This window comes from Clytia hemisphaerica, unplaced genomic scaffold (genome assembly GCF_902728285.1).
Source record: "Clytia hemisphaerica strain Z4C2 unplaced genomic scaffold, Clytia hemisphaerica genome assembly, whole genome shotgun sequence".
NCBI lineage: Eukaryota > Metazoa > Cnidaria > Hydrozoa > Leptothecata > Clytiidae > Clytia > Clytia hemisphaerica.
The window spans coordinates 10404-298761 of record NW_027103979.1 but is presented as its reverse complement, the minus strand read 5'-3'; the positions used below and the strand labels follow the sequence as shown (position 1 = coordinate 298761).

Genomic DNA, 288358 nt, shown 5'->3' with positions numbered 1-288358 from the left:
AATTTACAAATGTATAAAAAGTAATCAAAGGAATTCTTGAAGATTTGGTGCAAAATTGTAGGATTAATAGGCCGTGAAATAGAAGTATATTGGACTTGAGAAAGAGCATTGGTTTGAGCTTCAAAGAATTATGTAAATAAAAAAACAATGTCTGTAGCTAGGGTGGTCAGGCCAAAATTTTCCCCTCAAATTTTGAAAACCAAACTAATTTATTTGAAAGTCCTTACCTTTGTGAGAAAAATGAGGGGTCATTTGTTAAAATTGGTTAATTAGTTCCAAAGTTGTTTCATTTTCAAACCACAAAAAAAACACCTTTTCAAAGAATCGCCTCCTTACACCACGCCAGCAAGAAATAATTTTCGGAAACCAAAATCGCGCCAAAAATGGCGGATAAAATCTAGTCTTCCGTGTGGCGGGCGTGAAGAGTTTTGCTGGCGCGGTCTGAAAATCGGCCCGATGACTGTTAAACTTTAGCCTATCGCTAATGAGCTGGAAACGATAGCTAAAAACAAATTTTACCAATGAAAAGCTGAAACCCTTAGCTTTCCAACGATATATGGTAGTCCTGATAAAAATTTCAGGAAAGTGCCAAAAAATCAAAATTTCTTCTTTTTTCTCGATTTAAAGACGGCCCGTAGATTATCGAAAAGGCTACCATGTGACAAACTAAAGTACTATCTTTCCCGCGTTTTATAAAAAAAACCGAGAGTCTATAACTAATCCAGCTCAATAGCGATAGCCATTTGAAAAATGGTGGTCAAGGTAGACGGTGGTGCCACGAATTACGAGTCGCCATTTTTTCACCTTGATGTAATAAATGGTATATCTTTTTATTGAAGGTAGTTAATGGGATGGGGTTTTTGGACCTACCCCGGTGGGGTGGAGGTCCTATAAATTAACCTTTGTCCGTCTGTCCGTCCGTCCGTCCGTTAGTTACCAGCTTTTCTCGAGATTGGCTCATTAGTTTTTTCAAATTTTTTGCACAATGATGCAAAATGGCAATGCCCAAAATGTGACGGAGCCCGATTTTCGAAAAAAAAATTTTCCGGCCGAAAATGGCGGAAATATGCCGGAAAAACTGGTTTTTTGGCATTTTCTCAAGATTTCATCATTAGTTTTTTCTGATTTTTTGCTCAAAGATGCGTATTAACAATACCCAAAACATGACCTAGTCCGATTCTTGAGAAAAATTTTTTTCCGGTCGACAATGCCGAAAATATGCCGGAAATCGCCGTTTTTCTGGATTTTCATTGGACTTTTTCCATATAATTGGTTGTTTTTTTCATTCATTCAAAACATTATTAATAGCAATGCCCACCATCAAGCATGTTTCAATTTTCAATAAAATTGATTTTTGAAGCCGGAACTTTCTAAAAATCGCCGGAACAAAGCCTATTTTCGCCGGAAAAACGGTATTTCTTGAATTTCTTGAGCTGTACTTTATATTTTTTCATGAAATTTTGCACACTGATGCAAAATGTCAATACCGAAATTGTCACAATGCCCGATTTTCGAAAACATTTTTTTCCGGCCGAAAATGCCGGAAATATGTCGGAAAAATCGGTGTTTTGACATTTTCTCGAATTTTCATTTTTAGTTTTTTCTGATTTTTTGCAGAAAGATGCGTATTCGCAATGCCCAAAACATGGCCGAGCTCGATTTTTGAGAAAAAATTTTTTCCGTTTGAAAATGCCGGAAATCGCCGTTTCTTTCTGCAGATTTTCATTGGATTTTTTTCCTTATATTCTATGTTTTTTTCACAAACAAAAACATTATTGATAACAATGCTCACCATCAAGCATGATTCAGTTGTCAATAAAACTGATTTTTGCAACGAGAACTTCCTATTTATTTTTTCCCTACAACCCATCAACAATCAATGATGAATTTATTGCGTTGTGTATTTTCGCTAAACGCTACATTTTCTGACTGATTTTTTTCATTTTTCTTTTCGCATTGCTATCTAACTTTCATCATTAGGTAGGTCCATTCAGCATGTTGCTTGTTTTCTTTGTTTTCTCTGATAAATTCTGAGTATTTGAAAAAAAAGAATGAACAAGTTTAGAGTTGTTAAGGATAAGTTATGATGGATGGAATGTTCTAATTTTGATGTTCGACTTGTTCCACGCAAAAATCCCGACGAGTGCGCACCCTACTGTAGCTAAAAGTTTAAATTTTAAAAACATATTTAAGATTAATTTTGATCAATAATGTAAAAGGCGGCAATAAAAAATATGTTGCGTTCAGGTCGTCCGACCGTTTGTTTATTTACAGGAAAACCCGATTCGGAAAGTTGGTAAAATCGTCGTTTTTTTTTGGGTGCTGTTCACAGGTTTTGATCTTTCCCATAATGGCGGACACGGGCCAACGGAGCATGTCTTTGAATCATTACATTATTTTTTGTTTAATTTAAACCCACATTGAGTCTCGCTCAAGTTTTTTCATGTACCCTTATTGAAGTTTTCATGTCAAAATTCAGCAACGCGGTAGGGGGTATGGGGGCTGAAAATAAGGGCAGCTTTAAGGTTAACACATGCGCCGCACATTTAGTTTGGCAAATTAAAGATGGCAGCATAAGATTCTGTTGATTGCCGACTTGATTCATTGGGATTTACTAGATCTTAAAAACCCGACAAAATTTACTGCCGACAGACCAACCGACTGGATTTGAAGATGTTTTAGGACCCGAATTGGAACATATTTTTGATTGCCGCCAAATAATTTTTGCGTCCTCAAATCAGACTAAAAAATCAAAAGATTAACAGATGTGTAGAGACGCTAAAAACCCAAAATTATTATTAATTTATTTGTTAATGCAGGTCAGGTTCCATATACAAAATTGTATACAATATATATTATTATATACAATTCCATATACATTGGCAGTAAAAACTGATGTGGACCTACAGGCTAAAAAACGAAAAAGTAAATAAGTAGCCACTGCAAAGGCGAAGTGTTTTTATACATGCAAAACTTGAGGAGATGGGATAAGGTTTGGTGTTATATTAAGTATAGTGGAGAGAGCTGTGTGATAACAAGACTCAGTCTGAGATTGATTGAATGTGAGATGTCCTAAGTGTTTAATAGATGAATCTAATAAAAAATAAAATCATCATCAATATTATACCGTTAGTTGGTCTAACATCGACATCCCACCTCTAATTCAGACACCCTTCTTTAAAGACAGGAATAATATGAAAGCTTGAATCACTGATTGAAAAATGATTAATCCTCTGTGACCACTAAGCCAAGAAAAACAATTTCAACCTTTCTATCAATTTCAGCTGATAAAAAGGGTGTTGGAATTAGAGGGATGCCGACATTAGACCAAGTTACAGTAAGAGTTATATTCAAAAGAATAAGCAATTTTTCGTTTTAAATTTAGATAGTTTTACTTTAAAAGTCTTATGACATTCAATTTCAGTTGGTTCATTTGGCATTCTATTCCAGATTTTTACAGCCTGGTGTGAAAAGGATTTCAGTCCTGTCTCACACACAACAGAAAGTTGCTGTTTTCTAGAGGTTAATTGATCATTATCACAAGTGAACATTGATCTGAAGCGCTCATCAATTTGTTGATGGTAAAGTCTGTGCATCACACACAGTAATCAACATTTGTATATGTAGGATATCGGCATCCAATTTGCTTTTTTCAATGTTTCGAAGCTGGACAGGTTGCGAAGCGATCTATACTCCACCTCAATTCTCAAGTCGCAAAATAAGGGGATTTTCTTCATTTATGTAGTCACAGATACTAAGGAGATGATAACGTTTTCATTTTAACAGTATAACCTTGTAACTATGTAACCTTGTAATCCTGTAACCATTGGTGCAAGCAAAAGAAAGAGGCAATAAAAGATCAAAGAAAAATACTAAAATGGGTAAAAGATGATATCTACCAATCTCAAGGATTTAAAAAAAGTTGTATCTTTTATTAGCTTCCCTGTAAGTATAGTATATAAACGATTGTCAAACATAAAAAAATAGAAGAAAAACAATCAGTATGGAAACAGAATTGTGTTAGCGACTCTAGTAGTCACGCAACTTTTGTTAACGTCAAACCAGCCAAATGTTTCATTTTTCTGTGAATTTTGGACCCATCTAACCTTTTTCTATGTATGCTGAAAGCGTTCTGGTTTTTACTAAAAAAAATCCTAGCTTTTCAGCGGTAAACACTGTGGACACTGGCTAGACAGCAGATTGGTAAATTGTCAAACAACACTGTGGGACAAAAAGAGTTGCAACCACTTTCTGTGCAATTTTGAGCTCATTTTTTTGTTAAAAAATTGTCGCTTCGAACAAAACAAAGAAAATAATCAATGATCAAAGAAATTTACTTATACCTTCAATTGTAATTGATAGCAAGTTAAGGCAGTATAGCGCTAAATGTTCATATAAAAGTTGCGAGAAACATATATTTGGACTTTGTACCCAATGCTGAATGCAAGCACTCAAGCAAGAGCGGGACGAAAATTAAAAATACAACTTTTGTATTTTTCCTTTTTTTTGAAAAGTTCCAAAAATGAAAACAAAGGGATAATGATAATTGAATACTATCCTATGATGATGATCCGTGGCACTATCATTAAGCTAGAATCGCTTCGCGTCTCTTCGCTTGAGAAAATGATTGGCAGATTAAAGTTTTTCACCTGCGCGGGAGCTCGCAGGCATTCTGCGAGCGTTCTGCAAGAGTACTCGGCACAATCCTCGGACAGCACACTAAAATGGTAGACTTAGCTGCAGCACATCATTTCGATGGAAGTTGTTGGAATGTTTACAAGACTCTTGACAGAAAATTGTTTGTTTGATTGTCAATGATGACAGTACCGTTATTAATTTTGTTAAATCTGACAAATTGATGTTTATAAGTGCACTTTATAGTTTTGATTCCCATTGAAAAATCATATTCTGGTTATCATGTTATTAGATGCTGTTTTAGAGCTTTAGAGCTAGCATGTATGGGGCTTGTTTGTAAATATGAATGGCAGCTTTTACGAGCTAAATCTTGGTACCATTTTCAACTTTTTTCCAACTTGCCTCCATCAAAAATGAAGAATAACGAATTTGCAGCATCATGATGAAACGCATGACGTCACCTGCGCGGAAAATTACGCGCTTAAAATCTGTTTAATTTGTAATTGTTTGGAGACGGGTGCTCTCTTATTCTCCTACATATAACCAAGTTATGAGTTGTTAAAGTCATTTTTTTAAAGCTTATTCAGAAGGTTTTATTTATAAACATTTTAAATACCACATAGTTGCTATGACGGAATTAGACAAGGTATGTCAGTATCACACAAAGTTATTGTAGCTGGAATTAGACAAGGTAGCTGGTAGCTGATTTGATAAAAAATTCAAAATAAATAAATCTTTCATTCCCTCAAAATGTTGAAACTTGAGAAGAAGATAATTGATTTTTTATTTCCTCTGTTATAATGCTCAAGTCTTCAGTTTAGTAGTATGTTACCTAGATTCAATAAACAGTTATGCATGTATTTGTCACCAAAGTCAGGTATTTTCATTCACATTCATCTTTCTTTTTAAATTCTTTCTTTAATTAGGTGGTACCTGTGAGCTGTCTTTACACCCCATTGAAAGAAAGACCTGACCTGCCACCAATTTGTTATGATCCCATCATCTGTTCTCGTGGAAATTGTAGAGCCATTCTCAATCCGCTTTGGTAAGTACTTTCATCTAAATGTGTTATATTTAAAATAGACCTTAGTTATTGGCCAATGAATAGGCAATTATATTGCACTTTTAAAATTTTTCTAGTAGAAGGGGAGATTTATAGGAACCTAGATATTTCCTAACAGGGCATGAATTTAGTTAGAACTGGTTAGAATAAGGGACATTTTTAGGAAAAAAAGGTTTTGCATTAGTCACATTTCAACTTATTTATTATTCTACTCACTTCAGCCAAGTGGATTTCAATGCAAAGGCATGGATCTGCAATCTTTGTTTCCAAAGGAATGCTGTAAGTATGCTTACATGCTAACATAATCTGTTCTGTTTTACTTCAATGGGTTGACATAGAACTCATTCTGAAGGAACTTTTCAAAAAGGATCATTCAAAAGTATGTATGCTCTGAGGGGAAATTCAAAAGCATATATAGGGAGTTAAGAAATGTATATGCACACTTTGCAAATTTTCCCCTATCTAAAAAGAATTATATCATTTAAACTCAGCCTGAACTGGCATCAGTCTATTCTTAAAATTTCAAAATTATTTTTTCTAAATAACGTTGGAGAGAGTATATATGTATATATGTAGTGTACGTGGGATAGTTGGTACAGTGTGTCTTTCTGCCCTTTTGTACTGTATTTTGTTGTAGTGTCTGTTTGTTGTCTGTTATTTATTTGGAAGCTGCTGGTCAGTTCCTTTTTACTATGTTTTCCGAAGGCGACTGAGTGTGGGCCCTTAAACACGTGGAAAGTCACTATGCCAGTCACAAGTCTGGGACTTCGGGTTTTGTTTTGTTTATGTATTTTTTTTTTTTTTTTTTTTTTTTTTTTTATTTGATGTGTTTGCTTTTGTATTTGTCCCCATTTTGTATGTATTTTGATGAACTTACGGAAGTGTGTTTATCAAAAAAGTTTTTTGCAATTCATTGTTTCTCCACTATTACTTTTCTTCTATCTTTATTTGGATTAGGTTTTTCTTTCACATACCACTATTTAAATTCCCTTTAACTTTTTGCTAAATTACCCTCTGTTTCGGAATGATTAAAAAATAAAAAATACCAAAAAAATCGTAAATACACACAATTAACAAAAATATTCTTAACTTTTTTCGTTTTTATCAGTTTGAGTTATTTATATATCAATACTTTTCTTTTTCTAAAATGACAGATATTACATATCTTCACTATATATATGGAGAGGAAGCTTGAACTTTGCATATTATATTTGAATATACATACGGATCAAATTTAGCTTGAAAATTTAGAAAGGTAATAAAATGAGAAGAAGTTCACAATGTGTTCATTACTATTTTTTAGTTTCCGCCTCACTATGCTGGAATCAGTGAACAACATCAACCTGCTGAAATCATTCCTCAATACTCAACCATTGAATACACTTTACAGGTAATTTTGAATTGAAACTTATTTGGAAAGAAATCATTACTTGATAAAAAGCCTTAAAAGAAAGAAAGACTGTACTTGAGTATACTATATCCTTCTTTACACAATGTTTGTGACTGTTTTTGGAATTTTAGACTTACCGGTCTTTTAGATACAGATTCCAATGTATTTGTTACATTATTATATAAACATCAATTCAATCTTTAATATAGTTTATATTCTCTTAGGTACAATATAAGATATGTTTTTCAAGTTCAGCTTTTTGGTAATATTTTTCAAGCTTTTAGACAAGGAAAATTTAGAAAAACTCTGAACGATGGATAAATTTATAATCTATTTTTTATTAAGTTCTCTAAATTTTAACGGACATATTTTAAATTTGTATTTTCATCACTACAGAAACAAACAACAAGTCCTCTAGTTTTTCTTTTGGTTGTTGACACCTGCCTTGATGAAGAAGATCTGAATGCGTTGAAAGAATCTCTTCAAATGTCCCTGAGTTTGATGCCTCCAAATGCACTAGTTGGTCTGATCACTTTTGGCAAGATGGTCAACGTTCACGAGCTTGGATGTGAGGGAATCTCAAAAAGCTATGTTTTCCGTGGAAATAAAGACATTACAGCTAAGCAATTACAGGTATGAATATTCAACGTGATTAGTTTATTTGTCCTGTGAGGAATAATTTTGGAAAAACTATTTCATTTTGTCCTTAATTTCACAATTATCATATCATCAAGGAATAAGAGATTTTTTTGATTACTATACTCATCTTTTAAAGATCAAAATTCTGTTATTTTTATTCCAGGATATGCTTGGTCTTGGTGCATCTTCAAGAACACAACAACAGACACAACAACAGGGACGTGGACCAATGGCTCCCCAGCAACAAGAAGTTCACAATCGGTATGAAATACTTTTCTGTTACATATGAAATTATGATATTACAAGATTGTATGTAAATAATAAAAAATCCTTCTTTTCTTTTGGGGGTGTTTTAAAAAACGTTTTTTGAGAGATGGCAATTGCAGAAATGTAAACCTGTTTTTTTTTTTGGATCATCAAAATCGTAATTGTTTTCTGCACGCCACACTGAAGCTCTAAAGGGATATGTGAAAATAATAATTTCAAATAAATTGACTTTTTCCTCAGATGGTTAATTTTTAAGTGCCTTAGTGGTTTACGGTGGTGTAAGCAAATAGTAATTACAAGAGTAATTTCTGTTTGTTTCAGATTTTTACAACCAGTTCATAAATGTGACATGGATTTGACTGATCTTCTTGGTGAGTTGCAAACTGACCCGTGGCCTGTTCCTGCTGACCGTAGACCATACCGCTCAACTGGGGCTGCTCTTTCTGTTGCTGTCAGCTTGCTCGAGGTAAGCGTCTTCATTTTCCATTTCATTAAGAAAGGAAGAGAAAAGTTATGGATGATTCCGATTCTAAAATGTTTAAGGAATATTTCTACAGTAGAGTTTCCTTTGTATCTCTTACAAGGTTCTCAGTAAAGAATGGACAAGTTTATATAATTCGAATTCTCAATAACTGGAACAATTTCAATTATCTGTGCATGTCTGATTTATGGAAACTCAACTGTTATTTGTAACTTCTATATTTTTTTAAGAAAGTTTTCTTGCAAATAGTGTTCATCTAATAAGTCATTATTTTCATCGTTTCAATTTTCAGTGTTGTTATCCCAACACTGGGGCAAGGATATTGATGTTTGTTGGAGGGCCGTGTACTCAGGTACTTTTCATAACATTGAGTTTTATATCAAACACCCATTTACTATAGGATGAAAAAGTTTTGACAATACCATAGTTAATGATAATTAAATACTTACTTTTGAAGATTACTTGAAACAGATTTTTCTCAAGGATGTAAGGATGTGCCCTGACCTGCCCTGACTGCAACTATTTTTGATTCTGCTCTTCTGAGGCCAATGTAACCAACCTTAAACGAGAGGTTCATAAGGGGCAGTACACAGGAATTTATCAAGTTAACGTTTGAAGACATCCTTTATCGCAATTGTTGAACCTAGAGTATCTAAATTATGAGCTTCCCTCTTATTTTTAAATGTCAACCTTAAAATATGTCCTAACTAACAAGATTTATTTTAATTATTATTGGCTTGTTAAAATGAATTAATCTAAATTAAAGGTTTTATTTCTTATTTCTACATACGTGTTCCCGTTTCATATCAGACACATATTTCATATCAGGACAGTGCCTCCCTTTTATTATATTATACTGAATAAACAAAAAATATTTTTCTTTTCCTCTTTTTGACCAATCTTGAATCACATCCGTGTCACTTCAATGTGAAATTAAGCTTTGTAATTAAAATTGATGAGTAATCAAACAATATCACTCTTATTTTAAAAACAGAACCTCTAAATAAACAATTTCATTTTAGTAGATGGGACAGGATGGGAGCCTCTTTTTAAAAGCTCATTAAACAAATTTTATGAGTGAAAGGAGTTGCAACCTTGAAATTTTGAAATTTATCGTTGAAACAAACCATTTCAGGATAAAAACAAAAAAATCCAAAATTTGTTGAGTTCCCCTTTAAATATCTTCTTTTTATGTATTATAGGGACCAGGTATGGTCATTGACCACGAATTAAAGAACGTCATTCGTTCGTATCACGACATCGAAACTGACAACACTCCACATATGAAGAAAGCCACAAGACATTATGAGGCTCTAGCTACTCGTGTCGCTAACAATGGTCACACTGTGGACATCTTTGCGTGCGCTTTGGATCAGGTTGGCCTCAAAGAAATGAAAAGCTGTGTCAACAATACTGGGTAAGACTTCAGCCCCTCTTCTTATCAAAGCAGATCAAAGGAGTATTTGGAATACTCTAGTGTTTGAACTTAATTTAATGCCGGCTCTTTTTCCATCAAGGTTATCGGAGCATTTCGCATGTTATGATACTCTTAAATATTCGGTTTAAGAGAAATTTCTTCATTCGAACTTTCGCCTCAAGCTTCAGGACATCTACCAGTTTAACAGGGCTTGTATATGCTGTATAATATTACATGATATAGTCCATAGCCGAAATTACGGATGTTATTGAGCTACATGTAAAAGCTACATAGCACGACTCGTAAGAGAATATCAGCAGCCTAACAATCGACCATCATTGATATATTAACATATTGCCTTCTTCTTCTAGTGGCTACATGTTTATGGGTGATGTCTTCGATTCAGCTTTGTTCAAACAGACATTCCAACGTGTCTTCGCTAAAGACGCCAATGATGAGTTTAAAACCGCTTACAATGCCAGCTTCGAAGTTAAGGTAAACTATCCGCTTGACCTTTATGTTAATACTCTATATTTTGAACTTTCATCTATTTCAATAGTTCTTTTACAGGGAATAACATTTTTTTTTCAATCTCTCTTTTTTAGTCTAGTTTTTGTTAAATAATAAGCGATGACAGGTAAAAAAACAAATTACATTTATTTTTAAAGTTATTTTTCATTGCAGACCTCAAAAGAGCTGAAAGTATCTGGTTGTGTCGGTAATTGTGTTTCTTTGGAAAGAAAAGGTGGAAATATCTCTGAAACAGTTAGTATTTTAAGTTTCTCGCACCCTTCGTGAATAACTTCCTTATATGAACAAGAAATTATGGCGGAAAGAAAAACTGGCGGATTTACCTTAAATCCGAAATCAGCCTAATTAAGTCCCCGCCATATCCAGCCAAATCTAATCTTTATTCCATACATTCTCAATCCGCAGGCCTAAAAAGATGTTTAATGCTTATTTAATAGCGAATTTTTAGCCAGAAATATACTGGAACCCAAAACTTCTTCCTTTCAGGTATATAAGCTTCCCAATAAACATGAATTATAGTCAATATAAGCTGCTGAGAATGAGATCGATTAGGCCATTGTTTCTAAATCATAAAACAAACCCCCGTCTCTAAACTTTATTCTGTGTTCTTTTCGCAGGAAATCGGTATTGGAGGAACAACGGCTTGGAAAGTCAGTGCTTTGGATCCCAACACAACTTACGCCATCTTTTTTGATGTAGCCAATCAAGTAAGTTAGGAAATTATGTTGCAATTTTAACCGAAAAAGCTTTTTCCTATTATAACTTTGTCACTTAATTTATCTTTAGGCTATACTTGAATTCGAAACCTATTATCTTCCTTTGTGCTCTTCATTTGGATAGTATATTTAAATTTGATTTTGTTTAATTTATTTAGCTCGAGACCGGGAGAAGGTCAACTTCGAGGCACAATCAAACATATATACTCTTATAGTGTTATGTCTAAATTTTTCGAACGAATTTACTTGTATGTGTGTATTTTACGGACCCGAATGCAATATTTTTCAATATTTTTTACAGCATACTGCGCCAGTTCCTCAAGGCGGTCGTGGCTGCATCCAATTCATAACGCAATACCAACACTCGAGTGGCCAACGCCGTGTCCGCGTCACAACGTGTGCCCGTAACTGGGTGGACTCGTCCAATTTACACTACGTAGCTCCTAGTTTTGATCAGGTACACCTTACTACCCTTCCTACACCATACCCGTAGTATACAAATAGATAAGTTTTTTAAGTCTTCGTCTCAACTTTCGAATCGACTACATTTCACTAGCAGGACTTAGATTTCATATGCTGTATAACTTTACACGACAAAAATCTTTTTAGACGTAGCACATGTATATTATACAATATTTTCATCTGAGGAGCCCAATAGAAATTTTAGAAGCTGAAACAAACCATCTCAAACACGGATATAAAGAGGCTCAAAATTCTGCATAATTCACCGAATTTCAAGAATATAGTGATAATTTACTGTGTAAAACCAATCTGCCGTCTCGATAAATACCAATATTATTTACCAAGGTATTTATCGAGACAGCAAATTGGTTTTACACAGTAAATTATCACAATATTCTTGAAATTCGGCGAATTTTGACCACTGAATATAAATTTTGGAAGCAGAAACAAACAATTATTATTATTGTTATTATTAGGAGGCGTCAGCGGTCCTCATGGCGCGTGTCGCCACACACCGTTGCGAGACGGACGATAATGCTCAGGATATCCTGCGATGGCTGGATCGTATGTTGATCCGATGTGTTCAGAAAGTCGGCGAGTACAACAAAGATGACCCGAATTCGTTAAGATTAGCTGAAAACTTCTCACTTTACCCACAGGTAAGGTTTAAACGATTTCATTTTCAGCTGAGGTCTTGAAATCTTCTAGAGCGTCTTTTATTTTGAGGATTTTGTGTAAAATGCCTTTTAGATTTTACTCATTTTTATACAATAACTTTTGAAACATTTAGCTATGGACAGAATAGCAAAATGTCTGAATTTTTTAATTTAGTCAGTGACTGTTTGAAGTTTTCTTTTTGGTCAATACTTTAGGGACCAGAATACAAAAAAAAGAATAATTTGTCATAAGCAAAACTGAGTCATTTGGGAAGCCCAACCTTACTAAAATCGCTCATCAGATTTGAAATGCACCATTACTAGCCTAGAAAGCTTTCCTATTATTTATCTTCCCTCTCTTTCTTTTGTTTTGTAGTTTATGTTCCATTTGCGTCGCTCACAATTCTTACAATACTTCAACAACAGTCCGGACGAAACATCTTTTTACCGGCACTGGTTGAACAACGAAGATGTCACAAATTCTCTTATCATGATTCAACCCATCCTATATTCTTATTCGTTCCATGGTCCACCAGAACCTGTTCTCCTGGATTCAAGTAGTATCCAACCGGACACTATCTTATTATTGGACACTTACTTCTTAGTCTGCATTTATTATGGAGAGGTGAGATTCGTTTATTTTGCACTGCAACAAGACTTAACAATAAATAAAAGGAAGAAAAAAATCTTGCTCCACATCTTTCTTTATTCATTACAAAAGATTCTATTTATTTCAATCTGCTGAATCAACATACATTATAACTATGTAAAAGGTCAATGGCTTTAACAAGTTCACTGTTGAGCCCTGTTTCAGAAATCGAATAATTGACATTTCTGAATTTCCACAAACTATCCGTCCCCTATTGCAACGCGTCTCCGGGTGGGCTTGAACCACCAACTGCAGTGTCCGCAGAGTTATTTAGAAGACAATAGATCGCTCTTAGAAACAACAACAAGAGAGCTTAATCCATCTATACTATTCAGTTGACCAGACTGAATAATGGGTTTATTTATATTTATTTATATTTATAAACACTTTAATTTCATTGTTTTCCATAGTGGAAATCAAAGGTCTTTACTTAAAAGTCGTTTCCAGAACAAAATTTAATATGGGGGGGGGGATTAGGATATTTTTTGGAAATTGACCCCCCCCCCCCCCCGGGAAAGCATCAGTTGACCAATGGGCAAATAAAATTACCCCCCCCCCAAACAGAGCAAGTTTACCCCCAGACAAGGCGAATTTTGTAGATTTTTCACTACCCCCGGACACTATATCCTAAACCCCCCTCCCCATGTACGGACATTTTCTGGAACAGCCCAATAGACGGGTAGACATCTTTAAAACCTTTCTTCTTCGTTTATTCACCAGACAATTGACGCATGGAAACGAGAAAATTATCACGAAGATCCAGCGCACGAGAATTTCCGCCAACTTCTTCAAGCGCCCGCCGATGATGCACAAGAGATCTTACAAAATCGTTTCCCCGTCCCGCGTTATGTGCAAACAAAGAAAGGTGGAAGTCAGGTACAGCGAACTTAACAGATAGTGATAACATTTTTTGTATAGGATTCTTATTAGATTCAGAACTTATTTTAGTGGAAACTTTAGATGTAAATTGCTTCGACTTCAAGTGTAAGGCAGATTTTGTGAAAGATTTTACAACTTTCGGCCAAAAGATAACAAGATGATATTTTTATCAATTTAACTATTGGATTATTTTTCTTTCTTCAGGCTCGTTTCTTGCTGTCACGTGTCAATCCTTCTCAAACACACAACAATCAATACATGATGGGTGGTAGCGGTGATGCATCTGCCATTTTGACTGATGACGTCAGTTTACAAGTATTTATGGACCATTTGAAAAAATTGGCTGTGTCGTCTAATAATTAGGAATTTTCTGATCAAAATAATGATTTTTATTTTCAGGTTAATTAATTAATGTATTAGTTTTTAAGAATATTATTTTATTAAAATTTAAGTTTTTTATTCTGGTCATTAAAATATCTCTTCCATTAGATCTTTTCATCATCACCCTCGCTTCATACATTCCTTAGTTGTTTTATACATGATATAATAATTCAATCGTTGGTCGTGATACAACTACTTTAAAAATATTTTCCTCTATCTTAAAACTGATATTATTTCAAGTCTTAAACCCATGCTTGTAAACGATTTCATTATATTTTCATCAGTACATTATATTTATAAAATTAGGAATTTTATCTGAAATATTTTCATTATGCGAAACAAACGATTTCACACTGATTTCTCTAATCTCTCTAAAGTCTGTCTCAAAAGAGTGTGGACACTTTAATTATTTTCCAACACTAGGCCCACCAACAATTCCCTGTAAAGTACTTTCCTGTAGCAAAGAAATGTAGAAGAAACAGCTTATAATAGACAAAATACTATACCGGGTAGTCCAAAAAAAGTGTCCATAAAATTCACTTTTTGACGTAGCTTGTTTTTGTGGGTCTATTGACTTGAAATTTGGTACAGGCAATCTTTAGCATAACTCTGAGCACCCCTCAAAATTTCATTCTCAGAAAACAATTTTTCGAAAAGTTAAAAGATTCTAAAAATTGGAGGTCAAAAGTGGGTTGTTCAAAAATTGACGTCAATTATTTTCAGAGAGCATTTTGCTTCATAATATTTCAAAACGATTGAAATAAATTCATTTATGAATTCATAAATTCACATTTTTTCTCAAAACTTTCCACAATAACATTACAGCACCTGACCCCGAGAATGTAGGTGAAATTTGAATCAGACCTGAGAGATGTAGATTTGCATTTAAAAAAATATTGAATGTTTTAAACGAAATTTTGAACTCCCAAAATCCTTTCCCAGGGGTTTGTTTCATTACTTTTGATAGATAGGCTAATTTTTTTGGTCCTTGAAGTTGACTCCCATTTTCGTTATAACCCCCAGAATGTAGGTTTGGTTTTATGGCTTTAAATCTAGTAATAGTAAAATGTTGATATTTTTTCGATTGAATTAATTATAACAGGAAATTTTAAAAATATTTTATGCCAAAACAATATTCTAAAGAGCTTTTGTTATTCTGAAAATTTGATTTTTTCGCTTTTTAACCCCCAGAATGTAGGTGAAAAGATTCGGTTGCTGAGAGCGAAATTTCAGTATTCATCGGAAATTTTGTTCTCTAAGTGAAATTCATACTTTCGAAATTTACTCTGACAAAAAATTTACAAAGATATTAATTTTATCGTGCTACAAATCATGAAAAGTAAAAGAAAGGACGGAAAGAAGAGACAAGAAAGTTGTTTTTATTTTGTAGGTTGAAGATTCTGTGTTAAAATATGTGAATAATGTAACAACACCCCTGCCCCACAGCCCCGTTGGAACTTTTCCCACGTCGGGTAAAAAAATTTCTACTAAATTCCCAATGGGGATAGAAATTCTATTGTTCCAAACTTTTCTGATTGGGCTGGGGTCCCAGCGGGTCTGAGACACGTCGTAAAAGCTTAAAATACCAACATTAATCATCTCTCAGGTAATACTTTCATGTTATGAAAGTAAAACAAAAAAGTTTTATATAATTTGACAGACTTTTTATGTCGGGTTATGAAGGCTCCCAAATTGTAGGTCAACTAACCCCAAAAGGTAGGTCAAACATTTTCGTTAAAATATCTAACTTAGAACAATAAATATTGAAATGGACTATTTTTCACATTTCCTTAGTTCATTAGGAATAAGAAAATACCCTATCATCATAACTTAATTCCAATGGATTTCGATTTAGAGAGGATTTATTTAAAAAATGTCTCAATTCGAGTAGTATCCAATCAACTTCGATTCAGATTTTGGCCTGAAAAAAATCAATTCAAGTTAAAATTTTATGTCTAGGAATAATCAGTAATATGTAACAGTATGCTCTGAAACAACTTTTTATGAAGTTGAACTATCGTTAGGGCTACCATGCTAAAAAATGAGAAACCTACATTCTCGGGGTTTACTACATTCTCGGGGTCAGGTGCTGTAAGCATAATGTTCGTTTAATAAATTCAAAAATTAATTGTAAACCAACTGACTACCCGGTATACGTTGTTTTTATATGAATGAACTCTGAGAATATTTATGATGAAACTGACCAAAAAATATATGCAAGAATATTACCATCATGGAACCATCGGACCGACTATGCTCTAACCAGATGAGATGGAGTTTTTATAAGCTACTTTAACTAGTCATAGCTTTCACTAAATGCCCCCACATAAAGATCATGTCATGCACTTATAAAGCTTTAATGCTTTAAAGATTAAACATTACAAAATAATCAGGAATAATTGATTGATTTAATTATTGATTGATTGGTTGATTGATTGATTGATTGATTGATTGATTGATTGATTGATTGATTGATTGATTGATTGATTGATTGATTGATTGAGGCGTTTCCTTGAAAAAAAATTATATTCCATTATAAAAAAATACATACTTGAAGAATTCATGCAGCTTGATAACTTAATAAAATTTAAGGAAAAGCTGGAAAAGCCTCTCAAAAATATATTTAAAAAGTTATGGTATCATTATCTTACTGATTTTCACATCTCCTGTTTGTTTGTTTTTTCTCCTAGTCATGATTGACTGATTAATGTCGCAGACATCTTAGATTGTACGCGAAATATATGAACATACGCAGTGAATAAATCCACAAGGTAACCAATCAGAAATAGCTTGTATTTTTTCATTGGCTGCTATATTTCAACATTTCTCTATTGCTACTTTGCCTAATAAACAATAGTCAAGAGGATACTGCGTACAAAATTTATCAAAAAGTTCTGCGCCATCTTAAGTTGGGGGAAATAGAAACTCACTTATCCTAGTTAAGGCCCGGGCTTCACTAGCGTACGCTGTGATTGCACTTCTTAAGCAAAATCTTCTATGTTGTTGGTCAAAAGAAAAGTAAAGGAATGCCATTGTGGTTCATTCAGACGTTACAGCCGAGAAAAGTTAAAATGCGCCTAAATTTCTTTTCAAGTGCATAGTCCTTTTTCATGATGCAATCTTTTCTCCAAGCTGATCGCAGCGCAGACAATGAAGAGACGTGCCTTCAGGAAGCTAGACTTTTTGAGTTTATAGCTAGCGATATACTTTCCCTTTATGGTGTTTCTGTATGACTGTCTGTGTACCTAGTCTAACCACTGTTAAATGCCTTCGGGAAGGTCTCTCCTAACTTAGAAAGCCAGAATTTGGAGCTATTTCACCAAACCACTGGAGCAGAAGTTATTTAGGCTATCACAACTGCATGAAAAAGTTTAACGTGCGCATGTAAAGTTTAACGAGTAAACAAACTTTTTTCAGGTTTTTGAAAAAGATTTACCACACTGAAAAGACGTAAAAACACTTCTAAGTGAGGTAAATTATTTTGAAGACCAAAAGAAAAAGTCAACCACGTTTGGATTCAACTTTACATATGCGTACATTCATCTTTTTTGTACTTTGCCAGTTGTTTTACTAAGTTAAGAAGGACTTTCTCGAGTTACGACCATATGATGGTATTTAAAGCTCAAGAAGCCCTATAAACAATAAAGCTAGTTCTCAATGAAATGACAGACAAAAATAAATTAGAGTTTGAACAAAAATATCAAAAATGTACATTTGAAAACTTAAGCAAATTTCTTTAAAGATTCTGGAAAAAAAATTGAAATCATTGCTGAAGCGAGCTTCTGACTAAATTACAGTAGTTAGTATTCAGTTTCAAAGACAAGAAACAAAATTTGACATACAAAACACTTTTTCTAGTCAATGAATCAGCTCATCATCATCATAACCAGTCTGCCATTTTGTTTGTTTTGATTTGGACAAGTAATATTGTAATTCGTGTTATATCATACACTGTTTTGATTTGCATTTATAACACTCGCTTCAGCTTTTCAAAGCTAAATCAAAACTAAAATTGTAATATGTAATAATGATAATACCATATAACGTAATATGAAAATATGTATACTGCCGTCCCGGAAAAAAACCGAACATTTACGGAAGAGACTAACTACGGATATGCTTACGCGACAACAACAACAACAACAACAAAACAATTCGCAAAATTTTGAGATTCCAGTCCAATATCTATGCGTGAAACTATGAGTGCCTCCTCGTCGCTACGCTCCTGCGGGGGCAATAATTGGTCATTTGAAGTAATAAAAATGGCGCGTTCTTTGAAAGAGTAACAAAATTGTTTTATTACTGGTTAACGACTAACCAAATCAAATATAGGAGCTTGTAAAAACTCCATCTCGTCCCGCTCCAACCTATTCTCTATATCGAAATGCTTCGAAAACCTGGAATATATATAAATATACGTTAAGGGGTGCGGTCATTGGGAAGTACCGCATAAATTACTCATATTTCAGTTTTTCTTCTTCTTTTTTTCAAAATTGAGATGCGACTTATTTGTGATTTCTAAGGTCAGGCATGTTGAGAGTTAGGCTTCTGCTCATCCTCTAGCGAAAAAAGTTTCTTATATAGGAAGTATATCTATAGAGGTCTGCGATTCAGACTAGTTAAGAGTTGGAAGTTGGAAAGGGAGAACGGTGGTAGCAGTGGTGTTGTTCATATATACAAACTATCACTACACTACCGCTATGCAACTTTAAAGGACATAACTCAAATCTAAAGCTCCTCTCTTTGGTAATTTCTAATACAAGATTTTTTTTTGTGAGCGAAAAAAGAAGATTTTACTTTTTCGCTTTACCGGTGTAACCGTAAATCTTTACTCCCCGGAAAAAATCACTCCCTCAGTTATAATTTCCCGGGAAAAAATGACCCCCGGAGTAATAATTACCTGAGAAATTATTACTCTCCCGTGGAAAAAATTACTCCCCTTCAAATTGCAAATTTATTTGCTCTAATAGGGGGGAGTGTTATTTTTCCAGTAAATTATGACTCCCTGGTGAATTCCGGCTATTGCATATTTGAATTAAACATTCGATTTGGACATTCCAATCAATGAAGTCACTTGCTAAGTAGAGACGTTTTAAAAATGTATGCATACTGTAATCCATAAACTTTATTGTTGTGGTTGCTGTAAAAGAAAACCTAGCCATAAAATCATCTACAAGTTAAAGTGACCCGTTGTTACCCCCACCCATCCCGTTGAACTGTACCCCTGGTGACGCCAAGATTATTTTCATCCGTTCGGGGAAAAATCGAAGAATGCTATCCCCATTGTAGCGATTTTTTATCTTCATTTTCCTTTTGAAATATTCTACTCTAAGGACCCGAATAATAAAGGGGTCCAAATATAAAAGGGGGAGGGGGTCCGAAATTTCTGTAAAATATAATAGCCGGGGGGGGGGGGGGTTTGAATAAACGGGGGGGGGTTCGAAATCAGTATAGTCAAGAAAGATGCCTTTTTATTAGAATTTTTATTGGGCCAAGAAAAAGCTCTACGAACAAGAATTTTTTGAACTAAATTTCAAGAATTATTTCAAAATAAAGAAAACAGTGTTGCAGTGTCAGCCAGGTTTTTGAAATGTCTCTCAATTTTCTAACCCAAGCAAATCGCACTCAAGAAAAAAGTTTAAATTCAATTTAAATGTCAAAATAACAGTAAAAGTTTCCATATTGTTTTTGTTATTTATTCATGATAAACAGGAAAAAAAGGATTAGGAAACCGAATATTGATCGTGATATATGCCAGTTTTTGGTATACTATCAGGGGAGTAAAAATTTCCCGAAGGGAGTCATTATTTTTGCGTAAATTTATACTCCCGGAAGTAATAATTTCCTGGGAAAAGATTACTGGGGAGTAATTATTTCCTAGTAAATAATGACTGGAGAGTATAAATTTTGGGGAGTAATATTTTACTGTGACACCGGTCAAGTCTTTGTTTCACATTGTCGCAAAATCCTTTTTATTTTCACTTTCGATATTGAACAAGTCTACCATTTTGAATTTTCGAAAAGTAAACAAAAAAACGCGAGGGGTGAATCAGATTTCATTTCAATCGTTGTCAAAAGCAGCTGCTTTCCACTCAAGATTTTGTAATATAGTGCTAAATCTTTTATCTAATCTGATATAACTACTTTATGAGACTTTTCTGGTTTATTATATTAACAGTTTGTTTTAACACGTAATCTAGAAATTTAGTTAGAGGTTAACAGTAAAAAGCACATGGCTTAAAAGTTGAATGTTCTTTCGTTACAGAAAGGGGTAATCACAGCAACTGTTTATAGAATCTCGTTATAACTCAACCAGTCAACCGAAATTGAAAATGAAGATGTCAGCAGCTATTTTATAAATCTGGACTGATTTAATGATAAGAATGGATGAGTTTAGAGGATCATCTAAATTCGATATTGTACCATGGAAGTTCAGAAGGAAAAATTTATCCAAGACAAACAAGAAGACTTTCCACCACATTGTGTGTTTTTGTTTTGGTTTTCCACAAGCTTTTGATATGAAATTTTGTATGGTTTTTGTTTTTTTTATACAATTTTTTGGAGTAACCAATGGACAACAGCTGAAAGGTCTTTTCCCAGCGATCAAAGATTTATCTAGTTTTACAGATATTAAGACCTCTTCAACTTGTGGTTTGAATAACAACCAGATGACTTATTGTATTTCAACAGTTGAAGACTCAAGTACGTCAAGTTGTACGCAAAGGACTTGTCTTTTAAATTGTTGCTTAACATGTGGGACCTCACTACCTACCTACATAGATCTTGATAAGGCACAGCGGTCAAATGGTGTGTTTATTTCCTCATCGCGACAGCCATATGATAAAGACATAAGAAGTACTTCTTGGAGCTTTACAGACAATGGTTTTATATCATATAGTTCTGTTTCTGACACCTCAAATTTTACATTTACAACTTGGTTCAAGCAACAGAAGTCCAATAATGGGTAAGAGTCTGATCTCTATAAGGACATGTTTTTTAATTGTTTCGTTTTCAGGGGTCTTGGTAAATCACCATTCATTTCTAATATAATGAATGAACTGAAATTATGCCCTGATGATGGTTGCGTGGAAAAGATGAACTTTAAAAATTTAAAGGAATTTTTTCTAAAGCTTAAATATTTCATGACTTATGCTTCAACAAAGTGCGGTCCAAGAATGAGCCAATACTTAGCATTTTAGTGGGAGCAAATACTTAGCATTTGGATTTAGAGGCTTGTATCTCTCTCAATTTTTCTGCTATGACTCTAATACTTTGCACATGCCTTTTTATACCTTATAAGATCAATATACCAACATAAGCAATCACTAAAAATGGTTGTATGGTCCCATTATGAGCATGTCTTTAGCATTGGGTGTGGCTTTTTTTTAATCAACTAGCACAGTTAGGATAAACACAAAAGAACTATGATATTGATATTATGTATACTTGAGGCATTCAAAAAGATAGAAAAAACAAATTTGGCCGATATAAAGCATTCTAGGGTCCTTTTACGAGCAAAAATTTAGCATAGAGTGGACTTAGAGTTCTTGAAGGCCATGTTTTTATGCTAAAATTTGATTACCCGAAGGTTATTGTTATTTCATAGCTCATTTAGGCGATATTTGATGCTTGGATCATTCATGAAGCTTAATAAGTCTTTTTTGTGATCTTTGTCATAGTTAAATGGACCAAAAACGAGCAGTATTTTAGCATTTTAACGGAAAATGTTAAATATTTGCTCCATTCTGGACCCTGAAAAGGTTTTGAACATCAAATAAGTTATCATTACTGTTTGATACACAATTGAAAGATCTTCATGAGGTTACTTTATGTTCCTAGGTCTCAAAATGAGCTGAATTTAGCAAAAATTAGACTAGGTGTAAAGTTAATTTTAGTAAGAGAAGCAGAATAAATTGCAGTATTTCCAGTGGAAAATGCTAAATTTAGCTCCAAACGGGCCCTTTAACAGCTAAAATGTTTTATTGGTGTTAATAACTTGATTATTAAACTATTTCAAAGGAAGTTATGAAGGTTTTACACCCACTCCAGCCTTTTAATTAGGTGTTTAGAAACATACTAGTAATTCTGCTGCAGTATTTTCAGTGGAAAAATGCTAAATTTAGCTCCAAACGGGCCTTTTAACAGCTCAATTGTTATATTGGTGTTAATAACTTGACTATTCAACTATTTCAAAAGAAGCTATGGAAGTCTTATACCCTATCAAGCCTTTTAATTTGGTGTTTTGGCACTTATTGTCAATGGGAAAATAGGTGCTAAAAAAGTGCTCTAAAAAGGGCCCGACGATAGGAAAATGTGGGCCTTTTAACAATAGGCTGATTTAATTGCCATTCCTCTATGAAAATCATTGGTCAGATAGACAACTTCCTGGGTTTTTAGCTCTGATTTAGATCATTTTCCGAAACACATGCAAATGCTAAAATTTGCTCCTAACCGGCCCCTACAACAGCTAGAATTTTGGGAAAAGAACTTTTTGGGGTCCTATCATCACTAATAACATCCTGTGAAAATTTCGGACCTCCAAGTTATCCCAATCAAAATTTAGCTTTTTTGAAAATGCCAAAAACGAAACAATTAAAAAACATGTCCATAACTACCATAAGTCCAGACGATCTCAATCGAATGGAATCGACGATCGAACCAGTCGAACCAAATTGAACGCAATAGACCGATTGAAATTCGATTGTTGAACGCAATCGAATCTCAATCGAATATTACCGCAATTTTCAGATTTGATTGATATTCAATTGCGTTCGATCGTCAATTCATTGACCCCGGATTGTTCATCGCATAATTTCTACGGGAAATCGAAAGTAATTTCATTTGGCTTGTGATGTTTGAGAGCTTGGATGTTGGGAAGCTGCAAGAATAAAGCCAGACGATCTCAATCGAACAGAATCAACGATTGAACCAGTCGAACAACAATCGAACCAATCGAATATTACCCAGAATTTTGACATTCGATTGAGATTCGATTGTGTTCGACAATCAAATTTCAATCGGTCGATTGCGTTCGATTTGGTTCGATCGTCGATTCCTTTCGATTGAGATCGTCTGGATAAGTTGGTCTATGATATCGACACCCCTTGTCTAATTCCGACACGTCACCCTTCTTTAGAGACAGGAATTATTTGAAAGCTTGAATCACTGATTAAAAAAGGATTATTCCTCTCTGACCAATAAGCAAAGAAAAAAGTTTCAACCTTTCTATCAATTTCAGCTGATAAGGGTGTCGGAATTAGAGGACGTGTGTTGACATTAGACCAAGTTACGGTACCTTTATCCCATTGATTTTTTAGCGCCTTTAAATTTCTGCGCAAAAATTAAAGACACAATAATCAAAATGCAATTATTTGATTATGTTAGTTTGGCTCGATTGCCATTTTCATTCAAACATTTTTCTATTGGTCAAACACCGTGTGGATAGAATAGATTATTTTAATAAAAACAACCTTGGGACTATTTATACCATACCAGCCATGTTATAGTCGTCTGGGAGAACGCGATGACATATTGTCTCAGTTCGGCATATTAAATTACTCTACCACCAATTCCAAGGGGAAATTATCAGCTGAAACCCTTATACTCTAGCTAATACTTTAAAGAACAGGAGATTAATACAGGAAAGTATTAGGGTGCCAATTTGAAGAAAAACTTTTTTGTACTAGTAATAACATGGTTTAGAGGGTGATTTGGGACTAATAACCCCGGGGTTCATTGAAAACATTTCAAAATAGCCCAAACGTAGTGAGGGCTGTTTTGAAGTGTTTTCAATGAAACGAGGGGTTATTAATCCAAAATCACCCGAGAATACCATGTTATTCCGCGTTAATTATATGGTCAAAAAAAGAATTGAAGAACACTCAATAGCTATTCTTTTCGAAACTTATAAAAACATTCGAAACTGTAAAAAAACATTTGACTGACACTCTTATTTTGATTGGCTTAAAAATTTCGTACGATATTTTGTTAACCAATCAAAATATCGTACGATGCTTTTCTTTCAACCAATAGAAATTTTTGTTTACATCAGGGCGATTACAAAAAAGCGGGGCCATTACGGATTTAACGCCCCGCTCGTCCTTTACAAATCTAAGCTAAATGTAATCAACCATATAATTATATAGGTAATATTTAATTTGCATCCACTGAAATGTGGAGTAATTAGTTATTCAATAGACCGTCACGTTCTCCCAAACAAATATTGCTAAATTTCAAATATCAAAATTTAAAAAATTAATTTTGCTTCAAAAGTTAAGACATTGATACAGACTGTGTACACTTTCACATTAAATGGTTAAAAAATCTCTGCACAAACTGTTTTGAAAATAATTATCAATGTCCAAGGATAAAGTCACTACAATTTAAAAATTTGAAATTAATTTTTCACTGTTAAAAACCGAATGTGTCTGACTCTAAAATATCATTTGAAAAGGTTGTGACCAACAATTTTATTTTATTGATATATTTTGGGAGATTCTTCCCATCATCAGATTTAGTATCTAAAAACAAATATAAAAACAGTAGAAAATTCAAAACATACAACTTCGTAAAAACATTCTCATATAACAACCTATATAATAAAAAAGTCTAAAAAATCAAGAAATCCAAAATCCAAAAAATCATTAAAGCGAAAACAGTGAATTAGCACTAACGTGTGGCTTTTGTATTAAACAATATCAACTACCGTTTCACTTTTCTCAGTCTGCACCAGAGTGATCAGCAGAGTAAAATTGACCACTAGTATGTAAAATATTGCTTTATGTTCATTAAAAGTAGATAGGCGCACTGTTTTATAGTTCTGTTTTGCTCTCACAGCGATCTTTAGAGTAATGTTTAAAAAAAATCTCGGAAATTCAAAGTTAATTTTTGTAATAAGTACTGTACTATTTCTTAAAAGGACCCAATTCTTTGGGTCAATGAAGTCCTTACGTGTAAGATCGTGGCAGAAGGATTGGTTTTACGGCTTTCAAAGTAGGTTAATAAAAAACACTCATGAAATGGCAAAAATTACTAGATGTGTTAAATTTAACCCTATTTTTATCAGGGGGGGGGGTGTTTTCCACCAGGCTGGCACTCTTTTGTTAATAGCTCACTGAAAAAAATTTTTAACACTCTGAAAGTTCTTGACTTTTAATATAATCCTATTAGCAGCATGTATACCAAATTTTACAATTATACACCGACCAGATCAGGTTTTATGACTTTTTTGTGCAGGCATATCATAAAATCCAGCTAAAACCCTGTAAAATCCAAAAATCTTAAATTTAGCATAACTTTTGACCTAGTCATCCAACTGACTTCAAATTCTGACGGGTTTTAGGTATCAATAATAAATTCTAAAAAATATTAAAAAAATTTTCAAAAACTGCTGACGTCATCAAAAATGACGTCATTGTTTTTTGAAAAAATTTACTCATTTTCTGCATGGATTTTAAAGGTCAATTTTATTAGTATGTTTAAAACCGGCAAATATATTAAAGATATTTATTTTGGCTTTTAGAAATTCAAAACAGAATTGAAAAATCTCCATTCGTTCAACTTTAATTGCTATTCTATTGAATAGTACTTTTTCATTAGTAAGCGATAAATGTGAAAGTTTGTGATGACGTCACCACCTTTATGATGACGTCATCAACCCAAATTTTTTTCTAAGAACTCCTTTTATGGTAGAGAACATTTATGCCAAATTTCAAGTCCATATCTTTTATAGATCAAAAGTTATGCAAGGCTGGTGGAAAACACCCCCCCTTGAGAATACAAAATCCGAAAAAGCCTGATAATAATAGGGTAGGGTGTGTGCGTAAAGAACCTATTTTAAAGGGTACAAAAATAAAAGGCGATTGAATGGTATTAAAACATAATGAATAATTTTTTAAGTTACTTTGATCAAAGAACATCAAGTAAGGAGGAGCCTTAACTAAGGTTAACTTTGTCTGAACAACTATTTGTGTTGGGTTTTGAAAATCACGAATGGGTTTTTTTGCTGTTACTAAGATGAATTATCTGACTCACTAAATACTTTATAAAGAAGACATTTCATTGATCAATCTTTCATTGATATTTTAATAAATCTGTATGGTGGAACATCACATCAAATGAATTCTTTTTATTCAAATATTTATAACCTGTTCAAAATGCTCTTTTTGAAACTACATTCTATTGATTGTTCTTCTGAAAAAGCTTAACATTCAACCGGATAAAAACTACAACCAAAGTAATCTTACAAAGAAAATCTTTTTCCAAAGAAGTTTACATTAAGGGGTACTACATTTAAGTTTGCTAAAAAACTCAATTTCCTATAAAGGTATCAAAGGAGAAAACATAATCTTGTTACCAATAACCCAGAATGGCTTTCCAAAAACCTTTTCAACGTTGTGTTACTGTTGTGTGCTGCTGTCACAATACCAAACTTATTCGAAGAGGCAAAGTTTTGTTGATTATCTTAGAGTACTTAGAAAAAATGTTTTTTCCTCTTAAAGCTAGAGTCCAGATAAGGCAAACTAAACAATAAGGGAAACCTTTGAAACTACAATCGTTGTCCGATGGAATCGAACTGGTGTCCGATGACCCTTTTCCACCGGCAAGCCTCCCCCTCTACCCCTAAAATCAATGTTGGAGTTAAGTTTTTCCACATTCACAAGACTCCACCATCAACATTGATATCTGGGAAAGGAGGTGGACAAACCACCGATATCTGTAAAGCCCGAAAGGCTAGATAGGCAACTGTAAGCTTTCTCCAGCAAAAAAAAGTGAAGCAAAAATTTGACTTTTTAAAGTTCGTTTCGATGGAAAGGATCTAGCGTTTTAGTTGTTTTCGAGATCAAAGAAAGTAGGCAGCAATCGCTGTTTCGCATCTCTCAAACCAGTGAAATTGCTTGTTGTCATGTGATTTCTTTGGTAGGAAATCCTACCAAAACTTGCTTCACTTTTCGATAAAGGCCGCGGATCTAGCCCTTCGGGCTTTACAGATCTGTGGGACAAACAGTTCTGTCCAGGATTGTAAATTCAAACTGTTAACAAAGTCTTCTTACCCAGGGTGCTACTGTTCAAGCCAAGTGTATTCACCATATATATCCAAGAGTACAAAATCATCTTTGAGTACTACACCAAAGGCTCTCCAACCATTATCAACAAACTGGAATTTGTTAATGTGAACTTTGAGCAAGACAAATGGCACCATGTTGCTTTGGTTTTTACCGTATACGATATTTCACTATTCATTGATGGCACTCCTGTTAGAACATCAATATTATCTGGTATCGTTCTCAATAAGGCAGGATCTATTCGGGTCGGTCAAAACTTGCAAGGTATTTTATTTACACCTTCTTCATACTTTTTGACTGTTTTTTTTATTTAGCCCCTTACAATTTTTAGATATTCACTCTCTGAAATATGTGGAGGAACTGAGCAACAGACAGCATTTTTAACCAACCCCGTTCTATAGTTTTTTAGAAGTCTTTCAACTTCCCACAGAGTCCACGGCCAGCTGTCTCGGCTGTCTGTGAACTAAACTGACGTTTGTTAAAAGTGGGATTTCGTAGCTGGATTTTCTTTTTCTGGGCGTTGGCGACCTCTACCACTTGGCCATCATGTTAAAAGTTTTAAAGTATTAGAAAAAAGAAGTTATTATGAAGTTAGTTCTTCCTATTTTAATAACGACTTTCCTTTTTGAAACCCTTTTTTTTCAGGGGATCAATACAAAGGTCTTATGCAAGACATCAGGTTCTTTTCGAAAGGACTCACAAACAGGTAATTTACTAGTCTTTGTTTATTTTTTAAATTTGCTTAAAACTTCTAAAGTTTTTTTAACTTGCCTTAAAGTAAGCAAGGAACTTGGCCTTTCTTTACTGTCTCAGTCTTTGTTTTATCATAGAGATACAATTTTTGATGATTTTGTTGAAGATGGTACTGAAAATTTGTTTCAAAAAATTTTTCCTGGACACGCTGATTAAAACGACCATAGATTTGGAAACTAAAAAAAGACTAACGCTTTACATGAGCATTGTGTCTGTAGCCTATAGTTCGAGCATTGGGCTCATCGTTTTTTGTTTGTTTTTTGAATTTTAGAAGGGGTGTTTATTTGATAATTTTTAACAAAGGTCACTTTTATAAAATAAATGGGAAACTTGTTTTGCCTTTTTGTTTTCTTTTAGCGAAAATATGTCATTTTAGAGATGTAAAAATGGGTCAAAATTAGTTTGAATACTGAAAGGATACAATTATAAATAGATATTTAAGTCTCCCTACAAATGATTCCTCCTTACATCTTCCTATTTCGAATAAACGCCCCTCCTAGGGGGAGGCGTTTATTCGAAAGGGCGTTTATACTAGGGGGTGTTTGTTTAAAATATTTCCTTTAAGGTGGGGCGTTTATTCGAGGGGAGGGGCGTTTAAAAGAAGGAGGACGTTTATTCGAAGTATAACGGTATATTTTTTCAGTGTTTGCCTCGTTTTTAGTATCAAACATATACTATAAATGTATTGTATTTTTCTCGAATTATAAAGAAAGGATTAATGTAAATGCAGAAGCAAGGAGTGTTAGCTTCAAACCCGCTTCAAACAGGATCATTTGGTCACACGATTTAGTTGTTGTTTAGTATCTACCTAAATCTTATTTTGTAGGGAAATTGTTGAATGTCAAAAAGGAGTCATACCCGATGTTCCTTACTCACAATGTCGATGTCCAGAATCTCATCCAAGAATTTCGCCATCCAATGTATTCCATTGTATGAAAAATGGTGCTCAAAGCAGTCAACGAATCGAAAGGTATAATATTTGTTTTTGTCTGCTTTTATTTTGGTTGTCTAATCGAGATACATAGAAACATCGCGGCCTCGTTTTCGAAATGAATAATTACTTTAGTCAACTAACATTACTAATGTTGACTCTCTCTAATTCGATCTTGAAGGGATCAAAAATTTTCGAAGATTCGAATTACAATTTAATAAACCACTTTTTTTGAACTGAGAAGACCAATATTTAAGGGCGTTTCATTAAGTTTGTATAGATCAATCTTAGATCTTAGAACTCTTGAATTATACCCCTTTTAAAAGGGTTCACCATTTTTTAGCTCATTTTTGTAAACAGTCGACTCTCTCTAACTCGAACTCCATTATTGGAATCTTTCTATAATTCGAACTATTCCACGGAGCTCTCAAAATATGTATGGTCTCTACAGAATAAGAACATCGAACCAATTCTGAAATGGAAAGTTATCGACCACGCCCAACCGTACAAAAATGGAAGCAAATCATGTGATCTGTGCCTTACGGAAAAGTACCACATTATTTCGTCAAAGGAAAAACTATTAAATAAACGATCTGAATTAATTTCTACGTGTCGTCATGCGACCAAGTATTTATTAAAAAACTTCAAAGAGGTCCAGACCCTTGAGATTTCTACAGTTTTACTACCTTTGTCTTTTTGGACCTACCCCGGTGGAGGTCCTATAAATTAACCTCTGTTCGTCCGTTCGTTCGTTTGTTCGTTTGTTCGTTCGTTCGTTACCAACTTTTTTCGAGATTGGCTCATTAGTTTTTTCTGATATTTTGCACAAAGATGTGTAACTATAAACCCTCGAATGTGACGGAGCCCGATTTTCGAAAAAAAAATTTTTTGGGCAAATTTGGGCCAAAAAACGGCTAAAAAATGGGTTTTTTGGACTTTGTGAAAAATTAGATCATTAATTTTTTCTGATTTTTTGCATGAAAGTAGGGTACCCTCATAGGTAAAAGATGGCTCAAGCAGATTTTCGCAAAAAAATTTTGTTGGCTCAAAAAACGCATGTTTATCTATAAGAATCACTATTAATAAGCATACATCAATGTTCTTAGTCAAATTACTCATTTTTTTATGAGATAGATGTTTTTTTTGCTCATGAGGGCTTACTTTTGAAGAATATTTGTGTCTAGGAAGGAAATTTTGTTTGCTTGGCGTGTTTTTATGGAAAAACTGGCCAAATTTGATATTTTTTTATAAGCACATTATCAATTACTTAGGTATTAGCTTTTCTCGAGATTGGCTCTTTCATTCTTTATAATTTTTTGCACAAAGATGCATAACTATAAACCCTCTAATGTGACGGAGCCCGATTTTCGAAAAAAAATGTTTTTGGGCAAATTTGGGCCAAAAAACGGCTAAAAAACGGGTCTTTTGGACTTTGTGAAAAATTGGATCATTAATTTTTTTTTTTTTTTACATGAAAGTAGGGTAACATCATAAGTAAAAGATGGCTCAAGCAGGATTTTGCAAAAAAAATTGTTGGCTCAAAAAACGCATATGTTTATCTATAAGAATCAATATTAATAAGCATACATCAATGTTCTTAGTCAAATTACTCAATTTTTTTATGAGATAGGTGTTTTTTTTGCTCACGAGGGCTTACTTTTGAAGAATATGTGTGTTTAGACTGGAAATTTTGGTTGCTTGGCGTGTTTTTATGGAAAAACTGGCCAAATTCGATATTTTTTTATAAGCACATTATCAATTACTTAGGTATTAGCTTTTCTCGAGATTTGCTCTTTCATTCTTTATGATTTTTTTGCACAAAGATGCATAACCATAAACCCTCGAATGTGACAGAGGCCGATTTTCGAAAAACAATGTTTTGGGGCAAATTTGGGCCAAAAAACGGCTAAAAAATGGGTTTTTTGGACTTTGTGAAAAATTGGATTTTTTGCATGAAAGTAGGTAAAAGATGGCTCAAGCAGATTTTTGGAAAAAATAATTTTTCAGCTCAAAAAGCGCATCTTTATCTATAAGAATCACTATTAATAAGCATACATTAATGTTCTTAGCCAAATTACTCAATTTTTTGATGAGATGGATGTTTTTTTGCTCACAAAGTCTTGAATATGAAAGAATATTTCAAGAGCATGAAATTTTGGTTTCTAAATGTTTTTTTTTATTAGAAACAAATGACTAATTTTAATAGATCGTCACTATTTGTGTTCTGAATGATTGTTTTAATGGTCACGTCACATAGATATCAATTATATATGTGTTAAATGCACAACCAGGTAGGTCCATAAAAGTATCACTTGTTTATCTTTTAACGACCTTTTAATAATCTTCCATCACATGTTTTGATCACTTTTTAATGAATCAGAATTTTTTCTTGTACATAAATTTCTTTTCAACACTGTTTTTAGTCACATCTGATGATTGTACGTAAGTGCATGAAACTTTTAGTTATGTTTTTAACACTTTGATTTTTTGGAAAATACATATTTATAATTCGAACTAAAATATTGGTACACTCGGATGGAGAGTATGAATTACTCTTTGAGTATTTCTTCAGTTTTTTACAGTGCTCGCAATACATAAGTAGAGCTATGTCAGTCAGGAAGAAAAAACACTTTTTTATTCTGAAGATTGTCACCAAAGTGGCATGTAACTGTCAGTAGCAGAATAAAAAAGTGTCTTTTCTTCCTGACTAAATTACTCTTTGTAATTCGAATCTTTCTGTAATTCGAAGATAATTTTTACTCCAACTTTGAGATCGAATAAGAGAGAGAGAGCCAACTGTACATACATTTTCATCTTCAATATCTAGGTTGAGTAAAGAATCACACGTTCCTGAATACCTTGTCGACGGTGAAGCTATCACTTATTGGATCTCTGAACAAACTAACGAAGTGACCATTGATATTGATCTCAAGTATTCAAAACTTCAGGTTAGTTAGCTCTTATGGCCTACTTTTAGCCCTGCATTTTCCAATTGTGAATTAAAATGGGTAGAAAGTAGGCTGCCTCAATGTCAATACATTGTTGTCTTTCGACGTCACTTGATTTACCCATTAAAAATCACTTCAAATTTTCAAATATTTTTTAGATTTTAATTATGCGTATACTCTAACGGGAAAAGAACATAAATGTCATTTTTGACTTTTTTTCAGGTGGGGTTTATGGATAGATAGTGATGTTGTATTGATCGCGCGATCTTGTATGATGCCTGTGGCATATAATGAATTAACGATAACCTCAATTTTAATAATAAACCGTTGAAAAGATAATTTTTTCACTCCTCTGATTCAAAATAGATACGATTATTTCTCCATATAGTTTTACAACATGAGAAGTTACGGCATTATTGGCACTTTTAGAACTTACCTCCGTATAAAACATTGTTCCCATTGAGACATGTGTTCTTTTCAGTTTTCGAACGCCACTTTTGGCGAAGGTTTTGGAAAATAGAATACCTTCCAATGTTAAAACAACACAATGCCGATCGGCAATTTGAAGTTACGGCATTAAAAAATAATCGTTTAGAGTAAATGATATTTATAATTCTGTTAATTCTATTTTTTACTTTGTAGGTATTTTTGGTCTCCATCTTGTTCTACAGCCCACCTGCTAAAGGAATGAAGATAGAGAGATCACTTGATTTCGGTAAAACATATCAAGCATGGCAATATTTTTCGGATGATTGTCAACAAAGTTTTGGCATACCAGATGATGGTGTATTGCCTGAACCGGATTCTGTTAATTGTATCAAAATCCCGAAGTAAGATGTTTTTTTTTTCCTCAACCACTTGGTCTTATTACCTGTAAAACAAAACAAGTAAATTCCTGCCAAAGCTGTATTTCGTATGAGAAAAAAAATTCTCAAGAGATGACTGCCCCGCTAAGGGTTAACGTTTAAGGTCTACGCCGAAAAAAGTTCCGTTTACGGAACAGCGAAATTTGCAGAAGGGGTTTTTTTAGGGTGCTGCAAGCCCCCCCCTCCCAAACGGGTCCAGGGCTTAGCCCTTGTGGGGGTTTAGAAGTTCGAAGCCCTGGGATATTTGCATTTCTCACAAATAAGCTTTATATTCTATTTACACTACGTCGTTATATGACGGTTGAGGTCGAGCTACCCTCCTTACGCCAATACCCCATAAGTGATTACTGCCTCACTCCGAATATATTCGGCGTACTGTGCACCATTTCCAGCCCGGCGGCCGGTTATTAGGTGTACTCGATTATGCGGACATTCTGAAACGACCGAAATTACTTACGCTACGTTATTTGGCCAAGGTGGGCAGTACTAAAATCTCAGACGTATATGTGTACTGAAATGGTTTACGAAAATTTTCATACCACCGTTTTAAAGAAGTGGTATTTTAGTACACGTGTACTAAAACCTATGGGGACATTTTGACACAGAGACTACCCACTTTTGGTCGTTTCAGGACAAATTCTGTCTTTTTGGGACCATCTGCTGATTTTTGCAGTATAAAATACGTGTTTTGCAAATCGATTCTTTATAAAATCTGCTGGAAATTTTCTTCAAATAGGAAGTTAGAATAGATATTAGTACCAACCCCCCTGACTTGGCTTGAATTGGTCAAGAAAATTCTTATTATTCCTTTTAAGGCCTGTGAAGGGTCCGTTTTTTACGCATTTTGTTGTATTTTTTATAACTACTTAATTTTAGTCCTCGCCCTTCATGGGAAAGCATTGCATTCCAACCTGCAGAAGCTGGACCCGATAACCGACCACAACGGCCATTTGGCGTCAACGGTTGTAATGACTTTTACTGTTCACCAAAACTCTTGAGATTTGTTGAAGCAACAAATGTGAAGATCACGCTGAAAGGACATACATTGGTTAGCCATTCAGATCACCAGTATTTTGGTGTTCGAAGAATCGTTGTCGGTGGAAGGTTTGTAAAAAAGATTTTAAAAGTTTTGTAGAATAAGGGAATATTCGTTGGGTAGTCCAGTAAGTCGATAGTCTTTAGTCACTTGGCCATCTGACTCGGCACAGTGAAGTAAACGGAACGCGAGGAGCGGGGGCTCGAACCGTTGGTTTGAGGCGCTGATATCTTCGCTCCTATTGTGTGTTAAAGTTTTTTCCAAAAAAAAAAAAATGGCAGTCCACATATTCTTATGCAGAAATGAGAAGGGACAGCTTCTTTTATGTATAAATTGACTTTCAATACAAACAACTTTCCCCGCTTCAGCTTTTCTTGTCTGCTCTATTACAAAAATCTTTTTTATAGTTTTCTTGTCTATTTCTTTCCAGTTGTGATTGTTACGGACATGCAACTCAATGTGAATACAACCAAACAACAATCCCAAATCCAAGCTACACATGTCAATGCGATAGTAGAACTTTCACCCATGGGCAACAGGTAAACCTCGTTTTTTGTAGGTAGCAGATGTTTAATACCGACTTCATGGGGAGGATGCAAATTTGATAGAGTTTCTTAAACCAAAATCTCAAGATATTTATGAAGGTCTCAACCAAACCTTACTACGATACAATATCCCCTGTTTGCCTTTTTGTTAAGTCCGGTTTTTCTACTCGAGAATTTTTCTTATCTTTTTCCGCCAGTCTCCCCTTTGCATGAGATTGAAAATCTGAAATATACACGTGAGTTTAGACCAGATTATGGCATTATTTAGAAAGAGAAGGAACGAAAGAATGGCCGCAAACTCGGACTCAATCAGACTCACTTTGCTTGGCAGCTAATTTCTAAAATACAGTCAACTCTCTCTTATTCGAGGCTCTATTATTCGAATCTTTCTGTAATTCGAACTAAAATACTGATCTCCTCAGCTGGAGAATGGCTTAAATTACTCTCTGTTATTCGAATCTTTCTCTAATTCGAATACAAAATTTTTGGTCCCATGAAGATCGAACTAGAGAGAGTCAACTGTAATGATTTATCTGACCGCTTGTTTACTAGAAATTATCATATGCTGTTTTTTCATAGTGTGAAAAGTGCCTTCCGCTCTACAACGACAAGAAGTTTGCACGTGGTACTGTTCTCAATGCAAACAAATGCAAAAGATGTCAATGCAACAATCAAGCTGATGAATGCTATTATAATCCATCTCTGGATACCGCCCCTGATGATCGAAATGCACCGGGCGGGGGCGTTTGTATAGGGTGTAAACATAACACAATCGGGCGGTATTGTGATCAATGTAAAGCCTGGTATTACCGCCCTTCGGATAAGGCGTTGAGTGACCCTGATGTTTGTCAGCCCTGTAATTGTATCGGACCTGGTATTTCCAATGTTCAATTGGAATGTGAAAAGGTTTGTTGAGAATATTTTTATCATTTATTTGGTCGGTAAATTTTATACTCTAGGGTCCAGCAGAAAAAAAAAGAATTCTTTGTACCTATTTACTTCCAAAATGTTTAATTGTTCTCGTTCGTATCGAATTATATTACCTTAATCCCATATCGAATTCTATTATTTCCTTGCTCGATTTGAAATTAGAAAATTGAATTTTTTGATTTTTCCGCGAAATTACATAAAGAAAAAGAGATTTCTTGAAAGATTTTCTTAAACTTATTTTTTTTTTTTTTACATAGGATGATACCAATGGAAAAGTAGCCGGACAGTGCCATTGTAAGAAATACGCTGCCGGTCGGCAGTGCACCGAATGTAAAAGTGGGTACTACCTTCTTTCACCTACAAACCCTGACGGATGCAGTAATTGTCAATGTAATACACCAGGTACCGTTAACAATGATCCGGGATGCCATATTTCATCAGGGCAGTGCACCTGCAAACGTAATGTGATCGGTGTAAAATGCACCAATTGCAAACCTGGATTTTACGGGCTAGACGGTGTAAACCCGGACGGTTGCTCAAGATGCGATTGTAGTTCACTAGGCTCTGATCTTTCGACAACATGTGACCCACAGACTGGACAATGTAAATGTAAAGCGAAATACCAAGGACGGCAATGTAACCAATGCGTGGATGGTTTTTTCGGGCCTACGTGTCAGCCATGTGTTTGTAATAGTATTGGAACTGTCGCAGGTAAATATACATCCTTTTATCAAAAACCAGTAAGGTTTAGTTTAAGGGTTTAGGTCTTGTTATTCAACCTTTAGGGCTGAAATACGTTTGAAAAATCTAAATAAGTTTATCGACCCACTGATATTCATATTGGAAGTTTATCGTGGTTTGGGTCACGAGATTTACTTTTAGCTACCTGATCGAGAGATTCTTCTAACATTGGCTCTTGATAAACTTTATATGCCTAACGAATTTAAAAATTCCACTCAAGTGTTTAGATGAAATTCATCTTAACTCTGAGGCTACTCTGTACCAGAGGGTATCTCACGTTTATCGTTTCGTAGTACGCTCTGTGCCTCTCCCGTACGGAGACCTCTGCGATGAAGTATGATTTATAAAATATAAATAGCAACACTTCACTCGTTACCTCCCCTCTCTCACCAACACTCCATCACAGCGGTCGGTTTGGAAAATCTCAAATGAAAAAAGACAATGACAGACCCACTACAGCAATGAATTTTGAAATTATCTGTAGATACTGGGTCTGTGTACAGACAAGGCAACCTCGTGTTATCTTACATCTTGACTTACTCTTCCTATTTCCAGAGAGTCAAACCTTTTCGGCCCTATTTATACCGGTACTTGTTGGCGTTATTTTTGTCGCTGGTGGATTAAGGGCCGGCGTAACGGATCGGAATTAACTTAAAACCGGGCTAAAAGTGGAAAAAATGTTGAGCTTTGGCGTAATAAGAGCCGGTATAAAAGGGGTGGGTGCTAAATTAGGGCCGACGTAAAAGGGACCGAAAAGGTACTGCAAAGAGCCAATGATAGAATTCAAAAGCTAAAGTGTGATCATTATTGTTTTTCAAGGCTCAACAAGCTGTAACCAAGATACTGGTCAGTGCGTATGCAAGAGAAACGTTGAGGGAATCAGTTGCAATCAGTGCAAGGTTGGGTATTATGGGCTGTCCGCTAGCAACCCGAACGGTTGCATGGTGTGTAGTTGTGATAGTAAGGGCACCGTAGGGAATACAGGCCAGTGCGATCAACAGAGTGGACTTTGTACCTGCAAGAAATTAGTGACTGGACGAAGTTGTAATTTATGCCAAGTGGGAACATACGGGCTATCAGCTGTAAAAGTGGATGGATGCACTAGATGTGATTGTGATCCTAAAGGGACTGTCAGTGGTGATAAAACACCTAAAGGTACGCTTTTGTGTTCTTCTAGGAGTTTCTACTCTCGGGTGCCTAATACAGGCCATCCCCCGTGCTTTTTAATTTTTCGATTTTTTCCCATAAACAAGTTAAGAATTATAATTACTTAATAAGTATTTCAAGGTTAATTTATTTATAAGGATTTCAGGCCTAAAGAGTTCGTATTCCCTGTTATACTATCTGCGGTTTTGTTGAGATGCAATTTAGAATCATGCGCGAAAACTAATCATAACTTTAAGCATTTTCATCAGGAAAACATCAAAAAATTTTATTTCTATTCCCTCCCTGCAGATCAACTAGTATGTACCAGTACCGGCCAATGCAGTTGTTTATCAAACGTGGACGGCCAAAAATGTGATCGCTGTATTACAGGCTATTACTGGAATCCAAACGGGCTTGGATGTCTAGCCTGTGCATGTGATCCACAAGGTTCGTTATCTAGCCTGTGTAGTTCAACAGGACAATGTCAGTGTCGTACGTCAGACGGATTGACGGGGTTGAGATGTAACGAGTGTCAAAGTGGTTACTATGGCTACAGTAACGGAAGGTATGCTGTTGTTTTTTCTTTCGATGATATAGTCTGTTTTTTCACATGCATAGACAAGTATTCTAGGACTTTAAGGCAGTCTTTCACGGGGTACACGGCCAGCCGACTCGGCTCTCCATGAACTGAACGGAACATTGGAAGGAGCGGGGATTCGAACCGCGAACCCCTGGTTTGAGAAGTTGACGCCTTTGACCACCTGGTCATCGCTCCTTCCAATGAAGTCTAGAAATTGTTTGCTTTTCCTGAGACACGGTAAAGTGAGAATATTGCTTTAAAAAACGTTGTAGAATGGTTTTGAACGAACGTAAACGTAAGAACGTAAGCGTAAGTGTGTAACGGAATACAATGACGTACGGTTTAGTCTATTGTCTATGAGTTATGGCGACTCTTTGGCTTGTTTTCATAAATTCGAATGATATTTAGACAAAACTACTCAATCTGACTGGTATGTGGTAAACAAACCTAAATGAATAATCAGATACCATGATATCTTTTACTTTTATATGTCTTCCTGAGCAAGAAACCTTCAAAAATATTCGTCCAATCCTTTCCAAAGTTCTAGATATTAAATTTTTACAAATTTTTTACTTTCAGCAAGAATTTTGACATAAAGACCATGTAAGAACCTATTTTATTTTATCTATTATCACAGGTGTTTATCATGCGGTTGCTTGGCAGCAGGAAGGACCGGGACGAATTGCAACTCAGTTGGCATTTGTACTGAATGTAAAAGGAATGTAGCAGGAAGCAAGTGTAATGTCTGTAAGCAAGGGACGACCAACTTGGAGGCAGCAAACCCTTATGGTTGCAGTGGAGGTAAATTTGATATCGAAATCACTCTTTTGAAAGCAACTCTCAATAGTGATGTTGATTTGTTTCTTTCAATCCAACTTCTATTCCTTTGTAGACTACCTTAAGGGAACTATTTTTCGCTTTTCAAAATTTAAGATAGTGAAAGCCGCGAAGATTCATAACCACGAAATGAGCGAAATGAGATATTTTTGATCTAAAACTTCGTCGGGGAAAATTTTCGTCGGGGAAAAATATTCGTCACTTGCTGATAGTTGGTAAACGCATTTAGGCCGGGAAAATTTTCATCGGGGAAAAATATTCGCCACTTGGCCAAAATTTCGTCACTTTTCCCCGACGAAGTTTTCCCCGATAAGGTATTAGTTTTAAATGGTAAAAGGTAAGCAATACTTGCCCGTGAAATAAATAATGTCAAAATTAGGAAACGATGCGACTAAAACGTATTATTTCTTTCAATTGACCCTTTCAGTGGATTGGTCGACCCTTGTTTGAGCAATTTCTCTCTTTTGAGGAAATTAGTACCCTTGAAACTTGGTCAATGATAGAGTATGATCAACTATATAAAAAGCAGACATTTTGAAAAAAGAATCTTTTTATTCTATTTCAGTTCCGAATCAACAAGGACCGCCACGCGTGACAAGTAAAACCTCAACTTCAATCAGTCTAGCCTGGAGTCAACCTGATGATCCGAATGGTATCATTCTGCGCTACCAGCTGCAAAGAAACGGGTCTAGTGTGTATACAGGAACACAACTCACATACACAGATACAAGCCTGTCACCTTTTACAACCTACCTTTATGATGTTTACGCATTCACGTCAGCAGGCTCAGCTAAAAGTGTCGATTCTTTGCTTACCCGGACGTACGGGGATGTGCCGAAAGGTGTATCCGCACCGACCATATCACAAATCAAAGATCGGTCCGTTATAGCAACTTGGAACCCACCGTCGAGACCAAACGGTATAATCAAAAGATACACTTTAGTTTCGAAACAGAAAAATAACGTAGAAACCAGTCATTATTCAGGTTTAATAACAACCGTCCAAGTTACAGCCTTATCACCTTTTACCGTATACAACTTTTCTGTAATCGCATGTACGGAAGACGGCTGCACTCGTAGTAGCGGAGTTATCATATCAACCAAATCAGCCGCGCCGGACAGCCAACCAGCACCGTATGTCCGTCTCCTTACAGGTGGAACTAGCCTAGTAGTCACATGGGACGCCCCAAGCCGCCCGAACGGTGAAATTCAATTTTATGATCTTATGCAACGAAACGCCCCGTTTCAGGGTGAGGGAAACACGTTAGGTGTACGGTTGACACCAGACAACCGAACTTTCGATGTTACCGGGTTACTTCCGTATACAGAATACGAGCTCCGTATAGTAGCTTATACAACGCAAGTCAAAGGATCCACCACAAGTAATTGGACAAGAATAAGAACTTTGGAAGGAGGTATATTGTATTCTTGATATTCATGACGTAATCTTTTATACGGAAACACACGAAAAACACCGGGCGTTTGCCACCAGTTACATTGTTTAAGCTCAAAACTGGGTGGTAAACGCCCGGTGTTTTCAGGTGTTTCCGTATAAAAGATAACGTTGGCAGACTTTAGCATTGGCTTAATTTTGACATTTGAAATTATTAACATTGTCAATTTTTATGACATACAAAGATTCCATTATGCTGATATAGTAGAATAAATAAAACAAATTTCACAAAATTTGTCCTCAAATGGTGCGGGAGTGAGGGGCAAATTGTCCTTTCTTTTGTTTAAAATTCTGTATAAGCATATTGAAATGATGTCCTTTCAAAACCGTGAAAGTCCAATGTTTTATTTACCCTGTTTCTGTATTTTTCTTTTAGTTCCATCAGGGCAACCAAAGCCATTCACAACATCTTATTCAAGTTCAACCATGAACCTGACCTGGTCTTCACCCACTTCTCCCGCTGGTATCATTACGCGTTATGAAGTCTACCATTACAACAAGGAGACAAATTACCTGCGTCCTATCTTATCCACGTCAACTACAGGTCTCGTAAAGGAATCAATGATAACTAAACTATCGCCGTACACGCTTTATCAATTCTCTATAAAAGCGTGTAATAACTATGCTTGCACATCACACAGCTCTAAAACATCTGCTCAGTCACTAGCCGCTACTCCAGGAGGCCAATCACCACCGGTAGCCTCAATTCACAATAGTACAGCTGTCAACCTAGTCTGGATCGATCCTGCAAGACCCAACGGTCCAACACCTGTCAGCTTCAAAGTTTCAATGACAAAACCACTTTATAATACACCACCAACGGATGTTATCCGAGGTGTACAGTTCAACGGATTTGGTTATTACCGGTTTTCCGGATCCCACATTCCGGACAGTGCAACAACGTTAATGACTTTACGGTTCAAAACTAAATTTCCGGACGGTCTCTTACTTTTCGCTTCATCTACCGGACAGGAAGATTTAATTGTGATCGAGTTACGGAACGGAAAACCGTGGTTCATCTTTGATACTGAAAGTGGTCCAGCAGCTTTTACTGTCCAATCACAAGCGACTTTCAATGATAACCAATGGCATGAAGTTGAAGTGTCACGTGATATGAGGAATGGTGAAATCATAGTTGACAAGGTTTGTTACATTTATTGATTTCTTTTTAATTTTTATATATTTGTGAAGAATTGAGAATTTTTGTTCGACTGTATCCACTCTGTAGATTTGGGTGATAGAGCAGGTGTACGCATTTCGCCCTATTTAAAACTCTTCAATACTATATACTGCACCATGGCTGACTTGCTCGATTTAGCCAGCATCTATGAACCACAATAACCAATATTGTGGTTCAAACTGATATATCTCCTTTGAAGATTTCTATCAATTACATGTTTTTTTATAAGCAAGTGTATGCCCCTTGGTCAGGCTCGTGTATGCTTAAGATCTTAAAGCATCCAGGTATAGCTTATGCTTATTATATACTTATGAATCATGCTTATGATTCACCCCGAGCCAAGTTTTTAGTGAAATTTCAGAAATTTTGTAAAAACTTGTTCAGATTTTGGGAGCAGTGGAATGTAGCTAGACATGGAATTTCTTTTTATACTTGAGCTCTATCAAACCTTTTTAAACATAAAAAATGACAACTTTCATTCACGACAACAATATTCCAGGCTGACATATATGCTTATGTTTTGCGTAGGAATTCTGCAAATCTGAGCCTTCATATGCTTATATGCGTTATGCTTATAAAAAAAACATATACACCACTTGATAAACACTATATACTTTTGAAATCATTGACGAACTTTAAGATCAATCCAAAGATTATATGACACAGGAAGTTCGTTGCTTGATTTCATGGTTATTTTCAATATGTTATAGGTTCACAAAGGATCGGGATCGAGCAGTGGAGATAAAAATGTGATTGGTCAAATCTCCGCCATCTTTGTTGGTGGTTTACCAAAAGATTATGTCATAAAACGAAAGGATAGCGGTGAAGCCAGTATCAATCGTTTTTCATTCATTGGGTGTGTTCTAGACATCACATTCAAAAACATTCCCCTTGATTTCAAAAGTTTTCAATCAAAAGCTAATGTACCGCCATTGAGTGATCATTGTGCTTTATACCCACATCATGGTGTTTATTTCAAAGGCTTTGGATATCTTGTTCTCAATAGGGGTGTATTTAATGGTGGCCCAAATTTTCACATTAGTTTTAAGTTAAGGACATCGTATACAGACGGATTAGTTCTATACGCTGAAGGCATGAACACGTATTTTATCATCTACATAGAAAATAAAAACCTTTTTCTACGTTATAAACAACCTGCCAGGGCTGACATACGATACACCTTAGCATCTAACGATTTTTGTGATAACAAGCTACATGAGATAACAATTGAAAACAAAGCTGGTCAACTTACAGCGAATATTGATGGAGATGCTAAAAACATTGCGATTTTAACATCAGATATGACCGTATCATCGGAAACCTACATTGGAGGTGTTCCGGCGACCGTTAATTCCGTAATACTTCGGGAATACCGGATTGAAACACATTTAGGGGGTTGTTTACAAGATTTGAAAATCGGGTCCTCGATCCTTAACTATCAATATGTCATCAAAGAACATTATAACGTCGATTTTAACGGCTGTCCCGGTCTTTCAACAAATACCGGGAATAAACCGGAATGCTCAAATCCGAATATAACAACCGTTTATGATGGACAACAAAAGAAAACGGTCAGCGGGGGGTTAATTTCGTTTACAGAGTATTTGTATCAGGTATCCAGTTATCATGCGAATGTTGCCGGAAAAGCGGACAGCCCTTGGATTGTTATCCGGACAGGAGAAGGAGGTTAGTATGGATTACCTTGTTAAAGGTTTTGGTTTTACATAAGTGTTTCCAGACACGACGTTACGGGTACGGCAGGTACGGCGGTCGCCGTACCAGATTTTCACAAAAAACCCCGAAATTTTCACTTTCATCGGTAAAATTGCTATAAATTCGCTTAAATTTCCTCATTCGCCGTACCAGATATAAAAAGGCTCCGTCGTGCCTGGTTTCGTTTCATATCAGGCCGGTATCGTTGTATCGTGTTCGAATTCATGCTGAATAAACAGAAAATGTTTTTCTATCCCTCTTTCTGACCAATCTTGCTCCACATTCGTGTAAATTTAAAGTGAAAAAGCTTGCAACCTAAAACTGATAAGTAAGCAAACGATATATCAACTAAGACCAAAACGTTTAATAAGATGTGAGTAAGCCCAGATTTTAGTTACTTTTTCGTCTTGTTTTGGCTTAAATCTTTGTTCTCAAGATGTTCTTTATATTAATTGCTTTCTTTAAGGGCTTATAGTTTAAGGGGAGTTGAAAAATAAAGCAGTTTCTTAAGAGAATTCCGAAAGGTCGTTCAAGATGTCGCTTAGTAATTTGAAGGAATACAAAAGTTTTCATTCATTAATTAAACATTACACTCTTCTTCGATTATTTTAACTGATGTATTTTTACCGATTCGACATACTTAATGTTCGAAATCTTATTTTTAGTTCCAAGTGGACTTTCCAAACCGGTTTTCAAAGCAAAAGGTGCAGAACATATAAATGTCACGTGGTCAGCAACGACCAATGAGAATGGTCTCATTTCCCGCTACACAATACGTGTCTATCAAGTCATCAATGGAAACCCCGTCAGAGTTCAAACCAAAGATGTTACGACGGATAACTTTGAGACGAAAATTGATCAGTTGCTGCCGGCAACCACGTACCACGTGACTATCGATGCGATGACGTCAGCAGGAGGAGTTGAAAGTTTACCGTTGATCGTCAAAACTTTTGCAGCAGGTATGTATTTTAATTAACCAATAAGAAAGTTTCTTTGGAAGAAAGAGATATCTTGAATTCTTCTCGCTATGGTATAGACCTTATCGGAGTTTTTGATTTTTATAAAATACGATGCATCGTGGGGTTGTTTCGAGTGTATTACAATAGAAATCTCTTCGGAATTCGTTGAGGGAATTCTATTGTAATACACTCGAAACAATCCCACAATGGCATCGCTTTTTTAGAAAAATCCAAAACTCCGATAAGGTCTATTACAAGATGAGCACTATAAATTTTTATGTCACTTTGTCGAAACTAATTCACGTACACCCACTCCTCTTAAAAGAGTCTCTAATACAATATTCTTTCGAGTGAATCAAAAAATTCCATTCCAGAAATTGTTTTCATCCAAAAGATACTATGACTAAAATTTCTGTATGATAACTGAACAGGTCGAATTAAAAGAAATAACAAAGTTAGGTCTACTAGCAATTTCACTAATTTTTACTGTGTATACTTTTTCTTATAGCGCCCGAAGAATTCGATCAACCGACATACACACGTTTCCCACGCGCTCTTAACATCACTTGGCGGCCGCTCCGTAAACCGAACGGACTTATCTTATTCTACCAGCTAGAAGTCAACGGGACACCGCGATACAATGGAAAAGGCTTGAATGTTTATGTTGATAAGTTAAATGTTTACACTCTTTATGAGTTGAAATTAATGGTTTGCGGTGAAATTGCGTGTTCGTCTACTAAAACAATGGCGTACACTGGGGAGTTAGCACCGGACAGTGTTATAGCACCGCAAGTAACCGTTTTAGACGGTAATCGTGTTTTAGTCACGTGGTCAAAACCAAACCAATCAAATGGAAAAATCACAAAATATGAAGTTTACCAAAGCTTGGATACCTCTACTAATAATTTGAAATTAGTTTTCAATGCTACAGCAGTCACTAACCAAGCGACTATCAATAAACTGATACCTGGTACTACATATTATTTTCGTATAAGAGCTTACACTGAGGCTGGTGGAACTTTAGGAGACGCTGCTCAAGTAAAGACAGCGGAAAGCGCCCCTTCGGGCGTTCCTTCGCCCATGGTAACGCCTTTCAATGATACTACAATTTTAGTCAAAATCTACCCGCCCGCTTTGCCTAACGGAGTCATAACTAAATACCGGATCATTCAAGACGGGGTACCTGTCTACGAAACATCTACGCTGCCGACTAAAGATTACGTTGCTGGCGGCTTAATGCCCTTCACCAAACATGCTTTCCATGTTGAAGTATGTACGGCAAAAGGATGTGCTCTTAGCGACACTGTGACGTCGTTTACGCGCCATGGGGTCCCTGAAGGCTCGATCATTTTAACAATCAATAACATAAAAAGTCGATCTTTCAATGCTTCCTGGACATCAATCGCTAAACCAAATGGTCCAATAAACTATACAGTGTATACACACGGAGAGTTTTATAGCCAACCTGGTGTAAACTTTATAACAGTGAATAAAACAGAGACTTGCTATTCGGGTGAAGATTCGAATGTCGTTTACGCATGCGCGGGACTGTTACCACGTGCTTTGTATGAGGTTCACGTGAATGGATCGAATGATGCAGGATTTATTTTGAGTAATCAAGTCAAAGTACTCACTCAATCAGACGGTATGTTTACGACTTCCATTTATAACTCCAATTTTGCTTTTATAAGGGAATAACGAGGAAAGCTCTCAACTTTAACTAGACACACGCAAAGTTGTATAGGAAAGAAATATTAAAAACCTAGGCCTGTGTTTTTTGTCCATGTTTTGGAACTGTTCTCAGAAATGGGTTGTGGTTTTTCTACTTTTCACCCTGAATTAAGACTTAGGTTGTGGGATGGTAAGGCTGCGATATAAGGATGACTACAAGAATTCTATCTATGTCTCCGTGGTTTATACGAACTAAATCAAAGCTAACAAAATCCTTAACCTTAAAAGTGTTTATAAGATTCAATTGAAGAACAATTACCTTTCAAGTCTTAAATTTTTCTCCCTACCCTCTTTAGGACCAAATAACGCACATTTTATTACAAGAACTAATTTTCAAATATTAAACTTTAAATGCTTACTGTCACCTCAATACTGTTGTTTTTCGAATGAAATTTTCACAGAATACTGCTTGAATATTTATTTACTGATACCACTGAGAATTTTTCAAAATAATCAGGAAGGCATTTCGAGGCACTTGATTTTCTTGAAGTTCTTAAAGCTCTGACATTCTGTTCGTTCTAATACTTTGAAAACAAGAGTCTTTTTTTTTACTTTGATCTTATGAATGCGTGAATTATCAAGGGATTTGTGTTTATGAGCAAAATTGCGTCTTACGAGGGAGTTTGTTAAAAGTGAAAGTAAATTGAGAATGGAGGAAATTGTCACTAAAGCATAAAAAATTCTTTCTTACGACATAGATAGAACAACAAAAATTCAGCTCTACTCATTCCAGCCGCGGTTTTCTTATACTATGATGTGATATTATTCCTTGTCAAACAACTTCAAAACGAAACATACCATGTTGAACTCGTAACAACAAAGCACCCTTTTTTCTCAAACAAAAATCCCTTCAGATATGGGTTAATAAATCGAATTCTATGTTTTATGATTTTTAGTTCCTGATGGTGTCGCTGCACCCATAGTTCAATCACTGAACTCGACCACTATCCAGTTATCGTGGCAACCACCTGGCCGTAGCAACGGTCGTATCCAAAATTATAGTTTACACGCCTACTACCCGTTGGACGATTACGGAAGTTTTGGTCAAGTTGTCCTTAAAACTGGAATGTTTAATGCGTACACGGTAACACGATTGAAAGCGTTCACGCAATACGCTTTTCGTGTCGAAGCACGTAATGAAATAGGTTCGTCCATGGGACCGTGGACTAACGTGACTACAAGGGAAGCTGGTAGGTTGGCATACTTTTCACAAATATCTGTAGAGTCGAAAGACGTCCTGGGGATTTTTTGGGAATTCCCCTTTTTCTTCAAGCTTTTTAAAGTAGAAGAAATCTGATGCAAAAATTCTCCAAAATTCTTTGTCATGAAAAATGACAAAGTGTCAGATAAAAACAAAACTAGTTTACCTATTCAAAACCTCAGCTGATATTCTTACAATACGCTAAAAATTATTCTATATTTGTTTCCGTCACTTAGTTCCAGAATCAGTGGATGCCGCAAAACTCTCATTCACTGGTGCTCGCCGTATCGTGCTCGAGCTTTCACCACCAGCCAAACCTAACGGAGTCATTGTTCACTATCGAATCTACCTCAATAACACACTCATCAATACAACACTGGAACGTGTAATCACTGTCCATAACTTGAAACCATACTCGAACTATAACATCTATTTCTCAGCTTGCACATCAGTCGGTTGCGCGGACAGCCCGCGCGTCAATTTTCGAACGCTCCAAGATGGTAAGAAGCGAATTATGATACCATTTTAAGAAGCTTATATGCTCTAACTGGATTAGTCTAAACCCCGTTTGATATTATTCATACAACGCCCAAGTGAAAATAAACTTTGTTTCTGACTTTTTTTCTAGTCTAGGGATACTGTGAGACATTTCCATTTGCAATTTTTTTTTTTTACTTGCGGTCCTGCTTCTAATCAGATTTGAGCATATTGAGTTATTTTTTCCTTTTTAATTCCCGAGGGAATAACTGATCCCATATTGAGTGTAACCCTTTTCTTTTTAGTTCCTGAAGGAGTGTCTGCACCCATATTGACGTCAAACGGATCGCGGTCAGTCGTAATTCGATGGTTTCAACCTAACTCGAACAATGGGCTCATTGTATGTTACATCATTCAAAGATTACAGGGCAGCTCGACCACGCCCACAAACGTGGCCAAATTAAATGCTTCTTTTTGGAACACATATGTGGATACGACGGTTGTTCCGTATACTTTGTATCAATACCGGATAGTAGCGTACACCTCCGTAGGGGGTACACCCAGCCCGTATAATAGTATAACAACACCACAATCAGGTAAGACTTTTACCTCCTTATTCTGGTTTCATTTCCAAAAGATAATTTAGTGATATACAAAACAAAACTTATGTGTTTTTTAAGAAAGGACTAACATGGAAGAATTGGGCAATAGAAGGAATTTTGGAAAACTTTATCAAAAAAAGCTTAATTCGCAGGGGGGTGGGGCTTATCAAATTTTCGAGAGTAGAATTATCGCAATATTTCTCTAATGAGCTAAGGGAAGTCAGATAAAGTTGGCATTATTAAGTCTTTAATTAGTTTTAGTTTAGTCTATACCTTCACTTACAGCTCCTGAAGGAATAAACCCACCCACTATTTCAAACATCAGTCAAACATCTTTCACCGTCAGTTGGAACACACCTTCAACACCAAACGGTATCATTCTGTATTACTTAGTCAGTGTGTCCAGCGATTCTACACGTAAAGAAAGCCGGGTCTTGAACACCGTTTACCAATACTTCATCAATGATTTAGCATCTTACGTTGAGTATACAATAATTATCAAAGCGTGTAACAGCGGTGGGTGTGGCTCAAGCGCCGCATCAAAAGTGCGCACACTGGCGGCTCCACCCAAATTACAAGCACCACCTTCTGCTATAGCGCTAAGTAATTCAAGTTTGCGCGTCCGCTGGGATGAACCGCGCGCGCCAAATGGACCGATTCAAAGATATGTTTTAGAGCATCGAACCATTGAGAGTTTATTGACCGAACAGATCACTCAACCAACAACTTGGAGAAGAATATATGAAGGAACGGCGACAGTTTTTGACCATTCCCAACTTGGTATATTCTCACAACAACAATACATGGTATGACCCTATTACTATCATCAGAACTATTTCAGATTATGCTACCAGCAACTTCATATGCATTGCTAAATACCCTATTTTGTACTATAGATCGTACCATAGATTGCTCAACCATGATTTTATTGAAACCCATTTCTGCCTGTTTTTAACATGGCCAATATACGTTTTCATAAATTACGTCACCTCGTTTCGAAATTATTGCCATGGTGATGTTGCCAACTCCCAGTGGGTTTTATTAAAACTACTTTCTATTCATAATAAATCATTTCATATCTCAAGGGACATAATCACCATTGTAATTGTTTGAATACGAGGTAAGCGATGTTCGTGATGTAATTTATGAAAAGGTCTATTAAAAATCTTTGAGAGTGACAATATTTTCTTAGTGTGAATGTGTACGAAAATTAGTAAATTTGAAGTTATAAGAGTAATGGAAAAATAACGAACTAAAAATATTTTTTAAAATTATTATTTACCTAACAGGTCACGTGTTTCACTGATGAAGGTAACGCCACCAGTGAAAAATCACTTTACTATCGAACTGGCCCTGGATACCCTACAAGTGGACCCACAGTGGCAGTCCAGGTCGTCGATCATGTATCAGTGCGGACCTCTTGGACAGACCCTCCTTTCCAACAAATAAAAGGAATCGTTAAAAGTTATACCGTATCTTATGAAATTGTTGGTCGTTCTGGATTTTACACGTTTGCAACGTTACCTGGCAACCAGTCATCGACAATCGTTAATAATCTTCGGCCAAGTACGGAATATGATTTCAGGGTAAGAAAGTCTTGTGTATTTATGTTTATTTGTAGTTGAAGCTTTTCGATGAAATTTAGGTGTATACTAGTCTAAAAGTTCACAGGAACACGTTTTCTTATGAAAAGAGAAATTTTTGTGGAATATTATTTCGCAATTTAGATTTAGATTTTTGGAAAAAAGTATTTTTATTAAAAACAACTATTTTTTGCAGTAAATTTAAAAAAATCAAGGAATTTTTGTGCTTCACGGAATTCTTTTTCTCCACAAAAATACAAAAAAAAATAAAACCAGCTACTCTTGTCTCCCGAATAGACGCCCCCGCTAATTGTTAAGATAAAAAAAAATCCATCCCCGCTCTTATTAAGCCCCCCCTAATTAAATTCGAATAATTCAATATTTTATTACAGTGTAGATAGACCTTAAACTTGTTAAAATTTTCCTTTTTGTTAGTATTGGTTCTTATTTTACCTGTTCATTTGGTAAAGATTCTTTTTTGTTGTTGAAATTGATATTAGTTAAAAAAAGTTCTGTCTTCAAAATTACCCCCGTCTTATTCCATCCCCCCCTGCTTATTAGATTTTAGAAAATTTCCCTACCCCCTGCTTATTCAGACCCCCCCCCGTCTATTTGGAAGACAAGAGTAACTCACATCGTTGTTTCAAGGTTAATTGATGCCCATTATACTTTTAGATAACCAGCCTTGTGTGTCAATCGGTGGGAATCAGCAGAAATTCCTCTTGATTCGAAGGATTTCAGTAAAAATGTTTTTTTGTTATTGTTTGTTTATATTTTCTAGGTTTCTCTGTTCAATGGAGCTGGCCACCAAACAAGTAGTGCTGTGCGTGCAAAGACTTTGGCTGGAAGTAAGAAACAGTTAAATTAATATCTTCAGCCTCAAACTTCTCTTCTTAGGTGTTCTAAGGTATATTAGGCGATCCGTACAAAGGTAAAGCTTTCGGCTACGGTGTGCAAGGAAGTGGTCATACCAAGTTAGTACTTGACGCCTCTACCTTTTAAGAACTAATTTTCGCGGGAGTCAATTTTAGCGTTTTTCATCAAAATCGCTAAAATTTGAGACCGCGAAAAATTTTAAGAGTTAATTCCCGCGAAATACAATTTCTTTTCAATTTTATCGAAAAATTTGAAAAAATCCGTAGGAAAATGAAAGAAATTTGTCCAAAAAAGGGCAAAACCGCGAAAATTAAAACCCGTGAAATTTAATTTTTTCGACCGCGAAAATTAGTTTTAATAAGGTATACTCAGCAATTAAAGAGAAGGGTCAAGGATAAACAAATGAAGCAAACCAGAGAGAATGAGTGGTCCTACCTTTCGGTATAAAGCTAGCGGAAGTGGCGCCTTCGATACTACTCATTTTAGACTTTATACCATATTTGACCCTTAATTTGTTATTTTAATTCTTCACGCAGTTCCTGAGGGTTTTGACAAACCAATCATCTACGACATCACATCGCGTAGCATCCGAGTGTCATGGCAACCACCTCGAACACCTAATGGGGACGTCCAAAACTACACCATCATTGCGTAAGTATAATTTACCCAGCATTTATATCTAGTCGCGAAGTAAATTTCAATCCATGCAAATATGAAGTCGATGTTGCAAAAGCAATGCAAAATTGTTCTTTTCCTATCAGAAATGTACACCATTCTTTTTCCTTTTTTTAATCGGCACTATTTTTAATCGGCACTTTTTTATATTAAAACTCTATGAATTAGACGAAACGCACATTGTTTTATTTTAAAATACTGCAATATTTTTGCAAGCTCATCATTTTTCATAGAAATGAGGGCTCACTTTTATACCGTCAATCTGGTTTTAAGCATGTAGATAATAACTACTTGGCTTTGATTCCCGATTGAACCTCATTCTGTCTGTTACACCCAAGCATTTGAACCACAGTTTCAGCATAATCAAATAGAAAACTTCATGTGTAGGTTCTCTGACATCAATTTACCTAAGCTACGATTTGTTCGATTTTCCGAAGCAATAATTGTTGTAAGAATGGGCTCTTCCAGGAAATGTTCTTACACCCTGGGTGGAGGATATATTGTCCGGGGGTAATTTGGGTTGTCTGGGGGTCAACCGATGCTTGTCTGGGGGTAAAACCCGCTGTCCGGGGGGCCAAAAGTCACTTTGTCTGGGTGTAAATCACTGAAAATTGTTATATCCTCCAGCCCTATGTATAATTTTTTTCTGGAAGAGCCCAATGATAATTCGCTTTTTACAATAGCTTAAAGTCTGCAAAATGGCAGGTCAAAAGGTCAGTCTTCATTCATTCATTAGCGGGCCTTATTTAATCACCCGATTTTCATCGTTTTCTTTCATAGCAACGACCAACGCATGGATACTGTGTCTTCAACTACAACCTTTCACCATCAACAAAATTTGAAACCATTTACTGCTTACGTAATCAAAATTCAAGTGTGCACTGACTTTATGTGTATTCTAAGTCCTTCTGAAAACACAAAAACATATGCTGATGGTAAGAAGATCATTTTTTTAATCTTTATTAAAAAGGTCAATGCATGCTTTCCAACCTATTTTGATGACTATCGGCTTATTTTTCCGATGTACTTCAAAACATTACATGGCAAAAGATTTCTTTCCCCGCTGTATTAGAAAATCTAACCCAGGGTGGAGTTCATATTGAGTATCTAATACATTTTCTAAGAATTAATAAGGAAAAGTGCTTAAGAGGAGTGAATAATTTTTTTAGGTAATTAGTTGTCCCGACTATATTATATTCCGACTTTCTTTTCCTCAATAAAGCATGTATCATGTAATATCAGGATCCGAGAAATGCAATTAGAAAAATCATTTAATTGTTGAAGTAATTAACAGACAAAATTTGAAACCCCCTTTCAATTGCTTTTTTACAGCACCGGAGAATATTGCTGCACCTACATTGAAATCATTAAATGGCAACTCAATCGAGGTAAATTGGAAGAAACCGAACGAAGAAAACGGATTGATGATCGGATATAATTTGTTTCGAAGAAGCACCATACAGTGCCCACAAAAGTAGGTCTCTCTCATCGGGCGCCATTCCCCCTAAAGACATTTTTCTATTTGATTGCTGGAGACTTTAAAGACTGAAACTTTCAACAGTTTTTGCGACTTTAAGAAATTACAAAAACAAAAAAAGTCCTAGAAAGTTATTAAGCTTTTATATGCAAAAATTCAACCATTTCTATCCTTTTTTCCCTTTTCTACTTTTTTTATTTTTTTTATCGAGAATTTTGTTTTATGAATTCGATATTTTTTGGCAAGCTCGCGGATGTTGATGGTAAGTTCCATAGCCATTTTCCGAATCCTAAAATCTTGCTCTTTTTAACCGTATAATTTATCATTTTGACTGTGACCACTAAATAATGTTTTTCGTTTTTTGTTTTAGAGAAAAACCAGTTCAAAAATGTACTTTCATTACATGCAAGATCAATGAACAATTATGCGGAACAAAATGTTATGACCCCAAAGTTCAGGTACAAGATTTGCTTTTGTACTTTCATGTACAAGCCTCTGATATCTAGTGATCCACACAGAAAACCTTTTGTAGTTCTGATCTCCAAGTATTTAGATTTAGTCTTAAAATATTTTCAAAAGTCGAAATTTCACAATTTGAAATTTAAAAATTGATTCTTATGTTGAAATCATATTGTTTTCCTACTAAAAGTCTTGTAAAACTTGTAGCTTAAATATCTTGACTTTGGAAAAAAACTAAGCAAAATATTTTGAGGTTTTGCTTAGGTTCAGGGCAATAAATAGAAAGAATCGACATGCCAAATAAATCTCAAACCATCTGATTATCTCTTTAATCTTTTCTTTAATTTTACACAGGTATGTTGCAACGGTACACTCTACCAGAGCGATCCACAAAAGACATGTTGCAATCAAAATTATATCAAAAAAAATTCACCCACTGATGTCTGTTGTGGTGGACAATTTCATCCTAACCAAAACACATACCAATGTTGTTTCGGGCACTATCGACAAATTTTAAGCGGACAGGTCTGTTGCCATGGTAACAACGGTGTTGTCGTGGGGAATGGTAACCAGTGTTGTGGAGATATACCTTATGACGGGAATGGTGATAAATTGTGCTTGTGTGGTGCTCTCTATAATAAGTATGTCCTGTATTTGTAAGCTTTGTAGGTCGAACTCTTTTGAGTTTAAATTTCCCCTATAGGCTAATTCCGCAACTTCTAGCTCGAACCATAAAGTCTTTAACTAAAATTCAAGCTATCTATCAAGCTAATCTGTAATCGCTTCTTGCAGAGTCTACTAAGGTAGCTAGTTTTTGCGAAAAACTTTCTTGACTTTAGGTTTAATTTTTTTAACCGGGAAGAAAATTTCCCAATGAGAGGCTAAATCCACTAAATTGATAAAAGATTTTGCCCGCGAATATTTCTGCCTTTAAAATTAATGGTTTTAGAATTTCAGCTGATGAATAACCTTAAAGACTTACTGACTCAACCCTTATATGAAATAAAATTCATCCTTAGGGCTAACAACGTCAGACAATGTTGCGGCAACAAGATTGTATCGATCGCTGAAACATGTTGTGGGAGTGGTGACCAGGCTAATGCGCATGCGTACGACGCAAATAAAGTGTGTTGTGGAACATCTTACGTAAATCAAGGAACATCATTGTGTTGTCAGAATACTGTCAACCAGTTCAAGGTAAAGTTTCACAACTACAATGAAGTTTCGAGATATACAGTGGATTCTTCATTATTCGAACCTCTTTAGCTCGAATCCTACCTTAATAACTCGAACAAGTTGTCTGGTCACTTCAGTTAACAATGCCATATAAACTATTCTAAATAACTCGAAATGCACTCAACTCGAGCAAATTTTATTCCTGAGTTGTCCGAGTTATGGGGACTTACACTGTATTGATAATTTTGGGTATTTTAACGTTTTTCAGAATTTAAAGTTCGGGCGAGAATTGCAATTTTAATTCTTCCACTTTACCTCATTAGATATTTTGATTTTGGAAGTATTCAGTGGTTTCTAGGCTATATTCTCAGCATTATTGCAACAATTTTTAGCTTTCGGACCCTTACATCAACTAAAAGAATATTTCCATATTTTTGATTCCCAGGTTTATACATACTCTTCATCTTCTGAGAAGTTAAAGCACAAATGTTGTGGAACAAACCGTATCTCTACCGCCTCGACATGCTGTAATGAAAACCCATACGCCTCTTCAACGCATGTGTGCGCCGACCGTTCCTCTGATGGAGCAACCACTGACTGTGGTAAAGGCTCGACTTGTCCGCTCGCACAAAGTTTGTCCGCTTATTGTGACCAATGTGATTTTGATACTTCCAAACAGGTAACAGCTCTAGAGACACCCTTTGAGAATAATTTATTTAGGAAGTACACGTTCCTTTTTATAATGAGAAATTTATTGCTAAGACCTTCATTTGATTCCAATTGAAGTGAAGTTCATTTCAAGTGCGGTATATCCTTGGTTCTAGGACAATTGCCCCCCATGACAATTGCCCTCCAGATAATTGCCCCCGGGACAATTGCCCCTAGACAATTGCCCCCTAGACAATTGCCCCCCAGACAATTGCCCCCAGGACAATTGCCCCCAGACAATTGCCCCCCCAGACAATTGCCCCCCAGACAATTGCCCCCAGACAATTCCCCCCGGACAATTGCCCCCCCAGATGTCAAAAGTCAAAAAATATGTCAAAATTTATTGTGGTCGAGTAACTCGATTTTAGCCTTAATGTTCTTATAAAAAACCTTATCTTTAAAATATCCTGAATTTTTTTGAAGACTTATTTTTAAGTTTCATGAATGAATGAATGAATGAATAAATAAATCGCACCTGGGTTTTCTCGGAGCCAAGAATATTAAAGCGACAACATGAAAGAGCGTCCCACCATCGTCCCGCCTGAGCGTTCCACCATCGTCCCACCTGAGCGTCCTAGCATCGTCCCACCTGAACGTCCCAGCATCGTCCCACTTAAGCGTCCCACCTTTATTTGTCTTTGGTCACACATGATTATTTTACAGTGGGTATATTATGCAGACTATTTTCTCTGTAATCGTCAAAAAGTCTCTCTTGGAAAAATCATACAGCATAGCATTCTTGAATGCACTTTTCAAGTCTAACAAGAAAAATAGTCAAAAAGACTAACGATCGCCCGATCAAGAATTGTCTCAACGGTGATTGTCTGAATTTTTTTTTTTTTAGGGGGGGGGCAATTGGTCTGGGGGCAATTGTCTGGGGGGTAATTGTCCTGGGGGGATTGTCTGGGGGGCAATTGTCTGGGGGGCAATTGTCTGGGGGGCAATTGTCCAGGGGGCAATTGTCCGAGGGCAATTGTCCTGGGGGCAATTATCCGGGGGGCAATTGTCCTGTCACGATATCCTTTAGCCATTTTTGGAACCCGAGCTTCGGTTCTTAGGTTTAGCAATAAAGGATCATTGTACTTTCATAAAATTGGTCCTTAAAATTAGAAATTTTCCAATTTCTAAATGGTTGTAAATCAAATAGAAACCATTTCAAGGTTACATCAAAATAAAGTGAAATTCAAATTGATTTATTTTATTTAGATTTGTGGTCACGTGTCAGGATATTTCAACAAATCAGCAGAGGGCGTCACGCCCGGAATGTGTAAAACATCTTACGCCCAAATCCTTATCAACATCAACAATCCGAATATATTCCGATTCGTCGATAACGGACTTTTACCGCATACCGAATATGAATACTACGTCGTTGGACGCAACCTAGTGGGAAATACGACCAGTCCAGTGTCAAGCATCATGACGTCAATGTCGACACCGGAATCACTACAACCACCTGTCCCCACCGTAATTTCATTCGCCCGTATCGCAATTACTTGGTCAGAACCTCTTAAACCGAATGGTATCATAACCAAATACACGTTGTATCGCACCAAGTGGTCAACTAAACAAGAACATATGGTCTACACCGGGTTAGCCTTAACGCACACTGATAACCAACAGCTGGAACCTTTTACAGGCTATATGTATACGCTTGAAGTATGCACGAACCTGTGCGCTAACATCTCGGCTGGTAGTCTTGTTTATACTGAGGAAAGCACGCCTGAGAATGTGTTACCGCCCACTCTTACCACCCTGTCTAGTACAAGTATCGAAGTGAATTGGACCTCGCCTGCTAAACCTAACGGCGTCATAACACGTTATAACGTAACAATGGTACGTGACGGAGCTCACGTTTCTATCTTGCCTGCAAATAATTTGGGAGAAGCAAAATCACAAATCGTAAACAACCTACAGGCGTACACTGAATATACTTTCCGAATTGAAGCTTGTACTAAAATTGGTTGTGCATTAGGCCCCGAGGCTAGTCAAAAGACGTTACAAGCTGTTCCTACTGGTCTCAAAGCGCCGCGTGTGATCGTAATGAGTGCTAGACAGATTCACGTCGAATGGAATAAACCTACGGACGCAAACGGTGTTTTAAAGTATTATGTCATTCTACGGAACGGTTCAGTTGTCTTTAACACTACAACCCGAGTTTTTATCGACGATAAAGTTAGACCTGCATCTACTTACAATTACGTCATTCGTGCTCACAACGAGGCTGGAGGAAGCATCAGCCCATCGACCATAATAAGCACACCTGAGAGTTCGCCTGAGGGAATCCCCGCACCAACACTGATTCCGCTGACTTCCGTATCCATTAACGTCACCTGGAGCCCGCCAACAGTACCGAACGGTGTTGTAACAGCGTATTATATTTCACATCAGGAAATTGACGGCCCAATTACCAAAGAGCTAAACACCGGCCCCCAATGGCACGTTATCAAAGGTTTGAAACCGTACACATTCTACAACATCCGTATAGAAGCTTGTACGAATGCTGGTTGCGGTACTGGACCCCGTATGATGTCCCGAACCAAAGAATCGACACCGTTCGGTCAACAACCACCGGCATTGACCGCCAAATCGAGTACTATGGTGGAAATAAAATGGCTCCCGCCTTTAACACCCAATGGTGACGTCACTGAATATCTCATCGAGCGCCGTCAAGGAGATAGCGGAATGCCTTTCAAGATTTATATAGGTTCTAGGGTAGAATACATTGATACACAACTGAAACCTTACACATCCTACCAGTATCGTGTCCGATCTAAAAACAGCGTTGGAGACGCAGTCAGTTCATGGGCTAGTGTCAGAACACATCAAGGAGTTCCACAGGCTATACAACCACCACGTGTCAATGTTTTGAATGGTACCTCGGTTGAGGTTGAGTGGTCAACACCAGGTGTCAGTAACGGTATAATTAACAGTTATATCATTCGGTATCGTTTGTTTAGCCTGACTGGTTCGAATTATGAAGAAGTGTGCTGTATCAAGGCTAATGAATTTAAAACGAAAGTACACGACTTGAAGCCTGCTACGAGGTATAATTATTTTCATTTCTTTGTTTAAATATATAATCTTCCTTACCATAGATAATTGAAGTTTAAGAACGTTATGGTTAAAGTTGTAGGTTTCTAAAAGTCGAGCGAAACTAAAAAGATCTTCTTTAGTCATCCGAGATATAGTCAAATTAGAAGCTAACCACCGTCTCCGTCGCAGAAAAACTCTCATACATGAACTCACTTTTAGGAAATCCTCGGTGACGAGTTTTTACTAGGTCCCTTCAGTTAGCAAACCCTTGTAAACCTGTCTAAAGAATCCAAAGTAACTCGAATAATTGTTCCCTATTTGTTCCCTATTTGTTAAAGTTGTACCCTTTTTGACACTACTTTTATTCCATTTTTTAGTTACGAATTTCAAATCGGTGCTGCAACATCAGCTGGGGAGGGTTTCAGCTCATGGGCATTAGTCAAAACCAAAGAAGCGCCTCCTAGTTCTGTACCCACATTGATGGCAAACACAAATCCTCTTGGAACTGATGACGGTACAGTAATGGAAATCTATTGGGATGAACCTGAAGGCAGTAACGGAGTGATCACGAAATACGTTTTGCATGATCAATTCTCGGTCGTTTATGAAGGTCTTGAACGAAAGGCATTGATTCGGAAATTACAACCCTTCACGAACTACACGTTCAGACTTGTTGTCTTCAACTCAGCTGGTCATCTATCTGGCCCGATCCAAACATTACGTTCCGGTGAAGTCACACCGCGCGGTCAGCTCCCACCGACCGTACCTTTCGTAAACTCATCTCGCGTTCATTTGGAATGGAAAGTACCTTTATTCCCACACGGAGATATTATTCGATACGAAATCATCCGCGAAGAAGTGCAAGCTAGACGTCGAAAGAGAGCAGAAACGTTAGTCACAACTCTCCCTGGGAGTGCTTCTGATTTAGCATTCATTGACGAAAACGTGAAACCATTTACTACCTACAGATACAAAGTTCGTACAGTGAACAGTCAAGGAAGCGTCGATTCTGAATGGGTCACGGTGACAACCCCGGAAGCGGCCCCACTTGGAGTGTCTAGGGTCCACCTATCAGTCCTCACTGATACTCAAATCAGACTTGATTGGAAAGAACCTACCACTCCAAATGGTATAGTGCGCTATTATAATATTTATCGAAATGGCACCCGAATTGATTCAACATCATCGCTCCAGTACACGGACATATCAGGGCTCCAACCAAGCACGTACTACAGTTATCAAATAGAGGCGTGCACTGCTGGAGGTTGTACCAAAGGTCCTTTAAATACAACAAGAACGCTTGAAACTGCACCGAGTGAAATATCGCCACCGACTTATACTGACATCAAACCGACGAGTGTTTTCGTTAAATGGAAAGCGCCGACAACACCGAACGGTGTTATAAATAAATACCAATTATTCATAGGAGATCAACGTGTTCCACTGTTTGAAGGTGTTGGACTGGAGTATACAGTAGTGGGTCTTGAAATCTTCACTCGATATTCATTCCGTGTTTCTGCATGCACGAGTCGTGGTTGCACCGCAAGTACTTCATCATTTGTCACTACCGCAGAAGACATTCCAGAAGGGTTGAATCTACCAGATTTATACGTGTTAGGTCCAACCGCTATCGATGTCCGCTGGACTGAGCCACAAAAACCTAACGGTATCATACGCTATTATCTTGTTAAACGTACATTACAGAATTTTGTTAATGTGGTCTACAATGGTACTGATTTGAAATTCACTGATCGAACCGTATCTCCTGGAACGTCGTACGGGTACGCAATTGAAGCGTACAACACCGCAGGTCACATCACTAGTCAAATTGCGTACAGTGACCAAACGGGAGCATCCGCGCCTGAAGACGTTAAAGCACCGGTGCTTGAAGCGCTGACGTCGACAAATATTCTCGCTAAATGGGACGTACCCGGAAAAACAAACGGAGCTATAGTGGCGTACTATCTTCTATACGATAAGCAGATCATTAACGTCGGGACGGTACGTGTTTATACAGTTTCAAATCTATCACCGTATACGCAATACGAGCTCCGTGTCAAAGCGTGTACGTCTTTACGCGAGACGGATTGCGCTACGAGTCCGGCGTCTTCTATTCGCACTAAAGAAGCAGCTCCTGAACAACAAAACTCACCGTCATTCGAGGCTAAACATATTAAAGGGGAAAGCGTACAGGCTTCGTGGGTCGAACCACGTGTACCAAATGGTAAAATCATCAAATATGTGTTGTACAGAAGAAGTGACGACCAGAACACAACAAAAGTATACGAAGGTCCAAATCTCTCGTTCACCGATGACAAATCTATAAAACCGAATACACGTTACGAATACAAAGTCGTTGCACATAACAGTGTCGGGAGTACCGAAAGTCAATGGTCGGCAGTAACGACAGATAACTCGGTACCCTCAAATATACCGAATCTTGCTATCGATGTTTCGTCGGTGTCGAGCACAGAAATAACAGTTCGTATTTCAGAACCTAAGGAATCAAATGGTGGTATTATACAGTATTACATTGAGGTGGCCAGTGACCAAGGAGCTGATGGTAGAAACATCACTATCTCTCCAACAACGTCCTCTTACACGATCACCAATCTGAACCCACAAACAACATATCATTTTAGACTGTACGCGTGTAATAAGATTGGATGTGGGGCTAGTGGTGTTACAACACATGCTACTAAGCAGGCTAATCCGACAGGCATGGGTCGACCACGGATTAGTGACGTCACAACGACGTTATTCAACGTATCTTGGGCACCACCAACAGAACCAAACGGCCGTATTGAAAGGTAAGCTTATACCAACAGCTTTATAGAACCCTAGGGACTAAAAAATCTCTCTATCCATGACATGCACCATTGCAATGTCTTCTGAAATTACATTACGGACCCAATAGCTGATTGATTGGTTGCAAGTGACGTAAAATCAGTCGATATGTCACTTTCAACCAATTAGCTGTTGGGTGCTAGGAAGACATTGCAATGGTGTATATCATAAATAAGAGAGGTATAATCCTAATTCTAAGTCAACCAAATCTCTAACCTGAAATAATTGACACCCTAATCAGGGTAGCCTTTTATTGGACTACTTAAAGAAACTCTTTTCTTTTAAACTGTCGTGGAAAATTTCGTTGTCATTTTATTCATGGACTAACTCAGTCTTAGATGTCCCCTATTGAGAATTCAGGTGAAATTTAACAGTTAAGTGACCCTTAGTTGACAAATTATTTAGCCTTCTTTGTCTTTAAAACTTGTTATTTCTCTTGTTTATCTCGGACTAATATTTGGAACACGTTATAATCACGGTTCTGTTTTCTAGTTTTCATTCTCACGAATTTTCGTCTCAATTTTTCAGTGAAATTCTTTACAAAATATTAAGAATTTTTATGACCACTGAATTTCTATTATTATGAATCAGATATGAACTGCGCGTTGAATACAAATGTCCTCAACCATCAATTCCGGTTGGGTGCCGTGAATGGACACGTGATCCTAAACCACCGGGATTGGGAACATCATTCGTGGTGGATGACCTAGATCCGTACCGGAAATATCACGTGTCTGTTATTGCGTTCAATCAAGTGGGATCGGTTCGATCGGAAACCATTTCGCAAACTACATTATCTGATAGTAAGTTCGCAATTTTTGTTCGTTCATCCCTTCGCTCTTCAGCTTCGTATCTTCATTCGTTGTTTTTTTTGGACCTACCCCGGTGGGGTAGAGGTCCTATAAATTAACCGATGTCCGTCCGTTCGTCTGTTCGTTCGTCTGTTCGTCCGTCTGTTACCAGCTTTTCTCAGGATTGGCTCATTAGTTTTTTTTGATTTTTGGCACAATGATGCAAAATGGTAATGCCCAAAATGTGACGGAGCCTGATTTTCGAAAAAAAATTATTTCCGGCCGAAAATGCCGGAAATATGCCGGAAAAACCGGTTTTTTGGCATTTTCTCAAGATTTCATCATTAGTTTTTTCTGATTTTTTGCACAAAGATGCGTATTAGCAATGCCCAAAACTTGGCCGAGTCCGATTTTTGAGAAAAATTTTTTTCCGGTCGAAAATGCCGGAAATATGCCGGAAATCGCCATTTTTGCAGATTTTCATCGGACTTTTTTTCCTTATATTTCGTTGTTTTTTTCACACAAAAAACATCATTAATAGCAATGCCCACCATGAAGCATGGTTCAATCGTCAATAGAACTGAGTTTTGAAGCCGGAACTTTCTAAAAATCGCCGGTGCAGCCCATTTTCGCCGGAAAAACGGTATTTCTTGATTTTCTCGAGCTGTACTTTATATTTTTTTATGAAATTTTGCACACTGATGCAAAATGATAATACCTAAAATGTGACGGAGCCCGATTTTGGACAAAAAAATTTTCCGGCCGGAAATATGCCGGAAAAACAGATTTTTTGGCATTTTCTTGAGATTTTATCATTAGTTTTTTCTGATTTTTTGCACAAAGATGCGTATTAACAATGCCCAAAACATGGCCGAGTCCGATTTTGGAGAAAAATTTTTTTCCGGCCGAAAATACCGGAAATATGCTGGAAAAACTGTTTTTGGGGGATTTTCTCGAGATTTTATAACTAGTTTTTTCTGATTTTTTGCTCAAAGATGCGGAGTAATAATGCCCAAATCATTTCCGAGTCCGATTTTTGAGAAAAAGATTTTTCCGGCCGAAAATGCCGGAAATATGCCGGAAATCGCCGTTTTTGCAGATTTGAATTGGGCTTTTTCCATACATTTCTTTGTTTTTTCACTTAAAAAATTTTTTGATAACAATGCCACCATCAAGCATGATTCAATTGTCAATAAAACTTTTGCAATTTTGCAACCGGAACTTTCTATTTCTTTTTTCCCTAAACCCCTCCCCCCCCATCAACAATCAATGATGACATTTAATGCATTTTCGCTAAGCGCTATATTTTCTTAATGATTTTTTTGCTCCTTATTGCTATCTGAGTTTCATCATCAGGTAGGTCCATTCAGCATGTTGCTTGTTATCTTTTGATATTTTCATCCCTTTTTTATGTATTGAAAAGTTTGCTCTCTGTTTATTTTAAAAACAATCGTCCGTGTGCTATCTTTCGTTTTCAAAACTTATATAAGAACATGAAAACAATGAAATATATTCTAAACTACAAAGGTCTATTAAACTTTAATAAAACCACGAAAAATACCTCCAAAATTTGAATCTGGTCATGGCTTCTATTTGTTTTTCTCCAAAACGACAACTAGATCTAGTGGTATTAATTTGCTGCGTGCTACTTTAATGGGATAAATTTTCGCGGGGATTAATTTTCGCGGATTTCGCGGATTTGGGTGTCATCCGCGAAAATAAGTCCCATTGGAAATTTGAAAAAGGCCCATCCGCGAAAATTAGTTTCCGCGAAAAATTTGAATTTTTTTTTCAATCCGCGAGATTTCTATTTTTATCGTTTTTTATTTTTTTTCTACATGAGGGCACGCAACGAAAAAGGTCAAATCCTCGATATGCTTGTTAGCAAAGAGTCGTTTTCCTCAAAATTTTCTTCACAAATTTACAAACTTGGAAGAGGTATTGGAAAAATTTTTATCTAAAGTGATCGCTTATTGTTAAAAGCTTTTCAATGCAAGAGGGTAATCCAACTGGCTTGAAATTAAACATTTAAAAGGATATGTAAGAAAAGGAGGGAAAACGGAAAACAAAAGAATTTATTTATTGTCATTTCCCGAATTTCTCTTCCGCTTTTTTCCCAAATAGGCTGTGAAAATTTAGCTCCACACCATGGAAGTTCAAATTCAACTTTTGATAGTTGTAATACATATCTCCTCGCCCTCTTCCAAAACACCCTCTTATTACTTGAAAAAAAATTCTTAATTTTCCTGGAAAATTTTTATTTCAATGTTTTGACCCTTTTCAAAAATTTTAATTTGTAGCCCAATCCGCGAAATTAAATCCCCACGAAAAATCAGGGAATCCCTCATCCGCGAAAATTAATCCCCGCGAAATCTTAAAATTTCGCGGATGAGCTCAACCGCGAAATTTAATCCCCGCGAAAATTTATCCCATTAAAGTAATGCATAACCAAAGGCAAAAAATGCCAAATTACAACGTGTTACTAATCAGCACAATTCAGTCTATCAAAAAGCTATATAAGTGACCTCCGGGCAAGGGAATAAGTGTCTGAGCTTCATTTTGGGTTGTGAAGTTAAATGTGTAGATGGTATATATTTGGGCCACCCGGTATACTCGATAGAAATATAAAAATGTAAAATGATATTAACTTCGTGCAAACTTAAAATTTATACACCATCCATCTACAACTTTTCTTTCAGAACCGAAAGCCGTGGCACCACCAAAAGTGAGTATTTCTGAAGCTACTCCTACCACGGTCATTGTGGACTGGTCGGAGTCCTTCCAACTTAACGGACCGGTCGTCGAATACGCCATGTATCAGAATGATATCAAAACATTGACAGCTAAAGCGGGTGATTTGAATTGGAATGGACCGGATCGAGCTGTAGGGAGTAAGTCGAAATTATTCTTAAAGGTTTTAGTTTTGCAAAAGTGTTCCTGTTTCATATCAGACACATGTCTTATATCAGGACGGTGTCTCCTATTGTTATATTGTGTTCGATTTTGTGCTGGATAAACAAAAATCTGTTTTCCTCTCCTCACTCTGATCAATCTTGTGTGGAACATCTATCCGTGTCGATCCAAAAATTGTAAATTAAGATTGATTAGTAAGCAAATGATATCAACTTATATAAGAACAAAACCTTTGAGCAAAAGTCTTATTCCAGAAAAATTAAAGAGAAATATTACAGCTACCACGCGAGAATCGATTTTTATAACTTTATAAGGATAATGATAAATAAATGCCAAAACTTGAATACAGTTGACGCTCTCTTATTCAATTTTCAAGGGGAACTGGATTTTCATCGAATAATGGAGCGCATCGAATAGTAGAACGTCGAATTAGAGATCACCGACTGTATTATTAGATAAAGTTTTACGTTTCAAGGGCTTTGACAACAATTGCGTAAAATATTTCAAGGTTTGAAGATCTTCTTATTCTAAAATAAACCACTTTGATTTTAGCATACCGATACAAAGTAACATTGACAACATTAGTGGGGAATACGGAAGAACAAGTGACCACGGAGGAAGCCGTTATTACGGTAATTGGAAACAGCGGAACTCCTAGTACAAGTAAGTTTTGGGATGAGCTGGAGTTTTTACAAGATACTTCACTAATTGGTCATTTAAAGTGATGGAGATGACGCGTTCTTTAGAAAAAGTAATAAAATTGTTTTATTACATCTTAACGACCAACCAAATTAAATAAGAGCTTGTAAAAACTCCAGCTTGTCCCTCAGTGTCCCTAAGTTTTAGATTTATTAAGTTTAATTATTACCATTTATCTGATGATTTGTGATGCTTTATTATGATGTTATTTATTTCATTTTTATGTTTTAAGGTAGGTCGGGTCAATATTCTTCTAGTCATCTTTGGGTTTTTCTTGATGTCGATCTGTTGATTAACGAAATTAGTGTTTTGTAAATCTTGCGGTTCGATCCTCACTGATCTGAGCTGTAAGCTACTGGCGCTACACTTCAGCATTCGATTCCCATGTGTAGCGCAAATAGAAAAGAAAGGATAGACTACCTCACTACCGGCTCCTCCGTGGACAGCCACCAGATGAATAAACTTAAAGTCTGTCTCAATATACAAAATCTGCAGCAGGAAGAAGACTGTAACTTTTGATTGACTTCGAATTAAATAGTGGTTTTTGGCTTGTTGAAAAGATAATCGAAAATGAAGATGAAAAATTAAAAATAATTCTTTTTTTTTCCCGTCTAACTAGGTGCACAGACGGCTGAGACACCGTGGTATCGAACTGTATGGTTCTTAGCTTTATGTGCTTTGGCTGGCCTATTGATTATTTTTCTCATCATTGTTTGTTGTTGCCGTGGTTACGGACGCAACCGAACAGTTTATGTACGTCAACGTGATCCGCTTCCACGTAAAGCGAAATTTGGCGCTCGCTCCACCACTGATAATTATCTAAACAACAATGGTCAATTTAGTGATTTTCCACCAAATTTGAAATTGTCGACGACTAATATAAATGAAGTGAGTAATTTATGAATTTTTCAGGGAAAATGGGTTCTTTTTTATCTACGGAGATGTCCAAATTTCCGCCTCTTCTCTCATGTGTTGTTATTCATTTTGACTATTAGCATTTTCAAAAAGTTGGGTTTATGAAGATTTTTATTGGGTGTACTCACATGAATATAAGAGTTCTTCTCTGTGTGATTCATTCAATGAAACGATGGTTGGAAAGAGGTTTTAAAATTTTAAGACTTGTTTTTATTACTGCCTGTGCAAAAAAAGAATTCTTCTTGCTATTAAATGTTTCAGTTATACATAAGTGTCCCCGTTTCATATCAGACACATGTTTTATATTAGGCCGGTGTCTCCTATTATTATATTGTGTTCAATTTCGTGCTGAATAAACACAGAACTGTTTTTCTTTTCCTCTTTCTGACCAATCTTGCTCCACATTCGTGTCAATTCAATGTGAAAAAGCTTAAAAATAAAAATTGATGAGTAAGTAAAGCTATCAACTTATTCAAAAACAAAATCTTTAAACATTTTTCAGGATGACACGATTTACCAAGACGGTGTTGTTTTCGCACCAAAAGATTCCTCACGATACACGAGCACTCGTGAGTTGCTTGACAACGGTAGTAGTCAACATGATTTGAACATGGATAAGTTTACGGCAGCGGAAGATGACGATGATGAAGATGGTGATTTCATTTGGGATCAAACTAATGATGACAGCCGAGACCTCGATTCTGGTTTGGTAAGTAAACGTTTTTTATAAGAAGTTCAATTCTAGTTTTAGTTCTAAGTTCTATTCATTCTAGAACACGAGCCTCAATTTTGACGAAAACTATTTAATACAAAAGCCTTAGACTCCAGAAATGACTACTAAAAATACCACATAGTCAATAAATTAAGTTAAGACTAACTGAGACTCAGCTTAAATATACTGGATCCTATAAAAATCTTATGGTTCTACAATGCTTTTATCTCTGTTTTTATATGATACTGTGAACTTTTGTCGATTTCTCAGCTTACAGTCCCTTGCCCACAGAATGCAGGTGTTTTTTTTATGCAAATTTTGACGTCAATTTTCTAAAAACCTACATTCTGTGATACATATGAATTCTGGGACTATATGTTGCAGGATTCAGTTCTTAAAGTCACTAAAAGAGAAAATTCTATAAGAACAATTTTATAAGAACAATGAGGCTCAAAATCGCCAAAAAATAAGAATAATTTAAGAACAATGCTGAGCCTGAAATTATTCAATTGCAAGCTATTTAGGAGTCATAGTAATAAAAATTGGGTATAACGCATAAAATACAAAATACCGCAATAACACCCTATAAATAAGAATAAGATAAGAACCATTTGAAACTCAAAGTGCAAAAAAAATAACAACCAAGCCTCAGCAAAACTTTACTAGCTCTTATAAAAAAGTGTAATAATTTTTTTTCTCACGTGCTCTTCTACAGTACGATGATGACGGTGTCAGTCCGAATTACACGGAACCGGAAATCGAAACCACACAAGATGGTTTTGTTAGCATGCAGCAAGAACGAATCATGTTCCCCGATACTCATTTATGATGAATCAGCATTTTTGCAAATCTTCAAGTAGAAGGAAGATGGTAGATAGACATGGAATTGCGTTTTTGGAATACTTTGTGATTCGTGAGTCGAACTTTGTATACAAAGCCTGAAAATGTCAAAGTCTGTCGAGATTGTGTTCCTAATTTGACATAAAAACTTCCACTTTTAATGACTTTATGATAATGGGTAGATATAAAATTAATTTTCGAAATGCGTGGTGACTCTTTAGAAAGAGGTACTTAGCGCCAGGTTGTTACAAGGTCTATCTAATGTCAAATGGACCTTCAAACAACGCTGCTTATCAGCTGGGTTTCTCAAAGTATTTCAAGGTTGCTGAAGTCAATTCGGTTTAAGTGTACACTATGCTTTGTTATCGTGTGGAAACCACTCTCAAGGGGATTACTGTTAATTAAACTGACTTGGTTTCCATATGGTAGTAAAAAAAGAGTGCATGGACGTTAGACCCCCTCATTAAACGGGTAAAGGGTAGGTTTTTTAGGACGCCGAAATTGATGTTGTAAAACCTTAAAATTAGACCGGGGGTTAAAACTTAAAAGTCTTTTTTAAAACTCCAAGTAATATTTCAAAAAGTAATTTTTACATTAGCTTAGAAATTATAAATATTAGTGTAAGAAATTTTTTTACTTGGGATTTTTATTATATACATAAAATATATTGATTATAACATTTATTACTATTGAGTGTGAATTATTGTAAAATTGTAAATATAAAATTTAACTTTCTTTTTTAATATAATAATTATAATTTTATTGCGACTTTTACGGGGTACGGGGTTTGCGATTTCCGAAATACCGAATAATTTTGCCAAAATCTCCGAAATTTCGTAAAAAAATACTTGCAATTCCGATACCGATTTTTTAGGGTATTTTTCCTCGTTTTGACTTATTTTTCATCAAATTTGATTTTTCATGTATGAACCGAAATTTCGAAGCAAAAATTCATGGATTTCCGAAACCGAAACAATTTCAGAATTCCGAAATACCGAAGTAGGAATTCTGCCCGATTTCCGAAATTCCGATGAAAAAAGGTTCGATTTCTGCAATTTCGAAATACCGTACACCCCCTCCCCACTTACTGGGAAGTTCTTATTATGAAGAGTTTGGAGTTAATCTTTATTCAACTTTCAGACATTAAATCTTCTCAGTTGTTTTGAAGCGCATGAAATTGAGTGGGATTTTAAGATTTTTTTATCCGAATTTTTAGTTTGTTTGACCTTTTTTAGACTTCTACGTCAAGTATTGTAAATAAATAAAATTTTGAGTGAAAATTATGTTAAAAAGTATCAAAATTACAGTTTCGGAAACCTCTTTCTTAACAATAAGTATTACCTTAAGGGGGGCTGCTATTTTTTAACATCATCAATTTGGTGAATTCTTTCATCAAAATTAAGTTTCTAATAAAAAACGGCAGCATGTAACCTTTAAAGTCTGTCTCAAAAGAATTTGCAGCTGAGACAAAAATGGCTGTAACTTTTGATAGAATTCAAATCAAGTTGCGATTTTGTGCTCATTGAAAAGGTATTTGCAAGTGGAATATTATAAAGCAAAAAAAAAAGAAAAAAAGAAAAATGAAAAATGAAGAAGAAAATCAACTTCTTGTAGAAATGTCTATGATTACCATTTTCACAGGAGCGATTCTTCAATCTTAGAATCTTATTACTGTGAAAGAATTTTTCAAAAATATTCATTCAATCAAAAGATTTCAAACAAAAATTATTGCTGGTTGACTCTATAAAGTAGTAAAAAACGATAAAAAACAGCCTATTGTCAATCAACCAATAACAAACTTTGTGTGATATCTTTTGATTGAATGAATATTTTTTTCACTGTGATAATGGTCAAAGATTGAAGAATCACTCCTGTGAAAATAGTAAATATAACACATTTCTACAAGAAGTTGAGTTTTTTCTTCTTCATTTGTCATTTTTATTTTTATTTATTTTCAATTTTTTTTGCTTGATAGTATTCCACTCACAAATATCTTTTCAACGAAAAATCGCAACTTCATTCAAATTTTATCAAAAGTTACAGCCATTTTTGTCTCAGCTGCAAATTATTTTGAGACAGACTTTAGTTGATCACACTGTTTAAAGTTTTTAAAGAAAGCGTAAAATCTACAGGGTGTTATTAACCTTTTATTTTATTTTTCCTATCTTTACTCATTTTCCTCAATGGAAACTTGGCTGACTTTTTTGGGTTGGCAAACGATCTCTAGGACACCCAGGCTGCAAGTCGAATAGACGATATCGCGTTTAGATAAATGCAATGCATTCTGGTTTCTCGGGGACCCTCAAAGGAATTATAATGTCGATTATATAATGATCTGGAATAGAATATAATTCCCTTGAGAGTCCCCGAGAAACCAGAATGCATTGCATTTATCTAAACGCGATATCGTCTATTGTTTGAATATTAGCAGTTATGCTTGGACACTCATACCCTGTGACTAAGCTAAGGAGCCTTGTAAGGACAAACAGTAGGGTTAAGAGCACCCTCGGTCAAAGGCAAACATCATCAAAGTTTATATTTGCATGTTAATTGGTTAGTTCTAGGCCTGGTCTCGTCTCTTTAAAAGTTATAACGTAATCTCGAAAGGTTTATTTCGCTTATCGTTGCGTACACTCTTCTAGCCTTGATATCCAGAATCAAAATTCTAGGAAAGATGTCCGAAAATCGGGCTCCGTCACATTTTGGGGATTAACACTTTCTTTTATTGTGCAAAAAATCATGAATCATATTGAGAAGAACTGGACACTCTAAAATATGAATTTACTTATCTTTACGTGGTAACTAATTACACAATAGAAAGTAAAGTACATCACATGAAAGTACATTATTCACAAAATCTTCTACAAAAATAATACTTTAGTAAGTATTTTCTTTTCTACCCTTTATTGAGAACAGTAGGTCTTCCAGCACCATTTTACTACCTACTTAATTGTTCAATTACGGGCTCAATAAAATGAGATTCTCGTCAAGGAATTGGTGAAAACCATTTGAATATCCATTCATCTTTCATTCATTCATGTGGTAAAGATCCATTCGCCTGGAAAATCATTGTTTTTAAAGCGTCGGTGAACGCAAGGGAAATATAACTCAACCAGCTTTTCGTTTTTTACGTTGATTCAATTTTCGGTGGCCAGTCCAGTTGAACTTCCTGTTGAGGAAAAAGATTAAGAATATGAAAAGTTACTCTTTCTTTAAATAAAACCTGGGAATGACTTGCATATTAGCCTTATTCTTATCAAGTGGTGTTCTTTGGCTACAATAGCTCACTGAAAAAAAAATCACTCCAATTAACTTCAAGTTTTGACACGTTTATCAATAAAAATGACGTCATCAATAATGCAGAAAAATTATAGAAGATAGTGAAAAACATTTTCGGGGTTCTAATCGTTTAAAGCCCCGAAGGAGCTTCAACCTTTCTAGAGCAAGAAAAAGTGAGATTTTCACCGCATTCAGAATAACAAATTGAATCGATCCCTTTTTTTGTTTTAAACAGCATTATCTGGTGATGGTTTTTACTTTATATCAGACCTTTTTGTCAAAACCACGCGGTTCACGAGTTTCGGATGGGAAATAAGTAGCTTCATTTCCCATCCAAGAGTTCCGCACCCAGCCAATTCGTGGCTGTAAAATCAATGGTTCAAATTTTTGATCTCGGTAAAAATAATATAAGTACTTCTTACATCAACGTCAAGTTCCAATATGTCGAATGGTGCGCCCATTAAAGTGCACATCGAAGGTATCGTCCGCCCTAAATCACCATGTACAAACTCTTTGATATAGCTAAACGATGACCAGTTACAAAGGATTTAAGGAAAAATATTTTTTATTTAATAATACATAACTCGAATGTGTATAACTTAAGTGATGGTATTTGATGGATCAAAAGGGAGGTTATAACTTTGCTACATTACTGTGATATAATGAGTTTTGATTCATTCGTGAAAATTCAATTATGGAAACATAAAAATCATTATTTAACTCAAAAATGAAAAAGATACGTTCCAGCTTCAGTTTTTAATTGCAATTGATAATGATGAGTTGTGTCTTCTTCTTTGTTTATACGTTGGATGTTCATAGAGTATATCGTCCGCTCGCGAACGCACAATGGTCGCCTGTTATGGAAGAAAAACAGAATTAAAGATGTGTCAAAAAATTACTCTTCTCTTCAAAATCAGCAGGATTATAAACATAAACACCCCTGTTTCACAGCCCTGTAGGAACTTTTTCACACAGTGGGATGAACATCTAGAAATCCCAATGGGGATATAAATTCTATTGTTCACATTACACCATTTTGAAAAAGCTATAGTATAAAGCATACCTATGCAGTACACGAAGAGGTGTCTTTTGACCAATTTTCAAATCCTATGAAAAAAAGAAGAAGAAAAATAAACCTCATATGAAATATGATTTAGTTTACCAACCTAAGTCGAGTCTACGAAAGTAGTCGCAGGTGAACCGATAGCTACTCTTTTGATACCTGTCCACCCGAAGGTAAGGGAGGGCCTCTTTCCCTCAATTTCTCGACTTACCCTTGATCCTCGACTCTTATCTGCCGAGCATCGAGAAGAGAGGCATCAAGTACGATTTTGTACTAAATATGACATTATGTCATTAGAAATATCATGGCTAGGATGCTACGACCATTTGCATCGTAGCTGGATGCTCTACCTTGGTTTAGTTTATGATTCTCTTTAAAAAACCTTTAATCAGCTCATTGTGGCAATTTGCTAGGAGGAACCTTATAGCCTCATCGTCTGACAAAAGGTCTGCTAAGCACGCCTCAAACATACCTTCGTTGTATTGATGCCATCGAGTTGTTCATCATCGATCGGTTCTGGGCACCAAATCTTCGCACTAAAGTCGGAAAACAAATTTCAATTGATTGAGAGTTTCTGCTAATCTCTACTTTACTATTTCTAGGCGGATTGTAATTGCAAGTACATGACACTGTTCAGTTTATCCTCGGTTTTAGCCGAAAGACCAACAAATGAAATTGTGACTTCAGATAATCATGAAAAGTGCCCTCCCCCCTAAAGAACAATAACTAAGTCAATCACACACTGTACATAGAGTGTTGAGAAGGGGACCATATAGCTCCAGCCAGCCGGTCATGTCACGTACAACCCTAACTTAATATACTTGAATAAGAAGCATCTTTACCTGTAACACTTTTTCTTCTCGTTTTCACCAGCTTTTAGAATGACAAGGCTTTCTCTAAAACATGAAAAAGAAATCAATGGTCATTTCATAGAGAAAAGATAATTCGCGAAGGATTCATACATGTATAGACCCTGGTCCTACGTTGTTTGTAGATTTTTATACATATGGCTTTTTTATTTTCCACTTGATTTTTACCTTTTATATTTTAGCATTTTTAAGAAACAGTATTATTAAATAAACTAGAATTTCGCTGTCCAAACTGACCGACCATAGTGTCCTCCAGGGTTTGTTCCCCCACCAAATTCTTGATTTTTTTAAATCTCCCCCCTCTTATTTTCCCCCCTATGACCTTTCAGTTTTTTAGTTAATGATATAAGATTTATTGTAAAAATAGACATTATATGCATATATGATTGTAAGATTCTTTTCCTGTAAAGACGGTGTTGACGATTTCTATAATTTGAACTCCAACGATACAGAGCTGACACGCAACGTTGTTTCAACGTTTATCTAATGTTCACAACGTCCATGCAACGTTGAAATAACATTGCGTACCAGGTGGGTACATACTTATCTGTAACTTGAAGATCCCTGACGCCAACTAACTCCGTTGATTGATTGATTTCTCTTTCTAAAGATCTGACTTCGTCAGCCGGTAAATTCGTCGTTTTCGGATTCACCAAACCAGCGACAAATGGTCTACCTGATAAAAGAGTAAAGACATTCTAAAAAGCAATCCAGTCGTTCTTTCGATTTTTTCGGAGCTGTAACTTCAAAGTACTTCATACAAAAACTTCATAATTTTATATCACCAAATTCGCTGTTTATCTGAGTATTTATTTAACTTTTTTGATTTTCATTTATAAGGGTTAAGGAAGGTATACATCCATCCAAAATTTAATTGAAACCTAATTTGATGAAATAAACTTTAATAAAACTACGAAATACCTTTTCCGAGCATTCTAACGTCACAGTCTTCTCTCCCAGATGACATAAATTTGACTTCTAAAAGACGAAGTGTCAAGAAAAATCCATACATAATCCAAAAAAATTAACAATGCAAAAATGGCCTGCTTTACAGAACTGTAACTTTTTATCCAAGAAAGATACTACAAATCTCAATACATATTTGAATCAACCAATTTCAAATATTTAAAAAAAGTCTGATGTCATAATTTTTGAAAAAAAAATCGATATTTTTTCATCTTCATTTCACATCATTTTTCAAAAGTATTTTATCATTTAGATTATTCCCCTGCCTTGAAAATATCTTTCCAACGATGCATAGCTTTTTATTATAGTATAAAATTTGTGCTGAAAAATGATTATAAAGGTTAAGTGTTTTTGAGACAGACGTTATAGGATGTTATTTTCATGAAATTTATTCCTACAAAATTCAAAAGCAGTACCTGATGCACCGGTAGCTTTGATCAGTCTATCGCAAATTAATTCCTGAATAAAAGAAAACAATTTTGAAAAAAAAATCTTGTTGGTCCAAATATTGAAGAATTTTGCAACAAAGCAACAGCCATTCGTGAGTTTATTATGTAGTTTTTTAACTGCTACTGAGACGGTTAGCTTTTAATTTGTCTAGATCCTGATTGACTTTTACTGTTCTCAATTTTGCGGGTCAGAACTACGGGTTATTCCAAATCGCTTCAGTCACCCCGCAGCACACAAAACCGCAAATGTATAAAGTCGCTTTTAGTTATTGGAACAGAACCAGTTCTGGTTTCTAATGACTCATATCTTAGGGATTCCGAAAAATAGTTTCTCGTATACTTTACATTGAATTTGATTTTCAAGCATATAGATTTTACGAGTGAGATTTAAGTCTATAAAATTTAATCGAAGAAGGGATACAAAAAAAATCTTACTTGAACTGAAGATTCTGTTTTACGTTCACCATCAATGAGCCATGGTGTTTGACTTAATTCTCGAGAATATTTGTTATATCGACCTGTTTAGCAATCACAAAAGAAAAAGAAAGAATCATATATTACAAATTAGGTTTTTCTTGCCTATAATAGACGTCACCCGTGTTTTTCTACGCAATTAACGTCTATTCCACCTCGTAACTTTTTCGAATGTTTGGAAACTTGAAAGGCTTCTATCTAAAAAAGAATCATCGTCAAGAAACGGAATGGAAAATTCCGGTTCGATAAACACACACTTTAACCACATACTTGTCCTGTAACTCTAACTCGACTAAACTTTGAGAGAATCTATTTCAATGAGAATATTACCAGCAATATAAATGGGTTCATGTACGAACGAAATGTTGATATCACACGGTTTTTCAGCTCGTTCGGGAGGTACTGATGTATACCTAAAAATGTGAAGGAAAAACTTAAAAGTACTTTTTCAATAAGTCACCAAGTTCAGCAACGCCAGGTAGCCGTCTTTGATTTTATTGTATTGAACCCAAACTCTGCATTCGCAGCATTCCCTATAATTATCATTAACCCATTAAGTGTCAATAATAGCATACAAGATCGTACGATTTTTAGTTCCTGTTCCCAATAGGTCTAGACTTACGAGCACCGCGATTAATCCACCCTGTTTTCTTTTACCTTATCCCAAAAAAAGTAGAGATTAGGATTTTCTTTCTTAGTTGGGGTGTGTACGCGCGTTTGAAATCCAAAAGTATTTGAAGATACAGAGTGATGGATGAACAGGCCCGGCAGAAGCGGGGAGACTGGGGAAACTTCAGCCTCCTGACTTTTGAGCAAATGAGATTTTTTTCTCAAATTCCTAGCGAATCTTATTCCATTTTTTTATCACTTTTATGGCTGTTCCGCCGGACCTGATGAATGGCATCAATGTATTTGGACCCTCGTTTGATCGGACATCCCTGTACCTACATACCGGTAAGAAATCTTCCTTCCTGTAAATGTTTCATTCCTTCATTCTGTATAAAACACTTACTGAACCACTTTAGAATCAGGTAACTTGTTGACAGTCTCTGTGATGAGTTGTATATTATTCAAAGGTGATTTCTGATTGGTGTTATGTTTCTTCTGGAACTGAAAGTTAAGAAAGTTTGCTTATGTTTGAAAATAACTTGGAACAGAGGTGAACTTTGCATATTATAAGTTGATAAGTTTTCTATTTTACTCTATTTAAAGTAAAAGGGATTTTTGCTGAGTTAGCTATTTATTAAACATTTTTTTTAAATGTCTCAACATCTAGACATAGAAAGATAACAAAAATATTAGAAAATGGGAGAAAGATTGTGGAAAAATGGAAAAATTAAAGAGAGAAAACCATTTCTGACAAAATTTTGCTATAATAATCTGTGGATCTTACTCTTCGTTTCTGAGAAGGTTTCGGTAGCAGTGGTTCCCTAGAAAACAAATGATTGTCATTAAAATATATTTAATCTTTATCTTCGTCTTTAATCAACAATAGCAAATGTTGACGATTTTCAAATCAAAAACTGTCAAAAATTCTTTTAAAATATTTATTTCCTACCACAAATCTTGAACTCAACGAAGACTTTGTTTAGCCTCTAGGTTTAAAACTTTTTTGAATCATACATCATTGTTGATATAATGGAAGTAGTAGTTCATATTATATTCGATATAGGCAAGGACTCTGTTTTTGACTTACAATCGTTTAATTTCTTCATCCTCTTTGAAATAAGTAAATTGAACTTTCACCAGTAGTGGACTCTGAAATATATGAAAAAAGTAAAATAAAAATTGGGGCTTATTATAAAACGTCAAAAAGCCTGAGAAAAAGTGTACCAAATTTTTCCGGCGCTCCCTCTTTAAAGTATACACATAGATATACTCTCGAGCTTCCATTAATAACTAACAAAGATTCTTACACAGTTGGTAAAAAGTAGTCCTGTCAGGAAAAAACCTTTGTGTTTGAGGACCACAATCACATAGTAATTAAGCCCTATGTATTTGTGCGTAATGTTATTTTTGTGTTCAGGCCAACTATGTTCAATATCGTACGAAAATAATTAATTTGTATGTCTTAATTATGCAAACGTCACATTTTATTTTCCACGAATAAATTTGGCAAAGTGGCAAAATTGGAGCGAAAAGAACACAGATCTCGTGGGAACAGTGTTTTGTATGGAGACGTATGGAGGTAAGTTCCAAATTTGCCAAGAATGCCAGATTCACCACTTCTTTTTTATTTGGCATTTATGGCACTCAAATTTTGCCAACTTTGCCAAATTTCTGTCAATCGAATGCAAAATAATTGGCAAACAGGGCAAAATTGGCATATTTTGAAGTCAATCGAATTGGCTGTGAGTATAACTGGATTTAAAGATTTTTTAACTTTATAGATTTGGGATGAGCTGGAGTATTCATAAGATACTTCACTAATTGACCATTTGAAGTAATAGAGATGTTCTATTGTTCGGAAAAAATAGCAAAATTGTTTTTTTACAAGCAAGAGCTTGTAAAAGCTCCAACTTGTCCCATAGATTTACATTCTATAAAATACCTTGATGTTATATTTTTTCTTGGTGACTTGTTCCAGTGTTTTAATAATGCTTAGTTTGTAAGCTTCTTTAGGGTTCATCAAATCATTGCATTTGGTGGTGTGAAGCTCTGTGTTGAAGCTGGATGTAATGATTTTGAAATTATGTAAGGTGAAAACACTTATAATTGCACTTAACTGCCCAGGTAGCTGTATTACCTATATTTTAGCAACAAAAACCTGGTGAATCCAATCTTTTTGATTCTTATGATGAAGATTGGCTTCAGTAACGGATTTGGTCAGAATTTGATTGGCTTAGAAAACTCGACTATTTTACGTGTAATGACTTTTATGGGAATTCTCTACATCACGTCAAAAGACAAAGAATGTTTCGGAGATGAAATAATTAAAAAATTTCAACACAAATTTCATAACTGTGACACTTCACAAAATTTTGAGAAGGGGTGTATTGTGTATTAAAATGTGGCTCTCTTGTCAACAGTATAGAAGAAAAGGGTATCATAGGCAGATTTTTTGGCTACACTCTATCCAATTAAAGCATAAATGATAAGGGCTTACAAGTTAGATTCCTTGATGTGTGCCAGTAATGCTCTCTGTAAAAAAATCAAAGAATTATTGGGAGAAAAAATTTTATACTGAAATCTCATTTGGTTATTCTATTTTCGAACCAAGAACAATTAGTGTTATCGATTCTAAAAAGTTACAAAAGATTTATATGTGTGAACTATGAAAACTCGAACAAAAAACAAGAAAATTTTTAATAAACCTTTCTTAGAACCAGGCATTGTGGGAAGGCCAATGCTAATGCAAAGGAGTCTGTTGTGTAATTTTCTTTGTTCAATTTTTTTGCAACCTAAGAATGTAAATGTTAGAAGAAATATTTTAATACAAATACACACAAACAGTATAACAGAAAAGAGTCTAATACAAATACATAAAAATATACTCAATTTTGAGGGCAACGAGAGGAAGGGGTAGTTACCCACAATTGATTCACCAATTAAAATGTATCTAACACTAACAATGGCAAGGATAGCTTATAAAGAGTTACTTAACAAGCACAAATCAAAGTCTTGAAAAAGGGGCTTCAAAATTTAGAGGCCCTCGTGTCTAACAGTATAAAAAAGAAAGTTTTGTAGAGGTCAAGAGACCTGTGAAATATACACCTATAAATAAAAATTCAAAAAAGTTTAATATTTTCCCCTGTTTGGTGTCTGAGGTTGAAGAGCAAAATCTGGCAGGAACACACCCTACATAATTACAGTATATTATCTAGATATGCCCAAAATGAATTTTAAACCTTATCAACAACGTTAAGGATTTGGTTCTGTTCCAAAATGCCAAGACATGAACTACAATGTTTTTCATTTATATCCGCCTGTTCAGCCTGAAAAATAAAACCAAATAAAACATTGAAATTCGATAAATGTCCTAGCTGGCGCACAACGTTTTTTCGACGTTTATCTAACGTTCACAACGTTCCATAAAACGTTGTGTGCCAGCTGGGGTGTGATGTTGAATTTAGGATTACAGGCTAAAATATTGGTAATAAGTTCATCTATTTATGCATTAAATTTTGAAGCTTTAAACTGAAATGTACAATATGTACTCATCATGGAAATAAAACTTACAAATGTTTTATAGCAAGGATTTGCAGTAGTATAACACAATATACACCTGGAGCAAATTGTTTTCAATTCTGTCAGCATTTCTTTCAATGTATTTGTTGCCATTTTCAATTATTTTATGTCGTCCTTAAATCTTTAATAAAAGAAATTACATATTATGCATAATTTCAAAAACAGAGTATATTTTGAGAATAAACAAGCTAGATGCTGAATGGACCTACCTGATGATGAAAGTTAGATAGCAATGCAAGGAGAAAAATGAAAAAAAATCAGTCAGAAAACATAGCGTTTAGCGAAAATGCATAACGCAAGAAATTCATCATTGATTGATGGTAGGGGGAGAGGGAAGGGTTTTAGGGAAAAAATAGATAGAAAGTTCTGGTCGCAAAAATCAGTTTTATTGACAATTGAATCATGCTTGATGGTGAGCATTGTTATCAATAATGTTTTTGTGTGAAAAACATAGAAATATAAGGAAAAAATCCAATGAAAATATGCAAAAACGGCGATTTCCGGAATTTTCAACCGGAAAAAATTTTTTCTCAAAAATCGAACTCGGCCATGTTTTGAGCATTGCGAATACGCATCTTTCTGCAAAAAATCAGAAAAAAATAAAAATTAAAATTCGAGAAAATGTCAAAAAACCGGTTATTTTCGGCCGGAAAAAAATGTTTTTCGAAAATCGGGCTCCGTCACATTTTAGGTATTTATCATATTGCGTCAGTGTGCAAAATTTCATGAAAAAATATAAAGTAAAGCTCAAGAAATTCAAGAAATACCGTTTTTCCGGCGAAAATCGGCTGTTCCGGCGATTTTTAGAAAGTTCCGGCTTCAAAAATCAGTTTTATTAACAATTGAATCATGCTTGATCGTGGACATTGATATTAATAATGTTTTTGTGTGAAAAACAACGAAATATAAGGAAAAAGTCCGATGAAAATCTGCAAAAACGGCGATTTCCGGGATATTTCCGGCATTTTCAGCCGGAATAGAATTTTTCTCAAAAATCGGACTAGACCATGTTTTAGACATTGTTAATACGCATCTTTGTGCAAAAAGTCAGAAAAAACTAATGATGAAATCTCGAGAAAATGCCAAAAAACCGGTTTTTCCATCATATTTCCGGCATTTTCGGCCGGAAAAGTACGTTAATTGAAAATCAGGCCTTGTCATATTTTAGGTATTGCCATTTTGCATCAGTGTGCAAAATTTCATGAAAAAATATAAAGTACAGCTCGAGAAATTCAAGAAATACCGTTTTTCCGGTGAAAATAGGCTGTTCCGGCGATTTTTAGAAAGTTCCGGCTTCAAAAATCACTTTTATTGACAATTAAACCATGCTTGATGGTGGGCATTGCTACAAATAATGTTTTTGTGTGAAAAAACAACGAAATATAAGGAAAAAGTCCAATGAAAATCAGCAAAAACGGCGATTTCCGGGATATTTCCGGCATTTTCAGCCGGAAAAGAATTTTTCTCAAAAATCGGACTAATCCATGTTTTAGGCATTGCTAATACGCATCTTTGTGCAAAAAATCAGAAAAAACTAATGATGAAATCTCGAGAAAATGCCAAAAAACCGGTTTTTCCGGCATATTTCCGGCATTTTCGGCCGATAATGAATTTTTTTCGAAAATCGGGCTCCGTCACATTTTGGGCATTACCATTTTGCATCTTTGTGCCAAAAATTAGGAAAAACTTTAATGAGCCAATCCCGAGAAAAGCTAGTAACGAACGAACGAACGAACGAACGAACGATCGAACGAACAGAGGTTAATTTATAGGACCTCCACCGGGGTAGGTCCAAAAAGTATATCAAAAAAACTATGAAACAACCTACAAGATAATAATGAATCAAACAAAAAAATTAAAAAAACTAGTTAAAATATTAAGCAAAATAAATAACAAGTGCTGTGCATAAACTAAAAACCCTTTAAATATATAATTTTTTAAAGCAAAGTTCGCCTCTTATTATGATAAAGAAGAATCAACAAAAGAATTTCTCAAAATTCGTGTCCGCACATTTTTGTTTAAAAATATTGTGCAAGCAAATAGCAGCAGATACTATGTTCATAAAAGATTCCTTAAAATGATACTAAGTGCAAAAATACTGTTTGTATTAACCAGCAAAAAGATTTTGCTGTTCTTGCCAATTCTTTCAATGAATTGATGATGTAGTTAGGAGAGCCATCACCTGGCAAGCAAAAGGTCATGGAAAACCTTTATTGTTTACCTTAGTGAGATTTGAGAAGCACACCAGTGAAAATATGTTTATTAAAAACTACAAAATAAAATGTGCAAATTTTGCTTTCAAAAAGAATCTTAATATTAGTTATAATTGCCTACTAATCAAATTGATCGACGTGCACAATATTTTCTCTCAAAATCTTATGATGTCCTTCAAATAAATAATCAGCTTTAAATTTCTGGTTTTTAAATAGGAGTGGATACCATAGTTTATCATCAGGCCACATCTTATCAAAAGGTACTTCATCAAAGCTGAACCATTTTGGTCTCATTTCTTCTGATTCAGTCACAGCTCCTGAATATTTGTCACATCTGAACACTGTCACATCTAATAACACTGGATCGCCAACAAACTCAAATAACATGTGTCCGATTTGATAATACTCTTCCATAACTAGCCCACACTCTTCTTGAGTTTCTCGTTTAGCACATTCTGCAATGGACTCTCCTTCCTGTACCTTCCCGCCAAAGCCATTCCACCAGCCCTCACCAAACCCTCTTTTCTTCATACCTAAAAGTACTTGTCTTTCAGCTTGTTTCACAATCATTATCAATGTTAACTTCTTCAATTTTTGATTCATTCTTGATTCTTTTTTTTAAGCTGTTAAGCTCCACCTAAAAGGGGTTTCAGAATCTTGAGAGTCAAAACAATTATTTGGAATACATAATTTCACCCTTTTATGTCCATTACATACTGACATAAAATATTTGTTGCAAAATTAGATTACCGAACCGCGATCCTTTGATCACACTTGATAAAACACTCACAATTTTTAAGAAATCTGAGAATTTGATTAGTTCCTTTAATCTAACTTTAATCGTTTGATGGAGTTCTATTAGTTAGATCCTTCCCCATGGTGGTTAGTAGACAAGTTAAGTTGATTGGGTCTGGAAAATACCCACTTTCCCTAACCCCTTGCAGCCAAAAAGGAGTTATTTTATCTATGGACAATTTTATACAAAACGGTGGAGCGCCCATTTTCCCTGGGCCATTTCTTAGAAATTGGAACTATGGTATATTGCAATTGCAGTAGTTTTCATTTGTGGTTAGCCTACAAAGGCTTATAATGGCTACATATAGTGCTGGTCGACAAAGATAAACAAACATTGACTGTAAAAAATTGTACGAGAAGAAAGCTTTTCTTTATTAAAATTAGAATCTGATCTACGAAAAAATATCATGGTTTCAGCCCACTTTTCAGGTGCCCCCATTGAGCATGGTGCCCCCAGCAATTTAGGTCCCCTTGAGAAATTACTTTGAGTTAGGTACCCCCATTCAGCCAAAAAAAAATTTTTAAATTGACACTTTTTGTTCTTTTGTCATTCGTAAAATCTTAATGATTTTTGGGGTGGTTTAGTAAAAAAATTCAATAATTTGAAATATTTTGAAATATTCGATTTGGAAAATATAACCAGCCCCCAGAGCCTCCATCAAGACATTTTTTTTGCTAAAAACCGCAAAAACTGATTATGACATCATAAAAACTAAAAATTGAATTTCTCACGGGTTGTTCATCTAATCGTCTTCAAACTTTCACCAAAGAGACAAATTCAATTTTTAGTTTTTATGACGTGATCCATAAAATTATATCATTGATATCATGTTCAAATATCTAAACCATTCTCTTTAAAGGATAAAGAAAACAACAGCCCTGTGAATCCAGGTCCGCATTCGGCAATGCCGACCTGAAAGCCGACGTAACCTGAGCTGAAGTCGGCTTTTATTTGCCGACGTAATTTACACTCTAGGTCGTCGTGCCGACAAAAGAAATGTTTTGGGTCGGCAAAGCCGACCTAAAGAGGAAAAATATTATTTGTTAGGTTAATCTAATTGTGCTATCATTTGATAACACACGATAATCGAGCCTCATTCCATTCTCTTTATAAAACATAAAACTTATTAACACAATTATTAAGGATAGTTAAACTAACTGTAGGAAATTTATTGTCTTTGCCGACCTAAACAAGCTACTTAACTTAGGACAGCTTTGCCGACCTAAAATGACCTCTAGGTCAGCAAAATTTTACCCGCCTACGGCCGGTTTTGGTCGGCACTTACTGTACGTGCCGATATGATTTCTTCTGAATTCACAGGGCTGAAACAAGCAACATGCTGAATGGACCTACCTAATGATAAACATCAGATGAAAATAAGAAAAAAGTGAGAATAATTGTACAAAAATTCAGAATGGAAAAATAAAGCTTGTGTGTTGAATGATGTAAAATGGTAAAAAGGAATTTCTCCAAAAACGAAAGTAAAATAGGCTTGTACTCGAAATCCTGTAATCTTGATATACGAGTTTAAGTCTATACTGGTGGAGATAGCGAGACTCCTAAACGGTGTATTGCGGTAAAAAAATACTACCGCAATTGCGATTTCCATCCTCCCTGACTAGAGACAGTCAGGAGTTCTATCCTAACTAAGCATATTATTTCGATCGCACGGACTTTCTTAATTAGGATTATCCCTTTGTTTTTCAATCCTAATGATTTTTAAAATTCAGATTCTTCACCAACAAACAAAATCCGCAAATTCTAACTGTGAGCAATAGATAGAGGAGGTCAAAGATGATATATTGAGCAAAAAATCAAAACAAAATTTGGGCGGAGGGCTTCAAAATGACGCCATAAGTAAAAATCTGCCTAATTAGGCACGTTAGTTCTAATTAGGAATATTGTTTTTATTTTAAAGCCCGTGCTACATTATAAATGTTTATCTACTACGGTTTAGATAGAGCAATACACCAGTGTTTTATACGCGTTTTTGTCACGGGTAATAGAACATTTTTCTAAATGTCATAACTCAAGACTCCATCCATATTACTGTATCAAACTTTCAAAATCTGCTCTACACTAAATTCTTTCATTGGAGGCTGATAAGAATCTGCGGAAATTTGTATTTTTGGAAAAAAACTGGAAATTCGATATATATATTCTTAATTAGGATTGAAAAACAAAGGGATAGTCCTAATTAAGAAAGTCCGTGCGATCGAAAAAAATATGCTTAAAATTAGGATAGAACTCCTCTCCTGACTGAGAGACCCACAGTCCTTATTCTGATTAATAAACTTTGCTTGATTTAAGTTTGGATGCACTTTTAGCTGATCGCAGATTTTAACTGGTGTGCTTGGGGTGTCTGTAGAATCCCTTTCTTTCATTTTGCGAACACACCACAAAGACTAATCGTTCTCCTCCGTGCCGTGCGTAACCCCTTTTACGATTGATTCTGTTCAACAAGACATTATGTGAAGAAAAGGTCTATGTAAAGATTTCATGTACTGTAACCAGGCGGACTCTGCTTACCAGACTAGGTGACCAGTAGTGCATTACTTTTCTCTTGATACATTTCCATGCATTGGTCATTGGTGCTGGTGGTTCCTTTCACGATTCTATTTTTATTTCGACCGAAATCGAAAGTGAAATTACTTTTGCTGACCATGCTTTCTCTAGTAGTCTAGTGCCCAGTACTTTTTGTACGTTTTGCGGCTACGCTTCTAGGCTAGATGCAATGAAAATTGCATAATTTACCGAAAAAGGACTTTGACCTTAAAAAAGGAGATTCCCTGACAACTGGCTTAATGTCTAGCTTCAGTTCACATCAGTGGAACGATCAGGTGTGAGGCGTAGCTTTCTTCACAGAAAATCTTCTCAGCATTTTCTTAGTCAACCGAAAGAAACATGGGAGCTGCAGTTACTCGAGAAGACTTTTTCTGGAGCAGTGACAATGAACCACATGCCAAAAGAAGAAAGGAGATTTTAGGTAAGAACTCAGCTCGATCCATACGAAAACTTTTAGAGAACAAAGAAAGGTTTCTGAGTGTTTGATAGCCGTGCCCTTATATGCCTTGTTTAAGTTTTGTTTTATACTAGCTTTTACAGTGAGAGCAGTGAAATTGTCATTTTAAGTACTCAGGTTCCTACGATGAAATCAGCAGGAAAATTGCATCAGTGGAGGCTAACATTTGTACACCCATCAAATGAATGACCAGGCTGGTCATTAAAATACAAAGTTATATCAAAACAAAATGGTAGAGTAGAGCTGCATAGTTCATTTGTTTTGGTATTTTGCTGCTTTGATGATTGGTCAGTCATTTGATGGCTATCAGTCAGGTACATCCTGGCAATTATGAACGGGGTGAGCATTTGCATGGGGTATTCGTCACCCAGTGTAAATGAGATAGGACGTCTCAGGCTAAAAGCGTAAAAATTAATAATTAAATGAACTTCAAACTGAAAATGGGAAAAAAGGAAGAAAACTGGGAACTTTATTTTTTCGTTAAAAGTTTCTTCAATCTTCAAAGACAAAATTGACCCATGGAAAAAAAATTTCATCTATGCAGTTCTTTGAAATGAAGCAAAATATTTCCAACCCGGTTCAATTGCGTGGGGTATTCAGTGCTATTACATCGCTTTTGTTTTCGACCCCTTGCATTTGCCACCAATCGCGTTTTTTATATCTGAAACTCACGGTACACGTTTTTTTTTTTTTAAGAAACACACTTTTAAGAAACACGAGGCTCAGAATGCCTAAAAACTAAGAAACATCTAAGAAACATGCTGAGGCTGAGAATGAGAAAATAACTTTTTTTAATTCGGTTTTTTTAAGAACCTTTCAATGAAAACAAATGTTTGTTTTTTTGCATGAAAAATAGGCAAAAAATTTAGAAACATGTAAGAAACATTTAAGGCTCAAAAGCCCGATTTCTTAAGAAACATTGAGGCTGCTTGGGAAAACTAGTTTCTTAAAAAAAAAAAACGTGTACCTGGGGAGAGTTCCTTATTTATGGGGTCACTCACAAATCGATTTTAGGTTAGAAGAACATCAATTGACGTATATGGGTGGGTGGGTTGTTGACGTTTTTCAGAAACATCGATTTTTCATTCCATGCCAAATATTACTTCTCGCCATGTTTCTGTTTGATCGCTTCGTTTGTTTTGAAACCAAAACAAACGCCCCGTTGTTTATGTCTTTTCTTTGTTTGACGGCCTGAACGGCCCTTGAATTTTTGCAGATGGCCGTTCTTTCTGTCGCTACATACTACGGAGATAATTAATTACGGGAATTTTGTGAACAAGTTTAGAAATTATCTCCATTTCTTTTTTTTTTCAAATATAAACTATACGAGCTGTAGTGAAAATCAAGATGGCTGACGAAACAGCGATGAAGGCAGTTTTTATTGATTTTCGGGGATATCACAGGTGTTTGACGTTTTTGGGTGTGGGTGGGTGGCTCAGCTTTTAAAACGTCAATTGACATTCTTCTAACCTAAAATCGATTTGTGAGTGACCCCTTATCCTTATATAATCCATTTCTCTCATATTCAGACAGCTGACAATCTGCACCCCCTTATTAATAGGGGTATATCAAATTTTTTTGAGAAATTTGTAGGGGAGGATTCTAAGATTTGCCCATAAGAAACTAGGGGGTGGGAGTTTAGGGGAATCAAATAAGAAAGGGGGCTGGAAATTATTATGGAGTAAGAATATGTACCATCAAAACACAATAGCAGTGTAGACTTAAAGCTCTAAAACAGCATCTAATAACATGAAAACCAGAATATGATTCTTCAATGGGAATCAAAACTATAAAGTGCACTTACAAACATCAATTTGTCAGATCTGACAAAATTAATAACCGCACTGTCATCATTGACAATAAAACAAATGATTTTCTGTCAAGAGCCTTGTAAACATTCCAACAACTTCCATCGAAATGATCTATCACAGCTCAGTCTACCATTTTTAGCGCGGTCCGAGGATTGAGCCGAGAACGCTCCGCGAACTCCTGCGCAGGTGAAAACTTCAATCTGTCAATCATTTTCTCAAGCGAAGAGTACGCGAAGCGATTCTAGCTTTACGATAGTGCCGCTGGACATCAATGGATAGTATTCAATCATCATTATCCCTTTATTTTCATTCCTAGAACTTTTGCAAAAAAAAGGAAAAATAGAAAAGTTGTACTGAATTTGAAAGATCTTCTATGTGGCGTTTTTTTGCAAACTTCAAAAAACTGATTTTTGTCCCGCCTTTGCGGGACTTTGGCTTAAGTGCTTGAGTGCAGCATAGGGTACAAAGTCCAAACATGCGTTTCCCGTAATTTTTGTATGAAGAGTTAGGTCTATACTGAATTAGTGCAGCTTCTAATATTATGTTTAAAGTTTCTGTGATCTTGATTTTTGTTGCCCTGATTTTCTAGTCTTTGGGAAAGTTATCCCTGCTTTCTTGGTGTCAAAAATGTTTTCATTTCATTGACCACTTCTCAGTCATTGATATATATTTTAAAGCGACTTATTTATTTTTCTTTTTACAGACAAACATCCCGAGATCAAGAAGTTGATGGTGGTGGATCATGTTTTCAAATATAATGTCCTTGCTCTTGCATCATTCCAGCTATTTATGGCTTTCCTTATGTCTTACCTTGACGTGTCATGGCTGAATCTTGCTCTGGTCACTTATATTGTTAGTGGCACTGCCAACCATGCTTTATTACTTGCAATCCATGAAATTGCTCACAATATGGCCTTCGGTCATGTCAAACCTTTGTACAACAGGATTTTTGGTATTATTGTCAATATGCCCATTGGAGTACCCATGGCTATGTCTTTCAAAAAATACCATCTGGAGCATCATCGTTATCAAGGGCATGAGAATATAGATGTTGACATCCCAACCGAAATTGAAGCTAGACTTTTCACAACAACAATGGGAAAAGCTATCTGGATGTTCCTTCAACCCTTCTTTTATGCCCTGAGGCCGTTGGTAGTCAATCCAAAAGTAGCATGCAAGCTTGAAGTTTTCAATTTTATTCTTCAAATTGTATTTGATGTTATTATATTCCAATATTTTGGAGGCAAAGCATTGTTTTATCTCATTGCCGGATCATTGCTTGGTATGGGTCTTCATCCAGTTGCAGGTCATTTTATCTCAGAACACTATATGTTTTCATCAGAACACGATACCTACTCATATTATGGTATCCTTAATAAACTAACTTTTAATGTTGGATATCACAATGAGCACCATGATTTCCCAAATGTCCCTGGTTCATTGTTGCCAAAAGTGCGAGAATACGCTCCTGAGTATTACAACAACCTCCCTTATCACACATCATGGGTAAAAGTATTGTATGATTATGTCACAGATCCTACCATTGGCCCATACGCCCGTATGAAGCGTAAGGAGTATGTCTTCAAGAAATCTACTGCTAAGAAGAATGGAGCATCTAATGGACATGTTAACGAACAAAAAGTTGAAAACGGACATCCAAAAGAAGCAAATGGGGTGTCCAATGGCACCCATAAAGCTGATTAAAGTGCTTTCGACAGCATCAAATACTGTATAGAAATTTCGTAAAAGCAAAGTCTAATTTCAACTGTCCAGACTTGTCAAAACTGGTTGTAACAAAACACTCTTTTGAAAAGTTTGAATTTTGAGGAAGAAATAAATATATTTCCACCACCGATTTAGTTGTCAATGGTAGCGAGTGTTAGAGAATTTTTTAACAAAAACATACATATCTATCACTAAAAAATAGGGTTATTTTGTCAAATGAATTTTTAATTTACTTAGTTAGATGATAAGAATTACTTTTTAATTATATCTCTTGAAAATGTCATTAGCAACCGAATTTTTTATTAATACATTGCCACCGGGCGAGCTAAACTTAGCGACTTCTTACCGATTTCAAATTTACGATTTAATGTTAGTTGATAATTCTTACGATGGACCCGAGGTAACTTTTCTTTGCAAATTTTTCCGTACTTCTTTTCAACAAAAATCACAAATTAAGAGTGAAGTATCTTTGGAAGAGCAGTAATTTTTTATTTTACTTCTCTTCGGTAAAAGTTTTAAATCCATAAGCGAATTTAAATATTTTTAGAAGTAGTGAAACCTCAGAGCCATCGTAAATTCTTCATATTTTTATTGACATATTGTATTTATTTTGATGATCTGCAAATACTTCATTTTTTTGTTAATTTCATAGTGTTGAATAATGCTGGAAAAAGATTTTTGTCGCGCAAAAAAAATAATCTTATTCTGTTTTTGATCTTCCTCTCTTACGGTTTGGTTCAATAATACGCCGAAAGAAAATTAGCCCAACGAAAGGTTCTTGACAGTAAGAAAAAAATCCGCTAAATTGAACTTCCAGAAACCAACAAATTTAATCTATTTGCGATGTATTTCGGCTTTTTGTACTCCTAGGCTCCAAATAAACGCCCTTCCTGCTTGTTAATCCCCCCCCCCCCGGACCTTTAATAGCCCCCCCCCCCCCCCCCCCCGTCTGTTTAGCTATCAAAGAGAAAGGCCCCTTATTTTGCTCTAAATGGCCTGATTTTAGCCTGGCTCTAAATAGATGAGACAGGGGTGAGCTTACTCTTCAATATGATGTATTCAAATGATAAGGAGAGACGCTCTACATTGGAGAAAGGGAAAAACTCGATAACCCAATTTATCTGGTCGCTGGTCGTGGTCGTCATTTCTGGCATGTTAAGCCTTGTGTCCACTCCGGATAATTTTCAACGGATCGGTTTGGATCGGAATATTTTGGAAAACCGATCCGGACAGTTTTGCAATATCCACTTCAAATTTTCTGAACCAGATTCTTTCTGTTTACAATATTTATACAATGAAAATCTAATTAGTTTAATCTTCTACAGATGTTCTATTGTTTGAAATAATAGAACCGTTTCGATCCGGCACGGATCGCAAAAAAAGTTGAAAAAATCCAACTTTTTTTCGATCCGTTTGGACCAAAAACACGTGAACATTCGAACCGTTCACGTGAAACAAATATGAAGCAAATGGGTTGAAGATAATCCCCAGAACAATAGAAACCGTTCCGAACCGTACCGATCCGTTGAAAATTATCCGGAGTGGACACATGGCTTTAAGCCTTGTGTCCACTCTGGATAATTTTCAACGGATCGCTATTCAACTTTTTTTTGGGATCCGTGCCGGATCGAAACGGTTCTATTGATTTCAAACAATAGAACATCTGTAGAAGATTAAACTAATTAAATTTTCTTTGTATAAATATTGTAAACAGAAAGAATCTGGTTCAGAAAATTTGAAGTGGATATTGCAGAACAAAATATTCCCATAGGCACATAGCTTTAAGAAACTCCCTTTTAGACGCTTTTCTTTATTAAAACTAATCAGAAGAAAGCACAGCTTAATAAATAAGGTTTCTAGGAAACTCAAACCATCGTGCTCTACCGTGACATTTTCTTATTTTAGAAAAAATAATAATTTGGATGTATGGGCTCTTCCAGAAAAAATCCGTTCATGGGGGGTGGAGGATGAATTGTCCAGGGGTATTGAAAAAATACCAAAAAATTGCAATGTTCAGGGGGTAAATTGCAATGTCCAGGGGGTAAATTCCAATGTCCAAGGGTAATTTTTTGTGTCCACGGGGTTGATTTGATGTTTGTCCAAGGGTATAACCCGTGTCCAGGGGGTTAAAAATCAAAATGTCCAGGGGTAAATCATGAAAAAAATAATACATCCTCCACCCCCCATGAACGGTTTTTTCTGGAAGAGCCCAATAAGAACATGATCTATACTTATAAATAGTGATTCTTATAGATAAAGATTCGTTTTTGAGCTGAAAAAATATTAAGTGTTTCTAGAAAACTCATTGCCTTCCACCGTGACATTTTTATCTAAAAAAAACTAATAAAAATAATGGGGGGCAGTCAGGCAAATTGACCGACGGGTATGTGCGGCGGTTAAGGGTATGTTTTTCAAAGTATCAGAAATGTACTGTAAGGGTCGACTTTTGATAAATGCACTGTAAGGGTGAAAATTTTTTTTCAAATCTGGGAAAAATTGCAAATTTTTGCTCGAAAATGTTGATTTTTTTTGCTCTAAAAGAGTTTAAAATTTGAAAAAAAGCACTGTAAGGGTATGAATTTCACCGATTTTTTTCTGCACTGTAAGGGTGCGATTCTAAAAGCCAATTTTTTCGCCGCACATACCTTCAGTTGGTAAACCCACTGCCCCCGGGTGATATGACTACAAGAATATTGATGTATGCTTATAAATAGCGATTGTTATAGATAAAGATTCGTTTTTTGAGCCGAAAAATTTTTTTTGTGAAAATCTGCTTCAGCCATCTTTTACCAATGATGTTACCCTACTTTCATGCAAAAAATCAGAAAGAATTAATAATTCAATTTTTTGGCCACCACCATTTTGCACCTTTGCACCAAAAATCAAAAGATTCCAATGATTCAATCCTGAGAAAAGTTGGTAACGAACAGACAGAGGTTAATTTATAGGACCTCCACCCCACCGGGTTAGGTCCAAAAAAGATACAATCTAACTGTTCTAAGGTTTTCAACATTCCCAAAAGGATAGATCTTTTCATAAATTACGTCATGAACATCACTCGTTTTGAAATTATTATTGCGTAGGTGATTAACTCCCAGCGGATTTTATCAAAACTACTTTCTATGCCTTCTATTTGTAAAAAAAATATTTAATGTCTCAAAGGACATAATCACCATGGCAATTGTTTGAATACGTGGGAAGTGATGTTAGTGACGTAATTTATAAAATATTTGTCACTAAGAATTAAAATATCCGTAAATTTTAGCATTTATTTGGCCATCCCATTAAAGTCAAAGCAAAAGAAAATACCACGCCAAAAGCAGGCATTTTTTCCTAAAGTTGATGATAAATTAATCTTCAAGGAGGACAAAGTGCTACTTGAATAGACGATATCGGCTTAACGAAATTCTCCCATTACACCCCTGTCTCAGTGACCCGGTGGCTTTTAAAATTTCACCGGGGATAACAATTTTTCTTTGTAAATCCAGTGGGGATTTTTCAAAGACAGAAAATACCAGTGGGGACACAGAATTAGAATAAAAATTTCAGTGGGGATTTCGAAATTTTCTTTTTTTTCCAAGTTTGTTGAAACAGTACAGTAAGTGTGATAAACAAGCAGTTTTATTTCAATCTTTATGTAATTTAATTATATGTATATGCATAATGCATAATAACTTTTTTCTTTCCTCCCACCCAGTCTTGATTGGGTCAATGAGGCTCATTAAGTTGAATTACTTATATATCATTTCCTCCCTAAGTTTATTTGGCCAAAATTTCCAAACATAGACCTTTCATCTTGAATGGGTAGAATAGCAACTATTTGCTAACATGACAGCTATAACAAGAAATAGACAAGCTGTATTGAAGTAGCTACTTTCCTAGGACAGTTGCCATATATATTTGATAAGATCAACGTCCTCATGATCGCGGACATAAATTTTGTGTACCATGATCCTAATGACCAGATTATCTGAATGGTACAAGATCAACTATTGGACCAATCGACTCTCAATTTAATATTACCCCACTTTTTTCGGATTCGTTTGTATTTGATTCCCGGGGGGGGGGGTACTAGGGCAAGATGGGTTACGGGGATGCTCCGCTGGTCAGGGTACCTTTTTTAACCTCCGCGAGTCCCAGGTAGGGTCGCAAAAACACCAAAATAGAAAAATTAGTCCCTCGTAGGGTGCCTATTTTTGGAAAGTTTGGGGAAAAGTAGAAAATTTGAGAAAATTTGAGAATTTTAGTCCCATTCAGGCTCACTTTTTTCCCGAATTTCGAGTCCCACGTAGGGTCCATTTTTCGAACCTCAGCGGAGCACCCCCGTCGGTCGAGAAGGGTAGTACCCCCCCCCCGGGATTTGATTACGTTTACAGGAGGGATTTAGGATTTAAAAAGAGTGGTGCATCTCTGCTATTATGACGTAACGGCTACATAAGTGTCTAAGGAGGCGCCACCATGGTTGGGGCGGACGGGACCCACTAGATTGGCTAAATATGGCCTCAAATTTCAAATTTTTGACAGTAAAACAGCAGTTTTTTTGTCGTAATATAGCAAAATTTCAGGGTCTTTTCAGAGTGGAGAAGGAAAATAATGGGTTTCCTAGTAGTTTAAAAATTTTTCATACTCAGGTCTAGAGTTCATTTGTTTTGAAAAATAAAAATCTATTATCAAGCTTTTAATGAAACTTATGGACATTTTTCAACAAAATTAAATATGAAATAAAATGTAAAAACTAGACAAACAGTAATATAATACCTCTACGTTCATTTCTCCTTATGTCACTTTCATTAAAATTCCAAGAGACACCAGCCAAAACAATAATTCCAAAAAAATGAAAAACATTTCTCAGTCAAGCAAATGAATTCTTGGTTCTTTATTTTAAATCATAGCTTGGGTTTCTCTACTTCGTGTATATGCATGTCAGGATGATAGCGGAACAGGAATATAATCAATCAAAAATGAATTTAAAACATATTCCCAAGTTAGTTCAAGAAATGTCGTTTGATGTTTGAGCTCTGAGTTTGGGAAGAAGCACTCCAAATAATTATCAATATCATTGACCGATTCATAATTTTGATAACAAAAATCACATTCATGGTCTTGAGAAGTCTGTTTACAATCTCTTTCTATCGGAACTATTTGACAGGTTCAGTATCATATGCAATCAATTCAACAATTTTGTCTTTGTTGGTCACTAGACTAGATAGCCCTATCATATGCTTCTGCTGCTGCTGTATTTTGCAGGCCATGGGTCATGCTGTATCATGATGGACAAAATAAAATCCTCCAAAAATCCTCACAACAATATTCAAAGCAAATCATTCCCATAATTTTTAAGTACTTCTACTCTTCTACAATGACAATATCCATTCTCTCCCTTGTATAAATTCGTCTTATGACTGTTCTTTTTTCTTGAGGTAGAAATAAATCCAGACAAACATGTCCCTCTCAGGACTCAGCTTCTTGCAAAGTTTTCCAAGTTTGTTTTCCTTCTGTCTTCCTTTTCACCATAATCACAGCAATCCATTCTTTTTAACTCGTACATAAAAAATATCTCAACATGACCCAGTCCCAGTGGGAAAAAACTCTTGTCTAATGCTCATTCAGACATTATAAATTTTCCGGGGGTTTTGTTGTTTGGAATAGCTTAGGTCAGGATTGCTAGTAACGGCTTGTCACTGTGCCGGGTGCATACCACAGATATCTAAGCCCGAAGGGCTAGATAGGCAACTTTAAGCTTTCTCCAGCAAAAAAAAGTGAAGCAAAAATTTGACTTTTTAAATTTCGTCCCGATGGATGGGATCTAGCATTTTAATTGTTTTCGGAGCGCGAGATCAAAAAAAGTAGGCGGCAAACGCTATTTCACATCTCTCAAACTGGTGAAATTGCATATTTTAGTCACGTGACTCTGGTAGGAAATCCTTCCAAAGATGAGCTTCACTTTTTGACCAAGGCCGCAAATCTAGCCCTTCGGGCTTTACAGATATCTGTGGTGCATACTCAGCGCCTTGGGCCCCGCAGGGTTGCTAGTAACGGCTCGAATTTCAGTCAAGTTAAAAAGGGGGTATTGCTACCCATATTATAATAACATTACCCCCGTCTTTTTTGTCATTCTATAAGTATTTCCAAATTTTGTGTTAAGATAGGCAGAAATAACAAGTCGATGTCGGAATGAGCAGTAGACAAGAGTTTTTTCCTTAGACAGACCTGTTCATAACAAAAAATCGGGATTTTCTAGCCTAGCTGAGCGCGTACTACTTAGGTAAAGAGATCTGTCAGTTTGTTTCGCTTAGCTTGCGAGCGTGCAAAATATATATTTAAAGGTATTTCAAAATCAAAACAAATATGGTAGACAATCTAAATTGGATGTTAAAAAAAAATTGGCTGGCTGGATGAAGTTGCTTGACAATGAACAGTCAGTCTTAAAGATAAAGATTATCAGTTAAGAGTTAATCAAAGATAGAATAGCAGTTAGCAGTTTTTTAACATAAGTTTTCAAACTAAAGTTTTGTATAAATTCTGTTGATGTTTTTGAGCATACATAGGCGGGTAGCGGGGTTCTCTTAAAATCTTCAAGTTTCAGTGGGGACCGGCGGGGAAATAAAAATTTTGAAGAGCTACTTAGTGGGGATCTAGAAAAAATTAAAAGTTTTCAGTGGGGATTCCCCGGAGGCAAATAAAACCCGTTTTTTTCCCCGGGGACAAAATTTTGGACTTTTTTTTCAGCGGGTGGGGGTGCCCAGCGGGTCTGTGACACGGGGGTGTTCCCATTGAGTTTCAAGCCGAAGGCTAGAGGTCAATCTCCTTGGTAGGATTTGAAGCCAACAAATCCTACCAAAGTTGCGCGGCCTTGAGCGACCCGCCTGGTTTTTACACAGATGACAGATTGAAACTAAAATTTACCCCTTAATTTCGAAAAATATATCACTCGAAAACAAAGGAATTGCTAGATTCAATCCGTCATCAAAAATACGGCGCATATTTTAAGGCTTCAATTTTTCTTGCCTGAGAAAGGTTAGAGATTGACCTCTAGCCCTTCGGGCTTGAAACTCAATGAATTCTCCCCGAATGATTACCCATGATGCATTGCGCAAAAAAATTCACGGACTATATTGACTTACCGAATTTTTTTGCGCAATGCATCATGGGTAATCATTCGGGGAGAATTCGTTAAGCCGATATCGTCTATTGCTAGAAGTTACAGGCAATCTCAATTTAAACAACACGCTTTAGATCATCAAATAATGGGTTATAAAACTTAACATATAGTTTTAGGCCCAAAGTTTTTATTTCCTGATGCGATTCCGAGTGTGCAAATACACTCCCAGAAAGGGAAAATAGTTTTCCCTACTCTTGTGTACTTTATTGTAGGGTGGGTGAAATAAGCAGGAGGAGGTACTAAATATTAAGTGATTTTTCAAAATCCCCCAAGGGAAATGAAGGTTTTGGCACTTCTGGAAAATTTCATAAAATGGGGAGAAGGGTTCATTATAAAATGCTGTTGGGGTGATTTTTTCTGAAAAATTGCAATTATAAGCACAAAAGAGTAGTTTACTTATCCTTAACTTTCCTTAACATAGAAATCTAAACTAATGTGATCAAATAATAAATCCACATCTGAAAATCAACAACCCCTAGGGAAGGAAATCAATGTGGGTACGAATAAACAAAGTATTTCCATGTTCATTCACATTTCTTTCGATATTGAAATTATCTGAAAGTATTTGAAGCACGCATTAACGCGCCAAAAAAATTGTTTTTTTAAATGAAAAAAAATCTTAGAACCAAATTGGAAAAAGATGCAAAAAAAGTTTAAGACTACTGCCTAGGCGGACGGACTAAGCTTTTCTGTACATAGACTAATCTTCTGTCCGCAAATTTTGCTTTTGATAACTTTCGATCTCCCCAAACTCTTTTATATTAATTTTAAGCTCGAGTTTTAAACGGATGGTTTCCCAAAGCAAGAAAAGTGAAGCATTCATTCATAGGGAAAGCTGAAACTTTTGGTAATGGATAAAAATTGTAGATTTCTTTTGAGAAATATTGTCAATAAAATTCAAATAATAAACCTAGCATATTTTTTCATTTTTTCTAGATGTACAACTATCAACTAGCAAATATACTCTTCATTTTCGACATAATTTAAACAACAATAATAATAAGTGATAATTATCATAATTTCTACGTCATCTATACAACATAAAAAATCTGCAGCTAGAAGCATGGAGGTATAAAGAAACAGGAGAAGTATGCTATTGTAACCAAGCTCGCCCTACGATTAAAAAAGTTACGATGTATGCATGCTCATAATCTCATATATCGTGCATTTTTAATGAGCTCTTTTATCCATAGGTGAAATCCTATTGGCTCATTTAAGCTTTAGAAATTAGATGAGACGAGATTCATTGTTTCTGACATCAGTGTAAGAAAATATTTGGACTAAAAAAAGGCCTGTAAACTTGGCAATCCTTCATCAAATGATAAGATTTGTCGATCAATGTTTTCCTTAAGGTGAACTCTATTGCTTGATACTTTCCTCCAAAATCCTCCAGCGACTTTATGTCTACAGATTGAGTCTGAAATCGTGTGTGCTTATAAAGAACTTTTCATTTTCTGGCTTGAGAAAATATCTTTTCAAAACAAAATTGAACGGATAGCGAAATGGAACATAAACTTGCTTCGTGGACGAATTTTTATCTAATTTTCGTATATTAAAAGGCGAGAATCTTCAATACTGATTATTAGAATGTTCATAGCAAACTTGAGTTCTACTAAAAAGTCTTATTTCATCGGGCGAGCTTAGAATTTCTTTTGATACATTTTATAAAAGAAATCAAAAGACTTTAACGACCAATTACCGACACATTCAACTCCTGTTTTTCTTTATACCTCTATGCCAGTCGGGTGTTTAAGATAAAAACTGCAATTATTGCTCTTTTCGGAAATTATTGCCGAAAACGGCAATTTTTTTAACGATGAAATTCTGAATCAGCAAAATGTGTTGTCCTTTTAAGGGCAAAGATGTCAGAGGTGTTTGAAATTGGTAAAATTGCATCGAGAAAAAGGTTTTTCGGATTTTTAAGAGTGATTTTTTCAATTTTTCGTTGCTCAATAACATGAAAAGTTCTAAAATAATAAGTTAAAAGATCCTGCATCGATGCCGAAACACAGCCAGAAAGAGATAACAAAACCCCCGTTGTAAATGTGTTTACATATGACTCGATTTTGCTATCTGCATTTCCAACAAAAACCAGTTGAAAACAAAACTAAACGAGGCACAGTGGGCCTACTTATCGCGAGGGTGTCAAATACCACGTGTTCAATAATAAAATCAACTTTTATTTGCAAAAACGGCAATAATTGCCGAAAACGGCAATTTTCATTTATTTACTTTTTTATTTTTCTGCTGATTCAGCATTTCATCGTTAAAAAAATTGCCGTTTTCGGCAATAATTTCCGAAAAGAGCAATAATTGCAGTTTTTATCTTAAACACCCGACTGTATGCTAGAAGCAAGAGTGTACTAGAACTTAATCAGTCCCGCCACTACCCTGATGGTCCTTCCAAATTCGGAAGAACTTGACACGATGGAACGCAGTATTATTTCTAGAAAACTCTTTTTTATCAGAATCACGGTAAAAATGCGCAACGCTTCCAACTGCAGCAAAAATGTTCATTTGGAAATTCAAATGAAAGTATACATTAAGGCGTGTTAAAAGCCTATATCGTTTTCTCTTTACAGAATCATTGAGTTTAAAAATCTCTTTTAAATTGATTGTAGAGATAATATACAGGATGTCTAAATTTCAAGGCTTTTCAATAAGGTCGTGTTTCTCTCTACTTCTGTGCAAGCAGTATACATTAGAGAAACGAGAGACTAGCTAACCAAGCTAGAATCTAACCATTCATGTTGATTCCATCCATAAAGATTTCAGATATTTTTAGTTCTTTAGACGTTTCATACAACTTAACGATCACATCCCAATTGGCTCTCCAGAAGGGTACATTTTGAAAAGGCAAATCGTGTTTCTTGCAAATCTTCTTCAGCTCGTCTTGGACACGTCTCAAATGGCTTCTCGTTAAATGTGGGAAAATGTGATGTTCGATTTGGAACTGAAGTCCACCGTGAAAGAAGTCCATGAAAGGTGGGCACTCGATATCTCGTGTTGTCATCAGTTGTGACATCAGATAACCATCATTGGTAAAAGCTTTCTGAGGAACACCTTCATATACCTTCATTGGGAAATGATTGATGCAAATCTGGACGTGTACAATACCGGCAACAGCGTGCGAAACCAACACGAAGACAGCCGTGTGCCACCATGTTGGTGTCAACGATAAAACAGTGAGTAACCACACCCAAAATCCGAACAAGGATACCAATTCGATGTTTTTTCTGGTGTGTGTAGAACCAGCACCAACCAAATTATGACGGAAGCTTTGCGCGTAAAGATTGAAACGCGCTAACCCCATGACAACGTAAAATAAATAGTGCTGCTTAGCAATGAAGAACTCGCTAACTTTGTCAAAGTTCAACGTTTTGTAGTAATACTTTGAGAAGATAGATTTGAAGAATGCTTTATTGACTGCCAGGAATGGTAAATGTTGGATGTCAGGATCGTGTGTTACAGAATTGGTCACAGTGTGATGAGTGTTATGACTGTGCTTCCACCATTCCAAACTGATTCCTGAGAACGTTGAAAAGAGAATATAGATGGTAAAAATGGTAAAAAGATTATTACAGTGGATTCCCTATAACTCAAACACAAACGAGGAATCCAAGTTTGCTTGAGGAAATTACGAGGTTTAAAGAAAGGCATTGTTTACTGGAAGGGACGAAATAAATTAAGGAAACATTTGAATTGTAGAGGTTCGAGCTAGAAGAGACTCGACTGTATTATTGACCATAATTTATTTCATGTCGTTCTAAAACACCCCTGCTTCGCAAATAGAATCTAAGTACGATTAATAAAGAAGGAAACCGAACTACTTTTGAAATCAAGCATTTATTTGGTGCTCAGTAATATAAATCCTCCTAATCGGGAAGCTATAATAAGCAATAATTTTTGCAAGCTTTTTCGAGTTTTCCTTGTGTCTGGGTAGAGTGGCATTGAGAATGCAAAAAAAGTAAAAGAAAAGTACCTTGGAGGAAGTTCCCGAAAACAATTCCCAGATTGTCATCGATTTTATGATCATGTGACACAACATGGTGTCCGATATCGTGTCCGACGAACGCCAATTGTTGCCATGCCAATCCAAGGAAGAATCCGCTCGCCGCGCATGTCCATAAGGATGGAGTGTAGTTGAATAGGTAAGCAGAAACGGCAAATAATGAGAGAATAATAGCGGCTCGTCCAGCATAAAACCAATCTAAGAAGATGAGAAAAAAGTCAGATTTTCATGGAGAGAAATTGGTCAGCATAAGAAGATCGTTTTATAAGAACAAACTATGTAAGAACAAAAGGCTTAAAACTTAAGAACAAGTTGAGAACATTTTAAGGCTTCGGGGACTCTAAAACACAAATTTCTAAGGAAAATAGGCAAGAATGCTTATAAAATGGTGAAAATAAGAACATGCTAAGAACATTTTCTGATAAGCAATTGTCAAAAGACTGTTTGAGAAGAAGGAAGTTTGACATGCTTTAGATATTATGTTGCATCACAATCAAAATAGCACTGTATTAGCCGTGCTTATCCTTTCCTATATCATTTTGAGTAAAATCAGGTATTAAGCTTGGTTGCCATGCATACCATATCTATAATAATACTTCCTTTTTTGACAAGTTTAACATATTGAACTAGTAATCTCATTAGGCGATCAGACAGGTGATTCCCTGATCTCAACAGTCGAGCTGACACGCTGACCTACCCATTCGCAGCTAGCGTGCTATTTTTATTGCAAAATTATCATAATAGGGCCATTATTGCTCGCTCTGTCGGCTTAGTTAGAGAGAGAAAAAATCAGGCCATCTTTTTTTTCTGCTTTCAAATATCATTTTTTAATGAAAAACACCGGTTCGAACCATGATGATCAAAGAACTAAACTTTTTATAAGAACATCCAAAATTGTTAAAACCTTCAGATGTTCAAAACTAATTGGGTTTTAAGCCTAAAAATGTTCTTATTTTCACCATTTTTTTGTTAGTACTTTTATGCGAATACACGCTTTTTCTTTTATAAGAATAACTTCTATAAGAATATCAGGGTGAGATTTCGGGTTTAAAACAACAGGCCCATTGTTTAGAACAATGGAAAAATAAGAACAATGCTCACCCTCAACCAAAGTACACTATTCTTATAAAAGAAAAAGCGCGTATTTCCAAAGAAATTTGGTATTATAGAGAAAGTGTTATCAACTCGTTCTTAAATTCTCGGCCATCGAAGCATTATGTTAGTTATATAGTTTGTTCTTATAAAGAAATCGTTCGTGTTTATGATAACAACAACTTACAGTCAGGTAGAAAGGCTCCTTCCGATTTGATTCGAGCGTGTAGTTCTTGAAGATCTTTAGAAACAGCCGTGTCTTTTCGTTGGTCGTCCGGGTGTAGTGTACCAACGCGGAAAGCCTTTAGACGTTTATAGTTCGGATTGTAATGAAAAATACGGAACTCATCCGAGCAATCGGTGCCGGCAAAATTGAAAAGGACAGATTTTCCACCAGGGTGTTTTGATAGCCAGTTGGTGATGTTGTAAACACTGCTATCAATAGCCACCCAACAGTCATCTTCAGTTTTGTGCTCAGCTATCTGTTTGAGAGTAAAGACAGGTTTCTCCTTCTGTACCTCTTCCTTATGTATTCCAGGATTCATTTTGGATCTTTTGAATAGCTTTCTTTTTTACTTAAGAGCACTGAAACGATAAAGCAAACGTGATTCTTTTGAATAGAAGATTTATCAATCTCAAGATGCCGTTGTTCCTTGTCCGTATAATTCAGTATAAAATCATACTATTTTTGAAGATGTTTTACATAATAGTATGCTAAAGAAAATAAAAATCAAACATCTCATCGTATGAAATGAAATCATCCTCTCTCTCTCTCTGATAAGTCTTCCTTAGAGGTTTTAAAAACATTTCGAACAAGTTTGGGAAGTTATCAACATCTTCTTAAAAGATTGGCGAGCTTAGAGAATTTTTCTGATAACCTTATATCTAAGAATAAAACTTTTACTTTAATATAATATGGCACGATGCAGCGATTCCCTATCTTAACGTTGTCTCCAGAGAACTAGAAAGCAATCTAAATAGCTAATAATAGTTTGACGATTGAAAAGAAACAGGAAATGTTAAGGAATAAAGAAAAATCAAAGAAACAAGATACTTCACAAAACTGCATTCATATATTTGTGAATCCAGGGTGTACGATACTATATTGAATCTATATTCTTTACAGCAAAATTTCAGTCCTCCCTTCAGCATTCAGCAATCCAGACATTGAGATTGATGAATAAACTATTCTATACAGATTTCAAACTACCATTCAAACATTCTGAACAGACCTCCTTTGGTCTGGAAGATTTCATTGTGAATTTCAAACAGTTTATAATTTTCTCTTAAACAGAAAAGTGTTCATATACCTTCTTCAATATTATAAAAGCGGTCTTGGAAAATTCTGAAATTAGAAAATAATGTTTACTATTATAAGTTTGATGGTTAGGAAATATTGATAATAGAATCCCTTATAACACACTGTAGAGAAGACATGTTAAAGACATGTTTTCTGAAAGATTCTTAATCTTTGTTCTTACAAAGAAAAGCTCTTCTACTGTGACTTAACTTAAGAAATTGGAACAGAGGGTGGTCTATTTCATGATATTACCACCCGGAATAATTGTTTTTAAGTAGCCTGGCTAGGGATTCAATTTTCTTGATTTTTCTGACTGTTCAAGGAACCAAAAAATTGTATTCAGTCAACAACTACAGGTTAGTCTGGGTTAGTAAAAAAACGAGCAGAAAAAAAAAACAGTTATAGCATTTAATGGTAAAAGGACTTCAGCCTGTGCTAGACTAAATCCCATCAGCGTGTGCAGGTTCGTGAGATATTCTTTTACAAGGAAAGAGTATATTTACAAAGTCGATGGGTGTCCTTTATGATAGAACACTGATGGATGAAATTCTAGTCCTTTGCAGCGGTCTGTCAAATATATCAGGTTACCATAAAAAATACAAAAAGTCCTTCGCAACTTGGTCGATGGTAATGGTAGACGTTATGTGCAAAAGCTTGCTTTCACAATATCAAAATGTTATCCCATTTACATAGGAATGTACAATGACCTTGCAATTCTATCTCTACCAACAGAAAACTAACTTGACCAGGGGTTTACTTTGAGACATGTATGAAATTTCAAACCTTTCAATCTAAACAAACGACCTGACAAAACATAACATCAAAAAAGTAGTCTTCAACAAAATTAACTTTCCAAACGTTTTTACTCTTAGCGTTCATTGTAGCCGATTTGTCTATTGATCAAATCAGAAAGGCATCAAATTTTGCAACACAGGATAGACATTGTTTTAAATTTATAAGAGTAATGAAGCTCTGTAACTAACTAACTGTAATAACTAACCCTCCTGACAAAACCTTAAAAAACCTCTCCAAAGATCGATTCCACGTATATAATCTTATTACACGTTTTCTATGTCATAGTGATGAAGCATAATAGTTGAAGTTTGAACCATATAGGGAAATATGTTTTTAATTAAGTAAGTAATTAAAAAAAGTTGATGACTTCTTCTTTAGCTATAAGCAAAAAGCTCATACCCAAAAATTTTAAAAATGTCAAAAAATGAAGGTCTTCAAATCTCTCTAAAACCTATTTTTATGGGAAGCTATGGTATTTTGTAGCAAAAAGCAAAAAAAAATAGAGCTTAACCTCGCTTTAGAAATTTTTTATCGCATTTTTTAGGTTTTTGTAAAATCGCAGGCCAAAATAGGAGAAAAAATCATCAAGTTTTGCATTTTCTTCTCATTGACTTCATTTTTAACCCCTACTTTTAACCATTTTTGAAATCTACATAAAATTTCCGACAATTTGATATATAACATGCATATGTTCCCGAAAAATCAACATAGGCTAAATCTGAGCCTGCTGCTACGGTACTGAAAAAACTGCTTTGGAATGATGTCCTTATTACAGGGTTTTTTTTTTCAGGTATAGATTCAAAAAACTTACCAAAAGGCCTCTTTTGCAAGCTGAGTCAACTTTCTATAGGACTTGGACTGGTTAATCTATGATTTGAGGCTTTCAAATCCATTTTTTCACTGACTAGTACTAGGTCAGAGTTTTTGTCACGCCGTGACGGAAAATTTTCAATAGCCTGTAAAAATCTATGAGAGTGGAATCAGGCCTTAATTTTCTCCATGAAACATCGACCATATAGTGTTAATCAGAAACCTAAAATAGAAATTCAAAAATCAACCCACAAGATTTTCTGTAGCCCTTTTTAGTTTTTGTCACGCCGTGACGGAAAATTTGGGCCTATGTCAAAATTCCCCTATCTTTTCGTCAATTGTACTTGAATTGAGATTTCTTTGCTTCAAAATTCTTCAAATAGGTAGAGTATATCAGAATATGCAAAAAATAGAGTCAAAAATGCAGAATTACAATGAACTAGAGGTCCTGCAAGGTGGATTTTCTCATTTTTGATCAAAATGTTTTCGTAGACTAATTTTGGAAAAAACCCGGTTTTTTTTTAGGATTTAGCTCATGTTTTAACTTTCTAAGTTTATATTTTTCTCATTCTAGTATGTATTTCTGACAACTTTACATTAAAATTATAATATTTCTTACAAATTCAGGAAAATAATTACATATTTCTCATTTATGATTTTTAGCGTTTCATCACTTTTTTGGCCAAAAATGGGTCATTTTTAGGCCGAAATCCAAAAAAACCGGAATATTAACTTGAAAATAACCCTATCATGTTATATATCAGTGGAAGCGGAATTTTGAGTAGATTTTGAATATCCAAGTTTCATGTCCTGAAAAAGAACTCAACTCAAATTATTATGCTTTAACAGCTAAAAATAGACATGGGTACGAGCTTTTTGCTTATGGCTCTTTGTCTGTAAACATCGTACCATACCCGACCACACCATTATGAATTTTACTCTCAGCAGTGTCAATACGGAAATGATGTCTATGAATCCTCATATTAAAATTTGATGGCATTTTTAGCTATTGTTGTATATAGGTTCATGGTCAAAATCGGTTTTGCTTCGAATTTAAGCTTACTGCGGAGGTAATGAGATTATAAGATATAAACATCAATTAAGGATTGTAATGAAAGACTTGCGCAACACTTCAAAAGACGGTTTCACTAAGGAACTTATAACAGGAATTCGCTAGTTGAAGAGCTGGTCAAAGACGAATTTTAGTTTGTGTTCTTGCGTGATGACATATAGACTAAGTAACCACACATTGCTCAAAAAGGTTTGTTTTAGTTGCGCAAAAATAGTACTCAAAACAAACAAAATGTCAACACTATGACATATTGCAAAACACACGACTTCAAGTTTTGAAATTCTTTTCCTTCCCTTCCCTCTTGAACGCGATACACAAACAAATAATGTCTGGAATTTTAATAACCGGTTTAAGAGAGAGATGACTAAATCAAAGGTTCTAGTTTTTTGAAGAGAGCCCTTTTCTCAAGGGTTTTCATGTCATTTTTTAACCTTTGAGCTGATAATGCAAATGGATTTCGAAATCTAGAATCCCATTTTTGCAAATCTCTAGACGACAGGACTTTGAGGTACTACCCAAAAGTAAACTTTTAAATGTTCAAAAATGAAACTGCTGGTTAGCAATAAAATCTGTCAAAGCATTTCAAGAGGACAGAAGAACGTTTAAAAAACCAGGTTTAAGAACCACCGTAGCAATGAATTAAGGTTTCGATTTCCTGTCAAGCAGCCAAATCAGGTGATCATTTCGATGCATTCACTCCTGCCCAGTCCCCAAAAAAACTAACGAACTTCCAACAGTACCCTGCTGAAACTGGTCGAAAATGACCTTTGGACTAAAGCAAAAATTGTTACCAAAAAAAACAATATAAAGTTAACCGTCACTTATCTCAGTCATAAAAAATGAGTGACTTTTGACCAGTAGAAAGAAAAAAACAATCAACAAACAAAGGAAACTTCCTTAGACTGGAAAATTAAAAACCAATCACATTTCAAACAATAATAACTTGTGGTGAAAACCACAGAGTAACTAAATGACAAAAGATGAGGTAGCAAAAGAAAAATGGTGAGAAACAACAGATGCTATCATAATTAAAAAGGTTGCCAGGCAGGGCATGTTCAAAGTCTCTATGATAAAGCTAACGATGCAACGAGTTTTCTATAAGAACAATTCACAGTTTGACACTAAAAACAGATAATCGAAATGCACCTAAACAATTGTATTTCGAGGAACTCGAAATTTGATGGAAACAAACTTTACTATGAAGGCAACGTTCCATATTCCACATAGCATCTTGATTGGATGAGAAAGCAAAGTCGTAGATAGTTAATTTGATAACTATCTCTTTGATAGAAACAAATTAGAGATGCCACATGGTCAAAAGCATGATCCATTGATTTGAAGCTTTTGTTTGACATTGGGGAATCTCCTTTTTCCGTGTCTTAAAAAATGAGACAGTTGACAGATGGTGCAGCGATTACTCCCTGATTAAACAGTGATTAACGATTACCATAAATATATAACTACTGATCGATAAAAATACATTTATCGACGATTGCATGTAATAAAAATTAAAAAGTTTGCAAGAAACTGGGTCACTGTGGTTAATAACAAAAGTTCATAAAATACTGTTTTAAAAAGGTTTGTTATTAAAAGTTGAACTTCCAACTTCAAGTCAAAAACAAGACTCCTTGACCATTAATCCAATTCCAAAAGGTACTAGTCCACACTGTTATTTTTCTCAGCCTGTCTGTAATGTCAAACATTAAAGATCTCGCTGAAAACTAAAGTTTGTACTGCGTGAATTATTACAACCTACTGTAATAAAACAAGATTGTGATCAGCTATATGAAACAACTAACCCTTTATATTTCAAGAGATATTTTCTTAATCTACAACCAACACAAGACGCAAAATAGACGAAGGGCTTAAAACATTAACTCTCTAAATTATAACGAACGTTTTCTTTCGTGAAGGGCTGTTTCATAAAAAAATGTGAGAAGATTAAAGTCTAGTATAAGATAAGACGAACTCAAAAATTAAAAGATAGAAAAAAACATTACGTTGAACATAAAAACCACAACAAAGACGAAAAATTTCTAGCTTGTGTTTTGAGAGTACATTCGAGTCTCCATAACTCGAACACGTACGGGGAACACAAATTTGCTTAAGTTAAAGGAAATTTCGAGTATTGGAGTAAGCTTTAAAAGGCATTTTTAACTGAGGGTGAAGAAAACTTTTCGATTTAAAGAGACTCTACTGTATCAGGAATAAACCAAAGCCAAATTTAATTCACCAGTCCAATAAACAATTGAAAAAAGAATTGTAATTGAATAAAAACATGAAAGTTATTAAAAACAGCAAAGGGGGCGCCTCAAAAGCCTAACTACTAAAACATATTTTCCAGTTTTTGTTTTTTTGTAAAATAAACCTGAACTTTCTATAATTCGAATTCAATCAATCCTAATTTCCATATTCAGATTGTACAACCTCGGCTCGAAGTTTCTAACAGAAAACAAAAAAGGCAAATCCAACATGAAAAACCACACTAATTGATCATATTACTAACAAAAATCTCGTCAAAGTCGAAAATCTTTATAATGACAAAATACTTATGTTGCGTAAAAACAATACAAAATCCACTTGATTTTTAATGAAAGGTCCAAACTACCGTCTGCAAAATAAATCTGCCACGCTTGCAAATATTGACCTGCGAGGGAGAACTTCACCCATCAATTTGACATTCTCTATAAAAGATATGCAACTTCTCCATTGTGGTTTCATTTGTCGTGATTAATTTCCAAAAGTGTCATGCCGAGCATAAAAGAGAAAGGAAATTTCGAAATTCAATACAATGCAACGACATATTAAACCACGAAAGTCTGTACAGTATAACACTGTAATTTCATCAAGTGACACATAACATTTTAATCTAAAAACCTCCGTCTTTATAACATATAAATATTTTTTTAAGAACATTAATAATACTGTAATTTTAAATCGAGTATTTTATCATATTACGACGTTAGTGCGATTTGACCCTAAAAACAGCCTCATTTAGAAAGCGTATAACACAGAGACGATTAAAAAGCAAATACGAAACGATAATTTCAAGCTTTAATTTTTTTTCATTATTAAACGGCTGATGAAGAAAAACATTTCACGAGAAAGATTAAAGTACAGCAACATTGATATGAGAGAAAGAAACTAAAATTAGAGAATGAAAGTTCACATACGACGTATATGCACACTTTAAAAATGGCCAGATTTCAAACCACACCACTTTGATGACTGATTGATAGCGTGATATGATATATAGACTACACTTAGACTGGATGATGTTGTGTTTACAAACCACAGGCTAAGTGAAAGAAAATGACGTAACGCAACACTACGAAGAGAATTATAACATGTCGGAGAAGCATGATTGGAAAGGTCATAGATGGTACGATAAAATATAGAACCATAATTATGATAGCTCTATACTACACTGCAAGAGAAAGAGGGAAGTTATTGAGTAAATATATTGATGAGATGTCATAATCTGTAAAAAATCCATTCAACTGACTGATTGATAATCATCTAAGGGAATAAAGATTTTATCTCCAATTTCGAAAAGGCCTGGGGACAAGGCCAACGCCCCTTTTTATCAAAGTATCCCAGACCCTTTCAGTATGCCTATGTATTTCAACTTATCCAGGGTAAATGGTATCCCTAAAGAGTATTAAACTCCCCAAGGTGATGGATATCTACAATTGTCAGATACTCGACATAATGAACTAAAAAATGCTGACAAAAAAGATTAGACATCCTTTAAGATTGTATTAAGTTTGATGAGTACAGTTGGGTAAACCATGACACTGAACTGACCGACAACGAGCAATTCGCAATTTTGCTCAATCAAATTTATAATTTAATTAATAAATCTTGGGCCAAAAAGGGTATGGAAAATTTCGTCTAGCCACCAATTCAATGTCTAATAAGAAATCGCGTGCAAACCTTAGAAAATTCACCTGTTTACACTAACACGAGAAGGGCAAAGGTCCAGATTGCAAAATAAATCTTATCAAAATATTACATTAAAAGTTCGTACTTTTGTTTGCCCTGTTCAGATTTAGACCTCATATAGTTAAAGCAAACAGACCAGTTCAGCAAATAAAGATTGCGTCATTAGCTTTCTTCCATATATGGTTAATCTTCTGATAAAGGGGATTCCTTAGACATCGTTCGGTAAAGTATAAGACTCTTTAGAGATATAGTCTACTTTGGGACAGTAAATTAAATACCCAGCCAGTAGACCGATTTGTAGGCTTGACATCAACACTGGGACAAAGTCACTCAACCTTGGCTCGTTGCGAGTTATCTTTAAAAGGTCAATTATAATCTGATTCTCGGACTACAGCACTGCAGACATCATTCTCGGACTACAGACATCATTCCCCTTTTGTCTTGAGAAACGAATCAAAATTGTCGGTCCAATCAATTTCTTGTGAGATTCTAAATGTGAATCTTTCTTTCTCTCTAAACGCTGAATTTAGATCGTTTTCAAACGATAAGGAACGATTCAAGGAATCAGATCTCAGGTATTATCTAAGAGGTGGATATTGAGCGATATCGATGGATCGATTGTTCAAAATCATAGTTTCAGCATGTGAGGCGGAAGTTATTTTCATTTGGTATACATACTTTTAGGAACAAAATGTAGAATATGACCGGGTGCGAATTTCCAATTAATACGTACACGTACTAATTAATACGTTGCGTCAGTACCTAGCTCACAGGCTAAGACTTTTCTCTACCAATATAACTACTGATAAACACAATCAGAGTCAGGGCGTTATAGAAGATGTGTACAGTAGCACTAGAAACGAGCTTAACCGTTTTCAAGTCAAGACGATAAATTCAACCTCTCTAGCTTTTCTCCAACTCTAGTTGACACGAACAAAATTTGTTTTTTTCTTCAAAAATTTACCACTATCAAGCTTTATTCCCACAAAATCATGGTATTATTTCAATTTGTTTTAATACCTCAACTACCAGAAAAGAAGATAACTTGTTTCTGAACTATATACATTATTTAATGGAAGCTCTAACTTTGATTATTGGTGTCTAGAGCACTTTATTTTTAATTTGTTCACCATACTGCACCATATAACCCAAAAAGAAGATTTACCCAGAGTCCCTAGGGAAATAAACAATCTTTAAGAACTGCAATTTTAAAAAGTGAGAAATTAATCAAAATGAAAATCCTCATGCATGCAAATTAAGTGTACAGACTTCCTTATCCTTTTCTTGATTTTAAAGGAATTGACAGGGTAGTAATCAAAAAACTTTTAAAACTTTGAAGCAATCATGAACAACCCATAAAGTTTTTCACCATGTCTGTACCACCTCAAAAGTGTCAAAAACATTTTCTAGTAGAGAGAAATAAAGAAAGGAAGAGATTCTAGCGAGGGAAAAAAAATAAACTTTAATTTGCTTTCAAAAATTAAAGAAGGAGAAGTATAATATTATGAAAACATAATACGAAAAAAAAGAAAAAGAAAAAGAAAAAGAGGAGAGAGTAAAATAAAAGTAAAGTGAGGATATATGGAAAGTCTTGAGACGCCACCTGCAGGTGTTCTGTATACTTAGACAAGTTCGGGTAAAAACAACCAAACATTTTATAGAATAATAACAGAAAAGATAAGGTATACTTCAACTAATCGAAAACGGATTACTTTAGGAAATCATTCTGGTAATTTTATCTCAAGGCTACATATCAAAAACAATGTTGGAAAAGGCTCAATTGGAAAAATTTAGAGCTGTGAGAAATGAGAGACAGACAGTGACATTTAGAAACAAAACCCATGCCGAGAGGAAAGTTTTTATTCTATTCTTGAAACATTATAAAAATTTAAAATCCATTGTATCAATAAAGGAGGGAATCCTCCTTTTTCCAATGAAAATTTGTTCATAAGTTATGAAACTTTTTCTACTTAAGCCAATCAGAAGCTTGTATGAAAATGGGCGGAGGTTCAGATTACATTATGACATTTTTTCTGATCTTTTTTACAAGGGCCTATTCCCCCTACAGTCCCCCATAGGAAAGAAGGTAGTTTGGACCCTTCAGACTTCAAGTTTCTTTAGAGGTAATTTTGAATCCCTGAAGACAGGTAAAAGGCACAGAAGTACTCTCAAAGAAATATGAAATGGTTGATCTTGAGTCATTGAGGCCAACTTAATAGTTTCTCTTCTTTTTTTCTGGAAGTTTTACCCAAATCTTCAATTCTAAAGATATTTTGGAGCTCTTTCCAAAAAGGCCAAGAGTTGAAATTTATAGATAGGCAAAAAAAGACCAAAGCTAATTGATTTTCATTTTCAAGTTTCCTCACCAAACAACACAAAACCATTGGCTGAAGTAAAGATTTGCTTTAAATGTCAGGAGTTGTAATAAATATAACAGGTGTAAGGAAGCTAATTAAATCTAATCCAAATAAAGCATCTCTCCTCTAAATCGTTATTTAATGATGTAAACAAAATTGATTCTATCGTGCTCAATTTCTCAAAAGTGTTTTATATAGTCGAACGTGCGCAACGCACTGGGCTCAACTTCAGTGTCTTTAAATTATTCATAGGCCCAATAGTAGACTTCCAGATATTCACCCAATGAAGAAAGTGTGCCAAATTTCAGCCAAAACTGACCATTTTTGAGGCCTGTAGGCTGGTCTAAAGTTTTAACCTCGTTTTGGCGAAAAACTCGTCCCCAGGCCCCAAAAATCACAATTTAAAAAAATGAAAAAAATACCCCCAGATATTCACCCAAGGAACAAGTGTGCCAAATTTCAGCCAAATCCAAGCATTTTTGAAGTCTCCAGGCTGCCCTAAAGTTTTTGTGACAGACAGACAGACAGACAGACACACACACAGACATTGTCAGATTGTAGCTCAACTGAAGTTGAGAATACAGTGGATTGATTATAAACCTATTAAACTTGAATTTGTGGAAAAAACATAAAATGGAATAAACTGCTGTTTGGATCGAAAACCAGAGAAGAGTTTATCATAAACAATTTCACTTTCGTAGATCTAACAGATCTGACAATGATAGAAGCCAAAAAGCTGTCATTTGCATGGAAATTTCTTTCTGTATAGGCAATTATTATATTACATATGTTTTTTCCATCATGATTATTTTCAGCAGTCAAGATGTCTTTACATTGACAATACCACGATATGCAGGGACACTGAACGCCCATGTCAACTTTACTATAAAAAAAAACCAACAAAGTCAGATTCTTCTTACATCATAATCTATGCAGTAAAGACAATAAAACTTCAATCGAATTGCACTTATGCAACACCCATCCTTAATTACAATTCTGGTACATGTTCTTTTTATAAGCATACAAAAATCCAAAAGCTGACTCGGAAATGCTTAGATTGAGAGATTTACAAAGCTGAAAAATGCTTTGAGTGATATGCTTATATCCTATAAGCAAAATTCAAAAATCCAGCCAAAAACAAACAAATTCTGAAAATGAAGGCTCAAAGTAATGTTTAGCATACATGTTTAAATTTTTGGGCCTAGATATCCTTATAAGTGCAATGCTTATAAAAAAAACATGTATCTCAATCAATTGGATAAAATTCAATGCAATGCAACCATAAGTCGATTATTCCATAAAGATGCAAGATCTGGTATTGTGGAGGGATGGCTATTAGGATTTTGCAAGTTGAAAAATGATGATAAAATACTTTCACATAATCGATTTCAATTTCATTTAGAGGTATTGGTCCTAGGGGCCATCCATATAGTACGTCGCAGTGAAGGGGGAGAGGGGGGTTTAGCAAAAGCGTACATCTATTGTTTAAATGAAGTAATTTCTATTGTTCTCTGTGTACAAGGGGGTAGGGGGTGTCAAATATTTGGAAAATCTTTGCGTACGTACTTTATGGACGGCCCCCTGCTATAAAAGGGAGGCACTCTTTAAAAAAGGTTTTTTAAAGTAACCACTAACAGTTACTGAAAGTTTCAGCTACCTCTCTTAGATTGCATTTTGTATATGCTGTCTGGATTTGTCAAAAAACCCAACACTAAATTGTGTGAATATTTATTTGTTCTGCAAAAATTTCTTCCCTTAAGGTGAATTCCCCTCTTTACCTTATATAATGAGATAGGTTAGTGCTAATGATTCTTTTCATACTAATCTCGATACAGAAGATCTCTTTGCTGTTATGTGTCTGATAATATATAGGTATATCTGAGTATAGATACATCAGTTTGTTCTGATTTGTGCTTGCCCAGTTGGGCTCAGATTTTCCATTCGGCCTCTCTTTCAGTTTCACATTCATATAGTCCAAGAGGGTACCTGGCCAGTCCACTTTTTAGTTCTTTATTTCGCTGTTCTGCTAATATTATATTCTGCTATATTCAACTACAATCATTAAAATCCTACTGAATTCAATTGTTAATGAACTTAAATTGTAAACTGCACTGTCTACCACTAAACTGTCACCAAAAACTACGAATCCAGATCCTCCAGAACTTCCAAATGCCCTGGCTGTCACATTGAATTATTAAAGCATAGCATACCTGGATCAGATTGCATAGGTATTTCATCTTCACTTTAGTTACCCATGAATCTAGACCAAAAACAACAATAAGGATCAGCATTTTTGAGTGAGCAAAAGGGACTTCCTTTTTGAGTGAGCAAAAGGGACTTCTTCCTGCCACCCATAGCCGAATTGGCGCATTAAAGGAACAATTATTTTTGCTACAAAACGAGGAGCAAACCCTAAGGCATGATATTGAGGAGGAAGAAAATGAGATTGGCTTGATAGTTTGAGAGTAGAGAAAAGAAAAGCAATCCATGGTTTGAGGGTATGAAGACAAGCGTAACTTAGTCTTCAAGTGTGTGTATGTGGTATGTGGTAAGGTGTGCTTTTAGAAATGAATGGCAAAAAAGAGCAAAGCTATATTTATGTGGTGTTTAGAATTTTTTGCAGTTAGAATCTATATTAATATGCTAATTTTGTGTGTGTTTACAACATTTTGTAATAAGTTTTCAAAATTTAAACAAAGTTCTGCAAAACCTCATCTACATGGCGAAACTCTAAGCACATTTTCTAACACTAGACGAATTTGAAGGTTTTGAAAAACAATTTTTATATTTATGGACGGGTATAAATCAAGCTTCTTTTGACACATTTTAACTTCTTTCTTTTTCGATTTGGAGAATTCTAATTCAACTGCTCTACAAAACGTTTTGTTACAAGTCTTTCAAAGTCACCCTAAAATATTAGGCCACAAATCTCAAGCCACGATGGCTAAAGATCTGAAATACAATTCTTCACCGCAATTTTCTTCACTGTGGTTGAAAAATGCAATGCAAGGTTATCTTTTTCTATTGCAACAAAAATAAGAAAGAACAATTTATTTTCAGGATGAGACTGCTATTAATCCATAATTATCTTTCTTTCATTAGAGTTTTTTATCTATTCATGATATGGAAGATTTTAAAAGTACTCAGAAGACTCTCCAGTGGTGCATATCATGAATATTGATTCACTGAATTGGGACTCACAGCATGCAACCCGCCCCATAAGGCTAGTTTTCTTTTACTTTTCTTTTACTAGCTTTCCAAGCAGTTTTAAGTCTTTTCATAGATATAGTTTTAAACTTTTGAGAGTGTTTAAGAAAACATGAAAACTTTTTTTCGTATTTTTAGGTAGGGGTTGTCTATTTCAAATTTGGTTTGGGGCTAAACCTCAGACTCAGGCTGATAAATTTTAGAATTTTTGGCTTATTTGGTTTAGCCAAAAGTCCAAAGTTCAGGTAATGCATTAAAAATAAAATTTTCCGATTTACTTAACTAGAAAACTAAAACATGAAAAACTGTACTTTAGAATCATAGCGTCAGTAAGTAGGTTGTGGGGTTACAACCTCCTAAAAGCCCAAAAAAGGTGGGCGTTAAAGATGTTTCCAATATTTGGGGGACCTAATGTGCTTGAGAGAAGCTGAAATCTCATTATTTAACGTGGGGGCTAAATACTTCATCTTAATGGTTGGCTTCAATTACTTAAAGGTTTCATTTTTACATAAGTGATTCCGTTTCGTACCAGACACATATTATTATTTCATATCAGGACAGTCAGTTAGTGGAAGTACCTCGATTTTAAGCAAGGAAACCAAACAAGTGAGAACAAGTTATAAAACTAAAAGTCAGCGCTCCGTGGTAGGTCACTACTTTACAAAATTGTTAACATAAAATGACATACTATTTAACAACCTTTTTCTACGTCACTTTTTGAAGCCTCTTCATAGGAGAATGTGTCTTTCTATAAGGAATTTTATAACACTTCATGGCAGATTAATTTAAAAAGTCGATCAGAAAACAAAAGCTTCTTCGTTTTTCATTTTTGCATTTATGGAGAAGAATGAAATTTTCCAGAAGATGCTCTATTCGATATGAGGATTCCCATTTCTGTAAAATCACAATTCCCCAAGGTTGTGGAATGGTGGCTATAGGTAATTCCTTTGTTCTTTTGTTCTTTTCTTTTGTTCTAAGATGTAAAGACGCTTCATAGATCGAAGTGCTTCCACTAAATGACAGTGTTTAGCTATTGTTATAATACACCTTATCGGAAATTCCACCTCCTCGCGTTGTTGCTACGCAACACTTTTTGGGAGGTAAACAAAGCTCTATATTGCGGTTTTCAGGCAAAAAGCCTTACAAAACACCTAAAATGTTGATGCCAAAAGAGCCTCCAAATCAACTGAATGAAGAACCACCGAAGTTGTTGTTTTTCTCTTTCTAATAGCTTCTGCTAGCATCTTGAAAGCTTTGTTTTGTTTGTTTTTTTCAAATTCAGTGTATTTTTAGGAACATAAACAAGCCAGATATAAGCAAATGAGTTCTTGTTTTATGCGGGAACTTTTATACAGGTCTAGAATTCATGAAGTATATTTACGTGACGGAAATGTAGTGTTGAAATTGGGCCGTACTACGCGAGCGTACTCCATGGATTGCTAGCCATACCGCCGCTACTCGCGCTACCATTTATGTTTACCTCCCAATTTCAACGGATCCATTTTAACGCAATTGTTTTTGTGGAAAAGGTGTATTAAGCAGTTATTGGACAAAGTCGAATCCAATATTTTTCATATTGGATGAGACTGCGTCCAAATAAACGGTTTATTTTCCGTTCATCGCTAAAATATTTCCAATTTATTTAAATTTATTCCAATTTATATGCTTGTAAATCTGGTTTCTTGGTAGTTTTTTATTCGAAAGTCTTATTTTTATTTTGTGACGTAACGTCAAAAAGATGCTCAATTGTCATTGAACTCGTTGTGTGACGTCAATTTTTGAATTATGCAGCCTCCATGGAAGCTATATATTTGAAAATATTGGACAGCAAAGAAGCCAATCAAATGTCACTATTTACGCATGTCGGATAATAATATGCTGATATAAACCAAAAAATGTTTTTTTCCCTCTTTTTCTGACCAATCTTGCTCCACATCTGTGTCAATCCAATGTGAAAAAGCTTGTGAATTAGAATCGATGAGTATTCAAACGATGTCACTCTTATTAAAAAACATCACCTTTAAAGCTCATGAAGCTGAAAGATTTTTCCCTGTGCTGTGTCACATTCGTTGAAACTTGAGTTTTCTGAACCTGAGGATACAAAGCTGAAAACTTACAGAAACAGTTCGACAAAGTAAAGAATAAAAACCGGGAAGACCTCCTAAAATACAATAACACCAAGAAAAAACAGCAAATTGCCATTATCACTACCTATAACAAAAACCTGGGTTGGCTAGGAGAGTTTGGGAGACATGAGTTTCACTTTCATTCTCTAGGGAGACAACCATGATCAAGATTTTCTTTTCGATTGCTTTGTAGTTTCCATTTCTGTCTACACCCCCCTTCAACCCCAACCCCGACCCTTACTTGGCCACTGGATTTAATTTGTAGGGTTTATACTGTGATAACGGGTTACTTACATCAGTGGAGACTAACATGCATACCCCTCAAAGGAATGACCTGGCTGGTCATTAAAATACAAAGAGAAATCAAAACAAAATGGTAGAAGTAGAGCTGCACATAGAGCTGCGTACTGTAGTTCATTTCTTTTGAAATTTTGCTGCTTTATTTGGTCAGTCATTTGATGGCTATGCAAGTTACCCGCCCGACTTTATGGTAGGTTTACACTAATTGAGCCTGAGGACCGGAATCTCATGGAGACTGGAATTCTCGAGTTATTGAACTAATCAAACTATTTGATGAACATATGACAAACAACATTGAACTGTATTTATAACCAAACTAATAAACTAGTCCAGTCTGGAAATAGCGACTTGTGCGCCGGATATCTCCGGCGTAGATTTGAGGTTTGAGATCTGCTACCATCAACTTTTTCCAGTTAGGTTGGCGCAGCTCCGGCGTAACATTTCCCTCCTTTCCAGACTGGAAACTAGTCAAGATGATTTCCACATAATCGAACACCTATCGTTCGATAAAATTTGGTTGAGTTTGATTGTTTGATTGAGAAAATCATTTCAATAGGGTTCAGTTGACACCGCCTGGATCTTTGTTTTGTGGCAAAGTAAACCCCTGCCTCTTGTCAAACCTTTTTGCTTTACTTACTACCTAGATTATGATTTCTGAGATAAATAGCTTCATATTTTACTCGTAAATTTTACTGTATATAATTTTAAACCTTACCACTTTAAATTGTTGATATTTTGAAAGGCTGTGCTGTCATGCTTGATAGATATTTGTAGGGTGATTGGTTCACTTTCTAATGTTTCTTGTGGCACGATTCCATCTGGTTCGATGAAACCGATGAAACATCCAGGAAGATAAAGCTGGTCGACCCGAAGAGAAAACCCTGCATTGCATTGCAGGTCAGGAAATTCCCTGAGTTGAAAGAGAAAGAGACTCATCTTCATTGGAGATTCCCTGAGGCAGGAGGAGCTTTTTTTTCTTTATTTTTTTCTTGAAAATTATGAAAAGGAAAATCCCGAAAAACCCGAAAAACCTGTTTGACGTCGTTTGACCGATCTTGCATAAGTACAAATAATGGTGCAAAGTGCAAAAGAGCTACCATCATGAACCATTTCGCGCCAAAAATCTCTAGCAATAATCAAAGGGTCGTAAATTTTCGTAATTTTAGGCTAGGAAAATTTTCCAAAGGTTTGCAAAAACGTCATTAAAAGGGGCAAAAAATGGAATTCAGTTTTTCAAAAGGTCAATTTTCGAACTTTGGCCCGGGAAGGATATACCCATCCACCTTCTCGACACTCCCAGACCTGACCCCCCCCCCGGGGTTAATCGAAAATGATGCTTAGGTAGGGGTAGATTTTCTGTGCGGTTGTGTTCGCTGAAAAATAATGCGCTAATGGAATACAATCTGTCAAAGAAATATTATAGTTGGTCCGTGGTACTCACTCAGTAGTGCTTTCTCCTTCGCACGATGGTCTAGGCTGTATGCATTACCTCTCTGATATGTTATGATATAGAGCTGGGGGGGGGGCGTATCTTGCATAAAATTCCCATCCAAGAGCTACCCCGTGTTTGTGTTTTTGAGTTTTAGAAACTTGATTAGTAAGTTTTATATGAGAGATCTATAAATTTCATTGAATTTGAATTAAAAATTTGAATGGCTAGAAATGAATACAATCATTGGATTCCTAAACCTTTTTAAAGAAAATTGAAACAGGTGTTACTCCAAGATTGGGGTAACTCGGACGGGAATTTACACATCCATATCAAAATCAATTTCTCGGGGAAGCGCGCAGCCTAAAGTGTCATAAAACTAAAAGAATCTTTACTGGTTCTTATGAAATGTTTCACACAGCTTGCGATTATTATATAATTTCTCTGAAAATTCGGCCTCTGATATTAAGGGTAGTATAGTTATTATCTCATATGTAGGGAGTTCCTGTAGAAAAGTTTATCATCAAAATATTTTTCGTTACTTTTACAAAAAATCTATGGAAAATCTCGATTAGATATCAGGAAAAAGCTTCGATTTTCCGATTCTTAATCACCCGGCCGTCTAACCGTCATGTTACTATCGTGTAAATCAGCCTTAGAATTAAGTTCTTCCCAAGGACACTTGTTCTTCCTGACCTTTAGATTATTGACACTCAATATATATTATATGGTAAAACCATTGAGATTGAGAGCAGACCAAGCCACAGAAAACTATGAAAATCCATTATATTGCGAACGCTCTAGGTTAAATAAACGAGGTTTAAATTCTCATCCGAGATAAATGATCTACTGAAACTTGGCCAGTAGGTTCCCATGAAACGTTTCATCCATTTATATTTTTTAAGATGAAATCGGCAGCATTTATCTTTTGCTTTTTATCAGTTTCGGTGCTTTTTAAACCGGCGAAAAGTGGTAAGAAATTTTTGTTTATTCAATGCATGACTTCTACGTGCGCAAATTTTACTGTTCCCAATTCGCGGGAAACTGGAATATTACAATCATTGGAAAAAGTTGTAAGATGAGCATTAGCTGCAACGTCATAGACGACTACCCAATAGCATATATATATATGCATATCTACTAATCGTTTTTATATCTTCTCATTCATTCTAGCCTGCAGTATCCCTGGATGGTTCGATTGCAAACTGAATGGAAAATGTATTCCAAAACATTGGCGATGTGATGATTACAACGATTGCCGAAATAATCTGGATGAGCAAGATTGCCCATGTAAGTTCTTATCAATTCTTTCTAATGCGGTAATTTCTTTTTCAATAAATTTTTAGAAATGATTTAAATTGGTGAATCGAAAAAACCTTTTCATAAATTTGAAATCTTCAATTTCTCCAAATTTTGAAAAATTCGGAAGGCAAATTTGAAAGTGGCTAAAATCACTAAAAGTAGACGAAGGATTAAATATTTTCTAATTTGTCCACCATGAAAATTGTCCAAAATAACCAAAAGTAGACTGTCACATCCGTGTATGAAAACGTCCATTTGATTGTTGGTCAATTTTCAATATTTTGAAAATTGAAAATTGATTTTTTGCAGCAATTTTCAATATTTCAAAAAGTTCAAAAATTGAATTTTGGATTTTTATCCAATTTTAGTTTTTTTTTCACGCTAAAAAAAAATTGAAAATGTAATTTCGGTCTTATTTTTAATTTCATAAAAAATATTGACCTTCGAAATTTATTGAAATTCCAATAGGGGTCGAAAGGGAATGGCTTTAGTGGTAGGGAGGAAGCCTGTGAACTAAATCCATAACACAACCTTTTGTCTTTGGCATGCATGCATGTTCCGTTCAATCAATTTTTGACGAAATTTCTGATCAAAAAATTGAATTTCGATGGTGATTTTCAATTTTCAACTTTCGAGTTAAAAAATTGAAAATTGAATTTTGATTAAAAGTTTCAATTTTAGTTTTTTATTGCCGGAAATGAACTGAAATTTTCAGTATCATTTTTGATTTTCTAATATAAACTTCTTGCATTGAAAATTGAAAATAATATTTTTAAATACTGAAAATTGTGTCATGAAAAATTGAATTTGACAAAACCAAACCAATTTGTAAAAAAGACGTCTCGGATAAAACATTTGCAAGTTGAAAATGATTTACAATCAGTTACAAAGAAGAGGAAGGAAACAATAGTTTTATTCAGTCGCTTCTTTGTTAGTCTAATTTATCTCTACCTCAAGGAGTACCTAACTCGCTAACTTTCTGATTACGCAGTACGTCAAAGGTCCCTTAGTTGACAGGTAGTTGTGCAACTGAGGTTGAAGAAATTTCATTCCTAACACAGTCCTGTGTATCCTAAAGACTTAATCAAGCACTTTCTAAATAATTACAAGTTTTTTTTATAAGAACCAGTAAGTATACTTTGGCTCAGGCTGGGCTGTTCTTAATTTTTTTAATTTTTCAGGCTTAAATGTTTTTACGATTTTTTTACTTGAGAACTTAAAATAGATTTAAAATCAGTACTTTTTTAGGAATATGAGGCTCAGATTGTTCATAATTATTTTGTTCTTAGGTTTAAGCCTAAATTTCAGCCTCGTGTTCTTGTAAAATTGCAGGACTATGTTTGGAGACAAAGACCAAAGAGTATCCGAAGAGTATATATTACGTAAAGGAAATTTTTCCACGTGAAATTTATGTCATAGTGTATTTACCCAGAAGGAAATTAAACTGCAAAAGACCTGGGAACTAGACAGCAACAAACAACAAAACATTATACATTTTTGTTCTTTTTTGGTACCGATGAAACACTACTTGTTTTGAGCATCTGTTTTCATGGAAAAGCAAGCGTGATAAAAAATTGGTTTTGTTTTGTCAATTCAATTTTTCACGACACAATTTTCAGTATTTGAAAATATTATTTTCAATTTTCAATGCAAGAAGTTTATATTAGAAAATCAAAGATGATACTGGAAATTTCAGTTCATTTCTGGCAATAAACAAAACAAAAATTGAAATTGGCAATCCAAATTCAATTTTCAATTTTTTAACTCGAAAATTGAAAATTAAATATTGCCATCGAAAATCAATTTTTTGACCAAAAATGTCGTCAAAAATTGAATGAACGAAACATGCACACACGCTTTGGGGATCTGGGAGCATGCATGCATGTTCCGTTCATTCGATTTTTGACGACATTTCTGGTCAAAAAATTGAATCTCGATGATAATATTCAATTTTCAATTTTCGAGTTAAAAAATTGGAAATTGAATTTTGATTGAAAGTTTCAATTTTTTTTTTAATTTTGCCAGAAATGAACTGAAATTTCCAGTATCATCTTTGATTTTCTAATATAAACTTCTTGCATTGAAAATCGAAAATAATATTTTCAAATACTGAAATTGTGTCGTGAAAAATTGAATTTGACAAAACCAAACCAATTTGTAAAAAAAACGTCTCGGATAAAAAAATTGAAAGTTGAAAATGATTTACAACCAGTTACAAAGAAGACAAAGGAAACAATAGCTTTATTCAGCCTCTTCTTTGTTAGTCTAATTTTTCTCTACCTCAATCATCCGTGTACGAAAACGTCCATTCGATTTTTGGTCAATTTTCAATATTTTGAAAATTGAAAATTGATTTTTTGCAGCAATTTTCAATATTTCATAAAGTTCAAAAATTGAATTTAAAATTTTGATCCAATTTACATTTTTTTCCACGCCAAAAAAATTGAGAATTGAATATTCATCCAGTTTTCACTATTTTTCAGTCTCAAAAAAGATTGAAAATGTAATTTCGGTCTATTATTTTTAATTTCAGGAAATATGTTGACTTTCAAAATTTATTGAAATTCCGATAGGGTTCAAAAGAAGTGAGGAGGCCTGGGAGCCAAATTCAAAACAAAACAAATTAACACATGTCAGATGGATATCTATTTATAATTTCGTATAAAACACCCCTGTTCCAATGACCTGGTGGAAAATAAAACTTCACCGGCAATTTTTTTCACCAGGTTATTCACCGGGGCGGACCTGACAGGGATACTGTTATGAATAAGTGTTTTCAAATAAGTAAATCTACGACTCAACAGTTGGATTCGTTTAACGATTATTGTATTATGTATCGTATCATAACTACACACATGTTTTCTTGCTCCCAGATCCCCAAAGACAAAAGGTTGTGTTATGGATTTAGTTCACAGGCTTCCTCCCTACCGCTAGTGCCATTCCCTTTCGACGCCTATTGGAATTTGAATAAATTTCGAAGGTCAATATTTTTTATGAAATTAAAAATAAGACCGAAATTACATTTTCAATTTTTTTTTAGCGTGAAAAAAAATCTAAAATTGGATAAAAATCTAAAATTCAATTTTTGAACTTTTTGAAATATTGAAAATTGCTGCAAAAAATCAATTTTCAATTTTCAAAATATTGAAAATTGGCCAACAATCGAATGGACGTTTTCATACACGGATGCTCAATGAGTTAGGTCATTTGAAACTTTCTGATTACGCAGTACGTCAAAGGTCCCTTAGTTGACAGGTAGTTGTGCCACTAAAGTTGAAGAAATTTCATTCCTAACACAGTCCTATGTAAACTAAAGACTTATCTTTATCAAGCACTTTCTAAATAATTACAAGTTTGTTTTATAAGAACCAGTAAGTATACTTTGGCTCAGACATATCTGTTCTTGATTTTTTGAATTTTTCAGGCTTAAATTTTCTTACGATTTTTTTACTTGAGAACTTAAAATAGATTTAAAATCAGTACTTTTTTAGAAATCTGAGGCTCAGATTGTTCTTAAATTTGTTTTTAGGTTTTGGCCTTAATTCCGGGGGGGGGGCAGCTGGGCAAAAGGACCGACGGGTATGTGCAGGTCCTAAGGGTACCTTTTCCAATACGTTTAAAATGCATTGTAAGGGTCGGAAAAACTAGAGATGCACTGTAAGGGTAGAAATTTCAGAAATTTCTTGAAAAATCTAGATATTTTGACCAAAAATGCTAGAGTTTTGACCATTTTTTGCACGAAAGGGATCGAAAATTTTGGGGAAAATGCACTCTAAGGGTATAATTTTCACTGATTTTTGCTGCACTATAAGGGTGCAATTTTAAAAGCCAATTTTTGGCCCGCACATACCGTTAGTTCGCAAACCCATTGCCCCCGGACCTTAATTTCAGCCTTGTGCTCTTGTAAAATTGTTCTTATAAAAAGGGCGTTGCTCAATAAAAAAGGCACACTGCAGGACTATGTTTGCAGACAAAGACCAAAGAGTATCCGAACTGCAAAAGACCTGGGAACTAGACAGCAAGAAACAATAAAACATTCTACTTTTTTGTTCTTTTTTGGTACCGATGAAACACTGCTTGTTTTGATCATCTGTTTTCATGGGAAAGCAAGCGTGATAGGAAATTGGTTTTGTTTTGTCAATTCAATTTTTCACGACACAATTTTCAGTATTTGAAAATGTTATTTTCAATTTTCAATGCAAGAAGTTAAATATTACAAAATCAAAGATGATACTGGAAATTTCAGTTCATTTCCGACAAATAAATAAAACAAAAATTGAAATTTGCAATCAAAATTCAATTTTCAATTTTTTAACTTGAAAATTGAAAATTGAATATTGCCATCGAAATTCAATTTTTTGACCAAAAATGTCGTCAAAAATTGAATGAACGAAACATGCACACACGTGGGAGCAAGAAAACATGTGTGTAGTTATGATACGATACAGAATACAATAATCGTTAAACGAATCCAACTGTTTGAGTCGTAGATTTACTTATTTGAAAACACTTATTTATAACACCCCTAAATCAGTGTCCCTGTCAGGTCCGCCCCGGTGAATAACCTGGTGAAAAAAATTGCCTAAATTTAAGCTCCATTGAAGAAATGACTCACCCCAGGTAATTAAAGCTGAGTGATCTCAACCCCAGTGAGAAATTGAAATAAAAGCTGTCCACCCCCGGTGAAATTTTATATAAACCAGGCTACCCGGTCAAAAAGCACACTTGCACTTAGCAAAAAAACAGGTAGAAAAGTGTATATATCAACTAGAAAATCCCCCAAAAAACTAGAGTCACAAAAAAGTGTACCTTTAGTAGATCTGGAGATTTAGAACGCCATATGAGTAATCCCCAAGAACCTAATCGAAAATCACACCAATCAAAAAAGGCTCAAATTTCCACCCCAGTGGAAAGTTTCTTTAAAAATCTTCCCGCAGCCGATTTTAATCTTTTATCAGACTCACTCCGGTGAAGTTTTATTTTCCACCAGGTCATGGGAACAGGGGTGTTTTATACGAAATTATAAATAGATATCCATTTAACCTGTGTTAATTTGTTGTGTTTTGGATTTAGTTCCCAGGCCTCCTCACTAGTGCCATTCCGTTTTGAACCCTATCGGAATTTCAATAAATTTTAAAAGTCAACATATTTTCTGAAATTAAAAATAATAGACCAAAATTACATTTTCAATCTTTTTTGAGACTGAAAAATAGTGAAAACTGGATGAATATTCAATTCTCAATTTTTTTGGGCGTGAAAAAAAATGTAAATTGGATCAAAATTTGAAATTCAATTTTTGAACTTTATGAAATATCGAAAATTGCTGCAAAAAATCAATTTTCAATTTTCAAAATATAGAAAAATTGACCAAAAATCGAATGGACGTTTTCATACACGGATGCTGTCAGATACACATCTTGGAAATTAACAAGTTTGGGTTCCTGTCAGATATCTTCAAACAAAGCCTAAAAAAAACCTGATTCTATCCAATACTGAAGTCCATTGTATCTTATTCTTGATTAGTTTGTCATTTTCAACCAATGTTTTAATTCTATGAAGTTATATACCGTTGAAATGTTGGAAAGATAATTCAGAGCACCATAATTTCCAAGCTATTCAAGTTTGTGTACACCTTTTTTCCGATTTTTTGTCAAAAAAAAATTTTTCAGTCAAAGTGGAGAAAAATTTTGGTAAAATCGCAATCTTAAAATCTTTTTTTGATCCAGAGTTATAAACAATTTAAATTTCAAAACAAAGTTCGTCTTATGATGGATTATTTACTCAAATATAATTGTCTCTTTCGGAAACAGCAAAGACAAAAGAGAGAATTCAGCTGATGTTTATTCTCACCTCTATTGAATAAGTAATATTTTTGACACATTCCACTGATTACTCAAATAAACAGCAATCATCTCGTTAAAAATTTCAAATTGATGTAGAAAAAAACGAAATTTTACCACACCATACTACTTTTAACGAACTTAAAGTCACCCATAGCATTTAGATATCGACTTCATTCTTTATTTATGAGATTCCCAAAAGATCAAACTTAAAAAGTATCTTAGGATTCTATTTCTAACCGAGTTGTTTTTCCTCAATTTACAGATAACTGAAAAAATCACATTTAAATTTACTTTTTTATGAATATTTTTACAGAATTTAGGATTTAAAGAGTTAAAGTCAATTCCAAAAAAAGTCCCAAGACACTTTTTTAGTTCAATCTATTGGGAACATGTATCGAAATTATTTTTTCAAAATTCAAAAGCTATGGGTGACTTTAACTTCTTTGAAGTAGGTAAGGTTAAAATTCTTAAGATTTTAATTATATCCTGTCCAGTTTTTTAAATTCATCAGCTGAAATTTTTACCATTAGAAAGAGAATATTATTGGCTTTCAGAAAATATATACTTTTGATATATAAAAATTTGTTGTTCTAAAGATATGATCAATTAAAGAGAATGTGTCAAGAAAGGTGAACACATACCTTAACACATTTCACAATTTCTCATACCAGTCAAATGCAAGAGTGGGCAATTAAAATGCTCCACAGAAGATCGATGTTTTACGAGAAATCAAATATGTGACGGAATTAATCAATGCACAGATGGATCCGATGAAACAACATGTCCTTTTAGTAAGTACCTTGAAGGACATCATTTAATGTAGATCTACCCTAAGATTCTTGAAAAATATTTCTTGTCTAAGATATGGGCTCCAAGCCAATATTTTGACAAATTAGTCAGTAAATTGGGATATTTTGACCAAAATATGAAGAAGTTTGGGAATAATCCTATAGTTTAATAGGAAACAAGAGAAGGATTATATTTTGGCTAAAACCTAGGAATTTTTTTTTTCTGAACTTATTACATCAACCATCAACCATCAACAATTTCATTCTCAAGAACTCTTGGGGGGGGGGGGTTTTCACTTTTACGGTATGACGGTATTGGGCCTTTTTACCCCCGGTAAATCGGTATTACGAGAAAAAAACGACGGGATTACGGTATTTCATTTTCTACCGGTATCGGTAAATTGCCTGTTTTTTGTCGGTAGTAATCGGTTAAAACTAACCTTTCTCATGCAGAAAATCAAAAAAGAAAGCTATTCTATTTTAACCAGTAAAATTTTCTTGCTCGCTTCGCTCGCACAATCTTGGATTTCCTATTGACCTATTTCCATGGTGAGGTCATAGTTTAAGAAAGCCGCAGCTGCAATATGTACCGCATTCTCTTTTCAGTTAATTGCTGTTCCATCTTTGTCTCCGAGCTTTATAAGAACATCAAGATGATCAGTTTATTTGTTATTGGTAGATAGTTTTTTCTTTGACAAAAAGTTTTTTTTTTTGCTAGATATCTTTGAATCTGTACCCAATAGAACACTTGAACTAATTTTGGACACATCTTAGGAGAACACGTTTTTTTTTTATAAGAACGTCAAAAAATTTCGAAGCCTTCGGATGTTCTTAGTTCTTTGGCTTTGAAGCCTAAAAATGTTCTTAAGATGTTCTTATTTTCAGTATTTTTTGAGCATTTTGATGTAATTTCTTCAGAAAATGCATGTTTTTAAGTTTCCAAAGCCTTAGAATGTTCTTAAATTTTTGGGCCTCGAAGCCTTATGTTCTTATATAGTTTGTTCTTAAAAAAAAAAAACGTGTATTTTGTGGAAACAATAGTTTTTCACCAAAATTGAGATTATAAAAACTATATTCAAGATGACAACTCTCCTGTCAGTTTGAATGATAAATTTTGAAGGTGCTAGCTTGAAACTTTCACAGTATTATCTTGATATGTACATTTTCATTGATATCTAAAATAATTTCACTGAATTATTGTGAAGGCATTCGAGGCACTTTATTAATTTTTGAGTTCTTTCAGCCCAGCCATTTTGTGCTTGTTTAAATTTCTTATTGTTGATCTTTCCTTTACAGTACAATGATTTTATAATGTAAGTGTATTATCAAGAGTATATCATTAATGTCTAAAACACACTGAGAAGTGAGTATTAACGACAAACCAAAAAATTTCATTAAAGATGCTATTATGTCTCTGATCAAAAAATTCAGCAAAAACGACAGAGATGAACAACAGAAATCGTTATCATCCAGCCCGGCTGTCTTATCTATGGTGAGGTTATCAAAATGCAAAACTTTTACGATTTATTTTCGTTTTTTCTGCGGGCGCATTTTTTAATGCAACTTTGTTGCAAAATCATCCAACGAATGAGTCTAGATAAAATTTTCTCCGTCAGCACTAAATGATATGGTCGTCTCTCCGTATTCACTTATATTGCTACCACAATACAATACACTGATGCTGCAGTAACTTAGAGACAGTAAAGGCGGTAATTACTCCTTCAATAATAAGTAAAAGTAGGTAGTTCTAAAAACATCTTGTGGAGCATCGAACGATTAAAAAATATTTCACATCATGATGCACATCGTGCGTTTTCATGCAATCTAGGCATTCTAGATTTTTGATTTTTTCTTGGGCGAATTTCTTGGAACGCCGCACCGGGTACGACAGGTACGTCACTCGCCGTACCATATTTTTGCCAACAAATGGTCAGTGTTAAAGATCAAAAATTGTGTGATCAAACAAGGCATACTTGACTAACAATAGCGTATTAAGGCCGTTTTTCAATAACAAAGGAGAGCGAAAATTGTTGACAAATTTTCGCGCTCGCTTCGCTCGCGTTCTGATTTTCCATTTCTTTTCTTCCCTCCGATAGGGGGGGGGGGTTAACTTAAGAATTCACGACTCTAGTTCACCACGCCACCCTATGAAGCCTGTGTTGAAGTCTACGGCTCAGACCATCATTGGCCCAAACCTCGATTTAATTAAATTTAAATAAAAGACATCTTACGGGTCTGCGAGGAAAATTATTGGGGAAATCTTAATTTGCATTTGCCCCCGTAACAGCAAGACTTTGGCGCGGCAGACAAAATATTGCTTTATGAAAGCTCAAATAGCTTAAAGGAGGCCTTAAAAAGTCGACCAATCGAGAAAGGTCACAAAACTAGCAAAGAAACTTTATATATTGACGAAAATGTTTGGTATAAGATAAGTCAATCTGTTTAAAAGACCATAAAAAGGTTAAATTTAGCCCGATAAGGTATCGTTTAAAAAAGATGTAAACAAAATGGTGTGCGGAAAATTTTTTTTTCGCGCGTGAATACGTGATTGGGAAAAAATTTGGCTGAATACCTGAATTGAGGGTTGACTGGGGGGCCACCCTCGCTAGCCAGGGCCGATAAACGATTCTGTGACTTAAAGAGGCCAGTACCGTAAAATTGGAGGAATGGTTTATATCCCCCGTCAACGCGTCCATCAGAATCATCAATAGCGTAAGGGGGTTAGATAAGCCATGGAGTCGAGGGTGACTGGGGGGCCTCATAAAGTACAAAACTTGTTTGTACAGTTTCTAATTTTTTACTACACACTAGATTTGATAACTGAAAATTCATTTTTTTCGAAAAAAAAACATAAATATAATATCGGTATCGGTATTAGGCTTCCTTCACCATTTCAAAATTTTGTCTATCGGTTTCCCCGAAACCCCCTCTTGTTCTCACTGGGAGAAGGTACTAAAATTTATGGAGAATCTCAACATGATTTTTGTCAAACACCCCTGTGTCACAGACCCGCTGGGGCCCCAGGCCCACTGGAAAATTTGGCAGAAATTTCGTTCCCGATGGGAGAAATAACCTAGAATTTCAACCCCACTCGAAATTTCATGCTTAAAAATTGCACTCCAAAACCATCCCACTGGGTTTTTTAACCTTGGAACAATAGAGTTTCTATCCGCATTGGGGTTTTAATAGGAATTTTTATCCCCACTGAGGAAAAGAGTTCCACTGGGCACACAGAGACAAGGATGTGTCTTCGAGATCCTTACATTTCTATTTTTCAGTAATTCGTCAATGTCCGAACTCCACCAACTTTGAATGTAAGAATGGGAAGAATTGTATTGTTAAAGAATGGAAATGCGATGGTGAAAAGGATTGCGTGGATGGAAGCGATGAAGAAAATTGTAAATGAAAAAGATGATGACATTTTGATGTTTGTTCTTAGGTTTTCTTGTTTATTACACCCCCTTCTCACAGATCCGGTAGGATTTTATCAGTCAGTGGGGATAAAAGTAATGGACCGAAACTCGATGGGAATTGATATACCAATTATTTTTGTGGCTGGGAATTTGAATTCCATTGTTTTCTAGCCAGAAAATTCAGTGAAATGAAAAAATAGCACAATATTTTACAGTGAGTATTTGCTTATCTGATTTTCAGCGGGGACAAAAATGAGAGTATAATTTTCTACTGAGGACAATATTTTGGCCAATTTATCTAGTGTGAAGGTTTCCCAGTGGGTCTGTGATGAGAAGGGGTGTTTTATTCTTAGGTTATTCTTATGTTAGAATCAAACTTGAACCAATATGTTTATTGATTTCGGCTGGTATTCTCGCAAAGAGATAAGTGGGGTCAAATAATTGCTATTTCGGCAATCCTTCGATATTTTATATGTTACACCTCTTTTCGGCAAAACCTATTTTTCTTAATTGGGGCCATAACACGCATAACACCTAGTACTTTAGAAAATCGCCTCTTCAGTTTGGTCGACCCACCACGCTACCGTTTCACCACTTACTACAAATTATATTTCTTCGGGGAAAATTTTTGTCGGGGAAAAATATTCGTCACTTGCTGGTAGTTGGTAAACGCATTAAGGCCGGGGAAAATTTTCGTCGGGGAAAAATATTCATCATTTGGCCAAAATTTCGTCACTTTTACCCGACGAAGTTTTCCCCGATAAGGTATATAGAAACTAAGAAAAATTATTTTGAAACTATAAAATGTCTTGAACAGTCTGAAAGTGCAAAATATATAATTATTTAAAAATATAATATCCAATGTACAATTTGTATTAAAACCATTTCTACAGAATTCTTAAAATATTTATAAACGTCTATCTAAAACTGCAAATGTATAATCTAAAATTCATAAGGAACCAGCAATTTCACACCACTTCGCATTTGAAACTTTTGTTAAAGATTTACGTTTTTCCCGTTTTATATAAGGGACATTATTTCATATCAATCAGATGCTTCCTTATTAATTTATTGAGCTGACTAAGCAAAAAATCCATTTTTTAGCGAGTAAGCATATAGTTGTTCAAAAGTCTAACCCGACATTAAGTTTACATTAGTGCCCGCGAGCTTTCCGTTTCCCTTTCCCTTTACAGTTGACAGTTGACACTCTTAATTGGATTTTAATTGATTAAGGGAGCGTCCATCAAATGTTAGATCATCGTTAATGAGAGCTTCTTACTGAGAGTGATTCTCAATAATATGGAAAAATGGAATATCATTGAATAGTAGAACGTCGAATTAGAGAACGGTTATATGAAATTTTATCAGATTAAGTGGAAATTTCAACAAAAATTGACAGTCCATGTAATAAAAAGTTCTTGAAATAAATCACCAAAACTTTCAACTTTCAACTTTTTTCACATCCAATCCTTTTCATCACAAGTTCTTCTTTTTCTTTTTTCCACAATGAACGATCTGTAAAGCTAATTTCCCTTTGGCAATTTTCGAAGTTCTTCCATAAGACTCCAATACTCGTTTTCCCTTGGTCCATTTCCAACCGAATTGTCCCGAGATGCAACGCGGTAATGCTCTATAAAGATTAAATAAAGGGTAAGAAACACTGACATCTAACTATTTGACTTTATAGAGCATCATTTTATAACGAAAAAAATCTGCCTCCTTTCATAGATTTCTGACAGGCTCACAGCCCACTTTGCTTTCAAACAAAATTGCAAGCGCGGTTTTGAAACAAAACTAGGTCGGGTCGTCACATCCCTTTAGAGCAGATGATAGTGTGCTCAGATGGATTAGTGAATTTGTAAAAGAATAAAAGTTACTTCAATTAAATTAAATTTTCCTCTCGTATCCTTGTAAATTTTCAATGGACTTGTTTACCATGATGCAAAAAAAAGATGGACTTGTATACTCACATGAAGTCGCTGTCCGGATATTTGTGACTGATGTAAATATAGATTGAGGGAGGTGATCGGGTCACGTAAAAATCTAAAATAAAAGCAGGGAGACGTGAGAAACAATCTAAAAAACAACAAAAAAGGAACGGGGTCTCTAATCTCGTACCCAGAGCCACCTGCACCATCTTTTCATTTTACTAATGGACTTGAGCGCTATCGAAATCATAAAAATTTGTGACTGACATAAATATAGATTGAGGGAGGTGATCGGGTCACGTAAAAATCTAAAATAAAAGCAGGGAGACATGAGAAACAATCTAAAAAACAGGACAGGTTCAAATCCCAACGCGCTTTCTCTAAAGCCCATAACTACGACACAAGGATTCTATGGGGGAAATACTATACTAAAACTCTTTTATATACAGTTGAAATTAGGTACGTATACCTATTCAAAATACCTCTGTAGGAAAACGAAGTTCTTTAGCACTATAGAGACACAGAAAAAAAATAGTCTACAATTTAAAATTGTGTTATATATAGGTAGTTCACAATCAAGAAAGACTAGCAGAAGGCAAGATCCCAAATACGTATAATTGATATGCATAAGTCAATTTTCTAGCCGAAACACCCGAAAAAGGCCGGGATTAGCCCCTTTCTGTTACTAGAAATAGAAATACTTTTTCCGGGCTTTTCTGTTAGAAAGTATGACGTCATCTTCACATATCAAGAAAAGACCAAAATCAAGACATCGTCAATCATTATCTCCGCCTCTGAGGTAAATTTGTAAATCTCTTACCAATAACATCAGCGAAATGTGGCTCAAAGATAGACCAAGTCTCCTGAAGGTTACCACCGGTGTCCAAATACACGGCACCGATAACAGCCTCCGTACAATCCGCAAGATCTTTTGGTATCTCGAGAATCGCACCAGCAAATCTATCGTCTGACGGTGCTTTTATTACGTTGGCTTCGTAAAAGTCCTGAAATAAAAATGTGAAATTTTAAGTTAAGAAATGCGACTCGAAACAAAACTTTTGGCTAAACTAAGTCGACCCCGAACCCTAAGAACAAAAAAGGGGTAGAAACAAGCAATATATCTGAATGAATGTGTGACCATTAATCAGTATTAGAAAAAAAAGAAGTTATTATTCATTGTCTTCGAAACCCTCTTAACTTGAACAATTCTATTCCCCTTTGCCCTTTGAATAAGGGAAGTCTACCATTTATAGAAAAAAACTCACCTCATCAAATTTAGTTCCCAGTCCTTCGAGAGCTTCCACAAAATCATCGATCAATATCTTAGTCGGTAAATCCAATATCTTCAAACCTCCATGAAGTTGAAGACGTGCGGCCACGACAGCAAGAGTACGCGTACAAACAATTGCACTTCTGATGTTAGATAGGGATCCTTGGTCAAACGAGAGTGAATCTTTTTCATTCCTTCGAATCAATTCTGACGTCACCATAAGTTCCAAAATAGCGTCTCCGATAAATTCTAGCCGTTGATTAGAGTTCGTCCACGGGTTAAGTCGGCCTGCAAATGAAGCATGACACTGGCCTTCAATCGGTAGCAATTTGTTCTTGAATTTATAACCAAGAGATTCTTCCAGTTGATGTAAACCGGTCGTAAGGTATGACGGTGGTGGTGGCTGGGTTAAAGCTTTGTTTACATGTCCTAAAATATCTGGATGGACGAAGGAAGAATATTGCTGTGAATAAGATAAGGTGCTATTTCCACTAGGAACGTCACATGGGCTGGATTGATAATGACCAGTTGATAAAAGACGGCGAAAATTAGTCAGTTTGTAACCTAGCCATTCGAGAAAATTGAGCCATAGCGGGTTGACATCATGATTTTGTGTGAACAGCGCACCAATGAGAGCTTCTGTCATATCTGATATTGCTTTATTGCTATGATTACCAGAGTCATTAGATTCAATCTGTGAAACGGATGTAGCGGTATTGTTGCTTTGGTTAATGGGAAATAGCTTAGATTCAAAATGCGAAGAATTGGTAGTGGTGAGTTCCTCATCAATCGATCCAATCTGTGATGCGGAGGATTCACTCGTTTCAGTCTGCGAGACGGAGGTAACATCATTGAACATGTAGGATTTTAAGTCCGATGGCTCAAACCTGTCATAGAAGAGAAATCTTCGTAATTGCCTCGATAACCCAATTCTGTAAAGCAGTTCGTTACTTACAAGTTGTGATTTAAAGAAGTTTAACGAATTCTCATTGAAATCTGGGCGTGTCAAAAACAAATTGATTGTTATAACATATTTGAGAACTGAATCACCAAAATATTCGAAAATCTCATTCGAAATGTTTTCGGTTGCTGAGTTAGAGATGAGAGCTTTTCGAACTCGATTTACAAGATCTGGATTCTCAGATGAATCTACAATGTCTTGGATAGGAGTTTGATGACACCCGTTTTCGTCAAAGTTAGACCAGCTCGATAAGTCATCAATTCCAGGAATTTCTGTCATAGCTACATTTCCCAAAGTTGTTTTACCATTGCATATATCATGAGATTGATTATCAGGGACGGGATGAATATTGGATGAATATTGGGCAGGTTCATTGGTGTCTTCGAATATCGATTTAAGTTCTTCAATTGCCGGACATGAATCCTCCAACGTTTGATTATCGGACAGAAATAGGTTCATCTGGTTCTGCTCTGCAAGGGGCGATGTAGCTCCATTGCTCAAGATTCCGATACTTTGGATGTTTTCCTGATTTTCAAACTTGCTTTCATTGGTAACTGCAAACACTGCTTCTTCAGATATTGACGAATCATTTTGAAAACTCTTATCCTTGACGAGTTCAGTCCCTTTTGAAACAATTAAGTGTTCTGGGTGAATGTCCGAAACAACTCCGCTATCTTTCGCACAAAGATCCAAGGGACTACAACGTGACAAATTTTCTTCGTATTTTTCTTGGATCAGTTTGAATTCATTCAAAATGCTCAACACTGATTTCGCATTTTCGTACTGCTTCAGATAATACACTAAAGATGGAAACACGCAGATAATCCGCCATATTGGAAAGGAGAATGGGTACAAGTAACAAAGAGACTGGGGCAATTCGTTCGGTTTGCTTTTACTTTTGCGTCGTTTTGCATAATCGATCGTGTTTATCGAGTTTAAAACCGTTTTTAAATGTTTGACAGGAACCATGGATTCACTCTCTAAGATATTGACATCATATTTCGAATTGAAGTAAGCAAGGAAAGTTGGAGCTTTTTCTTGATCAGGAAATTCGTCTAATACAGATTTATGTGCGGTGTTTTGAGGAAGTTTTTGCACTAACATTGGTGCACTGATCTTTGGTAAAGTATGGACCGCTAAAATGATAGTTTCGGCTACCGGTAAAGTGTTCGTGAATATTTTTCGAGTGTCAACGTCTTTGATGAGAGAGTCAAAGTAAGCTGTTGTTTGATGCATAATTTCAAAATCCAGGGAATCTTCATTTGGGTGCAGCATTACAATTGCATATTTTGTAGACACGAGGGAATCATCATTAGGCAATAGATTGTAGATATTTTTGAAAATATCTCTTTTGAAGTTTTGAACTATCTGGAAATCGTCTTCGGTGAGTATGGTCTGAAAGTCATCCGTCAAAACAACATTGACTGAGCCGTAATGATCGTAAAACGTTTCTTCAAACTATGAAGTGAAAACAAAAGAAGAGGAAAAATCGATAAAAACATTTATCATCGGAATAAAAATATAAATATATCATTTTTTTCAGTTCATTTGTTCAAAGTCAAATTATCTCAACAAACGGCTGCGAGCAGAAGTAAAGTCTTGTTTGGAATTGAGATGAAACAACAACAAAATTTGCTAATAAGCGACAAAAATTATTCCAGATTAGATGTTAAAAGTTTAAAAAGATTGGTCAATTTTGAAAAAGTTTGCCGAGGGCTCGCTCTGAAAACAAAAAAAGGCACTATTTTTTCCTTGGGAAATTTCTCACCACACCTTTGTACTTATGAGCATAAGAATTTCTTTGCGAGTGCTCACAGTAGATGTATTTGATATAAAAAATTTGAGAAAAATCCAAACCTTAGGTATTTTGATAGTTGATATTAATCCAACGGTGTTGATTCCTTTAAAACTGGTCGACACGTCACCTTCTCTAGAAGTCATCTCCGCGAACCTCATCCGATACACGTACAATGGCTGTCCATGGCAAAGAGATTTGATTGGTTCTGTTAATTCCTCCTAAGATAGAAAAATGTTTAATAGTATGATAGTATTTTCAAATGATTTCGTGCTCAGAACGACAGCATTGTCTCACAAATTAGGTTCTACATTTCATTATTCTAGGAATTTTTCTACAGATTTGATAAAGTGTGGGGTGGTTCTTCAAAAAGTGAAGTAGGGCTTTTTTGGTTATTTTTGCCATTTTAGCCCAACCTTTAAGCTCCTACTACCTAATATTGGGCTCTTCCAGACAATATTCGTACATGGGGGGGTGTAGGATATAGTGTTCGGAGGGAGTAAAAAAATCTACAAATTTTGCCTTGTCCGGGGAGTAAACTTGCTCAGTTTGGGGGTAATTTTGCTCTGTTCGAGTGTCCAGGGGGTCAACTAATGCTTGTCCGGGGGTAAGAAGGATCAAAAGTCACAATATCCGAGGAGTAAATTTCTAAAGAAATGTTATATCCTCCACCCCCCATATTCAATTTTTTTTCTGGAAAAGCCCATACTGGCGTAATCAGAAACTTCGCAGGGAAAGCAAATATACCTTCTCATCCATGATTCGAGGTACGAAAAATTCTTTCATTTCTTGACAATTCGAAGGTGCTTCAATTCTTTTCAAGACATCTCCCTTGTTGTCCAATTCACGATTCTCTTTCAGCAACTTGATTGCATGACGTAATGCTGATTCATCAGTTTCCGACACCGATGGATCACTCTGAGACGAAAAAAAGGGACGGGATGGAGTTTTTACTAGCTCTTATTTGATTTGGTTGGTCGTTAATCAGTAATAAAACAATTTTGTTACTTTTTCTAAAGAACGCGTCATTTTTATTACTTCAAACGACCAATCATTAAAGTATCTTATAAAAACTCCATCTCATCTGAAAAAAAATAAATAAATAACCTCACGCGGAAAAAGGTTTGAAAATGATACAGGTTTTTGAGTATTAAGCATAAAAATGTTCCTATTTTCACCATTTAGTGAGTGTTTCTCTTCAACTTTATAAAAAGTTGGTTGTTTTAGAGTCTGAAAATGTTCTTAACTTGTTCTTATCATTTTGACCATCGAGGCCTTATGTTCTTATATAGTTTGTTCTTATAAAAAAAGTGCAACACTGCAACCAAAAAGATGGTTTGGCATCTTTGGCATGAAAATCTATTACTAGTATGTAAATAAAGTTGACAATATTCAAGTTACAAGTTTTTGACTTGTAAGCATGAAAATAATGGATTTTTAACACTTTAAAGAACATTTCTAAGAATAAGTTTTAAAACCGAAAAAGTTAAGAACATCCGAAGGTTCAAAAATTTTTGACGTTCTTATCATAAAATAGTGCACAAACCTTGGCAATGGCTTTGATTGTTGATCTCATCGGCATATAGATAAGAGTCTGGGAACCACTTTCACTTTCGATATCAGGTTTACGTTCAACTTCGACGTCTACCTTACTGTACATGGACGAGGAATACATTCCACAAAGTCTGAAGAGAAAAACAAAAGAAGAAGTCAACAATAAGAAAATATTTACAGGACCTTATTGTCAAAGGTTTTCAGAGCAGCACGACACATCTTTCCCAGAAAATAACACTTCACGACAAGAACCATGAGACAGAGGAGGCGTTTATTCGAAAATTTTCCCTAAATTGAGGGGCGTTTATTTTCGAGGGAAGGGCCCAATTTTTTTTTCACCAGTATTTGGCAAGCTACCACAGGGTTCATTGGGAAAGGTGAAATTGTCATTCCAGTCAACCATTTCTTGGAATTTCAGCATTATTGTTGTAAAACCTTGGATCACAGATCGATTGAACAAACTTACTGACCTGTACAAGGATCGATGGTCCTTCGAGAAAGGTGGAGCCAGATACTCTTTTGATAAAGCATTCCATAAATGTTGCGAATAAACCTTTGAAAAAGAAAAGTAGATACCTTATCGGGGAAGAAAAAGTCGAAATTTGACAAATTTGGAATTCTGGTCGGGGAAAAGTGACAAAAATGCCTCTATGTGACGAAATTTTTCCCCGTCTAATTAAAACCCCAATAAAGGTAATCTTTAGTATATGTTTATATTTATAGTGCTTAGAAAATATTTGATAATAATCGATAAAGATATATAAACTGGGAATATCAAATTCAAATTTCTCAAGTGTCCTTTCCCTTGAAAATCTAATGGTCGAATTCGTTGGGAGTAATGTTAGAATCTTATAAAGTTCTTACAAAGAAATGATCATTTCCAGCTCAAATCCCCGGAAAAAAATCGTCTATATTATTATGTGTTACTTTATTGGATTTTCTCAACAACAATTCAACATTTTCAGGTTCCCTAAAAAGGCTCTATAATACGATTTCCCCAAAAAGTTAATAAGTGTGTTGTTAAGATATATATGATTAAATTGAAAAACACACATTTCTTAAAAAAAGAGCGTGTACTCACTATTTACGCATGTGCTTTGACTAACCTCATTCTCATGACATTTGACGTGTACAACTTTTAAAGGATTCATTCTCAGTAAGATACTTTTGACCGTTTCATACATCCTCAAATCATTCACACGTGCGTTAAACAAAACACATTCAATAGAATGAGGTTTGATTTGCAAAAACGTATCCAGTGACATGAGAATAACCAGAATCCTTTGCGGTTCCAATATTTCTTGTTTAGATTGATTGCCGTTTGCCATATGTTGGAGAACGATGCTATTGTTATCCTGGAAATATGTTTCAAGTTCAGATATCAGTGAAATACATTCTGGATGTGATTGGCAAACAATAATGCATTGCGCTGTCAGATACTCAGGAGTAACATGGGTAGGCGCGACCTTTATTTCTTCATGGGTTGCATTTTCAGATCCTGGTTGTATTTGATTTTCAGCGCTTTCTTTTCCATTCGATAGGCTGAAATTGAGGAGAATTTCTTCTGATTGGTGCACACTTGTAATCATCTCTGCTTCTGATGGGATGTTTAAGATCTCGGTCTCTTCTGATTGGCTGTTTAAGATCTCAGTCTCTTCTGATTGGCTGTTTAAGATTTCGGTCTCTTCTGATTGGCTGTTTAAAAGCTTGGTCTCTTCTGATTGGCTGTTAAAAAGCTTGGTCTCTTCTGATTGGCTGTTTAAAAGCTTGGTCTCTTCTGATTGGCTGTTAAAAAGCTTGGTCTCTTCTGATTGGCTGTTTAAAAGCTTGGTCTCTTCTGATTGACTGTTTAAGATCTCGGTCTCTTCTGATTGGCTGTTTAAAAGCTTGGTCTCTTCTGATTGGCTGTTTAAGATCTCGGTCTCTTCTGATTGGTTGGGGTTTGAAACAGTTTGGTTTGATTGGTTTGAAGAGATTATCTTGAAGTGGTCAAGCTTTAGGACAGTTTCATCTGATTTGTCAGTTGTTGTAACATCAAATATGCTTGATTGGCTAGTTTTGGCCTTGCTATCCTCTGATTGGTTCAAATTCAAACCACTAGCTTTTGATTGGTTTAAAGTTTCAAGTCTACCATCTGATTGGTTAATTTCAGTCATGCTTTCACTTGATTGGCCCGTTTTAACGATGGCTTCAATCGAACGCCCTTTGATATTTTCAGAAATTTTGTCTTCACTATTTTCACCACTTTCAATACAAATGTTGGACGGAAGAAGATCGGAAGGGAAGATCAGTTCAATTATGTTCACGTCGCGTCTCTTGGTGGGTGCAAGTGGTTCTTTGTCTATAAAATAATGCATCATTTGGGAAATAACTTCTTTAGAATCGTCTTTAATTTGTAGTGACTTATAATATGGATAGAATGTATAATCTTAAACCGGAGCCATTTAGCTAAAGTTGCTAAGAAATTATTCAAAAATTGAAAACATCGGACATTTCTACCGACCAATAAAATGAAACATTGCTTTAAAATAAGTCCGAACTGCCACACAACGTTGTATCAACGTTTATCTAATGTTCACAACGTCAATTACGTTAGGTGACCATTGAAACAACGTTTTGTGTCAGATGGAGTCCAACCATTTTTAGATATTACTTGTTGTCACGAGGGACGATCTCAAAAGAAATTATTCTACAAAAAATGTTGACAATATATAAAGAAGAAAGCCCGAAAAGGTCCTTCAGAGCACAAACGAATATTTTCTTTAATCGGATAAATTTTCGCAAGACTAAATTTTACACTGTAGAGAATTCTTCTGTTTTTCGCGAAAACAAATCTTGCGAAATCAGGTGAACTCACTGAATCAGGAAATTTTTCATTTTCGGTTTATTTGCGAAATTAAACTATTAAACCAACGCTAAATTCCATATTCTGGGAAATAAATCCGTAAAATTTTGAGATTTTTTGTCTTGTGGAAAATTAATTCTCCCGAAAATAAATCCTATTAAAGTACTAAAATCATCATACCATCTAATTGCTTTATCGTTCCCTCGATCCAGTCTTTAGCCAAAGCCACTATTTCAGAAACTGATTGAACACTATCCTGATATGTCCAGTCAGTGTTGGAAACCAATGCCTGTTTATTGGTCAAAACATCTGATAAAATTGTCCAATTTCTGTTCAAGAGATCATCTTGTAAACTGCTCATACATTCTTCAAACTCGGTAAGAGTCGACGGAAGTGATATCATAACTGTTGCCCGTCCAGGGTGGTTTAGAATAATGGATTTTAGTGATTGGATGCAAAACGGTTGATGACATATTTGAAAGATGTTTATTTGGTTTTGGTGATCGTTATTTGCGTGAAAGATTTTCGTAGACATTAGCTGGTCGATTGAGAGTCCTTTAAAATTATAGAGTGATACAGTGGGGTTTCCATAGCTCGAACACGTACGGGGAACACAGATTTGTTCGAGTTATGGAGCATTTATAAAGTGTTTATACAGCATTACTAACATAAGGGATCATCAAGTTTGCTCGCTAGTTAAGGGAGACATTCGAGTCAAAGAGACCCCACCGTATAAATCGAATGCCCTTGGGTAATGTAAAACATATTAAGAAGTGAAAGCATATAAGTTTTACTGTATTGGGCTTTTCCAGAAAAAAACCGTATACCCCCTGTTGAGGAGGTCCATCATTTTGTGGCTGGAAAAGCTGTAACCCCCTGGAATTTCAGGTTTAAACCCCTCTGGAATTCTGAATTTTGGTAGGATTTAAAAGGCTACCCCCATGGAATTCCAGTTATTTTTGACAGGTTTTTGCATCTCCCTATGGAATTCCGCCACATATCAAACCTACCCCCTTGGAACGGAAATGGACCTCCTCAACAGGGGGTATACGGTTTTTTTCTGGAAAAGCCCATTAGTGACGTAAAACATAAAGGTATTTATAGAATCTTTGTCGTAATTTTTTTGCAGGCTAATTGAGTAGTTACGAAGCATTAAAGACATCTATTGAAGTTGCCGAAGCTCACGTCATAGCTTTCGATTGAGAACTGAAAATATCGGACCACGAAATCTAGTATAACTATACTATACTCCAGACTATGCCACGTGGAGATCACGACTAGGCTGTAAATCAAATATTGCACCGTAATTTTTATGTTGTAAAAGCTTTATGCGTAACCTCGCTATTTCCCACTGTATTAAAAGACCCATTTAATGCACACATTTTAAACCTCATTCTGTTCTCAAATATCTGTGTTAAGAGCAATAAAATTAAAGCAGTAATATTCCCATTATATTAATAATACCATTTATGACGTTAGTATTCAACAAATTATAAGATTGTTCTTAAGATTTTGCCTAAACTTAAGTGTTGTACTTTGAAAGCGTCGTGCCTCAAAAAGTACAAACCTTCATGCAGTGCATGGTGACATATAATTTGATAACGGAATTGTCCACAAGTTAAAACTTCACATTGTTGTAGAATCTTATCGATCGTATCTTGGTGTCCGAGAAAATGTACACTGTCCGATAGTTGTTGTGTTATGCAACGCACGTGGTCGTTGATATTGGTCACCCATGGATACATAATGGTAGCTTAATTGTTGTAATTAATGATGTAATTGTTTCCTTGCTCAGAAATCGAATGTTTTTCTTCTCATTTTCTTGTTATAAATTCATTGCTGTAGGTTTTCTTCATTTTTTAATCTTATTCGTCTTTTTATATTTTTCACTGAAAATGAAGAGTATAAAGAAAAGAAAGACAGTTCTTAAGCGACATAAGTGAAAGGAAGAGAATCAATCAATCAATCAATCAATCAATCAATCAATCAATCAATCAATCAATCAATCAATCAATCAATCAATCAATCAATCAATCAATCAATCAATCAATCAATCAATCAATCAATCAATCAATCAATCAATCAATCAAGACTATGGATAATTTATTTCAATCGAAAAGAGCGTAACAGGCGTTAATAATGTATCAAATATATGTATCAAATTGCAATTCAAATACTGTAATATAAACAAGAATCGCAAAATTGCGACTAAATATTTCCTTAAAAATGAAGGTCATTATTGACATATATAAAAAGGGATAATTAGCCTTAGTAAAAGAAAGCAAGGTGAGAGTTACAAGTTACAATTCCAAGTCTTAAGTTGTTCAACAACTCTACAAATGTCGTGTCACCCTATTGAGGGTGAGCTTTTATCGTGAGAAAATAATATTTTAATCAACGCAAGTGGTAAAAAATACTTAGAGAAAATGGTACTATGAAAGCCCATTCTATACTCCTAAATGATAGTTGAAAGATCAGCAGTTGAGAGGGTTGATTAAAATAGAAATCAAAGCACACATAATAAAGTATACATATATATTTGTCCAGAAAGAACTGGCATGTTGTTTGCTTTGTTTTGGTATTTAAAAATATGTACTCATCAGTCCTAAAAAAAATAAAAATTTGAATATAATGAGGGCAATAAGTCTGGTTAAATGTTACTTTATTCACAAGATTTAAGGATTACTGAAAAAATACTACTGCAGATGAACTAAACTCAAAACTAAAACTTTACAATAAATTTACATTAGGACAAAGTAAAAATCTATCTTTAATAGCAACAAAGAAAAGAATATGCCTCAAAGTTTTAAAGGCATTTAAATAGCTTTAAACAGAGCTAGTCAGAGCTTCAATTCAGTTCAGTAGGTATAGAGAATTCAAGATTTGAAAACAGACACTGCATTGGTTTACAAGACTAGAGAAAGATGTCAACCATCCACACGGTTCATGAAAAAAATAAAGTATTTATCAAAAAAAGGTTCTCTTTTTTTTGGTAATCAATTCCAACAAACAACAATCAAGATACCCTAACAGGATCCCACGGTGTAAACAACAACAAAACCCACACCACCAAAATTGTAAAAATAAGTCAATATAATTTCTATCAACAATTTCTCGTCGTCGTAAGATATTTTTTTTCCAAAATTCTGATACCAATCATGGCTGGAGTCATCATGTGTAGGAAACAAAACTGTGTATAACAACAAAAGTTTATTGAAAATCATCCCACGGTCATGGTAAAGCTAAAGATTTATCAACCAAACAAAACTGACGCCAAGTCAAATCTGTCGATTAAAAATTTCCATGAAAATTACAATCACAATCGAAACTTATCTCATAAAATCATAAAATGCTTTTTTCAACATTCTGGAGGGTTCAAAGTTAGATGTATCATATGTAAAGCCAAGCAATACATGAAAAGTCATTTGCTATCCCATTTGCCATGAGATATATGAGTCAAGAAATCAAACAAAAACCAACAAATCAAAAAACCAACAAGTCTCTTCACTTTCATGTCACATCGTGTTTATGGGGCAACCAGAAAGTCAATCCACAAGAACAGCCATTTCCCTTTATTATGGAGTGTTCCAAAACTATTGGTAGGTTGTTTGGAAGTAAAGAAACCCACACAGTTTGATTTATTTTAAAGATTTTAACTTGAAAACAAACTGCATCTTTCTAGCAGCAAATACTCATGTTTCAACCTGCTACATAACAATTGCCAGTCGGGTCTGCTACTAACATTTAATAGTTTTATTATAACTGGGCTTGAGAATCCGTAAGGAACTTGTAACATATATTATATATATAGTTTATCAGTCGACTTGAATCATGATGCATTACTTATAATTCACTGGATGCATCTTTCGCTGTGAAAATAAAAACGGGCGTCAGTCAGGGCGTACGGAAGGCGTTTTGACACGGGAAATTATGGAGAAAGCCCGTTTTAATAAATATTTCCCTTTTGGAAAGCGGGAAATATTTAATAAACTATTTTTTTATTCAATTCTAAAAATAATAACGGCAAAATAAAATCATTATTAAACACTGAAGACAACGAATACAAGACTTTATTCAATCAAATCGATTCGTATTCGTTCTCTATTTATTTTATTCAGATCATTCCAAATAGTCTTTTTCCATAGAATAAATAAAATTTAATTGGTGAAAAGTGTGTAATTATAATACAATGGAGTTTCCATAATTCGAACCTCTACAACTCGAATGTCACCTTAATTCGAACGAGTTTTCTAGTCCCTTTAGTTAAAAGTGTCTCATAAATCTCACTCGATAACTCGAACAAATTTGCGTTCCCGCGAAGGTTCGAGTTATGGAGACTCCACTGTTTTATCTATATAAATCAAATAATCAAACGAACGAAATGGTGCCATTGTATCATTCAACTGGCTGCATCATCAAGGTATAATACTCTAAGAGGTTTCGAGGGTGGCACTATTGGGTGACAATATTTTCACGTTTTTGTATCTTTATACTATCAAATCAAGCATATTGGTTGTTGAAATACACATTATTTGCGCTTTTTTGATGCAAGTAACCATTCAAAAAGTATTTATTTGACAAATTTTGAGTTTTGGTTAGAAATATTTCACGGATGAGGCCCTTCCAAATTTCCATTGGGATTTAATTTCGCGGATTTTCGCGGATGATACCCAAATCCACGAAATTTAATCCCCGCGAAAGTTTATCCCATTAAAGTTTTTGATCTTTTACAGGAATGCATAGGGAAGTATGAATTATGGGCTTTCCAGGGCTTTCTGATACATCGCATTAGAGGCAAACAATTTCCAATCTTGACAGTGCCAAAGATGCCAAATATACTCCATGTACCACTGTTTTGTGCACAGAATTGTTTCGATTTGAGTATATCTTCTAGCCGTGTTGCCTTTTAGCGATTTCTTTGGACACTGTATTGCTCAACATCACATTACATATTCGATCTTTTTCAATTCACTTTTTATATTCAATTGTCTTTTGGATTTTTATCGCACTTTGGCTTATTCTGTCTTCACCATAAAAAAAACACCCCACTGCTCAAGAAATTTATTTCCTGTGTTTCTCGTGACAAAATTTTTTTTTCAACAACAAACCAGTCGGTGCTTCTCCATATGCCAATATCACTATTGTCCCTATATCCACGTGTTATTTACCAACAATAGCTCGATTAATCTCATCTTCAAAACCCCTTTCACGTCAACCGTTGCCAATGACTACCACGCATTGCAGTGTACGATTTACTATCTAATCCTTTTGCCCAGTCTCCAAATTCACTACCAGCAACTTCTCCCTCATACGAACACTTTGAGACATTCGATCAATTCTTTGATAAATCTCGCTTCTTTTGTTGTGTGTTCAATAAGATGTGAGTTCAAATATTGTAAAAGCAAGTAGGTCTTCGATATGGGTAGCTCCGCAACATTGCTCGTTTTTTTCTCCTGTAAAAAAAAAGAAAGAAAAAAAGAATAATATTAGAAAGATGATTAACTTAACACCAAAATAGGTTTTCATGTTAAGGTAGTTTTTGATGAGGTTTTAGATCTTTGTATTAACATATTAAGATTGGCAATTCTACGTCAATTCTTAAAAAAATCTCTGGCTGTCTCTCTGTATCATCTTTAAGACATAATTAAATGATTTGAGATTTTTCGATCTTTCATAGTCCTGAGCTGAACCTCCAAATCCGTTTGTCTAACTCTTTTCCAAGGTCAATAGGGTTACACGGGTTCTTACGTCAAAATTTCATTGTTTTCTTGCTAAAAGTCAAGAACTCTGATATCTCGACTCTGGAAAAAAGCTAGACAAAAAGATTTGGAGGTTTAGCTGAGAAACCCTGAACAAATCTACAGGCAACATATCACGAACCAGTTTTATCCTTTTAAGTATAAACTATTTCATTGTAACATCGTCTCTCTAAGAGGAAAAAGAATTCGGCCACTCTTTGTTGTTTGTAGGTCTGACAGGAGAAAACATTTATATTTTCATACTATATATATATCTACTTTACCTGTCTGGTTCATTTCATCTATCTTTCCAATATCTGCCAAAATTTAACAAAAATTATAAAAACATACCAGTTTAGCCAGCCATGATGAAATATTTGTGGGTAATTTACTTAAGGAGTCCGAAAGATGTTGGGTTTCACCAGATAGTAAGGTTTTAGCGATTCGTCCACCAACAACGTCGATCATTCGTGTTGAGAAGGTTAGTTTGTCTTCGATCACCATGGAAACCTTTGAATGATGTCATGGAGATGATTTTAATGAGAATCGAAAACTTGTTAACGTTTATATAAGATTATGGCTATATTTTTAAAAGTTCGCTTTAACATTCAAACGTTTGAAATAAGGAAAAAACAAACGTGAAAATAACTCTTTTGTAGGGTGGCTAGCTTAGTTCGTCTCGTCTTAGAAATGTTCATTTACACAGGAAATTTTTTCATCATTTGAATGTTCAGCTTTTGGAAAGATAGCCATAAGTACGGTATACAGTACGGTATACAGTGCGGTATACAGTAGGTATATCCGTTCCTTTGTAGATTTTCCATTCCATTTTAACGTTTTGGTAATTTTTCAAGTGAGAATTTTTCAAGTTCATTTGGATTTTTGTGGTCAAGTTTTTCTACAGAATCTAAACGTTGGTAAATATTAGCTAAAAACGTTAAGATGCTTGTCGATATTTTCTTCCAACTTAATATAAAGAAAATGGGAGACCAAATATAAGTTGGAATAGGGAGAATATGTCGATAAATCTACTTCAGCAGTACTTGAAGTTTGAGGTACAGTTTACTCTCTCTAATTCGATCTTCAAGGGACCAAGAATTTTCTTCGAATTAGAGAAATATTCAAATTACAGAGACTCTTTTATACGACTTTCTAGCTGAGGGGACCAATATTTTAATTTGAATAATAGAAAAGTTGGAATAGTAGACGTTCGAATTAGAGAGGGTTGACTGTAACGCTCATCCCGGGATGTCTCGGATCCCTATTAAACTATTCCGTTCTTAATCGGTTTAAACTTTTTTAGTGAAAAGAAAAATCCACTCACCTCTTGAGCCGCTAGATCCAAACCAACTCTATACAATTCACAGGCCGCGAATTGTCGAGCATCTTCGCAACTCAAATGAAATGCTGACGTCAGTGAAAATATGGTAGATATGGTATGCAAGAGGTCTAACGTGTTATTTCGTGCTCGTTCATCTTGGAAAGTCAGATCGATATGTTGTTTGATGATGCACTGGATTGCATTCAAACAAAACTAGAACGGATCAGAAAAGTGCATGAAAGTTAAACTGAACCCACAACTTTGAGAACCATAGCTTAAAGAACCTTCTCAGACCTTGTGGACTCCTAAACGCCAAACTTCTCAAAAAAATTTCCCCGAACAGAAAAAGCCGCCAGCCCTAGTACGAATAAGGCTTAAACTCGAAAAATTAAGAACACCAAAAGGCTTCAAAATTTTTGGATGTTCTTATATATAAAACAAAAACTTTACACGAGAGCAATGTTTTAAAGATGTGTTACCTCTCTTCGATATTTGTTGATTTTGTCATCAACCTCATTAGAAAGGACTGGTGATGAATACAAAGCGAAAGTAAATGCATGTTTCCCCTGTAATAAGAAAAAAGAAAATTAGCTGTTAGAGTAAAAACTTTTAGCCACGGAAAGTCATATGATCCGATAAGATTATCAAGGAAATTTCAAGTTATAGTTATACTTGTTTATTTATAGGAGTTTGTGTTGAATGATGAAAAATAATGCGGCTATTATATTTTGATTTTTTCCTTTTATAGGTGTTTGTGAAGTGGAGGGACCAGCAAATTTGTTCGAGTTAGAGTTAAGGAAAAATTCGAGTAATAGTGGTTCGAGTTAAGGAGACTCCGATGTATTTGACTAAAAGAATCCTTTTTTATAAGAAAAAACTATATAAGAACATAAGGCTTCGATGGGCAAAGTATTTAGCAAAATTAAAGATTATTTTAATGCTTTGCGGATTCTAAAACACCTGATTTCCTAGGAAAATGGTAAAAAATGCTCACAAAATGGTGAAAATAAGAACATGTCGAGAATATTTTTAGGCTTAAAACTAAAAAAGTTAAGAGCATCCGAAGGCTAGATACGTATGAAATTATTTGATGAATCTCTTACCTTCGTATCGAAAAGTGAGAGAGGTTTGATACTTCGAACACCACCCAGCATAATCAAATAGAGTGACGTCACCATACACCAGAAATGATTCAATAGATCTATGTTACATCGATTTTCGTCTTGCGCTTGCTTCATGATTGATTGTTGACATGATTCACTGCGCGCATGCGTTAGAAAAAATAGAATATGCTGTGTATTTCATTACTGACACATATAAATCATTGTAACATATAATAACAATTCCAAAACTCGTTTATTCATGATATGCTCCACTGGAGAGTCTTCTGAGAACTTTCGAAATTATCCACCCAATATGTCACTTAAACAATAGAAAAAGTGACGTATTGGGTGGAATAAAAACAGAAAAGTTGCATAATTTCGTGAAGTCATTGCAGTGGTGCATATCGTGAATTAGCTCTAGTTTAGACGGCTGACTTTCTGCCTGATTTTTTAAGAAAAGTACAAAAATTAGTGGGCAGAAAGTTGACAGTTGAAATTTTAGATTGCAAACGATTGAAAGAAGTCGTTGCATTGACGTCAAAAGAGGGCAATGCAGTGGTTTTAAATCAAATTTCTGCGCACTTTTTGTAATTCACAATTAGAATAGGCAGAGCAAAAACTGAGCCGTCTAGATCACAGCATCCTTTACTTAATAATTGAAAAATACAACTTCTTGACAATAAGGGGTTAACTACTGGTCGACGAAGTTCATATGATAGACATACCTCTGCTATGGAACACTTTTTAAAAGCAATTCAAGTAGTAAGCATGCATAATTTGTTTTACCGCAATAAACTTCACAACACTTTGATGAAATTTGCGCGTGGAAAAAGTTGGCAGAATGCTAAACTAAGAACTGCAAAATGTCATTAGAGAAATAATTTGGTTGGACATTTCATAGACACCCGATAACAACCTGTTTTCTGCGATCCAAATATCCTCGATTTTCAAGTCTAAATCTTCTGCTTCATCTGGCGTGTTGATCTGAACAAAAGAAGTTGGAGGATTGGTTAGGTTTGGTTTAAGTCAATCACATTTGAATGTAGCCTTCTTAGTCAGCAAAGAACGTCATAACAACGTTGAATCAATATACATTTTACGCTCTCTAATTCGATTTTCAAGGAGAATTGGATTTCCATCGAAAAAATGGAGCGTGTCGAATAGTAGAGCGCTATTGATGAGAGTTTCTTTCAAATAGTAGAGCGTTGAAAAAGAGAGCGTCAACTGTATGTCTATTCGTGACTTTGCTAAGAGGGGTGCGATTGCAGCCACAATTTCGTCGAACATAGCGGCACATTTTTTCTTTTCTTGTCTTTAAAATTCGAAAGCAATACAATTCACTTTTACAAACAAGGCGACCACAGAAAAAAAATAGTGCCGGCAAGTCACTTGATTAATGTCACCAGGGATATTAAACTATGAAAATTTAATAGAAAAAAACCTCAGAACCCTTTCTAGAATCCGGAAACAGATCTCCCATGAGAGTTTCGGATGAAGAAAAAAAAACCCAAACTTCTTACATCTATCAAGATTTCCAACAGCTTTTTGGACGCACCCAGAAACTCTTCTAAAGCTTTATAACCAAGACTGACAGTCTATAACGAAAATAAGTAATTGCAAAAGTTTAGATTGTGTTTTAATATTTGATTGTCTTTAAATAGTCATCATCTGCCCATTAGAAAATGTTATTCAACTCTGCCTCAACTCGAAAAGAAATCCGATGAAAATAAAATGTAAGTTATCAGATTCATAAAATAAAGAAAATCGTGTTGCGAGAAAAAACTGAACTGAAGTTTCGTATTATACATTACCTTTCGACAAAGTCTATCTTTTGGCGCTTTTCCCACCTTGAAAATTAAAAATAAAAGTGTAAAAATCCTTTAAAACTGTTATATGTGTATTCCAACTTTTGCATACTATCGAACTTACAGTACTCCCCCGCCCTGGCTCAATTCTATTATCTTTTGCAGCACTCCTACACCAAATTGTAAAATAAGAAAGCCTAAATTTTAGCTGAAGGATCAAGTATGCAAACTTTCAGTAAAATGAGACCATTCTTGAAGTCCCGTTCCCACCCAATATCTTTAGGGTACACACAGATACTCTCAGATTCTAGCTTTGAAGTTAAAGATATTCTTACTTTTTCATATAGAAAGGAGGCGCACCACTATGCTGACAAAGCAGAAATAAACAAACAAGTTTTAACAACATTTGTGCTTTCGCGGCGCCGAGAGTAGTCTGTACATACACAGACCCAGTATTTGTGGCTAATTTCAAAATTCATTGCCGTAAAGGGTCTGTTGTCATTGTTTTTTCTGATTTGAGATTTTTCAAACCGACCGCTGCGATGGAGTGCGGGTCAGAGAGGGGGGACAAGGAAATAAGTTTTGCTATTTCTAAATCAAACTTCATCGCAGAGGTTTCCGTACGGGAATTCTTTTAACAAACAGACAATGCACACAAAGTGTACTACGAAACGATCCACGTAAGATACACTCTGGTACAGAATACGCCGAAAGGGAAGTTGCTTTTTCTTTTCTTAAAAAAATGTAGGGTAAGCAAATGTTAGAAGATACGTTAAACGATGGCTATTAATTCTCTATATTCGACTTAGAAGGTATCAACTACATACGTACCTTGTCCATGAGGGAGAGCGCTGATTTGATAGTTTCATTAAACACAGCTTTCCACATCATGACACCAAGACCTTGTTGAACATGCGCATTGTGAATACACGATAAATAGATCAATGCACTTCGTAACATCGAAATATCCTACAATGAAAGTCATAATATTTGATCACAAGGGGAATTTCTCTAAAAACTTTACACAACAAATGATTGTTAAGGGGCAGTTTATATGGAGGTGGGCTGGTCCAGCTAGGTGAGTTGGGATAGATTTTCGAACGTCACGTGATTCATCAAAAACTGCGACGTAACGTTCGAAAATCCATCACACCTCACCCAGCGGGGTTGTACACTCTCAAGACTGCAACATTTCTAATGATCAAGTCATATCTCAAATTTGATCACAGCTTTCAGTTTAGGATCTATTTACATTTTCATCATTTTATTGCATGTCCACTTTGCCTTTTTCTAGTAGTTTTTCTGTTCTGCAAAATACAAATCCCAATTCAAGTTTATTTATAATAATTTATGCATAGAAATAAATTAATTTATATTTATTTATCAATTTTGTCAACTATGTTTAGTATTTATCCACTTTGCTATTTGTTTATATATCATACTTCAAAAGCCACATCATCACACATCATCATTCAGTCGTCACTCAGACTTTGAAGAGTCGACATCTAAATACAAATGGCATCAAATACTTAGTTTTCATATACTTCAATTCATTCAATTACTCTATAAATTACATCAAGATTTCACATCATTTATTCATTCATTTGTTTGCACTTTCACTTTTTGACTTCACACTTTGCAGCTCCCCATTCCTGGCATACTGGTAATTATTCATTTATATATTATATTTATTACATTTCAATTTCAAGACTTTTCTATTCACTTTTGTATTCAAATATTGTTCAATTTCAAGTAGACTTTATAAAGGATTTAGGTCAGTTCTCAACTTTTGTCAACTTTTTGTATAAAAGTAGGCGTGTCATTTATTTTTGTTTAGATTTTGATTTTCATTTTGTATTTACTTTTTAGTTTTGAATCATATTTGATTACAAATATGTGCTGCGTGACTCATTTATTGGTGAAAACCCTTCTGTTACAAAGAGTAGTAGCCAATGAATCCTTCCAAAATCGCAATATTTGCCCGAAATTCTGAAAAACTTTCGTTGGTTTGAGATGTTTGACACAGACATCAGTACTCATTACGGTAGACGGTCGTTGCCTCTACACCTACCAACCCTTGCCATGTAGGATTGATATCAAATATCTGAAGCCACCGCATTGAATCTTAGATTAAAGGGAAGACTGAACCCTCTTTAGCCTCCAAGATAACTTCAAGCCTAGATGAAATGTCTAAACATCGTTGGACAATTTCTTCGATGAATACTACTACAAAGACAATGCAAAAGCTTTCAAGAGTTGAACACTGATGCAACGCGGTATGTTTAACCATAAAGCAATTAAATACAATCACTTCGTACCAAATTTTCTAATATTCTTTGATTTCAAATGCACCTACAAAACACAACTAAGGAAAAATGTTAATCTCAGGCAGGGTCAAAATGCAATGGCATGGTGACGCTCCTAGACTCACCGGTAAAAAAAGGACCGAAAAAAATACGATCTAAGATAACGAGATCGGCACTTAATGGTTTTAAAGCTCCGATTCGTGAATGAACAATTATGCACCAGATATGCACCATTGCAATGTCTTCTGACATCACACCAAGGACGCAACAACTGATTGGTTGTAAGTGACATAAAATCAGTCAATACGTCACTTTCAACCAATCAGCTGTTGGGTCCGTGGAATACATTGCAATGGTGCATATCATGAATACGGTACCTCAGTATCCTCATTCCACACCATAATAGATTCCCAAACACAATGAGTCCATAGTCGATCTTGCTCCAAACTATATGGAAACTTCTCTCTCAGTTCGATTAAAGCTGCAAAAACAAAGAGAAGTTCACAAAATTCAAAGTTCAACTGTAGACTGGCTTCTATGGATTCTAACAAGAAAATTTAAAGTTTTTTTTTTAGATGTAGAAAGGAGGCGCGCCTGTTATGCTGACAAAGCAGAAAAACTATAAAATAGTTTGTCAAAATTTGTGCTCGCGCGGCACGGGAGGGGGAGAAAGTTGTTCTTTTTCTTTTGTCTAAAATTGCTGTGTAAGCAAAACCATTTAATGTATCCCCTAGAAACGTTAAATACGGACGATAAAGAATCTTCAAAAAAAATCTATTAACCAAAAATAGCAAATCGAGATTATATTCATCGGGCAATTAGCATGTCTAAATCAAACATCAAGAGTCCTAATAATAAGCGGGATTCTTGATTCCTTTGTTGGGCAATTTTTATTAGTTAAAATATGATCACGTGTTACCAGTGAGTGTTTCTGATTGGTCCGTAGAAGGACTATCCATTTCATTATTCGGTTGATCATCGGTTTCCATAGGAACATCATCATGCACTTGAACATCTGTAGATGATGGGTGGCCTTGATTAACTGTTGCTAAGCGACCTGGTGATCAGCAAAAATAACAAGAATAATAAAATGCTTGATAAAAAATTACAGGTGGCATTCTCTCTAACTCGACGTTCTACTATTCAATACTCTATATTATTCGAAATTATTAAAAGTCACCATCAACAAGAAATTCGCATAATCGACGCTCTACTAATCTAATCGAAATTTCCAGACTTCGAACAAATTTGTGTTCCCCGTGCGTGTTTGCGTTTGGAGACACCACTGTATAACGCTTTTATATTAACTATATAATTAACACTCAATAAAAACAGCTCCAGTATGAGGTTTGAAACTGCCGTTACCTCTGAATGTTAGTGATTGTTTTGGTTTCTTCGTACCCAGGCATGGTCCGGGAACACCTTGTCTCACCAGACAATCAGCAATGATTTGTGGGATGGCGTCTTTATTGTTCTCCAAGATACCTAAAAAGATAATGGGATTATTAACATAAATATTCATAATATGCATCATTGCAGATCATTGGAATGTCTTCTGACATTACATCATAGACCCAAAAGCTGATTGGTTGTAAGTGACGTAAAATCAATCAATACGTCACTCAGCCAATCAGCAGTTGGGTCCGTGGAAGACATTGCAATGGTGCATATCATGAATTGAATTGTCTTTTTACCTTGTTGGCCTTTTTTTCCACCGAACTTTAATCTGCCACTCCCCTAGAGTTTACACCAATCAATCAATACCAATAACACACAAAGCGCAGTTAAGAAATGTACACATTTTTTTTATAAGAGCAAACTATATAAGACGTAAGCCTTTGATGGCCTATTACTATATTACGAACATTCTAAAGCTGTATGGGCTCTAAAATACCCGATATCTTAGGAAAATGGTTGAAAATGCTCAATAAATGGTGAAAATAAGAACATGTTAAGAACAATTTTAGGCTAAAACTCAAAAAGCTAAGGCTTCAAAAATTTTAGATGATCTTATGAAAAGGACGTTTTGAAAAAGACACGTAAGCGTCGAATTATCGCTCGAACAAATGTCTTATATGTCTTACCTTAAAGATTCTGTAGATAAATGCTTTTTTATAAGCAAGCGTCTAACTCTAGACTCGCATTGTGCTTAAGTATTCTATTATTCTTAGTACTAAAAACTGAGCCTGTACGTTATGCTTATAGAAAACAAATCATGTATCAGGTCTGAAAGAAAAGTGAGGAAGAAAAAACAATCATACCTTGAACAGACAAGTTGGATAGCCGGCCTGACATTTTCACCGGTAATTCAACTAAATCTCCACCGACCTCTTTTTTATCTGATGACAATTTCTTTTTACTTAAAACATCATCTTTGGACGCAGCATGAGTGTGACGTTGTCCGAAATTTGGACTCTCTATTCCGGACAGGGCAGATTTGGCGTGATTGGAGTGTATAAAACAATCGACATCGATTAAGTTTTCGAGTTGGCAAACAAGAAGGTTCCATTTCTCCATGTCCACAGTGACTGCTTCCCAACCCCCTGTTTCGATATCTGATTCATCTTGCGCCTATAATAGAAAATCATTTTGAGGTTGTTTCCGGACACTTTAGGCGTGTTTGTTTTTTCTTAGACGATCCTATCGTCTACGCAAGATCGCTTAAAAAGGTAATAATTCAGAAGTCGGGATAAATTTGAAAACGGTGATCAGCCCGAGGCGGAGTAAGAAGGAAGAGTTTGTTTCAAACTCTACCGCCACTATTTTTTTCCCGAAAACCGCCGTTATGGCTGAAAATCTGCGCACATATTTTTTCCCGCGTTTATTATCCCTCTAAAGGACGAAGCATCGTCTAGTTTTTTTCTTTTTGTGCTTTATAACAGGGACATGTGGCATTGACGTAAAGTTCACCCAACCCTAGATTTCATAGTGTGCAGAGGGGTCCAGCCCCCAAGCTCATTCTATGGATTTTGGATATGGGTCGGTAGGATTCGATGTATAGGGTTGATCGGGTGACGGCAAACCATCAGTCCAGCCTAAAATAAATTTTTCCCGATCTTTAAATATGATTGGTGTTGATGGATTATTAATGATTTATTACACATACCACTCTTTGTATAAACTGTTCTTCTTTTTAAAAATATTGATCCATTTTAGTGAAATTCTGCTCTAAAAGTACCCAATTTTTACAACTTTGATCCTTATATTGCTTGAAAATTCAGCAATTCCAGACTCAGCTCTGTTCTCATATGTAATCTTATTTTTAGGCGTTTATAAAAAAGTGATAAAGTTTACCGATCTAGAAATTATTTTAACTAATACGAAATAAAAATCGTAATATAAGAAGTGAAACATAATTTATGTAAATTTTATGCAATTTTCTTTATAAAAATTCGGCCCGAATTGATTTTCACTGGGGATAAGTTATCAATTAAAGATATTCTTTTATATGATATAGAAAGGAGGCGCACCATCTATTCTAACAAAGTAGAATTTAAACAAGCAACATGCTGAATGGACCTACCTGATGATGAAAGTTAGATAGCAATGCAAAAAGAAAAATGAAAAAAATCAGTCAGAAAATATAGCGTTTAGCGAAAATACACAACACAATAAATTCATCATTGATTGATTATTGATGAGGGAGAGGGAAGGGTTGTAGGGAAAAAATAAATAGGAAGTTCTGGTCGCAAAAATCAGTTTTATTGACAATTGAATCATGCTTGATGGTGAGCATTGTTATCAATAATGTTTTTGTGTGAAAAACATATAAATATAAGGAAAAAATCCAATGAAAATCTGCAAAAACGGCGATTTCCGGCATTTTCAACCGGAAAAAAATTTTTCTCAAAAATCAAACTCGGCCATTTTTTGAGCATTGCGAATACGCATCTTTCTGCAAAAAATCAGAAAAAAATAAAAATGAAAATTCGAGAAAAAGTCAAAAAACCGGTTTTCCCGGCATATTTCCGGCATTTTCGGCCGGAAAAAAATGGTTTTCGAAAATCGGGCTCCGTCATTTGAGGTATTGTCATTGCATCAGTGTGCAAAATTTCATAAAAAATATAAAGTACAGCTCGAGAAATTCAAGAAATATTGTCTTTCCGGCGAAAAAGGTTTTCCGGCGACTTTTAAAATTTCCGGCTTCAAAATCAATTTTATTGAAAATTTAAATGCTTGATGGGGGCATTCTATTAATAATTTTTTGAATGAAAAAACAACCAATTGTAAGGAAAAAGTCCAATGAAAATCTAGAAAACGGCGATTTCCGGCATATTTCAGGCATTTTTCGCCGGAAAATTTTTTTCTCAAAAATCGGACTCGGCATTTTGGGCATTGTTAATAGCATCTTTGAACAAAAAATCAGAAAAAACTAATGATAAAATCTCGAGAAAATGCCAAAAAAAACAGTTTTTCCAACATATTTCCGGCATTTTCGGCCGGAAATAAATTATTTTCGAAAATCGGGCTTCGTCACAATTTGGCTATTGACATTTTGCATCAGTGTGCAAAATTTCATGAAAAAATATAAAGTACAGCTCAAGAAATTCAAGAAATACCGTTTTTCCAGCGAAAATCGGCTGTTCCGGCGAATTTTAGAAAGTTCCGGCTTCAAAAATCAACTTTGTTGAAAACTGAAACATGCTTGATGGTGGGCATTGCTATTAATAATGTTTTTGAATGAAAAAACAACCAATTATATGGAAAAAGTCCAATGAAAATCCAGAAAAACGGCGATTTCCGGCATATTTCCGGCATTTACGGCCGGAAAATTTTTTTTATCAAAAATCGGACTTGGCCATGTTTTGGGCATTGTTAATACGCATCTTTGAGCAAAAAATCAGAAAAAACTAATGATAAAATCTCGAGAAAATGCCAAATAACCAGTTTTTCCGGCATATTTCCGGCTTTTTACGGCCGGAAATTTTGCCAAAGTCAGGCTCCGTCACATTTTGGGCATTGCCATTTTGCATCATTGTGCCAAAAATCAGAAAAAACTAATGAGCCAATCCTGAGAAAAGCTGGTAACAGACGGACGAACAGACGAACGGACGAACGGACATCGGTCAATTTATAGGACCTCTTCCCCACCGGGGTAGGTCCAAAAATAAATTAGTTTGTCAAAATTTGCGCTCGTTCGGCGCCCAAAATTGGAGAAAGCTGTTCTTTCACTTGTTTAAAGGGACATAAAAGTACTTACGAAATTTATAAACAAACCGTATGCGGGATACAAAATCAAAAGAAATGTCACATGTCAAAATAAAAAATAAAAACAAATATGACTGATTTTGACTGTTTCAATTGTTTTACAAGTTTGTTTTGGACACGTGATTTTAATTGTTCTCTTTAATGACACGTGGTTCGCGCAATGTTTACATTTTACTACTTTTATGTAATAATACTGTGTAAGCAAATGGTAGGAGATGCGTTAAATGATGTCCTTATTGTTATTACATCCAATGAATAAGTGAAGGTATTTATAAAGGGCCATTATCGGTGATAATTGTTGTATTAATTATACGAACACGAACCAGCACTACTCTGTTGCTCTTCTATCCGAATTTTCTTTTTCAGGAAAACTCTTTTCAAATGGATTTTCAAGTCCTTGTTAAACCAAACTAGGATAAAAGCATCTAAAAGGGGGTTCAAGTTATGGATAATAGTCGTCACCCCTTGGTAATCGAGCTTAGTAGTGTTGTCCCCGTAAAACACCCATAAAGCCTGTACAACAATAGCGGGTAACCATAGAACAATGTAGGTCAAAACGCATCCAATGCATATATAAAAAGAGCGTGCTTCTTTCAAAATCTTTCGTCTCCTGTCTCTGAAAACAGCCTCTGAAGGTTGGGAAACTTGAGAAACTCTTATAGCTCGTTTCTGTTTCATCAAGGTCCAATAAACGATCGAATTTGAGGTTAGGAGAGTCAGGATAAAAAATGTCATTCCAAAAATGAAAAACTTCATTGCCTCTGGGTTGTTATCAACTCTGGTATCTATCTTGGTTGAAATACCATAAATGAGGGAGCCCAGGGCACATGTAGGTGGAATCAATATTAAAGAGTAATGAAACAATTTTGGCAAGGTTTGGTAACGAAAAGGCCAGCGAATCATGATGCAGCGATCTACTGTTAACATGACCAGAGCCATATTACCAAGAGTGTATCCAGCAAATGTGATATGTGTAATTATGTTGGTCAAATAAAACCACGAAATGAAAATAACCAAACCGGTTACAGCATGTCCTATATTAATGTTGATTAAAAGTTGGTTCGATATCTGAGCCCGAAGTTTTGGTATGGATAGTAAGAATACCAAAATGAAAGAATGGATGGAGAATTGTAAAAACCCAATTATTCCATTAATCGAAGAAATGATCAAGGAGTCAGTCATCCTTTCGATTCATTCAATTCTTTGATAGGATGTCCTGCAAAAAAATGTTTGACGATGGATGATAACAATACCCAGCTGGCACACAACGTTGTTTCAACGTTTTTCTAATATTCACAACGTCCATATAACGTTAGATGAACGTTGAACCGACGTTGTGTGCCAGCTGGTTAAGCTTTTACTCATCGAGCTTTGAAAAATATCTGTTGCAAAACAATTGGCATCCCGCACATTTTGATACGTGGTTCTTGAAGGAGAAAAGATTAATTGAAGTAATACCTCGTTGAAAAGATATGATGAAAAATGAAGATGAAAAAAAAGGGGTTTTTTTCTACGTGACCAAAAATTTTGAATTCAATTTCTCTGAAACTTTGAACTTCGCTGATTTCAAATATGTTTCAGATTTTTTATATTTTTTTTGGATCAAAAGTTAAATACCTTCAAAGTAGGCTAAAAATGGGCTACATTGGCCCACTTAGGAGGGCTGTAACTTTTGATCCAAGAAAGATAAATTTATCTGCAGGCACGTATTTCGTCCTTCCAAGGACTCAAATGCGGCTCGGGTAAGCGAGCATAGGCTGCTGTTGTCACCAGAGTGCTCAAAACAAAGTGTTGAGCTTCGCATAACTGATCCTCAACAGAGTCTATAGAGTGCTCAAAGAACCGAAGTTCTGAGCGTAATTACATCCAAGAAAGATATAAAAAATCTGAAATCATATTTGAAATTGATCAGCGAAATCATTCGAGCATTTTTATCCATCTCCCAAGGCTATCAAAATTATTCCAAAAAAAATCAAAACAACATCTTTTTTTTAGAATCAGACACATCTTGGAATGAAATAAGAGGGAAAAGAAGAACTTATTGGACAAAGCCTAATTGAAATTCACCGATCTTTTAAATGAAAAGACAGATTCTTTTTAATTGTCAAAGATTTTAATTATAATAAAACATTTTCTAATTATTTTGCCCTTACCCGAGTCTAATCATTTTTTATTTTTGTTTTCATTATCGTTTATTAAATTTGAAAGTCACGTGAACGTCTTCATATTACAAAGTGGAAATAAAAATCAAAGAAGATATTGATAACTACAAAATTTAATCAATAAATTATTTTTGTTATGAGCATAGATTCTTAGGGTCAGTGGTCAAAGCAAGCTTTTCACAAAGCACATATTCTTGAAATTTCTGTGAATAATACAGAATTTTGAGATGGGAGAATATTTAACCCTGATTCTAGAGTAGAACTCTGGAGCGAAAATATATGTCATCACAAGCGATCCGAGATAAAAATGAAATGGATCGTTCTTGAGCCGTTCTGGTGAATGTTGACGAAGATTCCATAGCGCTCCTGGAACACTATCAGAAACATTTTAGAACGCTCGCGAACGATCCTTAGTGTTCAAAGGTTACTTTTTAACTTGATAAGGAGAACGTTCCTGTCCTGGACGTTCTCAGACACTTCTAAATTAGCACCGTAAGTTGGTCCAAAGTCGACATCCCTCTTCTAAATTCGACACCCTTCTTTAGAGATAGGAATAATGGGAAGGTCGGAATCACTTATGGAAACTAATTTTCTTTGCTTAGCGATCAGAGAGGAATAAATCTTTTGTCTATCAGTGATTCTGACCTTCCTATTATTGCTATCTCTAAAGAAGGGTGTCAAAATTAGAAAAGGGATGTCGACATTAGACCAACTTACGGTAAATTGATAAAACAAAATGGGGCGTCCAGGGAAACGTTCATTTAAAGTTCTTCGAACCTTTAAGAACGTCCCGTATCATTCGTTTATGTGGAAAGTTCCATTTTATTTGTACCTAAAGTCGTTTGTGATGGCACATATATCGTGAAAATTGTTATTTTAACAAATTATACGCGTTCAGTAAGGAGTATTTTTTCGGGATATTAGAATCGTTTCAAGTCAAATGGGAAACAAATTGAACAGAGGCTTAACACGAAAATCAGACATTTAAAAAATACATGATTCGAAAGAATAAGAAAGTCTTAAAGGTTTTGTTTTTGAATAAGAGTGATATCGTTTGCTTACTCATCAATTTTAATTCATAAGCTTTTTTACATTGGATTGACACGGATGTGGAGCAAAATTGGTCAAAAAGAGGAACAGAAAAACATTTTTTTGCTTATATCAGTATAATATAACAATAGGCAGACACTGTCCTGATATGAAATATGTGTCTGATATGAAACGGGAACGCTTAAAAATAAAACCTTTAAGGAAGAGTTTGCCAGTTGAGTTGACCGTGTTTTCCTTTCTTTTTTTAGATATAAAAAGTCGCGACAATAAATGTACAACACAAACTCCAAAACTATTCTCATATTTCTTGGGTTAAATGGTATAACCATATTTATTGTGCATTCATTTATTTTTGCATTTTTGCTATCAATACCAAAAGTGCGTCAAAAGAAATCCAACCAACTACTAATCAACATCAATATCGGTCATGCTTTAATTGGTATGACCTATTTCATTGAAATATTCGACGATACACCAACATTGAGTTACTTCAATTATGCTGGATATGTGTTAGGACATATGGCGTTGGTGTTTTTAACCATTGATCGTTGTATATTAATTCGATGGCCATTTCGTTACCAAAGGTTACCAAAGCTGTTCCACGTCCTCCTAATGTTGGCAAGCCCGGTAACTAGTCTAGCGGTTTTACTACACGGTTTAATCAAATCTAACTCGGTGCCGGCATTACAGAATAGTTTAGCGATGAGAGGAGGTGTTTATGGTGTAATGGTGGGTAATATTCTATTGTTGGTTTCAAACTCGATTGTTTATTGGACAGTTCAGAAACAAAAGAATGCAATCCAAGCTTTATCTTTATCACAAGGTAGTGAACCGAACAGAAATATATCGACAAGAGTGCGTAGAGAGATGCGTTCTTTTTATATTTGTTTCGGGTGTGTCATAAGTTCTATCATTTTATGGTGCCCTATATTGACATCCACTATCTATTGGTTAACGACTGGAAGAATAGTCAGCAATACAATCCTGGCCGTGTCGCAAATATTACTTTTATTGAATCCTTTCTGTGATGCTTTCATCTTGGTCTGGTTCAACAAGGAATTGAGAATGCATTTAAAAAGAATTTTCACAAAAATTAGACCAATCGACTCGGCTATATCTATGAACTAAAAAACGCATGGGAGATAGATGAGTCGATATTTTTACGTAGATAGCCAGTCCAGTGAAGAACTTTGTATTTTGATGATTTTCACCTGAAAAAAAAACATGGGAGGAGAGGAAATTCTAGCAAAAGAGATATTTTTGTTTTGGATTCTTTTTGTTGCTTCTTAGTCCGTTAAAAATTGAAACAGTAGTCAGTGGGGTAATTTGTTTTCCAAGAAGCTTGAGCTTTAGAATTAACGTAGCGAGATGAAGCGTATGTCCAACTGTTGAAGCGAAAGTAGACTGTTAATTTAAAGTTGTTCATTGTTTTTACCCAGTCAAATATAGAATTTCAAATTACAAATTGTATAGATATTTTTACGTGGATAGTCCAGTAATTTTTGAGTTGAAATATATGATTTTTAAAGGTTTTGTATTTAAATAAGAGTGAAATCGTATGCTTGCTCACCAATTTTAATTCACAAGCTTTTTCACATTGGATTGACACGGATGTGGAGAAATATTGGCCAGAAAGAGGAAATATTAGCATAATTTAACAATAGGCAGACACTGTTCTGATATGAAATATGTGTCTGATATTAAACGGGAACACTTATGTAAAAATAAAACCTTTAATTTTAATGAAAAATGTTTTTGAAATGAAGGAACATGTAATCTTTAAAAAAATGTACCATTTTAGATTATTAAAGTTTACCCTTTTCAAGTCTGAGAGCAAACATGAAAAGTGTACAAAGAAGGATTTAAAAAAAATACTAAAATTGCCTACCCGAATTTTGGCAGGTGAAATTTTTGAAAACATGAAATTTTTCCAATTAAGGGAGGAAGTTTAGACTTTTTCAGTGCCGTCAAAACAAGGTTTTTCGCCTGATACGGAAAATAAATTTTACACAGCAAACTAGCACATCATTCATGAAATTATGGTGAATTTTGGTGAATTCTGAGACGGAAAAACCTTATTATATACTTCGCTGAGACGAAACTCATCTGGGACGGAAGAATTTTTAACAGTGTCAGTTATTTCAAGTTTCTTAGTTACTGTGAAAAAGTGGGAATTTTAAAATTGAGACAGAAATTATTGATAAAACTCTTCAAAAGTCATGTGGTTTAAAATCATATCCGGCACTCTTGGGGGATCGACCTTCATTGTCAATGTTTCCATTCTTGTATTCCTATTACTGATACCACGAATCCGCCGAAAGAAATCGAATCAATTATTAATGGTAATTAACATAGGCCATGCGGTGACCGGCTTCGTATTAATTTTGTTTATATCCTATCCATCAAACGTATTGAGTTACGTCTCCTACGCTGGTTATACGCAAGGCAATGTTGGATTGGTTATGCTAACAATAGACCGTTGTATCATGATTCGCTGGCCATTCCGTTACCAGAACCTACCAATCATATTTCATTTAGTATTGTTAAGCTCCAGCCCCATTATAGCGTTAGGTGTGCTTTTGAACGGGTTATCCAACTTAGCGCCAAGTCAATATGCTGGCAAAAGCTCGTTAGCTGTAAAAGGTTTTGTATACGGTATCTTAGCCTGTATGGTGATATTATTAACGGCAAATTCGATCGTTTATTGGACGCTTATAAAACAGAAACGAGCCATCAGGTCGACGACTTTAAAGACGGATAAGACAAACCGCATACGGAACGATATTCTTTCGTTTAATACATGCTTTGGTTGTGTTTTAACTTATATCATTTTTTGGATGCCCTACCTGGTGAGAAAATCGTTGTGGTTGTTTAAAGGAGAACCAGAAGGAGAACTTTACAATAAAATCTCTAGTCTAATGTTGACTGTCAACCCATTATGTGATGCTCTGATAGCAATATGGTTTAACAAAGATTTGAAAGGGAGTCTTCGAAAATTATTATTCAAGCGAAGACGGACCATAAACAAGCCGAACATACCGAATATACCCGAAGGTTCCGGTCGTTAGAAACTGGGAAACGAGGTTATTATAATATGTGAAGGAATAATATGTTTTTTGGATCTTTTTAAAGTTCGAGTATTATACAGTTTCTCAATATACATCACGTTAAGTTGTCAACTTCAAAGGTTTTATTTTGACACATAATTTGTGTTCCCGTTTCACATCAGACACATATTTCATATCAGGACAGTGTCTACCAATCGTTTTATTATGCTGATGTAAACAAAAAATGTTTTTCTTTTCCTTTTTCTGACCAATCTTGCTCCACATCCGTGTCAATCCTATGTGATAAAGCTTGTGAATTAAAATTGATGAGTAAGCAAACGATATCACTCTTATTTAAAAACAAAACCTTTAGAAAAGGATTGGACTTAACAGGTGAAAACAGGTCAAGGTTTCAGTGCCAACTTATATACTATTAGCTTTTTTATTCCCATTTTGAACCCTTTCAAAGCTCATGTTCCAATTTGGCAAGGATCTTTTACATCAATCCAAATGTCCCGGTTGTTAGAAACCGGGAAGTGAATTTGTGGTCAGACCCAGTATTTACGGCTAATTTCAAAATTTATTGCCGTAAAGGGTCTGTTGTCATTGTCTTTTCTCATTTCGTCGCAGTAGAATAAGAGTGCCTTATGTCCATTTTTTGAAAAAATTTTTTTTTACATTTTTTGGGACACAAGGCTGTGCTCTTTTGAATGGTGACTTTAGATTTCTTGGATTTTATCTCATTTGGGAGAAAGCTGTCCAAATTTGGACATAAGGCTTTTTACTTTTACATGTGCTAGAATAAAGTGGACTTAAGCTAATTTAAATGTTATGAATTGATAGATTAAGAATAGATTCTTGATATAAAACGACTAGAAACTTATTATACCTACCTGCTTTTTGTTTATCAGTTTCTTAATTGAAATTGTGGGATTGTTTTCATCACTTTTATTAAGCAATTTATACTTAAGTCCATTTTCCAGTGAAATTTATAGAAGAAAAATGCCTTATGTCCATTTCTGTTGACGAATGCGCGCCATTATGGTACACTCAATGGCGCACTCATTGATTTTTTTTTCAAAAATGTGATACACAACTACCAAAAAGGCAGAATTAGTGAAAACACTTGAAAATTTTACAATAAGTCTTCGTCATTAGGCTCAAGCAAGTAATGAAAACTTTAAACTCGATTTCTGCAAAACAGTGATTTTGGACATAAAGCACTCTTATTTTACTGCGACGATTTGAGATTTTTCAAACCGACCGCTGCGATGGAATGTGAGAGAGGGGAGACGACGAGAGAAGTGTTGCTATATAAATCATACTTCATCGCAGAGGTCTCCAGTACGGGAATTTTTTTATCGCAGAGTGTTATAAACGTGAGATACTTTGGTTCAGAGTAGAAGTGAATAGGCCTCTTTTCATCCAATAGCGAAAGAGTTTCTTACTATACATTTTGTCAAAATTAGATGATCTCACCAAAATTAGTTCCGTAAAGGTACTGTTTTGATGATACTTTAGGGCAACGCCGATGTTTTCGAGTCTTCTTTAAGCTGAGTATTAATATTTATCAAAAGACTTTAAACAAGAATTGGGCTCAGCAGGTGAAAACAGTTCAAACTTTTGGTGCCAACTTATGATATTAGCTTTTTTATCCTCAATATTGTAGGGAGTGGTAGGCGAATAAAACAGATTAGCCTCTAAAAAAAGTGCAACAAAAATCAAAAGTCTCAGAGTGGGAGGAAAGTTGGTTGTTGTTTTTCTTGTTCCCGTTAATTCCATTACATTTCATTCCAACACATATACAATGAGAATTGGAATGAGTCATATGCAAAGCGTAGGCTAACTCAAGAAATTAGCAGAAGGGGAGGGGGCTCAATTACAAAAGAATTATTACTTAAACTTTGCGAACATAGCCTTTTCATAAAAATTTTTGAGACGAAAGGGGCTATTCCCATGCCATGGCTATTGAAGAAAAAATTTGTACCCCCTATGTCGAGGAGATCTTTTTTTAAAAGGTGACCCCCCTGGATTTTTCCCAATTTTTCAGGACCCCCTTGGATTTTTTTCTCCCATTTCTTTGGATCATTCTGGATTTTCGACCTCGTTATACTGACCACCCTGGATTTTATCATTCAAAAAACTTGACCACCCTGGATTTTTTTATTTTCCAGGCCACCCTGGACATCCTCAACATAGGGGGTACAGACAATTTCTGGAATAGCCCAATTAGAAATTAAATTTTACATGAATTTAGTCTCAAGAACGTCAATACGATACGAACGTCCATTTGGCATTCAAATAAAAGACAAGAAGTAGAATTTTGCTTACAAAAAATGTTTTGGACCTATAAAAAATAAAAGACATCTTTGGATCCAATCCCTCGACATCTTATCTACAATTTCATAAGGAGCTTATTTCAAAACTACTGTAGTAGGCAATTGGTGTTGACAAACTTTTAAGACCGATTATAAAAGAGTTTTTTAAAACAAAAAATAAAAATTAATGTGCAAAAACCCGATCCTTGCGCTTAGCTCTACCAACTTTTCATAGTCAAAACTCAACAATAATATGTAGGTTGGGCTTTCGTTGTAACTCCTACTTATAAACAAGATCAACTCTGTTTTACAAGGCAGATCACCCGATTAGAGAAAATCGAACTAAAAAACAAGTTTCGGTAGTCCCATCTGTTTTATCTCCCACCGATCAGAGAAGTATGTCTTGAAACGTAGTAATACGTCACTCTCGTGATCCAAGCCACCGTAAACCCGTTTATCTATATCAGTTCAAAAGTCCAATTTGCAAACGAAGGAGACAAAAAAACAGTGTTAAGAACGATCACTAAAGGAGAAAGATTGCCCTTCCGGATAACTGAAGACAACTAAAGTGGTGTATGAAAGCCCAAGAAATGAATAGTTGAATAGAGGACACAAACTTCTGATTTAAAGTTAGGGGGAGCCGTAGGAAAAAACTTTACCTTGAATTGTAAACCGAAAAAGAGCGGTTCATAGAGGCCCATGTGCTCGCACGGTGGCCTACGAGCTTGTATAACATTAATATCATTATATCGTAGCCGACTTAGTAATGTTGGTGACATTCCTTTTAAGACTTTTTTGTAAACTTTTATCTAGTCTTTGATCATCCTTTCTTTAAAAGAATTCATTTCCTTCAATGTCGAGTGGATTTGGCTTCTGAAAATTTAGGTGGAATTTGAGGCTGAAAGCGTACTTAAGTACGCTGTCTATGGTTTTCTTCCCTATCAGTGATGTTTTGTAGAAACCAGTTTTCAGTTTTTGACGAGGAAGTGAAAAATGCCCTTTTAATAGCTATTTACCCCTTAAAGGGTCTCAAATCATGAACAGTGATTCACTGCAAAGTTTTAGCAACAATTAGATCATTGGTACCTAAATATTTTCAAAACTGTGGGTTAAAATCAAAATACACCTTAAAATCTTCACTATTACACCTTTTTAAAACCTACAAACATTGACAACTTGCATATACTGAAACTGTGACATTGCAATTCAGGTGCTGAACCGTGATTAGATTGATCAAATACTTGCTAGAAATCCGTTCCCAAAATAATATTTGTATTTCGAGGATTTAATCATACCCATAATGCAATTGCGCCTTCTTGGTGTCAAAAACGGCTTTGAAGGGTCAAAACTTTTATTGAATTCATCTTTTATGTATAAACCTCAATCAAATTTGTGCCATTTTGGTATGCAATATGACCATGTTTTGAGAAAGTCGATTTTCAAATTTTATAAGCCATTACCATAAATGAGCTTTGAAATAGAACTTTGAGGGCCTTACGATCTCTTTGAGTCCAAACCATGAAGAGGAAAATTATTTTTTATACCTATAGGTACCTAAAAGTAGGTCCAAAAAAACTTGATTCTTTGAAAGGATTTTTGATAAAATTTTGAATATCTTCAAATTTTAAGACACCTTGCGATAATTGAAATCAATTCTTGAAATTAGTTATTTTATGGAAAGTATATTTATAAAGGGCTACATACACTACACAATATATTGTCAGGCAATATATTGAAAAGTTGTCCGGAATATATTGTCAGCTCGATTTGCAATATTCCAACAATATAGGGGGATTTGTTTACAGAAAGAAACTTTCTTTTTATAATAGAGTACCTCTGTTATTTACTTCGTACATTACGGTCCGAAAACGATATTGGGCTTTTCCAGAAAAAAACCGTGCACCCCCTGTTGAGGAGGTCCAACCTTGTGACGTACCCCCTTGGAATTCCAGGCAATTTTAGGATCATACCCCTCTGGAATTCCGAATTTTTACAAATTTTCAATCATTACCCCCTTGGAATTCCGCTTATTTTTGATAGATTTTCGTCTAACCCTTATGGAATTCCACTGCATTTCACTGCATTTCAAACCTTTACCCCCTTGGAACGGAAATGGACCTCCTCAACAGGGGGTGCACGATTTTTTTCTGGAAAAGCCCATTGTCAAATATTGTTCGTCAATATATTGTGTAGTCTAAGTAGCCCTTAGTTTCATTAAAAATGATTTTTAAGAGGCAAATTTGACGATAATTTTTCAACAAGTAAACGAATAACCACCAAAATTTGAATATCAATTACTTGATTCTGTCCTTTAAGGAATAGTAGAGGGCATTTTGTAAAATCGCTCGATTGTTTTGGCCAAAGCTTTTGTTATACACTTTTGGAAAGCTAAGGGGTAGTATAGGTGATTTCTGCACCTAACTCGAGATATTAACCCTTAAAAACAGTGTTTTCCGGCCAGAAACAGCTGTTTTGTCAAGTTTTTGCGCTTTTTAGGTACTGAAATCACCTATACTCGCAATATATCTCTAATCAGGTCTCCGTTTTCTCAAGCTAAAATTTTCATTAAATTTTGACCTTATCATTTTTGCCTGAGACCGTCATATTTGTCCGAAAATCACACCAAAGTGTCCGAAAAATAATTGGAACCTAAGTAATTTTGATTCCCGTACCCCTTAGCTTTCTAAAAATATATAACAAGTGCTTTGACCAAACAATCGAGCGACCTCAAAAAAAAAACTTCCCCCTACCAAATCTTAATGTCTTATCGCTCACTGGCACTCTTCTCGTCACGCCCTGAGGGTGTGAAGATTGGGGAGGAAGAGGATTTCCAAAAAAAGAAGAGCGCCCCCAGCGCCCTAATCATCCTAAATTTTAAAAAAAATTTCCTATATCAAATAGTAAATCGACTTATTTTTCGATTTTCTTTAATATGATTTAATATGATTTTTGCCTGAGACCGTCATATTATTTGTCCAAAAACCACACCAAAGTGTCCGAAAAAAAATTGGAATTGGCATTGAAAAAAGAAATTTGATTTTTTTTCTATTTAATTTAAAAAGAAAATTGAGTTATATTTTTGATGTACAAGGATTGCTTAATTTAACGTTTGAAAAACCATCTATAGTGGAGTCAGTTAGGTGTCAGATAGGTAACAATTGTGCAAATCATGACAAAATCGTGAAATTTTGCACAGTGGTCCAGAATGGTCTATAGATGAAACTTTTAAGGGGAGACAAGTGTCAAATGTCACTTGTCACTCCCTGTCAGCATTTGTTGACAAACAAATATGTCACTCCAAAACATGTCATATTATATACCATTGGAAAGATAATTGAAATCTGAACAACTTTTTTGCCTACACTAACTTCCGAAAATGTACTCAATAAGAGTAAAATCAAAATAAAGTTGGCAAAATGACGTCATCGTTTGAAATAAAATTTTGTCAAAACCAAAAGTGTTTCAAACTCCTACATATTATATATCGTTGGAAAGATAATTAAAATCTGAACAATTTTCTTGCTTACAAAAAGTACTGAAAATATACTCAATAAGAGTAAAAATAAAAATAAGTTAAAAATTACGTCATCGTTCTTGGTATAATTTGTTAAATAACTGGAGTTTTTAGTTTTTAGTTTTTGTTTAAAAGTCTTACTGACAAAGACTTCCCTATTAGGCTGGTGCGAAGTGTATAATCTAAAGTTTCCACTACTTTTGCTATCACAATTTCATGGGAATTAGTCAAATTACGCTGACATGTCTTCAATTATTTTTTCAAAGAATTTTGCTTTGAATGAGGTGCTCCATTCACCTAAGAATTTCTTTCACATCCACGCTTTTTGCAGTAGCGTGTTGACTTGACCAAGACTGGTGAAGAAAATAGGAAAAATATTGTTTTTTTCTCTTAATGAGAGCGGGGAGTACAGTGAATTGTTTCAGATATTTTTTATCTTTTTGACTCAAAAATTTGCTATTTTGAACAAGAAAGGAAATTTTGAAAATACGGATAAAAACTGCCAGAGCCTTAAGAAAGGTTAGTACCCCAATTTGAACAGACAACACCATGATTTGTCAAACCTTAGCCCCTGACCCCGACTGTCCATGATAGAGAAAGTTTCTCAACATAAGCAAATAGTCTTACTCTTCAATCAGTAAGTGAATTTACTTTTATGTAAAAAATGTACTCTTTTTTTTACAAACTTCTCTGAAAAACTGCACCAAATCATCAGTTTTGCAACTTTTTCGACTGAAACAGCTAGGCTTAAGGCTTAAAGTATGGTATTTTTAGCCGATTGGAGTATACTTACCTGCATCATATGCTACAGAAATTTTTATATTCTGTGATTCAGACTAACTGCTAGTTTGAAACATCTTCAAGTCTTTTCCTGCAAAATATGCTTTTCTTTCGCTATTTTTCATCAACTTTCTCGAGTTTCAACTCAATATCTAACAAAAATCTCTGAAATCAAGATAAAATTCATAAGTGACGAAATTTCATTGCGCCGATTAATCTTTACTCTCCCTCAACAAATGTTTGTCAACTTTACTATTGGGAGTTCTAAGGCTGACGATGTCCTGAAAGTGCTTTTAGACTTAGTCAGTAATTTAATTACACCCCCTTCTCACAGACATGTTAGGATATTTTTCAGCCAATGGGCTTTAAAAAAAGGGACTGAAACTCGACGGGGGTCGATATTTCCTTGCTTTTTATGGCTGGGAGCTGCTGGGAGACAATATTGGGCCAACTTTTCCACCGGGTCTGCGAGAACGGGGTGTAGAATTAGTTGCTATAGTATTGTAACTACCTGGAGGGTACTACGTTTGCGAGGTAAAGGGTATGTCTGACCCAAAGTTGAACTCGTTGAACTCTTTGAGAGACTGATTTCGATGTTATTGCGACCCTTTAAAGATTATTTTTCCAATATTTAGCTCAGATGACCAGATTTTATAACCCTTTGAGGGACTCAATTTTTGATATTTCGTAAGTTTGGGACCCCTTCAGAGAACCAATTGCTAATTTATCGTTTTTTGTACCCCTTTTAGAGACTTTCGAGAAGGGATCCTTATGGCTCACACATACCCGATATCCATTTCGTCCAAGTAGTAATTTGAGGCGATTTTGCAAAATATCTAATTGTAAATAATGTTGTAAATGAGGCTTAGTTAAAGCACCTAATCCAAACATTATGTTGGTATTTCAAAAGATACGAGGTAGAAAACCATCGCGTAGGCTATTCTAATAAGACGAATCCTACTTACTTTCATAACGGAACCGAACATTTCGCTAAAATCAACAGCTACAGTGTAAATGTCAATATACTAATAAAGCCCTGCCAACAAGATCCAATAATAGCAGCAGGGATCGATTTTCGGAGGCTTAAATCCTACATTACCATCATTTTAGGATAATAGCCTTTTGTTGTGCCGATGTTGGAAAACTTTCTCTATTGTGACAGTTTCTAGTGAAAAACGATCTTTCTTCTTGGCTACTTTGTCTTGCAATCAATTTATTCACTTCTAGAAAGTCCAAATTCAGGCTTTTTTACATTGAAGTCGGCTAAATAGGAAAATCCTTGTCAGTAAGACTATTAAATACTTTTAAATCAACATCTATGAACTCAAGACACCAGCTAATTTAACAAATCATACCAAGAATGATGACGTCAATTTTTTCACTTATTTTTATTTTACTCTTATTGAGTATATTTTCAGTAATTTTTGTAAGCAAGAAAGTTGTTCAGATTTAAATTATCTTTCCAACGATATATAATATGTAGGAGTTTGAAACACTTTTGGTTTTGACAAAATTTTATTTCAAACGATGACGTCATTTTGCCAACTTTATTTTGATTTTACTCTTATTGAGTACATTTTCGGAAGTTAGTGTAGGCAAAAAAGTTGTTCAGATTTCAATTATCTTTCCAATGGTATATAATATGACATGTTTTGGAGTGACATATTTGTTTGTCAACAAATGCTGACAGGGAGTGACAGGTAACATTTGACACTTGTCTCCCCTTAAAATTTTCATCCATAGACCATTTTGGACCACTGTGCAAAATTTCACGATTTTGTCACGATTTGCACAATTGTTATCCTAACTGACTCCACTACTAGGGGCTTTGTGACAGAGGCTTTAAAATAGAAAATAGCAACGACATTGCGGCTAAAATCGAAAAAGGAAAAAGGAGAAAAATCTTTCATTCGGTAAAATGTATAGAGGATGAATACAAAACACAAAATGAAAAAAGTTACAAAAGTAACAAAATAAAACTTCAAATTTTAAAATAGAGAAATAAGAATTTTTCTTGTCAAAAATATACGCGCCACTGGTATTTTCAATTTGAGGACTAAATAGAAGATAAGTTTTAACTTATGCAATAAAAGGATCCTGAATACGCAATATTATTTCCTAATTTACATTTAGATAATAATTTTATATATTTGGTGTTTGTACAACACGATACTAAATACTGGAATAGAGAAATATCTTTAAAGTTTTAAAAGCTTTATATACAGTTGACGCTCTCTAATTCGATTTTCAAAGGGAATTAAGCGTCGTTTATGAGAGTTTTTGTTGATTGTGACTTGCAGGGTCAGTGGAGGGTCAAGTGAAACAGTTCTTTAAGTATAAAAGGACTGTTTCACCACATCAAAAACAAACTTTTTCTAAGAGCGACAAAAAGCAAATATTTTGGAAGTCTTTCTAAGACTTTTTCTATCAAGCAAAAATGTTTTGGTGCATAGAAGGTGAACATCTATGAAAAAGTAATAAAAAAAGGAAAAAAAAGATGGAAATTCACTTTCATAGTTGCATCACTTTGTGACATGCAATCAAAACATTTGAGAAATACAGTTTTTTTTTAGAACCCAGTTTATAAGAACATTCAAGTCAAAATTATCGAATAATGGAGCGCATCGAATAGTAGAACGTCCAATTAGAGAGCGCCGATTGCGCCGATTTTTTCATAAGAACATCTAAGATTTTTGAAGCCTTCAGATGTTCTTAACTTTTTGAGTTTTAAGCCCAAAATGTTCTTAGCATGTTTTTATTTAGCACATTTAGTAATTTTTTTTCTCCATTTTTCTAGGAAAAAACCCTAAAAAGTTCTTAACTTGATCTTAACATTTTGGCCATCAAAGCCTTATGTGCTTACAGCACCTGACCCCGAGAATGTAGGTGAATTTTGAATCAGACCTGAAAGATGCAGATTTGCATTTTAGATTTCAACGAAATTTTGAACTCCCGAAATCCTTTCATTATTTTTGATAGATAGGCTATTTCTTTTGGTCCTTGAAGTTGACTCCCATTTTCGTTATAACCCCCAGAATGTAGGTTTGGTTTTATGGGTTTAAATCTAGTAATAGTATAATGTTGATATTTTTTCAATTGGATTAATTATAACAGGAAATTTTAGAAATATTTTCTCCCAAAACAATATTTTAAAGAACACTTTGTTATTCTGTAAATTGGATTTTTCGCTTTTTAACCCCCAGCATGTAGGTGAAAAGATTTGATTGTTGAGAGCGGAATTTTAGTATTCATCGGAAATTACTGTTCTCTAAGTGAAATTTATGATTTCGAAATATACTCTGATAAAAGTTTAATAAAGATATTAATTTTATCGTGCTACAAACGAGGGAAAGTAAAAGAAAGGGCAAGAAAATTGTTTTTATTTTGTAGGTTGAAATTTTGTGTTAAATATGTAAATAATGTAACAGCACCCCTGCCTCACAGCCCCGGTGTAACTTTTTTTCACAGCGGGGACAAAAATTTCTACTAAAGTGCCAATGGGGATAGAAATTCTATTGTTCTAAACTTAGGCAAATCTTCTGATTGGGCTTGGGTCCCAGTGGGTCTGGGACACGTCGTAAAAGCTTAAAATGTCAACATTAATCATCTCTCAGGTAGTACTTTCATGTAATGAATTTGGAGAGTGTGATTAACGATTAATAGCTCTCTACTCTAATAGCATCCTGCTATTAAAAAGTGACTTTTCAAATCCTACGTTTGACCTCCCCAACAGGGGGTTTTTCAGGAAAAGCCAATTTGAACATGTCTGCTTCCATTTTAATAGTGGTAGTATTTTTCAGGTCTACTTTTATGTTTGCTCTATGGGAACTAATTAGACCCTGAACCCTGAACCCTGAACCCTGAACCCTGAACCCTGAACCCTGAATCAATATCCTCCCATTCGAAAAGTTCCAAATTGGAATACTCGTAGTCTAGCAAGCTAGACGACTAATTCAGACTTATTAGAAATGAAGCAAAAAAGTAAATTTTAGTCGTCTAGAAACCTTTGTGCACTAACTCCAAACAAAAAAAAAGTGTAAATATTGCAATTAAATTTTTTTCCCGCTCAAAAAAAATTCTTGAAAATAAAATATGTGTGGATTTGTGTGTTAAAAATGTTTCATTTGAGTTGATTTTATTTTGAGAGTTTGTTGTTGCTTAATAAATTGTTTTCTCGCTACGCAAGTTTCTGCGTAGCTAGGCCCAGTATCTATAAGGCTGGAACACCGGATTCTTCCAGTCGTTTATACAAACTAAATCCCGTATCATTATTTGTATTTATTATTAGTATTACATGCATTATAAACGACTCCAGTCTAGAATACTCGAACTTAGATTACAAGACGAAGAGTTAAAACAATAAAATCTCTCATTAAGCTTCTAAATTTATTCAAAGATTTATGAGTATTTTGAATAGGTGAGCTCGTGAAACTTGCAGTACAAAAGAGTATCAGTAAAAATGGTCGGATCTTATTCGGAGCATTCAGTTTCTCAAAGATTCTGGTGGCTAATCATTTATAGCATTTAATAAAAAAGTTTTACTTTCAACAACACAAGTGTAAAAATTCATACTACATCAGAAAAATAGAAAAACAAAAAAAAAGAAAATGTGTAACAATTAATTAACAACAATTACAACAGTAACAATTTTAGCCCCCGAAAAAAAACCCACACAAATGAAAATCGTTTTTCACCTAGAAATGGTAAAAAGTTGATAAAAACTTGATAATGAGTAACGGTATTTAAAAAATGAAAGCCTCGTTTCTATATACGCGTTTTTTCTTTTATTAGACCCCTTATAAGAACATTCAGGCTGAAATTCGTCGAAAAAATAAGAACATTGTAAGAACATGCCCAGCCTCAGTTTGGAAAAAAAAATGACAAGAAACTACAACTTCTTCCTCTTTTCAAGCAGTTTTAACCGAACTTAGGTTATAAGGAATGGATTTTCTAAAATCGAGAGTCAAATATTGTCCAAATTTTACCAATTTTAAGTGCTCTTTATTTTGCATGATATTGTCGATTTAGAGTAGTCTGAAAAATTTAGAACGCATTTAAGAACATTTTAGGCTGAAAATTGCTAATAAAATAAGCAAATCCAGGCTCAGCCTAACTTTAGGTGTTCTAATAAATAAAACAAAAAACGTGTATCATAGGTTCAAAAAAAACTTCGGATGTTTGGTGACATTTTTACAGCTTTCAAAGTGATCTGTATGCTTGACATAGGTTGTCTGTGCACAGACCCAGTATCTACGGCTAATTTCAAAATTCATTGCCGTAGAGGGTCTGTTTTCATTTTTTTTTCTCATTTGAGATTTTTCAAACCGATCGCTGCGATGGAGTGTTGATGAGAGAGGGGAGTCGACGAGAGGAGTTTTGCTATTTATAAATCATACTTCTTCCGTACGGGAATTTTTTTATCAAACAGATAATGCAATCATAGTGTACCCGGGGGGGGGGGGGGGGGGTACTAGGGTTGGCGAATGAGGGGTATGTGCGGACGGGACCTCCGAAAACCGACCCTTAGAGAGACTGATTTTTGCTGAAAAGGTGACCCTTAGAGAGACTTTTTGATTTTTTTTTTCGATTTTTGAAAAAAGTCATACCCTTAGAGAGACTTTATTACAATTTTTTCTCTGGAAATCAAAAAATTTCCTAAAAATCCTGAATTTTCCGACCCTTAGAGAGACTAATTTAAAACTTTCTGATTTTTCCGACCCTTAGAGAGACTTTGAAAGGTGAAAAAACCGACCCTTACCGTCCGCACATACCCATCATCCATTTTTGCCTAAGTACCCCCCCCCCCGGGATAGTGTACTACGAAGCGATAAACGTGTGATACACTCTGGTACAGAATAGACATAGGCCGCACGCATTCACTTTCTTTGATTTGTTTTGATAAAGGGGATGCGCGAGGGGATGCTAATCGTGTATAAAAATCCTGTCTGAGAGTTACCCCAAATCTTGGGATATCACTTTTCTCAATTTTCTTTAAAAGGTTTAGAAAATCCAATGATTGTATTAACGGCGTTTTAAATTTTAAATTCAAATCTAATTTAACTCGTAGGTCTCCTATATAAAACTTACTAATCAAGCTAATCAAGTTTCTAAAACACGAAGAAGGGAATTTTATACGCGATACGCATCCCCTATATCAAAACATATCAAATGGGATGGGTGGGTGCAGCCTAAGGTGGTTGACATTACTTTAATAAAATTTTGAGGGTCTAATTTAAATTTTGATGTATTACCTTTTATATTTGGACAGTTGTTTCAAAAGTAATTATGATCACTTAAAATCAAAAATCATTTTTTTAAAAAATGCAAAAATATGTCAAAAAAAGTGAATAAAATTTGTTTGTTTCTTTGATTTGTTTCTTTAGCCTTTACCGGACGCCATCCGCGTTTTTTCCTACGCAATTAACGGCGGAATGAAAAATCCCGGTTTTTGGTGAGCTATGTTTTCTCTTTCTTTCTTTCCTTATGTTTCAATAGAACGTAAATATTTCAAGGAAATTTGAATTATAGAAACCATTTTACGAAATTTTCTCAAGGACGGTGACTTAAGAATTAATTCGAATTATAGATAGAAAGGTTAAAATAAAAAAAGAATCCGCTGCGCTGTATATTATACTAGAACAGTGCTCACATCACTGGATAACGACCGCCTTAAATTTGATGAAGAATTCATCGGTTTAGACAATGATCCACTTCGACACTCTCGTTTGCGTGATTTAACTTGAAAATATGGATATTTTTTATAAGCATTGCACTTATAAGCATATCTAGGCTCAGATATGGGGAAAAATTAAGCATATGACAAACATTACTTGAGCCTACGAAAAATGTTTTTTTCCTGATTTTGGCTGGAATTTTGCGGATTTTCAGTATTTCCCTAAATTTGTGTGTTAGATTTAAGCATCCCCTCAAGCATTTTTCAGCCTTATCAAGCTTTGAACCTAAGCATCTCTGAGCCTGTTTTCGGATTTTTGTATGCTTGTAAAAAAAGACATGTATAAGCTAAACCACTGTGGTAGTTCTGCTATGCTATGTTACTTGATGAGATCAGTGATTTTGATGAGCTAGTATATTTTGAGTTGTTTAATCACTTGTGGTTTGAATCAGAAGCTGATAAATACTGTGACCTTTTGGACCCGAATGCCGTACATATACGTCCTTGAGACGTTCCGAATGTCGTACATATACGCAATTTGATAGGCATGTCTTTCTCGCGCAATATCTTTAATTGGCTTGCTTTCTGATCGTTGAAAAATAAAGAAAAATAAAGTAGAGAGTCTAAGCTTTCCGTTGATATATAATGATGTAATGTTATGATCACGGTGTGAGTCAGCACTTTTCAAATAAAAACACTGATTCAAGATGGCAGACGGAAAAACACTGATTTTGGAGAAAAGTGAACAATGTTTGAAAAGCCCTTGTGACCAGTAGAATTGTTTTTGGATGCTAATTTTTGGTATATGGCTTCATGAGTAGCAATATATTGATAAAATAGTAAAGAAAGATTTTATAATTAACTTTCCCCCACTTTTTTTTGCATAGAAAGTGAAAAATGCCAAAAAAGTGACATTGTCGAAAAATGAGGAAAAAAGCATTGGTGTATGTAAAGCTACCATTTAAGTTAGAATACTTTAATTGAACTTGTACCCAACCTAAAAGCTGCAAAACTTAATTAGCTTTTCAGGGATAGTTTACTTTTTGCCCAAAGATTTCTAGTTCTTGAGTCATGGCAAATTTCCCAAACCCCGCATTTTCTCAAAAAAAGTTGCGCGCAGACAGCGTGAAAATATAAAAAACAGCGCGCTGGAAAGGTTAAGTTTTTTTATTTACTTAACATTTATCGCCCTAGCGGGGCGCCACAGCATGTTTTTCATCTATTCATGATTAACATAGTTATCTCCGAAGAAATGCTTTTTTTTTATCTCCGTAGTAAAACGCCACACATTTCAGAAAACCAGCGATTCTACAAATATCTCAAATTTGTCTCAGCTGCTCAAACCTTTAACCGACAAAATTCTGCAAAACTTGCAGAATAGGCATGAATGGGCGAGTCAAATTTTAAAATATTCAAAAGGATAGCACAGTTGTCACAAATTTTGAATCCAACTTTTTTACCCGTATACAGCTCGGAAGATTAACCGCCTTCGGCGATCGATAACTTTTCCGTTTTTCTTACTTTTACTTTCTATTTTGATGGAGTTAAATTACTGAAGAATCTTTATAAAGAAATTCAGATTAAAATTTACAAAAAGAAAATTGACCAAATTTTTATAGTTAAAATGACTTTCGGAATTACGCCGGGCAGACTTCATATTGAAATAACCCAATTTCGAAAAAAAACAAATCATTGTAATCTACACCTGAAAGTGACAGTGACTGTGCAAAATTCCAACTCATATTATTCCACTTTGCAGTTTTTTCGGTTACCGCTAAGGCCACAGCCACTGGAAGTAAGTTTTTGATCCTATTTTTATTTCATTTTGAGGACTTGAGAAAAATCAGCTTAAGAATTACACGTGAGCCCAACCTAAAACACCTTCAGTAGTAAACCTTTTAATCCCTTAATCTAAATAAGTTTGCGTTTATCGACCCAGTGATATTCATATTGGAAGTTTATCGTTGCTTGGATCACAAGATTTACGTTTGGCTATAAGTTTCGAGAGATTCTTCTCCCATCATCGGGCAATGTGGAGGATGTTTTGCAAGTATAACTTTTAATCCCTTTTTTTGTTTTAACAGATCTTCGACCATCGTTTTGCTTACACTACATCCCCCTCCTTTCTGGGCCACGCTAGTACATATATTGGGAAATTCTTTCTAGTTACACGCTTTTTTTTTATAAGAATGGTGTAAATCCATTCCATCCTGGATATTCTGAACTTTTTTGAGAGGATCATCCAAAAATATTCTTACAGCATTCTTATGTTAGGATCCTAATTCAGACTTGATTTAACATTTAGTGCATACGTCTCAAGCATAAAATTTTTGTGAAGGAGTGAGCCTTACTTGGGGATAATTGGCAATTTATAATTAAAAATGCTCCAAAAATGCCATTCTTAGCTTGAGTAGCAAAATTCCATGATGGTGATATTCTTAGCATTATTCTTAATTTTTTGGCCATTTTCATCATGGACATTCTTATAAAGCATACTCTTACAAAAAAAAGCGTGTAATTCCTCTTTGCCAGCATGAAAAGCATACTCTACATCTTTAGGAGCTTATAAGGGTGAATCACTTAGGAGGTTTTATACTCGTGTTCCAACTTTAAATTTTCCTTTTATTTTTATGCTACCCTTTTTTTAAAAATGAGAGTCAGTAAATTTTTGTTGGCGTTCAGCTATTCTTATTTTTTTATCACTTTGAGTCTGATATTGTTCTTATCCAGTTCTTATTTCTAGGATAAAATGGAAGTACTATTTTTTTACTATTCTAGCCCTTAACTTGCATAAAACTCTTATACATATTTTCAAATTAGTAGGGGGCCAAGCCTGGGGTTCGGTGACATCTTTTCTACGACCTAGCCATTTTTAGTCTATTCCAAAGAACAGTATATTACAAGATATTTTTGAGAGGGAGGACGCGGATTAGGCCCGGAAAAACTTTTTATGACCAAAATAGTGACGAAATAGCTTATTTTCAAAAGTCAAAATAAACGAAAATGATTAGTACCATCTGATAGAGCATTAAATTCTAACAACTCTCTGACTAAAACACACAGCCGCTTTAAGACCAACAAACTGTCAGCTCTACTGTGATTTGACGTCAAATCTTGTCTTGATCGTACTGAGGTTTTTGAACTTCAAGCATTTCTTTATGTGTTTTAGTCAGAGAGTTGTTGTAATACATTTTTTTGCTCAGAATTTCATGCTCTTTCAGATGGTAACAATCATTTTCGTTTATTTTGACTTTTGACATGCTCTCCTGAGGTACTAGAAATATGTAATAGTTATCGGACAGGGGCGAGTACAATATGAGAAATATTCACGAGTTCCAAGATTTTTCCGTACAATAAAAGTTCAACCCAATACGTCACTTAAACAATAGAAAAATTATTAGGCTGAACTTTTTAAAAATTCTTGGAAGACTCTCCAGTGTTTCATATCATGAATTGTACGAGCAAATGTCTGATAACTAGTTTATCGGTGACCCAAAAAATGCACTTTTTGTGTTTAAAAAAAGCGCAGGACACTTTTGTAGCAAAGTGACGTTAGATTGCTTCTACCGCTACAATGCAACATCATCTTTTCGTCAATTTATATTTTGTACATGTAAAATACAAGATATATTGTACTACTCTTTTCAACCAATCAGATTGCTGATATTTTTGGATCGCCGATAAGGTATTTATTTAAAGAACAACAATGAGGCGCATCCTGACCAAAAATGATTAAAGAGCAGAAATAGAAAAAATGCTCAATACGGAATAAATGAATTTAAAGGAAATTTCAAGTCAAATCAATAAAATTAGGGTATTATACATAAAAATGTTTTGCTCTAGAAATAAGAACAGGATAAGAATAACATTAGGCTCAAGCTGTTCAAAAGATGAGAAGAGCCAAGCCTAATCAAATATTTATTTCTTAAAATAAAAAAAACAGGAAAAAACCCTGTTATGGAATGACAATGAATTTCTAGCTCTGTTTTGGTTAAAATACATAGTATTTTCTTCTCAATATCTTTAGTTTTTAAGCCCACAAAACACGAAGACAGTAGAAAAGATAAACCCAGAATCACATGATTTTATGTATACGCATATTATTATAACGAGTAAAGATAAAAGAAGAAGGGAGAAAAGAAGGTCGTATACCGAAGAATCATATTTCCCAAAGGCACCACGTAAATCTTCGCATAATTTCACAAATAAGAAAACATCACTGGGGAACAACAATATGGCGTATATCTTATACATCATAATAGGTATCACTGGATTTTTGACTTTCTTCATTCACCTTTCAGTGATCATATTCATTCTATCTGCTCCTACATTACGAGAATCGAAATCTAATCAACTTCTACTCAACACTAATATCGGGCACGCCTTAACAGGTGTTAGTTTATTCAGTGGTATTTTCGTGAAATCGATTGTTTTAAGTTACATCACATATGCAGCTTATGTTCTCGGCAATATGTCGCTAATCATGATGACTATAGACAGGTGTGTTATGATACGGTGGCCATTCAGGTACCAAACATTGCCGATATGGTTCCATCTTACATTAATGTGTGTGAGCCCCTTGTGTGCGTTTTTTACACTTTTACATGGAGTCATCAACTTTCGTGATAGCGGTATACCAGTCCAGAAGAATACTTTAGCAATGAACGGCTTTGTGTATGGTATTATATCGTGTATGTTAATATTATTAGTTGCAAACAGTGTTGTTTATTTGACATTAAGGAAGCAGCGAAAAGCTATCGAGTCATGTCAAGTTCATGGTGATGAACAGGATCAGGAAAATCAGAAAAAACGAAAAACTAAGAGCGATGCTAAAGCATTTTATATCTGTTTTGGGTATGTGTTCACCTATATTGTATTGTGGCTACCAGAGTGCGTGCGTAACTCCATATGGTTGTTTGGTGGCTCAATCGATATGACCGGTTTGTTCATACAGATCTCACAAGTGACAATGAACCTGAATCCATTTTTCGACGCATTCGTTTTCATTTGGTTTAACAGTGAATTGAAAGGGAACTTGAAACGACTTTTTAGGAAATCAAGTATTGTCGGACAAAACAAAGAGGAGATTGGACCGAGCTTAAATAATAAACGTTCAAGCACTCCAGTAGAATCACCAAAGAAAAGAGCTGGTAGTATTATCATTGAAATGCAAAAATTAGAAAAGTCTGGTGATGCTACAGACGCTGAACCTTCGCCTACAAACAATTTCCAACAAGACAAAACTGGTGATTTCCAAGATGAAGATGGAGATGAGAATTTGAAAAAAGAAAATTTGTTAAACCAAATGAAAGAAAATGAAGATTTAAGAATGAATTCTATCATGCTTTCCAATAAAAGTCTGGTCATTGAAGTTAAAGCAATTGTACAGAACAGTAATAACGTACACAATAGTGATGAAGCTGGAGACACTCATTTGGGAACGGTCGATGACAATTCGAATGATCCGGACATTTGAGGACTGCTAGCTACCTGGATATGAGCTCTTAGCAATAACCATTTTGATTCAATCTGTGGCTAATCCATAGTATTTTGATTGAGTATTGTATTATGTCGCCATAATTTTTGCGAACAAACTTTTAAGGAATTTATTCCAATGTGTATCAAAAAATAATTTTATCGTGCTCATATATAACACAAAATCAAAGCATTGGAATAATTCAAAAAGCAGTGTTATTTATTTATACTGAAAATCATCTCTTAGATTGAAGCCTCTTATTTCCCATTCAAAACCCGTGGCCCGTAGGTTTTTCACAAAACCCCGGATTGATAATAAAATCTATTGCTGGGTTTTGAGAAATTAACTCATCTTAAGGCTTCATGTTTTTCTAGATCCGGCTTTAAACTCAATGACCATAATTTCTCATCTCCCAATGGATGCATAGCTAGGGTTGAAATTTTTGTTTCTTAAAAAGGTCAACTAAACTGTTGTTAGCTACTGAACAAAGAACAAGTCCACAGGACAAATAAAACCTAAACATCTGCAATGCCGGACAAAAGGTTGTAGACAAATGAAATTTCAGTGAAAAATGATGAGAAATAGAGCAAAATGACCCTTCAATGTGTCTGAAAGGGGATGGAAGTTAAGAAAAACACTTTTGAAGTCGTTGCATTGCTTTTGAATTGCTTTTGAGGAAACCACAAGCAAAAAACCAGCGTTTTGATACTGGTGTAAAGCCAGTTAATCAAGCCCTTGTGGTTTGCCCTTGCGGTTACTGCAGTGGGTGACTTTACTTTCGTTTGGAAAGCACCCCCTCTGCGAACTTGTTTTTGATCGATATTGAAGTATTTTGCAAATATTGCAGAAGTCTACAAACCTTTTGTCCAGCATTGTGTTAAAAAAACAGAAACGAAAAAAAGATGTTTCACTTTCGCCACAAGAGGTAACATATGCCTTATACCTACGACCAATACCAGCTAGATACTTGCACAATTCTCTTTCTACTTCTTGATCTTTTACAGTACTTTACTTTTCAAGGTCACTTTGATTTTGTTTAAAAGCATATACTATTACAATTAGCGACCGTAGTGCAGTGGTAGAGCATCCGGCTACGGTGCGCAAGGTTGTGGGTTCAACCCTCAGCCAGATCATGTCAAAGATTTTCAAAATGGTACTTGATGCTTTTCTGCTAGGTGCTCAGCAAATTAAGGGAAGGATCAAGGGTAAGTAGAGAAATCCAGGGAGAAAGAGTGGCGCCCTCCCCTACCTTCGGGTAGCTTTCGAATAAGGAGCCTTCGGGTCGCCTCTAACTGCGGTCGCAGACTGACTTATTTACTGTAATATAGGGAAAGAAGTTATAAAGCAGTAAATGCTGGGCAACCATGAATAAAAACTTCTGAGTTTTGATATTTTGAAGATGAAAGGAAATTCATGAGGTGCTTGGAGCTTATTTCCAAAGAAGATGTCGTAACTTAAAATCTGGCTAATTACACTTTAAATTTGAACTAGTAGCATTCAAAATGCAATAGCCAAATTTTAAGCTTAGCTTTTTAATAAAACTCCAAGAACTCTAGGAAATCTTTTCTGTGTCAAAAACTATCTGAAGTCTATTTAAAGGATGTAAATCCATACTTAAAAAAAATTGTAATTTGTCATCAAATGTTATGTTCAGTGGTCAAAAGCAAGGTGGATTTTACAAAAATAAATTGCCACAGAACTTTGTAGAATTTTGAGTCTCTTCATACAATACACATACCTTAACTTTTTGAGCTGCTGTTTGGATTTCCATGGCAACACTACGGCAAATGACTGCCATTATTAATGCTTGACCAATCAGAATAGATTTGGAAAGGATGTCACGTACAGACTGCCACCAATCTGAAACTTCACCAACCGGTAAATCAACGCAATGTTTCTCAGCACCACCTTTAAATTGAACCATAAAATAAAATGATACAGTTCACTCTCTCTAATTCGATTGTCAAGGGGACATGATTTGATTTTGTTCGAATAAGGGAGTATATCGAATTGAAGTAGCGTTTATGAGAGTTTTTCATCGAATAATGAAGCGCACCGAATAGTAGAACGTTGAATACACGGGGTGCAAAATTATACCAATGCAGTCAAAATATGTGATTACTCGAAAAAGCTCATGTGATTTTATTCACATGTTACTTGCTTTACAACTTTTAAAGCTGATAACTTATAGTGTCAATAAATTCGAGTCAATCAGAAATAAATGTCATGTATAAAACAATCACATAAAAATTTCAAATTAGAAAGCGTCAACTGGATTTTGGGCTGCACGCATCCTCTCTGAAGATGTTTAGATTTAGGGGATGCGTACCGATTATAAATGAAACTCCAAATTTATGACCGAGTACATTTTTGAACTGAATACATTTTTTTCCTCATCATTCAAAGGTTTTACCCGACTTCTTGCTAACAGAAAAGAAAAAGTCGATTCACTTTAAAGCGAATCTTTCCGTAGTTCGAACTAAAATATTGGTCCCATCAGCTGGAAGTGGTTTAAATTACCTTCTGTAATTCGAAATCTTTCTCTATTCTAATTCGAAGAAAACTTTTGGGTCGAATCAGTGAAAGAGTTAAATTTATTTTCTGGATTGGTTACCTTTTAGAGCACATATTGAGGAAACGAGCGAGTTCAGTAAAACAAGCGAACAATCTTTGAAAAGTACGTTACTGTTCATCATCGACTGAGAATATTCTGTGAGTAGCATCTAAACGAAAAAGAAAATCTCTTAAAAATCAATTGACACTTAATTCCTAAATCATTTTAAGAAGAAAAAAAAAATTATTTACTTTATTTCTGACCATTGCCCTTGAATCCTAAAACAGGTAATTTATTTCTATTATTAAGAATTTTATTGGTAATAATTTTCCTATAAAAATTTCAGCTTTTTACAGTGTGTCGGCGAAATTGTAAGATTTTTTTAGCATATTAGGATAAAGATGAAAGACACTTCGTAATATTCAGGGCTTGGAAACTTTAATTCTTTTTGTGATTTGAGGGTTTGGATTTATATAGCTTAGGGTCCATTAAAGGCTTTTGATAGATTTGATGGCGTAATGAAGTGATCCGGTAGTTAGGTTCCCAATTTTGAGTTTTTGCTTGGCGGAGTGTCGAGACAGATTCTTGTTGTCTTTGGAAGGTAAAAATAGGACGAAATAATGTTAGTTTCCCATTTTTATTAACCCTTAGACGGCGAAAGGCGTATATATACGTCTTGAAAAGGTCTTTTGGTCATAACTCCTGACCACTTGAGATTCAGAGAAAAAAAATCCGCTATTTTTTGTAGCTGAGAGAAAGAGCTTTCCAACGATACCAAAGTTGATACCTGAATCATTTGTCCTGGTCAAGAAATGGCCTTTGAAAGAATAAATTTCCAGAAAAAAAATGATGAACTTTTTGGCCTTTTTCAAAAAAGTTAGGTTAACAAATTTCGGTTATATTTTTTTTCTTTGGAAATATTTTGTTTTTCTTTCAAAATAGCGACCTCATCAAGTGCTCAAGTTGTCTACTACTTCACAAACAGGAATGATAATGTACTTTCTCAAAGGGGATAAATTTTCAGTCATGGACGATTATTCGGCCAATTTTTGCAAATCATATCTTTCATAACTTAGGAAAGGTGACGAGAATGCTAAAAAGAACTAAAATATCAACTTGTGAAGCGTTTAACGAATAAATCCCCCGGAAATTCTCCATCCGTGTTGAAAAAACTACCCGCTAGAAAAACACAACTACTACAATAGTTTCAGAAGAGGGAGTTAAAAAAAGCAAGAAAAAAGGAGAAATATGACAAATATTATTTCCATATGACCTTTCTCTCGCAAAGAGGAAAATAATTTATTTTCTACATTCTGTTGTCGATATGCATAGAATCATTGCAGATTCTCGTTTTAGAATAAAATAATTAAAATTAAGCAAACAGTAACTAATACGCACATTCATATGCATTCTTAAAAGACCGTTGATGCGTTGTAAATTTTTGTTAAGATGTTTTATTTTTCAGATGACTATTTGATTCTTAACCCTAGAAGATCTTCTTATTTTCACCATTTTGTGAGAATTTTGTTGACCCTTCGAACTTTTAGTTTCGGTGCCTCCCCCCCCCCTGAATGGTAAAAATGACTTCCTGAAAAAATTATCTTGACAAGAGTGTATTGAGCGGCATAATATTTCATACTGAAGCGGCCACAAATCAAATAAGATATCTGGTACCTTCAGGTAACAGACTCTGAAAAGAGGGCACTTTAACCCCAATTTTCCAAAACTCGAACAAGTTTCTAGTTGCCCGTAATTATTCGAGTTTTAGCGACTGTAAAACTAGCGGCGAACACGGACGACCATTTTAGGATAACCCCTTCTGGAACAGTAAGTCATAAATATCGTGAATAATTAGTAATTGAGTTTCATACCATAATTTGCTTGGGCGGGATTCTTGATGATTCCAGTATAAAAGCTAACCGGCTTATCGATGCATCACCCTTCAAAGTGTTCTAGAGTAAGATGGAAAATAATAGTTATCGCTTTGAAATCGCACCAAGGGCATCTAGGAGTAGATTTACGTTGGCGTTAGGTATGAAGAGGATAGAAAATGGTAACACGGTGAAAAAAGTTAAAGAATAGCATATTTGGGTAAAAAGGAAGCAGAAGATTGAGTTTGGGTGCAAGTAAGGGGGGATAGGAAAGGGCTTATAGGTATGTAGTAGATTGGGTCAGCAAAAAAGAGGTTGGGAGATCTCTAATTTTTGTTTTGTTTTGAAATTTCTCTATGGAAATCGAAATGGTATTCCCTTCATGTAAAGGGTTTGCCGTGAAAAAAGTCAGGCTGGCCTCTAATTAGTAAGGAAAATAGTAGAAGCCTTTTTACATGACTTCGAAATTTAAGTTACAAATATATCGTGACCTTGAGCCCTGACTTCATAAAATTGGAAAATTAACAAGATTAGAAACAAGAAACATTTTTAATTCTATCGGATTTTTTGCGAGGAATTACGAAAGAAGATGCATTTTAAGCCCTTTCAAAAAGAAGGAATTCTCTCTCATTACGAAACTATAAAGATGGTTGGAAAAAGATGTAACACGAAATTTCATTTGACTTATTACTAGCTCCTCAAATATGTAATAATGAGACCTTTGATAATCTGCTTACCTCAAAAAACAGATCGCCTAAAAAAAGTAAGAAAGATAAAAATTATAGAAAACGTTAGAGCAGCAGGTCACAGGTAAAGTTATGAACGCGAGGGATGTAGGCCAAAAAAAAAATTAAAAACGACCCATGCAGTACAGTGATTTTCATTGAACAACATACCCTTACATTGGGCCATTCCATTTTATATCCATACAGGGGGTTGACGAACATTTCCAGTGGTTAATTCAAGCAAAATTTCCAGAGACCCCCTAGAAATTCTGCTTGAATTAACCACTGGAAATGTTCGTCAACCCCCTGTATGGATATAAAATATATAAAAAGAGTGTTTTTTTCATTTTTCCAGGGGGTAAAATATTATTCTAGAATTTGCAGGGGATAAAAGACTGATCTTAGTTCGTCCACCGTCACTTTAAGGTATGAAAAGAAATTTTCCAAGAGTTTTTTTTTTTAATTTTGCCATTTTCCACTCATTTCAAAGAAATGATTTTTTGACTTAAAAAATTTCGTCCACCCCCCCCCCATGTATGGAAATTTAATGTAATGGCCCATTGCCCCATTGCAGTTTTTCAAATTATAGTTATTGAATAACTTTACAGTGCAATAGCTAATACCAATCTTTTCCCGCAACCTTACTTATATTAACGTAACAAAGCAGCGGGTTTCTGTCTACAAAGAACTCTCTCTAATTCGAGCCTCTATTATTCGAATCTTTCTATAATTATAGGTCTCTTGAAAATCGAATTAGAGAGAGTCAACTGTATTTTCATTATCCACCTAGAAATATTACACCCATACACTACAATGCATTTTGGGTATCTCATAAAACACACCCTTAGGGTCGCACATACCGGTCAGCCATCTTGCCTGACCATCCCCTCCAAATTACGGTACGATTTTGTCGTGAATAATTTTGCTACTTTTATTAATTCAAAAATTTGACATGATTTATGAAGATTTTTCTTCATGTAGGTTCTGCTAAGGTTGCCTTAAAAAAAACTTACCCAGACTTAACGTTAACTCTTTAACGACCTTATCATCTAAAATGACTTTGAAATGTTGGGATGAACTTGACGAAGCTTCCTTTGAAAATCTTTTCTGCTGTGGATGGTGTGAAATATTCTCAATACGAAAACAAGATAGAAATTCGTTAATGTCTAGTTTTTTAGAAGATGTTGTTTTCTTTTGGTGGTGCTTCTGTTTGGTAGTGGCTATAAAAACAACAATGATGAAAATGGAGTCAATTTGCGTGTACTTTTTCTAAGGGACACTTTTTCTTATGATTAAAATTTCTTTATAGTAAGGAGGGGGGCCCTAGCATCTTTTGTCGGAGACAACCACATCTGGCTGGTTCGAAAGTATATAATATTTTAAGACTTTTGCGAGAGGGGCATGCGAGTTATGCCTGGCAACAATTTTAAAGGCAAAAAAACTGAAAATAATAGTAACAAAACAAACCTTCGAAATCATCCAAGCAAATAGATTTGTACCGATCCAACATTTCTAAAAAGTCTTTAGCCTCTGTACCAGTTACGTGTAAAAGCTCGGCCACAGTCTGCTGACGATCACCAGGTAGATCTTCTGTAACCATGGAATCCATGCTAGACTGATCTTCCTGAATATTTTCGATTGCCAGGTACAAGTTGATTAAATGCTTTTGCGCGTGACAGTAAAGTAAAAGATCAGATTTCTCAGCCTGGTACTCCAGATCTTCTTCAACAGATTCTATAAAAGTAAAAACAGTAAAATTTACAGCCAGTATGTCTCTATATTCATGATATTCATGATGTAATCGTTGCGCCTAAACAATATATGTGACGTAACAACTTTGCCGCCATTATTGGTGGCAAAGAAATTTGGTGCGCTAACCTTTTTTGTATTGAAACCGGGGGTTTATGAAAAAGAAAGCTTAATAACTTGTGACGTAATATAACAGAATTAAATATCTTTTTGGAAATCTATTGTAGATGAGTAAAGAATTTCAATGAAAGAGTTTTTTTCTTTGATTCGGAGTATTTGGGCTTCTGTATTAATATTTTCTTATTTTTTCCAGGGGTCCTTGCTTGGAAAACATTAGGGAATGCAAACGTTTTGCCACCAATAATGGCGGCCAATTGTTTTGATTGGGAGTGTCGAACAACGAAAAGATTATCATATGATCATAAATATCAAGAATTTTCACTTTTGAAGAATACAGCACAGTGATTTAAGTGATTTGAAATAACCCGCAATTTTGACCCAGTAAAAGTCTCCGTCGTAGAAAAACGAAGATAAACAAACTTGATTTTTAAATACGAGAACAGTCGACCCACTCTAATTCGAACCTCTTTTATTCGAATCACTCTATAATACGAACTAACATATCGGTCTCCTTAGCTGCAAAATAGCTTAAATTACTCTCTGTAATTCGAATCTTTCTCTAATTCGAAGAAAATTGTTGGTCCTATGAAGATCGAATTAGAGAAATTCAAAAATGGAAATGATCGAGTTCATGCCTTCAGGACAGCCTGTATATGGTTGTTGCCATGCCTAACCTCTTGAATTCATCGCCTTTTGAAGTCCATCGCAAATTAATGTCAATGAACTCTCAAGAAATTTTGGTCTTAATCCAGTGGTATTCATCATCAGTTCAACAGCCTGTTGAAAAAGAAAAGTGAACTTTTTACATGATTAAAAATTCTAAGAAATTATAAACTACTACATATAATTCTCAAAGAATCGTTACCTTGAATTTATTAGGTTTTTAAAAAAGGTTTGAAAGAAACTTTCTGTAATAGATTATATAATTCTGTAAGCCTGAAAATATTCTTGCCTAACTATTTTCCAATGTCGAGATATTCAAGATACAAGTTTATGACTTTTAGCAAGAAATCTCGACTGTGGAAAGTAGTTAGACAAAAATACTTGGACGCTTTACTCAGGACCATAGAAGATTTCTGCGGACCAAATATCTCAAATCCCCTTAAGATCTACATTTCTGGAAATTTCAAATTGAAAAAGATTAGTTGAACAGACCTTTTTCTGCATGTTTGGCGCTTGAATGTCAAGAATGATAGAAACCATTGTTTTCACTATCTCTTCATTATTGTTGGCTGGGTGATGTGAGAAAAAAATATTGCACTGATATAATGTTCTGGTGATGTGAGAAAAAAAATTGCACTGATAATAAAGTTCTGGTGACGTGAGAAAAAAATATTGCACTGATATAATGTTCTGGTGATGTGAGAAAAAAATGTTGCACTGATATAATGTTCTGGTGATGTGAGAAAAAAATATTGCACTGATAATAATGTTCTGGTGATGTGAGAAAAAATATTGAACTGATAATAATGTTCTGGTGATATGAGAAAAAAATATTGAACTGATAATAATGTTCTGGTGATGTGAGAAAAAAAAACTGCACTGATATAATGTTCTGGTGGTGTGAGAAAAAAATATTGCACTGATAATAATGTTCTGGTGATGTGAGAAAAAATATTGAACTGATAATAATGTTCTGGTGATATGAGAAAAAAATATTGAACTGATAATAATGTTCTGGTGATGTGAGAAAAAAATATTGCACTGATATAATGTTCTGGTGATGTGAGAAAAAATATTGCACTGATATAATGTTCTGGCGATGTGAGAAAAAATATTGCACTGATATAATGTTCTGGTGATGTGAGAAAAAAATGTTGTACTGATATAATGTTCTGGTGATGTGAGAAAAAATATTGCACTGATAATAAAGTTCTGGTGACGTGAGAAAAAAATATTGCACTGATATAATGTTCTGGTGATGTGAGAAAAAAATATTGCACTGATATAATGTTCTGGTGATGTGAGAAAAAAATATTGCACTGATATAATGTTCTGGTGATGTGAGAAAAAATATTGCACTGATAATAAAGTTCTGGTGACGTGAGAAAAAAATGTTGTACTGATATAATGTTCTGGTGATGTGAGAAAAAATATTGCACTGATAATAAAGTTCTGGTGACGTGAGAAAAAAATATTGCACTGATATAATGTTCTGGTGATGTGAGAAAAAAATATTGCACTGATATAATGTTCTGGTGATGTGAGAAAAAAATATTGCACTGATAATGTTCTGTTCTGGTGATGTGAGAAAAAATATTGCACTGATAATAAAGTTATGGTGACGTGAGAAAAAAATATTGCACTGATATAATGTTCTGGTGATGTGAGAAAAAAATATTGAACTGATAATAATGTTCTGGTGACGTGAGAAAAAAATATTGCACTGATATAATGTTCTGGTGATATGAGAAAAAAATATTGAACTGATAATAATGTTCTGGTGATATGAGAAAAAAATATTGAACTGATAATAATGTTCTGGTGATGTGAGAAAAAAAAAACTGCACTGATATAATGTTCTGGTGGTGTGAGAAAAAAATATTGCACTGATAATAATGTTCTGGTGATGTGAGAAAAAATATTGAACTGATAATAATGTTCTGGTGATATGAGAAAAAAATATTGAACTGATAATAATGTTCTGGTGATGTGAGAAAAAAAATATTGCACTGATATAATGTTCTGGTGGTGCGAGAAAAAAATATTGCACTGATATAATGTTCTGGTGATGTGAGAAAAAAATATTGCACTGATATAATGTTCTGGTGATGAGAGAAAAAAATATTGCACTGATATAATGTTCTGGTGATGTGAGAAAAAAATATTGCACTGCTAATAATGTTCTAAGATCAAAGAAAAAGAAAATCAAGATTGAAGATTAAGAGAATAAAAAGGAAAAATAACCAAGTTCTCCAATAACTGCGCTATAATAATTTTCATTTCATTGGTCACCTTTCTTTGAGGTGCGTTCTTTGCCGGATTATAACGGCTGATATCTCTGGGCCTACATCATGAAATCTCTTATTCTGTTTGTAACTTACTGTTCAATAATACGGACGGATGTGAATACACGGGTTGCAAAATTAAAAGACTGAAGTCAAATCACGCTTTTACTCGAAATTTTTATGCGTTTGTTACACTACTTTCATTTCTGATTGGTTTGGAATTTATCAAACACTAATAAAGTTATTAACTGTAATTTGTAAAACAAGTAACATGGGAATGAAATCAGATGAATTTTTTCGAGTAGTCACATGTTTTGACAACACTGCTATAATTTTGCAACACGTGTATTGGAAATAAAAAGAAGGTTTACCTCTGCCTTTGCTTTTGTCAAGAGACGTGGCCACACGTTTCAGTTGGTGTGCATCTTTCGCTCGTATACTATGTACATTACTATGGGAAAAACAAGACATCTGGTTATTCATAATATGCATCATTGCAATGTCTTCTGACATTACATCACGGACCCAACAGCTGATTGATTGTAAGTGACGTAAAATCAGTCAGTACGTCATTTTCAACCAATTAGCTGTTGGGTCCCTGGAAGACATTGCAATGGTGCATATCATGAATAGAAGTATTTCAGGCTTGGCAAAGGTTATTTATCTTAACGCAGATGAGCCATTGGAGGAAGAAAACATTAAATATATCCATTAGATCAATTTTCATTCGATTTTGTAAAAATCGAAGGTTTTATTGAAGGGGGCGATCCCCTATGCAGATATATATTTTCTTCCATTTTAACGGCGAAAACCGGAATGCATGTAAAGCTACTACAGTGCAGTCACCATAATTTGAACCTTTCTAACTCCAATGTCACCTTAATTCGAACAAGTTTTCTGGTCCCTTCAGTTAACAGTGTCTCATAAATATGTTTCTATAACTCGAAATCTCCTTAACTTGAACAAATGTGTGTTCCCCGTGCGTGTTCGAGTTATGGAGACTAAAAAACTGTACAATTAAGAAGGATTTAAAACAAATACCTCAACGAGCAATGAAACGGAACATGAATCGTTTTGATTGAACCATCCTCTTGTAGTAGGAAACACTGTTGAAATTCATTGCTGTTGATATTTGTTGTTGCGCGTATCTGGACCTAAGCACTGGTACGTTGGACAAATCAATCTGGATCGAAAAAAAAAAAAAAAAAACAGTAAAAACAGCAAGAAAAACAAGTCAAAATGTGCAGATAGTACGACCACGTCCACACCACAGCTAGTCTGTATTTCCTAAGCAAAATAATGCGCCACCTTTGCTGAGTAGACCATGGTAGTAGACCAATTTTCGGTACCGGCAATTTGTTTAATCAAACAAAAAAACCTGAATGGTGCGAAGCGAGTCGGCGAGAGAATGGACTTAATCGATAAAGTTACCGGCACCGAACTATGTTCTACTTATCAAAAATGGCAGATTGTTTTAATTCATCTAGGGACGAGGAAGCTCCATCAGGTGTTTTACATAAGTTATGTGGTTCCCACGCTACGGTTACGTTTTCTCCGAAACGAAATGAGGCCATTCTATTGGTCAAATTAAATTTTTACGTCATTTCTAACCAATAGAATTGCTTTAAGCTACCTGTGAACATGGTCAAAAAGTCGCTATAAAAAAGTAAAACAATTGAGCATACTTGCAGTTTTTACCGACATTGAAAGCACCAACTCGTGCTCCGTGTTCTGTCAAATAAATCTAGAATGAAATAAACATGAAACCCTATAAATAACAAGACATTCCACCTTAAAAGACTCTCCTAAGCAAAACGTGTAAAGACTGATGCTCTCTTATTCGATTTTCGAGGGGAATCGAATTTTCACAGAATAAGTGAGCGTATCGAATAGTAGAGCGTCGTTTATGAGTTTCTTATTGACTGTAGTGTGGCTTTCGATATTATCGAATAATAGGTGTACTTCGAATTAGAGAGCGCCAACTGTAGTGATGCGGGTCCACGGACACATTTTTGTTTTGATCGAATGAATCATATTCTTCACATCAGGTTATTTTTTTGTCAAAATTCTCGTGAGTGCCAATTTCATGATGAATGTTGTCTCTGTTCTGACATTCGAGAGTTTAAACAGTTCATACTTGCTAACCGAAAATGTAAACAATGTTGTAGATTAGTTGTCTTTGAAACAAGACAAACTTCGATTTTGGAAATTTGGCGCAAGTATCGAGTCAACCAAACTTCATACAACGGCTAAATATTCTTCACAGGCTAGATTCAGATTTAAAATTAAGGATATGAAGAAAAAAGACTAACCTCCAGAATTCCCCTTTTTGGCGCATAGATGACTACAAAGAGAGCTCTTCGTTTCAATGATGGTGCATCACTTTGTTGGTCTTCTTCCTCTTCTACCACTATCCAGCCGCATTCTGCATCTCTATAACCTGATAATTGGGTGAGAAAACAAAAAAACGAAAATAAGAAAACAAATTCTCGAGAAAATAAAATTACAAATTTTTTCAAAGTGACCTGATGAAAAATTAAAGAAGGATATAGTTTGCAGAGGGGTATAACTTCTCCTAGGTTTTTTTTCATCCCCCTTTTTACCCCACTCCCAATTCTGTAAAACAATCTTACCGTCTCCTTTTTAACAGAAAATTCCGTTTCAAAAGAAACTTGCTCTATTCTCCACCAAAATGATCAAAGATTTCAAAGTATATACAGTCATGAGGCAACAATTTCACAATAAAAATAGCGTTTTGACATTTTGTGTTTTTAGTTGTTATTTCACGAGAAGAAAGACACGTAGAAACCAATCTACGTAATTGGAGGTATACGTTAACAACAAATCGATATCATATTTTTTTTGACTGGCGAGAATGCTTTGGAAAGGCGGAGTATCACAACTTATCTCAGCTCCCAGTAGCAATTATCTAAAATCTAATCAAGAGGAGGTGTATAAAAGTAAGTAGTAAGTTTGCGACCGCAGTCGGAGGCGACCTGAAGGCTCCTCTTTCGATACCTGTCCACCCGAAGGTAAGGGAGGGCGCCACTCTTTCTCCCTGGATTTCTCAACTTACCCTTGACCCTCCTCTTAATTTCCGAGCATTAAGCAAAGAGGCATCAAGTACCATTTTGGAAATCTTTGGTATGACCCGGCTGGGGGTTGAACCCACAATCTTGCGCACCGTAGCCGGATGCTGGTGGAAGTTGTAAAGGACGTAATGCTCTACCAAGTGGTAACAACTAACAAACAACACCGATGAAACAAGTGTTCATTTTATGGAACTACCTGGCTCATCAACAGAAAGCATTAAATTCAAAATAAACAAGCTTAATGACAAACAAAATAACCAGAAGCATTTTTTGTTTTATTTCTAACCTAAGAAGTTACCAAAATAGTAACTCCCGCACATATTCTTAAAAAAAAATATTTCCAGGATTTTTTCCGATATCTTGTTTAACAAACAAAATAACCAGAAGCATTTTTTGTTTTTTATTAAAAACTATATATTCGACCTCACTCACAAGAGGTCATCATCAGAGTAAAAATCTAATACAGAATGAAGATTCTAAAATCAAAATTTACAGAAGCAAGCTAATTAAAATGTTATAAAAAATTCATTTAAAAAGAATGTGTAAAAATCTAAAATGATAAAACTGAGAAAACAATGACACTAATCGATAGCACAATAAAAGACCTCTTGTGAGTGAGGTCGAATATATAGTTTTTAATAAAAAACAAAAAATGCTTCTGGTTATTTTGTTTGTTAAACAAGATATCGGAAAAAAAAAAATCCTGGAAATATTTTTTTTTAAGAATATGTGCGGGAGTTACTATTTTGGTAACTTCTTAGGTCCAAAAATATATATACCTTTCCATAAGCGCAGAACAATACCAGTTGAAATATCGACTAACGATACTCTGTTGAAGGTGTCGGTAACAATTCGCCAAATTACCTATCGGTGACAGTTTCACACTTGAAGTAATACGATGTTGATCGAAAAGCCCAAATCTGTGAAGAAATAAATAATTTTTATGGCAAAAAAACTGACGTCGTAGCCAAAACTCCTTACCCTTAATATGAGCAAAATATTTACGATTTTCAATCAAGTTGCATTCAAGAAAAATAATTGGTATCATCGGGAAAATCTTGAAATTCTGATCATAATAAAGTGCATTAATGAAACGAAAAACGCAAAAACCTACAAACTTTAATTGACATACCATTTGACATATCAATGCAGAAGGGGAATAAAACAAAGAATATAATTATATCATTATCGTTTATCAAACAACACATTAAAGACCGTCTATTTACTATCTAGATTTTGCGATACACACGAAATTTATTTTACTTAAAGAAGTGGTCTGACACAGTACTTTTTCTCGGGACACCCTGTAGAGGTTAGAATCTTTTTCTTGGGCAGTCTTCATTATTTTATTTAACAGACTACAATCAGCACCAAAATCTATTAGCAATTTCGGGCATTTTAACGTTTTTCAGAATTTAAAGGTCGGGCGAGAATTGCAGTTTCAGTACTTCTACTTTGTTTCATTGGATTTTTCGATTTGGGAGGGGTTAAGTGGCTTCCAGGCTATATTCTCAGCCTTATTGGAACAATTTGAGCTTTTAGATCCTGAGATCCTAAGGTCCTTAAGTGTAATGTTAAAAATCAGAGTTAAAACTCTATTTTCTAACCGTACTTTAAAGCACCTAAAAATCATTTGCGGTTTTAAAGTTTTGAGGGAATTCCTCTTTTGTGCCAAATATTTCGGCGCCAATTGTAGACTTACCTTGCAGGGAGAGAAGTCCCCCTTTCAACGTTTGGTCGAACATCTTTCTTTTCTGGACTCTGAGCTTGTTTTCCGCCACCAAACCATCCACTAAAAATCATTGAATAAACTACAGTTTATGTATACAGTGATGCAAAAGTGGCCTTGGCGAAGAAATTATTTACCAAAAAATTTTTATGGCCGACGTAGTTTTTTGCTGATGAATTTTCTACAAGTGTGAAAATGAAAGTCAATTAACTGAAACTTTGACCGACTTTTAAAATAAATGTGGCTAAAAGCCAAATTTTCAAGCCAAAGCATCCCACTTTTAATCGTCATTTCCGAACCTTTACTTGCAATGGTTCCGTAAAAATATCTACCCAGGTTTGCTGACAACATCGATTTTTTCATCCGGATTTAGAATGAAAATTGAATGAGCTTTTAGGCACGGTAATTTGCAAAAACAAAATAATAAAACCAAACGTCGATCATAAACATAAATATTTATAAGGCTTTCGCTTTTGTTTTAAAGTATAAAAGGCAACAAGGTTTTTACCAAGCTGGCACACAACGTTGTTTCAACGTTCATCTAACGTTATATGGACGTTGTTTCAACGTTCATCTAACGTTATATGGACGTTGTGAACGTTAGATAAACGTTGAAAAAACGTTGTGTGCCAGCTGGGTAAGCTGAAAAACCAAATCAGATCGGTATAATCGCCAAATCTTTTTCTAAGAACAGAGAAAGGTGTGCTCAGAATGGATGATCTGTTATGAAATTAGATTGTATACGCACCTTCCCATAGTGAAATTTTTGACACTCGAAAATACAGCTGAAGTCAACTTGCTTGCATAAGCCATTGCAACGTCTGACAAAATCGGTTGATTACTTCCCTAGTAAAGTTAACAAGAAAGAAGGAGGGATTAAAATCAAGAAATTTCTTCGTTATCATAAAATTTCACAAAAATATATCTATCTTGCAACAAACTAGCCTACCATTTCCTTCAAAAATTTGAGCTTTTTCTAACGGTAGCAGTAAAAAAAAAATTTCAACTGTAAAAGTAGAACCTTCCGATAAGTCCTCCTTCCCGTATCTTTTCGAGTTGTTAGATATTTATACATTTTATACACACAGCATATACACCATACAACACTTTTCTTGTAAGAAGAACCAATATTTTTGGAGATCAAGGAAGTAATGTTTAAAAAAAGTACCTCTAAAGCCTGGTAGTAACATAAGAAAGGTTCAGTTCCAGTGGACAAGAATCTATTAAAAGCTGGCGACGAGCCTTTGACTGTAGCTTGTTGTCCACCAATCACGGAAGCAGTTTGCAAGCGATCAAAGAAACATGGGCTTGTCACACCTGTGGTGAAATAGACAACAATCAATCAAAAATAATGAACTACTGTGTCTAGATATTGCGCTGATTCTGATTCATGTGTGAGTGTTACATACATTGTAGAGATTTTTTGTGTGTAAAACATCCTTAAAACTATTAATCAGTGCTTTACATCATTTCAACGCGGTAAGTTGTCGTGGTGGTATTGAAATGAGCTTATACTTTATGATCCGAACTGGTTAACCAACAGTAAACGTTAAAAATCAGAATAAAATTATGAATCAATCAAGAGTAAAGCTTTGCCAGTTAGTTATTGGTGTAAGTGCTTATAAAGAAAATCAAAAAAAATGAGATTCTTTTTTAACGAATCAACAACTAGAAAACTTCTAGAAAGAAGAGAAAAAGATTCTAGCCATTTTTTGCAGAAATTTACCAAAATTTTGAAAATTTTTTAATCGCAAACGAACAGACGGGTGAAGTTATAGACCTTGGTAGGTCCAACAATTGATACAATTCGAATCATTTTCTAACTATTTCAACAATACTTAAGAGTGAAAAATAATTAAAAATATTGCAAATACCACAGCTGACACAATCAGTTACACCCTTTTGACCGGTTGATTTCCACTTTTTGTAAGCCAACGGTGGTGGTTGAATGGATTCTGATCCGTACGATGCTTGAGCTAAGAAAAGATTTGCTACATTTAGTTGGCGCTCTATTTATTCGACATTCTACTATCCAATGCGCTCTATTATACAAAATAACGCTATTTTTGCAGACGTTATGATTGTTTATGCCCGCGATTGCTCATTTATGGCCCACGAGTGTTATTTATGACGAGTCGAAGACGATGTCGCAAATACATTATTTGCCAAGAAGGAGCCTTGGTGCGATGATTCCTGCTCCTAAATAAAAGTCTTTTCTCGTGTATCAATATTGTGCTCTACCTTTAGCAAGCTGATTTCTGCATGCTCTAAGTGACTGGTACAAGCTAAAACCATCAATCGTTACGATAGCTTTTGAGTACAAAATAATCAACTCATCGACCTGAAATAAGAAAAAAGAGGGTTTTGTACTGGATACTATCATTCAATTATTGGACAAACAGTAGAGGGAATTGTTTTGGGGTTTGTATCAATAAACAAGCAACATTTAGATATGATGCAGAACTGGGTCTGATTCTTTCTTACCGTAAGTTGGTCTAACCTCGACATGTCTCTTCTAATAACGACACCCTTCTTTAGAGATAGGAATATTATAAAGGTCGGAATTACTTATAGAGAAAACATACACTTTTTCCTCTCTGATTGCTAAGTAAAGGAAATTAGTTTCAATCAGCAATTCCGACCTTCGTCTATTATTCCTATTTTTCAAAGAAAGGTGTCGAAATTAGAAGAGGGATGTCGACATTAGACCAACTTATGCTACGATCTAATTACAAATTACCATCCAACACCTCTCTGAAGAAAGATTCTAGTTACGCGGAAAGTGTCATTAAAAGAAAAGGAGGGTTCCACTTTCTAGAAATGTTTTATGTAAACAATTTTGAAATCAAAAACCTGATCACTTGAGCTTGCGAATGAAGTTTTTGTTCGGATCACGATGTTCAAAACAGGGCCATCATGTAAGAATTGTGACAGCAACAGTGAACCGTTCTACGAGTAAAAATAAAATTATTTAGTATTCAGGTGTCTAATTGTCAATTTTTCAGGTTTATTTTTATTAAAACAGAGTCTTTGATTTTACACGTTTTTTATAAGAACAAACTATATCAGAACAGTTTAATGTTTACGGACTCTAAAACACTCAATGTCTTATGAAACTGCACAAAAATACTCACAAAATGGTGAAATTAAGAACATTTTAAGAACATTTTTAGGTTTAAAACTCATGAAGCCCTAACGCTTTAAAATATTTTGGATGTTCTTATAAAAACAACGTGTATATACGCGTGTCATATAATAAGAATACGTAATACAAAATCAGGTGCCTAGTTAATAATTCCTCAGACAAACCTTTTTAGCAATTTAAAACTCATAAGATTGTTTTGTAATATTGAACAATGAAAATACAGCAGTAGTTTGAGTAAAGAAAACGAGTTAAGTAAATAAAAATGTATAAAACTAGTATAAAACTCTGTTATCAATAACATTTAGCACTAAGTAATTAGTCTAATGACCTTGATTTAGCCTAGAAATACAGAGAAACGTACAATCGAAGTTTGCAATTCATTATAATAATTAGACTTTTTTGAGAAGAGTCTAATTTTTAAGGCCTGGGAAAAAATGTTTATGGCCAAAAATAGGAGTATACCCTTTTTACAATTGAAAAAAAAACGTACAGAACCAAAAAAGAGGACAGAATATTTTTCACTTACACTCATATACATTCTAATGTAGCCAGTGGAGTAGCCAGCAATAATACAGGTCCAGTCAGGACTCCCTTGCGATGATCTAGATAGACTATAAATCGTTTTGAAATCCAATATTGTGAAAGAATGGAGGCATTGTACAAATATCCAGCTTATAGGATAAACGTTATCAAAATAAGATTTTAACTTAGTTCGAAATCTTACATCCTAGATGTAAGAAAAGAAAGCAAAGATGCAATGACCTATAAAGATTTGGTACCATTGAAGACTCAAAGAGGATTATATTTTTCTTTTAATGAAACAAAAGCAACTACCATCACAACAACACCAATTTTAGAAGAATACCGTATCCTGGTCTGATTTCGACACCCCAGCTGATTTCCATACCCCAGCTGATTTCGCCCCCCTTCTTTAGTGATAGATAGGAATCATAAGAATGTCTGAATCGCTGATTGAAACTGTATTTTTTTCGCTTGATACTTATAAAGGCAGACAAGCCTTTTTCAATGAGCGTTTCCGACCTTCCTATTATTATTCCCCTACCTCTGAAGAGGGGTGACGAAAATAAGATGGGGGAGGTCCAAATTAGACCAACTTACAGTACTAACCTAACATGCTGAAAGACCCTAACATCAAATAACAAAGAAAATCTTCCGTGGACATGGTAGTTTAAGAGTTTTTAGTTTGGGAGTAACTATGGTCACAGAGTTAAGGGAGAAATAAAAATCACATACCTTTGTTGCGATGCCAATGGGACAGCATTAATGCAGGTCACTTTTTCACTGTAAAGAAGAGTTGAAAATATTATTTTAGTACTTAGTTCGAAAGAATTTGTTATGAGAATACCCCTAATATTCTACCATATTTTATGCTTATTGCTCAAAGGCTATCGTTCGCCATGGTTAAATCATCTTAAAAAATTTTTCTTTACAAGAGAGTGAACAATTTTTTGGCTGATTTTAAAACTAGCATCTGGGTGCTAAAAAACGTGTTACTTTTCTTCACAAGTGAGATCTCCACTCCAAGTAATATCATAACTTGGTGTTTGTGCCTCAATGGTAGGTGAAGATGTTGTTTCCTTTGGCCATCTCCCTAAAATAAAAGAATCTATTTTTTGGATCAAGTTTACAAAATAATTCAGTTCAAGCAAACATACAAAAATTTAAAATTCTTTCTCAAAGCTTTTGTTAATTTTGAGTTAATTTCATCATCGGGCTCTTTCGAAAAAACAACTATAAAAGACGCGTTTTAATATCTTCTTCTTTAGGTTTTCAAATAAAAAGTTTTTAACCATAAATTGTATCTTTACATTATTTCTGGGTACCATTATTCATAGGCAAAGCTGAGCAGCTGAGCTAACACCTTTTTGGAGAAAATCAGCCTTTTTAGCCTGAAATTGAAACATTGAGCGATCTCGCTGGGGTTATTTTGTATTTTTATATTGAATAGTACAAGACACCATTTAGAAACCATCTTGACCTTTTCCTGGCCTTTCATGGCCTTAAAAATGAGCAAAAAATGCCATTTTTACTCACTTTTCACTTTAGTGAGAATCAAAGACCCGCCTGGGGAAAGCTGGATTTTTGACCTAGGAGGTTAAAAAAATTCCGCAAAATGTCTCACAATAGATGAAATTTTCACAAAAAAATACTACACTTTGAAATTTTTGACTTTGCCATTTGACGATCTACCCTACTTTTAGTTTTCGAATTAACAGTATTTAAATCTAACTTTTTGAATTTTTGTGCTTGAATAATCTTAAACATGGCTGACATGGAAAAACTTTATAACCTTTCAAAAAACGATGAAAATTGTTCTTAAAAACAGTGTTGGTTTTGTTAGTTATGGCGGAATTTGTTAAAATCTTTAGTGAGTAAAATGACCAAAATCATTCTAGCTGGAAAAGATGAAATTCATATTGCATTGCAACTGGACGAATTTCCGACAACAGATGGAGCAGTTACAGCACTTTCAAATACTTACTGGTTAGAAAAATGCCTTTATCGTCTTTAGCAATAGCGATAAGGTCGCCAGCAGGTGATAAAGAAAGTTTACAGGTGTGAAGCCAACTTTTTCCTAAATTTCCACTTGGTGACAGTGCTTCTACTGGTGATGCCTGGTGAAGATTGTTATGAAAAAAAAAAATTGAAGGAGCCAACATTTATGACATAATGTTTTTATACTGAAGCACCCAAAATAGTCTGGCCGTTTGCCACTAGAATTCAAAATTAGTGGCAAACACCCAGAATGCCACAAATTCTTTTGTACTATTCAATTTTTCATGAGCTTGTTCAATTAATCAAACTTATAAGCCGCAATCTAAAGGCAAGTTCAACCAAGTGAGGCAAAAAAGGAATTTTTGCTTAAATTATGTTTATATCCAATGTAATTTTTAAAACTTTTCTTTTTCCTTTAAAAATGCTTAAGAAATGCCATTTTTATTGAGATTACACCTTTGATGATTGAGTTCATCATTATAATGATCTCAAATTTTTTCATTCTTACTTTGGATTGCCTGAACTGATCTTAAAATTCACATAACAAAATTTAAGTGTGACTTTCTTCAAGAATAAATTAAGAAGGAATCAAGAATAAATCATCCATCTTATAAAGCCTACAATATCTTGTATTAAAGAGTGGATGGTAAAATATTAATTCCATGTACATCCATGAAAGGTTTAGGTAATGTTTCATGAGAAAAATTTCTTCTAAATTGGCACAGGGAATCGATAACAACAAAACTTATTGTTGCATGAAATTAAAAGAGATTTTTCAAGGTTATAAAAGCCTGCTTACATCAGCAACCCAATCATCATCACTTCCCCAATCTCCATCCCAATTGTTTACGCCTTCTTCGCCAACAACAAATTCATTATCAAAGCCTAGAATGAAAAATTAACAACATTTCACAAGTGCAATCTTCTTCTGCAACATGGAAAAAATATATCCTCCCTGTATTATTAACCCTTTAAGTGCCGATGTCGTATATATACGACATGGGCTATATAGGAGGGCGAAGCCCTCCTGTAATGCCCAGTTTGATTTAGAAATCGTTATTTTTGGTCGAACTCGTAGGAATTAGATTGTCCTTTATGGTCAAGCAAAAAAAATTTCAAAAGTGAGTCTTTCCAGCGAGATTTTAAGCGAAAAAGTCAAAAAAATGCAAAAAATTGACAAAAATTCACTTTTTTGAGATTCTGACCGTTTTTTGACTATTTTTGGTCAACGAGTGATCCAAGAACCTCCAAATTTGGCCCTGTTTTACTTTATTCTGTCTTCTAGTGAGTCGATTTGAAGTTTTACCACTGGGCACCTTTCCATCAGTTCAGTCAGGTCCGCGCAGCGGGCCTGACTGCTTTAATTCCCTAACCTACCCCCCCCTTGGCCGCCGCCCACCACGCCCTTCCTAAATCGGGCGGCGCCGAAGGCGCCCAAAAGAAAGAAGAGACTCTAAGCTATCCAACGAGCTATATACGAGCTTCTAATTCATTCTAGATCAGAAGATATAAGCCCTTAAAGTTTGAACTAGCAATTTTTAAAAAAAAACTTAGAAAAAAGGACCCTGGCACTCAAAGGGTTAAGATGGTTAGATATTTCAAATATAAAATTTTATGCTGGTACCTGTGACAATTTATATAGTTTACTTTTTATCTTTTCAATATAGAAATTTCACGTATGTTAAAAAAAGTTATAGGTTTCAGTGACACAAAATAACCAAAATAACAACACCAGAAAAAGGTTAAATTTTAAAATATAAAGAGAGATGTACCTTTATCAACTGCTGCTTGCTGATCGGCTGCCAAATCTTTCAGTAAACTTTGCAATTTATCAACATTGTGAATTTGACTAATGGAATGCAGTGCACATGACATTATAGTGTATTTTATTTTTATTTTGATATCTCCTGTAAACAAATTTATAAAAACAAAAAATGGTCAAATCATTATAAAAACTAATTTAAAAAGGTTTCCCTCTTTCAAAACAAAGTTTTTTTTATGGAAATTCAGGGGTTTTGCATTATTTTTCATTGGCTGGCAAACGAAACATTTACTCTGGCTGACTCTGACTCACTCTACAAATTCTACGTTCTAGTCTGACATAATTTTTGCAAACCCAGTGTCGTTAGCGGGAATATGTATTTGAGTTGACCAAGGAAATGTTTGGACTGGCGATTTATTATTTTTTGTGACTTTAACGGCCCTAAATAAGACCCTCCTGGACATTCAAATCTAAAATTTCAGGTAAAGCATAGAATGGTTGTTCTTTTCAAAGATAAATAATAGCTAGCCTAAATAAAATACAATGCAATATAAAGAAATTGCAGTCTAATGTAAAAAAGCTCTAGAAAACTGTCTACAGATTAAAATCCAGATTGGCAAACCAATTACATTTGATTTGGTTGTTGGATACGAGAGGATAGATTTCACTTCTTTTGGCATCCAAATATTGCTAATGTTAACAACTGGTTCATATCTTTTGAATAGCATTAAGCTGAAAATGCAAGCAACGTACAAGACATACAATCCAATGCTAGCTTTGAGTTTCCAAGTCATTATGAATGTACTTTTATTGCTTTTCAATTTCTTCATTTCCATTTCAATTTTATTCAGCTTTCGTTGAACTTTTGAATATTTTGCGAATTCTTCTTGCTTGCTAATACCTTTTTGTTGATGTTTTAAATCAACAAACTCTGATGACAAAATGTTTAGCCTTTGTTTGTGATTATTAAACATGTTATAAATCCAGCCAAGCAGCATACCCAAAAATGATATGACGGCTTCAAATAACAAAATACATAGAGCAATGTAAAGGAACAACATTTTCAAGAAATTTATTTGCCAGCTGTAAATAGAAAACAATATTATGATGAAATTGTGAATGTTTAATATAATAAAAAAAACAAAAAACAATCTGCTAGGTATTGTTTTTAAAGAATTCTTAACATTATAACTATCAACCTTTAACTGTACAGTGGACTTGTGATGAATTTTAATGGAAAATTTCTTTTTATTGTTCATTAAGAGTGCAATTTATTTTTTATCTCTAGGATCATCAATAAATTATATAAGCTAGTTTTAAAGATAACTTATTTCATTTTTGATAAAAATCAACGTAGAATTATACCAAACAGTGCAATGCAAAAACTCTCTACAGAGTGCGAGGGAGATATTCTTGTCATTAACTATTCATTAAACACAGCCATGACGATTTGACAAAAAGAAGGAGAACAAGGCAAGAACTCAACATGGTGAACTAAAACCGACAAGAGACCCATGTGTATTGTAGGGTTATGTTGAAAGGTTCATACTCTGTACTGAAAAGCCCTGTCCAGCCCTGTCTTATGGAGAGACAGTTTCTCTAAAGTGTCCGAGGTAAATGAAGTGCATACCTTATTGGTATATATTTTCGCGTGTTACAAATTTTCGCGAATCGCAAAAATTTTTCGAAAAAATGTGTTTCGCGTGTATTAAATTTCGCGATTGGCGACTTCTGGAAAATTTTCGCGTGTATTAAATTTTGCGATTCACTAAACTAGGTATTTTCAGAAAGTGGGAATATAAAGCAAGAAAAAGACTGATTTTGCTTGAAACACAACGTTTTTGATATACATAAAAATACTAACAAAATACTAATAAAAAAATTTTTTCGTGTGTATTTAATGTCGCGATTTTGTAATTTTGAAAAATTTAAACAGTATTAAATTTCGCGAAAATTGACCAAAAAACTCGCGATATTAAGTACCCGCGAAAATTTGTAACACGCGAAAATATATACCAATAAGGTAGATATTTTTAAATAAAAAAGAAGAAATGCATTGATCTCATTTAGCATCTCAATACTTCAATAATGTCCCCAAAAAAGAAATCCCAATGAAATCCTTAAGCATTGCTAAAGAGTTGATAGGGGTAGTTTATCAAAAATAGTGAAAGACTGGCATTCGACTTGTGAATGAATTTTTACACATTAAAAGCTTTCTTTCATACAAGAATTATTAGTTTAGTTTACAAGTAATTTGAAAAAAAATAAAATATATACATGTTAAAAATATACACCACGACAATAAATTAGATGACTTAATTGTCCAATATCAAAAATTAACATTCTACTTTATAAATAAGTATCTTCAAAAGGTGATTTTCAGTATGATATTATCGACAAGGGATACTTGAGATAGCATTGAGTACTTGTGTACAACGTGGATCAAGTTGTCCATCGCCACCAAAGACCAGACTACGAATATTACATCTAAAAATAATCTCATTGTATACCATTATCTCAACAACATCTGTATCTTCAATTTTTCTAAAAGCACTGTATGTCCAGCCTTGCTCAGTGTTGTTTTTAATCCTTGCAAATAGTCTTCTCTATGTTCAGATACAGCACATGACAGATATGGTCCATAACGTATAATTACTTTATGTAGTTTTGCAGAAGACATTTTCAAAACTATTTTCACTATAGTAAACTTAAAAGAAAATGAAAATTTCAATTATATACCCTATCCTATTGATTCCAGGAGAATCATTATAATACCTCTTATTACATGAATATTACTACATTTTATTAACACGAAGTGAAAAATTTTGTGTTAAAAAAACCAACTTATACCAGCCGAGGTATCCTGAAAAAGCAAAAAAATTTGTGTTAATTTCAGATCGTCCAAATTTCATGGCCGTTGAAAACTTGCCTAGTAATATTCGTGTAATAAGGTAATCAATGAAAAAAGTTTTTGTGTTTCCTTTATCCAAATTTAGGGATTGTGAATGTACTTTTTAGCCTGATGTGCAGACATAGTATAGCAAAATCAATAGATAAAAATTAAGGGCTAAAACATTGATCTACTACTATCAAGTTACTGTGAGGAGACATTACATAATGTTTTTAATAGTAATTACGTAATGCTGCTAACTATAACTGGAAATGAAATGGTATACGCATCTAGTGCTAAACGATGCAAAAGGTCTATTAAACTTGGTTTGGCATTTTTTTTGCAAATATGTTTGAAATTCCAAATTCTCGCGTTTACTCAGATAGCTCAACTTTGGAAACTAAATCCTCACATTTCTCCTGGTAAAATTAGCCCTTTTAGAAAAAGTCATTAAGCAGATTACAGTGCTAATCTTTTCGCTGAAATTTTAAATCCACTTTCCTTTTTGGATAAATGCAATATCCCAAAAGGTTTTACAGCTTGGGAGAAACAGTGTGTTTTGTTTTTGATATAAATAAGCTCTCATATTCTTTTAATTAATGCCCCCTGACAGCTGACAGTTAGGCTAGACTAGACTTAACTATTTTCTTTTTCCTATTTCAACAACAGTTGTTTGGGAGAACGCAACAACAAATTTTTCTTTAAAATAGGCATTAAAAACAAAAAATTCAAAAATAATAGTAAGCGCTTCGAAATTAATGCCGCCAGTAATCCAAAAAGAGAATTATTATGACATCTCACAAATAAATTACGCTAGGAAAATCCGCGAGGACAACATGCGTCTTAACATTTTTCGCTTGCAAGTTTTGGGGGAAAACAAATGTACTCTATATTTTACGTATGGGGAAGTGGAAGAAAGATTTACAAAATTAGAAAAGTTTCGTTTTGGGGAAAAGAATCTATCGTGAATTTAAGCAAGTTTCTAATTTGCATTTTTCTAACATAGCCAAATAAAGATTATTTCTATTGTTCTTGCTCAATTGCCTCTAAGGAAAAGTTCTGTACAGAAAACAAAATTTAACCTGTTTCAATAAGCCAAAAATCAGAAGTCTTGCTGGTTAGTTAGGTTATGTGTTGATCACGTTGTTAAGGCTGGTATCCACTTTCGCACGAAACGTTGTTGATCAGGTAATTGATAGTTTGGTTCGTGTCCTCCGACCGACTCTAAATTTTTGAGAAAAAGTGTTTCACTTTGAATTGAAAAAATAAAAAAAATTTTACCTCCTTTTTACATTCGCTGTTGGATTCCAGGATTGCATGATCAGCAACTCCAGAAGATTTTTCAAATTTTAGTGTCAAAAATTTGACTAAAAATGTCAAAAAAAAGGTTAGGAAAATAGCTTGGAAGAATTCGAAAAAATGTGTCAAAAAAGAAAAAAAAAATTCCCAGTCATGCTTCTTTAATTTTGCACATCTCTTTTTCTAGTGTAGCTAGAGACCTGAAATTTGGAGGGAGAATTCTTCGATGGTGTTAGAATATTATTATATAAAAATATTTGTAAATATTTAGTATATTTATGAAAATAATGAAAGATATATCTTTTCTTGATAAAGAAGACATTGCATTGTTTCATTTTTGTTTTTGATGAAAAGTAGCTTGGAAAAGGTTGAAATGAGTCAAAAAAGGTGGTAGTAGCAGTGGGCTATAGAGATTTTTTTTTTCAAAATTAAGTTTGCATAATTTTTTTTGGTAGGTTGGGAAGACACTGGGTTTTACCGGTTTCCGTCCATTTTGGCCTGAAAGCCTAATTTTTTTAATTTTATATACATGGTTAGAGGTACATAATTGCTACCATCCTATCCTGCTTTTTTCCAAGGGACATTTTAAGCCTAATTTGAGGTTTATAGCACGAACAGTGCAGATTTTAGGTTTTATTTCCAGGCAAAACCCAGCGTTTTCCTGGTGTCGGTCCATTTCGGCCTAAATAGCTAATTTTTGAATTTTATATATGTGGTAGAGGTATGTAATTGCTATATTCGATTCCTGCTTTTTCCCAAGGAACATTTTAAGCCTAATTTGAGGTTTGTAGCACAAATAGAACAGATTTTAGGTTTTATTTCCCAGGCAAAACCCAGTTTCTTCCCGGTTTCGGTCCATCTCGGCCTAAATACTTAATTTTTTAAATTTATATATATGGTAGAGGTATATAATTGTTACATTCTAATCCTACTTTCCTCCAAGGAATATTTTAAGCATAATTTGAGGTTCATAGCACCAACAGAACAGATTTTAGATTTTTTTCCCAGGTAAACCCTTTTTTCCCCAGTTTCAGTCAATTTTGGCCCAATTTCAAAATTTTTTGAAGTTTACATATATGGTAGAAGTATATTATTGTTACATTCTAATCCTACTTTTTTCCAACGAATATTTTGACCCTAATTTGAGGCTTGTAGCACAAACAGAACAGATTTTAGATTTTTTTCCAGGCAAAACCCTGTTTTTTTGCAATTTTGGTCAATTTTGGCCGAAAAACCTATTTTTTTAAGTTTATATATATGGCAGAGGTATATAATTGTTACATTCTAATCCTACTTTTTTCCAAGGATCATTTTGAGCCTAATTTGATGGCTGTAGCACCAACACAGCAGGTTTTAGATTTTTTTCCAAGCAAAATGGCCCGAAAATGGCCCATTTTAGGCATAAAAAAGGGCGGAGAACCGCCATTTTTTGGAAATATCCAAAAATATCTTAGATTTATGTTATTTGGGTCCCAACCTACCAAAAAAAATTATGCAAACTTAATTTTGAAAAAAAAGTCAGGGGCCTCTGGAAATGGAGGAATAAAAAATAATAAGTAAAGAATAAGTTTTTCTGAAAGGAGAAACCCCAAATGAAAAAAAAAATCCATTTTGGCAGAAATATAAACTTTTTTTTTGGGACATTCCCATTATAAAGAAGCAAAAAAGTGAAAAAAAACGACATGAAAATGAAAGAACTAAAATTAGTGATTGTGATTTTTGAATTCCTCAGGCCCTTTTTCTGATAAACATACAAAGTTTCAGCCTTCAACTACATTTTCCTCCATTTCTAGAAACATTTGTTCATCGATAGTTGCAACTTTTTTTCTCCCGTTGGAAAACAATTTTGAAAATGTTGCAAAAACGTTCGGTACTTTACCAATTTGCCGTCTCGGGAGTCCACAGTGTTATATCAGTTCGGCAAATTGCATAGATCCGCAACGTTGCAATATTCCGCAACGTTGGTCTTTTTTCACAGCGTTTCCCCAGGGTTGCGCTGCTATTTTACGCAACGCTTCCAATTGAAGCTTGTGATTTTAAAAATTATGAGCGCCTACCAATTTTCTTCTAAACACATGCAAAATCAGGCAAAACCTTGCTTTTTTGAACAAAGTAGCATTTCTTCCAAGAATGATTGTGAATAATCGCTAGGTAGGAAATTAAAATGCTAGTGTGAAAAGTTTCCTTTTGGGTTGTTCTTCAGAATGCACATTATTTTGGGACCCCGGTCCAGGCCATGCGATGCCAGTGTTGGTCCAAAGGCCAGAGCTGCGAAATTATGCAGCAGTAAAGCTGCGGAATTTCGCAACGTTGCGGAATATCACAACGCTAAAGATGCAGAATTTCGCAGCGTTGCGGATCTGTGCAATTTGTCGAACTGATATACAGGACCCTCCCGGCGCTCCGGAAACGTCCGGAGCAAAAAGTGCCGTTTTTTTCATCGGAGCATGAAGATTCTGGAGCACTTCCGGTGTTCCGGAGGTAGATTTTCGGCGATTGGTCTGCACCGGAACGTTCAGGAAAAGATATTCGCAATATATTTACGATAGCGCTCGCTGTGCTAATCATGTAAAAACTAACTGCACACGGGTGTATTTTTAAAAAGTCAGCCGACTCAAGGAAGTGAAACCTCACATTTTTTAATTTTTTTGATATTTCTACAAGTGATGCTTCCAAATATAATGTCACAAATTCAATTTCATTAATGGCTGATCCATCATATATATCAATATTTTGAATATTTTTTGTAACCTTGTTTAAACCGCTTTTTAGAACGTGTTAAAAATCACTTGCTCCGGAAGCACCGGAAGAGCTCCGGAACTTTCCCCTGTCTGGAAATGGTGCACGATACTCCGAATATATTTGGTGTGAGGCTCCTAATTACTTTTGGCGTATTGGCGTAAGGAGCAGCTACAATGTAAGATATTGGCGTAAGTCTAACCTTTTCAAATTTTTATTTTCAGGATAACACACGACGACAGAACACAGGAGCACTCCTCGCCATTTTCGATAAGTTATAGCAAACAGCAATATTCGATTCATTCTTCTCAGTAATCCGTTGTTCACCCGAAATTCATCCGATTATAAATCTTAAGTCTAATACACAATGTTTATTTTACCAAACAGTAGCGCATTTTCATTGGCAGTATACGCGGGATTTTTTCTCTTTCAGCTTCTAGCAAAAAGTCGAACGCGGATGACAAAGCGGAAGAATGACACCACCCGCCTCAAAAACCACCCATCCGCCCGTGAGATCGCAGTTTACCGCTCGCTTTTATCGTTTGCCTTTTATCTTTTAGCGCTGGATCATTTGGTCTGTAATTATTCTTTTAACATTTAAGGAGATCTCATTCTTTTTTTATTAAATTCGTGAATCTCAAAGAAGTCAGACACTTCCTAGTCCCACAGCTAAAAAGTCCAACGCGACAGGGCAAATGAGGTTTATGCGGACTAGCAAGATAGATTGTCCAATTTAGCTTTCTTCCAAACAGTATTTATCAAATATGAGATATTTTTCAAGATTTTTCAATCATAAAACCAGGAAAAATAGTCAATTCTAAACCAACTTTCAGGCGTTAAAATGCTTAACATCCCAGGGTTTTCGGGGCTTCACCCGCTGAACCCCCACCCGGGCTCTGCCCCGGACCCGTTAGGGGGGCTAACAGCGCCCCCTAAACCCCCCAGCTGAAAAAATCGTGCCTGCTGCGCTCTAATTTTTCCATCGTTCAAAAATTTCCGCCTACGCCGTAGCAATTCAATATCGTCTTTACGTCTTTGGCATGTCCTTTGCACAAATTCCACACTGGAACTTTCCGGAGAGAAAAAATATAGTGTTTTTTTAGCTGCGGAGCGCTGGGAGGGTCCTTTTTTATAAATATTGCTGGAAAGCTAAGATCTAAGATCACAGGCTTTCTTTTAGTAAAACTAGAACGCCTTTAGCATACATAGAAAAAAAGTTCGAAGGGTTCAAAGTTCACGGAAAAATGAAACATTTGGTTTGGCGTCAACAAAGGGCCATTCCAGAATTTGTCTGTAACAGGGGGCGGACGACACAGGATTTCCGAGGGCAAAGGTTTTCACCAAAATTCGAAATTGAGGGTGAGAGAAGAAAATGTATGAATTTCCAAGGCAATTGAACTAAAAAAGACAAAATAGAGTGGAATTTCCGTTGCATTTTGATTTTTGCAAAAGTACATAGATTTTCAACGGAATTTCCGACCACCACTGGAAAAAGAAAAATTAAAAAATGCACGTCGTCCGACGGGGGTATACAAAAATTTTCTGGAATGGCCCAAAAGTTGCGTGACCTCTGCTGGCTGGAGTCGTAGCATGATTGCATGAGGAATTTCAAAAATTGAGGCTTTTGGTGGGAAAAATGAAAAAAAAGTTCCAATTTTAGCTACCGACCGACCAGCTGACCCATTTTTCAAAGCTTCTAGGACACAAACCAAACAATCAATAATTGGGCCTGACCTAAGTTCTTATTCTAATCCCCTGCCCTATAGACCTTTTCGCCTTTCCATCCGCCATATTGAATTGTATGCAAAAATTATGGTGGCCGAATTGCTGTGGTGAAATTCCCTTAGAAAGTATGCAAAACATATGCAAAAAGAAAGTATTAATATAAAACTTACATGCATAATTGGCATTATATTAAAGTGTAATCTTGTAAAAGAAAGATTAAATTTGCTTCTCTTGAAAACTAAAAATAATTATATTCGCTCATCTCTTAGAACAAGCACTTCAAAAATCCATAACATTAGACATAAACTCAAACTGAAAAATCACCAACGAAGGTAAAAAATGATCCTTATTCGGCTGACGGTAAATTATTCTCCTGGGAATAGAGCCACCAAATGATCAAATCAAAACATTGATAATGTGTGACGTCATAATTGCTGCTTTCAGTTTGCGTGTTTTGAAAGTTTGAGTGTGTACTCCGTCTTCGTGGAATTTCTTAATGACATGAAAACAGAATATGCTATGTCTTTAAGAACAAATTTCTAAAAGGCTTTTGTTGTTCTGTAAATATTTCTTTTTGGATTATGACATTCTATCTTTCATTGTTCTAATGGTTATAATATTTATTTATAAGATACTTTGTTGTCTTTTTAATCTTTGTGTAAACTTGCATATGTTTTGCATACTTTCCAACTAAATGCAACCACGGCTTTTTCTTTCCTGTATTTTTGCATACAATTCAAGATGGCGGATGGAAAGGCGAAAAGGTCTATCCTATCAGTTAGTCACACTAGCGTCCCGCCAAAATGCGTATCAAAGATTAATGCTGCGAAAGCGCTATATCCTATCGTTTACTTGACTCTCAAGCAAAACAATGCGCCGCAAAACTTCTAAAGGGATTCATGAAAAAATAACCCGGCGCTTTTTAATGAAATTAACATGTTCAAAAACTTTGAGAAATTGCCTAAAATTTGTGCCATAGATGAAAAAATTTGAGCCAAGCCAACCTTGAAAACTAATTTGAAGATCAACTTCCCAAGAAAAAGATCTACGGGGGAGGCGGAACCCACCTAGATCCGCGCACTGCCGGATAGGCTATCTCCCGGAAATTTTGCCGGACCTCAAACAATGACCCATTTACATGTGCGTAATTGTTTTACTTTAGCGTATAAACAAGGCCTTAAAAATCGAAGCGCTGTCTCGGGAATTGAATGACAAATTTTAGTTGGTTGATTTTGGCTGCTGCACGTTTTATTTTGTTTCCAACTTTTAGTTTTAATTATTATTATCTTGCGAACTTGATTCAGGTAACTCTCATCCTTGTTGTTGAAATGTATCCTGTAGATGACTGATGTTGTTTTTTCTGAAAGCTAGATTTCCTAGTGTGACTAACTGCCTAACTAATATCAAAAAAGACTAAAGAAAGCCCTGACTGACTCACAGGCTGTGTCATTCAAACTGTATCAGACTTTTTAGTCACATCAGACTCTAAAATTTTAGAAACTTTGTATGTTAGAACAGAACTCAGAAGAGCAAGAATTTCTTTCTAAAATTTTGATTCTCGGCACTCGGGATGATACCCACCCACCATACCTTTGCTATGCAAACAGAGTGGAAAAGCGGAAATTCTGGAACGTATGCAACCCCTTGTAAAACTCAAAACTGAGCTTAAAAAAAAAAGAGACGAATAGAAATTAACAATTTAATTCATAAACTTCCAAATCAAAATTTCAGCACCAGAAAATTGTCCGCCATCTTTGTTTACGAAAAACGTCCTATGGCGCTCACTTCTGAAAATAGAGGTTTAAGGAGATATCGCGATAAATTTCAGGTGGAATAATATTATCTCCATAGTATTATTCAAAATCTGAGTTCCTCGTTTTTTTTAGGCTAAAAATTCAAAGACTTCTTTTATTTTTAGAGAGGGATAAAAACATCAGCTTTGAGTTTTTACTTTCTCGGGAAAACTTGTTTCAAAATACTTTCCCATAAAACACTGTACAACTTTGCAAAAAATATAATCAAAACAACGCGTAGCTGGTCAGCAAAATAGACTATCAAATTTGCTGACGTTTGAATTCCGAGAAATGCAAAAGTAGTCTGGGCCCGAGACTTTTTGCTGATATTGCACTCTCAAAATCGAAACCAAAACATAAATAGCAAGATATTTTTTGTTCATTTGCGATTTGTGTGTAATCTGCAGAAGCTTGCTGATATCTTTGCTGAAAGATTACCAATTTCAACAGAAACTCTCGGACGTACGTATTGAGTGACACAAGTGTGTAAATATCAAGTTATCGTTTATTTAAAAAGGCATCAAGTTTTGAAAAATTACTCATTTTGTCTCGTTAAAAAGACATAAACTTTTTAACTTGCATTTAACCACCTATAAGGAAAGAACACATCAAGCAAGATGAAAGACATCCTTGTAAATACAACTGAAGACAAAGAAAAAATTTATCACGAAATTTTTGTTGATAGTTTTTTCAGTCATTTTCAATCAGTAAAATCTGTCGAACAACAAAATATACCTTTGTTTTTAACTTGGCTTTTAAATGATGTAAAAGAAAATGATGAGAGCAGTGGACGGAAAGAAAAAGTAAGTAACCTTAGATGCGGCTGCCCTTGTTTTCATATAAATTGAGGCCAAAGATTTGAAATCATTTAGACCCTGGGGGGCAGGGGGTACTAGGGTTGGCAGTTGAGGGGTATGTGCAAATGAGATCTCCGCAAGCTTACCCTTAGCGAGAACAATTTTTAGTGAAAAAAGGCCCCTTAAAAAGATTTTTTTGAAAAATGTCTTACCCTTAGAGAGACTTTTTTACAATTTTTTTTCTTGTAATCCAAAAAAAATTCCTAAAAATCGTGAATTTTCTTTTTGTTTCCCTTAGAGGGACTACTTTTGAAATTTTTTTGATTTTTATAACCCTTCGAGAAACTTTTGAAGGTGACAAAACCAACCCTTATCAGTCAGGAACAATCGCCTTATTAGGCAGTCAGGGACAGTCGCCTTATTAGGAGACGCCTCCTGATTAGGAGACCCGTCTCCCGGGGGGGGTACTACCCTTGTCGACCGACAGGGGTGCTCCGCTGAGGTTCGAAAAATTGACCCTACGTGGGACTCGAAATTTGCGAAAAAAGTGACCCTGAATGGGACTGAAATTCCAAAATTTTCTCAAATTTTCTACTTTTTCCCCAAATTTTCCAAAAAAAGGCACCCTACGAGGGACTGATTTTTCTATTTTGGTGTTTTTGCGACCCTACCTGGGACTCGTGGAGGTTAGAAAAGGTACCCTGACCAGCGGAGCATCCCCGTAACCCATCTTGCCCTAGTACCCCCCCCCCCGGGACCCGTCTCCTAATCAGGAGGTTCACGTCTCCTAATCAGGAGACGGGTTTAATTATCTCGTGAACGAGCAAACTGCGCATGGTTTGATTGCTCCCAATGGAAAGAGCACAAAAAATTGATTCCATATGGTGATTTTCAGAAAAATCCACCGGTGGAATCAATCACAATTCTAATAATCCATAAGAACCAATCAGAAGTAAGAATCTGTCTTCTGAACAAAAGCGTCTCAAAAGGAAAAATGGCGGACATGAAAAAAATCAAGAGGGGCTTCCTTGTAGTGCTTTATATTAGGATTGTGATCGATTGCACCGAGAAATTTTGATAATTTTTTAAAAACTTTACCAATTCGAGGCTGCTCTTTCCATTAAAACTAGTTTCAAAATGCGCGGAAAAGCCTAAAGCCCTTAAAATTGAGATCAAAGTTTTATGTCTCCTAATTAGGAGACGGGTCTCCTAATCAAGCGACCCCAAGCGACCTACATGTCTCCTAATCAGGAGGCGTCTCCTAATAAGGCGACTGTCCCTGACTGTTAGGAGACGCCTCCTGATTAGGAGACCCGTCTCCTAATCAGGAGGTTCACGTCTCCTAATTAGGAGGCGGGTGTAATTATCTTGTAAACAAAGAAACTGCGCATAATTTGGTTGCTCCCATTGGAAAGAGCACAAAAAATTGATTCCATAAGGTGATTTTCAGAAAAATCCACCGGTGGAATCAATCACAATTCTAATAATCCATAAGAACCAATCAGAAGTAAGAATCAGTCTTCTGAACAAAAGCGTCTCAAAAAGAAAAATGGCGGACATGAAAAAAATCAAGAGGGGCTTCCTTGTAGTGCTTTATATTAGGATTGTGATCGATTGCACCGAGAAATTTTGATAATTTTTTTAAAACTTTATCAATTCGAGGCTGCTCTTTCCATTAAAACTAGTTTCAAAATGCATGGAAAAGCCTAAAGCCCTTAAAATTGAGATCAAAGTTTTATGTCTCCTTATTACGGGTCTCCTAATCAAGCGACCCCAAGCGACCTACATGTCTCCTAATCAGGAGACGTCTCCTAATCAGGAGGCGTCTCCTAATAAGGCGATTGTTCCTGACTGCTTATGGTCCTTATTGTCCGCATATAATATATGCAGTATTTGAATATTGTAAGGAATATTTCAAATTTAAGGATTACACTCAAGCAGCTATGCATATCCTTTTGAAACTAGACCATGGTAACTACATAATGTTGAAATGAGAAGACTTTTTAAGAGTAGTATATAAGTACTTATTTTACATCATTTTCATAGATCATTTTGCATCTGTCATCTCACATTCACTTTGTTTACATCAATGAGATCATACCTAAAATTAAGCGACTGGAATCGAGTGCAAATTGCTCTGAATTGAAAGAATCCTTAATGACAACTGGTATGAGTATAATCTTTCTTTAATAGAAATAGAAATTTCTTATTCAATTCAAAGTAGAAAGTCATAGAATTTAGGGAGTTCCTAAACGTCGACCAGAAATGACAACCACGACCGGCGACCACGACCAGCGACCAGATAAATTTGGGCTGTTGAGTTTTTTCTCTTCCTCCAACGTAGAGTGTCTCTCCTAATCATTTGAATATATTTAATATTGAAGAGTAAGCTCACCCCTGTCTCATCTAATTAAAGCCACGTGCCAAATAGGTAAAACAACCATTTCTTGAGTGTCAATTTCTATCCTTTTGTATTATTAGCGGCATAAAATTTTTTGAAATTGGTTTGAGAAGCTTTGTATTTCATCATCAGATTGTTATTTCTGTCAAAATTAGTCATTTTGTCAGCATTAAGATAATAGAATATGATTAGATTCATATCTCTAAAACAGGCCTTCCAAATTTTTTCCTACTGACAATTTCTATCTATTCATACTAAAGGCATCTCATTCAGCATAGTTAAAATATTTGGTTTAACAAAGCTTACAAACATCATACTTAATGACCATGTCAATATTTTTGTCAAATAGTGTCAGTTTGTCAAGAAAATGACTGGTTACTTCAAAGGTTACTCTTTAGTATTCTGAGGACTTGATTTAAACATTCTATATGGTGGAAAGAGCGGATAAACTCGATAATCCAAATTTATCTGGTCGTCGGTCGTGGTCGCCGGTCGTAGTCGCTGGTCGTGGTCGCCATTTCTGGTCGATGTTTAGAAACTCCCTAGAATTTAGATGTTTTACACAAAACAGGCCAAGCCAAATTAATTTCCTGTCCATAGCCATAATCAATTCTTCCTGTTTTATTTACATATTTTTTTGCTTATATTGATGGCAATTTCTCCCTCTTTATCTAGATATAATTATTTCCTTTTTTATCAATCAATTTTCCATAGAGCCCTCAATCGAAAATGGATGGCCACACCGATGGTGTCTTCACATCAAATGGAGCGAAATAGAAATTCCAAATTTAGTATGTTTCTCTCGCAATTTTTCTGGACCTTTTTTACGACAGTGAAAGTTCTTTAGACCTTAAAAAACAGCTGTCGTTCTTGATTCAAGAAGTATTTGTATTTTAAACAAGAGAAAGCCTAAGCAGCGTAAAGGCCCGGCAGTGTTGGCACCGTCAGCATATTTTTTCGATGCAGAATCGCCATACAACAGGAGCGAATTTTTTCAACGTATAGACTCGGGTCGGGCGAGCAGTAAAGAATTAATTACTTTAAACTTTTTTCTACTAATTAAGGAAGAAAGATTTGACCATGTAAGTTGGAGGTATTAATTATATGTGGTTTTTTCTTACGCATGCGCACAATAGAAAGTCAGGTAGTTCGATTTTAGCCTGGAATCGTCGATTGATAATTGCGTGCATAGGCCCAATCCCAAGTCAAATTTTTTTCAACTAGTTGTGTTTTAAAGGCCCATTGCGCTGCGCGCTGGGCCAACAAAGTCTTATTTTTTAATTTTTTTTCTTATTTTAACGATTCACCGAGGTTTATAAACAATTTTGCTCAATTTCGCGGAAAAAATATTTGTCTCAAGTCTTCATAGGCTTTTGTGGCCACGATCGTGTAAATTTGTATGCCTCTAAAGTATAAAAACTATGTAGGCACTGCATCTTTACATTGAATAGTTTGAATCTAAAAACGTTTTGGTTCGAGAATGAGCTACAATCATGGTTGTAATATTTGAGAAAAAGGGAAATTCACTGGGAAGTTTTGAAACCACAATTGATTTGCAAGTGCTCTAAAGTAGCTTCGAAGGGTAGAGTTTTAAATCTGAGTTTTAACTCTGAGTTTTAACATGAGACTTAAGGTCTGGGGATCCAAAAGTTCAAAAATGGTCCAATAAGGCTCATAACATAACCTGGAAGTCTGTAAGCCCGAGCCAAATTGAAATATCCGATTAAATTTAAGAGACGGCCCAAAATCGACTTTCTCACCCGAACTCCAAATTTCGAAAAAACGAGGAAATAAGCTTAATTATTAGATTTCAACCATGATTGTAGGCCAAGGTTTTATTTTAATTAAAACATTCTCCTAAATTGAAAAACGAGAAAATGATTGAAAAATTTTCAGAAATCAAAATCTTCTATTTCACTCAGTGTAAGAAAGGTTTATCTAGCCATGGCCAGATATTTATATCACGCATTAACAATATAGCTTAACTGAAACTTATTTATTCGCTTGTTCGCCAGATTTGGAACCTACCACATATCGAAAAGATTGATTTCTCCAAAAGATACCACCAGAAGAAATTGGAATTTTTATCACATAACATTGGTAAACTCACCGACGTTGAAGAGGTTAAACTATATCGAAACAATTTAAAAGATCTACCAATATCGTTACTAAGTTGCCAAAAATTGAGAAAACTAAAACTGCTCGCAAACAACTTTGAAGAGCTTCCTTTATTTCTAAAAGACTTACCAAATCTTGAACTTGTTGAGAGATTCTGTAATCCATTGACTTGGATGAATTTTGGTTCTGGATTAAGGATAAAGAAACATGAAGACAGGGAGCAACTGTTGGAGGATGTACCAGAGATTGTTTTAAACCCTGAATTGAACTTACATCAGAATCAGCAACCAGGAGACAAATATGAACCCAAACCTGAAATTACACAACTTCAACCAGATACTTTATTAATCACTGCATCAAAACGAATATGTAAAGAAATAGTACAATCAGGATTGAGTATCGATTCTTTGAATATTTCAAGACAAACTAAAGATGTCATTTATCAATCGATGGAGAATTTCAACTTCTGCTACAACTGCAAGAAAGGATTACACCCAATTTATGAAAGTAAGAGAATATTTGGGGAAAATAACGAGGGTGTTGCTTTTATCCTTCTGTCAAACTCCTGGTGGGACCCTTTACCCACTGGAAAACATCCTGAAAGTCGTCTGCGATGAAATTGCAATGCGCTCATGTAACTTGGGAAAGACATTTAAAATCTGGAGATCCCAAAAAAGATTTTCAATACCTTTTGCATTTGCTTCTATTATTTCCATCTTCGCTGGTATAACGTTCCTCACCGGGTCACTGAGACATGGATGCTATGATACATCCCCAGATCAGTTGAACATATTAAAGGAAATCCTGCTCTCAATGTTTATACTTTGCAAAAAATTGTAGAAGCTGATAGAAGTGTAATGCTTGATATATTTCACTAAAATTTCTATTTATTTATTTCTATCTATCTATTTACATTGCTAAATGATTTTTAAATTTCTTATTTTAGGTAACAAGTGTTCCATATATCTTGAGCAGTTCCTTGGGTTAACGTCGATTCCAGTGTTCTGTTATTCATGCGATTCCTGTTTGGATGAAGTTAAGGAAATGCTTTATAAATTAGAAAAGGATGCGGCAGATTCGGTTGAAGTGGAAACGACTGTTTATGTGAACAAGGAAGTATGCATAAGGAAATTACATCGGAAGAACTGTAGAAGGTGTGGCGGTAGAGTATCAAGAATTAATAGATTAATGAGGTCTCTGAAGTGCAGATGATCAACAAATTGTAACATTATAATCAACCTCGTTCCCTGCGTATTATCAGCTTTTTGTAGTCTGATTTGCAGACCTATACTTCCTATAGAACTTCTATAAGAAACTTTTTTCGCTAGAGGATGAGCAGAAGCCTAAGCTTTTTTATGCTTACTGCGATAGCGCTAGGGTATGCTCTGGTGTCAATCAGTGACGTAAATAGAGCCTGGGATACACGATGACGAGGTTATATTATATTATTTCTATTTATATTGAGACGATTAATTTGTCTGAGATGAGCAATTCAGAAAATGAGAATTATGGGTAATCATTCGGGGAGAATTCGAAAAGCCGATATCGTCTATTAAAATGTAACAAGATTTCAAGATCGGAAGAATAATTTTCAATGTGTACAGTACACACGGCTCAGGGCTGAAGTTTCTATAAGGATTTTCCGGACTGCAGCCAAAAAGTTGCTTGTGAATTTTGAGCAAAAAATATGCCTAGTGACTTCAAAAACTTTGGCTTTTGATCTCATGTTTTGTCTAAAATACCTCAATTTGGCATTTAAATAGCATTTATAGACCTTTTAATGCCAGATAATACAGCTGCTTTCCTGGTTCATATCCAGTTTCAGGGCTAGGTTGCTAAGGCCAGCTTGCTTAAGTTTCTGGATTTTCTCAGGGCTGGAACCTTAGCAACTCGGTTGCTTATAAAAAGTTTTCAGTTGAAATTTCATATCACATTCAAAATTTTATTATTTGCAACGACATTGTAAATACACTTTTTCAGAATTTATAATTTAATTATCTGTATATGTATTTTCGACAAAACAGAGTTAAAAAACTCGAAAACTTTTGCGAGTGCGTGAACGGAGGATCTACTCAACCCTGAGAGACAGAGGAATCAAGATTCCATTCAAATACATTTTTCACACTTCAAAAAACTCGCTGCTGGTCGGACAAGTTTTTTTTAACGTGAAAAATTGTATAAATGTATTTTAACATTTCTTAATTTTTGTACTCCAGAATTTCATATAACTTAGAAATTAATCTAATAGGTTATATAATTATTATTATTAGTCAAAATTTCTTATATTTTCGTCATGAAATTAAAAGCCAATTAATTGTTAACGAAAATTTTCAATAGTTTACTTTTTTCAGAAGCCTCAAAAAAATCTTCCCCTAAGCCCCCCCCCCGTCCTAAAGAAGTAAAATGGACTATTTTGACCATGAAATTCAAGCACCATGCTGTATCTTTTAGCTGCTCAGTCCAATTCAGTACAAGTAGAGTACAAATATAAATCTTCAAATGGTGCAACATGATCATGGATCATAACACTTTTCTATTTTGTAATCTACATGCAACCAAAAACAGTGCCGTAGGAAGCATTTTCATATTGGGGGGGGGGGCTGAAGTTTAGTGACACCACGAGGGCCAACCATGGTTCGGCCCGAGGGGGGGAATTTTGAAAAATTGAGCTCTAGATTGCTTAAAAATACTCAAAACATGCACATAAAAGACAATTATGACAAATTAAAAAAGAAAAACTTTGCATTTTGCAAAATAACCATTTTTGAAAAGATTATTGGGGGGGGGGCATAGCCCCCCCCCTTGCCCCCCACCCCCAGTTGCTACGGCACTGAAAAAACAATCAAATAGACTGAGTAGGTTGAATTAAATATTAATGCAAAAGCTTTTAAATCTTCTTAAAGGTATTGCATTAATTTGTTATGGTGAATGGTCAAACATTTTAATTTTGGCGAATGAAAGGCTAAATCGATCTTTTTTGCCTTCTTTTGAGCAGTTTTGATGAATTTTAGGGGTTATTTTGGCGAGATGCAAAAAAAATTATTTTGGTGAGTGAGTAAATATTTAATTTTGGCGAGAACTAGTTTAGACAAACTTCGTCTAATTTCGCCAAATTCGCTAAAATTAGTTCTCGCCATAGCAAGTTCCATCAATGTAACACCACAATTCTTAATTCTTCTCCGATTCCGAGCCAATTCTTGACATATGATTGACATTCATACGGACGGTATGAAACTTTGAGTACCAAAAATTTCGCAAGTTTTGTTCTTAAGAGCGTAAAGCTACTATATTTAAAGATAATTTGATGCTATATGAGACGAACCAAATAAGATTTTCTGGTCTGCAAACTGAGCGATAAAACCTTTGAACAGTTTTAACTGTTTTATAGATATCTCGAGCCGATACTTTGTTTGCATGATGTTTTGTCAAAATATAAAATATTTTAACAACTCTGAGGAATGTGCACATGTATGCAATATTCTGGTCTGTAAAATAAACATAAATGTTATGCACATTTCTGCAAATATTTAGAACTTAGATCAATCATTTTGTGGTGAATTCGCATATAAATACAAACCAATCTATTTCGAATGCAAATACCTACGTGGAATAGATTTGAGGAATAACAAGCATCCACCAGGAATAAATTGCTTTTTGAACAATACAATTGGATATCGTATCACGGTTAGGACGTCAGACTAATCGCAATTGTTGAATAAAAACACAACCGTTCGAAATAATTCTAGCGCTGTGATTTCCTAGGTTTTTCTAAATTTTCTAGGACCTGTCTTTCGTCTAGGATTGCTAGTCTCTCTAACTTATGGCATGTGCCAAAATGCAAAATTGCCATAAGTTTGCGCAAAAATTAGGATCATGCATCATATACCCAAGGAGTATGGAGGGGTGCCGTCCGACTTTCGACCCTTGGACCCTTACCGAGACTAAAAAGGAGAATACAAAGGAAAATTCTGACACTTATTGGGACAAATTTGACCAATTTTGACCAAAATCTTTCTGGGTGTGAAAAGTTGAAATTTTCCTACTTCTCCGACCCTTAGTGGGACTAAAATTAGATTTTCTGATTTTTCAGACCCTTAGCGGGACTTTAGAAATCCAAAAAGGTACCCTTAAGGGCAGCACATACCGTACCCTCCGTTTGTTCTAGTACCCCTACGGGGATTTCTGTCAACAAGGATGAAAAAAGTTAAAGAGAATATTTTAAAAACTGTGCATTCCTATTCTATTTACTTCTACATGATAAGATAAAGTTTCCTTAAAAAAATAGCAATACAAAAAATACATTACACTGTATTATAAAAATATTTTCAAAACACAAAATTATTATATATTTTAAAATATGGGAAAAGGATTTGAGTGCAAAATATCATTCCCCCTATTTCCCAAGTGCATCTCTTTTGCCAGCAAAGCAAAAAAAAATGGTTTAATATATACAGTTTAGCATTCTGTCATATTTTTCAAGAATTTTGGAATTTGTTAGCTGATTTTAGGTATTTGATTGAAGCGCCCGAAAGACTTCTTGGAAATTACAAAACAGCCTGTATGCGCAGTTTACGCTCTCTAATTCGGCGTTCTACTATTCCATTAGTCTTTACACAGACCCGATATTTACGGTTGGTTTCAAAATTCATTGTTGTAGAGGAAACGATAAACGCGAGATCACTCCATAATTCGATAATATTGAAAGTCGCCATCAACAAAATAGTCTCGTAAACGACAATCGACTTTTCGATACGTTCCCTTTCTCGATGAAAATCCAATACACCTTGATGATTTAATTAGAGAGCGTCAATTGTTTATGGTTCTCAAAACACTGCTACGCTCGATACCCTCCCTTAGCATACATAATGCTTTCTTAAAGTCGATTTCAATTTATATCCGATAATTCCCAATAATATATTTAATAAATAGTTCATATTATAGTCCCTTTCATGTCTTTTTTTTATATTCTAAAAAGTTGATTTTATTTAAGTGCTTCCTTCAGGTTATAGCAATGTTCTTTTTCATTTTTTTCCCCATTATTACCATAGGATGGTTGATCTAAATCCTCCCCGACTAAACTTTCCTATCACAAATTTACAGCGGAAAACTACCAAGTAGTTAGGAAGGTAGACTGGCACGCCATTTGGGCTGGAACGGTATCACGCGGGAAAAGTGAGCGTAGGAGTTAGGTAAGCGTAGGAAAAATTTTTTTCGGCGGCAAGAGCTGAAAGCAGCAGTAGTTAATCAGCAGCCTCTCGCCAACTTTTGCTCGCTCTCCTACGCAGCTCCTATTCTAGCAAACGCCTGTCGCCTTTATATGTTCCCGCCCTCTGATATGATTAATTAACAGACTAGATTGCTAGTCTACTGGGAAGTAAAAAAGTAACTTCAACTTGTTAGGTAGGTAGTTTGTCTGGTTTGGATATTGTCCCGATATTGAGCATAGTAGATAATTCTTTTTACCGGTATGTCCGAAAAAAGCAGCGGAAAGATTCCGGAAATGGTCCAGGAATGTTTAGCCGGGAATGAGAAAGTTTACTTACAGTACAACTCAACCATTACATATCATCCTTCATCTACACTACCATTCAACAATAATGATAAAATGCTCCGTAAAAACTCCGATATTTCACAGCTATATTTCATCATTTATAGTAAATTGGGTTTTTAATGTCACGTGGCGCATTCGAACTCAAAGCCTGGGATCGATACGGTGCAGCTTCACGTTTAACATCCTGTATCGTACAATATTCATTCTCTTGAAGCTCTTCAGTGTTGGCATAACGAGGTTCACCGGTACTGGATGAATCGGAACTTATATTCAGGATGTTATTATTTGCATTGACACTGGACGTACTGGCGTGTGACTTACTTCTTGCGTTTAAATGTAAGGTACTTTTCTTGGTAGCTGAAATAGAAATAAAAAATTTTGAAATGATTTATACAATAGGGGAAAACGCTGATATGGTGTTATGTGAAAATGCTGTGGACTACCTGGTATTTCTAATTATTTATTTTGATGTAGAAACATGTACTCTCGTACATACGGAGGTACCCCTGTATTTTCAACATTCAGCAGAGTCTCCATATAGCTCGAACTCGCACGAGGAACACAAGCTTGTTCGAGTTAAGGAGCTTTAGGTTTACAGGAACATTGTTAACTGAAAGGACCCGGGGGGGGGTACTAGGGTTGCAAGCTGACAGGGGGTGCCACCCGACTTTCGAACTTTGGACCCTTACTGGGACTAAAAAAGAGAAAACCAAGGAAAATTTTGGGAATTTCAGGACCCTTAGCGGGACAAATTTGACAAATTTTGACCAAATTTCGATCTTTCAGGGGGTAAAAAGTTGAAACTTTCCTATTTTGTCGACCCTTAGCGGGACTTTGGAACTCCAAAAAAGGTACCCTTAAAGGCGGCACATACCGTACCCTCCATTTGTCTAAGTGCCCCCCCCGAAGGGACGAGAAAACTTATGAGAAGACATTTATAGTTTTAGAGGTTTGAGTTAAAGAGACTTCTGTATAAATATTACGAGAAACTAATACGCCATTTTAGCTTAAAGGTTGATTGTAAACATCATTTCATACCTCGGAATCTCGCTAATGCAAACTTCTATAATTCGATTTTTTAAATAATTCGAACTAATTCTCAGTCAACATCAAGAGGAAACCCTGTCTCTCTATGATTCGAATCTTACTGTGATTCGAACAAATTAGAGTTCACAGTCAAGTTCAAATTAGGGTAAGTAACTGTAATACAACTTACTTGTTTGACTGAATGAGCTTAGTATGGTTTCCCATCCGAGAAGATTTGCCCATTCCTTTTTCACCTCCTCATTGGTCAACGTGTAAAACACGAAAATGAAGAATCCTTGTAACGAATTAAATATACAAAACAAATACTGCATGACTTCTGTTAATTCACCTAGAGCTAAGAAACCAAACAACCACGTGACCCCAAGGAGTACTGAACAGGCTATTGTGATTTTCGCAAGTTTCAACATGTAAGGTGTTTCTTCATCAATGCTTTTAGAGGCTCGAACGTTTGAAGGTGTGTTGTGGATAGCACGCAAGACAAGGATGAGTAGCACGATATTGAGTAAGATGATGAAACATATTGGAAGTACCAAACCAATGTAAAATGGTAGACCATGTACTAAACAGCTGAAAAAAGACAAAAGGTAGGGTTTACTATCAAGTAACAAAAGTTCCTTTTCAAGTTGGAAAAGTCTGTGAAATTTTAAGCTGAAGTTTCTGTTCGTCGTTTTGAAAACTTTCGTTGATCAAAATTTTTGGAACGAAGATATTATGGCCTGTATACAGAGCGAAACAAATTAAACCAAATAAGGTTTTGTATGGATATTTTGCAGATTTATGGTCAATACGTGGTATGACGTTTGTGGATAAAACCGATCAATCACTTGTGCTAAAGCTTACCAGGATCAAAAACCTTTCAAAATTTTGATGTATCCAAAAGACTACATTCTAAGACTACGATATCAATGGAATGCAAGTGTTCATTTCAAATTTAAGAAGATCTAAGATCTATAAAAGAAATATAGAATGTACTATAGTTACATACAAATTATCATCACCATAATATTCACTCTTCGAACTCGCTGATACAACCACTATAATTGCAGGACAAACTGAAAAAAAGAGAAAAATTTTTGAATTAGGCTGTTGTTTTGGTAATCCTGAAGCTTAAATCAATGATTACGTTGTTGGCCGTTCAGTGATAGCAAAAATATTGACATTTGATATATTGAGAAGTGTGCCGAGAAATTGTTAAAAAGGTAAATTACTGTCAACATAATTTAAAGACAGACTTTATTGAACTGCAAACTAGTTATTGAACAGAGAAGGAACCAGTCAAACGAAAAAAGTCTGTAATCACTGGTTAAAGCAATTTGACTGATAAGGAAAATGGATTTTAAACAGCAAATTAGTACAAAAATCTTAAAATTTTGGTGAATTAAACAGGATTCTGAGACGGAAAAGCTCTTTTGTATCCGTCGTTAAGACGAAAAAAATTTAAACACTGCACAAATCTTTTACCTGTACACACGATAAAACTTCTTAAGAAATATTGCGAGTCACTGATATGTTTTTTCAGCACTCTAACCATTTTCTTGTATAAATTGATCCCTTGTGCAGCCATCCAAAAGAAGGAGACCAATAAGAAATATTGGATCAATGCGGCCACCACTTGGCACGTGGTTTCAGATTCTGATCGTTCCACACCCATCAGGAAAAGTAATAAGGTGACGATAAGTGAGATACTGAGACAAAGAAGCAACCTAGGTACCAATCTTCTTCGTAAACGCCTAAATGGAAAGACCATGGAATTATTATAGACACTAGATTAACAACTGACTGTTCACCCTCCTTCTACCATTAAAATGATTCTTCATTGTATTTTAATTGCATTTCTCTTCAAAATAAACTTATCCAATTCCCAATTGAGACTTTAAGTTTTCCTCCGAGATTCAAACTCAACCTAGGTACCAGCCTTCTTCGTAAACGCCTAAATGGGAAGATTATTAATTCTTTCAGTACTGCCCAGTTAAATTTTCTTCATTTATGAACGATCCTTTACTGTTAGTTTGAATTGAGGACCTAATCAAAAAAAGTGATAAACTTGAAGGATAGATCTTGAAAAGAGCTTTCCAACGAAAGAAGTTGGAAAAGAACTCACCAAGATCTACTTTACTTTAGCCTAAGCTGAAGTGAAGTTAATGAGCCGTTTTGAAAAAATCCTTAAATTTTAGTTCCCACAGTGCTAAAGAAGTTAAAAAGTGATCATTAAACATCAATTAATCCAAGAAGCTTCTACTGATGAGATGATGGGGTTTGAAGGAGTTTGAGTTGGTAAATGGACAGAATCGCGAATGTTTTAACTCGCGAATTATAGACCGACTGGGGAACTTAAATTATTTTCAAATGAAATAAAGTGGTGTTAGTAAGGTAGCCTTTTAGTGAATTCTCCAAAAGAAAATTTGAAGCAACTCCTGTAGACCCTGTAGAAATCATTTAAATTTTCCCTCGGAGAATTATTTAAAAAAACTTTTTCTCATATCTTGCTTATATCACACCTTAGATTTTGAAAAAGATGTATTTTTTTTGCTTACCTAAAGGCACTGTATGAAATGACGGTTAAGATCAAACCACCTAATGAGATTCCACATCCTATCCACGTGATCACTTGAAGAGCCAATGGGTTTGCACGAGTTTGTGACACGTCAATTATCAAGGCAAAATTGGTCAAGTGAGTCGTTTGACAGAGAATTGATTTTTCATCATCTTCCACGGAGTTTGTTGTTAACCCTTTTGAAGACCAAATATCTAAAAAGTGAGAAAAAAAAGAAAATATTTTGGTTGTCAAAATCTTAAGATACTATGCATGGTAACTTTAAAACATCCCTGTCTCACAGTCTTGGTTAAACACCTTCGCGCAGTGATTACAAAATCTCTATCGAAATCCATAGATGGATAGCCATTATATTGTTCTCAGGTATAAAAACCCCGTGGGGACGGTTATTTTTAAGCGCAAATTTTTCCATTGAATTTTACATGCGTATGAAAACAAAGTCAATTCCCAGTGGGGCTGAAAATTCCATAGAAGGTGGGGGTCCCACCGAGTCTTTAGCACAGTGGTGTTAAAAACTCAATTATTACTGCAAAACCTTTTTCAGCTACAAATTTGACAGACTGTTTTGAATTATAAAATTTCAGCCTCGATCTATACTAAAAAAAACTTGCAACCCCTTATGAACAAATTCATCTGTGTCGAATATACAGATTCAAGGACAAAAAGGTTTTAGAAGAAGCAATACAGAATCTTCAAGTTTCTTTTGACCGACAAAATAATACCTTTGGTTTCATCCCAGAAGCTACAATTTGGGTTCACATTTACTGCATTGGATGACACTTTAAACGTGATGTTGATGGGTGTCAATAGATTCTCAAATTTCTGATCATCAAAGGTAGCTGACAGAATATGGCTCCCCGTTGTCTTGTTTTGATTGTTACCAAAAAGTGTATCTGTCCGATATGTGAACGAGAATAAAGAAACTTGTTTCTTGTTGGAGTCTAAAACTGATTCGGGAATGTTCATGACAGCTTTGGCAGCTGTTGGTGATGGTTTGCCAGCATCTGCAGACACCACTGATATGAGAGAACCACCAGAGTCGACCGCAGATATAGTTAAATCAGTGCGTTTGACTTTAGCACCGACAAATCCGATGTTAGGCTTTGAGATTTTGACTTCTGAACCTATCGGTAGTAATGTTACTGAGTGTTTTGCAATTTTTTCTAAGCCTTGACGAACGTTTTGTAATGCATTTGTTGTTTTGTCGGCGACTTTGATAACGTCAGGTTCGACATCAACTATAAGACTTGTGACGTCCATGGCATCTGTTAAGATCTAAAAGAAATAATTGTTTTATTTTGACTAACCCAAAATTTGAAAAAGTTCTACCTTAGTACTGATACTATAACTTAGAGCAGAAATCAAGCTTTCAAAAGCATTATAGTACAAAGTAATTTGGCGAAAACCCACCCTAATGGTTCATATGCAGAGATATCTTATATAAAACACTAGATAGAGCTACTCTGTATTTCCCAAGCAACTTTATGTGAAGCAAAATAATGTGCCATCTTTGCTGAAGGTAGGTCACAGTTCGGTAATGGCATTTTGTTCAACAAAGCAAAAAATCCTGAACAGTGCGAAGCAATGAAGCAAAAGACAGTCTTGATCGATCAAATTGCCGGCACCGAACCATGGTCTACTTAGATGGCGGATTATTTTGCTTCTGCTAGGGATGGAGTAGCTCTATCTAGTGTTTTATATGAGATATCTGTGTTCATGTTTCAAGTGTTCGTACTTTCCCAACTCCTTCATACCTACCAACTTTTCTGGTCTTGATCGTTACAGTTCCACTTTTTTAAATAAGTCCTCGGACTCAATTAAAATTATCGGTAAAGGATCGTTCATAAATGATGGAAATTTAGCTAGACAGTATTGTATGAGTTTCGAGTTTATTTATCGGAGAATATCGAGGGCGAAGGTCGAAACAAAACAAAGTCGCCTTTGCTCACCTAAACAGATGACGGTATTTTGGTATTTTTACCGTCTTCGAGCAAAGCGGACGGCAATTTTGGAGACATTTTTGGAGTTAATTTGGCTTTATACCGTCTCTTTCTATTTATCTCGAATACATAAACTCGCTATTATAACCTACCGTTGTTGTTTCATTCTGAGTGGCAACTTTATTGATATTATTTGCCAATTCATTGATGATGTTTGATACTAAAGAGACTTCTTCTGGTATTGTAATGACTTGCGATGAAGAGACGATAGAGACAAGTTGTTGCGCCTTTTGAACAGGTTGTTCACAATTCTTTTGCTTTGGTGTTTGACAGATTGGATTTTTCTAGAGTTTTAAAAAGATGTATTAATTGAAATTCTCATCTAAACAATTAAAGTGGATTCTTGAAGGGTAAATCACTGGAGTTTCTTTTTAGTGAAATATTTGGAGAACTGAGCCGAGACTCTAGATAAGAATTATCTCACTAAAAACTGATCACTACTATTAAATGTAAGGAGAGAACAGTGATTTACTTACTTCTAAATTAAGTAATTCTTGCGTAGTTTTCGTTTCAGCTAGACAGTGATCTAAATCACCCGTTGACCATTTTCCATTCTCCAAACAAATTCTTTCGAATCCTTGTACGTTGACGTTCATCGTACCATGGACACATTTCTTGGTGATCTTGACGTCGGTTGGTGACGTAGGGAAGGTATATTGACCTTTGAATGTTGAACTACCGATCGTTTCAGCTTCACAAAAATCTAATAAATCGACAAAATACGACCCGTTGTCAATACAATCGGAAAGCAAGTCTATTATTGGTTATATACATGTTATTTTATAAGAACATGCAAGCCTTCAGATGTTTTTAACTTTTTATGTTTTAAGCCTAAACATTTTCTTAACATATTCTTATTTTCACCATTTTGAGAGTATTTTACCCATTTTTCCAAGAAAATAGGTGTTTTAAGCCTTAATATTTTGACCATTTTCTAATCAAAAACAAAATAACGTATCGACGCCGATCAGTGACGTACTTAGGGAAGGTATATTGACCTTTGAATGTTGAACTACCGATTGTTTCAGCTTCACAAAAATCTAAGAAATCGACACATCGTTCACATTGTTGAAACACCACTTCCAAATGGGACAAAAGAAAAAAACGTAAAGAAAGAAACTTTTACAGCCAATGAAGTAAAAGCCTGAAGGGCTAGAAGCGAATCTCCGATGCAAAATTGAAAAGCCACTAAACCCTACCTAAGCTGCGCAGACTTCAGCGGTCAATGTGGTTTTTATACAAGTTCCAGATTGAAAGTAAAATTTTCTGCTAGATTTCAAAAATTATACCACTCGAAAACAAAAAAAATGCTAAATGTAATCGGCCATCAAAAATACGAAGTATACTCTAAGGCTTCACTTCACTTCTAAACCTTCGGGTTTATACTTCATTGAATAGAGTACCTTTATTCTTGACAGTGACTCGATTTCCAGCAATTGAAGTCATTCGTAGTAAAAATTTAAATTGGTCGAATAATTGAGTAGCTTCATGACCCCAGTGGGTCTTCTTTTTTGAAATGTAAATATCCAACAGATTTCTATGCGTGGAAATAAAGATATTTATTGCAGTGTGTCCCGAAAAAAGCTGTCCTTTTGAATTGAAACTGAAGTTTCAAGACGGAAGTACATTTACTTTATATGCACTTTCCGTCAAGATCAAAAACTGCGAAAAAAGGATCATTGCTAACATAATTTCATACAATTCAAGACGTCAATGGGAGTTTACGACTAATTTTTGAATTTAAACAATAAAACTAATGGCAAACGCCCTGGGTATCTTGGGTGCTTCCCTATAAAACATTACGTCATAAATCGAAGAATACCAAGTTTCGTTCCCGAAAATTGAAAATCAAAGTTATCCTTACAGATTTCGGACGAATCTTGTCTCAACGTTTCCATCATTCTTCGAAACAATTTTATCAAGCTGAAAGGAAGTTCAAAATAAAATGAAAAGTAGGTAACAGTTTTTAACTCAGGATGGTAAAATTCTGATCATCCACCAAAACCGTTGGAGCACCAACGGATCCAAGAATTTCTTTCCAGCTCTACAGCGTGGTATTTGAGTCCTCCGGTTCCCCATGGACTCATAGCTCAATGGTAGAGCAAATGTCCGCGAATGGCATGGTTGCAAGTTTGAGTCTCGCCGAACCCGTTGGTTTTCCGTTTTGGTATTAATTTCATTGTAAGTATTTTAATCGAATCAATTTACGTGAGATTTAGTTTACCGAACAAAATTGAAAAGAATTCAGGTCAGCATTCATTTTCGCGAATCAGTGTTTAAAATTATTTGACATGAATTCGATTTCGGGAATCAGCCAAAACTCAATTGAAAATGACCCTTTCAAGGCCATATTTTTTATCAAATTAGAAAATCTGGTTTTGAAAATTTCGCATTAATTTAATTTCGCGAGCCAGCAATCTCATGCAATTTCTATTCTAAAAAGGCATTAATTCAATTAAATCTCGCGAAAACTAAACAAATAAAAGTTAGTTTGACCGCAGCTAAGGGCAAACTAAGATAACTAACCTCAAGTTGTATGTTCTCCATAATGATATTATCGGTCGGAATACTATCACGTCGTTTTCTTTGATAAAATTGTGGAATCAATGCTTGAACTGATATCGTGAATTTGACTCGGATAACATCTAGAGATACAGAAAGAAAAATTTTTCTTGGAAGAAACTTTCTTGGTAAACGCTCACTTAATCGAATTTCTAGTCTTCGAATCTTTCCATAAGTCGAACTTTTTCCCAGTTCCCTTCTTGGAGAAACCCATTTGATATACTTTCCATTATTCGAATCTTTCTGTATTTCGAGCAAATCAGTTTATTGAAGAAGACGAAATTCCCTATTTTGAAAGCAATAAGACCTAGCACAGTGAATATTGTCGTCGAGATGCAAGTATTTTCATAAGAACATCCAAAATTTCCGAAGCCTTCAGATGTTCTTAACTTTTTGAGATTTTTTAACATTTTTTTATTTTCACCATTTTGTGAGTATCTTTGTTCATTTCCTTAAGAATTCAGGCATTTTAGAGTCTACAGTCTTAAAATGTTTTCAATATTTTGGTCATCGAAGCCTTATTATCTCATTTCGTTTGCTCATAAAGAAAACATGTGATCATCCTCATCATCTTTCGGTCAAGATGATGATGGATCCCAACCTCTGGCGCCAAAGAATCGCAGTCGTGCATGGCCAGTCTCTATAATGAAGCCACGTTTCCCTGCTGACTGCGTCAGTTAAAGTCAACTTTCTCGATTTTTGAACCAGACGCCTGCGCTTCCAGAGTAAGAGAGAGGAGATGACTTCTGTGGACGCACGAAGGCAATGACCAGCAAACTGAACAGTCCTAGCCTTTAAGATAGAGAGGTAAGCTTAAGGGAATAACATTAGATGGTGCTTTTGGTGGGGTGATCACGTCAGGAAAAATTTTTGACTCTTTTTAGAAGACGTGTGTACGTGTAGTTTTTCTATTCTACGAAAAACATGTAAGGCAAGGCCAATTTAATTTGTTGTTTTCCGGGCCAAGCTACCGAAAAAGGAGGGTCGACCGGTCGGCAAAAAAATAGAAATAAAAGTAGAGTTTCATCTATAAAATTTCCTAAGAAAGCAGCAAAAACTACTAAATCTTGACAAAAATGGGAAAAAGTAAAAAATAAAAAGACACAGAAGCCTTGATCCAAAGAGATAGAAAATAGAGGAGGTTGCACGCAACTAAAGCCGGACGACTCTTGTTTTCCATTCAATTTCCTTTGTTTTGCAACAAAGAAAAATCGCCTTTGACGCGAGCTGAGTTATGCCGCCAATCGAGAAGGAAGCAAACATGGCGGGTCAAAGCGGTGATTTTTCTGCTGTTATTTTCTATCTCTTTGCTTGAATTCATGAAATGAAAAATTGAACATTAAATTCTCAAAACCTTGGAAAAACCTGGAAAAACTACTAATATTTTGAAAATTTGGCATTCTGTAAATCTTATTTTTATTTCGATTTTTGGAATTTCAGGGTCGGTTGGGCCCGTAAAACAACTTATTAAATTGGTCTCGCCTAATAGGCTGACAGGTAGTTTACCTTTATATACGTATCTCGAAATAGATAATACAAAAAGATGAAAATCACCTTCAAGGAGGATTTCAATTGGCGACGAAGTAGCTTTTAAGATACCATTTTTCATAATACCACATCTATAGTCCCCTTCATCTGTCATGGTTGCTGAGTTGATCCTCAAAGGTCCCAAAGTGAACTGCTGATCACCAAGAGGCTCAATACCCACCGATGAAATGTTTTTGTTTTCTTTTAACCAGACAGCTTGGAGATCTTCCGGTTTATTGATATTGTCGGCGTAATTACAACCGGACAGAGTAATGGTGCTACCGAGTGTTAAAGTGTTAGCGTGTTCATCTTTGATAGTTGGTTGGTTTAAGAATTCAGCTATTGACATAAATAGAAAAAAAACGTATGACGGACAAATAATATGTGATAGAGACTGTCAAAAAATGCAAAAAAATATCCAGCTTTTAGAAATTAAGTCTGTTTTTGAATACAGTGAAATTAGAAAAAGTGAGCAGAGTGGATTACACTGTAAATAGACTGTTATAGTATACGACAAATCACTATCTAAGAATAATAAGCCCAAAGCCAAAGAAAATTCGTAAACAGGTTTTTTGCTGAAAAGAGTTTACAGCCGGTAGAGTTTGCCAGTCGTTTCCGTATACCGCCATAACGCCATACCACCTGCCTTTACTTTCACTGTAACGGGCGATAACATCGTTTAAGCTGTATAGTACGTTTCCTAGTTTCGAATAAGAATAAGTTGAAACTCTTTTTTGTACATCGAGTGTTAGCCGACATTAAAAAACTTTCATCTTTCATATGAAACTTTAAAAAAGCGATAAAATTCTAGGTTCAATAAAAGAGATAAAAGTTAATACAGTTTTAAAACACAAATGAGATGAACCAGATGGAAGGGTAGCCTAGAAATCTAAGCTAGTTAAATTCAGTCACTTGGATAAATCTGATGGTTGATTTGTGACTGAATAACTATCTTTAAGCCCGTATTCCAAGGCAAGCTTAAAATCCGTAATAAATATAAATAATCTTTAAAGCGCCGAAACGCTATATTGCCATAAGCCGTGTCTAGCCTTGGGAATACAGGCTTAGTTAACTAGGCTAATGGAAGGGTAAATTACTTGAAAAAGTGTATTCTTTGAGTTTTGTACTTACTTCTTTCCCTTGCAACACATCGAAATGAGAACTGAAGATATTTCGGTTTGCCAACACACGGGTCACCGAAGATACTATTAGTAGCTCTAATTGTACAAATAGACGGTTTGGAGCCACACGTGGTAGTCACGTGGTTCCGTGCCTTTGTTAACGAATTTACCGCCTTGCAACCGTTGGATGGGGGATTGACTTTTGCGCAACCGCCCACATCACGTTGTTGACGCCCATACATAGCCTCCATGATAACGATGTATTGGCTTGACGAACAGGTCATCGTGTATGCTGATTTGGCGTGTTCGCATATCGTCGCTTCAAAGAAGGAAAAAAGTAGAGTTAATCCTTCAGCCAAAAAGGAAACAAATCAGCTAATGACGCTTTTTTTATAAGAATACACTTTATAAGAATGTCCATGATGAAAATGGCCAAAAATCAATAATATCGTAAGAATATTGCCATCATGGAATTTAGCAACTGAACCTAAGATCCTAAGCCATTTTTGGAGCATTTTCAATTATAAATTGCCAATTAACCCCAAGTAAGGCTCACAAAAATGCTATTTTATGCTTGAGACGTATGTACTGAATGTTAAATCTAGTCTGAAATAGGATCGCTAACCTAAGAATGTTGTAAGAATATTTTAGGATGATTTTTTCAAAAAAGTTAAGAATATCTATGATGAAATGAATTTACACCATTCTTATAAAAAAACGTGTATCGAGAGTCAAATAGTAAAATTTGTGGTTTTCACTGCAAGAGAACCATAAACCTGGTCATGCTGTTAAATCTCAAGTAGTGCAGAGGAGTGTAATCGGACTATCGTTATGTCATTCTTTGATCCAGTCAATATCAACTTATTTTATAAATTTATGCTATGTGGGTTCATAAATTCATTAAACAGCTGGAAAGAAAAAGCTTATCGATGTGAAATGTAATTTATAAGCACAAAACATACGATTGTAAAAATGTATTTTATAAGCACAATACATGCGATTTAATCGTGTTCAACTCACTAGGAGTTGAGGCTCCCTTATTCGATTTCCAAGGGAAACTGAGAGGGTATCGGAGGGTATCGAATTGGAGAGCGTCGTTTAGGAGAATTTCTCTTGGGTTGGCGGTGGCTTTTAATAATATCGAATAATGGAGCGTATCGAATAGTAGAACATCGAATAAGAGAGCGTTCGAATAAATATTTCTTTCAAATACCCAGGTTGCAGGTTGAAAGGATATTTCAAAATATAAAGTTGGCCATTCATTTTTTTCAACATTTTATTCATCAATTTCGAGATGCTAAATGTTTCTTCCTATTTTAGCGACAAACCAAGGGGTGAAAATTATACATCTTATGCTAGTTCCGTAAGTAAATTGCTTAAAAAATCCATAGAGAGTTATGACAAGAATGTCTCTATACTAGCATAATTCATTACAGGGTAGATTTGCTCTCAGATATTTTACTTTGAAATACGCTGTTCTAACTGTCAGTAAGATCATTGAAACAAAGAAATCTTGTCATGCTAAGCTAATTACATCACAGGCGGTAAAGTTCATTATGTTGTCAATGATGAATTTGTCCCATTTTTTTTATCTTAATATTTGCTGCTTTAATCAAGTTTCGACTCAAATTACAAAAATAAACTCAAAACTCGTGCACAAAATCCCAAAGCCATACAGTTTTTTTAAAAAGAGCGTTGAGAATTTTTTTAAACCCTGGGTTGTTCTTAGCTTGTTCTTAATATTTTGGCAATCGAAGTCTTGTGTTTTTATATAGTTTGTTTCTTATAAAGCATGAGCAGTCCAGTGAAGAGATATCATACATACGGGGCCTTCTTATGGAATTCGTTCTGGGTAATTCATCTGGCAAAGGTTTCCTAAATGCTTAACTTTCCTGTTTATTTCTTAATTACTTTTCCCAATTTCTTGAAATAAATTCTAAATTTTTTGTCCATCCACAAACTTGCACTTCTATTCTATAGCCAGCCCTTGGGGTCCTAAAAAAACAACAACAGAATTTTAGGAAATAAAACCTACATAATTAAAGTGCGATAAAAAAAGGTAGGAGTTAAAAAACTTTCTATCATTTAGGTGCTAATCAATTCACTAGACTGGTCAAATTTTGACATCCCTCATCGAAAAGAAGTATTTATTCTAATTGAAGTCAAACATAACAAGATATATATAAATCTACTTCAGACTATAAAGGGAAAATTGACCTTGATGATGCATGGGAAATAGCGCAATAGGGACTAGGGACATATTACACCTTAGTTTCATAGAATACTGGTGGAACTTTTTCCCAAGACATCAAGGATATAATATTTTCTGTTGAAATCCCAATGGTGTTAGAAATCCAGTGGGATGGTTTTGGAATGCTATTAAAAAATGATATTAAAACATTTCGAACTTGCTTGTAATGCTGTATTTTTACTTGGCTTGTACCAAAGAATAAGGTGGTATTTTGAATGCAACCATCTGATGCCGATAACCCCCGTCTAATACCGTCAACTTTCTTTAGGAATTAAGAAACTTTAGCATCTAGGACGGCAACTTTGAAAAAGTACGGGAGGATTGAACAAAAAGAAAGCCCTTAGAGATTGATATCTGGATTGCAGCTAGATTCTATTCCTTTCATATCAATTTTTTTATGAGAATAGTGAATTTTAATAGAAATGTACGTTTTCAAATTTCAAGATGACTTGCAAATCCTTTCTTGACGTCCTCTTTGGAACGTTTTTAGTTTTAAATGATATGAATCCCCTGAGAATTATAACGTCATTTTTTTACAAAGTCTTGACTACATTTCATATTTGTCCATGTGATATAAATCTTGATAAAATCAGATAAGATATGCCATTTGACTTTAAGATTAACTTCACGTCCTCATTCAAGTCGCCGTCCTAGATGCTAAAGGTTCCTATTATGAATCGACAAAGCAGGTCTAGTTAATAATGATTACAATTTAAATCTCCCCGTTTAGCGGATTGAAAAATAAAATTCACACATTGTGTTTAATTCACCTTTCATTTGAGCTAAGACTGGCAATATACTTGAATTTTCATTGTTCTATAACAATAGATCTTTTGTTATCAAGTCCAGATCTCAGCCTGGCTATGCTTATAAGAGGTATGCTTATAAATGAAAAAAAGTTTAATTAATGCCTCCTTACCCGGAAATTATTAGAAGTCATAAACACAAGCAGATTTTAAATTATGGTTAATAAACTTAATCACCTACCTGATATCGTATTCTGTCCAAGAACATTATAAGAACAAATAGAGCAAATAACAACCAAAATAAATCCAAAATGCAGCATCATTTTTTTGCAAATTTTATTCTTAAAATCGATTGAAATAAATCAATCAAAACAAGTTTTTTTTCGTAGAAGTTTACTATCCGGAGACAGAGTTTCTTATTGCCAAAGGTTGCGTAATCTTTGTTTTTAGATCATCATTTACGATCAATCAAAAAATCCAATTTTTTTTCTTCAAAATCCATCATTTGTTTCTGACTTGTAATATCTTATGTATCATAACATGCTCTGTAAGTGACAAGAAAAAATATTGTATTAAAGATCATAAGAGAAAAACGAGAGAAAGTTTAGATAACATTTTATACTACCATCGAAATCTTGACTAGTAAAAATATTTTGAATTCACACTATTCATATTTTTACTGTTTTCATTCAATATATGAGATTTATTAGTCAAACTTATTAATGTTGACATAAACATCACGCACACGGAAGTTTACCTTCAATACGAATCAATCACAATAGAAGCGGATACCGAGGGGTTTTAAAAGCTTTAACGAAAAAGGATTGTCGCTAAAGGCCGGTCTCCACTTTCGCGAGAAATGGGCGACAGTTTTTTTTCTTAACCTTTTTTGCCTTAAGAAAAGATACCGTCATAAAAAAGTTTCGCGTGAACAAAAAATAAGTTGAAGGAAGTTCTACTTTTTTATCCGTTACGTCATTTTCTACCAATGGAATTGCTTCATTTTTCAACCGACCAATAACGTCAAAAATGGAGACCGGCCTTAATTCATGATATTCATTACGTAATCTTTAATACGGAAGCACCTCACAAAACCGGGAGTTTGCCACTAATTTTGAATTTAAGCAATAAAACTAGTGGCAAAAAAAAGCCTGGGATTTTGGGTGTTTCCGTATATAACATTACGTCATGAATATCCTGAATACACGTGTTATTTGAGAACATTTTAAGACTTTACGGACTATAAAACACCCGATTTTGGATAATTTTGTAAAAAACGTGTACAATAATAACAGTCCCTCTAGACTAGAGTCTACTTCTGGCTGAACTTTGCTTTCTAATAATTTTGTTGATGACGCTGAGTCCAGTGAAGTAGACTAGGAGCATTTGACAAGGTCGCCATTTTGAAAGAAAAACACTAAAAAAAACTACTTGTAGGTAAAAATATAATTAAAAATAGGAAACAAACATGATTAACCAGTTTGCGATCCCTTATTTTCAAATAAAAACATTGCTTAATCCTATTTTTACCCTGCAAAAACAACTAAAATCTGGCGGACTGTTTTAACTGTTTTATCCTTTGATCTCACATACTTCACCTCATTAATTAAAAACGAACATAGTCTGAACCACAGACCTCTATAGGTATACTTCCTATATATTATGTATTATACTTCCTTCCTATCTATAACAAACTTTTTTCGCTAGAGGATGAGAAGAAGCCTAAAAACGAACATTACATTCGTAATATATGAAAATTTACTGCTATACCAGCTGTCACAGAACGTTATATCAACGTCCATATGACGACACTAACGTTTGCGTAACGTTAGATGGACGTTAAAACAAACGTTATGGGCTACCTGGGATACTGGGTATCGAGCACTTTTCTTCCTGATAGGATCCTATGGATAAAACTTGTTTGATGATGCCTCCAGAAAAACACCCCCTTCTCACAGACCCGGTGGGATTTTTATCAGCCAGTGGGGGTAAAAATAACGGACCAAAACTTCCCATGTTTTTATGGCTGGGGACTTGAATTCCATTGTTTTCTAGCCAAAAAAATCAGTGGGGATGGAAAAAATAGCACAATATTTTGCAGTAAGGGTTTGCTTATCTGGTTATTTTCACCGGGACAAAAATTAGAGTATAATTTTCCACTGGGGACGATATTTTTACAAATTTTTCCAGTGGGAAGGGTTCCCAGTGGGTTTGTGAGAAGGGGGTGTTTAAAAAAAGATCTCTAACTAGAATCAAAGGTATACCAACACAGCTGACAATGTTTTTTCGACGTTCATTGAACGTTGCATGGACCTTGTGGACATTTAAATAACCGTTGAAGCAACTTCGTGTGCCTGGGACAGGTGGGACACAATGTTGTTTCAACGTTTATCTAATGTTATGAACGTTAAAACAACGTTGTGTGCTAGCTGGGACAGTCCGAAACGGATCCAGACTTGCCCGAAAAAGTCAAGTTCAACGGAGCATTGATGACTATCACTACGTCAAAAAAACACAACCAGTATTCATAAGCCATACATGCAACCAACAAAAATTACAAGCTATGATTACTCAAACACATAACGTAAGCGAATTATCAAGAAAAAAAAGTCGCGAAACTTTACTATTAAAAGATCAAAATGATGATAATAGATAAGTATATAGTAGCCAACGCAATGCTGTATAGTGTATTTCCATGTCATTTTTGTATTATCAAAAACTTTAGATTTTCTTGTATAATACGATATACATTGGTACAAAAGCTAGTTTTGTCACTCTTTAGTATATGCAGTATAATGGAAATAGCAGGAGTATATCATAGTTCGAACTTTCTAATCTAACACATTTTTTCAAAAGAACAAACTATATAAGAACATAAGACTTCGATGGCCAAAATGTTAAGAACAAGTTAAGAACATTTTAAGGCTTTGTAGGCTCAAAAGCACCCTATTTCTTAAGAAATGGTCAAAGAAATACTCACAAAATGGTCAAAATAAGAACAAATGTTAAGAAAATTTTTAGGCTTAAAGCTCAAAAAGTTAAGAACATCCGGAGGCTTCAAAAATTTTGGATGTTCTTATAAAATAAAACGTGAATTATTAGCATTGCTTGATATATATGAATTATTATTGGTTATAATCAAACATGACAGTTTTTTACTTGCACTTAGAGATCAAATATATCAACTGTTTTTTTTTGTGTCATTTTATTATTACAAAAACACACTGTACTGTAAAATAAACTATAACTGGATCATTTACATTTCTTTATGGAAATGCGATCAAAATATGATGTGCCACCAGGCTCGGATACAGAGGGAGGCTATAACCAATGGAGGAGAGCGCACTTTATTATCGTATTACCTTATATGGAAACTAATTACTCTCCATGAATAAGATAGCCTACCTCCTGTATCCGACCCTGTAGTGCTACCTACTTTAATCGCCCATCTGGCACATAAAGTTGTTTCGACATCCATCGTTATGAACCTTAGATGAGGCCCCGAGTCACCTTTGGTGAGAGGCTGCTGATTAACTTTCAGCCCTTGCCGCCGACAAAGTTTCTTCCTAGACTTACCTAACTCCTGCGCTCACTTTTCCCGCGTAATACCGTTCCAGCCTGACTTGCGTGACAGTCTAGTTATCACGAATTTCCTTTCTATCACGATCACGTTGATCAAGTTGGTTCCTCCGATCACTTAATCACGCACTTTAAAATCTTAAATTATGAAATTACGAACTTGAAAAAACGCCAATCATGCCATAATGAAACCACTGAGGGGATTTTTAGATGGACGTTGAAAAAATGATGTGTCGGCTTAAACGAAAGTGACGCCATATAGAGCACGAAACTGATTGCTTAAAGACCTAGACTCTGCCTTGCTTACGGATACAGCCCCGTAAAAGAAGGAAAAAAGCTTGTATTTGTATCAAACTTAACGGCAGAGCCAGTTTCAAATCAAAATACCGGCGTGACCCAGGAAGGATGAGTACACGTTTTTTTATAAGAACATCCACATTTTTTAGGCCTTTAGATATTCTTAACATGTTCTTATTTTCACTATTTCGAGTATTTTTGTCCATTTTCCTAAAAAATAGATGTTTTAGGGTCCGAAAAGCTTTAAATCGAACGTTCTTAACTTGTTCTTAATATTTTGGCTATCCTTGTGTTCTTATTAAAAAAACGTGTAGCTAAAACACCTACCTCCAAACATTTGTATCAAAGACTCGTGATAAGGTCTCCGATCCGATGGTAAAATAGTTCACGAATCATTTACAGGGGAAAAAATTCCCTGAACTTAAAAGTCATTGAAGTAAAGTACATTAAACTCTGATATCTCTACCAGGAAAGACTTAAAAAATTTCACCACACTCACACTCCAGTTAACACCAGCTAAAACCATAAAATGAAATGACTGTATGCTTGCTTGCAGATATTGAGCCAGCTCGTTTTTATACAAAGTAAAGCATTGCTATAAAAATAGGCTTTCTCTCACGAAAATAAAAAGACAATAATACCGTTCCTGTCTCTCGGCAACTGTTTTGATTGAAAAATAAAGTACTATAAAAAATGTTGTTTTCGTCCATAAAGACACGTGTCTAAAATTTCGGTCTTTTAAAAAGTTACATCGATATAATAATATTGCCGGCTTTTTTATCCTGGTGAAAATCCTTAACCGGCAGGTGCAAAATAGATAGAGAAGCTAGGGTGGACAACTTTGGCCCGACAACATTTCTTCAAAGTAAAAAAAGAGGGGCTAAAACTTTCGACCGTCGGCGCCAACCATGGTGGCACCTCCTTAAATAGTCAGTATATCATGGCCCTAAAATTTTCAAAATGGTGCCATTTTATATAAATTAAATATTATTATTATACATCATTAAATAATATTATTAAATATATTAAATATTGAATATAGAAAAAAGAAAGATGTTTTTTTACTATTTCTCAAGCAGAGCCGTTGGGCAGAAACTCGCCTCGAGGAGTAACAAAGCGACAAAAACCTTTTTTCACTTTTGAAGCTTCCCGAATGGAGGTTTTAAAATGTGATGCCAGGAGAGAAAGCTAACCAAACGCTCTACCTTCCACTTTTTAAACATACTATTTCCTAGTTATGACAGATCAGCTATTTACAGCATAATTATTGCATAATTAAACTCTCTATAAATTGAACCCTTTTTTTCGAGCTTTCTTTCTCATAATTCCAGGGAAAAAATTGGGTCCCTCGGTCGTGTAAAAAGCTCTCCGTTTTTGATTCGAAGAAAGGAGTAAAATTACCTGCAAATAAAAAGGACATTTTAACCAGCACATGATCAAAACACCCATGTCACAGACCCGCTGGGAACCCAGCCCCACTGGAAAATTTGGCAAAAATATCGTCCCCGGTGAGAAAATACCCTAGAATTTCAGCCCCACTTGGAAATTGACTTTTATTTCATCCCCATTCGAAATTCATTCAATGTTCAAAATTGGGACTTCAAAACCATCCCCACTTGATTTTTTAACCTTTGAACAATTTAACCTTGGAACAATATAGGGATTTCAATATGAGTTTTTATCTCCACTGAGGAAAAAATTTCCATCGGGCTGTGAGACAGGGGTTTACCAAACTAAATTACACTTCAAGTGTTTACTACAACCTTTATGTATCTCTAAAACACCAAGACAGGGATAAAAATTGACAAAAACGAAAATCAAAGTACATAATAAGAGACGCTAAAATCCCAAAAAGCCAACATTCCACAATTTCAGAATTGCAAGCTTCTGTAAGCCAATAGGAAAACATCAACGACAGAGCCGTTTAATTCAACCAAAAGTCCAAATCTGTCAAACTCAACTACGCCATGACAGCACCGGTTTCCAAAGTCGCCATATTTTTCACAAGACAGAGACAGTTTGCAAGATAAAAACTAAGCTTATTAGTTAATGAGCATATAATTACCACTCTACAAAGATATCAATCTGAGGAAATTGTATATAATACATGAAATGTCTCGGTGATTTGCGAAAAATTATTTAATAAAAAAGGCACCTCCTCTTTTTTAGAGCTTTCAAAGTTACGTGTTAAAATTTTAATTAAATGCAGTACATACATAAATATTGTATTTACGCGGAAGAAAATTCTGCGTGGACTGATTGGGACAGATATTTTTGTATTGCTCACATGAAATTTCTCTTTTATATGATTTGGTATTAATTTTTGGTGCGTAGTATATAGTATTGGTTTGAAATAATGTTAAATTGATGCATATCATGAATAACAGTATTCGAAGCCCCCAGATACTGTTTATTATACAAACACTCCTGTATCAGGGACCCGGTGAGATCCGTCCGGTGGAAAAACCGGTGAACAAAATTGACGAAAATAGCATAATTTCAAGCTCCGTTGATATAATGATCCAGGTAAAAATTTATTGAAATTCTCCTACCACGACCACGGTTAAAACTGGGAATTTACTTGTTCTAATGTAACCCAGCCAAAAATTGCATTAATTAGGGCAGCCCGGTCAAAATCGAAGAGTACATTCTAAGGGATTCCGGGAAAACCAGACACGCCAATGCTTTAAAATGAATTTTTTTCTCTTCCCCGGTTAAAATAAAGTTTCCGACAAAATATTTTCATAGCCACCTTAGTGGATTTCAAAACTTCACTTGGACACTGCCCAGCTGGCACACAACGTTGTTTCAACGTTTTTCTAACATTCACAACGTCCATATAACATTAGATAAACGTTGAAACAACGTTGTATGCCAGCTGGGTGAGACAGGGGTGTATACGTGCATTATCGTACTCACACGTACCATAACAACAATTAAATCTTTTATCCATCACTCTTCAAAAAACACATCCCAACAAAACCATCAGCTATGACCATTTCAAATAAACTGATGTTAAGAAAGATGATTAAAGTTAGATTTTGAGCTCTCAATTTCTTTCTCACTTAGAGTAACAATTAAATTAATAATTTCATAATTACCCACCATCGGCGGAATTCGCTCGCGGCATGTCTGAACTAAAGGCGGTAACAGTGTTACAAAGTTTACAAGCAACAACACTATTGAGCCTATTGAATCCTACTGTCTTTCTGTTTCTCATCTTAAAGCTGATGAATTTTTACTTTCAATCAAAAGGAGAAAACTAATCAATTATTAGTAAAGATAATGTTCATTTACTGAAATTATGAATAGTTTAAGAATTCTATTATACTGCAGAATTTAACCTATTTTAAATAACAAATTAAAATTACTTACTAAAGTTTGTATTTTTTGCATCATACGTGATCATGTAACCCAACAAGCATGCCAATTCATCGTTCTTCATCAAAACCACATACCACAGGGTTGCTGCATAGTTGTGAATTTTTCACCTCACCGTCAAAAATCTCTTTTCTCAAAACGCAGCACAGTTTAAACAAAGTTATTTGGCTCAAAAGACTGTTTGAAGTTTTATATGAAATGAGATTTGAAGTATACATATTTTTGGTATCAAAAGACTCTTATGGATTTTACTTTGAAAGAAAGGAGTCTTGGAAAAAACCATTTTAAGTTTAAATAAACAACAAAAAAATCCTATATTAGAAAGGCCATCAAAAGTCTTTTCTGAGACCTTCTTGGTTTTTACAGAAACCACTAGAGGGTTTTTCAATAGATAAACTTCAATGAGTCTTTCAGAAATCCTTTCAAACTATCAGTGTGGATTTCTTTCGAGCTAATAATCGTAAATCGACACTTACAGTAGGATAAAGATTTTGGACATTTTTCCACTAAATCTTAGTTAATTTTCCTCAAAGTTTGGTCCACATCCATCCAATTTTCAAACTTAAAAGCCTTTCAAATAGCGGGTTACTTTTTTGTAACCTTTAGACAGGTTACGATGCGTAAAAAGAAACTTTTACTATTCTAGAGAACCGATACCAAAGGAGCCACCTTTTCTAAGTAACCCTGGGGAAATTACAATTCATTTGACCTTAACATGTCACCCTTCCTATGAACAACATAAAACTAATTTTAGTAACGAGAACAAGTACCGTAAAGTCGGGTAACTTGTATCAGTGGAAGGCAACTTGCATAGCCATCAAATGTCTGACCAACCAAAGCAGCAAAATTTTAAAGGTCTTTAAAACAAATGCAAAAGTACAAGAACTGCGCAGCTCCGCTTGAAGCTACTCTACCATTTTAGAATTTCGTATCTATCGCGCGAGTTTTTTTGGTGAGTTACTTGCCGACAGAATCGGTTAAATAAAACAGCGTGGTTGGTTAATAAAAAATCATGCGAGATCGTAAATTTCAAGATGGCAGGAATTCAGATGTTGCTCGATGGCTGCTGAACGTGTAATCTCAAATTTATTAAACATAATTATGCATGACATCACTTTATAATTAGGAGATGTACGTTTTACAATTAAATCAGATTTGTTTTGATTTAACTTTGTATTTTGATGACTCGAACTTCACTCGTATATCACTCTCTCTCAATCCGGCTGATAATCGAAGTATCGATTGACGTCAAATGAGCTTAGTAAAGCTCAAATTACAGCTGTAGAACGATGAACTCGGTATACATTCACTCACCATCTGCCGGTTGGTAGTGTGAAGGTTTCGATCACAGACTTGCACCGCAATGGACTGTGCTTGAATTCCAAGCACGACCAGTCAGGGTGTTAGGGAAATATGGTGATAGACTCTCTACCTTCACTCGTATACCAGCCAGGTCATTCATTTAAGGACTTTGAGGGCTATGCAAGTTTTCCCCCTCTGATGCATAAGTTACCTGACTTCACGGTGAAATAACCGAAATTTCAATACTATAATAAGAGTAAATCCCAAATTTACCTAGCCTGGATATCCACAAGCTGTGAATTATTTTCTTAATTTGATGTTTTATTTGCTATTTAGTTACAGTTTAGTTTACCAAGAAGCTTGCAAACCCAGGGTTAGAGTGAATTTTGAGCCTTGTGCAATAATTGAATTGATAAAGTATGCATACTTTGTCTTCTGATATTGGAATGCAAATCGCTTTAAGAAGACCAGGCAGTAAGCCAGAAACATCAAAAATAAAAAAAGGTTTGCAACCTAGATATCCAGGCTAAGGTCTGGGCCATTGAAAAAATTTCAGCAAAATTAAACATAAACAAGTTGCACTTCAATTGCTAAACTTTGTTTCAAGTGCCCCCCCCCCTCAGAGAAATCTCAACAAAACAAATTAGGTCAACGTTACGTAATTACACTGTTGATGAATTTTTTGAAACATTTTTTGTTTCAGAAACCGATTTGTATATGTTTTCTTTCTGTCATTTGAGTTGGGGTAACCTGAGATCAGATTGTGAATGTTTTCTGCACACCACGCTGAAGCTCTAAAGGGATGTGTGAAAACAAACAATCTGACGAATATGCAATATCGAAATCGTAAGGACCGCGTTCGTCTAAAAGGTCTGGGAATGACAACAAAGTTGCGCGATTGTGTTTATGAATAGGGCGCCGTATCGGTTTTTATTTTTCCAGCGCACAACAAGATTCTTGTTGTAGAATTTTCCGCGGGAGGACTATTTTCCTCAGATGTATAATTTTCAAGCGCCTTTAGAGGTTTACCGTGCGCGTAAGAAAATTATGAACATCTGTTATCAGGTTAAGTTGGGGCCACTAGCAACTTTTTCATCTTTAGCAGACGATCCCGATAGTAAAAATGCCATAACTTTGATACAAAAATGTTGTCAACAATAAACAATAAATCATATTCTACACTTTAAGAAAACTATATTAACGGTTTGTGTAATTTACGATGCACGATCCAACGATTCACGATGCGCGATGCACGATCCATGCATATATTATGTTAATTATTCTAATTATGCATTTATAGGTTTTAGTAATCACATATTTTAATTCCTTCTTTTGTATTCCTGGAGAATCAATGTAAAGTATGCGTGTATAAATTTTAACCTCAACAATCAAATCAAATCAAAACATGCCCATGCTTTGAATTGAATATCTTGTAACCTTTTTGCTTTCTTTCTTTAAAAAAAACGTTTCTCCGATTAAACCAACCAAATGCATTGGATTGAGACAGGGTTATAAACAAAAATTTACAATGTTGTGCTAAAGTGTAGGGGAAGACGTTTAGCGCGTGTATAAACTCACCTTTTTTTGAGAAAGATCAAATAAAATGAATTAACTTGATCATCAAACAGAGAAAAAATCAAATAGATAAAAACACCAGTTGCCATTCTGTTGGTAAAAGGCTTTTATAAGAACATGCCAAAAGTAATGTAGCCAATGATTCCTTATTTACCTTATTCACTGTTCTTAAAAAAATAATAAACGTACAAAAATGAGTTTTCTTTTAACAAATTTTTCGCGCCAAAACTTTTCTATGACGTCAAAGCTTTTTCTTTCATTTTAAAAACAAACCCTCGCTATCAATTTTTGGTTTTTCTACACAGAAGATATAAGTTATTTTAATCATTCTGATTATGATAAATTATTTTTTAAATTTTTTTTCGTTATTGTTATATGATGTTTGTAGCTAGCATTATGAAAACTTATTTGTGCATAATTAAAATAATTAACATAAATCAACATAAATCATGCATGGATCGTGCATCGTGCATCGTGAATCGTTGGATCGCGCATCGTAAATTACACAAACCGCTATATTAATCTCAATTTCTCAGTATAAAACCAGTAAACGTTGATCAGAAAGTGCAAGCTGTTCAAACAACATAACAGTATCAGAACAATCAATTGAAATATTAACTTTTTTATTATAGGTTTTTGCTTCTAGAGAAGAAATTAATGAAAAAGTTATCGATTTGGGAAACTTATTAACAATACAGTAAACAATACGATATCAAGAAGTCGTTAAATCTCATAATAAGATTCATGTCATTTTTGTACATCAACCTACAAGAAACGTTTTGTAAATTGTCGGAAAATTAAATGTTCACAATTCGAGGAAACCCTCAAACAATTAAAAAGCAACAGAGGCTGCGTTTAGACCAACTGGCATTTGTAATTTGGCATTTGCTCATGAGTGAGTCGATTTTAATAGCTTTTCCATTGTATTTTCTGTCATGGCATTTAAGGAATCGTCTTTTTAGAGTCATTACTGAAAAGGTGATTCTTTCAAGTTCAACTTTGACAGATCAAACAATGAAAAGCATGGAATTTCTCAAAAACTGCAGTCATTAAGACTGAAACTTTTTGCCGTAGGGCTAGGCTATGGCAAATCTTGCAAATTTTACAATCTATAGAAAGAACTGAATAAAAAACGTGCAAATACTTTAAAAAATCAAAAATATCATTTTTTCTCTTTATTTTGGCTCCTTTGTTTGATTTGAAATGCCAGAAAAGGGGATTCCTTTGCTCAAAATGGCATTTCAAATGCCAACGAAATGCCAACACGCTGTCATCATTAGGCGTTTGACAAACCGAACAATTACGCGGAACAATAGAATTCAAAAGAATACTGCAAGCAATTACAAATGCCAGGCTGATCTAAACGCAGCCAGAGGCTGCGTTTAGACCAGCTGGCATTGCATTTGTAATTTGGCATTTGCTCATGAGGGATTTGATTTTAATAGCTTTTCCATTGTATTTTCTGTCATGGCATTTAAGGAATCGTCTTTTTAGAGTCATTACTGAAAAGGTGATTCTTTCAAGTTCAACTTTGACAGATCAAACAATGAAAAGCATGGAATTTCTCAAAAACTGCAGTCATTAAGACTGTGAAACATTTTGCCGTAGGGCTAGGCTATGGCAAATCTTGCAAATTTTACAATCTATAGAAAGAACTGAATAAAAAACGTGCAAATACTTACTTTAAAAAATCAAAAATGTCATTTTTTCTCTTTGTTTTGGTTCCTTTGTTTGATTTGAAATACCAGAAAAGGGGATTCCTTTGCTTAAAATGGCATTTCAACTGCCAACGAAATGCCAACACGCTGGCATCATTAGGCATTTGACAAACCGAACAATTGCGCGGAACAATAGAATTCAAAAGAATACTGCAAGCAATTACAAATGCCAGGCTGATCTAAATAACGCAGCCAGAAAAGAATTCACGATATTTATTACTTTATTACGTAATGTTGATTACTCTGATTTTCAATTTTCATATCGCTTGGGAAGGCTGAAGATTGAGTAAAGTACAGGGTGTCCCTAATTAAAGTATCGAGTTTGAACATGCGATTGAGTAGAAAAGTTTGTGTGTGTTATCGCTAAAATATAAGAACGTTCTCCATCACACAGGCTTATTACAAAAGGTAGTTACAACGTATAAATTAATCGTAATGACAAAGAAAAAAGAGGGAGAGCTTAAAATACAATTTTGTGAACACGCACATAAAACTTTCTACTCATAGTTGTGTTTCGACTCGATACTTTAATTAGGGACACCCTGTATAGGCACAAAATTATATTTTGGCTAACCACTCGATAAGTTTTGGGGGGAAATTTGTCCCAACCGAAGGTACTGTAGTTCCTTTCAAGTCAAAGGTCCCTATGCAAGTCAAAAACATGCATATTCCTCTATTCCGGGGGGGGGGGGTTACTAGGGTTGCGAGCTGAAGGGGTGTGCCGCCCGACTTTGGACCCTAAGCGGGACCAAAGACTAAGGCGGGCTAAAAAGGAGGAAAAAAAGGGAAAATTTTATGAATTTTACTACCCTTATTGGCCCTTATTGTAATACCCTTATACTAATTTGACCAAGTTTTGATCTTTCTGGGGCAAAAAGATGAAATTTTCCTATTCTTCCGACCCTTAGTGAGACTGAAGTTAGATTTTCTGATTTTTCTAACCCTTACAGGGACTGCCAGGTTCCAAAAAAGACACTTATAAAGGGCGGCACATACCAGTACCCTTCACTTGCCTAAGTACACCTCCCCGTGCCCCTATTTAGCACCACCCTCTAACACTCTAAACTTAACCATTTAACTGCCGTTCGTATTTTTTAAGGTTCGACCTATTTGCCACGGGAAAAAAAGAAGGTTCGACCTATTTGCCAGATGTCGGCATATACCGACATGGGCAAAAGGTGGCGATTTTGACTTCATTTTCTGAATGATATATAAAGTATCAGCCAAGGACTATAATTTTGAGTTGAACATTGTTGAATGGTTATTTTTCAACAAAGAAAAGCTTTTAACTGTCATCTTTTTTCATTTCAAACCATCTAATACAAAATCTTTGTAGACGTGTTAAATTTTGCGGCAAAGAAATGGAAAGTGCCCATGTCGGCAAATCCCGACATTGGCAAAGAAATCGAAAATGTTCATGTCGGCATATGCCGACATCGGCAGTTAAAGGGTTTTAAAAGATAACCACCAATTACTAAGAAGCGCCACATTAAAAAAAGAGAACACCGAGGCACTCTAAACAGGGTATGGAAGAAGTTTCGTTTGATCCTTAAATTTCATACAAAATAAGTAAGGAAAAGATGTGATAGTTAGTGAAGGATCTGTGAAGGTCATAATAGAAACTTGATGAGGGAAACAAGTACTCATCCGCAATCAACTTCGAACTGAGCGGAGTATCGGAGTTTTTGATTTTTCTAAAAAAGCGATGCATTGTGGGATTGTTTTGGGAGTATTACAATAGAATTCCCTCGAGGAATTCCTAAGAGATTTCTATTGTAATACTCCCGAAACAATGTCCCACAATGCATCGCCTTTTTAGAAAAATCAAAAACTCCGATGAGATCTATTAAGGGCTCTGATCATAGTCAGAAAATTTGTTAAGTGATTTGAAGATAAAACTTTTGTTTTGGGTTCCTTGACACTTTTAACAAAAAACTGCCTTTACAAGTTGTTTGGTAATTTATCCTGTCAAGAGTAATTAAGAATTTAGTTACAAAAAAGACGTTATGAACTTTAAAAAGACGTTAATAAAATGTTATATTATCCTCTTCATCAAAAAGTTTTAATGGGTAATTAACCTTTTTGTTTCAAACTTTTTTTAAATTGTCCGCAAAGAATTGAACTTTTTGAAATTTTTCAGAAAAATTTTCTAACTTAATGTATCAAAAATTATGACTGTTTTTCTCCGGAAAATTGTGATGAAAAATTTGTCAAAAAGCACTATTTTCAAGATTTCGAGACAAAGAAGCTTTTAAATTTTTTTTCCGAAAGTCTCTTTTTAGTTTGGTTAAAGATCTGACACAAAAAAAATTTCAAAATGCTTTTTCTTCGCCGAAAATAAGGTCCTCAAAGTTGAAATACTCTTCTTCGCAAAAGTCTTCATTTTCTTCTTCATCAAATTTTTTCATTATGATTTTTAGACTTTATTCAGATTCAGGAATAGTTGGCCTTAGAACAGAAAATGTATAAAGTGCCATAGTTTTGTTGGTTACATCAGGCAGAAAACTGTATTTTCTACATGGCAAAAATCAAAAGTTCACTATATGGTCAGAGCCCTTAACTTAGATTTAGTCCTGTTTTTATCATTACAGTGAATCATTCATTAAAGGCTCTCTTAGAAAGTGAAAGCAGACGAATTTTTTTGAAAGTTGTAATATCATCACGCCTACGAAGTTTCAAATAACGAATCAGCCGTAAAATGGAAATGCTTATCACATCTTTTCACACGCTTTATATGTTTTTTTTATAAAAACGTAAAATATTTTTGGAGCCTTCGGATGTTCAAAACTTTTCGGGTTTTAAACCTAAGTCTGTTATTAAAGTGTTCTTATTTTGAGTTTTTTGTTATAATATACCCAAATCTCCTGAGTGAATATACAATCAAGGACAAAATACTTGGCACAAAAGGGAAATTCACCGGGGTGTTTTGAAACCACAATCGATTTGTAAGTGCTCTAAAGTAGGTTCGAAGGGTAGAGTTTTAACTCTGAGTTTTAACGCTAGACTTAAAACTTAGGACCTTAGGATCTGAGGATCCAAAAGTTCAAAAATGGTCCAGTAGGGCTTGAAAACCTAGAAACCAATAAATCCCTCCCAGATCGAAATAATCGATGAAATCAAGTTGAGGGCCTGAAATTGACATTCTCGCTCGAACTTCAATTTTCGAAAAATGGTAAATTAGCCAAAAGTGCAAATATATTATGGCACGGATTGTAGTTGAACAGAAATTCTTATTTGTTCTTATTCTTTAGCTCCTCTCATGCAGTATTGAGGCTTTCCTCCCTATTGAGACGGTAAAGCTTGGCTTCAAAGGAGTCAATAAAGAATATATATGTGTCTAATTTAAGGAAATGGTCTATTCCACAAATAAGCTATACCCTCTCCCTATTTTGAGGTATGACGTCTAAGGTAGACTGGAAAAATTCCAGGGGGTCTGGTTTTTCGAGTGTAAAAATCCAGGGTGGTCAGTAAAACGAGGACAAAAAACAAAGGGGTCACCTTTTCTAAAAGAGACCTGCTCAACAAACAGGGTACAATTTTTCTTGAATAGGCCAATCGCTACCGTGAATAGCACAGGTCAAAATCATATATTGACGCTGTGCCGACGAATCGAGATTCTATTCAGCGCGCAATCAACGAAGACAAAAGTAACCATGACGACCATTCAAGATCTTGGATGAAGTTCAAAGTTGATATTTTTATTCCCGTCGTTGAAACACAACTTAAAAAAGTCATCAATGCTTTGTAAAAAGAGTCAGTGATAGAGAATCATAACATAAAGTCTGTCTATTATTTTGATCAATTAAAGTGACATTTCCATAATTAAAAGTTTAGTAATTACTGTTATACATTTGGGGATCGTGTAAAAGATTTCTTCTGAAAGAAACTCATTTTAATTACACTTGGAGGTTTCTGGGGAATTCGTAAATAGTAAACTGCATACTGATACAGTCTGCTAGACATTGGTAATATTTGCTCTATGTGAAAATATTTGCTCTTCATCTTTGATTTTTTTTACAGTGATTAGATTGACACATGCGCGGTAAAATTTATATTATTGGTCTTCAGAGGTTAATATATTCTTTGAAAACTTAACTTCTGATACTCAGGGTACCCAATCGCATGTGCTAGAGCCTGCAAAGCCTTAAAATGTTCTAAAAAAATATTTGTAGAAAGTTGATGACATTTGAAGTTAAGAGGGTTCGTAATTAGAAAAATGAGTGCCAAGAAATCCTTAGATATGCGTAAAGTTAACCTCTTTTCTTTTTGAGTCAATTCAATAACTAAGTTCCAAGAAATAATGTTGACAAAAATTACGGCTATACTGAGTTGACTTCACAAATGAATTTCTGTTGATATCCACAAGGTACATCATTCCAGCAATCACGGACCAGCTCGACGCAATGTTCTCTCTTAAAACTGTTGTTTGGCTCATTTCGGCACCATTTGACGAAATTCTTTTCTTCTCCGTTGACCCACTTGAATTCACCTTCTTTCTGTATGTCATTAAGCCCAATGAGAGCTTTTAAGAATTTAGGATGACCTAAAGATCTGTTGTTAAAAAACGAGATTAAAACCATTAGCCTGTTAAATTTTCGTTCGTCGTCGTAATTTTACCGATTACTTAACTTCACTTTTATGACCATGTGAGGGAATCTATCTTCTATTTCAAATGGTTGAAATATACATCAAGTTAAAGTTATTAAGTTAAATTCTTCGAAAGAGCAACACACTAACTATAAAAAACTAATTATAATGAATTTAATATGCTTTATCAGAGTATAAGATTGCTCAAATTGATAGGGCTCACTAAGCTATATTCTCAATGTCTACTTTCAAGTATCATGTTCATTCTTTGCAGTTATCACGGAAGCTAAAAACTGTATTACAAATTTTCAATAATACTTACTTCATAGCATTGGCTAAGTAGATATTCTCTTCGACATGGTTAATGGTTGCCAAATCACCCCCAAGGTGTTGGCAATGTTTTCTGGCTTCAGTGAAATTCGAATGTTGTTCACCAATGTAATAGTAGCTCGATTCAATTCTTGTAAAGCCTGCATGAAAATAATTCATCACACGTTTTTTTTATTACAAAAACAACATTCAAAGTTTGTAAAAATTTCGAATATACTTATTTTTTTTGTGTTTTAAGAATGATCATGATTCGATAACATTGAAAGTCACCATCAACAAGAAAGTCTCGTAAACGATGCTCTACTATTCGATACGCTCCCTTAAGTCGAAGTACAGAGTGTCAACAGTATTCATTTCCTCATAATTCATAATGTTCATCGGGTCGATGAGACAGGGATGTAAAGTTAGATAAAACAAGCGATACTTTTATGGACCTACCTGGTTATGCATTTAACACATATATAATTGATATCTACGTGAGCATGACCGTTAAACAATCATTCAGAACACAAATAGTGACCGTTAAAACAATTGGAACCCAATTTTTTAGCCGTTTTTTGGCTGAAATTTACCCAATTTTCCCCCCGAAATTTATTCGAATGTCTCCTTAACTCGAATAAGTTTTATGGTTCCTTCAGTTAACAAAACCTTTTAAAACTTAACTCCATTACTCAAAGTTACCTTAACTCGAATAAATTTGCATTCCCTGGGTTCGAATTCTGGAGACTCCACCGTGCACCGTATAAGTGCCTTGTTAATTTCGCCTAGCGAAAGTATTACGATAGTCTTTCGCGGCGGTGCGGAAAAAAAATTAGAAAACGAAAGTACTTGATACGGTGGACGAACTCACTAAATTTAATTTACAAATTACACGCTCTTATAACCACGGACAATTTTTCGCGGGTTTTCTTTGGATTACGTCATATATTTTTGTGTCTTTAGCTGCACAGTTTTGATTTTTTCTTTATTTTCTTATAAGCATATACTTTATAAGATTCAAATCAATAACTCTTGATAGACGGTGATATACCTTTCGGCAATTAGATATTACAAAGTAAACAAGAGATGGCGCACAATATGAGCATATTCATTTTTCTTATAAGCATATACTTTATAAGAATCAAATCAATAACTCTTGATAGACGGTGATATACCTTTCGGTATTTAGTTCTTACAAAGTAAACAAGGGATGGCACACAATATGAGCATATTTATTTTTCTTATAAGCATATACTTTATACGAATCAAATCAATAACTCTTGATAGACGGTGACATACTTTTCGGTAATTAGTTCTTACAAAGTAAACAAGGGATGGCGCACAATATGAGCATATTTATTTTTCTTATAAGCGTGTACTTTATAAGAATCAAATCAATAGCTCTTGATAGATGGTGATATACCTTTCGGTAATTAGTTCTCACAAAGTAAACAGGAGATGACGCACAATATGAGCATATTTATTTTTCTTATAAGCATATACTTTATAAGAATCAAATCAATAACTCTTGATATACGGGAATATACCTTTCAGTAATTAGTTTTTACAAAGTAAACAAGGGACGCACAATATGGGCATAATTTTTTCTTATAAGCATATACTTTATAAGAATCAAATCAATAACTCTTGATAGACGGTGATGTACCTTTCGGTATTTAGTTCTTACAAAGTAAACAAGGGATGGTGCACAATATGAGCATATTTATTTTTCTTATAAGCATATACTTTATAAGAATCAAATCAATAACTCTTGATATACGGGAATATACCTTTCGGTAATTAATTCTTACAAAGTAAACAAAAGATGGCGCACAATATGAGCATATTTATTTTTATTATAAGCATATACTTTAAGCATATACAGAATCAAATCAATAACTCTTGATATACGGGAATATACCTTTCGGTAATTAGTTCTTACAAAGTTAAACAAGGGATGGCGCACAACATGAGCATAATCGTTTTTCTTATAATCATATACTTTATAAGAATCAAATCAATAACTGTTGATAGACGGTGACATACTTTTCGGTAATTAGTTCTTACAAAGTAAACAAGGGATGGCGCACAATATAAGCATATTTATTTTTCTTATAAGCATATACTTTATAAGAATCAAATCAATAACTCTTGATATACGGGAATATACCTTTCGGTAATTAGTTCTTACAAAGTAAACAAGAGATTGCGCACAATATGAGCATATTTTTTTTATTATAAGTATTTACTTTATAAAAATCAAATCAATAACTCTCGATAGACGGTGATATACCTTTCGGTAATTAGTTCTTACAAAGTAAACAAGAGATTGCGCACAATATGAGCATATTTATTTTTTTTATAAGTATTTGCTTTATAAGAATCAAATCAATAAATCTTGATAGACGGTGACATGCCTTTTGGTAGTAAGTTCTTACAAGGTAAATAAGATACGGCGCACAATATGAGCATATTTTTTTTTTTTATAAGCATATACCGGGTGACCCACGAAAAAGTTCAGACGTTTCCCGACGTCTCGAGGCCGAATAAATGTCCCAAAGTGCTTGGAGTTTTAGATATTTAGAAAGAAGATATCCTAACTTAAAATTTGAGCCATCACTTTTTAAATTTCACCAACTTGTTCTCTACTTAATGAGCTTTTAAAGTCAAAATTCACTTTTCGAAAAGTGTAAAAAACACGTAAAAAAGAGGTATTAAATTCATGCAATCAATTAGAAAATCACTTACAAATTGACTTATTTAACGAGTTTTATGACATTAATAATTAATAAAAACACCTTTGACAGTAATTTTTGTTTAAAACGAGACTAGTTTTTATAAAAATTGGCGCTTTCATAGATTTTTTTCAAAAACTGTATATCAAAAACGTCTAAAAATACCAAATTTGATACCCCTTTTTTACGTGTTACACTTTCCGTAAAGTGAATTTTGACTTTAAAAGCTTATAAGCAGAGAACAAGTTGGTCAAATTTAAAAAGTGATGGCTCAAATTTTAAGTTAGGATATCTACTTTCTAAATATCAAAACTCCAAGCACTTTGGCAAATTTTAGGTGTAGCTCCCCCCCGCTCAGGCGGAAGGGGGGGGGGTGCGAGCCATGTTTCCAGAGCTGAAATTTGCTGAAGCGACCCAGTTAACTTTTGAGTTTGATCTGAAATTTTGTGAAAAGTCCAAGTAACTTTCACGTCTTAACTGTGATTTTATAGCTTTAATTCTTATGGATCGATTGATCGTCAGGGTATTAAGCATCAGCACCAGTTGTCACTGCTTTAACTGCTTTACTAATGAACCTTCGTTTATAGCTTGATATTTAAATGAAGGTTCATTAGTCTTACATCCCTGTTTCATGTGATTAAAGAGTAAAATGACTTCAAGTTTATTGATACATGACGGAATTTCGCTAAATATCAAGCTATAAATGAAGACTCATTAGTCTCACATCCCTGTTTCATTCTATGAAAAAGTAAAATGGCTTCAAAGTTTATTGATTGATGTGGCTGATTGTGGCTGATTGTGGCTGGCTGTGGCTGATTGTGGATGGTTGCGTATTCTAGTATTACCCAATGTTTTTCATTGACCCCTTGATAGGATAGGAATAATTGTATTTTTTAGCATTTTCGTTTCAACTTAACACTTTTTCTTTGTCAAAACTTTTATTAGTATTTTAACGTGTAAATACCCCTTTTTTATATTTTACTACCTAATTATTTATTGTATAGAACTATTTTTCTCTCTAGCCGTAATTAAGCTATTTTATTCATTACGTTGTTTATGACCAATTTGTTTTGAAAATCTTTTATTATTATATATAAATTTTTTTTTGTGTAACCTCATTTTTCAACTTTTTCTAACGATTTGTTCAACCAACGATGTAAAAATAATAGATAACCAACTACCTCTAGAAGGCACTTCTCCCAAGAGAACAACCATTGTTTTCCTATTGAAATGAGCACTCCTTTAAATAGCTCTGTGTGCAGTGCGTGTTATGCTTTTAGCTAGATTTTGACACACTTTTTGACATCCACTGAATTGATAGAAAATTTGAATTGTTATTTACTTCAAATTTTGGTACCAATCTTTAGACAAATTGACTACGGATCGGCCTGATACCACTTAATCTTCATCTGGATAGATAAACGCTCATAAAATAATGTTATCTGAAAAATATATGTGTGATTTGAAGTGCGATATCTCACGAATGAAAAGTGCATGAAGGTTGCCTGATACAAAATAAACAGATGAATGTTTATAGAACAATAATATCTAATTAAAAAATTCCTTCTGCGAGGCTGCCTATAGGAAAATACACTTTTTCTAACCCAAATTTTGGAAAAATATACATCACGTGATCGATTCTGTCCAATAGAAGGTTGCAAATGAAGCACTTTTTTACGATGCAAAATGTCATTAATATTTTTACAACCATAACACGGATGTTTTTTGTGAATCAAGGCAAGTTGGTTATCTATTATTTTTACATCGTTGGTTCAACCTATTTTATTCCATAGGCACGAGAATTCTTTGTTAAAAATACCTTTTTACTCTTATGAGGCCCCCCCCCAGCGGACCCTAAATTCACGCATTCACGCAAAATTTTTTTGCAATTCACGCATTCACGCAAGTTTTTCTCGAAATTCACGCAAACCCGATTTTTTGGGAAATCGGGGAAATTTTCGGAAACATCGGGGAAATTGTCAAACATTTCTACACATTTGGGTGAAAAGCCAGTTTGCAGAGTCTGAATTATCAGAGAAGTCGTTTGTTTTTGTTAAGTAGTCGAGAGTGGGGCAGACGTTAGACATTGCAATCTACTATAAATGGTAGAATGCCCTCGTATACGAGGCGCCCCAGCGGAACCAAAATGGCAAGGCTGCTACACTCGAGATTTTTCGACCGGATCTGGTCATGCACTTGAGAAAAACTTAACTCAGTAGTGATTTTTTCCTGTACACCTGACTATAAGCACATTAGCTTAAAGCGCTACGTAAGTTTTTAACTTTAATCACATGCCATCACGCAAAATATTTTATTCATGTCACTGTCGTTTAGAAAAGGTGAAACTTCTCCAGTTAAGGTAACGCGATAGTAAATGAAAAGATATGCGCCGCAGGCGAATTTGTACAAAAATATCTTAATCATTATCAAAATAGGTCAAACAAACTCCAGGGTGACACCATAATGCTTAGCTAAGGGGTAAGGAGGCGCAACCATGGTTTGCGCAGAGAGGAAATTTTTTGCATTTCTGTCACCTCGCGGTTGGCTAAAAATGCTATCTTTAACACCATTGAAAAAGAATGTAGTCTAAATTCGTAAGAGGCGAGTACGATCGCTTGATAGTTAGCAAAATGAGGTAAAAGGATGAACATTTGTTGCGAGCGAAGCGAGCAAACAAAAATTCTAAAAAGAATAGTTTTAATCAGGGCTCGCGTCTTGATTCCTACGTGGAGGGCCGCAAACATAGTGACTAAGGGAGGCGCAACCATGGTTTGCGCCGACAGGGGAAAATTTCTATTTTCACACTCTGATGTGCTTAAATACGACTCCATTTCAGACTGATTTTGCCAAGAAATGAGGTTCTCGAAAGTCTGCATCATGGGTATTAAATATTTCTTTGAATTAAAAATTTGTGGTGTGAGGCCTGACTAAACTATACGTGTTTTTTTTTTTACAAGCAAGTGTCTGCCCCTACATCAGGCTCGCATTATGCTTAGCATTCTATTGTTCTCAAACAATAGAGCCATTGTTTAGTGACCAAAAACTGAGCCTGCATATGCTTATAAACGTTATGCTTATAAAAGAAAAAATATGTACTAATATGCACTCAAAATCTCGAACAAACGTGCCACGTTCTGCAAACTGGGTGAAAAGGGAATTCCCCGAGTTCACGTAAAAAACAGGGCAGATTCACGCATTCACGCAATAGAAAATGGATTTTCACGTTCACGCAAGTTTTTTTAATTCACGCATTCACGCAATTTTTTTTCAATTTTCACGCATTCACGCAACCAAAAAAGCCCATTCACGCATTCACGCAAACCGCTGGGGGGCCCCTCTTATCGCTACCGAAAATCAAACCAACCTTAATAGAAATTTTTTTTTTGCAGAAACTCTTAAAAATATATTATTAAATTTGTCTAATAAAAAAAGTCTTTAAGATTGTAAAAGTTTGATTATGCAGTATATAATGTCATGTGGTATTCTGCTTGCCACAACCCTTTTATATGTTTAATACCTTCTATTAGTAACAAGATTAACTTACTGTGATGTCTCAGAAAGCCTTTTCTTTTCAATACCAAAAAAAAACGTGTTTAATCAATTTTCTCAAATTCAAAAATTTACAGTTACTTCCTTTTGTCATAACACGCCATATTATGGCCCCCGAAACGGAGACGGACCTCAAAACGTAGGTCGTCATTAAAATGAGGATTCTGACCTGTAGATTTATCAGAATTAGACGATTTTTGTTTATTTTGATGCAATGATGGTTATACTTAAAAATGAGTATGTTTTTGATGGTTTTGAAATATTAAAACACCAAAATTAGATACAAATTGCATAACTCACTCTAGCTCCTTGGATAATGAAAATGGGATATAAGAAACTTTCGACACCTAATGCATTTCAGAAAATGCAGATACATCTGTGACTTTAGAAGATGAGTAAAAGATATCTTAAAAGTATCTTAAAGGCCAACCAGTATTTTGGGGCCCTAAAATCAACATTGATAAAACCGAAAATTCTAAATATGAGTAACAGCAAAAATCTTGGAATTCCGTTCCTCCCAGCTTGACTTGATAGTTTATAACAAAAAATTAATATCATATATTAAGATTTTCGCTGAATCAGCAAAAAAAGGCTAATTCTGTCATATTTTTGCAAAGTATAGGAAAAAAATAACTTTCAAAAGCTTAGTATTTTCAGTTCCAGTTCAGCTGTTTTTCTAAAATTTTCACAACATATTCCATACATGAATGGAACCATTTTCAAAAGAAATTGGTTTGCAGAAACTTAATTAAGAAGTCGTTAAATCAAAATTGTTATTTTGAAAATTTCTAAATTTTCAGTTTGGACTTGCATCATCGAAAATCTTGAAATATTCTATAAAAATCGTAAATTTTACATTCATCGAGCATCGGGTCGTAAATTTAAGGGAAAATAAAAATGTGTTCATAGTTTCTCCCACTATTGCCACTGGGCTTAATAATTTGATTGTAACTACACCTACGTTTTGGGGGCCCTAAACCTGCGTTTTAACAACAAGGGATATACTGTAAAGATTTTATCAAACAAATTTATGGTCAAAGTTTTGTATTCATATCTTAAAGAGATCTCGAGAAATCGCTAAAATTGCAAACCTACGTTTTTGCTAGCAACCTATCTTTTTAGTGATTGAAAAATACTGTTAAAATTGGAAATTTCGAAAAAGAGCTTTCGGGAAATAAAGTAGATGTTAAAGTTTTGCATGCAGCAAAGATTTTTGTAAAACCAAGGTAAAACCTCTTTTCTTCTAGATTTGAGAAAATTTTTAGATTTGATCGACGTTTTGGGGGCCAGATACTGTAGCTCTCATGATTTTCATTTTTATAAATCTATTTGATCATTTAGATTTAGAAATAGTGTTCGACAAAGGTTGTATTGAACTCTCAGACCTTGAAGCGAAGAAAATATTGGTTGTTGCCGATTCTGAGGAAACTTATCAAAGATGTTTTCAATGAAAAAAGCAATTTTAACAGAAGATGAAATCAAATCAGGAATACCGCAAATTCTTGATCTTAATATGGCATTTTTCACGCAACAATGTCTTTACACCATGGTCAAACTGAGGATTCCCGATGTCATTGGAGCTGAAACTTTATCCATGAAAGAGATTTGCCTACGCCTTGGAGAGAACGTTGACCAAGAATAATTTTCTCAGTTTTTCTTTGAAACAGAAAATTTCCCAAGCTTCTTCTTTCACGCAGATTTACAGCTGAGAAATATAGTGCACTATAAGGGTTGGGTAAATCAAGAGAAAATGCACTGAAAGGGTGCCTTTTTTAGCCATATTGAACTGCACTGTAAGGGTACGATTTTGAAAAGCAGATTTTACGCGGCACATACCGTCGTTTCGAAATCGAGTGCCCCCCCCCCCCGGGAGACCGGCCTTAAGACCCCAAGATAATGGGTCCACGGAAGATCTTCGCAGGTTTTCTTTGGATTACGTCATTATATCTTTGTGTCTTTAGCTTCACAGTTATGATTTTTCTTTATTTTCTTATAAGCATATACTTTATAAGAATCAAATCAATAACTCCTGATAGACGGTGTTATACCTTCCGACAATATGAGCATATTTATTTTTCTTATAAGCATTTACTTTATAAGAATCAAATCAATAACTCTTGATAGACAGTGACATACCTTTCGGTAATTAGTTCTTACAAAGTAAACAAGGGTTGGCGCACAATATGAGCATATTTATTTTTCTTATAAGCATTTACTTTATAAGAATCAAATCAATAATTCCTGATAGACGGTTTTATACCTTTCGGTAATTAGTTCTTACAAGGTAAACAAGGATTGGGGTACAATATGAGCATATTTATTTTTCTTATAAGCATGGTTAATGGTAAAATATAGTTAAGTAATTTAAGTTACAAAATACAAAAGTAAAATTGAAATTGATTACCTTTTGCGATTATGAAGTATTACCGTTGAAATCAAACCATTACGAAAATTGAGACATGGGAATTAGTTGATTATCATGATTATCATTCTGCTGTAATTAAGCCCCTTTTTTTGACAACTGAAATCATCAACTCGTTTTTTGGGTAAACAAGTGCGATCTTGATATCTGAATTGAAAGAAAACGAGACTAAATTTGTGTATTCGACAATTAAATTGAAGAAGCTTTAAGATTCTTAGTGATCCTGATCAAGTTCGGGTTAAGAATCTTAAAAACACGTAAATTTCTGGTTATGATTATTGTTTTTCATAAGAAGGAGTCTTTAGACTCAAGGAGAGCAGTCTCTTAGGATAGTATTTACGAAGCAGTTTTTGGTCAGCTTCGAAATACGGTAAGTGCTTTTTCTTTTGTGTGTTTGTTATCATTGACTGTATTAATGAAATAGTTGATTAATGGGAAGTATTCACGAGGTCATCGGTTGAATGCTGTCACTCGAGCGAAGCTTTCGGCCCTCATTCAATAACTGAAAGGGGATAGTAGTAAGATTTCGTCAGCGACCGTAGTGCAGTGGTAGAGCATCCGTCTACGGTGCACAAGGTTGTGGGTTCAACCCCCAGCCGGGTCATACCAAGGATTTCCAAAATGGTACTTGATGCCTCTCTGCTTGATGCTCAGCAATTGAGAGAAGGATTAAGGGTAAGTGGAGCAATCCAGGGAGAAAGAGCGGCGCCCTCCCCTACGTTCAGGTAGATAGCTATCGAAAGAGGCGCCTTCGGGTAACCTCCGACTTATTTTTACTTAAGATTCCGTCAAGATCTTGAATCACTGTAAGGGACAAGAATACTATTCAAAACTTATAAAAGAGTCTAATCAGATCGTTAAAGATCTTGAAAGATCTTGGCCCGTTCGTAGTAAGAAACTGAAAAAGAATAAGCAAAGTTCTTTGATAAGATCTTTTCAAGAACTTTTCAAGAATTTTTACCAGGGCAGGTGGCTTTTTTGTGTCGATTTCAACCGAAAGGCTTTAACTTTGGTTTGAAAAACTTTGGTCCAGAAAAATTAAGGAAGAGGCTTATTCCGAATCGCAAATCTCAACAAAACCTTCTCTATAAGGAGCACGAATCCGTCAGTGGATGCCTGAATTCAGAAGAGGCTGAGGTAAAAATTTAATTTGGCGTAGACAGAAACTATGGGGTTTTTGGCACACATATATATCATAGATGGAATGAACTAAACGGAGTCCACGTGTTATTAATGTTCATTTTACTTTTTACAATTTAAATCATGTATGAGGTGCTCAAGTGCGGATCATCAAAATAAATAAATTTAGGTTAATCAAAAATCATCAAATTTTAGATTGATCATCATCAATACCCCATTACTAAAGGCTTGGTTACATTTCACAAATTTAGTGTAAGCTATTGCTATATAATTAAATACTATACCATAATACTATATATGTGTGTTTAATGTGCCGAAATGAATCATGGACCACCAAACTGCGATATACAGTATGGTATGTGTATCGGTCCGTTCTCAAGGAATCTTTAACAACATTTAGAATCTACAATACCCAAAGTTTTTTTTGTTCGCCTGCCATTACGGGACATACAACGTGGAAATTGGGACAAAGAGAGTTTGTTAGGAGATATTTTCAGTTCTAATGTGAATATTGGTTGTATCGATGTGATGTTTTTCCAAAAGATTTTGAACTATTTTTTCGTCATTGTATACTTCATGTGTTTTGATCATCAGGGTGGGTGTCCTTCTTCGGAATTTAAGTAGCATCTTCCACTTTAATGTTATTGGCTTCTGATAAGAAGTTATACGACCTAAAAAATCCATGGCTGCTTTTTCATCACCCTCCGTTTCAAGTAAATCTTTGCGTAATATAATCGCAAATGTTGTCGATTTCTCCAGCCACTCATCTGGAATATTGTTTAGAAATCGACGGTCTCCTTCCAAATGAAATGATCCTTGACTTATACGAATCCATTTAAAGCCATTCCTTTTTGAATTAAAGTATATCTCTGTATCATAACTTCTATTGCTGCATAATGCTAATGATGCCAAGTATAGAACACCTTCATCAAATGATACTAACCAAATCTCTAGTTTCTTTATCTCCCTTATTTTCAACTGCTTTATCAAGTTGACAACGTTTTGTAATCTGAAACCCCAAATTTTTATTTCAGCTGATTTCAATTCAGGAGATATGATGTTACCACCACTAGATTCACTGTACAATCTCAAGAAATCCTCTATAACACCACCACTCTGGTCTTGGCTGATGTAAAGAACATTACCGTCTTTGATCATTTTTGATGGTAGCTGAAGAAAAGTTCCGACAAATTCGTTAAAAGTTAACGCCTTTCTTTGTGATGGTTTTGAAAACCAACTTAACTTAGATTTGCATACCTCAACTAATTTGTCATAAAAAGTGACAAATAGTGTATTGTCTCTTGTTTCCAGCATGCGTTGGACTCCGACAATGGTTGGTTTGCAACTCGATAATTCTCGGTTCGATTTAAAAGGTTCGATATCCTTTGTCACACATAAGTGTAACGCGGTAAAGAATTCGTGGAGAACCAAGTGTCTAAACTGGTACGTCGCTTTTTGTTCATTTCTGATACGGTATTTAGTGATGAATCCGGTTTGTTCAATCGGGAAACGACAACCCAAAGATCGGATATCGGACTCATCAAAAACTACTTTGTTTTCCATGTATGTGGTGACTGATAGCTGCATGATGGAATACAACATTTCTATCACTTTTCGATCTTCTATGATCGACATGAGATTTGGGTATTGATTCGGTTTACTTTTAAAATGATTCCTGATGAACATCAAAGACGAATAGAAGTACAGTTCTGTTTGCGTTTTTATAGTGTTTGTCAACAAATCATCTTTGTAAACACTACAAATAACAAACAGGAATACTGGTACACGGGCCATAAGACGTAGGTTGTATGCTTGGATCAATAACTCCTTAACAGTCTGTGCTTTATCAATATTGTCACCGAAATAATTGTCAATTTATTTAGCGATGTTTTCGTCGTCAAATCCGCACACTTCAATGGTTTTTCGTTTCGAGTTTCTCGGTAGATTCGTTTTCACATGTTCGATAGCCTTGGGTCTGCCGCAAGCTAACACTTTGTGATTTTTAAGCCAATCTCCTTTTGGATCAAGTAAAGTGAAAACGAGTTGTGCTAGACTATCTGCCGAGGAAGCTGCAAAATTACTATCGACGAAAATGTCTTTCAGCTCATCGAGACCATCGACAATCACCAACACTCTATCAGATATCTCCATTAAATCATCAAAAGTGATCGACTCAAACACCTCGGGAAACTTCAGTTCAAAGAGTTCTTGGATGTTAGAAAATTTACCTGACGTGTCATTTAAGTCCCGGCATGTGAATTTAAAGACGAATTCGATTGCTAAAAGATCAGGAATCTCGTCTTTGGCCCACTTCAAAGTGAGCATATCCAATAAACTCGTTTTACCTATGCCCCCAATACCCCTGAGGAAGACAAGTTCATCTTCAGGTAAGAGGACTTGGTCTATGGTTATATGCATGGTGGGTTTAGGAAAGTTTTCCTGTTCCATCAAAGCAGCACGATCAGAGTTGGACCATTCTCTATCAACAACAGTAGAAGGTACCACCATAAGATCGATAAAGACATCTTCTCGCGTTACATATTCGGTCTCCTCGTCGGTTTCAGAAAGCGGCTTTTCGATAAGACATCTGATCAACTCCTCTTCATAATGCTCCTCAAGTTTCTGTGAAGCGCTGCGAAGTGCTGAAATTTAGACAAATAATAAAGTGGTTGAAAATTTATTTTATCTTGAGTCAAAGGAATGTAAAGAGATGGGAAAATACCTTCTTGAAAACAGAAATACGGCTCGTCATATACCAGATTCTTTGCCTATAAAGGAGTTTGTTTCGGTTAATGGATTTCTTTTGTTGTTGGTAAATAATCTGCATAATTAGCGCGGTGTGATGAAATTTTTTTGTTTTGGGTCTAATTATGCGTAAACTTTAGGGGCTTATAATTTTGGAACACGTCGCTCAGACTAAAACTAAAGGTTTGGGTTCACGAGAACTTGGGGACAAGCACGCGCGGGTGCAATGCAATACATGCTCCATCCCACCAACCATGGTCTCTTTTTTTGTTTCATGGGACAAAAAGTCAGGGAATTACCTAAAAGACCCGCTGATTTTGTCCCAGGGACAAAAGTGAGAGAAGCACAAATGTTATTAAAAGAAAAATGGAGTGGAGACACGAGAAAGCGTTTCAGGTTGGTAGGATGGAGCATGCTGCATTGCACCAACGCGAAAAAAACTTCTCGTGTCCCCAAGCCTTAAAAGATACCTTATTTTCTTGCTCAGAATTCCCTAGTAGTTCTACTGATTTAACCGCATCACGGTCGCATTATTAGACAAAACGTCTGAATGGAAGAAAGCTAGAAATCTAATCTGCTTTTCCCGAAGTTCAACCAAATCTTATCGAAACATTTTAACATCATTGCGATGAGAATTTTTCCAGGCGGTAAAGTTGTGTAAAATTTGTTACTCTATACTGAAAGCTTAGAGCAATTTGTCAAAAACGAAAAACTTAAATCTACTTTAATGGTCATAGCATGTAGAAACCAGCCAATCTTTAGAACAAGCCGTCTTTTCTTGAGCTTTTTCTAACGACCTAAACAAAGCTAAAATAAAAGCTTTTTCAATAAAAACGATTCATCCCATTTCTCTGCATGAGCGCAAAGGTTCACTTATATTGGGAAAGAAGAGGATATTTTCAGGAAGGCCAAAGTTACTATGTAAAATTCAAATCACGCCTCAAATCCCTTCGGCCCTTGCTTACGAATCAATCAACCAAAGAGCAACAAGAGCCGCAAAAGATGCGGTTAAAAATTTCCTCCATAACATCTATATAATAAAAAAAATGTAAAAATTAGACTTTTTGCAATGTAATGTAGTCAATCAAAAATGAATTGAATGTTGAAAGCTCGAAACTTTCTACTCGAAGGTCAAATTCAAAATATCATTAAATTCAACTTCCATAAGAAACAACATCAAAAAATGTAAAAATGGTGCCACATCGATTTATTGAGCTTCTTCGTTGTATTGTCTTTGTTCATCTTCTCCCTCTTTCCTCCATCAAGGTCAATTCGACTTATAAACAATTATGTGAATCGAGTTTGAATAATCCAAGCCATTGACCGTTAAATGCGACAGCTCCAGAAATGACCATTTCATTTAATGTGTAGCATCATGAAAAAAGTTCCAATCTTCAATCAGGCACATCCTGGCAAATGAATGGGGTGAGCATTTGCATGGGGTATTTGTCACCCAGTGTAAATGAGATAGGACGTCTCAAGCTAAAAGCGTGAAAATTAATACCGTAAAAATGAACTTCAAACTGAAAAAGGGAAAAAAGGAAGAAAACTGGGAACTTTATTTTTTCGTTAAAAGTTTCTTCAATCTTCGAAGACAAAATTGACCCATGGAAAAAAAATTCATCAATGCAGTTCTTTGAAATGAAGCAAAATATTTCCAACCCGGTTCAATTAAACTGAGTATTCGGCGCTATTACGTCACTTTCGTTTTCGACCCCGTTCATTTGCCAATGGTCGCAAGTGAAAAATACCCCGTTCATTTGCCAGGATGTGCCTGACTGACCTTGTTCAAATTTACACATGAGCTGCATTTTAGTCTCCATTGTCATATTCCATTTAATCGGTATTTGAAATAATTCTGTGTCGAGTTTGAAAGTTTGAAAAATCAAGCCACCAATAATTCGTTAAACGAGACAGAACTAGAAATAACCATTTTCACACGTAGCATCATGGAAAAAGTTTCAATGATGTTCAAATTTACACATGAACTCCATTTTAGTGTCCATCAACAAATTCCAGAATCAGTTTACTTGAAATGATTCTGTGTCGAGTTTGAAAATCGTGCCACATCTGACCGTTGTTAACAAACAGCGACATATCCAGAAGTAACCTTGTGTAGCATCAAGAAATATGTTCCAACTTATTCAAATTTACACATGAGCTACATTTCTGTTTATTTATTTCTATATTAGAAGCCATTATTTCCTAAAAATAAAATCTTTTTGAAAACAAGAAACTAAAAATGAAACTGATTTAAGGTAGAATTTTCACTCAGAAAGCTTTATGAAAACTTGAGTAAAAACTATAGGATATGACAGAATGTTGAAAAAGTTTACAAAGAAAAATCAATACAAAGTTTCTTTGGTTTGAAAGTCTCTTGACCACTAAAGCAAAGAAAATGTTCAAGAAAGTATGAATCAACTGAAATCAACCTCGCTTCGACCGCCATCTTGTTTTGTTTTGAAAACGTTTGTTGTTTAAGGAGCGCGGAATCAGAAAATATATCTTTTATAGCCAGTACCCGACTTTAGCAAGCTTTTCCCTGTCCAGACCATTGAGTTTCAAGCCCGAAGGGCTAGAGGTCAATCTCCTTGGTAGGATTTGAAGCCAACAAATCCTACCAAAGTTGCGCGGCCTTGAGCAACCCGCCTGGTTTTTACACAAATGACAGACTGAAACTAAAATTTACCGCTTCATTTTGAAAAATATATCACTCGAAAACAAAGGAATTGCTAGATTCAATCCGTCATAAAAAATACGGCGCATACTTTAAGGCTTCAATTTTTCTTGCCTGAGAAAGGTTAGAGATTGACCTCTAGCCCTTCGGGCTTGAAACTCAATGGTCCAGACGGCAGAAAGTGTGTTACTGGTATCAAGCGCCGTTTCTAACAAAACGGACAGACAGAAGGGCGGTGGCGTAATACTGTACATGGGCGTAGAATGGCGGTAAAAAACCGCGCACTGGAAAAGGAGGAGAAAGCGCACCGTTTTAAGAAAAATTTCCCTTGAGCAGGAAATTTTTAAAAAGGCATATCAAGTTCCATTTTTCAAATCCCACAAGTAAAACCTGCCCAGAGACCCAGAGGTCGCAACCATGATCTTTTGCAAAACACCAGTGTGTTCTTAGTATTCAGTGATATGAAGCTCATCCACTGAGTTAGCAAGCTGCGTTGAGTTGAGTTTATATTTGAAGCCACCATATTTGTTTACTTCTGAACATTACGTCAATTCTTAGAAATTAATCTTTTTACAGCACGTTTTTCTTTTCCAAGATGGTAGACGTTTTTCATGCTAGTTAAAGAAGATTTCTTAGAGCTCAAAGTTCGCTTCTTCTCATTCCCTTTCTCGCAGACCCACTGGGACCCCTTCTCACTGGAAAGATTGGCTAAAGTATCGTCCCCGGTGGAAAATTATACTTCAACTCTTTTCCCCACTTAAAATAATCAAATAAACCGATCCTCAATGAAAAATGCAATGGTATTTTTCCCATCCCTACTGAAATTACTGACTTGAAGCTTGAAAATAATATAATTTAAACCCCCACCCATAAAAAATATGGGAATATCAATCCACATCGAGTTTCAGTCCGTTATTTTTATTCCCCGATATGAATATTTGGTAAGTCTAATAATTTTTCTGTCTGAAAAATCTCAAAAAATCCTACTGGGTCTGTGAGTGTTTCTATAAATTTTACTTATTAACTGGAATCATTCCTTCATCATATGAAGTATACCCGGGGCACTTAGGCAAACCTGGGTACGGGGACGTGCCACTGGTCAAGATCCCTTCTTTAGGCTCTGAAGATATCTGACAGGGTTCCAAATTTATTAATTTCCAAAATATATATCTGACAGGGTCGACTTTTGGTAATTTTTGAAAATTTACAGTTGGAAATTATAAAAGTTTTCAAATTTTCGTCTACTCTTAGTCATATTGGCCATTTTTCAGGGTGAAAATGGGAAAATTTATCGATCTTTCTTTCTGACAGGGTCCATGACAAACTTCAGCGCCGCATCCCCATCGGCCTTCAAGATCAGTGCCCCCTCGGGGAGTATACAAGATTTAACATTAAGCTGTCGGTAATATCGGCATTCTTCTTAGTTCTGATTTCTACAAAACCATCTTAAGTATTAAAATGATCAAGAAAAGTATGGCAATCCACAAACAACCTTTGCGGTTCAGCCAATGTCAGTGTTGAACAATATGCTGATGACTTCTGCAAAGAGTCCAAATACAAAACCAAAGCACAAGATGCTAATCATTTGATTTCAATACACCTCTGTCTCACAACCGAAAGCTATCCTTAAAAGCGTTATCAGCGTTCTCAGGGATATCGGAAAATTTGTGTAGGAGAGGAGAAAAAAGAAAACCAACAATTAAGGGACGACTCAAGAAACCAAAGGACATCGGGAACAGTGTTATTGCCAACCTCGTCCCCAGCTTTTTTATGCTTTATTATGATGGCGCTAGATAATATTTTCTGGCGTCCATCAGTAGCGTAAATAAAGCTTTGGATACACGGGGATGAGGTGGTGTTATTGCAAGCCCAGCACGGTCAAGTTGGGTAAGGTAATTTTTGTGAACACTAATCGCAAGTAAAATTCGTGTTGTGTCCGGTAATTTCTACTTCAAGACCATATAAATAAATTTTCCGTCTATTCTTGCGAATCAATGGTAAGTGCAAAGTAAACCAATGCAATAGCGATCCATGGTCTGTACACAAAGCTACGGCTGATTTCAAAAATCATTGCCGTAGAGGAGTTGGGATGGAGTGCAGTTGAGAGAGGAGAGACAACGAGAAAAGTGTTGCTATTTACAAATCATACTCCATTGCAGAGGTTTGCGTACGGAAATTTTCTTATCAAACAGACAATGCGCACACAGTGTGCTAAGAAATAACAAGAAGCCTGTTGGCTTGAAGGCCCAGCGAAAAGTAACGTGTTGAAAACGAGCGTGCAAAACAGCAAATGTATGACGCTGTTGACATGGATCAAAGTGAAGACAGGGAAAATTTTTCCAAAATCACCGCTGTACTTCTCATTGGTTAGACGCTTGAAATTTTATTGAATGGTCTCCTACCAACCGGCGCAGGTTCACCCGGTTGAATACTCTCAGGTACCGTGAGATTGGGTAACTTGCATCAGTGGAGGGTAACTTGCATCAGTGGAGGGTAACTTGCATCAGTGGAGGCTAACATAACATGCATAGCCCTCAAATGAAAGACCTGGCTGGTCATTAAAATACAAAATTAAATCAAAACAAAAATGGTAGAGTAGAGCTGCGAGCGGAGCTGCGTAGTTGTATTTTAATGACCAGCCAGGTCTTTCATTTGAGGGCTATGCATGTTAGCCTCCACTGATGCAAGTTACCCAATCTCACGGTACCTAATAGTTGGGGGGGGGGTTTGTAGGGATTCGAAATACCGTTTTCCCGTCAAAATTTCGGAATTTTCGGAATCCCGAAAATTGAAAAAATAATAACACCGCCACACCGGCTTGTACAGGGCAAAAATGTACCTAAATACCGTCACCGTCTGATTTTAAAATAACGTTTTCCCGTCTCTTTTTTCGTCAAATCCCGTAATACTGTACTAAAAAAGGGCCAATTCCGTCACACCGTCAGTGTGTTACTGGTTTTAAGCGCCGTTTCTACCAAAACGGACAGACAGATACACGGACGGACGGAAAAGTGCTAATGAAAGGCCCTATTGCTAGCGCTGGGCCAATAAACGTGAAATACACTCTATTACAGAGTATACATAGTAAAGATAGAGTATTCAGAAATTGAGTGCTGATAGAAATTCAGATAACTTGGGAGGATTTTAAGGTCAGCGCCACATTTTACGGACAAAACCAGGCATGTTAAAATTACCTTTGGTAATGAGAGTGTTTTCCTTAATATGTTTGACCACATCGCGTCTTCCGATTACTTCCAATTCTCTTTTGATATCTAACCATTTCTCATCTTCCAATTTTCATCTCTTGATTCGTTTTCTGTGATGGTTTTCGAGATATGGTCCAGGGCTTCTTTGACACAAGTCAAGCCTGAAATCAACATTCAAAATATCATCAGAAATAGCCATGAAGCCTATCATGAGCTTTTCTTTGGTAATGACAATAGCTAAGCAAGGAATTTTTTTGAAAAAAGGGCTAAGTCGCGATATATGTTTGTTCTGAAACTGCTGTTTTTTTTCACGTCATTCTGAAAAGGACTGTCGTGCGTCTGAAAAAGTGTCGATATGTATAAATGATTTTCAGTTCATTGCGTTGTACCCACTACGTCAAGAATAACATCAAAAATTATATAATTATATAATGTTGCAATAGTATTGTACTGCTTTCCACAATACATGCCATGGGCCTAAAGCTGAACTTCTCGTAGCAGGCGTGGCAACTGTGGCAATCATTGTTGTATATCACAGCGAGACACGATGGTTGATTTTCTTGTGGCAGGCGCGGCAGGTGTGGCAAGCGTTAAATAGATTTCACAGCAATTGCATAGAGCTAAATTTCTCGTGGCAGGCGTGTGGCAGCTGTGGCAAGTATTGAATAGATTTCACAGCAATTGCGTACGGCTAAATTTCTCGTGGCAAGTGTGGCAGCTGTGGTAAGCGTCGAATAGATTTCATTGTGACTGCGTACGGTTAAATTTCTCGTGGCAAGCGTGGCAGCTGTGGCAAACATATAATATAACGATCACAGCAAGACACTATGGTATGGCTGCAGTAAGTGTACTCGTCGGAACGTTAATTGGTAGAAGAACAAGTACTAACAATGCATACAATTCGTAGACGTGTATTATTCATTATATGCACCATTGCAATGGGCTCTTACACGTTTTCTCTCATGTACAGATGGAAAGTATGGTACGTTTATAAGAACCAGTAGATTTTTTATGAGGCTCGACTGTTCTTGTTTTTTTTTTGGCGTTTTCAGCCTTGAACTGTTCAGATCCTGTTGTTACTAATAGAGTGAAATTTAGGTATTTTAGGTTTTAAATTTAATCTTTTTTACTTTGACCCCTAAATTGCTTGAAAAGGTTGAGTAATTCCAGGGTAATCATAGTTCTTAATTTTTCTTCTTTCTGATTTTGGGCTCGACTATTTACAAAATTGTTTTTATGAAAGAATAAGAGTATAATATAACACCCCTTTCTCACAGACCTGATAGGAATTTTTCAGCCAGTGGGGGTAAATATTAACGCAGAGACTTAAAATACTTAAATTGAATTTAACAACAAAGTTATAACATATTCTTGGGTACCTAGTAAGGGTCCCCCGCCAATTATCTTTTTCGAAAATTTTCCAGCCGGGACATTCTTATTTTCATGCACATTTCCATGCCGTAATTGCAATGCTTTTCATATAATATTTAGCCATACGCTCGTAATGATGTTTATAACGCCCTGTCACAACTGCCATGCTTGCCACAAGGAAATAAGCAATACCATCGTGTCTTGCTGTGATCGTTATATTATATGATTGCCACAGCTGCCACGCTTGCCACTAGAAAATCAACCATCGTGTCTCGCTGTGATCTTTATATTACGATTGCCACGCCTGCCACGCCTGCCACGAGAAATTCAGCTATAGGCCCATGGCATGTTCTTTGGAAAGTAGTACAATACTATTATAACATTATATGATTATGATGATTGTAATGAACTGAAAATTTTTAATACATATGGACACTTTTTTCAAAAAAAAGGCTGAAGGGATATCTGCGTTTATTTAATAAGCAAATAAAACCTATAAAACTCACCATTTTGTGCTTTTTGTAGCAGTAAAAATTGAAAAAACTCCGACCCTGAAAGGACTTTTGATTTTTGTGACGTTTTTGTAGTACTCAGAGTGATGTTCTAAAAGCTGACTCTCAGCATATATGCATCAGCACCTATTTTTCACCTAAATACGCCCTCCAAGGGATGGGCTTCAATATAAAGATAAAACCAATTCAAGTTAATTTAAAGCGCTGTCATACCTGCTGGTTTTTGCTGAATAGTTTTGATTCTCTTTTTCAAAACTTTAACTTCATTTACATATTGTTTCAATGCTTTTGTGACATTGTCATAACGAAGATCAAGAGATTGTGCTTGGAGTTGTGCTGTTGGGAAATTGAATCCGAAATTATTAATAATTTGTTCTCCTTCTTGCCATTTTTGATTGAAAATTGCTTGCGTGATTGTGTCAGGGTCCGTGTGATGCACGAAGTTACGCCACTCCCGCGCACGAATCACAAACGCTGCGAAACTTAAATCGTGAGCTGGAGGATTTTTGTCGTTCCAACCTTTTAGAGGTGCTGGTATTGCCGTGAAGTTTCGTATGAGTATGCACAATAAAGTTACATCGAAAGTACTTGAATCTGTAGTGTTCCCATTCGGAGGTTGTAGAAGATCGAGTTGGTCTTGCTGTAGAACTTTCCCTGTTAATTTTTTGATTTTCTTTCGATTGGCAGGTGTTGAGAGCTCTTGAAAAAGTAGTTGAGGGTTCTGTGGCAATCCTTTATAAGATGGATCGTTGCCAAGGTTGTGTAAGATCCATATGAGGAACAACTTCATCGGTTCATGTAAAAATGTTGCAAGCCTCAACCAAAATTGAATATCGTCGATGAGTTTTGAAATAGAGCGATTCATCTTGTTTTGCCTAAAGAAAGAAACATAACTCATACAAAATGATATATATTAAGCAAATACACAAGCGTTTTATGAGTAAGCGTAGTGGTGTGGTGGTCATCGCTATTAACTCCCGTCTGGGAGGGGCTAGCCGATTTGCAATGTAATACTACGGTTCACTTGACAAGTGAACATACCTTCTCCCGGGTCAACCCATACGATGTAGGGGGAATTGGGTCACACTACTCTGATACAAGAATGTGGGTGATATGGCAGACATTTAAAAGATAACTTACTAATCCACCTATTTTTCACCTAAATAGCCCTCCCAGGGATGGGCTTCAATATAAAGATAAAACCAATTCAAGTTAATTTAAAGCGCTGTCATACCTGCTGGTTTTTGCTGAATAGTTTTGATTCTCTTTTTCAAAACTTTAACTTCATTTACATATTGTTTCAATGCTTTTGTGACATTGTCATAACGAAGATCAAGAGATTGTGCTTGGAGTTGTGCTGTTGGGAAATTGAATCCGAAGTTATTAATAATTTGTTCTCCTTCTTGCCATTTTTGATTGAAAATTGCTTGCGTGATTGTGTCAGGGTCCGTGTGATGCACGAAGTTACGCCACTCCCGCGCACGAATCACAAACGCTGCGAAACTTAAATCGTGAGCTGGAGGATTTTTGTCGTTCCAACCGTTTAGAGGTGCTGGTATTGTCGTGAAGTTTCGTATGAGTATGCACAATAAAGTTACATCGAAAGTACTTGAATCTGTAGTCTTCCCGTTTGGAGGTTATAGAAGATCCAGTTGGTCTTGCTGTAGAACTTTCCCTGTTAATTTTTTGATTTTCTTTCGATTGGCAGGTGTTGAGAGCTCTTGGAAAAGTAGTTGAGGGTTCTGTGGCAATCCTTTATAAGATGGATCGTTGCCAAGGTTGTGTAAGATCCATATGAGGAACAACTTCATCGGTTCATGTAAAAATGTTGCAAGCCTCAACCAAAATTGAATATCGTCGATGAGTTTTGAAATAGAGCGATTCATCTTGTTTTGCCTAAAGAAAGAAACATAACTCATACAAAATGATATATATTAAGCAAATACACAAGCATTTTATGAGTAAGCGTAGTGGTGTGGTGGTCATCGCTCTTAACTCCCGTCTGGGAGGGGCTAGCCGATTTGCAATGTAATACTACGGTTCACTTGACAAGTGAACATACCTTCTCCCGGGTCAACCCATACGATATAGGGGGAATTGGGTCCCACTACTCTGATACAAGAATGTGGGTGATATGGCAGACATTGTAATATATGGAGTCACTCATTCCGTTTTGCGCCTGCGACTAGTTATGCTCTCCCACGCAGTTCGAGTGTCACTGCTATGCATCATGGTACCTGTGTCTTGCGTGCACAGAACCAGTGGTGCCTGGACCGTGCTAAGCGTCCCAACTTAAAAAAGGAGGAATTCCTACTTCGTAAGTAGTAGGACCTATTCCTCAGTGGAGAGGGCTCATATCATCACTAGGCTCGAACTTTACTAGTATTTTGAGAATTATTCTGAGAAATATATTCATGTTTCTTTTCAGTTAATTTTTTCAGTTTCCCTTTCTTTTATACAGTGTAAAACAAAAAGGCAGTAACTTCTGATCACGATATCACGCAAATTTTTGTCTTCAATCACGAGTACGCAAATCAGCAAAAAAACTTGGATATTCATCCATCCCTTTTGAATCTATGAAAAAAGTCCAAATCACGCATTACGGCTGAGACTGGAGTCGTTTATAATGCGTGTAATACAGTAGTAGTATAGACGTTATATGATAATACGATTATTGTTACGGGATTAAGTTTGTATTGTTCCCTCCATTACTTTTGTTTTATTTCTACTGTGTCTGAATTAGTCGTCTAGCTTGCTACACTAATCACGGCTCAAAAATTACGCTAGAACGACTTTTGTCCCTATCACGACATTATGCAAACCGCTTCGGGGACCTCATCAAACTTAACTAATTATCAGTTATCGAATGTTTTTCCTTCCTTATATGCACGTTTGAGAGAGTATTAGAAGGCAAAATAAAATTCAACCACATGACCAACATGTTTTTTATATAAGAACAAACTATATAAGAACAAGAAGCTTCCATTGCCAAAATGCTAAGAACAAGTTAGGAAAATTTTAAGGGTTTGAATAACACGCTAAAGGGAAATGGACGAAAATACTCTCAAAATGGTGAAAATAAGAACAATTGTTAAGAACATGTGAAGGCTTTAAAAATTTTGGATGTTCTTATTAAAAAAACGTGTAAATGATTAAAAAAGGGACGAGCATATATGTCGTACCTATGACCTTGCTATCCTCGATTCAATGAAATCTCCATAACTCGAACACGATTCTAATTTCGGAGGAAGGTTTGTAAGGTATGTTTAATCAAAGAGACGAGAAGTTTTTTCGAGCTATTAGAGTTAAAGTATAAGAAAGTGAGTCAAGGAAAGGTCCTAGTATGCTGGAACAGCACTCTAAGGTGTGATGGTAGAATTGCCAGGGTGTAAGGTAAGCACACGTAAAACATTTACTCTACTCCGGAACGGGGGGGGGGCATTCTTAACTTCTTAGCTGTGCTCATTTATTTAGTTGGGTAGACCAGACTGCAAGTAAAACACAACAAAAATGAAATATCAAGAAAATTAGTTATTATACCTCTTTGAAATGAAATGAAATTGAAATGAACCTGCTCAAAAAACCCAGCACTTACAAAACACTGTCAAAAATAAGGTAAAAGAAGCATAATACCTATATCTCACAAAAAACATCAACAAGATGCGTGAACATTATCTTGTTACATTATGTGACATTTTATTATCAAATCCGATTAATATAAGATTAATATCGACTTTCTCTTTTGAAATTCACATAGTTTCAACTAAAAGTTGGTTTTACAGTAAAGCGTCACCGCCTGTGTGAAACCCAAACGAAATTAGGCTGTACATACATTCTACAGCACATTTTTAGAGACAGTTATACAAGTTAGTTGGCTTCGGTCTTATAGATTTATAGAGCTAAGTGTCGTGAGTATTTCGTTTCTTATAATCTAAAATATATTTTATTCCTATTGATAACAATAAGTGACTCTTTCTAATCTGTTTAGTCACGAGATGACGTTTATTGGCCCAGCGCTAGCGAGTGGGCCTTTAATGAGAGTCTCACTATTTTTTTGTCCGTGTTTCCTTCTGTCTGTCCGTTTTGGTAGAAACGGCGCTTAATATCAGTACCACACTTTTTGCCGTCTGGACAGGGAAAAGCTTGCTAAAGTCGGGTACTGGCTAAAAAAGATATATTTTCTGATTTCGCGCTCCTTAAACAACAAATGTTTTCAAAACAAATCAAGATGGCGGTCGAAGCGAGGAAATTGATTCGTGTTGATTCATACTTTCTTGAACATTTTCTTTGCTTTAGAGACTTTCAAACCAAAGAAACCTTTTAGTGATTTTTCTTTGTAAACCTTTTTCAACATTCTGTCATATCTTATAGTTTTTGCTCAAGTTTTCATAAAGCTTTAGGGCTGAAAATTCTACCTTAAATCACTGTCATTTTAAGTTATTTTTAGGAAATAATGGCTTCTAATATAGAAATAAATAAACTGAAATGTGTAAATTTAAATAAGACACAATGTTGCTTCTGGATCTGTCGCTGTTAAACAACGGTCAGTACAGTGACAGTGGCGTGGGACGTGGCATGATTTTCAAACTCGACAACGTACTCGACACAGAATTATTTCAAGTAAACTGATTCTGGAATTTGTTAATGGACACTAAAATGGAGTTAATGTGTAAATTGGAACAAGATTGGAACTTTTTCCATGATGCTACGTGTGAAAATGGTTATTTCTGGATCTGTCTCGTTTAACGATTGGTGGCTTGATTTTTCAAACACGACACAGAATTATTTCAAATATATACAGATTTAAAATGGAATATGGCAATGGAGACTAAAATGCAGCTCATGTGTAAATTTGAACAAGATTGGAACTTTTTCCATGATGCTACGTGTGAAAATGGTTGTTTCTAGATCTGTCTCGTTTAACGAATTGGTGGTTTGATTTTTCAAACTCGCAACACAGAATTATTTCGAATACCGATTATTAATGGATTATGGCAATGGAGACTAAAATGCAGCTCATGTGTAAATTTGAACAAGATTGGAACTTTTTCCATGATGCTACGTTTCCCTGTTCTAAGAAATGAAGAAAGGGAGAATTATCCTTGTTGACTTATTTTTCATTGTGTTTTGTTTGACGCAGTAAAATTTTAAATCCTTTGACCATCCCTTTCCTGGGGGAAATTTGAAATCTTGTTAAACATTTTTTGGAATTTTTAGAAATTCCGAAATGCGCGAAAATTGCGCGCAAAAATTTCACTTTTGCTGGGCCTTCACGCCCAACGGGCTTCTTGTCTTGTTTTTACAGAGAGGTAAGAAGTATTTACTTAACCTTGCAGACTTTACAAATTCAACTCAGTTCTTTATATGAATTTAGGGATTATAGAGTTTTTTTCTATAGGTCGCCAGATATTTTTGTAATCATGATTGTAAGATTGATTCATATCACTTTTAAAACCAATTCCTCTACAGTACAACACCCCTTTCTCACAAACCCACTGTGACCCCTTCCCATTGGAAAAATTGTCCAAAATATCGTCCCCTGTGGAAAATCATTTCCAATTTTTGTCTGACTTGTTGAAAATAATCAAATGAAATAAAGTCACTGCAAAATATTATTCTATTTATCCCATTCCAACTGTTTTTTTTCTGACTTTAAAACAAAAGAATTGAAATCCCCAACCATAGGAAATATGGGAATATTAATCCCCATGAGTTTCAGTCCGTTATTTTGGTCCCCACTGACTGAAAAAAATCCTACCGGGTCTGTGAGAAGGGGTGTTCTGCAGTTGATTAACTACCTTATCGGTCCTTTTTACGCCGACCCTTATTGGCGTTATTTATAGGCTCGTGGCGTAATAAGCGCCGGTGTTAAAAGGGCCGGTGTAAAAAGGAATTTTGTAATTCTTACATAAAAGCGGCGTTAATTTTCGACCATTTTTTCTCAATTTGAAGGACTTTAGGGATAATTAAAGAATGAAAACTTTCCATTTTTTACTCTATTTCAAAACTTGAATTGAAATTCAACGATTTTCAATGGAATTTTCAACAGTTTAATACTGAAAGATGACATTTTAATGTAAATTTTAGTTAATATTTACTGTTTTGAAGCCTAAGTAGCGATTTTTACAAGTTTTGGCATTATTTACGGCCCTAATTGGCGTAAGCCCAAAATTAGGCTGTGGCGGAATAAGGGCCGGCGTAAAAGAGGCCGGCGTAAAAAGGGCCGATAAGGTATTATGGTCCTTTCAAATAACTTTATCCGCAAAATGCTTTTGAGCAAATACCAAAAAAAAAAAATGCACAAATACAACTTTTCAAATGTTTGCTTTCAAGAACAAGAAAAATCTATGGCAGTAAAAGGCATAACTTGAATACACACAGAAACACACATATGTTCGAATTATGAAAATTTTTAGTTATGGAGATTGGCTTTAGTCAGCTGAAGGGACGTGAAAGTTTATTCGAGACTTGTCTATGTTCAATGTTTCAAGAAAGATCTGATCAAATTCATTGGTTTACCGTTTATGCAAAATGTTTATGCAATAAGATAGTATTGGCCCAACTCAATCAAAAGTTTTATAGCCTTGATATCCAAGCTCGAAATTTTAGAAAAAACAAAATTTACCTATACATACAAAGTTCTAAAATTATAGAGCCTGGTCTCCCTATAGAATGAAAGTGCAAACCCATGTTTCCAAAAAAAAGCAAAACAGAAATTAATAAAAGGCAGCCTTACAAGATCTAAAACCATTTAAAACATCCAAAGATTACACCACCAGAGTTCATGAACAAGTTTGCATGCATTATCATGGCCAACCATGTTTTCTTGGGAAATGAAGTTTTCTTCTTTTTCATGTTTTCGTGTAATAGAATGCTCTATCTTCACTAGCAAGTGGAGGACTATCCTATTTTTGCTTCAGAATTGCTCCGCGCCGTGTAGATCGGTCCTTACGGCGCCAGCAAGCGGACTGCATTCTCATATGAGAATGCAAAACGCCTTAGGGAGATCAGGCTGTAAATTAGAGCTAACTTTAGTTAGCTTAGGTTAATTTTAAGGAAGACAAATTAACGCCTGCAATACACCCTTCTGCCATCATGGTACGCACTCTAGAAGCCATTGCTCAAATCCCAGTATCACTATTTATATGGGAGTGAAACCACATTTAGTCTTTCTTATTCTTGTGTTTTCAATTTCCACCCTCACTTCCCTTCCATACATGGAGTTAGGGAGGGACATGGTACTTGTATGCGCCAGTTTTTGCTTGCTTTTTTCTCTCTCTCATTTCAGGATGATGGGCGACGACGCCCACGTCCGACGTCGAGGACGCGCAAGCAGCCACAGCGGAGCTAGTCCCAGCCAGGTCTTTTTAGTCCAGGGACTAGTCTTTTTTGTCTTCTTTTGGGATGTATCACGCAATATGCTCTCCATTGGTATGGGTCCCTTCGGAACCCCATACTCCTACCTAGCGGCTAGCAGTATCTACATGCACATAAATGTTAGGAGTAAAGGCTGTCCTCCTTACAGTCCACGCTCATTTGACTGCCCTCCTTACAGTCCACGCTCATATGGCTGTCTTCCTTACAGTCCTTCGACAGGCCGTCATCCTTACGGTCTTAGGCGCTTAAGTTAGTAAAGGCTGTCCTCCTTACAGTCCACGCTCATAAGGTTCAGGAGTAAAGGCTGTCCTCCTTACATTCCACGCTCATATGGCTGTCCTCCTCACAGTCCTTCGACAGGCCGTCATCCTTACGGTCTTAGGCGCTTAAGTTAGATCTCATATTGCATGGTACATCCCCAACATCAGCCCCAAAGCGAACAATATTTCACATTTATTTCATTTCACAGATTTCGGCAAATTTCTATCATTTCAAGTTTACTATAATTTACTCATTTCGACAAATACACATTTCGGAACCTAAAACACTTTTGTCATTCATTTGCCTCCCTAAAATCTTCACCTGTTTTCACTGTTAACAACATTTTGGCCCTCTGACATAAAAATTTACCAAAACATAAAATATCAAAAACTAGACTGTGAAATAGTTTACAGCCTGGATATCCAGGCTAAAAGTTTTATTGAAGTCTAAAATATCCATAATTGGTCCAGCGCGCAGCAGAATGGACCTTTAAAAAGCAACTGATCGAAAAGATTTTGTCTTTGTCGGGGCCTGTGCGCGCAATAAATTAACAAGTCAAGGCTAAAGCAACCGCTGATCTAGAATTTTTGCCCCACCTACCCTCGCGATGTTTGACCTATGTTTTGGATTGAATTGGTAGTAGAGTCAAATTTCCCGGTTAGATTAAAGGGTTGTTTCAGGTAGGGTTAGGGCTAGGGTTATGGGGATTGGAGTTAACCCCTGGTTAGGGTTTTAGCCCCCGGGTAGAGTTTGGAGTAAATACCTTGTTTATAAGGAACTTTGAACTCCGTAATGCAGTTGTGACTCGATGATGTGGTTAAGGCGCTGGCGTTCTAATCAGGTGCTTTGTATATAGTGGGTTCGAATCCCATCAGCGGCAAAAGTTTCGAAATGTCGGTTAATGCATCAAAAACTTTCAAAACTTAGCAATACAAAGAAAGTGTCAAAGAATAGAAGCTCAGAGTGGAGGATGGGAAGGAAATTTTTTTTTTGCGTCACTTAAGGAACCCGGTACGAACGACATTCGGTTATTGCCACGTCAGCTGGACCTTCACGCCGCTCCGGCTTCTTGTTTTCATTAAAGCCACCGCAACAGAACGGTGGAATTGTTGAATTTTCTTTGAATGTTAGCCTATGTAATTTTACCCTGATCTGAGTATCAGAGGTTGAGTTTCCAAAGAATATCAACCTCTGAAGTCTGTGCACCATGAAACTCTTTATTATAAGAAGACCAATAATATAAATTTTATCGCGCATGTGTCAATCTAATCACTGTAAAAAGAATCAAAGATGAAGAGCAAATATTACCATATTAATGTCTAGCAGACTGTATCAGTATGCAGTTTATTATTTACGAATTCCCCAGAAACCTCCAAGTGTAATTAAAATCAGTTTTTTATTCGAAAGAAATTTTTTACACGATCCCCAAATGTATAACAGTAATTACTAAACTTTTTATTATGGAAATGTCACTTTAATTGAATCGAAATAGTAGACAAACTTTATGTTATGATTCTCTATCACTGACTCTTTTTAAAAAGCATTGGTGATATTTCTGAGTTGTGTTTTCAACAACGGGGATAAAAATATCAACTTTGAACTTCATCCAAGATCTTGGATGGTCGTCATGGTTACTTTTCTCTACCGTTGATTGCGCGCTGAATAGAATCTGGATTGGTCGGCACAGCGTCGATATATGATTTCAACCTGTGCTTTTCACGGTACTAGATATATTTAATTCGTCATTTGGTTTTCGTGATCTCTACAAAACTTTTCTTCGCATGTGTTTTTGTCTTGTTATCTATAAGTTTCGCATTCATTGCCTCTTCGATTTTAGTTGTCAGTTTGGTTTCAAGCGTTAAAAATTGAGCTTGGTTATATGGCAGACACTTACTTATAAAAAACATGTAGTTTAATGCATTGTACCGGTAAGCTCCTTTTCTTTAACGTATCCCTGACATATCTATCTTTATTTATCTAAAATCCTAAAAATTTTCTTAAAAAAATGATCCTCAAAATAGCATAAGAATGTTTTTCCTACCTCCGGAATTACATACACATTTTAGATGTATGCAAACCTTAAAATGCTCTTTTTTGCTTCGAAACCTGATATTCTTATATACTTTTATACCTTATCGGGGAGAAAAATGTCGGGGGAAAGTGACGAAAATTTAGAGGGGGTGACGAAATTTTCCCCCGACGAATTTTTCCCCCGATATTTTATCACCTGACCAACATTTTTACCCGAAAAGTGACGAACTTGAAATTTTGGTCGGGGAAAGTGACGAAAATGCCTCTAGCTGACCAAATTTTTCCCCGACGAAAAAAAACCCCGACTAAATAAAACTCCGACATTTTTTTCCCCAATAAGGTATACTATTCTTATATACATTGCCTTTAGTGTCATACTTTGATACGAATGTAGATTATAATTTAAATAACATTTTAATGGTCATTCTGTATATATTTTTCGTGTAAACAATATTTCGACCTGCTTGGTGCAGGTCTTCGTCAGGTCTAAACAATACAAACGGTTGAAGGCGCTACCTTGACTTTTTTTTTTTTTTTTTTTTTTTGACGTCAAAAAAGTCAATGTAGTGTCTTCTCCCTAATGTGCGATAGCATTGGCTTCCAAAACCTAGATGTCACATACTGACCATCGTCTAAATTAAGACCATGGTCACTATGTGGCGCCGTCTGACGGAATTGGATTTCCAATGCTTCTCGCACTTTTCTATCAAATTTGTTCTCTTCAGTCTTTAAAAGCCTAGCTTCGTTCCAATTAAGTCCTTGGGTACAGTCTTTAGCATGGTTAGTTATACCCGAAATGTCCCATTTTTCATCTTCAACGTTCTTTTTGTGTTGGCTGACACGTGTGGATATCTTTAACCCGGTCTCGCCAACACATCTTTTACCACATTCGCATTCTATCATATACACACCAGGGTGACTGTTAGGTGGTAGTCGGCTTTTGTTCTTAGAAGTTAGCAAAGTTTTTAGATTTGAACCACTCTTGAACACTGTTCTGTACCCAGCATTTCGGAAGGATTTCCTCAGTTTTGGGCTCAGACCAGGTATCCAAGGTAATTTAACGATTGGTAGTTGCTCTGGATCATTTCGATTGTCGGTTGTCTGGTTCCTGGTTCTGTCATAATCGTTTGCGATACGAGTTAAAGTGTTACGATCATAACCGTTCTCGACAAAGTATTCTTATATACATGTTCTTCTTGTTAACTTTATCTAACCCTCTTACCGTTAGAGCTAAACAGTTAGGGTCATTTTCATGTCTGGTATATTAATCTCGAAGCTAAAATTCTTTATCCATTACAGTATGGTTTTTGCACTCTGACTTTTCATTAAGCGACAAATTGTTAATTGGATTGTCAAATATATAATACCTTGCATTCATAAAGTCACTGGGAGAGTCTTTTAAACACTGATCTTAATATAACTCCATTAAGCGACTTGTTAATTGGATTGTCAAATATATAATACCTTCCCAGCTGGCACACAACGTCGTTTCAACGTCCATATAACGATAGATGAATGTTGAAACAACGTTGTGTTGCATTCATAAAGTCACTGGGAGAGTCTTTCAAACACTGATCTTAATCTAAGTCTTTTTGTAATCAACCCACTGATAATATCATCAATTATCATTAGAGCTATTAAGCACATTGACTTGTATCTGTCGTCCTTGAATGAAGGATTCATGTTTGATTCTATGGTTTGACTTTAACTTTCTCAAGAGTCTTGTTTAATCCGACACTGATGCTTATAAATGTGAAAATCATAAAGAAACTGGATATATTACCTATATACTTAAAAAATACGCCATTTTTAAACTATCCGGTTAATCCTATTCGTACTAGAGAGGGGGCTGTTTCTGTTCGGGTGTGAAATTAATGGTAATAACTCCTGAAATAATAGAGCTTTTTGCATGAAATTTTCTGTAAGTTCCTAACCTTTATTTAGCTTCAAAAGAAAAAAAATTGATACCAAAAATTTTTCACACCTTGAGCATGATGACATTTCTGACAGTAAGGTGTCTCAAA

General features: G+C 35.2%; 13 protein-coding genes and 1 long non-coding RNA gene across 15 annotated transcripts; 5 read left to right on the top strand and 9 right to left on the bottom strand.

Moving 5' to 3' along the window:
• Nucleotides 1-5561: 5561 nt before the first annotated feature.
• Nucleotides 5562-14236, top strand: LOC136810878 (protein transport protein Sec23A-like; the record flags this gene model as incomplete). The annotated part of the gene is given in 16 exon segments (XM_067067468.1): nucleotides 5562-5680; nucleotides 5920-5977; nucleotides 7002-7088; nucleotides 7485-7721; nucleotides 7891-7988; nucleotides 8316-8460; nucleotides 8768-8827; nucleotides 9678-9892; nucleotides 10264-10387; nucleotides 10577-10657; nucleotides 11041-11130; nucleotides 11441-11596; nucleotides 12078-12260; nucleotides 12634-12882; nucleotides 13627-13782; nucleotides 13990-14236. Coding segments are annotated over 16 exon segments (2217 nt in total), but the record flags the coding sequence as incomplete, so codon positions are not given.
• A 6193-nt stretch (nucleotides 14237-20429) lies between these two features.
• Nucleotides 20430-67648, top strand: LOC136810877 (usherin-like). Its single transcript, XM_067067467.1, has 39 exons — nucleotides 20430-21130; nucleotides 27223-27494; nucleotides 27876-27936; nucleotides 28810-28953; nucleotides 31742-31862; nucleotides 32505-32692; nucleotides 33605-33832; nucleotides 34195-34303; nucleotides 34889-35215; nucleotides 35497-35950; nucleotides 36800-37135; nucleotides 37436-37691; nucleotides 38344-38507; nucleotides 39109-39957; nucleotides 40372-41138; nucleotides 41886-42861; nucleotides 43554-43847; nucleotides 44356-45492; nucleotides 46475-46768; nucleotides 47016-47279; nucleotides 47562-47852; nucleotides 48144-48664; nucleotides 49148-49444; nucleotides 50223-50289; nucleotides 50854-50968; nucleotides 51773-51927; nucleotides 52325-52466; nucleotides 52840-52927; nucleotides 53283-53569; nucleotides 53948-54125; nucleotides 54550-54783; nucleotides 56019-57859; nucleotides 58226-60658; nucleotides 61287-61498; nucleotides 64186-64377; nucleotides 64952-65062; nucleotides 65718-65986; nucleotides 66516-66722; nucleotides 67441-67648. The coding sequence occupies exons 1-39, from the start codon at nucleotides 20541-20543 to the stop codon at nucleotides 67552-67554; spliced, it is 15585 nt and encodes a 5194-aa protein (XP_066923568.1). The 5' UTR covers nucleotides 20430-20540; the 3' UTR covers nucleotides 67555-67648.
• A 2693-nt stretch (nucleotides 67649-70341) lies between these two features.
• LOC136810876 (tRNA pseudouridine synthase Pus10-like) lies at nucleotides 70342-79006 on the bottom strand. Its single transcript, XM_067067466.1, has 19 exons — nucleotides 78845-79006; nucleotides 78514-78600; nucleotides 77980-78066; nucleotides 77772-77806; nucleotides 77217-77334; nucleotides 76362-76423; nucleotides 76059-76095; nucleotides 75678-75775; nucleotides 74996-75078; nucleotides 74627-74709; nucleotides 74159-74201; nucleotides 73698-73754; nucleotides 73320-73452; nucleotides 72750-72803; nucleotides 72380-72443; nucleotides 71908-71951; nucleotides 71585-71698; nucleotides 71267-71366; nucleotides 70342-70734 (listed from the first exon to the last, which is right to left on the bottom strand). Exons 1-19 carry the CDS (start codon nucleotides 78944-78946, stop codon nucleotides 70693-70695), a joined length of 1443 nt encoding a protein of 480 aa, XP_066923567.1. The 5' UTR covers nucleotides 78947-79006; the 3' UTR covers nucleotides 70342-70692.
• Nucleotides 79007-81186: 2180 nt separating this feature from the next.
• LOC136811019 (oxidized purine nucleoside triphosphate hydrolase-like) lies at nucleotides 81187-81669 on the bottom strand. The gene has a single exon (XM_067067622.1). It carries the CDS (start codon nucleotides 81667-81669, stop codon nucleotides 81187-81189), a length of 483 nt encoding a protein of 160 aa, XP_066923723.1.
• A 3009-nt stretch (nucleotides 81670-84678) lies between these two features.
• LOC136810874 (sphingolipid delta(4)-desaturase DES1-like) lies at nucleotides 84679-89024 on the top strand. The gene is made up of 2 exons (XM_067067465.1): nucleotides 84679-84848; nucleotides 87399-89024. Exons 1-2 carry the CDS (start codon nucleotides 84767-84769, stop codon nucleotides 88397-88399), a joined length of 1083 nt encoding a protein of 360 aa, XP_066923566.1. The 5' UTR covers nucleotides 84679-84766; the 3' UTR covers nucleotides 88400-89024.
• An 8950-nt stretch (nucleotides 89025-97974) lies between these two features.
• On the bottom strand, nucleotides 97975-101307 carry LOC136810873 (uncharacterized). The gene is made up of 3 exons (XM_067067464.1): nucleotides 100874-101307; nucleotides 99565-99792; nucleotides 97975-99110 (listed from the first exon to the last, which is right to left on the bottom strand). The coding sequence occupies exons 1-3, from the start codon at nucleotides 101229-101231 to the stop codon at nucleotides 98320-98322; spliced, it is 1377 nt and encodes a 458-aa protein (XP_066923565.1). The 5' UTR covers nucleotides 101232-101307; the 3' UTR covers nucleotides 97975-98319.
• A 13737-nt stretch (nucleotides 101308-115044) lies between these two features.
• Nucleotides 115045-129398, top strand: LOC136810872 (low-density lipoprotein receptor class A domain-containing protein 3-like). 2 transcript variants are annotated; one of them, XM_067067462.1, is made up of 4 exons: nucleotides 115045-115110; nucleotides 119201-119317; nucleotides 125844-125963; nucleotides 129239-129398. In XM_067067462.1, exons 1-4 carry the CDS (start codon nucleotides 115098-115100, stop codon nucleotides 129364-129366), a joined length of 378 nt encoding a protein of 125 aa, XP_066923563.1. In that variant the 5' UTR covers nucleotides 115045-115097; the 3' UTR covers nucleotides 129367-129398. The 2 variants fall into 2 exon arrangements, with proteins under 2 accessions (XP_066923563.1, XP_066923564.1); XM_067067463.1 differs by lacking the exon at nucleotides 115045-115110 and adding an exon at nucleotides 118735-118999.
• A 1098-nt stretch (nucleotides 129399-130496) lies between these two features.
• On the bottom strand, nucleotides 130497-139238 carry LOC136811018 (uncharacterized). Its single transcript, XM_067067621.1, has 9 exons — nucleotides 137988-139238; nucleotides 137352-137434; nucleotides 136874-137012; nucleotides 136075-136245; nucleotides 135390-135548; nucleotides 132567-134990; nucleotides 132122-132305; nucleotides 131344-131609; nucleotides 130497-131003 (listed from the first exon to the last, which is right to left on the bottom strand). The coding sequence occupies exons 1-8, from the start codon at nucleotides 139236-139238 to the stop codon at nucleotides 131548-131550; spliced, it is 4473 nt and encodes a 1490-aa protein (XP_066923722.1). The 3' UTR covers nucleotides 130497-131003; nucleotides 131344-131547.
• A 5506-nt stretch (nucleotides 139239-144744) lies between these two features.
• LOC136810871 (rab3 GTPase-activating protein non-catalytic subunit-like) lies at nucleotides 144745-194630 on the bottom strand. The gene is made up of 25 exons (XM_067067461.1): nucleotides 194507-194630; nucleotides 193880-193938; nucleotides 193236-193377; nucleotides 192566-192645; nucleotides 190402-190478; nucleotides 189921-190023; nucleotides 188845-189111; nucleotides 188391-188597; nucleotides 187390-187406; nucleotides 186653-186733; nucleotides 184842-184950; nucleotides 183966-184135; nucleotides 154261-154570; nucleotides 153365-153484; nucleotides 152919-153056; nucleotides 152377-152480; nucleotides 150525-150662; nucleotides 149700-149735; nucleotides 149409-149483; nucleotides 148805-148872; nucleotides 147889-148045; nucleotides 147265-147351; nucleotides 146789-146998; nucleotides 145816-145974; nucleotides 144745-145179 (listed from the first exon to the last, which is right to left on the bottom strand). Exons 5-25 carry the CDS (start codon nucleotides 190447-190449, stop codon nucleotides 145033-145035), a joined length of 2751 nt encoding a protein of 916 aa, XP_066923562.1. The 5' UTR covers nucleotides 190450-190478; nucleotides 192566-192645; nucleotides 193236-193377; nucleotides 193880-193938; nucleotides 194507-194630; the 3' UTR covers nucleotides 144745-145032.
• LOC136811017 (rab3 GTPase-activating protein non-catalytic subunit-like) lies at nucleotides 193311-204552 on the bottom strand. The gene is made up of 17 exons (XM_067067620.1): nucleotides 204450-204552; nucleotides 203477-203562; nucleotides 202664-202796; nucleotides 201676-201772; nucleotides 201415-201462; nucleotides 200687-200771; nucleotides 199869-199964; nucleotides 199257-199356; nucleotides 198890-198991; nucleotides 198184-198332; nucleotides 197764-197861; nucleotides 196989-197078; nucleotides 196066-196206; nucleotides 195322-195419; nucleotides 194507-194634; nucleotides 193880-193938; nucleotides 193311-193377 (listed from the first exon to the last, which is right to left on the bottom strand). Exons 1-17 carry the CDS (start codon nucleotides 204550-204552, stop codon nucleotides 193311-193313), a joined length of 1680 nt encoding a protein of 559 aa, XP_066923721.1.
• Nucleotides 204553-215280: 10728 nt separating this feature from the next.
• Nucleotides 215281-221707, top strand: LOC136810870 (uncharacterized). Its single transcript, XM_067067460.1, has 5 exons — nucleotides 215281-215688; nucleotides 217729-217849; nucleotides 218798-218874; nucleotides 220099-220708; nucleotides 221148-221707. The coding sequence occupies exons 1-5, from the start codon at nucleotides 215503-215505 to the stop codon at nucleotides 221411-221413; spliced, it is 1260 nt and encodes a 419-aa protein (XP_066923561.1). The 5' UTR covers nucleotides 215281-215502; the 3' UTR covers nucleotides 221414-221707.
• A 2710-nt stretch (nucleotides 221708-224417) lies between these two features.
• On the bottom strand, nucleotides 224418-240107 carry LOC136810869 (adhesion G-protein coupled receptor G2-like). The gene is made up of 14 exons (XM_067067459.1): nucleotides 239802-240107; nucleotides 236574-236882; nucleotides 235470-235781; nucleotides 233880-233998; nucleotides 233218-233276; nucleotides 232757-232890; nucleotides 231830-232056; nucleotides 231446-231637; nucleotides 230076-230628; nucleotides 229334-229547; nucleotides 228261-228529; nucleotides 227785-227851; nucleotides 226969-227366; nucleotides 224418-226109 (listed from the first exon to the last, which is right to left on the bottom strand). Exons 1-14 carry the CDS (start codon nucleotides 239881-239883, stop codon nucleotides 225847-225849), a joined length of 3198 nt encoding a protein of 1065 aa, XP_066923560.1. The 5' UTR covers nucleotides 239884-240107; the 3' UTR covers nucleotides 224418-225846.
• Nucleotides 240108-255651: 15544 nt separating this feature from the next.
• LOC136811002 (uncharacterized) lies at nucleotides 255652-256464 on the bottom strand. The gene is made up of 2 exons (XR_010847186.1): nucleotides 256322-256464; nucleotides 255652-255963 (listed from the first exon to the last, which is right to left on the bottom strand). It is a non-coding gene; the product is annotated as an uncharacterized lncRNA (long non-coding RNA).
• A 9790-nt stretch (nucleotides 256465-266254) lies between these two features.
• Nucleotides 266255-274867, bottom strand: LOC136810867 (nucleotide-binding oligomerization domain-containing protein 2-like). The gene is made up of 2 exons (XM_067067458.1): nucleotides 274771-274867; nucleotides 266255-268796 (listed from the first exon to the last, which is right to left on the bottom strand). Exon 2 carries the CDS (start codon nucleotides 268660-268662, stop codon nucleotides 268030-268032), a length of 633 nt encoding a protein of 210 aa, XP_066923559.1. The 5' UTR covers nucleotides 268663-268796; nucleotides 274771-274867; the 3' UTR covers nucleotides 266255-268029.
• Between the last annotated feature and the right edge of the window lie 13491 nt (nucleotides 274868-288358).

What these genes read in the sequence shown, in the direction of transcription:
- LOC136810873 (XM_067067464.1), bottom strand. Translation starts at nt 101,231, where the DNA reads ATGAATCCTGGAATACATAAGGAAGAGGTACAGAAGGAGAAACCTGTC. An exon ending in AGGAGCCTTTCTACCTGACT is followed by an intron (nt 99,793 to 100,873) that starts GTAAGTTGTTGT and finishes TCATCTTCTTAG; the next exon opens with ATTGGTTTTATGCTGGACGA. An exon ending in TTTCGGGAACTTCCTCCAAG is followed by an intron (nt 99,111 to 99,564) that starts GTACTTTTCTTT and finishes CAACGTTCTCAG; the next exon opens with GAATCAGTTTGGAATGGTGG.
- LOC136810871 (XM_067067461.1), bottom strand. Translation starts at nt 190,449, where the DNA reads ATGGTTTCTATCATTCTTGACATTCAAGCGCCAAACATGCAGAAAAAG. An exon ending in CTCAATATGTGCTCTAAAAG is followed by an intron (nt 184,136 to 184,841) that starts GTAACCAATCCA and finishes TTCAATTTAAAG; the next exon opens with GTGGTGCTGAGAAACATTGC. An exon ending in AAGATAGACTTTGTCGAAAG is followed by an intron (nt 149,484 to 149,699) that starts GTAATGTATAAT and finishes TTTTCGTTATAG; the next exon opens with ACTGTCAGTCTTGGTTATAA.
- LOC136810876 (XM_067067466.1), bottom strand. Translation starts at nt 78,946, where the DNA reads ATGGCAACAAATACATTGAAAGAAATGCTGACAGAATTGAAAACAATT. An exon ending in CACATCAAGGAATCTAACTT is followed by an intron (nt 77,335 to 77,771) that starts GTAAGCCCTTAT and finishes CATTACATCCAG; the next exon opens with CTTCAACACAGAGCTTCACA. An exon ending in CAAAGCTACCGGTGCATCAG is followed by an intron (nt 73,755 to 74,158) that starts GTACTGCTTTTG and finishes TTCGTCTTTTAG; the next exon opens with AAGTCAAATTTATGTCATCT.
- LOC136811018 (XM_067067621.1), bottom strand. Translation starts at nt 139,238, where the DNA reads ATGCATTATTTTATAGACAAAGAACCACTTGCACCCACCAAGAGACGC. An exon ending in CAATCAAAGCCATTGCCAAG is followed by an intron (nt 136,246 to 136,873) that starts GTTTGTGCACTA and finishes TTTTCGTCTCAG; the next exon opens with AGTGATCCATCGGTGTCGGA. An exon ending in ACATTTCGCTGATGTTATTG is followed by an intron (nt 131,610 to 132,121) that starts GTAAGAGATTTA and finishes CTTTTATTTTAG; the next exon opens with ATTTTTACGTGACCCGATCA.
- LOC136810869 (XM_067067459.1), bottom strand. Translation starts at nt 239,883, where the DNA reads ATGATGCTGCATTTTGGATTTATTTTGGTTGTTATTTGCTCTATTTGT. An exon ending in ATGTGTTGCAAGGGAAAGAA is followed by an intron (nt 235,782 to 236,573) that starts GTAAGTACAAAA and finishes TTATGTCAATAG; the next exon opens with CTGAATTCTTAAACCAACCA. An exon ending in AAGTTTTATCGTGTGTACAG is followed by an intron (nt 227,852 to 228,260) that starts GTAAAAGATTTG and finishes TCTTTTTTTCAG; the next exon opens with TTTGTCCTGCAATTATAGTG.
- LOC136810877 (XM_067067467.1), top strand. Translation starts at nt 20,541, where the DNA reads ATGATAAGAATGGATGAGTTTAGAGGATCATCTAAATTCGATATTGTA. An exon ending in CAACAGAAGTCCAATAATGG is followed by an intron (nt 21,131 to 27,222) that starts GTAAGAGTCTGA and finishes CTTCTTACCCAG; the next exon opens with GGTGCTACTGTTCAAGCCAA. An exon ending in CCAAACGGCCGTATTGAAAG is followed by an intron (nt 60,659 to 61,286) that starts GTAAGCTTATAC and finishes ATTATGAATCAG; the next exon opens with ATATGAACTGCGCGTTGAAT.
- LOC136811019 (XM_067067622.1), bottom strand. Translation starts at nt 81,669, where the DNA reads ATGAATCAAAAATTGAAGAAGTTAACATTGATAATGATTGTGAAACAA.
- LOC136810870 (XM_067067460.1), top strand. Translation starts at nt 215,503, where the DNA reads ATGAAAGACATCCTTGTAAATACAACTGAAGACAAAGAAAAAATTTAT. An exon ending in GCAGTGGACGGAAAGAAAAA is followed by an intron (nt 215,689 to 217,728) that starts GTAAGTAACCTT and finishes TCATTTTCATAG; the next exon opens with ATCATTTTGCATCTGTCATC. An exon ending in AGAATCCTTAATGACAACTG is followed by an intron (nt 217,850 to 218,797) that starts GTATGAGTATAA and finishes AATTTTCCATAG; the next exon opens with AGCCCTCAATCGAAAATGGA.
- LOC136811017 (XM_067067620.1), bottom strand. Translation starts at nt 204,552, where the DNA reads ATGTCATGTGCACTGCATTCCATTAGTCAAATTCACAATGTTGATAAA. An exon ending in GCAAGCAGCAGTTGATAAAG is followed by an intron (nt 203,563 to 204,449) that starts GTACATCTCTCT and finishes TTTTCATTCTAG; the next exon opens with GCTTTGATAATGAATTTGTT. An exon ending in AAAAATTTCACTATGGGAAG is followed by an intron (nt 197,079 to 197,763) that starts GTGCGTATACAA and finishes AATGATTTTTAG; the next exon opens with TGGATGGTTTGGTGGCGGAA.
- LOC136810872 (XM_067067463.1), top strand. Translation starts at nt 118,933, where the DNA reads ATGAAATCGGCAGCATTTATCTTTTGCTTTTTATCAGTTTCGGTGCTT. An exon ending in GGATGAGCAAGATTGCCCAT is followed by an intron (nt 119,318 to 125,843) that starts GTAAGTTCTTAT and finishes TTCTCATACCAG; the next exon opens with TCAAATGCAAGAGTGGGCAA. An exon ending in TGAAACAACATGTCCTTTTA is followed by an intron (nt 125,964 to 129,238) that starts GTAAGTACCTTG and finishes TCTATTTTTCAG; the next exon opens with TAATTCGTCAATGTCCGAAC.
- LOC136810867 (XM_067067458.1), bottom strand. Translation starts at nt 268,662, where the DNA reads ATGGTGGTACCTTCTACTGTTGTTGATAGAGAATGGTCCAACTCTGAT.
- LOC136810874 (XM_067067465.1), top strand. Translation starts at nt 84,767, where the DNA reads ATGGGAGCTGCAGTTACTCGAGAAGACTTTTTCTGGAGCAGTGACAAT. An exon ending in AAGAAGAAAGGAGATTTTAG is followed by an intron (nt 84,849 to 87,398) that starts GTAAGAACTCAG and finishes TTCTTTTTACAG; the next exon opens with ACAAACATCCCGAGATCAAG.